Source organism: Homo sapiens, chromosome 14 (genome assembly GCF_000001405.40).
Source record: "Homo sapiens chromosome 14, GRCh38.p14 Primary Assembly".
NCBI lineage: Eukaryota > Metazoa > Chordata > Mammalia > Primates > Hominidae > Homo > Homo sapiens.
Window position 1 is genome coordinate 99,113,471 of NC_000014.9, and position 282,979 is coordinate 99,396,449.

Sequence of the window (282,979 nt, forward strand, 5' to 3'; positions counted from 1 at the left end):
CTAACTTCCTTTGGATCAGCAAATGCCTAGTATATCTACTGTCTATGCCTTAATTTTTAAATGTCTCCTGAATGTTTTAGGTGTGTATATTATAATCATCATATACTTACAAATTTTTAATGTAATCTGAAGCCTGTATTTTAATTGTGAGTTTAACCTATTTACATTTGTTATGGTTAGTAACATATGTGGATTTATTTTTACCTTCATGCTTTTTTTTTTACCTCTTTCGTTTTTCTCCTTTTACTTATTTTGTTGGATTGATCAATTTTTCTACATTTCTTTTATTTTCTACTACTGGTTCAGACATTATGCATTCTATGATTCTAGTGTTTAGCCTTAAATTTTATTGTTGTTTATTTTGCATTGCATCCCACTCTGGATTTTTTTTGGTTTAGATTCTTCATTTAATAATTATATTTGGAAGCATTCATACATGATACATTTAGCATCTATTCTATGTTCTGCTTTATCCAAAAATGTCTTATGTTATCCTTGCTCTTAAATTATAGTTTGATTAGGTATAGAATTGTAGATTCACAATTATTTTCTCTCAGCTTCAAAGATACTATATCATTTTTTCTTGCATATGGTGTTGTTCTTGAGAAGTTGGCTAACAATCTGATTGCTGTTGTGCTGAAGATAACCCATGTCTTATTCGCTGGCCTTTAGGATTTTCTCTCTATCCTTGATAGTCTACAGTTCCACTGAAAAACATCTAAACATGAAATTTAATGAGTATTTTTGCACTTAGAAAAATTATCAGCTGGGGCTGGAGTGCAGTGGCCCAACCATGGCTCACTGCAGTGTCTACCTCCCAGGCTTAAGCAATCCTCCCACCTCAGCTTCCCAAGTAATGAGACTACAAGGGCACACCATCACGCCCAGCTATTTTTTTTTTTAATTTTTTGTAGAGATAGGGTTTTACCATGTTGCCCAGGCTTCTTATTTCTTTAAATACTGGCTCACTGTCTTTTACTCTGGACTCTCCTTCTTGACATATGTTGGAACTTCATTTTCTGTCTTCTATATCTCTTAAGTTCTCTTTCATATTTTCTATTTCAATAATTTGCATCCTGTTAGATTTAGGTTGAAGCTTCTCATTCTCTATTTTATGTCTCTTTCTCTTATAATTGCTATTTCTTTCATATTTGATATCTATTCCATATTTTCCATCCTATTAGTCATATGCTAAAATAGCTCATTCTGTCTTCAAATTTTCTTAGATTCTCTTTTATATTTTCCATACTTTTAATAGTTGATATCTCTAAGTCTATGTACTAGAGTCTTAATCAGTTCTGTCTCCTACTTCATTTGTTCTTTTCTCAGCTGTATCTGGCTGATAACTTATGCATCTACTGAGAGATTTTGTTTTTAATTCCAATAAGTATTTTGAATTTATTTTTTACCTATACCTAGATGCAAAGAGCTGTGTCAACAATAATATTCATTTGAAAGCATTTGCAATCATATGTTTATATAAGGCACTCATTTTATTCTTTTTCCTTCATTCCTGATCTCAACTGTCAATCTTGTCTCATCCCTTGACAATGATTTCACAATATATATAATATACAACACGTAGTATGTAATTTGGGGTGGCTTATGGTTATGGGTAAATAGGCTGTGGCAGGGACTGATTAGATGCTCTTCCATCTCATTTCCTCATCCTAAGCACTTCATTTTCCAGCCTCCTTTGCAGTCATGTCAAAGTCCTGTGACTACTGGTCAATGAAATTTGGGTGGAAGTGATACAAGGTAACACTGTGTGTATGGGGGAAAGGATGTGTGGGGATACTGGGCTGACCAGGTGTGAACTGTAGTGAATATCTGTGGTCTGCATGCCTGACTAGCATCCACACCCTCCTGCTGCAAACCCCTACTTCATGTGCTAACATTCCCAGTATTGATTTAGGAAAATACCTCATCATCGTTGTATGCAATCTTGATAGGACTGTCAATCAATGTGCCTTGTGTTCACCTAACCAAAGCAAGACTAGCTACATAACTTGCAGGGCCCAGAGCAAAATGAGAACGCGGGGTCCCTTGTACAAAATTATTAGGAATTTCAATATGGCAACAGCAGAGCATTAAACCCAGAGTAAGAACCTTCTAAGGGTAAGGGTTGTATGAGACTGCCCAGGTGATATGCCTGGAAAAGTCACTGTCTCTCCCAAAGGCATAGGTTTAGGAAAATCCTAGAACTAATTTTCCCTAGAAGTCACCATTGGTTTTTGCTACTTGGATCCCCAGGGAAGTACAGGTTCCTGTCTTTTCCAAATATGATTCATTTGCTTCTCTTCAATTCTATCAGCCCCATTTCCTTCCAATTTAACCTTTGACTTAATTTAACTAGAGCCCATTTCTGATAGTTACACCCAAGAATCCTAAATGAAACTGTAAGTAATTTCACTTGAGTCCTCCGAACCTGTTTTCCACCTGCAAAATAGGAATAATAATATATATGTCCAAGGGCTTTGGTTGTAATTTAAAAGAGATAAATGAATGTGAAGTGCACAGTACAAACTCTGCATGCACTAGAAGTTTTCTTTCCTCATCCTCACCCAGCTCTCAGACCATAAGCAGCAAAATCCCAGGCTCTCTGTTATTCAGACAGAAACATTACCCATCTCAGAAACAGGTCTAGAAGTCAAGTCTTTCAAATCTGTCAGGTATTGTGAGAACCTCCCTTGGAGGGACTAAGGGACCTGGAGAGAAGAAAGAGCTAAGGGTGTGTTTTGTGCACTTTCCATCCATTCCCCTGCCTGAGCGCATCTCAGGTTTCTTTGGGGGAATTAGCTCTCCCTCAGAGTGGGGTCTCTGATAGTTACCCAGAACAAGCTTCCCACTTTGAAGCCTAGAGGACCACATTCTAGATCTCCCCACCCCTAGTAAAGCAGGGGGTGGACAATATGACCTAAACTTAGCCAATCCATGCCTGCCTTCCAGGCTTTGAATCTTGAATTATCACATGTGAGGACAGAAGGAGGGGTTTCATGGCAGCTGCAGCAGCTAAAATGTGGGGCTGGTGACCAGCCAGGCCACTCCATGTGCAAGACTATATCTGTACTTCCTGCTGCCTCATCCTCCTCTTCTTAGGTTCTCTTGGTTTCTGCCCACTCCCAAGTCTGGTCTCAGGGCTCCTCCTCATTTCAGGAGCTCCCCCATTCCCCAACACACAGACACCCCATGATATCCTTCCACTAAATCTCCATTTGCTTATGTTAACAACATCAGTTTTTATTTCTTGCAAGCATGACTTCAATTTACTATGGGGAAGCAGACTCCTTGCCCTCTGGCAGAGCCAATCTTATGAAGCCAAGTTTAGGGTCCAGAAGGAGAGGCAAGAATGGGGAATGGAGCCCTGGGTCAGATACGGGGTGGAACTGGATCAGACTCCGAGAACAGGATCTGATAGCCCAACCAGGCACTTGATGGAGGTGGCCTCATTGGATTTCACTGGAATAAATATTCTGATCTCCATTTTCCAGAAAAGCGAACTACACTGCATGGAGTTACGTGAGCTGCTCTTTGAACCACAACTCCGTAAGATGGTATTAGACCCATTTTTACAACTGAGGGGCCCGTGTTTCCACCTTAAAGGCAGTTCACATTAACTAAGCAACAGCCAGGTGCCAGGGGTTGCCCTTGGACAAGTACGTCCATGCACTATCTCATTTAATCCAAGTCACTCCATCTCTGTCTTTCATCAATCACTATGCTGTTATTGCTATATTTCAAATTAACTGTTTCAATGCAGAAATATATAGTGCCACCGGGTGCCCAAAGTACGTGGGAAAGGTTCCAAGCTGTTAGGAACTTACTCTCCAAATGAACCCATGTAGTTGAGTCTGGGCATGTTAGGGGCCGACTGTATAACTTTCATCTAGAATATGATACATATTCTAGATGTCATCAAACCCTGTGAACTTGAAGCTGAAGGAGGTAATATTTAGACTCACTATTAAAATGCAGTGATTGTTTACAAACTTGGACCAACAAAAGAATATTTCAGGGAAGAACATTCTATCACCGACGATGTTTAGAATTGCCAGTGCATAGTGATCATAAAAAGCCAGTTTAGTCTGAGTCAGTTTTAAGGTTTTCAATTCCCTGCAGACAGTGTGCCCCTTCTTGCCTGTGCCTGGGACAGAGTGCCCCCATCCCTGCCGCCAGCCCTGCCCCTTGTACATTAGTTTGATCTAACAGATAAAGAAGCTGAGCTTTGGATTCAGTGATCTGAAATCACTAGTACAGAGTGAAGACAGAATTCAACCTGCAGGGTGTAAGGATGCCAGGTTGGCCTTCCTCCGCCTCTGCCAGGCTGCCTGCCGCAGGCCGGCACAAAAGCAGAGACTTCTTTCGTGTGGGATGAACGTCCCTGCCTCCCCCGTCCCCTTGCTGCCTTTGAGGGGGGCTGAGCAGTAGACTCCTGAAAATGCACACTTGTCCCAGAAGAGAGAGAATTCAAGAACGTGGCCCCAAAGGAGCTGGGTTCGAGTCTCAGCCCTACTGCGGTGTCATCGGAGGTTCCCTCCCCTGTCCCACCAGCTGCTCAATTCTGCATCCCCTCCGAGGCCACAAGTGGGAGAAAGAGTCGTCCGGGTTGGCCCCGCAGGGACGAGGGACGGCCCTGCTTCTAACCCGAGTGTCAGCAGCCACACCCCGCGTCTTGAGAGATTCTGATGCCCGCCATCTGGAGGGAGAACGCCGGACCCGGGGCGGCAGGCCAAGAAAAGCGTGGTCGCCGGAGCCTCCCGGGAGCCAAGCGGCACCATGTGTGCGACGCTATCATTTACACTGAGGAGCCGGGTATTTAGAAAACAGGGCTGGTACCAAGCGCGCCATCTGTGGCCAAGCGTTCCCGGCCCACCGCACCATATTGTGCAAGGCGCGGGCTGAAGGAAACAGCGTCCCGTGTCGCGCAGTGTTTGTTTGGTTTGGGGCTTTTGTTGTTTTTTGTTTTTTGTTTTTAACAAATTCAAATGTGGCTTCCTCACTTCGCGAAGCAGGCTCAATGGCCCCACAGAGTCGCTGGAGGGAAAGAAGGATTGCCGCGTTGTGGGATTTGCACGCTGGCCCTGGGAGAGGGAAAGATTGTCCCCCGCTGCGCGCACTGAGGGCGCATTCTCGGTCAGGCACTTGGCTAAGCGCGGTAGCTATAGATACAGATAGAGACATAGATCGCGCTCGCGCGCGCGCGTGCATGCATGTGTGTGTGTGTATGTGTCTGTGTGTGTGTATGTGTCTGTGTGTATTTCTTTAGTTTTCTTTAATCTGCAAAACAATCTTATGTGGTAGGTACTATTACTATTCCATTATATAGACATGGAAGCAGAAGCACAGAAAGGCCGAGTCACTTGCCCATGGCCACACAGCAAGCAATGGTGGAGCCTAAGCAGAAGCTGAGGGTTTAGTCCACATCCACCCTGGCTAACCTCCGGGTCTTTTTTCTGTCCCTTGGATACACACAGCTCATATCCAGGCCTATCTGGCCTCTTCTACACATGGTCCGGTCACTCGGCTTCACGTGGCCCTGCTGTTTTTCTCTGTGTGCACTGTTGGCATCTGAAATCGTCTTCCTTACTAGGTTGTCTGTTGTCTCTGTTCCCATCACCCCAACGCCAGTGCTGGGCAGGCAGGGCTCCCGTCTGCTTTGTTCACTGCTGTCTCTCCAGCGTCCAGAGGCCCAGTGTCGGTGGGTGGGCACTGGCTGTGCTTCTGTGGAGTGGGGGCGCCCCAGCTTTCTTAGGCATACAGTGAGCATAAGGCCCGCCTCCACACCAGGGCAGCACCGTGAGACAGAACAGGGCCTCGGTTTCCCCATCTGTAAATGGCAATCAAAATACCGCCTAGGGTTTTGTGAGGACAGAGGCAAACAGCCAGCAGGGGGAGGGTGGGGCCTCACCTTTGGGCTCACACATCCCCCATACCCACTCTCCTAGCACCTGTCCCCCTGCACCCAAGTGTTCTGGGTGCTTGGCTGCCCCCTACCCAACATTAGGGCAGAGCCATGCCTAACTCCTCCCCCCGCTATTTGGCATGGAATAGGTGCTCAAGAAACCACTGCTGAATAATAAAGAGTGAGCCCCTATTCCCTCTTGCTTCTCAGCCTCTGTTTCCTTAACTGAAACATGCCCACTGTTCTTTAAAGTCCTGTCTGGCTCTGACACCCAACCCTGAGAGAGCCCTGGCCCAGCCTCGGCACCCAGCACCAGGCAAAGGTGGTGGGAAGGCACACTGTGCTCTTAAATAACGGAGGCCCTAGGTGCTGCCTCCCCAGTGCTCGACAGGCAGGGTCCAGCCATGGCAGCCACCCTCAGAAGCAGCAGCATTAAGGAATGATTATCTCACCCCTGTTAGGTGGCTGCAGGAGAAGCTGGGTTTGGAGAGCAGCAGGCAGGCTTTGCTTCAGGAGCACATGGTAAAATTTGGTGCAATTAGCAGCGAGGGAACACACATTACTACTAGTATTATGTTCTCTTGGCGTTTCTGCCCTATTGCGGGCTGCCTTCTTTCTTTAAATTTTTTTTTAAAGAGGAAAAAAAGCTCTTTGGGAACTAAAGCAACATAAAAATGCCAAGAATTAAAAATGCAAATTCATCCAAGATGTTTTCTGCCCAAGACGGCAATGGCCACATGGCTCGATAACATTTTAAATGTTAAAAAATGGGTAATTTTCAGTAAAAATCAAATTTGCCAGAGCCCGAGTTTAAACGAATCCCATATAGCATTCGGGCACCTGGCCAGTATTAATGAACACCAAGTCCCTTCAGAAGGTTATGTACTATTAAAATGAGAGGAAAACACAAACTTTGCATAGGCAACGCTGGTCCTTGGGAATCCAGAAAACGCGGTCGGCTGCCGGTGGATCCAGCTCAGCCACTGGCTTGAGTAGGTCGGTTGCCCTCCCTGCAGTGGGCTACCCTGTCTGTGAAATGGCCATAAATAAAATCCACCTTTTGGCTTTTACTAAGATTAGCAATAATGTTGTAAAACAGCAATAAAGTTCTCCTGATAAACGTTGAACAAATGTCTTGCCCACCAAAAATATCTTGCTAAACGAAAGCTTTTAAGGACAGGAATTAAATCTTAAACATGCTCCCACCCCACCCCCAAGTACCCGCAGTGCCTGGCAAAGCATCTGGCTCTTAACAGATGTTCAGTAAGTGTTTTGGTAACAATCGGCCTCAAGAGAGCTGGCAAATACACTCTGGGTGCCCGTCATGCCCAGCGCCCAGCCTCATGGTTCAAAGATGAACAGAGCCTCCATCTACCCAAAGGAGTCTAGGCTCCAAGGACAAAAAGCAAACCTCAGGCTGGGCGTAGTGGCTCACGCCTGTAACCCTAACACTTTGGGAGACCGAGGCGGGCAGATCACCTGAGGTTGGGAGTTCGAAAGCAGCCTGACCAACATAGAGAAACCCTGTCAGGCACATGCCTGTAATCCCAGCTACTCAGGAGGCTGAGACAGGAGAATCACTTGAAACCGGGAGGCAGAGGTTGCGGTGAGCTGAGATCACGCCATTGCACTCCAGCCTGGGCAACAAAAGCGAAACCCTACCTCAAAAAAAAAAAAAAAAAAAAAGCAAAACCTCTCCTCCCCGCTGTTCACGTTCATCCTTTGGTTAATTCAGCCAGGTAAGAAATGGTTAGGACAGGTCTTACCATGAGGCACTTGGGCTCAAATCCTGCTGTGCCTCTTATTGGCCATGGGACCTTAGGTGAGGCACTAAACCATTCCAGACCTCAGTTTGTCCATCTGTAAAATGGGGATCACAATGGAACCCACCTGCCAGCGCTGCCATAAGTTGTACACCTGCCTGACCCACAGTAAGTGCTCAAGAAACAGAGGCTGTTTCGGTCATTGTCTTAATGTCCTCAGTGAAGCTGCTGCCCTAGGTGTCCCTTGGTCTGAAACGAATCCTGCACCTGACCAGGATGCTCTCCCTCAGACAGTGAGGCAGAGGCACGTGCCAGGGCCCCGCGAGGTTCAGCCCTTGTGTGCTCCGTCCTAGTCAGGACCCAGCTGGAGACACACTCACCTCAAACTCAGATCTGCCCTCTCCTGTGCCTGGAACGCACCACCTATTCCATCAACTCCGCCAGAGCAAAAACCTGTGCCTTCCAGGCCCCTGGTGCTTTCTGCCCTCAGACCCCCAGCCTGCCCTCACTGGCCCTTGCTCTTTCATAGCACACTCCACACCCACTCACCTCCAGGCCTTTGCCCGGAGCCTTTGCTGGGGCCTCCCCCCAGGTATCCGCAGGGCTCACCTAGCCCCTTCCTCCAGGTCACCCTGCGGCAGCTTTCCCTGCCTGCCTGGGCGAGACAACAGCTCCACCTTGTCCACAGTGGGCCAGCCAGCCTACGGCACTTGTTTTTGTGTCTAGTTCCTTTTTTTCCTCACTAGAATCCAAGCTCCGTGAGGGCAGGGTCTTGGTAACTTAAGTTTCTAAGTTTCTTTTTTTTTTTTTTTTTTTTGGAGACAGTCTCGCTCTTTCACCCAAGCTGAAGTGCAATAGCGCTATCTCCGCTCACTGCAACCTCCGTCTCCCAGGTTCAAGTGATTCTCCTGCCTCAGCCTCCTGAGCAGCTGGGATTATAGGTGGGCACCACCATGCCCGGCTAATTTTTGTGTTTTTAGTAGAGACAGGGTTTCACCATGTTGGCCAGGCTGGTCTCAAACTCAGAGAAGTTGAGAGTAGAATAGAGACTACCAGAAAATGGGGACAACAGAGTGCACGCTGCTTCCTCAGACCCCGCCCACGGCAGATTGCGGGGAAGGCGCTGCCATGCCCACCCAGTCAGGACCCACGCCTCAAGTGATCCACCCACCTCGGCCTCCCAAAGTGCTGGGATTACAGGCGTGAGCCACTGCACCCAGCCGTGACCTAAGTTTCTTTGAAGCCAGAGGAGCTTAGGAGGTAAGGGAAATGGGGTGGGACAGATACCTGGCACTGAGATGGGGCAATGCAGACCCCTAGGTGAGGGGTCTCATCTCACAGTCAGGGAAGACCAGGTTCCAAAAAGGAAGGGAGCTGTCTCAGGCCAAGGCATCAGCCTCCTTCCCTTCCCTGGTTTCGTCTGTGAGCTGATGTCTCGACCAAGCTGGATTCACAAAGTTCAACCACAAGGCGGCTCTATTTTGTCTCCTACTGTTTCTGTAAAATGTGTCCCATGAAGAGCTTCCCCCCGCCCTAGACTCTCCCACAGTCCCAGAGGGCTCAGGACTCTTTAGATCACTCAGGCAATAAAAGTTCTGTCATCGAACTCCTGACCTCAAGTGATCTACCGGCCTCGGCCTCCCAAAGTGTTGGGATTACAGGCTTGAGCCACCGCACCGAGCCAGAAAAAATACAGAACACTTCATGAATTTGTGTGTCGTCCTTGCACAGGGACCAGCCCAGGCAACATGGTGAAACCCGATCTCTACTAAAAATACAAAAAAAGTTAGGCGGGCATGGTGGTGGGTGCCTGTAATCCCAGCTACTCGGAAGGCTGAGACAGGAGAATCACTTGAACCCAGGAGGCGGAGCTTGCGGTGAGCCGAGACCGTGCCATTGCAGTCCAGCCTGGGCAACAGAGCGAGACTCTGCCAAAAAAAAAAAAAAAAAAAAAAAAAGCTCTGTCATCCCCTTAGGCTGCCAGACACTGTGACACTGTCACCTCAGCAACTAAAAGCATCTTATACCTTGACATCATCAAAACTTCCAATGTGATTTAAAGTGAAATCTTTTCCCATCCTGTGCAGGGCCTACTGGCCCTGAGATGAGATCAGCCAGGGCAGGGGGTCTGCTTCACCTTCCCTTCCCTTCCCCTTCCCTCTTCCCCTGCCCTTGACCAACTGCCCCCCAGGCAGGTCCTGTTCCCTGCAGGACAGGGGAGCCTTGGAGCAGGGCTGGCCCCCTCACTGTGCTGAGCTCACACAGGGTCCATGGGACATACACCTCGGCAAGTAGAGGCCACGTCAATGCGGCCAGCTCAGCTGTCAGGCAACTTTTATTCCTCTCAGACAGGAGCTGGCCAGTAGGTCCCCTGTGTCCACCCTGAAAGGAACAGGCAGGAAGCACCTCCCACTAAATTTGAGGTGGGGGCAATTGCAAAGACGTGGAACCAATCTAAGTGCCCATCAACCGACGAGTGGATAAAGAAAATGTGGTATACAGATACCATGGAATACTACTCAGCCATAAAAAAGAATGAAATCATGTCTTTTACAGCAACTTGGATGAGGTGGAGGAGGGATCTCTTCATGCCCCCCCAACATGCTAGCAAAAGGGCTGGGTACACTTCTTCCCAAGGAATCATCCCCCAAAATCTCTCCCTTTGTTCTCCCGGACCCATCTTTTTATATTCTCATCGTGAGTAGAGAGTTTTAAAAGCCCAGATCCGTTTCCCTTGAAACGGCATCTTGTTCCGGGGACTTCACTTAACAGGGCAGGATCTATTAGAACTTGATGCTTCTGTTTCAACTTCCAACCTCACAACCTGTCACAGCATTTTTCTTGGTGGGTGTGTTTCTTTGGAAAAAAAAAAAAAAAAGAGAAGTAGCAAATGAGAAGCTTATGACACCAACGGGACAGATGACGGCTGCAAATTTTCTGAAGTTAAATAAAACATGGTACTTTGGAGATATGGCGTTTGGAGATGTGGAACAACCAAAAAGCCCCTCCAATCCCCACCTTAGAGCTGTATCTTCCAATGAGCAGGTAGCAGAGCTGCAAGGAAGCCCAACTTCCAGCCCCTCCTCCCATTCAACAGGAGAGCCTCTAGGGCACCACAATGATTTACCTGAACATGGTCACTTTATGGGTGGGAGGCCGTAACTATTCTCATTTTACACATGAGAAAACTAAAATAGTAGGAATAGCTTTCCAGAGGTCACGCAACTATTAAGTGGAGGAACTGGGATTTGAACCTGTAGCTGTAGGGTCCCGAGCCCATGCACCTTCCCCTTCTCCACTTCTGCCTCTAAGAATAGGGCCAACAGGCCAAGAGCACCCTGAAATGAAACTCCTATTTCCTTGTAGATGCATCCAGGCCCCCACCAAGCCCATGGGGGACGCCTCCTGGGGAGCTGCCCACTGAGGAGAAGGAGCAGCAGAGGGCAGGCAGGACACAACTGAGCCTCATGCTGCTGCCTTTGTTCTCTTCCCTGCCCCAGACCCCACTGTGGGCATCTCTCATTTCATGGACCTACCCTCCCAGGGCCCTCGCTGGGCCAGCCCCTGGGCCAGGCCTTGGAGGTGCCGAGGAAGACAAACTGTGGTCTTGGCCTTAAGGAGCCACACTGGAGAGGCCATCCCGACAGGCGAGTGGGCCAGCGCTGCCCACAGGTGGGAAATGCTGCCCTGGGCACTGCCAGGCTGTAGGTTGTCAAAGAGATGGTCTGAGCCGCTGCAGCAGAAGATGGGAAGGGACCTTCCTTCCAGCAGGAGGAGCAGCACTTCCCATGCTCCCCACCAGAGTCCCTTCAATGGCAGAGGAAGGCAAGCCTCCAGAGTCTGGACATGCAGCCCAGAGTAGCCATGCCCCTGCAAGTGTGTCCAGCCCCGTTCTCTACCTGCACTTGTTTTATTATAGAAATAACGCTTTCAATCACCTCCCAGCGAGTAAGGTGGGTGCTTCTGGAAATGTGGCAGGGTCTGCTTCTCCAGGCTGAGAACACAGGAGCAGCCCGTAAGGGGTTTTAAACAGAGAAATGACATAGTCACATCACTCTTCCGAAAAGAGACATTTTGGCCACAGTGTGTCCAAGGAGAGACTGCGATGAGGAGCTGCTGCGAGGTTCCAGGTGGAGGCCCTGGGAATGCATCCAAGAGCCAGAGCCTGGGTGCAGCTGGGAGCCGTGGGGAAAGAGAGGAGTGGTAGCGCCTGAAAAATCCCTGAACTGGGACCCTGTCCCACGGCTCCCACTGCTGCCCCTCCACCGGAGGCTGTCATGATGGTGTGTCCTCTCCATCTGAGCAAGGGTCGTCGGTATTTCTCTGTGGGATTTTTCAATGTAGGTCTTTTCCCAACAAGATGCTAAGCTCCACTGTTTGGTCGGTTGGGAGATAAATTCATTTATTGGTTGGTTGGTTGGTTGGTTGGTTGGTTGGTTGGTTGGTTGGTTGCTCAGTTTGTTAGTAAGTTGGTCGGTAAGTTGATTAGTTGGTAGGTCATTGGTTGATTAATTCGTTGGTTTTCTTTGAATTGTGATCATGTACAACATGGTCAGTGAGTACCATGTATATAGTAGGTCTGTGATTGATATCTGCTGAGTATTCTCACCTCTATGTTATCTCGTTTTATTCTTACAACATCTAGGTGCTCCAGGAAGGGAAGGAAGTGATCATTTCTAAGTTACAGGTGAGAAAACCCTGACTCAGAGAGGGATGGCAACTTGCCCACAGTGCTGCAGCCAGGAAGGGGCACAGAGATCCCAGCCTTGGCCCCCTGATGCCCAGCCTAGTCTTCCTACTTCTGGGCATTAAATCCTGCTGTCCCACAGGACCTGGATAGGCTGTCCTCACGAGAAGTGGGTAAAGATTCACTACAAAAACAACATGACTCATGAATGGCTCTGGATCCCAGGATCCAAGGTTCAAGTAGGCTGGGCTGCCTTCAGAGCTATGGCACTCATGTTCTGCAGGCCAGGCTCTCCAAGACCCCTTGGGGAGAACTGCCTGGCAGGTGTGCAAACCATCAGCCCCCCAGAGCAAAAGAAAAGCAAATGGGCCATGGAAAATCCATGGAGGATGGCCAAACCTGCAGCCAAGCAGGATGACAGCACTGTCCACACTACACACAGAGCCTGCCAAAGAGTCACACAGGTGGCCTTGACAGGCTGGAGCAGAGGGTGGGCTGGGACAAAAACAGAAGGGAAAAGCAGGCCTCTCTATGGCCCCTCACACAGTAAGCCGAGCCCACCCCCAGGGCCCCATACACACCCACCATTCTTGAATAGCTCTGACTCTCCCAGAACTCTCTGGGTCATAGCTGGAGGTGCAGAGTGCTGTGGAGTTAACCGCACAGGCTGTGAATTCAGCCAGCCCAGCTGGGTTCAAATCCAGCAAGGCAGAGGCAGTCGTAGAACTCAGGAGTCTCTGGGCCCCAGCTCCCCTCCAGCCCACTCCATGGCTGCCAGTGTAGGCCCTGAGGAAGTCTAACTGTCATAGGGCTTTTATTTCTGATGAATGAGAGGAAACCCTTCATGGCAACATCAAGAAAAAAAAATGAGGGAAAATAGCATGTTTGTTCCCTATTACTAATCGTGCGGCCTTGGGGTTTTCTTAGTCTGTATTTTTGGTACACTGGTTTTACATAAGCTCATTACCCTCACACCACTCGACAAATTCAGTTAGCAGGTCATCACTCCGGCATCCTCAGAACATCCTGCTGTGCTGCGTGGCATGAATAGCACTGAAAGATCATCCATTTCAAATGAGTGTGAATCTGTTCATTGATTACCTTCCACCACGAGGAGCTCCCTACCACCACCTGGAAGAATGCCTCCCAGGTCTCACCTCCCACTTATGTGGAGCTGAGTGAGCTTCGAAGTCCACTGACTACTGTCCTCCCTCTGGCCCACAACGTAAAGGTGGTGAGCATCCCCAGCTAAGACCCTGCAGGAAAGGGGAGACCACCCCCACCCCACAGGAGAGCTCACTGGCTTCAGTGAGTTCCAGTCCCTGCTCTGCCACCAACCAATTGAATGGCCTTGAGCAAGTCACTCAACCCACACAATCTTCATGGGAATAACTGCAGAGTGCCTTTCGAAGCATCCTACAGGGAGAATGTCTGGAAATGGTTTAGCATAAAACCAGGCATAGGGGAATAATAATAGCCAACACTTACTGGCGCTCATCACAGGCTGGACACTTCTCTCTGTATTTTCCATTCGTTACCTTGGATAGTCCTCGCAAATGCTTCTGTGGTTGGCTCTAATGCTCCCATCCCTGCTTTGCAGATGAGGAAACTGAGACGCAAAGAACTAAGTACCTTGCCCAGGATTTTGCATCTAGTGAGTGACAGATCAGGGGTATTAACCCAGGTCATTTAGTGGTGAGTTCTGTGCTCTTGACATCGGTGCTACAGACCCAGAGAGAAAGAGAGACCCTATGCATAGCCAGTGTCATTACTGCTCCTAAGCTGGGTACTCACTGACAAGGCAGCTTTGCTGGACGGTCATGCTTTGGTATTCTAGGCCTGCTTCTGAGGAAGCAGTTCAGGCTCTCTCTCCTTGGGTAGACGAGGGATTCTCTCTCTGGCACACTGCCTTGGCAGTACAATCAACAAGTGAAAGGAGGAGAAACCTGAGCTTACAAAATCAACCTTAAGAACCCTGTTTCCTAATGTGGAAAGGATCAACAAAGACCTCCAGCGATGCGTCACTCTTGCTGCCGGTCGCTGCCAAGCCCAGCCACCCAGCTAGCGGGACGCACACACACTTGTGCTCACACTTGCTGTTGCAACTTGCCTTCCAGTCCCCCCACCCACCCCCATTACAGGATAGGAAATTCATCCTTCACTCCCTTCCTCCCAGTAAGCAAGATAGGAATGCCAGGGCTGCTCCAAGGGGGAGAGAATTTGCTCACTGGAGCCAGTTCCAAGATAAACAGAAACTTTGTCTCTGATAGCCTGTGAAACCAGACACGCTTTCTCTTCCACACGGTGTGTGTGTATGTGTGCATGCACACACATGTATGAATACACTGGTGAGTGTATTTAAGTGTACATCAGTGTGTGCGAGTGTGTCTGGCGTGTGTGTGCGCAGGTGCACGAACATAAGAATGTATTCGTGAAAGTATGTGTTTGGTGTACGTCAGTGTGTGCAAGTATGTCTGGTGTGTGGTACATCAGTGTGTGCGAGTGTGTCTGGTGTGTGTGCGCGCGGGTGCACGAACATAAGAATGTATTCGTGAAAATATGTGTTTGGTGTACATCAGTGTGTGCAAGTATGTCTGGTGTGTGGTACATCAGTGTGTGCGAGTGTGTCTGGTGCGCGAGTGTGTTGTGAGGGTGATTGGAGAGGGAGTCTGTGTTGAGCCAGGAAGCGCCACCAGGAACATCATTACTAAGAATCAAGAGAGCAGGTCTAAACCGAGAGTCCCTCAACAGTGAACCCTGGAGGAGACTCCCCCTCTCCTCCTCTTGCTCCTTTCCATCCATTCCCAAACCCCTTGGGCGGAAAGTCCCGAGCCCCTCCAAGCTGTTTTATGCTTAATGAAGCTGAATTTTAACGAGGAGAAATATCAGAGATTAAGTTATCTGCCTGCCAATGAAGACAGTGCCCTGGGTCCACTGGTCAAATTGGTCTAGCAAAGCCACTAGTGTCAATCAAATCACCAGAGGTCAGAGCTAGCAGCAGCTGAAAACCCATGCGGTCAAGCCAATCCATTTCACAGATGAGGACTTCTGGGGGAAGAGGAAAAGGCAAATCCAGCACAGGCTGGGGACCTACAGCCATGTGCCTTTACATCTGTCCTCCTGAGCCCTGTGCCAGCCTTTAAGACAAGTGTCCACAGTTCCTCCTTGCCCTGGAGGCTCAGGTGGGTGAAGGAGAGCCAGGGATCCAGGCTGCTGACTCCTCACCTAGTGCTCTTTGATCTCAGCTCCTACTGTCTCAGGTTTGGCTTTACTGACTATTTGCCGCACAGTGGGGTGTTCAGATTTGGAGCTTGAGTGGGAAGGGAGATGAGCGGATGTATTAGAGTTGGTGGATTTTGCTGTTGACTGGCTGTTCGCATTCAACCCAGACACCGAAGCCTGCTCGAGAGGTGCAGTCATTGTCCCTTCCTTCCTGTTCCTTCAGTCAAGCCCCTCCCATCTCTGGGCCTTGCTTCCCTGCCTGTGTGACCTCCTCTGAGGCCTCCTGAGACCATGAGGCCTGTCTAGGGAGTCGGGTCCCCTTGTGCAGCACTGGACCTGGCTCCCTGGAGCTCCATCCAGCCTCCTTCCCTGCTCCTCCAGCGTCTATTCCAAGCAGCATCCTCTCTAGGAGGCTGTCACTCACGGAGCTTGGGATGCTGCACAGAGATCAGAGATGGCTGCAGAGGAAGGAGCCAGCCAGAGCTGGAGCGAGAAACATAGGGCCTGCCCTGGGACAACCCCTGCTCGGCGCCTCCCTTCCTGGCCCTGCCTCTAGTCTGGCCTCCATGCTCTCTTGCCTCACTCGACTTCGTCCCCACTTTTCCGCTGACTTGCACATCTATCTGTGTCACTCTCCCTCCCTCTCTCTCGGAGACAGTCTCTATTCTTCCTGCTCCATCTTCCCTCTCTCCTCTTGCTGGCATCTCTCTGCTTCTGTCTCTGGCTTTTCTCCATTTGACTTTGTCTTTATTTCTCCAGGTCTCTCTTCCCTGTCAGGATCTCTCCCATCTGCTCCTTTCTTTGTCTCTACCATGATAGGACGAGAATCCAACAGCCTCGGGTTCAAATCCAGGTTCAACCCCTTGCAAGCTAGTTGATCCTTTTACCTCTCAGAGCCTCGGTCTCCTAATCTGTAAAATGGAGATAATAAAATCTATCTCACCGGAATCTTAGAAGGGTTCAATGAGGGAATAGCAGGAAAATAGTAAAGAAGCAGGACGCAGTGGTGGTTGAGAGCGGGAGACAACCATGGCAGAAGCGTGGGCCTGGGAACTGGAGGGGAAAGACGGCGCCTTCTCCTCCCCACGCCCTCTCCTTCCCCTGCTCCTCCTCCAGTCTCCTCCCCATCCTCTCGCCGTCTCTCTGTTCCTTATAACGGGGCTCAGTAGATGCTCAGCTGTCGCCCCCTTGCTCCTGTGCTCATTGTCCCTCTCCCCAAGAAAGAGCAGTGCCCAGCCGGGTGCAGTGGCTCACGTCTGTAATCCCAGCACTTTGGGAGGCCGAGGTGGGCGGATCACAAGGTCAGTAGTTCGAGACCAGCCTGGCCAACATAGTGAAACCCTATCTCTACTAAAAATACAAAAAAAAAAAGATTAGCTGGGCGTGGTGACAGGTGCCTATAGTGAAAGAAGAAAGAAAGAAAGAAAGAAAGAAAGAAAGAAAGAAAGAAAGAAAGAAAGAAAGAAAGAAAGAAAGAAAGAGAAAGAAAGAGCGAGAGAGAGAGAGGGAGGGAGGGAGGGAGGAAGGAAGGAAGGAAGGAAGGAAGGAAGGAAGGAAGGAAGGAAGGACGAAAGAAGTGCCTGAAGCCCATTCCACATAACAATAAGCAAAAGAAACCTCTAGAAATAACTCCTTGGCCACATGGAAGGAGATGCCCCTTTTTTTGTCTATAAAATTGGCAAAATTAAAGAAGTCATTGTTAACACCCAGCCTAGGAAAGAGAGCAGGGGATGTGAAGGTGCCCATGTGGCTGACGGGATGAAGGAGCAGAGATTGTGTTTGTATACATCTCTGTGTGCCTCCTGCAGGCACTTTTTTTTTTTTTTTTGACAGAGTCTCATTCTGTCACTCAGGTTAGAGTGCAGTGGTGTGATCTCAGCTCACTACAACCTCCATCTCCTGGTTTCAAGCGATTCTCCTGCCTCAGCCTCCTGAGTAGCTGGGATTACAGGCACCCGCCACCATGCCTGGCTAATTTCTGTATTTTTAGTAGAGATGGGGTTTCACCATGTTGGCTAGGCTGGTCTCAAACTCCTGACCTCAGGAGATCTGCCCGCCTCAGCCTCCCAAAGTGCTGGGATTACAGGTGTGAGCCACCATGCCCAGCCTCCTGCAGGCACATTTGAATACATGAGTGGGATATGGACAACAAATGAATAATAATATTTTATATAATGTACCATATAATTTATATATGATGCACATATACATTTAGACATATGATTTTTATATGTGTAACACGTAACGTGTATATATTTATATATACAATACTTAAGGTATGTAAAAAATTGTGACTTATCAGGTGGCTCACGCCTGTAATCCCAGCACTTTGAGAGGCTGAGGCAGGCAGATCACTGGAGGCCAAGAGTTTGAGACCAGCCTGACCAACATGGTAAAACCCTGTCTCTACTAAAAATACCAAAATTAGCTGGGCATGGTGGCATGCACCTATAGTCCCAGCTACTCTGGAGGCTGAGGCAAGAGAATTGCGTGAGCCCAGGAGATGGAGGTTGCAGTGAGATGAGATCATGTCACCACACTCCAGACTGGGTGACAGACAGATTCCATCTCAAAAAAAAAAAAAATTGCAAATGAGAACATTGTAGCAATCTAAAGTGCCTAGAAATGTCACTGACTACCTTGGGAAGTAGTGAGTTCCCCGTCATGGAAAGTGTGCAGGCAGAGGCTGGAGGGCTGCCCATGGGAGCTGCTGGGAAGGTGAGCCGTGTCCAGGAGAGGAGGTACGGAGAACTGGGCACTCCACGGCCCTTGGTTCTCAGTCTTGATGGCTGCTCAGCAGGAATGGGCTGGGGAGGGGGCATTGTCCCCTTGCAAGGTTGGGGGTCTGAGCCCAGGGAGGACAGAGAGGACCAGAGGAAGTGTCAGGAGCAGCCAGCCTTGACTTCTCGTTCTAAGTCTGGGGTTTCAGGCGGCCTGGGAATGCCTGGCCATGCAGGGATGCTCAGCCCTGCTGCAGCCTCCACACTGCGTGGGAGGAAACAGCTGACAGCAAGGCTTCAGATGGGAACCTGTGACTGTCCCCCTCTCTCACCACCACCGGCATCCCCGCACCAAACTCCTCAACAGGGCCAGCAGCGGGAGTGAGTTCGTTCCAAGGAATCGGCAGGCTGGGGGAGGGATTGGGTCCTCCAGAAATGAAACTGGCACCAGCATATGGCCACTCTGCTTGGTACCAGGGCATATGGGGAAAGATGCTAAGAAATGCTGGTTCCTCATGCTCTACGGTCTAACCCCGGGGGAGCTGGAGTCAGGAAGACCTGGCTCTGAATCCCAGCCCTATACTTACAGGCCTAAGTCACTTGTTCTGTTTGAGCCTTACTTTTCTCTATAAAATGGGATAATCCTAGGCCCTGTCTTCTAGGGTTGTGCCAGCTCAGACCTAACACCCTGCAAGTGCGCAGCAGATGTGAATTCCTTCCCCTTTTCCTGAGCAAGCTCGTGAGGGTGTGTGAAATCTGTGAAAACTTAGGGCCCTAAAAACGGACAAGAATAAGAAGGTTCAAATCCTAGACCCATCTCTGCCTTACAGAGTCCCTTCAATCAAGTCCCATTCCCTCTCTGGACCTTGTTTTCTGTTCGAGAAATGAAGGCCTTAGCCCTCCAAATTTGCCCCAGACCTGTGGCATCAGAATGAGCCTAGGTAAGAGCAAAACCTCTGGGCTTTGGAATCCGTATCTTCAAAGCTGCACAGGGAACTCAGAGGCAGATCAATATTTAAGAAGCATGACACAAGATGCTGCCTCATGTCATGACCTGTTTCTATCCTGATGGCCATCCTGAGAGGCAAAGGGGCACTGGGGTTGGTCCCGTTAAAGACGGGGAAACAGAGGCCCAGGGAGCTGTGTCACTCCGGGCGGTAGAGAATCTGCTGTGCTCTGCTCTCACCCACTTTTTCTTTTCTTCAGAAAAATAAAATCAAAGCATCATCATAAGGCCATGACTCAGGTACCCCTCTTTCCCCAGCCACAGGGCACGCTCCCAGCACCTCTCAGATTTGGGAGCTCTTGAGCCCCATCGCAGAAGTCTCCTGGTCACAGCTCTCGCTCCACTCTGGGTGTTTCTGAGAGAGACAGAGGGAGACAGGGTTCCCGCAACGTCTGAGTCTTCTCTCCCCTGCCTGCAGTCAGAAGTAAAAGTCCTTACTCATTTTTGTAGGAAAGAGCCAAGGCAGGGAGTCACAGTCGGGTGGGGGCAGGGGGTGGAATGAGGCCTGTTTCTTGGGGGCAGGGCAGCAGAGTTGTGAGTGCTGTGAAACCCCCTCTGTATTTTGCTTTCTCCCTCTGTTTCGTCGCAAAGCGGTTCCTTATTTGGGGAGCATCTGACTATGATCACGGCTCCATTTGCATGAGAAGTCTTGGGAGGGAAAAAGAACTTGTCACATTTCTCCCACAAGAGTATGTTCACACCAAGAACAAGGGAGATGCCAACAGTGGCCTTTGCCGTCACCAGAAGTGGCAGCTGAGTTGAAGAATTTCCTCCTCGAGGCACGTTCTCCCCCATGTCTCTACGAAGTGACTTCTCTCTAGGGAAAGTGGATCTCCCCGTCACCAGTGAGGCCTCCCCACCCACCCTCTGCACTCAGCGCTCCAGTGAAAAATATGTCCTGTCTCAGCTACAGGTTTATGAGGCCCCGTTTCAAAGATGACAGTCTCCTCTCCAGGCGAGAACGGGAGAGCCAGGGCCAACTGTTACAAAACAGGCTTCTTGGAAGGAAGCCGGTGGGGGTGGGGAGGGAGACCCACAGTCAGATAGGACGGCATTTCCCAGGAGCCCCACAAGACTGCACACGATTTCAATCAGGGGAGGACACTGGCTGTTAGCCACTCCGCCTCCCAGCCAGACCCATCCAGATGTCTGCAGAACATCCTGTCACCCGCAGGTGCCACGCCGCCTCCCTCCGGTAGTCTTCCCTTGCCCCGGGGCAGGAGGGCACACCTGAAACACACCCCAGCCCTCAGGCTCTCCAAGGCCAGGCATCACTGCTCAAACCACTCACACATGGGTGCAGGTTACAGCCCACAGTACAGCCAGCACAATGTTGGACATGAAGTGAGGCACAGGCCCTGAGCTACTCCAGGGCTGCTGTTCTCGGGGGGTGACATTTCCAGGTGTTACATAGGAAGTGGCATGGTGGCCCTGTTTGTACTCAGTGGAGGATGTATTTCCAGAGGGAACTCCCAAGCAGGAAATCAAATAAATGCTCCTTGTAGTCAAAGGGAGGACACAGACGCCATGGCCCTGAGCACAGTAGAAAGAGCCAAGAGGCAGGGAGCTGCAGCAGAGTTCAGGCCCTGCCTCCTGGGTTCTGAAATACTGCTGTGTGCAAAGGCAGAAGCAGAGAGGACTCAGTATGGAGGGCCTGGGGTTGCAAGGCTGGGGACCTGGGGGAGATCAAGGCCAAAGCCACGGCAGCTGATCAGCATAGGCCCAGAGGAGTTTCTGCAGGCCTCACCGGCTCCTCAGTGGGACAGACAAGTACCCTTGTTCAAGCCCCCTCAACCTCCTTTCGAGCCTGTCATGCCTGAAAGACATTCTTGTTCTAGGGTGCGGGTTCCATCATGTTCCACCCCAGGACTGCTAAATCTCCAGGTTGAGAGCTGGTCCCCAGGATAATATTACCATCCACAGATATCCGGACCCAGTGGATCCCACTGGACTCCAGTCATGCCTCACAGCACATTGGGCAAAGTGGAGGGGCAGGCCCCTTTAGAGAGTTCCAGCTGAGCAGCCTCCACAGGGCACCTCAGCTTCTGCCATTCTCCTTGGACGCTGCTGCTGGCAGAACGTCCTCCCTCTGCACCTGGAGTGGGGAATATGGGCCACATCTTTTCTCTGCCTCACCATCTGACCTTGGCGGTCCCCTTCCCATTTTGGGGTCACACTGTCTTCAGCTGATCAAGAGCAGCCTGGCCGAATGATGTCTGAGGCTCTTTTCTGCCTGTTTCCTCCTGAAGTGGTTCCTTTGAATCTGAAGTTAAAAATGGCAAGATTCTGCCCTCTGAATTTTGTTCTCAGAAGGGTCAGGTTTAAAACCTGGGCTCAGAGCAAAGCCTAGGAATTCAGCAAGTTCAGGTCAGCATGGATTCAGTCCTTTATCATCAAGCAAAGGCACGGCCCCGACCTCCCGCAAAGCGTCTCTGTCACTTTCACCGCCGTACTGGAATGGCCCCACTTTTGTGCTCTCTTGTGATCTTCTCTTTCCTCCCTGCCTGCCCCTCACTCTGCTCTGCCTCCTTTCCTCCAACAGCATCATTCTGCAGGGCCAAGGCAGCGCTCCCTCCCATTTGGACATGAGCTGGGCCTTAAAGGTTGGAGAGAATGTCAGCGGGGCTGAGTGCAGCCTGGAGCTCTTAGATCGGGGCTGCAGGCAGCCTCAGAAGAAACTAGCGTCTCTGTGTGAGATTGTGCCCATACCCACTTTCCTGGAGTGGCTTTAGTCAATGTCTTAAAGTGTTCTGTGACCCAGAAAAGGCTCCAAACCCAAGCAATACCAGGAGAACGCTGGAGGTGTGTGATCCACACCTCACACTCTTTACGGAGGACCTGCTGTGGGCCAGGAACCGTGCCGGGTGCTGCACAGACCGTGGTGATTAAAGACTGTCTTCAGCCGGGCACAGTGGCTAACACCTATAATCCCAGCACTTTGGGAGGCCAAGGTGGGCGGATCAGGAGGTCAGAGTTTGAGACCAACCTGGCCAACATAGTGAAACCCCATCTCTATAAAAATACAAAACTTAGCCAGGCATGGTGGCATGTGCCTGTAGTCCCAGCTACTCAGGAGGCTGAAGCAGGAGAATCACTTGAATCCAGGAGGCAGAGGTTGCAGTGAGCCAAGATCGCACCACTGCACTCCAGCCAGGGCAACAGAGCAAGACTCCTTCTCAAAACAAAACAAAACAAACAAACAAAGATGTCCTCATGGTGCTTGCAGTCTCTTGGGAAGTGGGGAGTATAGGTCTCAGGCACAGAAATGCAGGCAATGTACATGGCAGCTCTGCAGGCGAGTGGTCCCTGGATGGGCCCAGGAGGTGGCTGGCAGCCCACTGTGGTGCAGGTAGGGGATTGGGGTCCTGAAGATGGAGAAGCAACAGGCTGCAGCCAAATCCAAGTCCAGAGGGGCCGGCTGGGAGCCTGGCCTGCAGAGGGTTTGGGGTCAGGAAAGAGTGAGCAGGAGGCCAATGGGAAGGCCACGCAAGTAACCCCTGTCAGGGGAGGGTTGAGCGGGATGAGCGACTCCATTTGACAGATGAGAACACTGAGACATGGAGGGATTAGGCAGCTGGAGAATGTCCAGTAGGATCCTGCTGTTGCTTCACAAGAGCCCCCATCTTCCAGGCAACATAATGGGGGCCAGTGGGAAACCCCAGGCATTGAATGAAAGAAACTCATCACCTACCATCAAAACCTGCTCCCTCCTCCAGAGGAATGTTGGTCTGTGAGCTCCTCAGAGGTAAAGCTTGGTTAGCATGTGCCAGGCATGCAATAGAAGGTGGGTAGTTACCTAGATGAAGAAATACACTGTCGGAAGGTGGGGAGGTGACTGTGGCCCCATCAATGACATGGCAGGACCCCTCCTCACTTAGGGGCCGAAGGGTGACCGAATCGCCCAGGGAACAGGTTCTGTATCTCACACCAAACCCTGCCCCCAACCACAGGATGGAAAATCAATACGGAGTCAGAAAAATTAATAGTCAATGGGTGGAGAGTTAAAAACCGCAGCTGAGCTCGTGTTGCTGTTTCCAATGGACAGAGCCCGGAAGCACCGCTTTTTTAGTTCAGAAAATATGGCCCCCATCAGTCGCTGGACAGTAATTACCCATTAGAGCAACAAAATGCCAATGTGCTGCTCTCCCCACGTGAAACGAGCAAACTTTTATGATTTGGAGGGAGGAATAAATTGCTTTAAGTATGACATGTACTAACAGCTGTGCTCTGCCAGAGTGCCCTTAAGAACCCATTTTCAATAAACACCTATAGGGTATTAGAATGGGCTCTGTGCAGAAAGGCCTTCTCCCAGGGATTAAACCCAGCGGTCTGTGTGCAGCAAAGCCCCCTCTCTATCCTGACTCCTTCCCGCCCTTTCCGGCCCTCCCCCAGCCAACAAAGCCAGGTCTCAGGAGCAAATTTCCCCTCCTTCATTTCTCCACCTCCACCCCTTCTTCCCAGCCCACAGCCACATCACCGTCTTTCCTCCTGGGCTACAGCAGCAGGGTCCTCAGGCCTCTCTGCCTCTATGCTCACCCCGTCTGCTACAGCCTCCTCCTCCTGGCTACCAGAATGAACTTCCCCAAATGCAAATCCAGTCGCAGCACTCCTGGCTCAAAACCCACCAATGCCTCCTTAACGCCTTCAAGATCAAGTCCGAGGCATTTTGCCCAAGGCTGAACTTGCTACTTCAGCAGCCACCCACCAGCTCTCAAATCTGTGGTTCCAGCCCCAGTTCCTGCTGCCTCTCGTTGGAGCTTCAGACAATCTACTGCTTCTCAGGCTTCTCCACTAGGTGGTCCACAGATGCTCCAACTCATCATGGCCAGGATCAAACTTGTCACCGCAGCCCCACCCATCCCAAACTATCCCCTTCTGCTGTCTCAGGAAATTGCTCCACCTTCCAGTCAGCCAGAAGCCACCTCCGTGTGGGCCATCTGGGCCCCCCTTTCTGAGCACTTCCTACATCATACCTATCTCTTTGGGCTCTCTCATTTCTCCCACCCCAACAACTCCTCAAATGATTTTCCTGCCCCTAATTTACCCACTTCTCCCCCACCCGACCTGCCACCCCAGGGCAGTGCCAGCTGCTGTTACAAATAAAAACCACAATTTCAGAGGTTTAACACAATAGAACTTCGTTTCTCACTTATGCAACCATTCAGTGCAAGGGCTCCTTGTTGCGACAGGTGCTTTTCCTGCAGGTAGTGAAGGAGAGCCTCAAGTTCCTTTCATCCTGTGGCTTTGCCAGTCCCTGGGACCTCAGACTTCTCTGCTTGCAGATAGTGGAAGAGAAAAGAGTAATGAAGATTTGGTTCTTAAGAGTCCCTGCCTTCTCCTTAACATCCCATTGGTAAGAGCTAGTCATGTGGCTACACCGAACATAGAGGGTTCTGGGAAATGTAGTTCTTCCGTGAATAGCCTCATTTCAGCCCCGTCCAGGCACAGAGGGAGGAGGAGCCTCTTGTGCATAATGAAGTTAGCCCAGCACCCTTGGAGCATGCATAAGGTGCTCTCTGAGCAGGTGTGGTCACCTCCTGGCCTCAGCCCTGCCCGCACATTTGTTCTGTGCTCTCACAGGCTGAACACCTTGAAGGTCTCATGCACTGGGCCCTCTCCCCACCTTTGCACCAGCCACTCCCTCTTCCCCACGAGCTGTAACCACGCTGCCTTATTCACTTCACAGACCCTTTGTGGTCCTTCAAGGCTCAGGGCAGTGCCCTCTTCCAGGAACCTTTTCCCGACCTCCCTCTCACCCAGGCAGCCAAGAGCATCCACAGCCTGCTACTCTACCCCTCCTGTTAATCTGCAAGCATCCAGCTCCCCAAGACTGAGAGCTTCTGGGATGGCAGGGCCTGAACACAGATTCAGTCGGGGAGCTAGTTGAGTCTGGAGTGAGGTGCCCAAGACCTCAAGTGCTGAATGAGCGGCTTAGGACAGACAGAGCCTCAGGGAGCCCCTGGAGGGAACATGAAGATGCCCAGAAGGAACAAGCTTTGGTTGAGGAGACAGATGATGAAACAGCCCAAAGGTTATACAAAATAATACTGGCCCAAAAAAGAAGAGGGGGTCCATGTGCAGGGGACAGGGCCATGGGTGACTGGGGCTGGGGAGGCACCAATGGTCCCTGCTAAGCTGTTCCAAGGGTCGGACTGGATGTGAAATGCACCAGGAAAACCACACAAGGTTGAGAATGTCCTCCACCCAAATACCAGCTGTGTGGGGCCTGGACGGAAGTGTTAACTGACAGTGGTGAGTGCACCAGTGAACCTTCAGATAGCACACGCGGCCCCTCTGAGCACGTCTTAGACCTGGAGGAGGCTGGTGTCCAGGGCACGGCGCTACACTTTGTGGCACTCCTGTCATGGCCAGGCTGTGGACTGGACATTTTCATGCCTTGCTTCGCTGGACTCTGCCCAAAAGCCTGGAGGAGGGGACCCTCACCACCTCCCCATTGCAGGTGAGAAAGCACAAGCACAGGGGGACAGTGGGGTCAGTCCAGTCCCACAAACCCTGTGCAGCTCTAATGTTCCGGGCGGAGAGCACAGGAGGACCCGGGACAGGCAGCCCTTGCCCTGAGCCATGACCACAGGGATGAGCACAGCTGGGCCCCTAGGCCCCTCACCCACACCAGCCCTTCCGCACTCCCCAGCAGGGCCTCCAGCTGGTGCAGGCCCATCCTCACCCTGGAGCTGTGTCTCCCCCTGACCTCCACAGATGTGGGTTGCATCCTGGGCTGTGGAGTGGAGACACCACACGCAGGTGGCCTAGGGAGCATCCTGAAGGCCTAGGGGTACAGGAGATGAACATTACCTAAGAGTTTGAAAGATAAGCAGGATGAACTGAGTAGAGATAGACAGGAAAGGTGATTCAGACGGAAGGATCCAAATGAACAGAATGCGGCCAAGGGCAGGACATGGACATGGTGAGGGTGCAAAGAGCCAGCCCAGAGCACCATGGGGAGGCTGGGTCCGGGGACAATGGAGGCACCCTCAGGCTTCCCCAGAGATGAGCTTTGACTAGAGCAGCAACGTGGTCACAGTCAAGTTTGTAAAAAGAAGACAAAGAAGTTGGGGTGCAGCTGGCCTTCAGAGAGCCCAGCCTGCCTGGCGCCCATCAATTCCCAACCCCATCCCACCAGGAAGTGAGCTTGGGCTTGCTTGGAACAATCCCAAATCAATAATACATCTTAATCAAATAGTAGCAAATCTTTAATTGAAACCTATCACAGAATTGCATTTACCTCCCTTCAGAGTTTTGCTTTTGATTAGGCAGGCAGAAAATGGCATAATTTCCCACCCAGGGACTTGGGGTCCTACCCAGGCCCCACCTCTCTGCTCCATGGCTGCAGAAGATAAGCCCTGTTGGGAGGACTGTGGGCTCTCAGACTGGGCTGGGGTCCAGGGCTGGGCTGTGGTGTGGGTTTCCCTGTGTGGTCCTCAGAGAGTGGAATGCACTTGGGGGTCACCTCCTAAGGTGGGGGAGAGGTTCCATGAGGCGGCCTGGCTAGGATGGCCACCTGGAGGTAGGGACTGTTCTCACCTGAGCTTCTCCAGGGCTGAAGCTGGGTGTGACCATCTCTGCAGCCCCAGCACCCGCTCAAGGGCAGTGTGAAGGCTGGGTGGATGCATGGACATCTGCAGGGGTGGGACGTGCCAGGAGGAGCCTGTGAGTGTCTGGAAGGTGGGGACTGGGAACCCTGACAGAGGGCCAGCAATTGGACCCAGCCTCTGGCTCTTGAGGCCACCATTCAGTTACAACCCTGCCAAATCTTCCTCCTGCTCTGCCACCCATGTTCCAGCCTCAAGCTGTGGGGCACGGCTCCTTAACCATCTGTCCACGTAGGCTGGACCTGCATCAGACCAGTCAGATCCACTAAGCGAGATCTACTCTTACATCCAAGATCATTGGGGGCTGGGCACGGTGGCTCACGCCTGTAATCCCAGCACTTTGGGAGGCTGAGACAGGCAGATCACCTGAGGTCAGGAGTTCGAGACCAGCCTGGCCAACATGGCGAAACCCCGTCTCTACTAAAAATACAAAAATTAGCCAGGCGTGGTGGCGCGTGCCTGTAATCCCAGCTACTCGGGAGGCTGAGGCAGGAGAATCACTTGAATCCGAGAGGCAGAGGTTGCAGTGAGCCGAGATGGCGCCACTGCACTCCAGCCTGGGCAGACTCTGTCTCAAAAAAAAAAAAAAAAAAAAAATCTTTGGGACCAAGCATTTCTGTGGCCCTGGCTCTGGCACAGTGACCCACTCCAAGAGAACTGAGCCCCTGGCCCTTCCTAGCCTCAGTCCTGGGCTCCTGCACATCACCACGCCTCACCCCACCAGGTAGCCTCCTAGTGTGTATAACCACATCATGCCACTTCACGGAAAGAGGTCTCACCAACCGACCAGTCATTCTACCTCCATCTTGCTCACCTGGGTGGCCCCTCCAGACCTCTGAATCTTGCCTCTGACCATCAGTGAGTCCGTGTGGAGCTTTGGAGTAAACGGTATGACTTAACACCCCGTCTACGTAGCACTCTTTCCCCACCCCCTCTCAGGGTTCCTTGGAGGAGTCTTCCATTCCACTTGCTACTGGTAGGACAGTCATTGACCCGTCTTCCCCATTCATCCCAGGGCTAGGCTGCCAATCAGAACATCCCAACACCTGGCCACAGCAGTTTGTTCGGGGATAGGTAAATGAGCCAGGTAAGGCCAAGCAGAGGCTTCTGCCAAGGTTGCTAAGCTTAGAGACTATTGCTGAGAGATGCCAGCTCCATCCTACATGGGATGAAGCCAAAAAGAGGCCAGTAGAACTGCAAGATGTGGGTGGGGGTGGAGCTTGACAGCATTGCTTAAAGCCCTGGATCCAGCCGTACCTGAAGGCTCACCAGAAACAATAAATTCTCTTTTTGTTCAAACCCGTTGGAGTTGGGTTCTGTGACTGTCATCAAAGAACTCCTAGCTAATATGACATGGAGGGGTTTTTAACCCGGTCTTAATGAAAATGTCACAAAGATATGTGAGCATCATAGTGCCCAAATGCTGGGCTAGGAATCAATGCATATACAGTGAACTCCACAGTCACTGCGTCCCAGCCCTACTGGGGATGAGGACCCCTATATAGTGTCAAAACATCTGTAAACCAAAAGATACCTGAGACAGGTCTTAATCAATTTAGAAAGTTTATTTTGCCAAGGTTCAGGATGTACCCTTGACACAGCCTCAGGAGGTCCTGACATGTGGCCAAGGTGGTCAGGGCACAGCTTGGTTTTGTATATTTTAGGGAGACACAAGACATCAATATATGTAAAATGTACATTGTTTCAGTCTGGAAAGGCGGGACAACTCGAAGTGGAAAGGAGGCTTCCAGGTTATATGTAAATAAGAGACAAATGGTTGCATTCTGTTGAGTTTCTGATTAGGCTTTCGCTGAATGCACAGTTTACAGGAATAGTCACCTATACCTTAGTCTGGCTTAGTAAAACAATAGGGCAAAGGAAGCAATCAGATATGCGTTTGTCTCCTGGGAGCAGAGGGAGGGTGACTTTGAGTTCTGCCTTTCCTTCATCCACAAAGAATTTCCTTGTGGGCAAATTGCAAGGGAGGTATCTTATTTTGGAATAGAATGGGAGGCAGGTTTACCCTATGCAGTTTCAAGCTTCACTTTTCCCTTTGGCTTAGTAATTTCGGGGAGATTTATTTTCCTTTCACACATCTCACAAAGCCCCCACAAAAAAAAATACCTGTATCTTTGGTATCCCTTGAATGAGAAAACACACAAAGAAATAAAATCAAATTTTGTTTGTTTGGGGTTTTTTTGAGACAAGGTCTCACTTCAGTGGCACAATCCAGGCTCACTGCAACCTCCGCCTCCTGGGTTCAGGCGATACTCTTGCCCCAGCCTCCCGAGTAGCTGGGATTACAGGCGCATGCCACCATGCCCGGCTAATTTTTGTATGTTTAGTAGAGACAGGGTTTCGCCATGTTGGCCAGGCTGATCTCAAACTCCTGGCTTCAAGTGATCTGTCCGCCTTGGCCTGCCAAAGTGCTGGGATTACAGACGTGAGCTCCCGCGCCGGGCCCAGAAAGCAGTAAACTTTTAAAATGAATTTGTGTTTTCTTCTAAATCAACAGTACAAACATCAGGAAAAAAAATAGTCATTCAAGCACACGTGAGAATGTTAATTATCCATCCTGAGAAAGGCTTGGTGGCACATAGATGGATATAAGGGGTTGCTCACCAGCTCGCTGCTATCTCTCAAGAAGCTGGACGGAGCCTGCATTTCCCAGCTCCTCAGGGGAGAGGTTGCCAATCTCAAGCCCAGGTCCCTGCACTGGGAAACTGGGGGGCACCTTCCACCAGTGTGGCCAGGTGACTCCCTCTGCTCTGATCCTGCCTAATTCTCTTTTCTCAGCCCCTCTTCCCCTCCTCCCAGAGGCCCATGCTGCCCTTGGGCCCTTGGGTCTGGCTGGCCCAGCTAATACCATTTTCAGGGATGTTATCTCTGACACTGTTTAAGGAGTCTGACACTGACGTTTGCTCAAGGCACATGTTCAGGAGTCCCGTCTGCCACTGGCTTCTGGAGTGGCTTCCTTTCTTTTCCCCCAGCATGCCCTGTGCCTGTGCTTCTCAACATCTGCATGTGTCAGACCACCTGCAGGGATTGCTGAAATACAGATTCCTGGGCTTTGTCCCAGCCTTTCTGTAGGTCTGGGTAGAGCCCAACAGTTTGCATTACCTTTTTTTTTTTTTTTTTGAGATGGAGTCTCCTCTGTCGCCCAGGCTGGAGTGCAGTGGTGGGATCCCAGCTCACTGCCACCTCTGCCTCCCGGGTTCAAGCGATCCTCCTGCCTTACCCTCCTGAGTAGCTGGGATTACAGGCACCTGCCATGCCACAGGCACCTGCCACCATGCCCTGCTAGTTTTTGTATTTTTAGTAGAGACAGGGCTTCACCATGTTGGCCATGGTTGGCCAGGCTAGTCTCGAACTCCTGACCTCGGGTGATCTGCCTACCTTGGCCTCCCAAAGTGCTGGGATTATAGGCATGAGCCACCGTGCCTAGCCAAAAATTTGCATCTCTAACAAGCTTCAAGCTGTGGCCTTGGCCAGGGGATCAGGCATTCAGACTCACTAACCTGAATGTTCCTGCCATCCCAAGTCTTGTGCCCTTGGGGCCCTACTGACTGTGGGGATAGATATAGAGGCACTTGAGATAAGGAAGTCACTTCCTGGTTGGAATCCAAATAGGACCTGGGTCCCCTGTGGCACAGCAGCTTCCTGCGACACTTCCTGTGTCACGTGATTAACCTTCCCCAGGGAAGAGCTTGATTACTTCCCACCTGATACTGCCACCAGAGCCAGCCAGGCTCTCCAGGGTCTCCTCTCCCCACCCCCAGGCCTCATCGCCACACCTCCATTCCTACCAACTTGTTTAGCCAGGACAAACCACTTTCAATGTTTCTATAATGCTGGGCTACTGAAGACTAAACCCTGACCTTTTATCTCTCTTGCCTAAATTCCTATTTAAGGGGCCTGAGGCATTGCACTCTACCAACCATAAAATCTCATCAGATGGGTTTTATTTAACCCTGTACAATGTGGCTTACTTTCCAACCTGACTCTGGCATCATATCACATGACGGATAAAGAAGGAAATCCAAACACTTTGCCCCAAAATATGACTCTTTGCCATGTTTCGAAATGCTCCTGCAAAGCCATTTTTTGTGGGGGAAGATTTGCATCTGTAAAGAATTTCTATTAACATAACTAGATCTTTCCCCTTCCAGACCCTCCCAATACTGAAGAGACTGACTGAGAATCTAGCACCTTTTAAAGATCTAAATAGGGAACATTTGCCATCTAAGGGCACCCACCTATTAGACTTCCTCTACATAACAAGAACCTTGGTTTCCATAGCCCCTTATCTTAATCTAGACACTCCTTTCTACTGATTCCAGCTCTTTAGATAATAACTTAACACTTTTTTTTTTTTTTGAGACAGAGTCTCACTCTGTCACCCAGGCTGGCGTGCAATAGCGAAATCCCCGCTCACTGCAACCTCCGCCTCCCGGGTTCAAGAGATTCTCCTGCCTCAGCCTCCCAAGCAGCGGGGATTACAGGCACCCCCCCCACCACGCTCAGCTAAGTTTTTTTGTATTTTTAAAAGAGACGGGGTTTCACCAGGTTACCCAGCCTGGTCTCAAACCCCTGACCTCAGGTGATCCACCTGCCTTGGCCTCCCAAAGTGCCAGGATTACAGGCGTGAGCCAATTGCCAATCAGACAGAACCAATGTATACCTCACAGGTATTGGATGATGTCTTATGCCTTCCTAAAATGTGTAAAACCAACCAACTTGGGCACATGTTCTCAGGACCTCTTGAGACTGTGCCTTGGGCCGTGGTCACTCATATTTGGCTCAGAATAAACCTCTTTAAATATTTTACAGTTTGATCTTTTCATTGACACTACCAATCTCTCTCTCTCTCTCTTTCAATCTCTTTCTCAATTTCTCCTTCTCTGTCTCTCTCTCAATCTCTCTCTCTTGATCTATCTCTCAATCTCTTTCTCTTGATCTCTCTCAATCTATCTCTTGATCTAACTCTCTCAATGTCTCTGTCTGTCTCTCTTAATCTCTATCTCTCTCTTAATCTCTCTGTATCTCTTGATCTGTCTCTCTCAGTCTCTCTCTCGATATCTCTCTCTCAGTCTCTCTCGATCTCTCTCAATCTCTCTGTCTCTCTCAATCTCTCTCTTGATCTATCTCTCTCTCAGTCTCTCTCTCCTGATCTCTCAATCTCTCTCTCGATTGCTCTCTCAATCTATTTTTCTCTTAATTTTCTACCTCTCAATCTCTCTCTCTCTCTCGATCTTTCTATATCTCAGTCTCTCTCCCTCTCTTTCTTTGTTTAGAGGACTCTGTGTCTGACTAGAGAACTGCTGTTCCCCCTTCTGTAACCAGGTTAGGCCACATCTCCTCAGAGAAGCTTCCTTGCTCCACACACCATCAGCATTAGCCAGGCTTCATTAACCCTCTAAGTACTGGGAGCTCACACTAAAGTGTGAGGCCATGGAAGGCAGAGACGGCTCGCATGTCCCCCCTCTGCCTAGCACAATGCCTGCACAAAGACAGGGCATTACAGCTAGAAAAGGGCAAAGTCCAATACCACAGAGATGAGGGCACAGAGGCTCAGGGAAGTGAGGGGACTTGCTTAAGACCACCCAGAGACAAAATGTCACAGCTGGTATCCAAACTCAGGTTGGAATCCAGAGGGCCCAGGCTTTTCCCACCACTCCAGGCTGTTCCTGTCCCTGTGGTGTTTATAGAAATGGCAATTTAGTGTTGAGCCTCTGAACAACTCTTCGGACTTCTGATTTTAATCTTGAGGTCACTGTAAACAGGGTGTGGCTTGTTTTTCCCTCTTTGCTTTGGCAGCGAGGAAGCTCAGAGCCAAGTTTCTAGCAAGCATAAAGGATATACGGCAGCATCTCATGGACTAACCTCACCTCCGATTTCATTTTCTTTCTCTTTTTCCTTATCTTCCTACCCTGATCACCTCACTTAATAATTATTTCCTTTTGTATTGTTTATTGCATTCCTTTAGGTGCAAGGTATAGTATAAATAAATAACTAAATACTGACGGAGCAGACAGAGCAGGACTGGGATCAGAGCTGCCCCTCCTGACCCCCACTCCCTTGCTTTTCATAACGTTCCTCAGCACCTCACACGTCCCTCACCCCCAAGGAGCTTAAGATCTGGGGTCTTCCGGGCCCAACCATGGAGATCTTTCAACAGTCTTCTCACTGTCCTCGTTTAAATTTTTCCCAAACTTTGAGAATTTCTCTGAAAACACAATTAAGCATTTTCCCAGCATACAGCATACAAAAAGCCAAAACTTCCGCATCCATCCATTTTGCCAGTTATTCTTGGGCGAACAAGAAGAGTTCAACAAGAACAGAACAGAAGTGCACTTCATTACCATAAGAAGACACCGGGAACGCAGCGTGATTCACGGAGGTCACTGAGTTCTGACATGCACATTTTGCTCAACAATTACCTGTTTTGTGCCTCGTCGTAAACTACCGCATCTTCCGTAAAATGTCCAAATGTTACCGAGGGTAGAATTAGACCTCGGGGCCCAATTTCCTGCCACATTACAAGGCGGTAATTAACTCAGCTCAGAGGTCCCGTTCCTCCCTCGGTAACTCCAAGCGTTGCCTTTTACAATCCTCCTTCCAACAACAGCGCAGTAGGTTGCAGATGCAGAGCCTCAGGACCTTGTCTAGAAAACGCCCCCCACCTTGCCGAGCATCACAGCACCGTGCAGAAAAAGGGTGGTGCATCTTCATTAACCTCCATCCAGCGGGTCAGCTGCATGGAAAAGGGGTCCTCGAAGATGCCATCAAACAAACACACACCGAAACTCCAGAGGAAATCCTGATCACAGGGCAATACCAGCCACCAGCCCCTCTCCCGTGTGCCTCCGAGACCCTGTTGGCGGCTCTCTCTCTAAAGCATTACCCCTGTCTCCAGGAGGAGCATTCAGGGTCCTCCACGATCTGACAGCCTCTTCATTTTCCATCTTCCTCCACATTCATATTGTTTCAGCCTCACCCAAGCTCCAGGCCATTCTCCAAAGGTGCCTTTATCTATGCCATTCCCTCCGCTTCATCTCCCCCCAATCCCATCTTCTCTTGACAAACTCCCACTCATCCTGCAAGAGCCCATCTCATCATGAGCTTCTCCTAGAGCCTCCCTTGAACCACCCTCAGCAAACGTGAGCCAGATCCCCCTCCTGCCTCCCCCGGTCCTAAGATCAGCTCTGTCCAGCTGAAGACACTGACGGTGAGTTCCAACCTCCAGTACTGCCACAGCTCCTGCCAACCTCTGGCCACAGTTGAACCACCACCAGCGCTGGGATTGGTAAACACCATCAGTGCAAACTTACAAAACCAATGTTCACTAATAAATCACACTTATGATACTTCTTATATTAGGTGCTTGGATTCCATATCAGATTTCTTTCTTTTTTTTTTTTTTTTTTTTTTTTTTTTTGACAGAGTCTCACTGTTGCCCAGGCTGGAATACAGTGGTGTCTCAGCTCACTGCAACCTCCGCTTCCCAGGTTCAAGGGATTCTCATGCTTCAGCCTCCCAAGTAGCTAGGACTACAGGAGCATGACACGATGCCTGGCTAATTTTTTGTATTTTTGGTAGAGACGGGGTTTCACCATATTGGCCAGGCTGGTCTTGAACACCTGACCTCAGGTGATCCACCTACCTTGGATCCCAAAGCGCTGGGATTACAGGTGTAAGCCACCACACCTGGCCAAATTTCATTTAAAAAAAAAAAACAATAAACTTTTGTTTTGTGATCTAAAAGTATATATATATATATATATATATGACTTTGACATTGGCTCCCCAGAGCAGGTGGGAGTGGAGGTGTGTTCCATGCCCTGGGAGGCCTTGTCGGACTACACCTGAGGGACACAGAGGCCCCTGGGGCAGAGAGAGCTGAGTAGGGCTGGCCGGGCGACAGGGAAAGAATGTGTGCAAGGGCCTCACTTTGGACCCCCTGCCAAAGGCCACACAGCTCCCATGATGCAGCCCCTGTCAGCCTCTCCAGCCGCTCTCTCCAGGTCCCAGTGGCCACATCGCCCCTTGTTCATCACCGTTGCTGGCCCTGGGGCATTTCACCAGCCCTTGTTGGTTTCATTCAGCTTCGCCCATAACTTCGCAAACCTCCCCTTCCTAAACCCTCTGCAGTCACACCTCCTGAGTGTCATCTGCTCCCCGCCAGGACCCAGATCGATACTCTGACAACCTCACTTCATCTACTCAGGCATGGGGAAGGAAAGAATCATACTGTGTAGCCAGCACTCACTATGTCCTCTCGCTTCATTCCCGTAACCATGCTGTGTTACAGGTGTGACACAGAGGAAGAAACTGAGGCACAGAGAGGTGAAGTGGCTGGCCTGAAATAATACAGCTGATCGACGGCAGGGTCAGGATTTGAGCCCAGGTCTGGCTACTCCCAAATTCCATGCTTCCTTCACTACGCTCTCCTCCTATACCCATGGAGGACACACTGCTGAGAATTTCCTGGGCACAAGAACCCCGTGACTGGCTCTGGGGAGGAGAGAACACAGGGAAGCAGAAGCCCAGGGACCTGCCCGTCCCTGAGAGAGAGAGAAGCAGATGCAAACCCTGCAGTGTGCAGCAGCGTGTGGCACGGGATGCAGCAGTGACGTTTTCCAAACAGGCTAGAGGTGGCCACACCAGGAGAGCTCCTATGGCTGGGCGCGGGGGCCATGTTTCTTTATTCCGATGAGTCCCCGGGTTCAGAACCACTGAGTGAAAGGAGTTATCCCTGACAAGAGAGGGAGAAAGAGTGGGAGGAAGCCAGTGAGTGTAGGGTCCCGGAAGCCAAGTGAGGATAGCACTCCAAGAAGGAAGGTGGCCCATTCGGTCAAACGCTGCCGAGAGCACGTCAAACACATGTGGAAAATGCCACTGGACTTAGTGAGGGGGTCACTGGAGATGCCGAGAGACCGTTCAGAGAGGAGCAGACAGGAACTAGATGCTCTTCACTGACTTACTGCTTCAGACAGGAAGCCAGCGCAGAGTGGGTTAGCAAGTGGATGGGGCCGGGAGCCGAGGCTCACGCCTGTAATCTCAGCACTTCAGGAGGCTGAGGTGGGAGGATTGTTTGAGCCCAGAAGTTCAAGACCAGCCTGGGTAACATAGCCAGACCCTGTCTCTACAAAAAATAAGATTAGCTGGGTGTGGTGGCACACGCCTGTAGTCCCAGCTACTCGGGAGGCTGACATGGGAAGATGGTTTGAGCCCAGGAGTTCAAGGCTGCAGTAAACTGTTACTGCACCACTGCACCCAGCCTGGGTGACAGAGTGAGATCCTGTCTCAAACATAATAAAATAAAATAAAAAGAATATTGCTAAAAAATATAATGGCTCCAAATTCTTGATTGTTTAAAAATGATCTTTTTTTTTTCTTGGAAGGATCTTTTCTAGACTTGCCATGAAACATGTCTAGCGACCCTCATTCATCTGATTTACTCTAAAGGGATGCTTGAATGATGGTCACTTTTGTTAATGATACTTTTTTGGGGGTGGGGAAATGACAGGATTTGTGGTGGTTGCAATTTTTTTTTCCTTTGCTTTTTATCTTTGTACTTTCATGTGTTGCTTAAAATTTTTAAATAATGAACATTGTTATTTTATAAAAACAATAATAATTATTCTAAAAAGTAAAAAAGTAAGACTTTTTTGAGTGTCTAGGAAGCAGTAAGTCAGTGAAGAGCATCTTGTACCTCTTGTGGCTGCGGACTTGGAAACAGTGCTGCTCCCAACATCACCTTAGCCTGCCAAGTCTGCCTTTCCCATTGAAATGGGTAAGTAGGCTGAAAGCGTTCGTCCTTATCCTCAAATACAGCTTTATAAAAATATTTGTGAATTAATAATGTTGTGATATAGAAACTTGTTTGTATCCTATAGTGGAGTCACATGCCTTGCTAGGGAAAGTGTTTCTGATCCATATGATGGGAATGAAGAGAATCTGTAGCTCCCAGTGAGTCACAGGGAGCCCCATGGCATCCAGTTGAGGGTCCTCCTCCCAAAATAGACTTGCAACCCCCTGGAGGGGGAGAAGACCGAGGCCCAATTTGTCCAGATGTGTCAGGATTCTGTGTGTAAGGCAATGGATCTAGAGATGATCTCTTTTTCAAGGCTATATCCAATAAAATTGTTGTGGCTGCAGGAATCAACGGAGAAGGATTTTGAGGTAACAACCAAGTTCCTGAGGAAAGGGCATGGCTGCTTAGTGAGTCTGCCATGGCTCTGGTTCAAAGTCCTCACATTCAGCAACTTAATCAAAACATTTGTTATATTAATTCTTTGTGATAATTAAAATTGCCTGGAAGCTTGTCAAGTGGCAGACTTCTCCCCAGTTCTGCACCTTTCCTGCTCTCCTGGGAACATCTGAAATTCAGGGTAGGCATTCTTTCTCTTTTTTCAACCAGCCTCAGTGAATATAATTTATAGACAATAAAGTTCACCAATTTTAAGTGTACAATTTGGTCAGTTTTGACAAATGTATATGGTCCTGTAACCACCACTATATTCATCACATAGAACATTTCCATCACCCCGCAAGAGCTCCCTTGTGTCCTTTTAAGGCAGTACCTTCCTTCCAGCCACCTTTCCATCCACTAGTCTGCTCTCCATCACTCCAGCTTTGCCTTTCCTAGCATTTTACATAAACGAAATAACACATATAGAGTCTTGAGCTTCTTTCATTTAACAAAATGCATTTGGGATGCACCCATGTTCTTGAATGTTTGAATAGTTCCTTACTTTTTATTGCTGGCTGGTCTTCTATTTTGTTCATCTATTCAACCACTGATTAACTTTTGTGGTGTTCCCAGATTTTTGGCTATCATGAGTAAAGTCAGGGAAAAGCCCTTGTGTGGGCCTATGTTTAAATTTTTCTTAGGCAGATGTCTAGGAATGCAATTGCTAGGTTTAACTTTATGAGAAACTGCCAAAGTGTTTTCCAAATCTGTGCACTATTTTGCCTTCTCACGGTGATATATGAGCGCCCCTGTTGCTCCTCATCCTTTACAGCACTTTTTATTGTCAGTCTTTTTTTCTGGAGTTGGTCTCACTCTGTCCCCCAGGCTGGAGTGCAGTGGCATGATCACAGCTCACTGAAGCCTCGACTTCCCTGGGCTCAGGTAATTCTCCCACCTCAGCCTCCTGAATAGCTGAGATTACAGGCACACACCACCTTGCCCAGATAATTTTTGTATTTTCTGTAGAAACAGAGTTTCACCATGTTGCCCAGGCTGGTCTGGAACTCCTGGGCTCAAGTTATCGGCCCACCTCAGGCTCCCAAAATGCTGGGATTACGGGCGTGAGTCACTGCACTCTACCATCAGTCTTTATTTTAATGTTAGCAATTATACTTAGTGTATAGTGGCTTCTCTTTCTGTTTTTAATTCACATTTTTCTAATGACTAATGATATGAAGCGTCGTTTCATGTGTTTGACATTTATATATTTTCTTTGGCATCGTTGTTTTTCAAATCTTATGCTTTTTAGATTTTAGTGTTTGTCTTTTATTATTAAGTTGTAAGACTTTATTTTTTAATATTCTGGATGCCAGTTCTTAATTAGATATGTGCTTTGCAAATATTTTCTCCTAACCTGTGCCTGCCTCATCATTTTCTCAGTGGGGTCGTTTGAAAAGCAAATATTTTACATTTGAAATCTGCTGATCTATTTTATTTTCTAGTTCATGTATTTTGTGTTTTATTTTATAAATCTTTGCTAAATACAAGGTCATGAATTTTTCTTACACTTTCTTTAGAACTTTTATCATCTTAGCTCTTACATTTAAGCCTGCAATTCATTTTGAGTTAATTTTTTTGACTAGTTAATTTTCCAGCTGGGGAGGTAATGGCTGAGGTTCTTTTTTTTTCTTCTTGCATACGAATATTCATTTGTTCATTAAATTGACTTGGGACCTTAGTCAAAAATCAAGTAAACGTATATGTGTGGCTCTATTTCTGACTCTAGATCATAGTCCATTATCTATAAATCTACCTTTATGCCAATACCAACAGTCTTGATTATTATAACTTTACAGTAAGTCTTGAAATCAAGTCATGTGAGTATTCCAATCTTTAAAAATTATTTAGGCAATTCTAGGTCCTTAGTATTTCTATATAAATTTTAGAATCAACTTTTCAATTTCCATTTTTTAAAATTATGCTGGAACTTCAATGATAATTGCTTTGAATATATACTCAGTTAAGTGTAAGGAGACTAAATATTGAGTCTTGTAATCCATGAACATAGCATATATTTTTATTTATTTGTATCTTCTTTGATTTGTCTCACTAATATTTTGTAGTGTTCAGTGTACAAACAGGCATTTTTTGATAAATTTCTTTCTTTTTTTCTTTTTTTGAGACAGAGTTTCACTCTGTCACCCAGGCTGGAGTGCAGTGGCACGACCCTGGCTCACTGCAACCTCCGCCTCCTGGGTTTAAGCAATTCTCCTGCCTCAGCCTCCCGAGTAGCTGGGATTACAGGCATGTGCCACCACTCCCAGCTAATTTTTGTGTTTTTAGTAGAGACAGGGTTTCATCATCTTGGCCAGGCTGATCTCGAACTCCTGACCTTGTGATCCACCCCCCTCAGCCTCCCAAAGTGCTGGGATTACAGGAGTGAGCCACTGTGCCCGGCCATAAATTTATTTCTTTAAATGTATCTTTTATATAATTATAAATGATATTGTCTTTAAATTTTTCAAATGACAACTGTTCATTGATATTTTGTAGAAATTCAGTTGACTTTTGTATATTGACCTTGTATCCTCTACCCTTACTAAACTCACTTATCAGTTCTAGTAGCTTGTTTGTATATTCTTTGGTATTTGGTAGAACATAATGCTATCTGTGAAGCAAGACCATTTTATTTCTTTCTTTCCAATTAGTGTGCCTTTTATTACTTTTTTTTTTCCTTATGGCATTATCTAGGACCTCACATATAATGATGAATAAAACGTAAATGCAGATATCATTGTCTTGTTCCTAATCTCAGGAAAAGGATTCAGTCTTTCATCATTAAGTATGATGCTCGCTGTAAGCTTATGTAGATTTAGGAAGTTTTTTTATATAACTAGTTTGCTAAGAGTTTTTAATCATTGCTCAGTATTGATTTTGTCAAATATATTTTCTGCACACACTGATATGACCATATGGCTATCCTTTTTCAGTCTGCTAACATGATGAATTACGTTAATTGGTTTTTCTAAATTCCTGGGATAAAACCCACTTGGTCATGATGCATTCTCATTTTATATATTACTAGATTTAATTCACTAAAATTTTGTTAAGGACTTATGCCCAAGAGGGATATTAGTCTGCAGTATTCTTTTCTGGTAACATCTCGAATGGTTTGAGTTAAATTATTCCCTTCTCTTCTATTTTCAGGAAGAGTTGGTATACAATTAATATTATTTCTTTCTTAAATGGCTGATAGAATTCACCAGTGAAGACAGCTGAGCCTTGAGGGTTTTTAGTTTGTTTGATATTTTGTGAGTAAGTTTTTAACTACAAATTCAATTGTTTTAATACATATAGCACTATTCTGGCTGTCTACTTCTTCTTGGGTGAGCTTTCATAATTTGTGTATTTCAAGAAATTTGTCCATTCATCTATATTGTGGAATTTATTGGCAGAAAGGTGTTCATAGTATTCTTTTCTTATTTCAGTGTATACAGGATATGTAGTGATGTCCTTTCTTTCATTCTTGATATTGACCATGTGTCTCTTCTTTTTTTCCTGGTTGGTCCAGCTATAGACGTATCAAGTTTCTATTAAAATTTTAATAAACTAGATTTGGGGTTTAATTTTCTCCATTAATTTTCTGTTTTCTATTTCAATGCTTTTTTCTCTTATAATTATTATTTCTTCTTTCTGGTTATTTTTTATTTAGTTTGCTCTACTTTTTTCTGGCTTTTTAAAGTGGAAGGTTTGATCACTGATTTGAGACCTTCTTTTCTAATAGAAGCATTTAATGCTATAAATTTCTTCTTAAGTATTAATTTAGTTGTATCTCATAAATGTTGATGTTTTATTTACATTTTCATTCAGTTCAAAATATTTTTTAATTTTCCTTGTGACTTATTCTGTGGCCTATGAATTATTGAGATGTATGATATTTCCAAATATTTTGAGATTTTTCAGATACCGTTTTGTTACTGACTTCTAGTTTAATTCTATTAAAGTCAGAAAACCTATTTGTATGATTTTTAGACACTTAATTTTATTAAGACTTGTTTCGTAGCCCAAAATATAATCTGCCTTGGTGAATGTTTCTTGCATTCTTCAAAAGAATGTGCATTTGGCTTTTGTTGATTGAAGTGTTATCTAGATGTCAAGTAGGTCAGTGAGTTAATAGTGTTAGTTGAAAATGATATCTTCTACATTTTTATTCATTTTCTATTTGTTTCATCAAGTATCAAGAGAGAAATATCGAAATCTCTGATTGCAATTGTAGATTTAGTTTTCTTCTTAATTTTCTCAGTTTTGCTGCATGTAGTTTAAAATAAAGTTCTGTTTCTAGGTACACACACATGTAGGATTACTACATTCTCTTCCTGAACTACATGGCTATAGGTATGCTGTTGAGGCCTACCGTGGTCCCTTTTATAAATGATTCTCAACTCCTCTGTCTGAGATCTGCTTAGGTGGAGCAAATTATCTTGCAATTCATTACCCTACCCATGTCCATTTTCCAAAGCAATTACCAAGAAAAAAAAGATGAACAAAATTAAAACCTAAAAGCTCTTCTACCAATATATTTATGAATATAATACTAGAAACTATTAAAAACCACATGAATTCAAGACCACATTGATAATTCAGTAAGAACAAAGTCCTCAAAATTAAAGAAATTTGAGCTCTTTGGCTACGTTCTTGGCTAGGAGGTTTTTTGCCAAGAATATTGCCAGGGATTTTGCAATATTACCAGGAAGTCAGACTTCCTGATAGAATGCTAAAAATAGAGTTCTTGGTAAACTCTAGTAATGCACTAACTGATTTATGAGAACTATATTTGGGTAACCTGTAGTAACTCAGTGAATTACTACGAGGTAGACATCGGTCATGCATAATAACAAAAATAAATAGGATTGTGCATCACTCACTACTAAGAACTGGATTCTGAATGTGCATTTTCATCAGTTTATGACTGTCCAGAAGTCTGTCACCTCCCACCAGTGGGCTGTGGGCCACCCATTGAGAAACACAACTCCATATGAGGACCCATAAGAGAAACCGCTTTCAGATTAAAGTGCCAGGAAACACTTTGCTCCTCCTGAAGAACTACTGTGGTTCTTTCCACACTGATGACGATACTCATTATATCTCTTTTCCCATTGACAGCTGGGAAGCTCTGAGCCAAACTTGAAAATCAAGCTCTAGAACCCTGTGCCTTGAGAGTTTTCATTTTACTTCTTCTCTTCAAATTGGCATTTGCCCTAATCTTATTGCTCATATTGTTCTAATTTATTGAACATATTTCTCAGTAACCATCTCTCTTTTTTCCTTATGTGCATGTGTGTGTGTGGGTGTGGGTGTAACAAGAAGCCAGCATGAACAAATAAATAAATGGAGATCTCTGTCTAAGCATCACTTTAGATATTTCTACAATTCATGCATGCTAAATTCCTGACCACTGTTTTGCGTGATGTTAGTCCACTCCAACCTTTTCCAAGTGGCTAAAAATACCATTGCATATTGACAAGCCTAACCCTTTTAAGTTAGAGGAGAAACAATGTCAGCTTCCTGCCAGCCTTACCAGCAGAAGAACACCAGGGGATTACAGAGCAGCTAGGGCCTGGTGGGCACGGGGTGATTGAGGAATGAGAAGCCATCCTGACTGCACCACATCTCCAGGAACCCAGCTGCCAGGGGATGTTTTGTGCATCCTACTAGGGCAGTTACCGGGGTCTGAAGTCCCGGTGAACGTGACATTGTAATCTCGGTTATGTTTTATTTATGGAGAGTGGTGCCGCAGCTAGTGTGTGTTAACAAACAAAGATGATTGCTTCTGAGCCACTCTCTCGTCCTAAGGTAATTAACACAAAGTAATGTGCCAGTTGGGGGATTCAAAGAGTCGACAACCTTTTCCATAGGAAAGTGATCTGCAACACCCAGGCCAAAAGGGTAGAATGGAGAGAAGCAAGGACATGTTTTATCTTTGGTTAAAGGTGCATCATTAAAAGGCACTGGCATAATTATTCTTCCTTTAAAAAAAAAATCCATATAACATTAAGAAAACTGCAAAGTATAAAATGTCAGGGGCAGAGATGTGTGGATTTGCAGCTGTTAGCAAAGCGGGCCAGGGGCTCCCTGTGTATCTCGAACGGCATAAATTAGAAATATTGACTGCAACCAAAATAGCATTCGCAATCAGCTCAATGTTGCGATGTGTTATACACACCATTTGCTTTTAAAAAAATTAAAATATGAATCAAACTTGGATGACAAAGAAGTTCAACTTCTCAGGAAAAATCAAATACATCATCAAAAGGTCACAATTCGTAGACAAATTGCTGTTAAAATTTATTACTTGTTTGCAAAATGTACTGTTGATCATTGGTAACTGCTAAATGCTTGGGCGCCTCTGACAAAATAAATAAATAAATAAATAAATAAATAAATAAATAAATAAATAAAGCACTCTGCATTCGTTAAGTGGGGAGAAATGTGAAAAAGCCTCTGGAATGCTAAAACCCAGCACAGGGGAGGACAGGAGAAGCAAGGGAGGCCAGGCTGGGTGAAGAAAAAACGAAGCACCGAGGGAGCTAAGAATGAAAAAGGAGAGAGAAACAAGCAGCGGCCCAGCAGAGTCATTCTTACTCCTTTGGAATATCGGAGATGACCACTCATCTCAAAAGCACAAACGTCAGAGCATCTAAACATGAACCATCAAGGTTCATGAGGCCCCAAGGGACGGTGCCTGGAGATCCCATACCATTCAGTTCACAGTCCCCAGTGCCCTGCCTCCAACGCTCACATGTACCCAGTGCTGGCACCTTCTCATTTACAGGTAGGATTTGCTACAGGGCTCTGAACTCCCTGGCATCAGAGACCATCCCAAGGTCAGACTTGTACCTCCAGGGCCCAGCAGAGCAGCAGGCATAGGTGGGGCACTGCCGGGGCCCGGTGGCTTGCTCCCCGGAGTCTCCCACAGCCTTCTCCCACGTGCAACAGCAGAGCCAACTGGCCCGGGGCATTCTTCTGGCCATGGAATTGTTCAGGAATGGCCATGGGGCCCACTTCAGGCCAATGAGATGTGAGGGGAAGTTGGCTGAACATTCTAGAAACGCAGTACCGGAGTCTTCTGAGAGGTCTCACAGTATGCCAATGGCCAGCGCTCTCTCTTTCCTTCACCCGCTTGTGGGGATGAGGCTGTAAGGATGGAATGGCGATGGGAAATGGACAGATGCGTTGGATCCAGTTGTGAAGGGTTTGAGCGCCATGCTGAAGCCCTCTGATTCTGTTGGGGTCAGGTTAATTCAGGGCTTTCTGGCCAAGGAGGCAGGGCAGAAGTGATACTCACCACTTCCAGGCCTGGCCCATGGGGAGCCCTGCATGAGACTCACATGTCTTCCATTGTGAATGGCTCAATGCCGATGACCCAGCAGAGACCCCCAAGGAGACTCTAGATAGCACTCACCAATGGAACTTCCTGCAAGAATGGAAGATTCTGTCTGCACTGTCCAATCTGATAGCCACAAGACACATGTGGCTACTGCACACCTGAAATGTGGAGAGTGCAGCTGAGGAATTGAATTTTTAATGAGGATTTTTAATTACTTTAAATTTAAATAGTTTACTGGATGGCACAACTAGAAGATGGCAGGGAAACAAGACAGAAGGAGCTAGAATCCCTGAAACGCCACGTGGAAAGCTGTCCACCACTTTACGGGACTGTGACACTAGCAAGAAACAAATCCTTATGATGTCAGGTCATTGGAATTTGGAGATTGTGACAGCAGCTGGCATGAAATAGCAGGTGCCTCCTGGGTCCACTGTTCTCAGCCCTTGGCATGCCATATCTTATTTAGTCATCTCCCTACAGGAGGGAGGTTCTGTTATTATCCACATTTTACAGATGAGAAAACTGAGGCACAGAATGGAAACTGAGACACAGATAGGAAGAGGCTGAAAGGGGTTCCGAACCAGGTCAGTCTGGCTCCAGAGCTTCCCTGAGGCTAAAAACCAAGGGATTTGTGAGGGAAGCTCTTGTAGTAGCCCAGAATGGAGACAGTGGCCAGACTGGGGAGGAACCCAAAGGGGCCGGGAAAGGAAGGTCCCATGACAAAAGCAAAGCCCTGCCTGCTTTGCAGCCCACAGAGAAAATCCCTGGTTTGCTCTTGTTTCCTGGTATGAAACCCCTTTTTGCCATGCTGCTCTAATAGTAAGGGAGAGAATGGCTGATTCTCTAGGGTTCTGGACACCCCGCAGGTGGGTGTGCCCCCACCTAGCACAGCAGGACACCACCTCCTTCTCCCACTTCTAAGCTCTCCAGACCTGTCATGCTAAAAGCCACACGGCACGGGCCCAGGGCAGATATGCCTAGAGGTAAGAAAGCACCACACAGTCTGCGATGTGAGGAGTCCAGGAGAAGGGCAGAGGGGACCTGGAACCACTAGTCCTGCTGGGCCTTGTACGGGAAGGGACAAGATTTCCTGAAGGAGAGGAGAGCACAAAGAAAGGCAAATATCTGGAAAGAAGCTGCCAGTGCTCCGGGGGACAGCAGGGCTCATCTGAGGGATGCTTTGTGGCAGATGAAGTGGCTGGGAGTTGCCATCACTGGTTTTTTTTTTTTTTTGGTTGTTTATTTAACACATTCTTCATTTTTGGATACATGTCTAGAAACATAAACTCTTCAGAGCCCATCCTTGCTCGTTACCTCATCGATCCTCCCAAAGATGCTGTGGAGATGTCTTGTCCACCATAATTTGCAGAGAAAGAGACAGGAAGTTATGGGACCTGTCACCTGGGGGACAGCGGCCAGAGCTGGGATTTGACACAGGGCCGAAGACTCCCAGCCCGAGGCTCATGCACTGCACCACCACCACCTCTGGCCGGAGCCCTGAGTCTGCGGGCTCTTCCTGCCTCTCAGTCTGTCGCCTGTCAGCCTCCCTGGGAGTGAAGCCTCAAGAAGAGTGGTAGACAGGGAGCCAGGAGGCCCCAGCTGCCTGGGCGCAGGCAGAGAAGCAGCCCTGGGACCCCCGCAGAGCTTCCTGCATGTGGCCCAGAAAACCCCTGAATCAGACCTCTCAGGAGTTGTGTTGAAAATCCACATTCCAAGGCCCCGCCCTCGACCTATGGACCAGAGTCTCTGAGCAGTGCAAACTGGGAATCTGCATTTTAACTAGCACTGCTAATAAGGATTCTTCTAGTGAAAGTGTGAGCAGGACCAGACTAATAAGGTTTTCTGGCTCCACGTCTTCCAGGAACCTGTGGGGCTTTCTCCAAGAGGCAGCCAGGCCTCTGGACAGGGTCTCCTCCTTTCCTAGAGCTTTGGGAATGAGCCAGGGTGGGGTGCTGGGCAGGGAGGACCAGGGTCTCATAGGGTGAGCGCCCCGAGTGCACCACACAGGAGAGAGCAGACAGAGGCAGGAAAGGCGATGACAGGCAAGAGTGTAAGGAGAGACCGGGAAAGTGACCAGAGACCAAGCTGGAGACAGAGGCAGGGAGACTCCGGGAGAGGCAGCCAGGCAGGCTGAGAAAGCAGGGCAGAGAGGGGCAAGCGAGCATGAGAGGGAGGCGGGAAAACAGACGGGGACGAGGCCCCACCAGTTGCTCCTATCTGCCAGGTCTTCCAGCAGCCCCGGAGAGTGAGGGGCAGGCTGGGCCACGTAGCAGCCCACCTCCTCACATGCCAGCCACCCCTGCCCAGCTGCCAGGCTCTCAGGGCTGTGCCAAGTGCATGTCTCCATGACAATGCCAGGCAAGGCTCCCCTGAGGCACACGCATGGTGGCATAGAGGGCATGGAGTGAGCCTTTACCAACAGCGGGCAAGGCCAAAGGTTCTCAGTTCACTACAAAGTGTGGGGGCTGGGGAGGGGGTGGGAAGCAGGGGCAAAGAGGCTGGAGGGGCCTGGGGTGGGGTCAGGGACTTTCTAGGAACATGGCAATCACAAGTAGAAAGGGAAAGGGAAGGCAAATGGAATTTTGTAGGTACAGCTTTCATGTATCAGGTACCTTGTTTGCATTTTCTTGCTTGATCCTCTCAAGACCTCTGTGGCATAAAGATCCTTGTCCCCTTTTTACAGATAAGGAAACTGAGGCTGAGAGATTACAGACTCCACACATTTAGCTGGTAAGAGGCAGAGCTGAGGTTTCTACTCAGCCTCAGGTGTGTCCAAATAGAAATGCCAGTTTCCTTTCACTGCACTAAACTTTCTAAGCTCATGAGAAAACAGGACACAAGATGTTTTGAAGCAGTGCAATCTCGCAGACCAGAGCTGTCATGAGACAGTTGTGACTGATCACAGTCAGGGAAGTTCAGACATAGCACAAGCAGTATACTGGAATGGCTTTGTAGTGTAGAGGGAGTTATCTCTTTATTTATTAATCATTCTTTACCTTAGCATCTTCTAAGACATACTATGGAAGCTACAATAAGATTACATATACAATAAAGCTATCATAGTGGTAAACAAGAATAATATAGATGGGAGAAAGGATTTCTTAAAAAAAAAATCTCAAACTAATACTGTGGCTATGATTAACCATTAAATCGAACACTGAGCTCCCTAGCAGTCTCAGCAAAAAAGGAAAATGCAACAAGTTATGTGGCTCCAATCCAAAATGAAATGTACTGACTTACCAAGGCAGATATTTCTTTTCCATTGCTAAGTCCTAGAAATCAGTGACAAGACTTCTGGAAGGATAAAATATCACAAACACTTATCCCATTTTATTTGTAGCTACATACATGCACACACACATAAAACAATATGTATATGTGTGTGTACATTAATAAATATGTGTATAGATATCCAACCACAAAAGAAAGAGAATCCCTGAAAGCTGGAGAAATCAAACCCAGAGTGAGGAGAACTGGCTTCATAGTTCATGGGTTTCAGACCCAGAAATGGAACTGGAGATGAGAGCTCCAATGTCCATATGGGCACAAGTCCATGTGTGGCTGGGAACCTGGAATGGAACCCCCTGCATAAAGCCTGGATTTTGAAGAGCTTCTCCATCAGTAAAAACAGGACAAGAAAAGCTACACTCACTAGGAAGTGGTAAAGCAAGAGGGCTGCCCACCTGAGCCGTAGGATGGGGAAAAGGCACTGGGGCCAGAATGTGTGGGATCCAGATTTACACTCCCTTTCCAGAACAACCAGAGGCCTTCAGCAACTATAGAAGCAGCAATGAAACTGCACCGAAGGATATTTTTTAAACCAGGACACATCAGACACACCCCAGAGAAACCCACAAAGATGAGCTCACAATCTGAAATCACAAACCACTAAAAAATCAGATCCATGAGAGTCCTCAGAGGAGAAAACACAGGAGAACTTGGACGAATGGAATGGGCTAAGCAAGACAACAAAACAACCATGTTCAATGTACATCACCAACACAATGGAGGCCAGGCATGGTGGCTCACACCTGTAATCCTGGCACTTTGGGAGGTCAAGGTGGGCAGATCACTTGAGGTCAGGAGTTTGAGACCAGCCTGGCCAACATGGTGAAACCCCATCTCTACCAAAAATACAAAAATTAGCTGGGCATGGTGGCATGCACCTTTACAGGTGCTCCCAGCTACTCGAGGGGCTGAGGCAAGAGAATTGCTTGAACCAGAAAGGTGGAGGTTGCAGTGTGCTGAGATCCCACCGCTGCTCTCCAGCCTGGGTGACAGGGTGAAACCCTGCCACACACACACACACACACACACACACACACAAAACACAATGGAAAGCATCTTTAACAACTTTTCTGTTTATTTTCATCAGCCACAGTAGAGAGAATTGTTAGGTAATAATAATTCTTCTTGTAGCTAGTTTCTGAGACAACCATCAATGGCAGATTAAAATAGACACTACAGTCAACCTTGCTCTGGATGTTGATGTGTGAGTAGCAAAGCTAATGTGCCGCTCCAGTGCAGCCTTGTGATGTCCTACTTGGAAATAAGGGTTAGAACTTGAAATTCAGACAGAGCAGCAGAGTCCTATGGGCTGTCTTTACTGATAAACATGGTCAAACCCTGGTGAGAACCTGAGTCCTACTTCTCCTTAAGAAAGGGAACAGGTATAGGTGCTCAGAATTTTCCAGGTGTTTGGTTCACTGCATACTCAGCCACATTTACAAATAGTAATTAACTGAATCCTCATCGTATCCCTACAAGGAAGGTGCTATTACTTCCCCATTTTTACTGATAAGGAAACTGAGGCACGACCAGGTTACATGACTGGGCCAAGATATCACAGCTTGTAAGTGACAGAGCCAAGCAAAAACCCCAAGCAGTCTACACCCAGCGTGCCTATTAGTGACTACACTGTACTGTTGTTTTGTAGGTCTTTTTTTTTTTTTTTTTTTTGAGACAAAGCCTTGCCCTGTATCTCAGGCTGGAGGGCAATGGCGTGATCTTGGCCCACTGCAACCTCTGCCTCCCAGGTTCAAGTGATTCTCCTGCCTCAGCCTCACAAGTAGCTGGGATTACAGACACGCACCAACACACCCAGCTAATTTTTTTTTTTTTTAGTATTTTTAGTAGAGATGGGGTTTCACCATGTTGGCCAGTCTGGTCTCAAACTCCTGACCTCAAGAAATCCACTCGCTTTGGCCTCCCAAAGTGCTGGGATTACAGGTGTAAGCCACCACGCCTGGCCTGGTCTTAATTTTTGAATTCTCTCAACGACCTGGTGAGATAGGCATTGTACCCACTTAACTAGTTGTCTCTAGCTTCCTGTGCCAGAGAGAAATCTTGCTTCCATTTCCCCTTATCCCACCTCCTCACACATCTCTAGTCTTCCACCAGGTCGATAAATGGCCATTCATCCTGTTGCTCAGCCGAAAAACTCATGATCACCCCTGATGCCTCTCTGTCCTTCACACCCCTACTTAATCCATCAGCAAATCCTATCAGCTCTTATTTGCACCCCAAACAGACACTGGATCAGAGATCTTCTTACCACCTCCTTCTTACCTTTTTCAATTTAAGTACAAGCCACCAACTTCTTACCGTGGACAACCCCTACTTTACATCCCACCATGACAGTCAGTCCCTCCTCATGCAGCCTGAAGGGGCCTGCTACAATGCAACCCACAAACAGCCACCATTATCCCTCCCCTGCATTTCCTTCCCACACTTTCGTGTGATTCATTGCATCTTCATGAGACCACAAGTAGGTAACTAACCCCGTAATGTGTCCATCATGAACACCTCTCCAATACCATGTATGTTATTCTGACAACAGTATTTTTGATAAATGCCTGATGTTCCATTGCATTGACATCCTATCCCTTGCTTATCTAATCCCCTGTTACTGGGCATTTTCTTTATTTCCAGTTTTTGCTATTGTAAATATAGATACAGTGAACATCTTTGGGGCTAAATCTTTGGCTGTATTAGAGCTTCCTTAATTATTTTAGAGATTAATAAAAAAAAAAAAAGATGGCTCGTGATGTGCTTAGTGTTGGTTATGCAGAGAGCAAAGCTTTTCCACATCATCCAGGGGTGATTGCATACAGACCTCCATGGGCGTCAGAAAATCACCATTAGCCAAGCAAATGGCTCCAGGGGATGGAAGATCCTGGCGAGACATCTGTGAGAGTCCATCCAGCACACATTCATTTGAATATTTTCAGTTGCGAAGACAACAAGACTAACTTCCTGAAAATTTGGAAAAGGTAGGAGAAATACCTTCCTGAAGAGCCTTTCCTCCCAAGCATCTGCATCTGATACACATCCATGTCCACACAACCTTCAGCTAGATCATTTAGACTCACAGCCTACGAACATTTTCTCTTCTTTTAAAAGTTAACATTATCTCATACACAGTTTTCCTGTTGCTACCAAAGTCTTCATCCCCCTCATTTTCGATGTGTGTAAATACTCCATAATGAACAGGCTCTTCTTCACTCATTCACTCCTTTACTGTTGAACACGGAGGCAGCTTCCAAAATTTCGCTATCATGCACGTCATTCCCTGGCATATTTTGTCTGCATGAAAAATAAGCAGTGTATCTACGTTTCTTTTTTCCCTTTGGCTAAAAAGAATCTTAGACTCAAATTTATGATTTAAGTATAGCAACGTATGGCCGTCTTCTCTAGGCAATATTTTTGCATAGGTGTAGACATCTTACTAGAGCTTTTAATCTCTCTGATCCTGATATTTCGCTGCTTGTTTATGCTTTATTACATTTCCTATTGGTCTGCTCACAATCTTGAGGAATGAAGAAGGATGCAAATTATTAACAGAGTATTTAATGAAATGCTGAGATGGCCATCCTCCTCTCTCTAGGAATCGCAAATAAGTATTCTTAGTATGGTTTCCAAAAATGACGTCACCAGATCAAATAGTCAGAAGAACATCTGGGCCCTTGATACACACCACCCCAGAGCTTTGCAAAGGGAAGAGGGAAAAGTGGTTGAAACATGATACAGGTAACAAAGCTGAACCCTCAATTAAACCTCCAAACGCAGGCAAGAGGGCTGGGTTGTGCCAAGTGCCAAAGGTAGTCAGAGGTCTGAGGTGATACCTGCGGTCTGCCCCCTCATTTTTTTCTTTCGCTTACCAACCCCTCAGCTCTACACGATTGCTTCCCCGCTGCACCATAGGACAAGGAGCAGATGCTTAGTAAGATCTTGCTGATGGAAAGAAGTCGGACTAGGAAAAGAGAAGGCAGGAAGGAGGCACTCTCCCTATCCTCAGTAGCTCCTAGTTTTGCTGGGAGGCCAGCCTAGCCTTTGCAAACGGCAGCCTGCAGTGCATTTTCAGTCAAAAAAACAAAAAGCCCTTATGGGGCCTGGCCAATGAGCAAATGCATCAGCATCACTTTCTTGTTTTGAGATTTGGATAGGTAGGGAACCACCCACATCCTCTAGACAGCACCTCTGGGCTTACATCTTGGGATGCATCCTAAACTGGGCATTACTTATTTTAAATATTTTTAATTATAAAAGATCACAGAAACACAATTTCATTTTCGTTATGGTCTATGAGAAATAAGCCACAGTAAAGGGTGACAGTTTGGGCTGTGGCCTGGCACAGTGGAGCAAGTGCTGGTTTTCCTTGTCTGTAATGAAGGGCATGAACATTTCCTCCAGCCTCCTGGTAGACCCTATGCTCCTGTCCAGCAGACTGAGCCCTGATTGTCTGTTCACTGCCTCCCCAGCTAATCAGGAGTTCTTCCAGGGCAGGTACTGCACCCCCTGGCCTAGGAGGGTGAGGCATGCAGTAGGAACTCCAGGAGAGTTAAGGGAATAAACAACTAAGCAGATAGATAGATGGATGTCCCATCCTGCCCACTGAAGGGCAAACTCTGGGAAGGCAGGGGGGAGTCGTACTGACCCCTATCTTCCCAGCAGGGTCTGTGATACTGCAGAAATGTTTATTACACAAACAAGCTTGTGGCTGGCTGGATGAATAAGTGGCTGTATGGACAAATGGATGGATGTACTACACGCTAGTGTTTGGGAGACTGTTTCTGATATGGTTTGGCTGTGTCCCTACCCAAATCTCATCTTGAATTGTAGCTCCCATAATTCCTATGTGTCATGGGACGGACCAAGTAGGAGGTAATTGAATCATGGGGGCGGGTCTTCCCCATGCTGTTCTTATGATAGTGAATAAGTCTCATGAGATCTGATGGTTTTATAAAGGGGAGTTCCCCTACACAAGTTCTCTCTTGCCGGCCACCATATAAGACGTGCCTTTTGCCTTCCACCATGATTGTGAGGCCTCCCAAGCCACATGGAACTGTGAGTTCATTAAACCTCTTTTTCTTTATAAAGTACCCAGTCTCGGGTATGTTTTACCGGCAGTGTGAAAACGAACTAATACAGTTTAGATAGGTTTATAATAAATGACTTTTAAGGGTCCCAGCCAGCTCTAGGATCCTGCATCTCTATGGGCTTAACTGGGCTGTTCCAACCTCCATGTGCATTCTCTGCAAGAGAGACCACTGCTCTCTCCCTGGTCCTCATTTTCCTGGTGAATCTTTACTCATCTTTCACACAGAAGCAGAATTTCCCTAATCCTCTCTCTCCTGGGTTGATTGGTCATGCCGTCTTCCCAGTCCCTCTCACTGCCCACACTCCCCTGTCCTGTTTCATAACATGTCTCTCTCCTTGAGGACAAAGACCAGGCCAGAGACCTTCCTGTGCCCAGTCCTGACACCCGGCTCAGTCTTTGCTTTAGGGATTAAAGCGACTTCCAAGCTCAACCTCTTTTGACTTCTTTGGGGCATCCTATATGGTCTGTAACCAGGATCCCATAAAACCATTTTGAAGATTATGCAGGGCAGGCAATTAGTGACTAAGGCTTCATTTGCGCACAAGAAAGTCAGAATTTTTATCTTCCCTAGCTCAAAAGTTACGTGAGACTCATTCTATATTTCCATCACATTAACATTAAAAAAGAAACCCAGCAACTTCTATTCATCTAGTTTTATCGACGAAGCAGACAGGGAGGTTTTCTAGTTTTAATTGCCCCAAACCACAATTGGGAGTGCTTGGAAAACATGGGGACCTTGTGGCTTGCACGGTGGCTGCAGACTCCAAGTCAGAGCCAACAGTAACGTGGGATTTTCTGTTCTTGAGAATCCATCCTCCTCGCCCTGATTTTTGTAACCTGAACAGCAAACATTTCTGACATGACCTTTCCCATCAAATCTTGTGACTCTGTGCACATGTGGCACTCTCATCAGGGTCCAGCTGTTCAAAGGCAGAATGGTTCCTTCCCAACTACCTTAACTCTCCATTTTACAGATGGGGAAACCGAGGTCCAGAAAAGGGAAGGGACTGACCTAAGGTCACAGAGCTGGTTACAGACCAGACAATGGTGAGAACTGAAGTGAGCTTTTCCTTTGTCCCATGGGTAATCACCAAGTTTGGCCAGAAGTATGAATGACAGGTATTCATGAGTGTTAACTCCCTCCTCCCAAGCAATTCTTGGTACTCAACCTAGGAGTTTGTTCCCCATCTCCCCGAGATGAGCATATCCTGCTGTATTCCAGCCAGAAAGTAACTGAGCATTTCAGTTCTGCTATTTGCCTAGTTTTCTGGGTGGGAAAGACAGACACATTAAGGTTTGGCCAGGCACGGTGGGAGGATTGCTTGAGGCCAGGAGGTTGAGTTTGAGATTAGCCTGGGCAACATAGAGAGACCTCATCTCTACAAACAACAAAAAAATAGAAAAAAATTAGTGGGCATACTGGCACACACCTGTAGTCCCATCTACTTTGGGAATTTGAAGCAGGAAGATTACTTGAGCCCAGGAGGTTGAGGCTGCAGTGAGCTGTAATTGCACCATTGTACTCCAGCCTGGGCAACAGAGAAAGACCCTGTCTCAAAAAAAAAATAAAAATAAAAAATAAAAAATAAAAAGGCCCAAATATCTGTGTTTTAAAGCCCACTGGGGAAAAGACTTGGAGCCCAGGACCTATGGAAAAGAGAATTTTCTCTCTGGGAATTCTTATTCCTTAAGACCCTAAAAAGTAAGGCAAGTGTCCCAAATAACCATCAGCTCCATTTCTTGTGCTGGAGTTCAAACCCCACTTCTTGTCCAGCGGCCTTGGGAGAACAATGGCTTGTGTGGGGTGAAGACAGGACATAGAAGAACGTGCTGCCCTTCTTTTTCTTCTCATCTCTGTGAGCAGAGAGCCCACAAATCACCTTAGCAAGCATGGCTTGGTATTTTCATTCTTGTAAAGTCTCTTTATGAAGATTCTTGGGCTGCCTGAATTCTTGGTACCTGGTTCACATCAGTGCCCAATGATAGTTTGCAGAAGTGGTATAAGCAGATTGTTCTTTGTCCCTTTAAGAACAGAAAACATAGAAAAAGAATGGTCAAAAACCCAGTGGGCGCTTTGTTCCTTCATGCTCAGGGGTGGACTCCGCCTCTCTCTTGCTTAAATGGAGAAGACCAAAGGTGCCTTCATGCCTCAGTGTGACTGGAACCCAACAGCCCTGCCTCCTTCCACCCCATCTTGTTGGCTGCTCCAGGCCCAACACTGGGAAACACCGAATTAAAGCTACTTCATTCTGCAAGGCCTGATTTTGATCATCTCCAGTGAAAGTCTCCTCAAATCTGTTAACATCCAGCACATGGGACGGGAAGGATATCCTCCCGTGTGATTTTGTTAAAACTCATTCATGAGTTTTAACAAAATTCATCAACCTCATTTTATAAATGGGAAAACCAAGGGGACCTGCCCAAGGGCACAGAATCATTTAGACTCTTGGGGCAGGGTCTCCTTCTCCCTGAATTTTGATCCCCCCATGGCTCACAACAGCTCTCCCTGGGTATTGAGAAAATGGGAGCTGTATTAGGCTCAACTTGAGTCTAATCATTCCTAGCCAAGTGTATTTTCTTTTCAACTACTTGTTCACAAGCTCAGTTGGATAGGAGAATCACCTGGATCATTTTCAAAAATGCTGATACTGGGACCTGCCTCCAGAGATTCTGACAGAATTGGTCTGGGATGTCTCCCGGGCCCTGAGATTTTTGAAAGCTCCCAGAAGATTCCCATGTGCAACTGGGCTGAGAACCACTGTTCTAGATCACACTGCTGCACAGGAGCTAAGAGAACTATAGGGCTCTCGTGCCATGATTTCCTGTCATCCTCTCGATGGGCTTAAAGATTTGGGTCAGGAAGAAAATGGAGAAAGACTTTCAATTTGCCCTTGGAAATAAGCTGTCCATCCCCCACCTTTAAAAGACACAGAAAAGGACAAGGTTTGGAGATCAAGTTAAATGTCCAATTTATTTTTATAACTTGAAACCAGAACAAACTTGGTTTTGAACAAGCGTACAAATGAAATGGCAGACACATGCTGAACTCAACATTGTGACATTAAGGAAAAAAAGAGGCCCAAAATCTTGTACAGAGAATAAAGGAACAATAAATATTTTACTAAGCCATATTGAAATGACCTCCTGTCATCTCAACATTTTATCCATAATAAAAAAAAGTGCCTGTTTCTTAAACAGAGCACAAATACCAAGCAATAATAAATAGTTCCAAACTTGTAGTAAAAGACAAAACCTCCAAGTAAACAACAAAAGCTCATACAATAAGTAATAGAAAAGGTAATAAAAATATTTTGCCTTGCCAGTACAAATGCAAACAACTTAAATCAATGGGACTTTGCTTTGCAGGGCTGAGTTACAAGGAGCACCAAAATCACGGGTTTGCCTGTGTTCCACGAGACCTTCGGCTGACGGTTACTTAGGACCGGGATGAAAGGCTGATTTCCTTACTTTTCACATTTTGCTTAGAGTAATTCAGTCTCCTTCTCTCCCCATGAAAGACCCTCTAATGCCAAGTGGCAGGTTCCAATTGGGGGCAACTTTGAACAAAGTTGTGGCAGTGCGGAAACCGGCCTGAGGTCGGCTGGGTCACCCATGCTAGAGGCCTCTCTCTCGGGATCATCTGCTTCCGTGTTGGTTTTTTAAACACAAAACAGAAGCAAAATTCTCTCTTCTCTGCAGTCACAGAGACACACAATGCTTGTGCTTTGGGATGGCTTAGTCCTGGCAATCTGGTAAGCTGGTGAGCACTGGCTAGCTGTTATGACTACAGGAAGACCACCCTGGAGGCACTCTAGGACCTCAGTGGGGCATCCAAAGGCAACAGCAGCCCCTGGATCTGCAGGTAGGAAACTGCAGTAGGAAACTGAAATCTCAGCTTTCTCTCCCATTCCCTCCCCCCTTTTTTTTAACTTTGCAAAGGTAAGTGGCAAGGAGGAAAGAGTGCATCGAACAGAAAAGCTTCTGCATTTGGTAAGGAATTGCCCAAAAGGATGCTTGGTTATACTTTCATAACCTGAAATAATGGTTTCTTACATTTCCTGAAATAAAAAATGGCTTCCTGATATTGGTATTTTATTTAAAAATGCATTATTCCCTCATCCAAAAGACCACCACTTTATCTTAAAGCTACTTGGCTTTACAAAAAATAAAAATAAAATAGAGGATTAGGGGAGGAACAGACAGGAAGAAAAGAAATTAAATAAAAAATGAAAGAAAAAAAAAGGACCAATGGAGGATGAAGGATGGAGAGGAAACGCAGGGGAAGGAGAGAGAACGAGATATGGAAAGGCACCAAATTCATCCCAGGCCCTCGCATTCGGAAACTGACGGAATGTAGGTTTCAGAGAGCAAAGCAGCAAAGCAGGGAAGAAAGACAAGAGGCCAACACTCTCCATGGCACGAAAGGTCCTGGCTGTGATGGAGTCTCCTTCCTGAAATCCAATTTGTACCGGTCTCAACAGCAGGTCACTTCACCTGGACCCAGCTGAATCACCAGCTCCTTTTATGATATTTGTGTTTGTTTCACAATTTCTCAAGGACTAAAGCAGCTCAGTTTGCATTGCTTTCTGCTGGTAAGGGCGGGAGAGGTGGTGGTGGTGACCGCCACAGGAGTGATGGTAGAGAAGGAAGATGTTCTCTCGCTCTCTCTCCTCTACATCTGACATCTTAGAGATGGCCTCTTAGAGAAAGGGAGGACGATGTGGAATGTTACTGACATCTTTACAAAAACTGATTTTTTTCCACTCAACACAAATAATTTCCCATCTGGTCTGCTGTGGCCACACCAAGGAGCCTTGATGCAAGGTTCGGGGCGTTCAGAGAGAAGCCCAACACGAACGGTTCTCTGTGTAGGCCAATTCCGACAAAAAATATATACAACTAAATGATTTGTGAACCAAAGCATTTAACTACTTCCTTTTGTTTCTTTTTCTCAAAGGTTGTCAAACAACCCTTTTTCTCCTGTACAATAGGACTTAACATACAAATGTGTTTTTTTTGCAATATTTTATCCTGCCAAATTAAAAAAATATATTATGGCAGCCTGTTTGTTTTTGTTTTTTTTTTCTTTTTATTTCCAAATTCACTAACAAAAAGGTACATTAAATCCCTTTAAAAGGACAAGCTTACAGTTAAAAAATTACGAGCTCCAGTAAAAATACAGCAAGTGCCTACATCATATGAACCAACCAATATATCCATTCCAGAGGGAGGCGGGAAGAGAAAAATAAGTACAGGTCAGAAATGTGATTTTTTTTTTTTCTGCAAAGCAATAACAATATTAAGCACTTTTTTTCTACATACTTTTTCTACATGGTGTAGCAATCCCCTTTGAATCCCCAAATACAAGTTTCTATACATTTTTTTTGAAATAAAAATTCAACACCCAAGGCAGAAAAAAATTTACTAAAACTCCGACTTTACAGTTACTGTAACAAGAACAAATTTATAGACCCACCATTTAAATTTTACTGCAACATTTTCAAGGAAAAGAAAAGGGTATTTTTTTTCTTGTTTTGTAAAATGCCCAGGCATTCTCGATTATTACAAATACTGGTCCACTTTTACAGTAATCAAGAAATTTTAATATATATAATATATACTAAAACCCCGTCACCAAAAGAAAACAATATACACGCGGCCACTGTGGCATTTTTGTATAACCTATTAAGCAAACTTTGAAAAAAAAAGATCGCTCCAACACACATACACACAATTTTTTTTTTACCCTTGTATGTACCCAATACTGTAAACGTATTTTTAAGACAGAGTGCACTAAATTTAACTTTAGAAAAAATTAGCCGTTGTTCCTGAATTGTTTTTGTTTTGCTTTTCATTCAACGATATCAACTTGTAACTTGTGTCACTTGAGTTTTAATTCAGCAGTAAATCACCTCCACTCCATATCTAAGCAGCGTTGTCCCAAAAACAAAAGGGGCTGAGGATAATTCAGCTAATGGATGTCCAAGGTTGTGCTGGGTTTATTTCTTCATTTGATTGGGTCTTATGGCATTTCATATCCTCTATCTTCAACCAGAATTTTTTTTTTTTTTACTTAAAGTAAATGTGGCTTTGTTAGTTTCTAAAGAATGTACTTTTCTTGTTTTACTTTTTTAAAAAGTCTTTTCATTTCAAAAAAAAAGTTTTGCATTTGTCTCAAGAGACTCAAATAGGAAGATCAGTTTTCAAGGCACTCACATCAAATTGAATGGCAGTAGAAAAACTGTCCTATAAATTATTATTTTATTTTGTTCTTTATAGTGCCAGTATTGTGAATGCCACGCTTAGCAATACTGACACTCAATCTCAGCTGTCCCTTACAGTTTAACCCACCTCTGGGCCAAAGAGAAGAATATGCTGCAATTTCTTGTTTAGAAGCCATTTAATTTAAATGCAAACAAAAGCTTTAAAGTGCGGGTCAACAGAATTCAAATGTCTAATCTTAACAGTTCAATATTTAGTACCTTCCAACCTAATGAGATAGGAAAAAAAAAATAAAAACCTGGGAAGTAGCGCTGGGCACCTTCTGATGGAACTCATCCCCTGCTTTTTCAGTAAAAGAGAATAGAAATTTGCAAGATCCCCACCCCACCCATCCCTACAATATCATCAGTGTGCATTAAATGAGAGAACACTAACTTCAATTAATTAGGGCATTCGTCTGCTTGGGAAATGATGGATGACCCCTTGTAGCAACATAGGATTTGAGATTTATGTGGTGGGGGTGATTTAAAAAAAGAGAGAAGCCGTCAAGCCAGAAAACGCCTAAAAGAACACCGCTAGTTTCTTCCTTTCTGTGTCACTGCAGGCCACCCCATCTCCCCAAAAAGGTACCCTCAGCCCATTTTATGTAGCCTAATCTACAGCGAATAGCAGCCATGGCACCCCAGGGCACACCAACAGGATAGTATCTGCTGGTCATGCACAACCTCAGAATGCTGTCGGGCCATTTCCCAGAGGAGCCCTCCAAAAACCCTATCTCTGGCGGCGCTGAGTCTGTGGGGTGCCTCCCCCAGCACCACCACTCAAGGTTTCCCTTATGTAATATGAAAGCCGAAATCAACACAGAAAAGGCCGCTTGACTCGGGACGACATGAGTGCTACATCTCCATTCCAGTTCTGAAACAAAGTGCTACGACTTGAAAGATTGTTATCCGCTGTACATCCACACCCCCCACCCCAAAAACAAAAACCAAAAAAAAAATTAAAAAATAATTAAAAAAAAAACTGCATGCCACTTTTTATTTCAGGACAAAAAAAAGGAAGGAATGAAAAAGTAAACAACTTTAAAAGTCATTTGAGTGTTGGCTTCTTCACAAGAAATTACACATGCTTAGCTTAAATTTCAAAAAAGCAGCACCACCCCTCCCCCCAAATTATAATTTAAAAGATATGCTTCCCCTCTAACATTGCTTGCGAGTCATTGCTCAGGCTACTACCGGGTTAAAAAAAAAACAAAGAAGGGATGGATACCCAACAAAATCTCTTAAAGGAATTCAAACAGAAAAAATAATAATAAAAAGTACCTGCACATGCCAAAAAAATTACAAAACCCAATAAATACAGAAATTATTGCACAGTTAAAAGGCTCCACAATTTGTACTGCCTTAATCAACCCTCGGGTTTCCATAGGACTTCGCAGACACAGGTTAGGTTGGAGTGCCGCCTCCCCTGGGCCCCGGGGACACGCGGGGTGCGGGGTGGCGGTGACACGGAGGCAAGTCAGGTCAGCATTCTCTCGGTTGGCAACGGTTCCACTGTACAGGTGCGGGGCGCCGGGGCCCGCGCGCTTAGCTCCTCTCGGCCTGCTCGATTTTGACGTCGTTAGTCAGCAAGTGCTCGCCGTGCCACTTTTTCATGTGTTTCTCCAGGGTGCTGTAGACGCTGAAGGGCATCTGGCAGATGTCGCAGCGGTACACCTCCTTGCCGATCTGCCCGTGCGTCTTCATGTGGCGCGTGAGCTTGCTGCTCTGCGCGCACGCGTAGTTGCACAGCTCGCACTTGTAAGGCCGCTCGCCGGTGTGGCTCCGCCGGTGCACCGTCAAGTTGCTGCAGTTCTTGAACACCTTGCCGCAGTACTCGCACGTGTCGCTGCGGCGGCCCTCCTTGGAGCTGGGCCGCCCGGGGCCCGGGCCGCCCAGGTGCGGGGTGCTGCCTCCGCTGGCCGTGCCGCTGCGGCCCGAGAGGCCGCCGTCCAGCAGGTCCCCGGGCGGCGTGGAGAAGCGCAGGCTGCCGTTCTCGGACGAGTGCTCGGACGACGTGGCGAAGGGCGACTGTCGTGCGTCCGTGAAGCCCAGGAAGGGGTCCTTCATGAAGTGCCGCGACGCCGCGTAGCCCACCAGCCACTGCGAGTACACGTTCTCGGACGGGATGAGCGCGGCGGGCGGCAGCTCCAGGTCCTTCTCCACCTTGATGCGCTTGGCGGCGCTGTTGAGCCCGGGGCTGGGCAGCGGCGCGGGCTTGCGCGGGAAGAGCCCGGGGAAGGGCTCGGTGCCTGGCGCGAAGCCGCCCCCGCGCCCGTTGACCGCGCCGCCCGCGCCCGCGTCCCCGCAGCCGCCCGCGTCGTCGTCGTCGCCCGCGTCCCCGCCGCCCGCCGCACGCTTCAGGAAGGCGCCGCGCTTCTGCTTGTCGGCCAGGAGCTCGCCGTACTGCGGCAGTGCGCCTAGGCCCACGTTCTCCATGACCTTGCCCAGCACCAGCGCCTTCTCGTCAGCCAGCGCCTTGGCCGCGCCGCCCCCCGCGCCCGGGACCCCGGGCACCCCACCACCGCCGTTCTCGCGGTTGCGGCTCAGCTCCGAGTCCATGCTGAAGCTCGACTCGGGCCGGCTCTCGTTCTCCAGTAGCAGCTCCTCCTCCTCCTCCTCCTCCTCCTCGTCCTCCTCCTCCGGCTCGTGGCCCAGCGACGGGTCGCTCTCGTGGTGGCGGAAGTCACCGTCGGCCGCCTTGAGGCCCTCGCCCGCCAGCTCGCTGGTGCCGGGCTCGGGGGAGCTGGCGGCCGAGAGCCCGTCGTCGGAGCGGCCGGCCAGCGAGCCGGCCTTGTGCATGTGCGTCTTCATGTGGCGCTTGAGCTTGCTGGCCTGCGAGCACGCGTGGTCGCACAGCTGGCACTTGTAGGGCTTCTCGCCCGTGTGACTGCGCCGGTGCACGATGAGATTGCTCTGGAACTTGAAGGTCTTGCCGCAGAACTCGCACGACTTGCTCTTGGCTGGCGGCTGCGGGGGCGGCGTGCCGCCAGGGGGCATGGGCGGCAGCGGCGGCGTGCTCAGGAACGGGGACTTGGGGCTGGGCTGGAAGGGGTTCAGGAGCCGGTGCATAGGGTTGCCGCGGCCCGGGGACACGGGCGGCGGCGTGGAGCTGTTGCCCGCCAGCTCGCGGAGCCGCCGCGAGAAGTCCATGGCGGGCGAGTCGATGGCCATGGGGTTCAGGCGCATGACTCGGTCGAAGGCACTGGGGTGCTGGGCGACGAGCCCCATCTCCTCGGCACTGAGGCGGTGCGGGTCCAGGTGGTGGCGCGGCGGGGGACTGAAGAGAGGCGGCGTGCCCGGCAGGCGGCCCTCGCCGAAGCCCGGGTGGTCCCGCAGGATGGGGCCCGTCATGCGCAGCAGGTTGAAGGGGTTGCTGTCGCCCAGGAAATTCATGAGCGGGGACTGCGCCACGGCCTCCGGCCCGAGCGGCGGCGGGATGGTGAGCCGCGGCGTGAGCGAGCTGCTGGCCGGCCCGGGCTCCAGGTAGATGCGGAAGCCGTGCGTGTTCTGCGCGTGCTGCAGCAGGAACCACGCGCTGTTGAAGGGCTGCTTGCATGTTGTGCAAATGTAGCTGGAAGGCTCATCTTTACCTGGGGAAACACACGGACAGAAAGGCAGAGACAGCGTGAGAAGCGGCAGCGGGGCGCGGGCACCGCAGGGCCACTGGCCTGGGGGACGCGGCCCGGGCTGATCCGGGATCCCAGTGCCCTGCCTGACAGGGGCTGCAGGGCCGCTTGCAAGCAGGCCCGGCCTTGTCTCCTCCTGGCTGGGGGGCCGAAGACGCAGGTCTGTGGGCGGGCCGCCCTGGCCACCCGGGCGCCAGCGACTTACTTCAATTGTGTAAGACCCGCCTTGCTCCCCCAAAGAAAAGGGATTCTGATCTCCATTACCTCCGAGGCCACGGGAGATCGTGTTTGTGAGAATACGGTCCAGTAGTAGGAATTCTGTCAAGGCTGGACTGTGTAACAGCCCTGGCAAATCCCAGCCCTCGAGGATGCTCCACACCCGAAACCATCTAGGCCAGGGCTTCTCAGTCAAGGCACTACTGACATTTACATCCTAATTCTTTGGGCGGTGGGGGCTGTCCTGCGCATTGCAGGATGTTTAGCAACATCCTCTGCCTGCACCCACTAGATAGATGCCAGGAGCATCCACCTCCCCCGGTTGCGAGGACCAAAAATGTCTCCAGGCCTTGCCGAATCTTCCCAGGGAGGGGGGCAAGATCACCGACCCCTTTGAGAACAACCAATTCTGATAATATTTGATTCCAGGGAGTTGTACAGAAACACAAATCAAACTGTACTATCCTGCAAACTTTTTTTTTTTTAAGAGAAATAGCTGCAATACCTCTGCAACATTTGGGATTTTTAGCTATAGGAAATTCTCGTGTTTCCTACACCACCGTCTGTGCAGAAAGCACTGTACACCTGAATATGGATTCCTAGGAACAGAAAAAATTTAACATGCTGTGAAGACCGGCTACTACTGTGACAGCTGCCCCCACCCCGTGTCCTCACACACACGCCCAAACACCGCTTGGAATTCCACCTCCAGACCCCAGGGAAGGCGGGGGCACACTGGCCTACATGAGTCTTTCAAAGTCCTCTGCCAGAATACTAAGCAATGAAAGAACATCCTCACATCTGACAGGGCAGTCAGGATGAACAGTGGCAAATGCTGATGTGTTAGCAACTGGCTCTGGTGACACGGGCAGCAAATTGTAGCGAACACTCGTGGTATGGAGCCAAAACGTCATCGTCTGTGTCCATCACTGAGACAATCACAAAATGGAGGCTGAACATTTCCTCCGGAACCCATCCTGCAAGTGCCCTCCTGCACCTGGGGGTGAAGCTCGCCGCTTTTCCAGTATGTACCTCTCCTAATGCTCTGCATAAAAGAGACGGTGCAGACAGGACCCGTCTTGCAGCATTGCACTCACTAGCTGGGGATGCAAGAGGAACAAGAATCCCAGCTCAGATCCAGCAGAAGACATGGCATGCGAGATCTTGAAAGATCCCTTTTGTTTTCTCAAACTTTCATCTACCTGGAAGATTTTAACACAGATGCTAAAGTACAGGGGCCACAAGCTCTGGTGAAGTCAAACGTGCAAATGAATGACCCTTCCCAATATCGGTAAGTTGCCATGGGAAGTGGAGAAAACAGTCCCCTGTCTCACTCTCTCCACCAATCGATTACAGGCCTTCTGAAATCCTAGGCAGACAGCATTTTTGTTTTCCACCCACTAATTATGTTTCTGGAAGGCTGCACTCTTAGCAGTGTTTATAGGCACATAAACTTTCATTTGGAAACCATCTTTTAAAAATCAAGTGACTCGGGGACCAAATACCCTGAATTCCATCCAAGGTCTTGAGTGTGGCCTGTGCCTCTGCCTGAAACTGGACTTGCCAGTTTCTGAGGGGCCGGGACCTCCCCAAGACATCGCATGCCTGCAGCGTCACAGAAGGCTTCGTGCTGTCCGAGGGGCAGGGTGGAGACTCCCCCCGCGACCTCAGAACCAGTTGGCCCAGGACACCAACACTAGAAACCGAGCCAGGCTGTTACAAGTTTGGCATTACATAGGGATTCTTTCCCTCTCCTCTCCTATTCTGTGTGTTTGGTGATGAGAAGACGGTGGTAGGGAGGACAGAAATGAAAAAGGAATTCTGAAGTTCGGCCTCATCCCTCTTAAAAACAGCTCAAGGAGCACCTCTGAGGCTATCTTCTTTCTCCAGGGTGTCTGGGTCATTTCCCTCTCTTAGTCATCCAGGTAACTCAGTTCTCCCATGAAAGAGCCCCTGAGGGGAAACCTCCCCACCTAAGATAGGGCAGGGACGCCTTCCCAAGGCCCTGGGTGGCCGCGATTCTCCCTGTAAGGCCACCCCAACACCACAGCCCTCCTGCTCTGTGCACTCTCAGCGAACAGAGGAAGTGCCCAGCTTCCCTGGTTCTGTCCTACACTTATTAGTGATTGTACTTGGGGAACAGCACGCCTTAGCTCAGACAGCCTCATAGGAGAGCTGGCCAGAAGCCATATTTAGACGACTCCTCACACCCTTTTTGGGAACAAGGCAGAATAAATAAGTAATAAAAAAAGAAGCTAGATAAACATCCTTTTCTGACACAGGAGCTAATAACACAAATGAAGTGCCCCTTCCTGCAGGGTTATAGATCTTCAAATTAAAGATCGTTCCTGTACCCTGCACCACCCTTCAGCCACTCTAATTAATCAATTCACAGCTTTCCGTCGCTTTAGTTTCTCATGTTTTCAAGTCAGGCCACCTCCCTTCCCCCAATCTCTTTTTCATCATCTCTGTTTCCCTGGGAAGTGCTCCAAAGCACTTCCTGTTTCTTGATCTGGGTGGCCACAGATTTTCTAGAAAGTTCTGTGGCTGGTGAGGAAAGAACATGGCTATCAGAGGAAAATGCAGAGCGCTTACGCAGGCCAGCAGTGAAGGCGGCTCTACAGCTGAAATGGCCAAGTCACAGGTTTTTCAACTCAAAAGGGCAGTTACTGGAAGTCAGGTAGCTACAAGTGCTAAAGAGCTCAAGTGTTTCCACTTCTTGTTTGTTTGTTTTAAATGCTTCTGGCTGGGCACGGTGGCTCACGCCTGTAATCCCAGCACTTTGGGAGGCCGAAGCGGGCGGATCACTTGAGGTCAGGAGTTCAAGACCAGCCTGGCCAACATGATGAAACCCCATCTCTGCTAAAAATACAAAAATTAGCCGGGTGTGGTGGCATATGCCTATAATCCCAGCTACTCAGGAGGCTGAGGCAGGAGAATCGCTTGAACCCGGGAGACGGAAGTGGCAGTGAGCTGAGATCGAACCACTGCACTCCAGCCTGGGCGACAGAATGAGAATCCATCTTAAAAAAAAAAAAAAAAAAAAAAAAAAGCTTCTAAAACTAACTTGGAGCAACATAGGGAGGGCATTACCTGTCCATAATTCACCATCAGGTGAGAAGAGCGATGTTTATTCATCAGGCTGGATTTCAGGGCCACCCGTCCTGCCTGGAAAGCTCTTACTGGACCCGTGTCCGGGAACCGCTTTGGTTCCAATACTTCCCTCTGCACAATGGCAAGATTTCACTTCAGGCGATGGCCTCCAGTGCAGGATCTGAAGCCTTCCGATATCCTAAAAATCACCCAGCCCTCAGAGGCCCGCCCTAGACAACTTTCTTTCCAGTCCCCACTCCCTTCTTTTTTTAATAAAACATTCATTTCCTTATTATCACTCCATGGTTATCTCTTGCCCGGAAGTAGCCCTGAGCATGAGGCTTGCTCACTTTCAGAAATGGAACAATGTCAGAAAGTCTTTGAAGAGCCACTCAGAACATTTTTCTATTTGAAAACTCGCTAAATATTTTAAACACATGGCACGCAGTCTCAGACGGCTCATTTTTAAGTGCAGCAAAAGACCCCTGGTGAGCAGGCTGCTTCTGACTGGGGGCTGGCCCACTCCCCTTCCCGGGACCAGATGTTTCCTGGCTGTCACCCCCCTCCAGGAACTGAGGGCCACCTGCCCACAGGTGAGCTGGAGGCTGCACTGTGGAGAGGGGTGACAACTTTATGCTAGCGGCCCAGACAGGCTGCTGAGATTCCCACTGATAGGTCAAGGCCTAGACTATTTAGAAGCGATTTACCCAGCAACATCAAACCTGGCCTACAGACCTAGAAACGTCAGCTACACTTTGCTCACTAAGTCACGCTTGGCAACTCAGACCCAGGGCCTCGTCTTCCCTTGCTTCTTTCCATCCTTCTTCCTTTCTCAGACATTTTTTGTATCCACTGACAGAAACCCACACTGGATCTTCTTTGCTCCACTGGCTCTAGACAGAGCCCCAGGACATCTTTCTCAAATGCAATACCCTGGGTCATGAGAACCCTGGACAACAGCAGTGCGTCCATACCCCTCTGCCTTGGTGTTCCCAGAAGGAGGAATTCAGTCAATTCATTTAACCTCTCTGAGGCTTGACTTCCTCATCAGTAGAATGGGAATAATATACCTGGCTCCAGAGAGGCCTGGGGAGACCAAATGAGCTCCTGTATGTGGGCACAGCCTATAAATCGCACATGGCTATGCAGGCGTTACGATGGGGTTTGCACGTTTTGTTTTTTTATTATCCATCCTTGTACCTGGTCATGGATGTTTCAGTGATGACTTTCAGTATAACTCCAGCAATAATGAAACCCTGGAGGACATTTAATGCAGCCTGCCTCATGCATTAGAGGTTCTAGGGAAGCAGAAACTTGCAAACATTGAGGAAACATCGTTTTTTATTATGATGCTTGGGAACCGACGTGCAGCTGGACTCCTGCAATGAAATGTGACTCTCCCTCTGCCATTAGGCTTTTTTATGAGCATTTAAATAATTGTTCCTCCTTATTAAGCTGGCTACTCTAATAATACCAATAAAGGTATCAGAGATGTTCAATAAAAAACACACCTTTAATTGAAATTATTATCCAATGAAAAGGCCATAATTGATAGGGGTCCTCCTAAGGCCAAGTGATACCAAAGGGAAGGGCATTCCTGCCTGGGTGAGATTTAGTGGCCCACTGCTGTTCGAGAAGGAGCAGCAAGGAGACACCCTCTCGACTCAAGCAGGGCCCGGGGTGATATCCTGAGGTTGGGGGGCTAAAGTAAGAACTGGATTCTGGCTTTACAGGCCCCTCTACAGGTTGCAAAACATTTTACACTAGGCGTGGCATTTCCCATGCATTCACTCACACCATCTTTGCTCACTGTGGCCTCAAGGGGGGCCAGGGGAAAACTGCATCCCAGCTGGCACGTGAGCAAACTGACGCTCAGAGAAGCAAAGCGGCACGGCCAGAAAGGGGCAGGCCACGCTCCTCCTCAGGCTTCCCAACCCCTGAGCAGGGCTCCAGCCCCGCCTCGGCACACAGCACCACCTGAGGCATTTATCGTCAGGGCCTGTTTCACAATGCAAATGGCCACGAAGGAGGTTCTCCCACCACACTGTGAGTGTCCTCCCAGTGGAAGGCACTGATGATGTTTGGTTGGAACCCGGTCAGGTCCACCACAGGCCTTGACCCTGGAGAGGAGAAGGGGAGACGTTTCACAGAGCGAGCAAGCGAGCCTGCGGGGTATGACACGTCACTGGGGACCTCGTGAGGTAGACACCGAAGTGGCCAAATCCAGGGATGGGAAACCAGATCCCAGGGCCCCCTGTGGCAGCTCCCTTCCCCACTCTGGACTTCAGGGTACCCAGTACCCAAGGAGATGGCTGGTTTCACCGGCCAACCACTCAGTCCGCCTCCAGAATCCGTCTGCTAAAGATGCCGTCTCCACAGTTCCAAAATGATCGTAATTATCAGTGTTATCCCTCAGATGTGTAGATTCCTTATTCATTTAAAAACTATCCTCTTTCATGACGTCAGAAAGGAGATGTCCATTGGGCACCGCAGGGATCTATTTAAGTTTCGTGTCTATATCATTCTGGGCACAGCCATCTGCAGAATTGATAACCATCCCTGCCTGTTCCAAATGTATTCCGTGAAACCTCAGCTCTCTCCAAGACAAAGGCGGAACTGGGGAAATAACACTCACAGTGGTAACAAGAAAGCTTTATGAAATCCTTACCACCTGCCAGGCATGAGCTAAGCACACCAAGGACCTCACATGCTGCTCCAACAACCCCTGCAGTACCCACCGTCATGATGACCATTTTACAGATGAAGAAACTGAGGACGGGAAGAGATAGGGGATCCGCCTGGGGCTGCACAGCTGCCCACGGTAAAGCCTGTGCTCTTGTTATGCTGTTCTGATAAACGCTGGGTCAGAAGAGCAGCAGACACACTCCGGGCAGGGATGGGGCTAGCTACCTGGGCCTCAGTATTTTACCTTTCATTTCAGCCCACGTACTAACAAAAATGTCAAGATGTGTTGCTTTTGGCTAGAATTGCAGTAACTCCATGAAATCATGCTGATTATCTCATGGCAAAAATAATAGATGCCATTTAGAAGAGAAAAACCTTTCAAAGCAAGTGGCCCACTGAGGGGTGTAAGTGCTGATGGTAATAGCAGTGGTACTATGACCAATAAGACATGGTCTCCTCTGGTGGTAATGTGCTGAGCCAGCCTCTGGCTAAGAAAGCCACTGCCCCCACACCAAGGCCTGCGGTAGACATTGCCAGTTCATCCCCGCACTCTCCCTCCAGGCCTTGGACTCCTCTTTAACCCCAGGCTCCAGGCAGTCATTGCCAAATAAAGCATGCCTGCACCTCTTTGCCATTCCTGGATCTCAGTAGATGTAAATCCAGTAAATGTGGGATCAAAATAGATTGGGCTGAATGAGCGTGGTAGCACTGTGTGTTCTGCTGAGAACTTTGTCTACATCTGACTTTCATTAATTCACTGAACAAACAGGATCTGGGCCCCCTTCATCTGCTAGGTACTATGCTGGTAGCTAAGGGTGCAGCTCACACTCCAGGGGGGAGACAGGGAACCCCCAGTAACCACTCCATTATTTAATGCAAATTATGAGTGACGCTAGGAGGAGTTCAGGGTGCTGGGAGAGAGAAGAATTCAAGGGTTTGACTCACCTTGGGGGTTCAGAACCCACATGATGCCAGACCCACCCACATCACCTCGTTTAGACCCCACCTAACTCTACACGCAGTGACCATTGACCGAAGAAATAAGGGAAGCCCAGAGAACTTGGATAAGTTGCTCAAGAAGAAATTAGTGACCTTAGCTTATTTATTTAAAATTCATCTTCCAGACTCCAAGCTCCTTGAGGACAGGGACTGCGCTGGTCTTGTGGACTGCTTGGACACCAGCCTGCAACATGGTGACTCACGCAAAGTTGCACTTCAGGACTGCCAGCGGCCGAGACATCCGACAGACCAGGAGTCTTCTCAGCCTCCTGCCAGCACGAGCCATGTTCCTTCCAGACCCACTTCAAAGCCCAGACACTTCGGCCAAGTTGCTGGACACCACAGGGCTTCAGGGTCCTCATCCACACAGGGAAAACAATACCTGCCTTCCTGGGTCGTTCGCTGTAGGATGAGGGCTCGTCGTGGTAAAATACCCCAAATAGGGACCCACATACAGTAGGCACTGGGTACACGGGAGGTGACAGAGACTGGAACTTGGGACTTTCTCTGCGTTTTCTCATGGTCAGCGTTCCTGAAGTCCCACCAAGACAAGGACTAGACCTGGGAGGACACCGCAACTCCACAGTCCACATGCCGCCCTCCACACCGGGCCCCCTCCAGAGAGCAGGGCTCCACTCAGCACTCTCAACAAAAGGCCTCTCTTCCTCAGCAGAGAACACACCCAGCACTGCCCCCACCCCGAAGCCGGCTGCATCCCAACCACCAAAGCATGCCAGAATCCCAGGGGACTACACACAGAACCAAGACAGTATGCCACCACCTCTGCTACCACCCACCCCAGAACCAGGGACAGATCTTCCCAAATCACAGAGCTGGTGGGGCCTCCCTGATACCCAGGACGATGTATCAGGCACCCCAGCCTTTGGGATCCGGTCCCACTTGCTGCCTGCCTTTTGCACACACCCATGAGCTGCCCACTCGCCCTCTCGGTGCCTCCCTTTGGGCAGCGCATTTTCACACCTCCATGCCCTTGCTGGTGCCATTCCTGCTTCTTGGAATACCTGCCGTTTATTCTCTCCCCATAAAATATCTTTTCAGATCCAGCCCAAGTCTAATCCCCTCAGCATTCCACAGCATTGTATTTAGATCTGCTTCATACTGATCACCATACTGAACTGTCATCTTTTGTCTTTGACCTTGGTGTGTTCAGCATGGCTACAGCCTGCACGTGCCAATGTTGGCCTTTTGCTGTCAGGTGGATGCTCACAGCCACTTTGGAAAGTGGGTTTTAACCCAGGTTCTCTAGAGAAAAGAAACTAAGTCTCATCACAGCTGAGTGAGGGGCCCCAGGTCACAGGGCTGGTAAGTGGCAGAGTCAAGATGCACACCCGGGTCCGTCTGACCCCAGAGCGTGTGCTGGGGTCCAGACTCACAACTGGCTGCCCCTCACACAGGGATGGCAGACCCTGTGGTGACCATCCCTGGGAAGGAGCCTGAGCCAGCCCTGTCTAATCATTCCGCCTGCACCTGGGATTGCCAGCAAGCCAGCCCGGGAGGCCAAGCTGAAGGCCTTCGAGGGCAGGAAATGGCCCAGAAGAAAGAGGCTGCACACAGCGAGAAAACCTCGCTCACCCCATAGTGTTGGGTGACCGTCCACTTACCCTCATGGGACCCCTGCAGCAGAGGTGAGCTGTGCGGCTTCATCTGCCTGGACTTAATTCAGGCTTTGAGAAAAACCTTAGGAAGCTGGGCCTACACCCCTCAAACAAAGAGCCCCAGCATTCCCCTTGACAGCCAGATTTTCACAAAAACGCCAGTGAGTCTTGGTTTCCTCCCTCAGGGTCATAGGTGGGGGTCAGGGAGTGGGAGTGGGTTAAACTGTAGACACAGAGAATTGTCAGACAAAGCAGAAACCTCAAGTGACTTTTGAGTACCTGGGGAGGAGGCAGGCAGCAAAACTACATGATGAGGACGGGCGCGGTGGCTCACGCCTGGAATCCCAGCACTTTAGTAGGCCAAGGTGGGCGGATCACCTGAGGTCAGGAGTTGGAGACCAGCCTGGCCAACATGGTGAAACCCCATCTCTACTAAAAATACAAAAATTAGCTGGGCATGGTGGCACGCACCTATAATCCCAGCTACTCAGGAGGCTGAGGCAGGAGAATTGCTTGAACCCAGGAGGCGGAGGTTGCGGTGAGCTGAGATCACACCACTGCACTCCAGCCTGGGTGACAAAGTGAGACTCTGCCTTAAAAAAAAAGAAAAAAAAAAAAAAAACTATATGACCAGTAATGTTCAAGCCAGACACAGAGAACCGGAGGTGCCCAGGCCAAGGAGGGAAAGGTCCGCAAGGTAGGGAGCTGTGTGAGCACACTCAAGGTGCAGGGCGCTGGGCCACGCGACGCAGAAAGCAGCTCTGTTTGCTATAGAATGAGGCAGGTCGGGGGAAATGGGAAATGCAACCGGAGAGGCAAATATATACCCAAGAGCATTCCACAAAAGGGGTCTCCATCCAGTGCAGGCCTGGCTCATTCCACAGGGCTGTCCTTACTCCCGCACACTCGCCCTCCTGACCCAGGGTAAGTGTTAGGTGTGCAGAAGACACCCTGCTCCCGAGGTGCTTTCCTGGGGAAGCCCTGGAAGAGTATCAGGATGACCCAAGACCTCACCGCATCTGGCAACCCAGAAATGGTATCGTTACAGCAAGAAATGAGAGCACGGCTTCACCGTCAACTTCTCAACAACATTTATTCACTTGTTCCTTCCTCCCTTCCTTCACAGATGCACGATGTGTCTACTCTGTGCCAGGCCCTATGCCAAGAGGAGGGACACACAAAGAAATGAAGGTCTGTCCTCATGGAGCATAAAGTCTAGAGCAAGAGGCCAATGACTCCAGGAACATCTAGGCAGGGTTCAGGCCACTCAGTCACTAGTGAAGGGTGTGCCAAGCAGTGTGGAACCCAGAGGAGGGAGAGGCTGACATCCTCGGGGGACCAGGAAAGATTCTCCAAGGAAGAGACCCTGGTGTTCATTCAGAATGGAAAATAAGAGTGCATCATGCACAGTGGCTCACGCCTGTAATCCCAGCACTTTGGGAGGCCAAGGCATGCACATCACCTGAGGTCAGGAGTTCAAGACCAGCCTGGCCAACATGGTGAAACCTCGTCTCTACTAAAAATACAAAAATTAGCCAGCATGGTGGCAGGTGCCTGTAGTCCCAGCTACTTGGGAGGCTGAGGGAGGAGAATTGCTTGAACCTTGGAGGCGGAGGTTGCAGTGAGCCGAGGTCGCACCACTGCACTCCAGCCTGGGTGATGGAACAAGACTCCGTCTCAAAAAAAAGTGCATCATGCAGAGAAGGGAGGGAAAGCGCATGCCTGGCAGAGGTACTGCATGCCTAAAGGCGGAGGTGGGACTCCAGACTCAAAGAAAGGAAGAACTGAAGGCAAAATTGAAAAGGGAGAGGTTCAGAAAACACGCAAGAAACTTAGCTGGATATAGAGCAAATTCCATTGCTGTAAATCCCATCATAGTGAAAACTTTCCTATTTCGTCCATGAAAAATTTCAAGCCCACACTCAAGGCCTACTCAAGTCAAGAACTGTTCAGTATTAAGGAAAATCTCAATATAACAAAAGGATGCATGTGAACCCTTCAGAGGACCACCTTCCCAAGCTGCTTTCCATAAGGTATAAAGGAATGAAACTTAAAATCCAGTCTATGAAGATCACTAGCAAGGAAGGTGGCTTCTAGGTTACCCTCTCCGGCAGGAGTTAAACGATTCCAGCAAGCCTCACATCTGAATACCCTAGGCCTGTGAATCCACCTTCAGAAACAAGACAGTCCAGGCTGTCGGTGGAACAGGGAAGTATTAAAACTGAACTATGGCTGCATGCACCCGAGATTTCCCAAAACAGTCTGTGTTTCAACCGTTCAATTCTTTGGTTAGCCCAGGTGTGCAGTTTCAGGCTCAGGAAACAGCCACCCAACCCCAAAATAAAGCAACATTGCCAGCCGCAGGGGTATCATGGCACAGGGTGAAAACAGTGGTGTTTGTCAGTAAGATGGAAGAGCCGGGGCAGGACGCACAGAGCAATTTTCCATGTGGCAAGTCATCTGCAGCATTTGTGAAAAGCTACAGCACATTCCTAGAGGTTGTCTTTAGAGGTCCCGCCTTCGGATAAGGCACAGAAATCCACTGGAAATAATAAAGAATGCGTTGTCAGAGTCCCTTGAAATCTGCTTTCTGTGAACTTCCCTGAAAAGGGCCTACGCTGTTCCAGTGGGTTTTGGTGGGCCGATAGCTGAGCTCACTTTGATGGTGACGTTCCCCCACGCCGCCCAACATGAGAGTTTTCTGAAAGGATTCTAGAACTCTGGGGACAGGAATTTTGCAGAGAATGTGAAAGAGAAGCACAGAGCAAACCATCCTTATCATTTAATGGACAAATAAAGAGGGAGTTAGGAGATAAACAGGCAAAAAAAAAAAAAAGGCCAGGAGTCGGCTGCAGGTGTGTGAGCGGGGATCAGTGTGTAGCTGTTTCTCACTCACACGTGGGATCTCAGTCTCCCCAGAAGCACCCCATGCAGGCCTTCCTCCTCCTCCTCCTGGAGACAGGAAGTCTCCCCTCTCCATAATTCAAGACTTCCTTCACCAGGCAAGCCTCCATCTTTCCTTTCTTTAAATCCACAAAAAATCTCGACATTCCACCCCAAGAAGTATGGCAGAGCAGTAAATCTCATTTTAATGGAGTGTACGTTTAGCTCCAAGGAGATAATTGACGTTATGGAGAGCCTCGATACCGAGTTATATAGGTTAGCTAATGCAGAGGGGACTCATTACTGACACACTACAAACAAGTAGTAATATATGTATATTGTTCTGAGTGGCGTTAGAGCAAAAGTGTTCCGGTCTGCGGGGATTGATAAAGCACAAGAAAACAGCAGATATGCACTTGTAAATTTGTCTCATTTGTCTCTGAAGTTAAAGGTTATTCCCTTGTTCTGAATTTGTAATAAAAACATGCTAGCCCAGGGTTTGTGGAGAATGTTTGAATATTTAAATTGTGTATAATGATAGGCAATTATAGGGTAAAAAACTGGACCTTATGAATGGGGGGAACACTGTTTGGATCACCAAGTGTTTTCTTTTATCTTTAATGCATTTTGCAAGTAATTTCCCCCCAGTGGGGTTCAGAGACCATTACCCAGTCCCACAACCACTAACCAGTAACTAACCAAGCTTGGGTTTGCCCGGGTGGATAGGCTCTTTTCCTTCTTTTTTCTTTTCCTTTCTTTTGTTAGTTTTGTTTCCTTCGATATGCAGAATACATCTCTCCAACCAATGGCTGGCCTGGGGCTGGGGCTGGGGCTGGGGCTGGGGCTGGGGCTGGGGCTGGGGCTAGGGCTGAGGCTGAAACCGTGGCCTCTGTCCCCAGCAGGTCAGTTCGTCTTTCTGGGGAAGGACAAGGCTGGCCATAGGGAGAGGTCTGAGGGGCAGGGTGTGAATTTCCTCTGCCCCCCACAGTGGGCTCCCTTCTCCCCAACCCTCTCCCGGGAGGAGGGCCAGGGGCTGGTGGGGAGCCCCAGCTGTACCACCGGCTTGGGGCGGGGGGTGGCGCTGCGGCTCCCGCGGCTGGAGCCCAGGTGCCCGCCTGGCCGAGTCTGCTGTCGGCCCAGGTTAACCAACTGCAGTGCTAGAGTAACTCCAGCCAGCTTGTCACCGAGCACAAAAGTCATCAGCCAGTGAATGTTCTTTTCTGCACCACAATTAAGACGAATCAATACGACGTGCCACAAATGGTATTTTACTCTCAATAAGAACTCGAGCTGAGTTTATTCAGAATATTTTAGCGCTTCCCCGGGGGATTTTGGGCCGACGCAGATGGCAAATAAAGTACTCAGCCTAAGGCTACAGCACATTATGGTAATTCTAATGTCAGATGTACTTTAATATACAGCTCTATTTAATCACCCCATTATTTCACATTTCCATATGAAAAACCTGCGGCACTTCTGCGGCGCTTTGCCTCTGCCACCGTGCCAAGCTTCCTCCAGCCGCTGCTGGCTGCCGGGACGTGGTCATCTCGCCAGGCACAGCCTGACACCACCGAAGTTTCCGGGTGCCCGGATGCACAGCCGAGCTGCCTGGTGCCGCTAGAACATCAGAGGACTCTAAGATGCACCGAACGCCACCATGGGCGGTTATGGAAGAGAAAAGCTGCACGCACACTACATGCACACACACATGCAAGTTCACAATAAAATGCAGGGGGATGTGTGTCCACGTGGGCACACACGCACACCCACACACACAGTGTGCAGGAGAGAAACTAATGTCGACAAGGAGTTACACCCACGCTCCTAACACGGCCCTCTCCAGACACCAACACCCCAGCATGGCGGCTACTGGGTCAGCAGCTGGATCCAATCACAACGCTGGCTCCAGCCTGCGGCCCCAGCAGCTGTGCCCATTGGTTCTCCCAGGACTGCCCCCCACCCCATGAGGGCAGGATAAAGGCATCATCCACACCAAGGGGCAGAAGGAGGCCAGGCTGATGACAAAGCCAGAGGGGAGTGCACGAGGTAGAGCGGGGGATGAGAAGGGCTGGGAAACTGCTGCCCACACTGTGTGGGAGCACCTGGAGCAAGAAGGCCCCCAAGATGACCCTTATCGGGGACTATGGGCACTAGGGAATTGAAGCCTAGAGGTCCAGGCCCAGGGGAGGTGGAGTTCTGTGAATTCCAAGTGGCAGGAGCACCTCAAGGCTGGCTGGGCTGGCCCGCAGAAGCAGGGGTGTGGGCCGAGCCCAGGAAATCACTCTCAAGGCACTCCAAGAAGCCCAGCACAGCACCTGCTGACAATCCAATTCTAGATTTCCCAAAGACAGGTTTTGCTGATGGATGCAATGACACCTGGCACCCGACCCTACTGGGTGTCCCAATAATGAGCCAACACTTAAAGCCACATAACATGATTCACAGAAACAGTTACAGCATATGTCTTTAAAACAAGGCACTTGGGCCAGGCGCGGTGGCTCACGCCTGTAATCCCAGCACTTTGGGAGGCCAAAGCGGGCAGATCACGAGGTCAGGAGATCAAGACCATCTTGGCTAATACAGTGAAACCCCGTCTCTACTAAAAATACAAAAAAACTAGCCAGGCGTGGTGGCATGCGCCTGTAGTCCCAGCTACCTGGGGGTTGAGGCAGGAGAATCGCTTGAACCCGGGAAGTGGAGGTTGCAGTGAGCCGAGATGGCACCATTGCACTCCAGCCTGGGCGACAGAGCGAGACTTCGTCTCAAATAGAAATAAATAAATACTAATTTTTTTAAAAAGGCACTTGTCTGTGCCTTTGTTTTGTTTTGTTTTTTTAGTGAAGTCCCATTCCTAACAATGGGGAAAAAAATCTCTAAGGGAAGGAGGGAAGAGGAAGGAAGGAAAGGAGGGAGGAAGGGCAGTAAAACTGAGAAAGTTCCAACACACACTGCCAAAACCACTGGCAAATTTCTCAAAAGCATCCATTCACCAATAAGGCTATCAGTAAGCTAATTCTAGAAAGAAGAATTGTTCTAAAGCTCGGCATGGCAAATATTTCAGAGAAAAACTGCTCGACTGTTTGAAGGTACAGATGTCTGACCTACCTGGCCATTCCAACTCCTACAGGTGCGACTGTGACAGACAGCTCACCACCTCCACTCCCACCGCCCGCTTCGGCCACACGGGGGGGGTCACCCTCAAATTAGGGTCATCCTGTTACTTCTTTTTAAAATATGCTTTGGGGGTAAAATCTAACAATGGGAATTCAGTCCCAATTTTCAAGGAAGGCCTTTGATTCCACTCTTTTATTATTGGTTATTCTTGAACCTCAAAATAGATACTAATATTCCCCCAGGCCTTTTCCAGGTTGTTGTCAGTTAGAAAAAAACAGCCTAGGACAGTGGTTCTCAACTGAGGGTTGTTTTGCCCCTCCAGGAAACCTGCGGCAATATTTGGAGATATTTGTGATTGTCAAGACTGAAGGGGCTTGGGCTTTGGGGTGCTACTGGCATCTAGTGGGGAGAGGCCAGGGATGCCACTGCACATCTACGATGCACAGGACATCTCCCCAACAAAGGATGAGCCAGTCCACATAGCAACTGTCCCAAAAGTGGGCAGCCCTGGGCCACACCCGTCAACTTAAACACTGGCTTCCTTGTGGGGACCGCACCTAAATCTAAAAAAAAAAAAATAGACTGAAAGAGAAAGTGGGGAGTCAGGAAGAGAGTGGGAAAGGGAGAAAGAGGTGGAGAGAATTGAAAAGACAGAGAGAAGAGGAGGGGCCCACACCATCTACTTCTCTGGCAATAAAGAAACTGTGGAATCCCAGTCAATTTCATCATTGTAGAAATCATTTGAATTCCAGAGTTGCCTGGAGCTGAGAATCTGGGGCTCCTAGGGAGCTCCGAGCCTCGTGAAGGGGGAAGGCAGCCTGAAATGGCAGAGGGGGCAGGGGGACTGCATTTGTCAGCACCCCCCTGCCCGCAGCCCTCCACCAAAAAAAAAAAAATGCTCCGAGTGACTTCCCTCCAGAGCTGGGCTTGGCCACTAAGGCAGGGATGTCAGGGGCTGCCCTAGATTTGGTGGCTCAGCTGTGAGCCCTGCAACAGCGGCTGCAGGAGATGAAAAACAAATATATACTTCCTGAAGTCAAAGAGATAAAAATACAATTTCTGCTGCGTATGCCACTCTTTCACGCAGCATCAACACTTATGTGGGGTGACGGGGGGAGGAGGATGACCACGCAAGCTTAAGTGATTTTTTTAAAAAACACGATCCAGAGAGATTACATAAAAAGTACAATTAAGGGACGCTCAGAATCCCGAGGCCTTCAAGAACGTGCTAGCTCCGGAATATTTTTAGAACAATCACTGGAGTGATTCTTCTTAGTTGTAGAAACACTCCAAATCAGAAAGTCAATTTTTCCTCTATTTGCAGCAGTGCTGGCTCCACTGGACGGAATGCGTGTGTTTTGCTTGGCGGCTGTTCATAATACTGTCTTGGCAGCGTTTCCTTGGAGCGCACACGGTGAACCTGGCTCTCGCATACAGTAGCACTTTCATTTTAAGCGCCCCAGCCACGCTTCCCTAATAACAGCCTGGGAACTGCAAAACCCCTGTAAGCCCAGCCCTTTAAATGGGGAACAGAGCAGGGCTTTCGGGGCCCCGCTCGCCACAATAGGGACTGTAAACTGGGGCTGGTGCTTTCAATCAAGAAACGTGGCTCTCGTTAGAAGGCAGAAAATAAAACAATGCCGGCACGTTCTGGAGACCACAGCGCGCTACCTTTCACCTCGTCCTCGCCACACACACCCAGGCCCAGCCCCGCTGCCTCCTCTACCCTCCTGCTGTCCTGCCAGGTACCAGGTGTACCAGACCGGCTGAAGTTTGGATGGGAAGGGACATGGCAACTTGGGAACCACACTGGGGCTGGGGCTGTGGGCCAGAAAGATCTGATTCTCCTGCTTCCTAGCCTTGGCTGAACATGAATGAGTGAGCTCAACTCTGAGCTCCAAGTTCCTTATCCATAAATGCGAGTGACACCTGTATTGAGGATGTGGAAAGATTCCAGAGCGTGCATGGAAGAGTCCTGCCTCTGGTCAGTGCTCAATAGAGAATGCTATTTAATGATCAAAATGTAAATGAGTGAATGAATGAATGAATGAATGAATGAGTGAATGAATGGATAAAAGAGTGAATGAATGAATGAGTAAATTAGTGAATAAGTGAATAAGTGAATGAATGAATGAGTGAATAAGTGAGTGCAAGACAGCAGGATGGGGCTAAGAGGGGCTAAGATGAGATGGGACCGCTCATGAACAAATCCCCAAACCCCTCTCTGTCACTGATCAGCCACCGTGGTCAGCCACTGCCACCAAGTAGTCGTCATTCAAAAGGGGCCTTCCAGGTACAATTTCAGCCCCTCCCTGGCATCAAGAAACGTAGTGATTTCGGCCTCTTACAACTGGCTCATCACCACTGTCTGTTCGCACACTCCTCTTTCTTTCTCCCTATGTTGTTTACAAAGGTTTCATTATGTTTTCAACTAATCAGAAAGGCCCCGCTAATACACAATTAACATGTGATTATAAAAAAAATTAAAATAGCTTCCAGAAGAAGGAAATGTAATTAAGTAGAGAATGCTTTTCAATAAGTGCTTGCTTTAACCCATTGTCAGAACACAGTCTACGTTCGTCCACAATGCCTAGAACAGATGCCAAGGGCAGAATGTTAAAAGGAAGTTTAAAAAAAAAAGGGGACATTATTTTCTGGGGGAATAATAGCCATCAACTTGGTACAACATGCCGGAGAACTCGGATTCCGGCTGCAGAGGAGAGACCCTCCTCCCAATCCTCTTACCTCTTTTTTCTGGAGAAAGAAAAAAAAGTTTCCCTTCTAAAAAAATGAAATAAATGATTAAAGCCAAATCTAAGATAATAAGAATACATGCAACTAAATAGAGAAACCAACAGCCAAACACACACACTAACGAACCCCACTGCCAACAGAAGTTCTGGTCCAGACCATGAAGAGGGTTTGATAGCACCTCTTTTTCATCAAGTCTGTGATCATTTTGTTTCAAATCATTTCTGGCCAAATTTCAGAAGGGATCTGTCTTTTTAAAACCCCAAATCTAAAATGCGTTTGTAGACTCCTGTTTGAAAAGCAGGCTGACCAATCTGAAGGATTTTATTTCTCCCCCTTCTCTGCAGCCATCCCAAAGCAGTGCTCCAGCCAATGAGATCCGGCCATTTTATTGGCCCCAATGCTTGTCAATATGAATGGGGGTACTGGGGGTTTCAATGGTTTCTGCCAGACAATATGGGCCCAAAGCAAATGGCAAATTCAGTGATTTTGCAAGGAATGGGAATGTCGTGAGAAACGTGCATGACCCCACACATGAATTCTCCCAAACATGATGGAGAAGACGAAATATCAGGAAGCTCAGGGCAGGTGACAGGGCGACCACCTGGACACCTGTCCTCCCTCCTCACAGCCCCAGCACAGAGCAAGTGCTGCTGGCCCCGGACTGTCCCCCAGCAGCAGAAGTCACAGTCAGCAAACCGCCAAGGCCTTCCCCGGACTGCACTGGCTTACAGAACACACCCAGTTCTGGTAAGATGGGCCCGCCAAGGAGCCAGTGCTCCTGGACAACATCCCTAGGGGGTGGCAGGGCCAGGAAGATGCCTGTAGGCATGGCCAGAGCTCTGTCCTTCTCGGCTTCTGCCCTGTGGGGCACCCAGAACCCCATCCAGTGTTGCCCATGCACCTTGAACAAAGGACTGAACACTATGGGGTTCTATTCCCAACCAGCTATGACTCGGCAGTTATTAGCTGGGCAACCCTGGGGAAGGTGCTTAACTTCTCTGAATCTGTCCTTCGGTGTGAAAGGCCTTGTCTGCAAAATGGCCCCCAGAGGAAGCTAATATTTTCCCTGTCACTCAGGGGAGAAAGGTGAGATTCAACCAGGTTGCGTGGCTGGTCCTACAGGAAGTGAAGGAGCTGGGACCCAGGCTTGGATGACTTGGCTCAAAAGCAGTCTCAACCGTGGAGCAGACGGCCTTCGATAATAGCAACCCCCGAGGATGCAGACAGGCCTGAACCACGGGCACCCGACCAGTAGGACCTTGGTCAGTCCTTACCACGATCCCATCTTACCTCAGCTCCCAAGTGCAGAAGCCAAGGCTCAGGAACAAAGCGCGTCTACCCAAGGCCATCCAGGCAACAAGGCAGGTCCAGCCAGCCTGCCCTTGCTCCTTCCACCAATAAGTCACCTTAGCACAGAGCCATCTCCCCCAGGTGCACAGATGGGAAAACGAAGGCTGCCCAGCATGCAGAAAGGGCTTCCTGAGGTCGCACAGCCCAAGGATGAGGCTGGCGCAGGAACTCGAGCCTTCAGACTCCTCTTCTGCCCAGATGATCAGGGGACTGAAAAGTACCTAAAGCAAGCCAAGATGCGTTCTCAGGAAAATATGTGGAGCGAACTACCTGGCTTCCTGACCTGTACTTTCAAGCCCCACTGTCAAATCCACCACAGACACCAACACAGTGGTCCACTCTGACCCAGGGCTCCTCTGGAAGAAAAGGAAGAGAAGCTTCCCAGGGCTCTCCAGTATTCCCCACACCTCCTCTGTGGGGCTCCCCCAGCACCTCCATTTTGCAGATGAGACCAGAATGCTGCAGGCGAATGGTGCACCCAGCATTCTATCCTTGCCCACCCCACCACACACCACAGTCCCCCAAGCCAGGATACTGCACTGGGCTTTGCACCCCCAAAACAATGGCTGGCCCTTGCTGAGCACTTGCTGAGTGCCTCAGTGTATCTTCGTGAACCCCCACAAGGCTCGTATGCCTTGGATTCCACATGGAGGATCCAAGCTCAGAGAGGTAAAGCAACCCACCCGAGGATACACAGCTTACATCCATCCCAGGGCCTGCAGCATGGGAAGTGCTCAAAATAAAGCATAAGTAAGTTTCCTCGAGCTAGCACCCCACCCCCAAGGATAACAGGCCCCTACAGAGTGGGAGCCTCGTCCCAGTCATTCCTGTCACCCTTCACCACCCAACACCATCTGACACATAGTAGGTGCTCAGCCAACACCTGCTAGACTGAGCTGACACAGCCCTCCTGCCTGCTGCCCAGAAGAGCCCTTAAAATTCTGCAGTCTGCACCCGCCCCTTGTGTCTGCGCGGCACAGTGAGAACTGACATTTCTTCCTAGATAAATATCTGGAAAGAAGTCGGGAAACAATTAAAACTAGAAGCTAATAAATGATGAAGAAGCCCATGAGCCAAGTCCTGGCCCGCTTCCCAGTCTTCATTCATGCATCAAAAAAACCCCAGCGGTCCGAGGCTTCGAGAGGGCAGCTGGGTGGTGGGGCTGTCCGGCATAATATAAATGGGAATTAGATAGAATCGAAGGTGCTTGTTGCATTCCCAAAGGCAAACACCATCTCCCAATGCTGCCCCCCAGCCCACGTCTCCCCAGCCAAGCCCTCTTCTCAGGGAACACATGACAGATGATCTTGTAACCAGGCAACCAGGGGAGGAAAGGTTCCAAAGTTCCTCCACACGAGTGAGGACAGCAGTGTTCTGATCATAGTGGTGACTGGGGCGCAGCACCGTGATACCTTCTGTGGACCTGAAAAAAACAGGGGCTGGGGGTGCACCGGCCACTCCTCCAACATGAGGACCTCAATGTCCTGGCATCCTCCCCTTCCCCTCCTGAGCCAGGCCAGCCAGCCCATCTTTCAGGGAGATAGCTCCGTGTCCCCAACTATCCTGGTCAAAGCTGTTCCCAGTGGGTTGAAAACCTAAGGTCCTAGGCCACAGCAGCTTTCACTTTGCAGCGGCTCATGTGCCCTGACCATTCCCTGTCTGCAGCTGTCTTGACAGATGCCCCCCAAGATTCCCAGGAGCTGAAGCCTCAGCAGTTCCACCGGTCAGCTGCACACTGGATAGATGTTTGTCCACCATCAGAGAGGATACCTGTGTCCACAAGAGAGGGGACCTTGCAAACGGAACAGGAGCTCTGTGTGCAGGGAGTGTGCAAACCCACCCGCTCAAAAAATCCAAATGCTTGCCAAGGCTGTGTGATACAACTCGAACACCGAGCACCTTCACATGAGCACCTCATAAACCAGGTGCTTTCTCAACCAAGGCTGCACAGGATCCTCACCAGTTGAGATTATCACATGGTGATGTTGAGGCTCAGGGCTGGAAGGAGGAAAGGGAACATTTACCAAGAACCTTCCATGTTCTGGTTCCTTCCATGTTCAGAACCTGGCCCGAAGGTTTCACATGCATAATTCCAGGGAGTTTATTCTCAGACCTGGAAGCATACTCATTTTGTTACAGGTGAAGGAACTGAGGCCCAACACCAGACCAGAAGCTAAATGCATGCCTTTCCACCTCCCCAGCCTGCACCCTTATCAGGCTACACAACATCCCTTTGCTAACATGGTCTGAATTTGGGCACTGTCTAGGGATACAGTTGGTGGCAGTGGGTCAGAAGCAATGAGCAGATGAGTAAGAAAAGGACCCCAGGACAGAAGGGGACACCTACAGGGACCCAGTGTGTGCCAGACACTGCTCTAGGGCCTAAAGACACCCCTGGCCCCTCTCTTGCCAGTCAGCTGAAGTCAGTATGCAAAGCAGGGTCTCCCACTCTGGATTCAGGGCAGAGCTGTCATTTTATTTCTTTCTTTCCAATATCCATAGTACCCTTAATAAAGAAAATGAGTGAAGTTGGAAAATTGAAGATTGGAAAGAGAATTTTTTTTTCACAAGGCAAGCCTCTCATTCATTCCTTTGGGTGTCAGAGGGTGGTGAGGGGTGCTCCAGGGAGGAAATGAAGCCCTTGCTGTGGGGAGGAGGATTCGCCTCCTATCTAATAAGGTTCTTCTGACAACGCCAAGATACACACCCCGCACGCACTCTTCCTCGCTGCGTGAATAGAATATGATTATTTCTAACGTCTCTATCTGAAAGGAAATGACCACAGCCAGAAACGAAGCAGACAGACGGCTGGAGCGGAGACTCAGAGACGGAGGCCATCAACTGGACAGCTGCGTGCGAGGGAGACATCCTCACCAAGTGTCCCCCTTTCTGGGTCATGCACCCCCAGCCCCAGAAGAGGACAGCAGACTCTGCTGTGCAGGCCCCTGACTTCCAATTTGAAGCCGCAAGCCAGGTATGGAAATCAGAGCAATAAAGAGACGATGCCTCCCAAATGCACAGGACGCGGGCTGTGTCGGGAAGCTATCCATCACAGCTGGCTGACACGCGTGGGCTTAGTGTGTATCCCCCTGATCCATCGAAGGGCTGGATGGTTTTCTGGGAAGTGGGAGGAGGAGCTAATGAAACCACAAGGTTGGCAGAGGCTGCCGATGCAGGGTGCCCAGCTAGAAACTTTTCTTTCCACTGAGAAAAAGTGGCTACAACTTTTGAGATCAGTGTCATTGCACTGTCTGATTTTCAAGGAAACTTTTCTTCTTGTGGAAACCTTTACAGGTACAAACAAGGATATGGAAGGAAATATAATCCATCAAAATAACTTCTCTTAAAATGTCAATGTTTCCTTTCGGTCCCTTTCCTGTGGATGCAGATAGACAAGAACACACAGACATCGAACGGCTGAGCTCTTGCTGTATACAGTTCAAACAGCTGAGCTCCTGCTGTATACAGTTTTGATTTGTGCTTGACATTTTCCCACATCGCTAGAAGTGCCCTGACATCATTATTTTCAATTGCTGGGTGATGTTCCACCCTATGGCTGGGGCATGTTTATTTCACCACTCTCTTTTCCATGATTATAGGGACGCTGCAGGTGTATACGTATGAGCCTATGCGTGTCCCTGGTTAGTCTTCAGGCCGTGGTCCTGGAAGTAGAATTCCTGGATTGAATGGTATGAAAGGTCTCGCGACACATTCTCAGCCATACCCCCAGCCTTCCAAACAGAGTGCACCTTCCGCACCTTCCGCACCTTCCGAAATGCACTGCTTTGCACTCACCAGAACAGCCCCATCTGGGCTAATCCTAAGACACAAGAATACCTGTTCCACCCCACCCCCGGTCAGCACAGCAAAAAACTTTCCACTTAATCAATGGTTTTAGAAAACTCTTCGGCGAATGGGGCTAGCAGGCTTCCGACTCTCTGCATTCCTCCCAGGCAGACTAGGTCAGCCATCCCCAGGTGCACCCCAGCCCCGTGACACACCAGAGCGCCTAGCTCAGACTCCCCGGACACCACTTGCTCACGGCGAGGGACGCTTTGCGCGGGGCCGTTGTCCAAAACAATCATTTTTTAAAAAAACAAACAGAAAGGAAGCATCACTGATACTTTTGCGATACTTGTCCGCTTCCTGAAAATGTGAGATAATGAATAAAAATGTTCATTACCGAATTATTCGCTTTTCCTCCCTGATCCACGTCCTGGTAATTACCGTGACCAGCCTAATAAAAACTGCTACAAACCGAAGGTCAACTGGCAGTTAGAAGTGTTCATTTTCATTTCAATGTATTCATCTCTGGCTCCTAATGGCCTCATTTTCTCCCATGCTCCTTAATAAATACCACTGAATTACAGGTTAAATAGCTAAATTAAATTATTGCAATTACAGCGTGCAGAGCCCTGAATCTGGGTTTACCTTTCCCAGTTCAATTAGAGGCGAAGTTTCAACAGCCGAGGAATTCTGATTGCTGTCAATATTCTCAATGGCTGAGAATCTGCACAGACGCCCAGATATTTGGTGAGAGGGTTCTTTCCCCCTTCTTGTTTCTGAGGGACTGATTGGAGCGCTCTCGACTGAAACAAAATCACACAATCAAAAGTGGTTTTTGGAAAGCGACCACAAGGCATAATTGATTCTTTTTGACTGAAAAGGGAGAAGACTTAGCAGGGTTCTGGCTAAATGCTGTGTGTGTGTGTGTGTGTGTGTGTGTGTGTGTGTGTGTGTGTGCGCGCGCGCGCGCACGTGCACGTGTGTGCGTGTGTGCATGCATATGTGTGTGTGTACACAAAAGAAAAATCCCTGTCTTCTAAAGGGGAAAAGTACATTTCAATAAATACAGATCTTCTTGTTTTTCATGCCACTGGCCCACAATTATTTTATGGGTCCACATTAAAGAACTTCCTCATTATTTAAATATATTCGAACGCTTGTTGGTATTGCCTCGCCACAGGATTAATTATCCAACATCCCTTATAAGACAGAGTGTCTTAATAATACAGCGTGCCTGGGAAGGAAAAAAAAAACCTCACCAGTTCTGTTTCCCCAAATCCCAAGATATGAGAGTCTATTTCTTGTGAAAGAGCTCCCCCTGACTTCTCCATCCCTCGGCTTCAAAAGGCACCAAATTCCACCACAGACAGGGACTCTCGTCTTTTTTTTTTTTAAACAGTCTTATTGACACACATCACGGGTGCGCAGTGAAACCCCATGAGGCCCACTGTGAGTATTTGGGAATCCAGGATGCTGCAGGGGTCCGCAGCCGAGAGAAGAGCCTGCTGTCCTGGTGCAGGAGCACAGGCGCTGGTCAGTCTTGGGGAGCTCAGATTCCACCCAGAATGGGCAGGGGAAGGGGACTGGGCTGAAGCCCCATTCGGAGCTGTGTCATTCCCACTCACAAAGCCCAGGGCCGTGCCAGGCCAAGTGCCAAGAAGCCAATATCTATGGCTGGAGCCAGGGGACATGAGCAGTGCCCCAGATCACAGGCACAGGCACAGTTGGCCCTGTAGGGCAAGGCATCTGCTGACATCTGGAAGCCCTCCAACCACGACAGGCCTCCTCTGGGGGCCTGGGCATCTGTCCCTCAGAGAGGTGAGAAAATCTCTGCCTGGGCCCAGGGATGCCACTTTGCCCATGAGGCAGCGAGGCGGGGCATCTCTCTTCATACCACATGGCCCACCCATCTGGACACCCTGCAAATGCCAGCTCCAGGGCTGGGTCACAGACCCCCATGGCCACATGTCCCTGGCATGGCGCAGGAGGCTGGCACAGCCACTACTGGAGCTAACCCAGGATGGAATGAGAGCCGGCAAGTCCTGGACAAGAAGCTTCCAGAGGGCAGAGACTGCCCTGCGTGTGGCTCACCTCGGGGCCTGGAGCCCTCCCCCGAGGCCTGGCACAGAGCAGCCCCTGGTCAATATTTGCTGACTCAAACTGCATGGGAAGCAGCCCCCCAGTGGTCCACAGGCTGGCCAGGGGAAGTCCAGCCTCCGTATCCTTTATGCTCTCAGACCAGACTTTGCTGGCTTGGGGAAGTGGCACAGCCAGACGCAGCATGGGAGGAGAAGCCAGGGCACCAAGGCAGGTCGGACAGTGGACACACAGCACCCCCCACCAGGCCTCCAGCATTTTCCTAAGAGCAGGATCAAAGCTGCAGAGGATCCCAGTTCTCCGAGGGAAGTGGGCAGTAGCCCGTGCAAATCATTTCTACAGAGGAAAACGCAACCCTCGCCAGGGATTTCTCACCCTGGAAGCAAAACCAAGGCTCATTGTAAAGAATGCCTGAAAAGCAAATTGACCCTCACCAGCTGAAGAGTGGTCGGTAGTTAAAAAGTTGTCACACACAATTAACAGTCCAAATACTGTTTTAAGGGAGGGCAGGACACAAATGGTGACGGGACAATGCTCCCCTCTCATCTAGAGCCTGATGAAGGCCTGCGGCAACATGAATCGCTGTCATGATCATCACCATCCCACAGGGGGCTTCCTTCCTGCTTAGAGATGAGAAACTCAAGGCTCAGAGAGGTGGAGTAACTTGTCCAAGGTCACACAGCCAGAAGCCCCCACCTCCCATGACAAGGCTGCTCCCTAGGGAAACAGACCTGCCCCCAGTCCCTGTCCTGGCCCTGTGTTCACCCTGTTCTGCCCCCAGCAGCCACCCAGGCCGTCTCTCTGCACCCTGTCCCAGGTCCCTGGTGCTGCACCGCCCCTGGCACATCCCAGAAGTGTCTCCTTGCTCACACCCAGCACTGGCATCCCCTCTGCCTTGTGTGGCTGCCCCTCCACTGTGCCCACCTGGGAATGTCTTTGCCTCCTTCACTTCTGGGCTCACACTCCCTTGCAGAGCTCCTGGCCTCCCTTTGACCATCCCTCGGTGCCTCACACTGCTCCCGGGCTCTATGCCAGGGTGCCCCCAAGGAGCTGCACTCTTCCTCTCTATTTCTGGTGACCAGAACAATGCCAGGCTCCAAAGGGGGTCCTTGAGCCCACAACAGGCAGGAAGGAGTCGGGGCATCAGCCAGAAACACTCGCCTCTTTTTTTTCGGTAGAGACAGTTCACTCTGTTGCCCAGGCTGGAGTACAGTGGCTCGATTACCACTCACTGCAGCCTCAACCTCTTGGGCTCAAGCAATTCTCCCCACCTCAGCCTCCCGATTAGCTGGGATTATAGGCATACACCACCACACTCGGCTGATTTTTTTATTTTTTATTTCTGTGTAGAAACAGGATCTCACTATATCGCCCAGGCTGGTCTCAAACTCCTGGACTCAAGCCATCCTACCACCTCAGCCTCCCAAAGTGCTGAGATTACAGGTGTGAGCATGGCCAGCCACTGGCCTCTTTATAAGCGCCAGGATCACTTGTTTCTGGTGAAAGCTCTGCATGCTGTAGGAGCCTCTAAGAGTTCTTTTCTCCTGCTTTTTCTTTTAATAGGCCTATCCCAGGAGGAGGACACTTGAGCCTCCCAGCTTGTCAGCTCACTGCCCTTCCATCAGAGAAGGTGCTGGGTAGCAATTTCATGATCAGCCAAAATGTGCCTTGAAGTAGAAGAGGACAGCCCAGCCCTGGGCCAGAAATGACAAACAAGACAGCTTCCTCCTGAAGCCATGCGCAAGGCAACGCAAGGAGTGCCCTGAGGACTCATGGGGATGGGAGGGAGAGAGAGGGAGGCAGGGCCCACAGAGCCCTGGGGAGAGAGCAGAGGCCACCTGTCGTCGGCCACTAGAGCTCAAGTCTAACAGTCCTCCTGGCTACAGGGCAGTCCAACCTCCCCAGCCTCAGCCTCATTCAGCCTAGCTCAGGCAGGGAATAGCGAGGCCGAGGCCACCTGGAGCCGGTAGAACAAGCCTGGGGTCTCATGCAGCGCTGCCCCTGCTGAGTGACCCAGAAGTGTCCCTTCTCCTCTCTGGGTTCTGGTCTCTGGTCAGGAAGGGAGTCAAACCAGGCAAATCTAATTCAAACCCCCGCCAAGAATCCAGGGCCTCACAGCCCAAGTGCTCTGGGGTCGGACAGCCGGTGAAAAGCTGTTTCCACTAAGAAATACACAGGGTCCCCTCATCCCGGCTCTCAGCTGTTCAATGTCCGCACCCCACTGTGGCACGAAGCTGGGCCCTTCCACACCCTATCTCAACTCCCACTTCCTAGAAGACAAACTGAGGCTGTGGCTTTCCCCAACCACAGATCTGGAAGGCAAGGGCTGCTCCACTGCCCCATGTGTTCCCGTTCTCGTTCCCCATGGCCGCAGGGAGCAGAACAGGCCTAGTCAGCCACATGGCCTGGCACCAAACAGAAGGTCTCCACAGGGCTCAGCTCTGCTCCTGTAAATCCCATCATCAAAGAGGGAAATAACCCGTGAAGCCCCAGGACAGAGAGAGACTTCTGAGATGAAAAGATCTCACTTGACCCCTGAGACCTTCTAGTGGCAGGATGCTGACATGCATGCCTGGGGCCAACAGAACACTGACACTGAATCCAGAACTTTAATTTCTTAAAGGCGAGTTCAAAGAGGTTAACGAAAGGAAAGGTGCACCACGTTCCATCAGTGTCAGTGAGGATGAAGAAAGGAGAAGTGGGTTCGGAATGGGTCCACTGGCTGAGCAGCATTTCCTAAGCATCTACTATGTGCTAGGCACCATGGGGGTCCTGGGAAGGTCCCTACTCACAAGGAGTTCATTCATTCACTCATTCATTCAGTGAGTCATTCTTTACTCTGTAATTGCACAAATGGGTCTGAAAACTGCATCTCCTGGGCCAAGCTCTGTGCTGGACAAGAGAGGACGTGGTTATGAAGGGAGCCCCCCTACCCCCAACACTGAAGGCATCATTACAGGCCAGCACAGTGGGACCTTCAGCTCAGATAGGGATAGAGGGCTGGGGGCCGGGGGAGCGCACAGAAGGAAGCAGCCACCTCCCTCTCGTGGCCTAGTCAATCTTATCGCAACGCCCCAAGCGCCCCTGAACCCCCCGCTCTGAGCCAAGGAGTGCCACAAGAAGGTCAGCAGTGCCCAGGATGCCATCAGCCCCCAGGTCCCCCAGGCCCTTGCAGATGGAAGGACTTCCTCCTCATGGTCTTCCAGCCACTGCCCCCACCCTAGCCTTCCAGGCTCTACCCAGTGCCTGAAGCATGGGCATTCTCCCTGCTCAGTCAGAGCTCGGCCTCAGAGGGGAAAAGGCTGCCTTGTGGGTGATGACTGGAGGTGGGCCCACAAAAGGGGTTCACTAATGAGCCACCTGTGAACCCATCTCTGGGCAGGTTGCTGCAGACAGGATCCATGCACAAGCTGCCTGGTGGGCCTCTGGGGAAGTCTGTGGACTCGTCTTTCCAGGGGGTCTGGAATGAAGGCCTCTCTCTCCCTGGGGTTAGTGCAGAGAGGCTAAGGCACCTGTAACAACCTAGCAACTGCCCCCGATCCCGCACCCCACTGGCCTGTCCTGAGCACCCGAGCTCTTCCATCTGCAGTGGCCAAAGGCATTTTCACCACCCAACAGCCTTGGGGTAGGGGGGAGGGAGGCAGGCAGGAGAACTCAGAACTTTGCTCCCCCAGCCCTATCATTCACTCCACAGTGCTCAGGGAGGTGGGTGGGGGACTCGCCAACACCCACTCCACCCCACATTGCTCCACCAGCTTCCTGCCAATGCCCGGCAGCTATTCATCCCAGGGGCAGTCCCTGGACACCTCCCAGGGGCCAGGCCAGTGCTGGGCATCTGGGAGCCTAACAAGAGTGTCTAGAACCTTCTCCCTTACCAATAATGTCCCTTTTCCCCCACATCCAGACAGAGCGAGAGCTCGAGCCCAAGTGGTAAAAAGAATGTTCTAGACAAAATCGAACAGCAGCATCTTCCTTCCGTCCTTGGGTCTCTGAAGGCTGTCACGAAGGGCTGCCTGCATTTCTCATTCAAAAATGTTCAAAACCTAAAGAAACTCATAAATGTACACACAATAAGGCCACATGGGCAAAGCAAAACACAGACATGTAACTTGGGGCCTAAATTCAGCCCACTTCATGTGACAACACCATTACAGTCTGTGCCCCCTGTCCTTGGATGGAGGGGTACCTGGGACAGGACAGGCGGACCAGGTCCCAGATCACCTGTGGGCAGGTGTTCAGGGGATGCCCCTCCAGTTACATTACTTTGAAAGGGAGCATAATATGATCCTTCCTTAATGGAAGCAGCTCTTTCACAACAGTAGGAAGAGGGAATTAAAAAAAAAACAGGCCCTTGAACGAACCGAGGGCCCTCCTGGGCTGTCAAGAGAGAATTCTACAGCTGGTAGTGATGACGGCTCCATCCTACCCGGCCATTTCTTCATGGAGGTGTGGCCACAGGGTCTCAGACCCTGAAAATGAGCATCCGGGGACAGTCCCTAACTGAGACGGCCCAGGCCAGCAGGGCCAGTGGAGGATTCGCATTCACTCTGGTGCTCCACAAGTTTGACGGTTTGGGAAAATTCGCGGACTCTCCCAAAGCCTGCATCTCCCACTTCTACAATGACTGGTTAAATGCGCCCAAGGACCAGGCGCTCGCTACACCAGCATGCCAGGAAAGGGGAGGAGCGACGTGAGGACCTCCTGTGTCACCCTGTCCTGGGCGCTCTGTGAACTTTGTGATGCCTGAGATGAGCTCCCTTTTCCAGAGGAGGAAAAAGGAGCCCAAAATTTGACAGGACATTTGAAGCATCCGCCCCCCTACCCCCCAGCTTTGTGGAATGAGGTCAGGAATATGTAAATAAACAAACAGAGTACGTGGTAAGGAGCAGAATTCCCAGAAAGTTCTGTTCCCACATTTTACCTCCAAAATTAAAAGAAAATAACAGCACACATACCAGTTCCCGGGAGCAGTATGGTTCTTGACCACGGTGGACCAAGTCCAGACAGCCATAAAGCCACTCCCACCAAGGTCTTCCAGCAAAGATCTCTCATTGCAGAATCAAGTTGTTGAAGGAAGGTTAGCTCCAAAGAGGCAGCCCTTCGTAGCCAGGGGTTGGGAGGGGAGTCTTGTGGGAAGGGAGCCTGAAGTACCCCCGATACCCTCAACAGAGGACCGAGGCTTTGGGGAAGGAACACCTGAGCCAGCAAGGTTCATCCAATGGAGGCCAGGGCCAGAGGCCTCCTGGACCAGATTCTCTCTCCAGGAGCAGAGGCAGAGGGTGATCCAAGGACACAGAACAAGAAGATCTCAGCCTCCAACAGGGTCAAGATGGGAAGATGTCACAGTCATCCATCAGGGTAATACTATCTCTTATCCCTGGGGGCCACAAACTACGGGCCATGGATGTCTGCCTGTTTCTGTAAATAAAGTTTTATTGAAACAACAGCCACACCTGTTCATTAATAGTCCACGGGTACTCTTGCACTACAGTGGCACAGTTGAATACAGTAGTTCCCTGTTACCCGTGGTTTCACTTTCTGGGGTTTCAGCTACCCGAGGTTAACCATGGTCCAAAAATATTAAATGGAAAATTCCAGAAATAAACAATTCATCAGTTTTAAATTTTGAGCCACTCCAAGTAGTGTGATGAGATCTTGCACCACCCTGCTCTGTCCTGCCCAAGACCTGAATCTTCCCTCTGTCCAGCATATCCATGCTGTAAGACACCACCTGCCCCTTAGTCACTAGTAGCCTCCTTGGGCATCGGAGCAACTGTGGTAGTATCGCAGTGCTTGTGTCGAAGCCACTCTTATTTTACCTAATAATGGCCCCAAAGTGCAAGGGCAATGATGCTGGCATATTGTTCCAACTGTTCTATTTCATTATTAATTATTGTTGTTAATCTCTTACTGTGCTGAATTTATAAATTAAACTTTATCATAGGTATGTGTGTATAGGAAAAAGAACACAGTACAACAGGGTTCACTACTACCCGAGGTTTCTGGCATCCACTGGGTGTCTTGGAACATATCCCCCCAAGGATTAGGAGGAGACTACTATAGTTGCAAGAGAGACCACTTGGCCCACGAACCCTAAAGTACTTCACTATCTGGTATTTATCATAGATAAAGGCCCGGTCTTATCTAAAAAACCATGGGATGAAGCCCTCCAAGCTTGCAGTTGATCCAAAACTCTCTATGCTGAACTATTACTTTCTTTCATAAGTGAATCAGAAATCACAATGTTTCCATTTTTGCCAAGGCTGCCAGGAAGCTCAGAGGTAAATTCTAGGTTTTTATGCAATGCAGATTACTAGGACTACCTTTTCTGTCCCTTGATTGTATGATTCTCATTCTTTCACCATCATTTTAATGCTTCTATTACTGGTTTACTTAAAGCAAGAGACTTCAAATTCCTCTTATTATGACATAAATGACAAAGCGAAAAAATACATGAGGACCCAATAGCTGCTCCAGCTCAGGGGGCCCCCTGCACCTTGATGAGCCTTTGCAGACCTAACTCTCAGAAATCACCTGGCCAAGGGCACCTCATCCCTTCCTTTCCAATCTAAAGTCCCTCTAGCTGAGACCTTGGGACCAGAAAATCCCCCATGAAGCTGAGGGAGCTTTGGGCACTCACCTCAGTCACTTCCAGTGCCCTTCCTGTTTCTGGTGGGCAAGAGGGCTCCAAAAGCATCCCCTATTCACTCAGCCCCTCATTGACCTCCTGTGCACCCTGGGTGCTGGGAGCCGGAGCTAGAGGCATCAGGCACAATCTGTGCCCTGGAGGCCTTCACATTCCACACAAAGAGGATGTGACATGACTTATCAGCCGGCCCAGAGGCAGGTGCAAGTGCTGCCTGGGGGAGCTTTTCCCGGAGAGTAAACAGGAGCTCCCTCGGCTGCCTGGGGATGCCCAGGGCTTGCTGGGCAGAGTCTGGCCAGGCCAAAGGGCAGAGGCACCCAGGAGCCCAGTGGAGCAAGGAGCCCAGTGGAGCAGAGCTCAGCTGCCAACAACAGCAGCCCTGAGGGACAGGGCTCTGGCAGATCCTGTCCCCAGATCCACCTGGAACTGAGCTCCCACCAGCTGGGTGGCCCTGGGCAAGTAACAGGCCCCTGAGTCTCCATCTCCCCACACCAGCGGAGCAGCATTATTGGGAGGAATGGAGAGAGCAGATGCACCACGCCCAGCACAGAGCGGGTGCTTTGTAAATGAAGTCTACCCCAGGAGGCCTGGCTGGGTGGTAGCGGACACAGGGCAGCATAGGGAGATGAGTCCAGTAAGTCCCAGGGGCCATGCATGTTGCAATGAGGAGTCTACTTTCCCACAGGGGTGTCTGAAAGCCCGGATGTTTTAAAGCAAGAGGCGAAGGATCCTGTCCCTTGTCCTTTGGAGTGGCACAATTTGAACAAAGATGGGCCTGCTCAGGCCTGGCATCCCTTCCCCCACTGGAAAAGCCTGGTGTGGTCACCTGGGCCACAGCCACAGGGCCTCGGACTTCCCTGAGCCCCAGATCCCAGGAATGGACAAGGACCGTTCCTCCACAGAGGCCAGCATCTTGGAGCTGCAATCCCTGCTAATCACCACATTATTTATTTGGAGTTTATTAAGCAGTTGCTGCCACTGGCTGTTGGCAGCCTCTAATATTTACACCTAGCTTTCCCGAGGTCTCCTGAAGCGCTAAAGTAATAAAAGGGCCATTCCTTCTAGCTGCAGACAGGGAAGCTAACCCAAGCAAGACCGAGCACGGGGCTGCACTTAACAAGAGGAAAGGGGGCCTTCAGGTTCCCTTTGGCTTCAGACTCAATTCTAGCTAATAACACTGCCTCCCTCCTGTCCGGGCAGGCTCGGGGCAGGGCCCCTTCCCAGAATCCACTGGGCCCGTTGTTTGAGGCATTTCTGGCCCAAGACAGCAGCCGAGTCTGCGCAAAGGAGTGCTCGCTGGAAGAACCGCTCTAGTTCCATTCACCCACCCAGCAGACGTGAGGCCCCTCAGGGCTGGACACGACACTGATACCAGGATACAGAGGTCATGAAGCTCGTCCCTGCCCTCAGCTCCAACAGCCACATACACTGCAGCCAGGCCAAGGCCAACGTGGACATGGAAACCTCGAGCCCCCAAGAAGTGGGAGAGAGAGGCTCCATGCGAGAGCCAGGACACCTCCCGGGAAGCAGAGCACAGTGACAGCAGAAGAGGCTGAGATGGGCTCACAGTGGGGAAGAGCTTTACTAAAATGTGTCTAGGATAGAGAAGGGCTACAGTCTGAGACCTGGTTACAACCCCCTCTCTGCCACTCTAGAGCCATGAGGTCTTACAAGAGGCCCTGGACTCCTATGAGCCCCAGTTTCCTCATTTGCAAGACGGGAGCTGCCATCCTGCCACAGAGTCACAATGAGGACTCTGAAGGGAAAGGGCGATAGGCCATGGGCTGGGGAGGGGGTTCCATCTCTCACTCGGCTCATAATCCTACTGGACCCCAAAACTCCGCTTCTTGTTTATGAAAACACTCGGCCTCCACTGACATCCGCAGGGGACTCCTGCGCGACCAGAGAGCAGGGCAGAGCCCTGGGGTGTAATCCATGGAGACCACCGAGGCCATGTGAAGGAACAAGCCTGGTCGTGGGCTGGAATGAGGTCAGTGCCAGGGCCAGCCCAGCCCAGAGCTGTGAGTAACAACAGCTGCCAGGGACACTGGGACAACCAGGGGAGAGAAGCATGCGCCCAGCACGACCTCAGCAAGGTGCCACAGGGATGCAGGATCCAGCCCCTGGGGAGCCTGGCCCCCGGCAGGGGAGAACCTCAGCCTCAGGCTGAGCCAGGGCCATGGCTGCAGGAAGACAGGAGAGCTAGGAGGCTGAGGGTGGGGGAAGAAGCCCGAGGGTGGGTGAGAGGTGAGTGCCCTGGAGTGGACCGGCCAGGCCAGTTGTCCTCTCTGCCTCTAAATCTATGACCTCAGTCTCAAAGCCTTGCCTTCTGTGCACCTTGACTGCAAAACCACTGCAAAAATGCAGTGCTCAGGATGGCCTGGCACCCACTAGCCCTCAACAGGGCAGCCACTATCTCCACAGCTGCAACACTTAGGCCAATGCCTCCAGCTAAGTCCCCTGAATGGTCCCATAACCAGGAAGACCTCTGAGCCCCCCGAGACTCTCATCAAGGGCTGAGGAAATGGTGTGAGGTGGTGCACCCTCTTACCATTTCCTCTGAGGAAAGTCATGCCAGGACAGAAATTAAGTTTCAATTCCTGGGCAGCACGATTGATTAGCAGAGGCTGCCCTACCTCTCAGCTTGAAGCATCCAGGCCAGAGCCCAGGGGAAGGAGGTGCTGTGATTGACAAGTGATGTCTGCTATGGTATAGGAGGGAGCAATGGAGGCACACATGCTACGGACATGCCCAACTCTAATGCGTCTCTGGACAACTGCATCCTATTCCTTGCAGAAGAAACAAACAAAAGAGATAGAATAAGCACTGCAGAAAATAGAAAGGTTGGGAGAGCAGGTCCAAAACAATGGCCAAAACCGGAGAAGGGGAGGAAGAAGAGTTGCCTGCAGCTGCCCTACATCCCTGGGCTTTCTCAGCCCACAGTAAACAGGAGGCACAGATTTTCCAGCCCGTCTTGACTGCGGAAGTGTGTTTACTGAAAAGGTTTTCTCCAGGGAGAAATCACCGAGAAGAGCTCTCTCTCCTCAGCCGGCCACCTCCCTGCTCCAGCCCTTTCGTTCTGGATCTGCAACAGGCTCCCACAGGAGCCCAAGCAGCTCATGCCCGAGGACCAAGAAACTGACTTCCCCAGCTTTGGGTCCACGCCAAGGCTTTTCCTGCTCAGGTGTGGATAGTCACTCTAGGGAAGAGAGAGATTGAAGGTAGGGCTTCCCACTGGGGAATAAGGATGTCCCCAAAGCCAGATCCAGGAAAGCACTGCAGCCCCAGAGTTGGTCTAGCAGGGGTGACTTTGACACTGACGTGCGGAGGAGCCTGAGGTGGGAACCCAGTCTTCACCATCACCTCCTCCTGACTTAGCTGCACTTGGGGCCGCAGAGCCCTGCATCACCATGGAGAAGACACCTTCCCCTCTACCAACGATGACAATGATCCTAATAAGATCAATAGACACCTTCCCCTCTACCAACGATGACAATGATCCTAATAAGATCAATAGACACCTTCCCCTCTACCAATGACGACAATGATCATAATAATAAGATCAATAACAGCTCCCCTAGCTGAGGCCTGCAGATGCGGGCCCCGTCCTGAGCCATCCACACATGCGTACCCAGGTAATACCATGATCTCCTTTTAGCAAGTGAGGAAACTGAGGCTGGAAGATGGAAGTGGGGGCCAAAGTCATCCAGTTAAGAAGGCAAAGCCAGGTCTGCCCCAGGCCTGTCTGGCACCCCGTAGGACTCTCTGCCTCAGAAAGCACCATGGGAGCAGCAGAGGCTCCAGTCCCCAGCCCAAGCCCATGGGCAACCAGGGGAGTAAAGGGGTCCCCATGAGAGCCTGCAGCTGGACAGCCTCTGGGCCCAGGGCAGAGTCATGTACTTGGGTGTTGTCTGGGCCCCTCACTCCATCCTGGCCTGTGCCTTTTGCTGTTCTGTCCTCCTCCTCATGGCAGCCGGCCACAGAGCCTGGTCTCAGGGTATAGCGTAGAATTGCCAATGCCACTCATGCATCCATGGGCACACACATGCACACTCACACATGCACTCGTGTGCACACAGACATATGTGCACACATGCATGTACACATGCACATGCATTCACATGTACACAATGCACTCATGCACAAACACACGTGCACACACACCCCCCTCCACCTGGTTCCTCGAGTCCATCGTCCTTACTTCTCAGGGCTGCACCTGACCTCTTTCACGTGAATGTGTGACTCTGACCTGCTGGTGCATTTCCCACCCAGAGGTTCACACCAAACTCCGCCCTGCCCTCTGGAGTACCCCCCACCACTGGTTCCTCGGTTCTAAACTTGTGTTTATTTTACAGAAAATTTAATGAGTAAGCAAAGTCTGCTTTTCCAGCCTGTCTTTCTCATCATCTATGTGGGCTTTTGCTTCTTACTTATAAGAAGAAGAAACTTCAACTTGATACAAGTAAATGAACTTGAACCCCTGCCCATCCCCACTCCCCCCTCCACACATCCCAGCAGAAGAGTTGGTTCCAAACTCAGAAACCACACTTTGGATCAGATTCCAAGCCCAAAGCTTCTCCCATCCTGCCCACCGACTTCCACTCATTCTCATCATCCCTACACTTTGTCTTCTTTTCCAGGAGGTGCCATCAACCCAAGCAACTGCTCCTCCTACCCAGGGATTCACCTGAGCACTGGGGGGGCTAGAGCAACTTGCTGAATAAAGAAGCAAAAGCAAAATGGATCTCCCCAAAATTTCCAAAAATCAAACGGTGCACCCAAAGCCAGAGAGGTGGCCTTCCAGGTTGGTCAGACAGCTGCAGCATGTGCAGCTCAAGCCCCATGTTGTCCAAATGTGCAAACCTGCAGCCTCCCCTGGGCCTGGGCGGGCAGCCAACACTGCAGGAAACTGAGGCTCCGAATGCACCTGCCCTGGATCTCTGGCCACATTGGGTGTCTGCTTAGTCAGCTTCATTTCACTTGATTTCACTTCATTCACAAGCGCTCACGGACAGCCTCATGGGGGCCAGACCTCCGCCTGGGCCTATGGGGACAAACAGGGTCCAGGCTAGCTCACAGCCTGGTCTCCCAGGACAGCCAGGGAGACAGGAAAGGAGACCCACCCCGTGATAGGTGTCTCCATGGGTAAGTACAGGGGCCCATCGGGGAGGGCACAGGTGACACGGACCTCAGCCCCGACCTCAGCAGAGACTTCCCAGAGAACAACCCCTCCACGCCCCACCCCCAGGAGCTGAAGCTGGAGGCAAGTGTCCACTTGCCTGTGACCCAGGCCCTGACAGGGCCCATGTGAGAGGCAGAAAGACTGCACTGCAGAGGGCTGATCCCAGGGCCATGATGCTCTCCAACCTCCCCCACCTGCTTGGCTCCCTTGCCCAAAGCAGGATGTGCTGTCTTTAGACAAGAAGTCTCTGGGTCTGTCCCCAAACCCAGTGATACTTTGCTTTGATTTCCTGCTTTGGTTCCAGTCTTGGTCATTGGTGGCTTCTGGGAGGATAAAATAACATCACTGAGGGAACAAAACCAAGCCTGTCTCCACCTTCACCTGAGCAGGATGCCCACCAGGGGAGAGGGGACCCTAGACCCTGTGCCAGTGCAGAGTGGGGGACCTACTGCCATCTGCTTAAAACTCACATGAGCAGACAGACAGGGAGGCTTTTCAGCTGGGCAGGAATCATTTGCAAGAATCAGATGCTGAGACCATGCCCAGGCTCTCGATGAGCCCCTGGAATGAAGAAGGGAGCCCCGGAGGCTCGGCCGACCTGGGTGTGCCAGCACAAAAGAGGATGAAGGCCCCGAGCTGCTCCCTCTCAAGTGCAGCAGACACAGCCCCGACTAATCAGACAGCAGAGGCTGCCACCCAGAATGCCCGGCACGTTATTCAGCAATGAGGTATAATTGAATGGATTAACATGAATGCGACGTTTCCCCTCCAAAAATTCGAGGAACACCAAAATGACTCTCATCTGGACTGGTATGACTCATGTTTTTAATAGAAGAACTTAATTTTCACTTCTGAGGAATCTGGGCTCAGGGAAATATTGTCTAAGAAACACTCATTTTACTCCACGGGCAATGGTAAGTCCTACTACCCCAAAAGTACAAATGCAGAACCCCAGCCGGTGCCTGTCTCCCACACTCCCGGACGCCACAGGCTGCAGAGTCCATGAGCTTGGGCAGAGCACAAAGGTCTAAGGGGAAGGCATAGAGTCCAGCGTCAGCCACACGTGTCCTAGCTCAGCGCAGGGACTTGGGGCACATCCTGTCCCCTCTCTGGGGCACTGCTTGGAGAGCATCTGGCAACAAGGCACAGGGGCCCCTGGCAAGGGCCCCCCGAGGGGCTGCCCCGTGCGCCCAGGCACAAGGGTACTGCTGGGGCCAGCATCTTGCTTCTGATGCTGGAACACTCAAGGTGACACATCCCAGCCCTCCGGTGCTCCTCCGAGAGGCTTGGCCCCAGGACACTGACTCCTCCCTCTCCCTAGACCCAGTCCTCAGACCCCACAGAGGGCAGGCAGAACCTGGGCTCAAGTGTCAGAACAACAGGTCACCATTTGTCAGCTGCCTAATTAGTGGAGAGGATATTACTGACCCCCTTGGTGAAACAGCACAGAAGTTCCCCTTCCCTTCTGGCACAGTGAGTGTCCCCCCATCCACGGCCCTGCCTGTTCCTAGCTTCAATTCCCACAAAGACCCTGCCTCCCAGGGACACTCCAGCCTACTGCCCTCCACTCCAGATTCCAATGAGTGGCAACTTCTACATAAAATCTGAATCCAGGTGTGGCCAGGTGTGGTGGCTCATGTCTGTAATCCCAGTGTTTTGGGAGGCCGAAGAGAGAGGATCATTTGAGGCCAGGAGTTTGAGAACAACAGCCTGGGAAACATAGCAAGACCCTGTCTCTACAAAAAATTTTAAAAAATTAGCTGGGCATGGTGGTGCATGCCCATAATCCCAGCTACTTAGGAGGCTGAGACAGGAGGATCACTTGAGCCCAGAAGGTTGAGGCTGCTGTGAGCTATGATCACGCCACTGCACTCCAGCCTGGGTGACAGAGCAAGACCCTATCTCAAAGAAAAAAAAAAAAACATGCAGCAAACCACCATGGCACACGTTTACCTATGTAACAAACCTGCACATTCTACACATGTATCCCGGAACCTAAAATACATTTAAATATTAAAAAAATAAATAAATAAATAAATAAACAGGATGAGCATCTGGATGCAGCCTTCTTGGGAGCATGGGGACCCGGCAGGACGGTGCTGTTCTGCCTCTTTACCTTCCCAGCAGCATCTTATTCCCATGGCCCCAGCAGGTGGATGTGCTTCTAGCTGATGGGTGGCTCCTGAAGCAGGGGAGGGGTCACAGGGGCCAGGAAGTCAGTGCTGGCTTGAGGCTACAGCACCCAGGTACAGCCATCTCCCGGCTGAAGAACTCCACAGGTGAGTTCATCAAGCATGCAGGGGTGGGGGATGCGCCCACACCACCATTCCTCCTGACGGCACTGTCACCTGGACAGCTACAGCGGAATGTCCCTTCTGAGTGCTGCTGACCTCTCACCAAGGGCTCCACGGGCTGCCTCCATGCCCAGAAGGAACCCCATCTCCCCCAGCCCCCCACCCTGCAATGAAGAACAGATATCCACGTTCTCCCTCCCCAGCTCTTCCCCACCCCTGCTCCGGCCAAGGGAGATGCACTAATTTATAAGTTGCAGATAATGTCACCCACCATTCATCCAAATGTGTCACTAACATCCCATTAGACTGTAATTATTTTTTAATTAAAACTAAGAAAACTGGCATGCCTGAGCCGACTTTATGCATCTGTTATGGGTTAAAATAGCTTTTAAAAAATGTTTCGGAGACCGCAGTCTATTGTGGCCGCGGCCCCTGCCAAAGAAAACGCAAGCTTGCTTATTTTCTCCATGGGGCGCAACAGTGCCTATGTGTGCCGGCAGAGAATCGGCTGGCCGTGAAAAGAATTCTAAATAAAACACAAACATGGAATTTGGCAACGCCACAGAAGCAAGCTTAAGACTAATTCCAGCATGCGGACGGCTCTCACATAGTAAGGCTGGCTCCAGCATAAATGAAACCAGGCACTGTAAAATACCAAGGCACGTTGGAGTTTCCACTTAAAGGGACAGAACACTGATTCCAGGTATAAAAGCTTATTAAGCCGGCTCGCACTGCCTCCATAAATCCATAGGTTATTAGCTGTTTGCTTTCAGCCAATCCCTTCTTAAAGACATGTATATTAAGAGAGAGAGAAAGAGGGAGAAAAACAAATGAAAACCATCACTTTGCACTTGACTTTTAGTGCAGTGATTCTGGAAACACTGTGTTCATTATCTCAATTAGAGGAGAAAGAGACCTCAAATACACACAAACCCAAAACGAAGGAGAAAAGCAGGGAAGTAGGGGCGAGACGCGAGGATGAATGCGGCCCCCAGGAACAGAGGGCAGTGCCGGGAACAGAGGAAAAAGCCCCGTGGATCCCGGAAAGCCTCCGCCCAGGGAAGCGGCAATGACAGTGATTGCAATAATAATAATCATAGTTATAACAACGATAAAAAGATAGCAGTAATGCCTGCCGCTATTCAGCACCTTTCACAGGCCAGCTGCTGCTTAAGGCCGCACAATGTAACAGAGAAAGACTCTAAGGTAGAATAAAGCAGTAAAGTGTCTGAAATCGGACTGCCTCCATTTCCTCATCCGTAAAATGGGGATGTGAAAAGTGCCTTCCTCGCAGAATTGGGGTGAGGGATGTTGAAGATGAAGCCCACAATGAACGCTTCTTAGCACAGCGCCCCATTATCACTGCTAGCCGCCCACTCTCAGTCGTGAGATGGTGCTATTCTCATGCCACAGGTGGGGAACCAGATGCACACACAGGCTGGGCTACCTGCCCAAGGCCAAAGCTCAGAGACATCCGAGTCGGGATTTGAACCCAGCCGTCCACTTCCACAGCCCTTATTCTCTCTGCAGCCACTCCTGGTGGGTCACACACCAGACTGGCCACATTTCCCAGCACTGTGGACTGTGGGCTCCCTCTGAGATTGGGGGCGGGGGCTCAGTCTCCCCCAGGAGGTACTAAGAAGGTGAATTCAGCTCTAGAGAGAGACTCGCCCTCAAAGGCCTCAGCAGGCCTCAGGATGGACACACACCACAAATCCAGGAAGAATCAGAAAGTTCAGGGAAGAAAAATAATCACAAGTGCCCTCACCATAAACACAGAGCTTGGGAGGCTGGGAGGGGCCTGTTCTGTGCTGATAGTTCTCCCTGGACTGCACACAGACACATACACATATACACTCAACATGCACATATGCACATACATGCTCACACACAAAAACACTCATACACACACACACGCATACATACACATATGTGCACAGATACCATATACACTCAGACATATACATATGTACTCACATGCACAAATATCCACATGTGTACACACATCTGCACACACGTGTGTGCATACACACAAATACGCGTGTATGTACAAATACATATGCACATATGCTCTCACATCTACACATATACACATGCATGCACATATATACACTTAGTCATGTACACACATGCACACCCCCACATTCACACACTGACATGCAAATACACATACACATATGTGCACACACAAATACGTATGTATATGCACACATATATACAAATATGTATATATACCCTCACATGTATACACATGCATGCTCACATATACACTCAGACATGTACACATATGCACATCCACACATACACATATGCTGACATATGCAAATACTCACATACAAACACACTCACAAATACATACACTTACATATACACGTGTACACGCATGCACATATATGCACATATACACTCTCACGAGTACAAATATACACACACATACAGACACACACACACACACACACACACACACACACGGCCTTTTATTACGGGTCTGTGCCAGGCCCAAGGACCCTGGCAGAGGCAATGGGAAAAACCAGGGAGAAAATTACATGAGGCAATGTTTGGCTCCAAATGAAAAAGCCGTGGAATGTTTTCCCTCAAGTCTTGGTTATTTCTTGCAGGTCCGCTCAGACCCTGTCAGGTCCACCTTATCCAGGGGGAACCCCCACCCCCTGGCCTCTGAGCTGAGCCAGCTGCTGTTCTCTCAATGCTACTGGCTTCCAGACTGGGGGTAGCCAGGACACCCCAGGCTCCAGCACCTACAGAAGCCACGGTAGGCTGGTGGAACACCTCTCCTCAAATGCATGCTCAGACAAATGGTGCTCAGAACTGGGCTCCTTAACCTCTGACCCCGCCGCCTGCCACCACCCCGTCCCCACAGGCTTCAGGTGTGCTCTGACTTGGTGACATCATCACATGCCAGTGGGCTCCGAACTCCACTCCCTGAAAACATGCACCATGTCTTAAAAGATGCAAACTAAAAATATTTCTGGCTTCTCAGAGCCAGTTTACAAAAATAATTATATTTTCTTTTAAAATCTGGATTATAGGCAAGTGTGTGTCCAGTTATTTTTAGCTCCTATTCAACTCTGTTAATTCTCATAATAATCATTGCAGGTTTTTTTTTTTTTTTTTTTTTTGAGACAGAGTCTCACTCTGTTGCCCAGGCTAGAGTGCAGTGGCGCGATCTCAGCTCACTTCAAGCTCCGCCTCCCAGGTTCACGCCATTCTCCTGCCTCAGCCTCCCAAGTAGCTGGGACTACAGGCACCCGCCACCATGCCTGGCTAATTTTTTTTTTTTTTTTTTTTTGTATTTTTACTAGAGACAGGGTTTCACCATGTTAGCCAGGATGGTCTCGATCCCCTGACCTCGTGATCCGCCCGCCTCGGCCTCCCAAAGTGCTGGGATTACAGGCATGAGCCACTGCGCCCGGCCACAGATTTTTTTAAGCCATCTCCCCGCCCTATCGTTAATAGTTGTGTTCTGACTCAGCATGGGGGCAGAGCTGGGGGCCACATGTGACCACACTGCCTTCCATAAACACAGAAGTCTGAGTGCTAGCCGAAGGGCCAGGCATTTCAGAATCACCACATTCCTGAGAAAAAAAGGAACATGTGTCCATCTTGTCAAAAGCCAGCTCCAGCTTCAATGCAGGAGACATTTGGGGAATCCCCTGTAAGTGCCTGAACCTGTCCCAGACCTCAGTTCACCGAGACCAGCTGGGTTTCCTGCCCTGGAAGGGCCTAGAATCCAGCAAGAGGCATGCAGAGAAGATTGGATGGAGCCACCTGAAATAAGCTGTCCACAGCTAGATCCCAGGACCTGTAAATGTGAGCTTATTTAGGGGCAAGGTCACTGCAGGTGTGACTAAGTGAAGGCTGTTGATGAGATCATTCTGGATGGTCTAGGTGGGTCCTGAATCCAAAGACAATTGTCTTTTTTATTTTAATTGTTCAGAAGAGAAGTCAAACCCAGAGGAGAAAGCTGTGTGCCCACAGAGGCAGGGAATCAGGGAGCACGGCCCTGCCGACCCCTCCATCTTGGACCTGTGGCCTCCCAAACTGTGAGAAAATACATTTCTTTTCTTTTTTTTATTTCTTCTTTTTTTTTTTTTGAGACAGGGTCTCACTGTGTTGCCCAAGGCTGGAGTGCAGTGGCACGATCTCGGCTCATGGCAGCCTCAACCTCCCTGGGCTCAAGGGCTCCTCCTGCCTCCACCTCCCCAGTAGCTGGGATTACAGGTGTATGCCACCATTCTTGGCTAATTTTTTTAGAGAATGGGTTTCGCCATGTTGCCCAGGCTGGTCTTGAACTGCTGGGCTCAAGAGATCCACCCACCTCAGCCTCCCAAAGTGCTGGGATTACAGGCGTGAGCCACCGCACCCGACCACAGAATCAATTTCTTATTGTCTTAGGCTACCCAGTCTGTGCCCATTTGCTACGGCAGCCCTGGGACACCAATACAGGACAATAGAGAGAAAGCACAACCACTAATAAGAATCATCGCAATTACCATCCCGATATACAAAGGACCCAAGGCCACTCCCTTGAGATTCCCTGTCCCCAGTCCCTCCCCGCCCAGCCAAGGAAGCAAAACCAGTGTGATGATTCCCATCAGGCAGGGAGACCCCACAAGGCTCAGAGAGGGCCAAAGCGTGCACAGGACACCGAGTGAGCTCTATCTCGCTCCTAGGGATTCTGATTCCAAATACGGGGCTCCTTCTGCTAAGTCACACTCAAATCAACACCCTGAAGACACAACAGAAAGAACAATGAAAATTGTCCATTTGTAGAATTTTCTTCCCCAAGCTATCAAGGTAGCTAAATGTTTAGCTTTGTTATAAAAAATAAAGATAAAAAATAAAAATTAAAAAAAAAAAAGCTGTCCTGGGAGACAGAACTGAGAACTGCCATGGGCAACCATTTCCAAGACAAAGGGGATTCAAGACCCTCAACTAAAATATACTGAAGGTGGTAGCCCCCAGCAGTCCAGTGGTGACTATAGGGCCACACCTAGGCTGGCTGAGGCTGGATTCAAACCGCCCTCAGGTTTATTACCCACCTAACTTGGACCAGTTGTTGCCACATCCCTGAGAGGCAGGTTCCTTGGCTATCAACTCCAACAGTCCAAAAAACACTAAAATTACCCAACAGTCAGATAAGGATGCGGAGAAATGAGAACCTCTGTGCACTGTTGGTGAGAATGTAAAACAGCGTAGCCACTATAGAAAACGGTTTGGCAATTCCTCAAAAAATTAAATATAGGATTACCCTTTGACGCAGAAACTCCACTTCCGCAGAAACTCCAAAAGAACTGAAAGCAAGGATTCAAACAGATTATTGTCCACCCACGTTCTTAGCTGTGCCATTCACAATAGCCAAAAGCAGCCCAACTGTCCATCAATGGATGGGTGGATAAGCAAAATGTGGTCTATCCATATGATAGAATATTATTCAGCCTCAAGAAGGAAGGAGATTGTAACACGTGCTACAACATGGATGGACCTCGAAGACACTATACTAAGTGAAATGAGCTAGGTACAAAAGGACAAGCACTGTATGATTCCACTTACCTAAGGAACCTAGAGTAGTCACATTCAGAGAGACAGAACGGAGAATGGGGGGCTGGGGAGAGGGGAAATGGGAAGTTAGTGTTTAATGGTGCCAGAGCTCTGTTTGGGATGATGGAAAAGCTCTGGAGATGGACGGTGGTGATGGCTGCATAACAATTGCAATGTACTTATTGCCACCGAACTGTGCACTTAAAAATTGTTAAAATGGTAAATCTAATGTTTATCTTACCACAATTAAAAAAACTCACAATCGAAGCATTGTGAGAATCACTGGAGATACACAGAAAGCCCACAGCACACAGTGGACCCTTGATCAATGGTATTTTTTATTTTATTTATTTTTTTTATTTTTAGACAGCATCTCGCTCTGTTGCCCAGGCTGGAGTGCAATGCTGTGATCTCGGCTCACTGCAACCTCCACCTCCCGGGTTCAAGCGATTCTCCTGCCTCAGCCTCCCAAGTAGCTGGGACTATAGGCGCCCGCCACCACGCCCAGCTACATTTTTTTATATTTTTAATAGAGATGGGGTTTCAACATGTTGGCCAGGATGGTCTTGATCTCTTGACCTTGTGATCCGCCTGCCTGCCTCAGCCTCCCAAAGTGCTGGGATTACAGGCGTGAGCCACCGCGACTGGCCTGATCAAAGGTATTTTTTAAGATTAAAATGTTAATAACTGAGTTGGCTAATAAAACCCAAGGAAATTCATGCAAAAGAACTTGAGTCAGAACTGGTTAAATACAACACCAAGAGCAGACTCACGCACCCAGTGGGCCTTGCCCCACTAGCTATTCCTCACTTCTTAACAAAGGCAATCATTTAAAATGTCCAGTTTTATGAAAAGATTCCAGCGGCCCCCGTTTCTGCAGGTACTGACTCCATTTTTGCATTCACCTCCCTGGAGAAGTCCTGAGCGCCACGATCCCTTCCTTGAGAATCATACAATACTGGCGTTCTAATTACCCGGGGCTCAGGCTGGCCCAGTGGCAGCTCTGTGATTCACAAGCTCACTCCTCTCCCTTGGCTGTTCCTACTCACACCTGCCAGGTACAAGGCCAGGCGGGAGGGGCAGGCCAGGACCAGACGCAAGGACAGGAGCAGGATGCCCACGTGGGCCCCAGGCTCGAGGAGGCTTGGATTCAAATCCCACCTGTGCCGTCCACCAGACGCGCAAGGAAAGCAATTTCGCATCTGCGAAAACCAGGAGCGGTCCTGTCACCTCTCACCTGTGAACTACAAGAGAAGCTGCCTGGAAAGCCCAAATTCAGAGCTGGGAGAGAAGGCCCCACCTGGGCACCCCATCGCAGTGAGTTCCTCTAGGGCAAGGACCCTGTCACGCCCATTTCTGGACCCTAGGGTCTAGCCCAGGGTCTGGCACATGTATGACCAGCGTATGAAGGAAGACCTGGGGGATCCTCCCGGGAACCATATCTGAGTTTGATCTGGTTTCCCTGGCATAATGCTGGGCCCCACAGAGGGACCCCTGCCCACCGAGGGTTCCGTCCCACTGCTTTTTGGGTAAAAGTGGCCAGCCTTGATTATGTTTGAATAAACTGTATCTCATGGTTTAGACTATTTGGGTTTAATTGTAAAATATACACAGAACACAGCCCCTCCACCCCGACCCTGCCCTCAGGTTCGAAAAGTCAAGTACATTTTGTTCCCCTCTCCCCGCACCATAAAAACAACAAAGAACACCTCAAGCTTTTTTAAGGGCTATTATTTCTTTCGCTCCCCAGTGGGGGAAAAAAAATGGATTCCACTGTCCTGTGTACAAAAACAAGGAGGATGCTCATACAAGAATGTGGCTAGCAGCGTTTTCTGTGTTTCCTCTTTCTCTCACAGGTGTAGACACTGCCTTTTCTGAGTCTTCATCATCCCCCAGCATCTCCTGGGCACCTGCTGGGACTCATCCCCGCCCCAGCCACTGGAGAGACAGAGATGAGCCTGGTCGAGGAAATCGACTTGGTTAAGGCTGGCGTGGGACCACATGCCAAGTCCCTGACTCCCAGTCAGAACCCCAAAACCCAATTTGAGGTGATCCGATGAGAAAATCTCGCTCATGCTCTAGCCCTCTTCTTCAAGGTCAAAACTGCCTTCTGGTGGACTGAGGATCGGTGACTTTGTTTCCCTCTATGTCCAGCCAGGGCTGGAGGAAGCTTGTTGTCAGCAGGCCCCTTCCCAGAAGACACCACATCCACACCTGTCACTGCCCACAGTGACTGGACCCTCAGCCTCAAGTTCCCCGGTGGTAAAACCCCTGTAGATCTCCCAACCCTCCAGGCTCCTGTAAGCCCAGCCCTTTAATTTCTTTATTTCCCTTTCTTTCTTTCTTTCTTTCTTTCCTTCTTTCCTTCCTTTCTTTCCTTTCTTTCTTTCTCTTTCTCTCTTTCTGTCTGCTACAAGTAAACTTTATTTGATGTAATGTAATACAACATTTTCAAGTTTCACAATGAGCGTTTGACATAAATAATCATTTAAATTAGGAATATAAGTATGCACGGTCACTTGAGCAAATTTGCAGTTCAGGGGTTGGTACGAGCTTTGTCTGAAAGCTTTTTTCTCCTTTAGGAAAAAGTAGCCCTTCCCTTCACCTGGTAAGAAGCACTATCAATGGGAGTTAGAAGAAGTCCATAATCCACCTTGGAATTCCAGCTGATCTGTGAGAGGACAGCTTTCTGTATTCTAGAAAAATAATATTCTCTTTCAGTTCATTCATTTTTCCCCATGGAAGATATTGGCACTCTCTTCATCTACTGTCTTTCTGTCTCCTTAGCTGCTGCTTATTACATAGAACCATTTTTTAAAAATATAATATCTGCAAAGAGACCTCTTCTGTTCCCTTACCTCCCCTAATGTCTATTATTTTGTGGAGAGGGTAGGGTGGTGGGAGCCAGGGGCCAGAATTGCTTAGACACACATTTGATCTCAGGTACAGAGAACACAAATTCTCTGGAAGGAACCCCATGGGGGTCGGGAGCATTTTCCAAGAGTGGTCCAGGTGACCTTCAATTCACACAATTCTGTTTAATACGGCGCTGCTCCATGAGGATGAGCATATGTATGCCCCATTTCCAGAAACAGCACCACCTTTCATGGAAAACCCATTACTCTCTCGCTTCTTCCACATAACATGCGGTTATGGACCAGCCATGGGCCCAATGCACCACTGGATAAAATGAGAGTCAAAAACACGCCAATAATCACGTGGATTCCAATGCAGTCAGGCACCACTTGTGCTTCATTCAGGTAAAAATCCTCACAGAAGGTACCCCCCACCTCTCAGCAATGCGACCACAAGGACAAGCTGTCCTCAGGTGGGACACCTCTCCATCCTGAGATCTGCTCTTGAGCTGCACCATGGCAATAAGTGAGGGAGCACCCGAGCAGCAGCCAATTGATTCATTTTTTTCAAACAGAGAAAGGCGCCATGGGGACATGCATTTCACATCCACTGAGTGAGAAGGCCCTCCATGGGCACCCCCACCACGGTGAGTTCCTCTAGGGCAAGGACCCCGTCATGCCCATTTCCGGATCCCTCAGTCCAGCCCAGGGTCTGGCACAAGGATGACCAGTGCATGAAGGAAGACCTTCAGGACCCTCCCAGGTACCATATCAGAGTTTGATTTGGTTTTCTACCAGCAGCTCCTTCTCTGTTGTCCACTACAGCCCAGTGGGAAGCCAGACGGGAGAGCTCCAAGTACAGCTGGGAGGCTGGCCAGACCTGAGTCTGAATCTCTGTTTTGAGACTCTCTGTCCAAGTTCTGCTATTTGTGTGCTGTGTGACCCCTGGTGGGTTGTGTGGCCTCTCTGAGCCCCAATATCCTCATAAGCAAAAGGGTGGGGGAGTGCCTCTTCTTGGGAGCGTTACAACGATGAGATGTCATGCCTAGGACTGAGCCGGCCCTTTAGCAAACAGTGGCAAGCCCCAGGAACACTGATGATGTTGGCCCTTCCTCTGCCTTCATTCACACTAAGAAACTCTCCCAGGCAAGTGGCTTTCCAAGAGCTAAGTCGTCACTGGGGTGCCGATTACCCAAGGCCAGAGTCTCACAAGGCTTTCCGGCATCTCAGCTTTCTCCCTCCTTCCCTTCCCACCGGCCTTTTCCCTCTGATTCCCCCAGGTGCTGGTCATGGGCTGTGGCCACGCCCAGATGGTAGCTGTTCATGGGACCTGCCAGTAGAGGGATGGTAAGCAAGTACTTCAGTGTCCCCATTTTACAGGTGGGGACACTGAAGATTGGAGAGAGGAAGTAAGTGGCTAGCCTGGGATCACATACTCACTCCCATTCACTGCAAGGGAAGGACCGAGGATGGCCCCATCTCGAGAGCTTCCCACAATGCCTGCAGTCTAACACGGGTCCACAATGACATTTAACTTCAAACACACATCCATGCCACAGAGCCCCACAGGGACAGGGCAGCCAGCTGTCAAAGCACAACCCCAGAGTCTCAAACCCAGGATGTGTCTGGTGGGCTCCCACTGCAGATAGCAGAGCTGAAGTCCAAGGCACCCAACGTGGGGCTCCTCAACATCAGAGCTCTACCTGCTACCAATCTCATTGCAGGGTTCACACCAAGCCTCATGGTCAGGCAGAAATCAATCTTTAAGTGGCTTCCACTGGGCGACGAACTTCCTTTTCTGGTTTTCAATAAAAACTCAAGAGAGGTAGTATGGCCTAGTGGGCAGACCCAGGTATGAGTCAGCTCTGCCACCCATGTGTCATGGCTTCATCCCCACTCTCTGCCTTGGTTTCCCCATTTATATAATGAAGAGGTTGGAGGAGATGATCTCTTGGGATCCCTGGTCTTAGATTGTTATAGACTGACTTGACCTCAGGTCACCCGAGAAGAACCCATTTCTGGGCCAGTCCGCTCCACACAGAGGGCAATGCAAGCCTCCTCTGCCACTTTCCGAGTCCCTTTAAAGGAGAACGGGGCTGCCTTGCTCTGAGGTCTCTGATGTCCTTGGCCAGTGCTGCTTCTTCACATCCACTAACTGCTTGAAAGCGCTGCATCCAGCACTGCATTAAAAATTAATTACACATGCTATCTTATTGCCAGTGCATAATGTAATGAGCACCAGCTGTGCTAAACAGCCAAACTCCTTTTTAAGACAGCTATTAAAAAAAAAGGGAAAAAAAGAAAGAAAGAAAGAAACTGCACTTCCAAATGCCTCTCCTGTCAGAGCAGAAAAACAGCAACATCTTGTATGGATTTGAACAGAATTCTTTGATTTAGCTCTGCCTTCAGAACGTCTGAAGGGCCAACTCAGAGAGTGAAATGGAATCTGGCGAGGCTGCAGCGATCTCCACTCAGGGATTTGCTGGGGCCTCTTTTATCTAAGGACAGTCATGCTGGTAGGTGCCCCAACTGGGGGGCTTCCCCCAACTGGGGGGCTTGCAGCTCTCCATGGCTTCTCCTGGCACTTCCTCCGGTCACAGAAAGAGGCGTCTGGGTTCTCAAGGCAGTCGGGCATGGACAGCCTCTGCAGCAGCGTGACCTCAAGAAGCAGGCAGGTGCTAGGGTGGAATCAACAGCGCTTGCACGCCAGGAAGAGCAACAGCACTGTGAAGGCTGGGTTGCAGATGCTGGGACCACCGGCCCTTGGGCGATGTAGACATTGCAAGGCATACAGATGACTCTCTAAATTTTTAATAACTCCCCTGAAAGCCCTTTTCCTACATGGAGCCAGCCCCCATCAACACTAGGACCTGTCTGGTTAGCCCAGAAGGATCCTAACAACAAACGTTACTTTGCAAAGGGAATCCCATGAGCATGTTTTCCAACCTTCCCACGACGGAGCTCTGCTGTCCACACACGCTCACTCACACGGTTCTTTTTTTGTCTTCACCCCCATACTCACCCCTCCCTCCAGTCTCAGTGGCCGATCTAACACCCTCCTGGAGTGTCTCTGGCACCCCCTGCACCAGAATCAAGGCGACGCATCAGCAGGGGCCTGGTGAGGCTACCATCTCTGTCCGTATCACCGTTTGGCTTCCCATGGATCCTCCGGTGTTAATCGAACCCAGTCCAGAATGAAACTACAGCTTGCTTCTTGTTTGGTATGAAATGTGCAAAGCACAGACCATATCATTAACACAAAACTTCCAGAAATAAGGCCACTTTCCAGGCAGACTGCATTAATTGCATCAGGCTTCCACAGCTAGCGTGGTCTAATCCACGGCGCCCCATTGGACGGCTCTGGTTATAAAACCAACACAAAATGAACACTGGGATATAATTGAAGGAGGAGAAAAGGATAGATTCTATGGTTAAACCCTACTATTTACTTACAGGTATTCTTTTATCTTTATTGTCCCTTTAACCCATGCCAAGAAACCCCAGACTAGTTAAATAACACAGCAAGCACAATTTCAGTAGAAAAGTAAATTGAATTTAACTTTACAAGATTGCCCTGTGATTTCAGCATATACTAATGACTGCAACTGACTCCCTCTATTAAAGCCAAACACTTCCACTTCCCTGAGCTGGGATCCTGTGTGTTCTTGTGTGAGACCTTGAACTTCACCAAGTACACATATTAATCACTGTGGCTGATGACCATTTGCAGCTTTTAAATATGCAATGAAGTGTCTCAGTTCCTATTCCACCTCCCAAAGCTGGTACATGATCTGAGCCAGCCAAAAGGCTAAATACTTTTAAGAATGGAAAGCGAAGATCCAGCTTGAAGTGAGACCTGACAGAGTCTCAATGTCGTGAATCCCATTCCGCTCGTGCATGGACTCTAACTTCGACAGGGCTCACTCAGCACATGGTGTTGTTCTCAGCACCTGGCCCGTATGATCTCACACGATCCCCAGAACGACCCTTCAGAGCCTGTCCTATCCTTAGCTCCATTTTATAGATGGGGAAACTGAGGGATGGAGAGGGGAAATGACTACATGGGGCAGAACAGCCTTCACCCCCAAGCAGTCTCATACACTTGACCACCGCTTTCCAATCATGGAAGCCTCAGAACAGGGAAGGATTCTGGCATGCGGGGCACAAAGCCCAGGAGTGTCCAAACCATTCTCTGAATGTCCCACGCCCTGCCCTGGAAACCTAGCTAGCCCCATGCTCACTCCACCCACAGCAGCTCCACACTGACCTGTCTCAGAAAATAACACGAGCCTCGTTTTCAAATGTTGCATACATACACATATACATACATACGTGTATTTTTACAGAAGGGGAAACTGAGGCAATGACTTCTTTAGGGCCCCTGGCCAGCTGAAGCACAGACCAGGAACACAGTCTGAGGCTCTTGACCCCACAGCCACTGTGCCAAATCCTCTATGTGAAATTTCTCAGGGAAGAAATTTCAGTTCCCAGGAACGCCTAGACTCAAAGCCCCACCTTCCTTCAGCAGAGTCAAAAAGAGTCAGGACCCCCGAGTCCCTTCTCCCCACTGCGACCATTGGAAAGAGGTCTAGGGTTGGGGTCCCGGGAGGCAGGGCCCCCTGGGATGCTGCCAGCCCAGGGTGTGCACAAACACACATACCTGTGTGGTTTTCTCCCCCCGTAAAATCACATCCTTCTATAAATAACTGCAGATGCGGTAACAGGCACGCAATTAACCTGTGTGAAACACGTTTACACTGGGGTTCTCCATGTTAACTTGAAGAGATGGGTTCAATGCATCCTGATCCGAAAAGGGACAAAACCAGGTAAGGACAGCAGGCCCATTCCATCTTTACAAAGGCCTGCTTCTTCCTAACGGGTTACTGGGAACTTAATGACTCCATTCCAACTACTAATTAAACAGGCACTAAAAACACTTAAGCAAACAGCCCAGTGCCAGGGACACAAATCACAAAGGGACAAAAAACACCAGAATAGGATAGTTTCAGGTATTCAAATTGATCGGGAAACATGGTGGTGCAAGCTGGTGAGGGCCAATGAACTGGGACCGAATGAAAAAAGAGAACTGTACCAGACATGGTGGCAGAGGGCAGGAGGTAAGAGCAGGCCCCTTAGAAGGGTCTCCTGGAGCAGTCCTAGGGGCTCAGCCTCCTGCAGTCCCAGCCCCAGGAACAGGACACTGCCCTTCCTCACGTCCCTCCCAGAGCACTGCAATCAAGCACTGGTTGCTCACAGGCTCTGAGTCCTGGCAGCTCTCAAGGCCTAAAATCTAAAAAGGCCTTTAATGCCAGAAGAAGAGCCAAAGCCAAAGATGTGGCAGGTGCTGGATGGAGAGCCTGGGATCAAATCCCACCTCCACCACTCCCTCCCTCCCTGCTCCTCCTTCCCCTTCTGCAGGTCCCCACTCCCTGTCCTCCCCACCACCAGACTGCAAGCTGCACGAGGGCAGGGACCTGCCTGCCGACTCTTCCTGTGTGTGCACAGTGCTACAAGCTAGGTGCCTTCCAAATGGCTTCAAGCTAAAGAATGAATAAATGGATGGATGGATGGATGGATGAACGGATGGGTGGATGGATGGATGCATGGATGGATGCATGGATGGATGGATGGCTACATGGATGAATGGATGGATGGATGGATGGATGGATGGATGGATGGATGCATGGATGGATGGATGGATGGATGGATGGATGGATGGATGGATGGATAGATGGATGGATGGATGGATACAGGGATGAATGGATGGATGGATGGATGGATGGATGGATGGATGGACGGACGGATAGACGTGAGCTGTGAGAACTCAACATCTCTGAACATCATTTTCTCATCTGCAAAGTGAGGAGAATAAAGTATTAGGGTTGCTGTGAGGGTTAAATTCAAGAAGGCACACATGCCCAGCACAATGCAGCACATAGCAGGCCCTCCATACACAGTCCTCATAAGGATCCTAGTGGCATGTATGAGGACTTGCTGATGGCAGAGCCCCCCAGAGCCAAGGCAGTGGAAAGCTCATTCGACCTCCCGTGGATGTCGGCAGAGGCAGCGTGGCTCCACAGGAAGAGGGGTGGCCTTTCAGGAGGCAACCAAGGACAAATCCCAGTTCTGCCACCCTGGCTAGCCACTCTCCCTCCCCAAGCCCTTGCTTCTCCATCTGCAAAATGGGGATGGTAACAGCTCCTGGTCAGCACCATACAAAGATGCTAAGCAGGCCTGGCCACATGAGGGAGCGGCTCAGTCCTCTAGCTGAGTCTCATCTACTTCAGCAACTTCTAAGTAGGGCCAACAGAGGGTTAAGCAAAGCCCTGGGTGAGCCTCTGGTGAGATCAGATTTCTGTGCCACGGAACTTGACCGCGTCCAGTAATAAACACTCAGGCTGATCTTCGATAGCATGGCCCCCCCAGTGGTTGCCGAGGCTGCAGCGCTAATGACAGGAAGCCACGAGAGCAAGGCAACCACCCAGACAGAGCAGGCACCCCCTGCTCAGCAAGCAGGGCCTTCCACAGACTCACAGAACAGATCTACTGAACCAGGACAGGAGGCCTGAGCACCTGGGGACCAGCACAGCCCAGAAAAGGGAGCCGGCGTCTTTGCAAGTGGTTCCGACTCCTTCCCAGGAGATTTTGGGTTTTGCTTTGTGCCTTTAAGGCACAAGTCCAGTAAGAAACCAGAACTCCCTTTTGGAAGCCAGATCCTATGATGTCACCACCTGTCACAGCAGGGAGGGTACACTAAAGCTCCAGGCCACCCTACTAGGGAGCTCTGGAGCCCAGGAAGCTCTGGACCCTGGAGCAGGGGCTGCCTGTGGCCTTTTACAGAGCTGTGGCCATGGCTTTTGCAGAGCTGTGGCTCCATCAGGGACCGCCTGTGGGGACAGCTTCAATTAAAAACACAACCTGCCCAATAAAAATAGTTTTCCTTTCACAATTCAAGTCGAGAGAAAGCCTGCAACATGCCTGGTGACAAAGCAGGGACCAATCAAATCTGCCCCAGCTCTGCACCCCCCTTCTCCTTTCCTGCCCCTGCCACAGAAACCAGGCCACGGCTGCTCACCACATGTGTCTGTGTCAGCATCCTGGTTTGCGTGGCCACAGTGCTTTCACGCCAGGCCCTGCCGAGATGCCGGGGGGACAGACTTGTGAGAGGGCCCTTTGCCCTTGAATTCCCAAGGACCCCAAGGATTCCCAGAGACCCTAGGCAGAATAAGATCTTGGGTTCCACTTGGGGAGAAGCAGGGCAGGTAGAGGCCAGTTTGTGTCACCACACCGGCCCATCTGCCCATCTGTAGAATGGGCAGCCACACCGCCCGCCCGGGAGAGCAGGATGAGTCGGCACAAACAGCTGTGTCTGGGTCTGGCCCAGAGCCGGACGCACAGCAGGTACTCAGCCCCCGCCCCCACCCCTCACACACCTCACAGTGTTTCACTCCCTCTCGTGGCCACAGCTTTTTAAGAGGCTCCTTTTGAGCCACTTTTTTTCTTTTTCAAAGCTAATGGGCAACACATTCTCCCAAAGAGAAACTCAGCATTTTGGACGGCTCCAGCAATGTACACAGTCAACCAAGGAATCTTCCCCTAGCCTGGTCTTGGCGGGGCAGGGGATTGTCTGGGGTGGGGGAGGGGGTGGCAGTGGCAAGGGCCGAAGAAAACCTCAGATGTTAAGTGTTATCCAATTAAGCTGTCGCTAAACAACCCAAAGAAGCGGGATTGGGAGGCTGGGGAATGCATTCTGGGAGCAAGACTCTCAGAACGGGTGGGGGCACCGTGGGGGACTCCTGACCGAGGGGCACCGGGCCCTGGCTCATAGTTCAGCGAACATTCTTTACCACTTCCCCTGGCACCCCAAAAAGCCTTCTGGGTGGGAGCTGCCCTTCCTCCCTGGGTCCCCACCTTGCTCCAGCGCTGCCCATGGCACACCCCGCCATCCCGGGGGCCCGCCCCCCACCGCGGCGTCGTCTGTTACCTGACAACTGACACTGGCATCCAAAGGGAGCCTCCGTCTGACCCTCACCCTGAGTCCCGTCACCCGAGACCGGGCGCGCGCTGCAGCACGGCAGGGGGAGGCAGGGCGGGAGAGCGCCCAGGGCACGCAGAGGTGAAGTGATCACGGATGAGTGAGGGTGGGAGGAGGCAGCTATGGGGGCCACCGCTGGCAGCTGGGCAGGCCTGCACGGCCCTGGAGAAAAAACAATAGAAAAGACTGGTCAGTCGGGCCCTGGACTGTGTGAGGGGCACGGGGTGGGACGGGGCTCGGGGCGTGGGGCTCTGCTCAGGCCACCCTTCGGGGGTGGGAGGCCCCCGGGGTGCCAGGCCCTGCAGGGAAGGCAATCGGGACACAGGCGAGGGAATGGGCTCGGGGAGGTGGGCAGGGGGCACTGGGGAGGGCCCGGTTTCCACAGCTGCCAGGCTGGGCTGTCGGGGAGGCAGGACCCCGCCTCTGGGGGCCTGGTGCAGGGGGCTGGGTGAACGGGGGCTGTGAGGACCCACTCTCAGGAAGGACCCCCCACGTGGGGGCCTCTGGAGCAATCAAATAGGTTCCATTTGGGGATTTGTTTCCAAAACTTCGGGCTACCCCTCCCTGGAAGAGCTGGGAAGCTCACAGCCTCCCCTGTTTGCTGTATCAGGATGGGCTGTTCCTACAGGCCCGGGACACCTTGGGTCCGCCTCCAGCCTTGGGTCCGCCTCCAGGTGTCTGGGCTCTGTTAGCCTCCTGTCTGGCAGACCACCAGCTGGGGGCTCTCTCCAGCCCCAAGCACTGAGCGTGCTGCACCCAAAACGCAATGCCCTTCAGAAGGCTTTCACACCCCCCTACCACACCCCAAGAAAACCCTGGCGCTGCTCACCCCCTCCTAACGTCTCGGCCTGGCTTGGGAGGCCTCCCGCCATGTGACAGCAAGGACACAGGGCCAGGGCCGGCCCCGCCTCTGCCCAGCCCCACAGCTCGCTCAGCTCCACAGCAAGGCCTGCATTTGATTTAGCCGTTTATCTTAAATGGCTAAGAGACCACCAGGGCAAAACATTTGTGTGAAGCCCTTGCCAAAACCACAAGTGAAGAAGCCCAAATTCCCTGGGTAAATAATTGAGCAGGGAAGCATCAGAGAGACAAAAAGGAAACGTCAACAAGAGGATGGGCAGCTGGGCCCAGCCGGCTTTGCCAGGGAGGCCCAGCACAGGTCTGCACGGGTGGGAGTCTGCCCACTCCAGGGCCCCCACGTGGATTCCCCCATCGCAAGGAGAGCCACAGGACCCTGCAAGCCACCAGGAGCCAGGAGCCTGTCAGTCTTCATTGGACTGAACTTCCTAACACACTGACGGGAACTGGGGCTTAGAATACCCATTGCACAGACCAGGAAACTGATGGCGTGACTGCAGAAAACTGCAGACATCAGCAGCCCCATCCAAACCCCAGCTGTCTGGCCCCAGAACCAGGGCTCTTTCTCTGTAGCCCTGGTTTCTCTAAAACATGGGTTATCCAGGATCAAGGCATCAGGGCATTTAAGAAGACCCCCTGCTTAGGGATTGCAAGCTGTCAGTGTCCTGTCAAGAGGTCAAAGCTAACACCAACACTGCTCGGAACCCCCTGAACCAACAAAGACCTCATACTAGGTGAGGCCTCGGGCCCAGGGTATTTCTGAGCTGGGGATAGCCCTGGAAGGATGTGGCTGAGGAACCAGTAAACAGTTTCAGCCTCAGATGCTGAGGGGAAGGCCATGCTAGATTTAGTGCCATCCCTCAAGGAAGGTCAGGACCTGCCTCCTCCTGGAAGCCTGCCCTAGCCTGAACCTTCCAGCACTGGACACTGCATTTGATCCTGTCCACTGGTGGTCTCAAATCCCTATGTAGGCCTTCCCTGCAGACCACCGAGGGCTCTGGGTCATCCATCATCATGACAGCCACCTCGCTCAGAAAAGATCCACATTCCACTGGGGGAAAACTGAGGCTTAGGGAGATCTGAGACTGGAACCCAGTTGTGTCCCCGAAGCCCGCAATGCTCTGCTTCCCTCTAGGGCTGCAGCTGGGTAAGTGACCAGGGGTCCTGGGATCTCTAGAGCAACGGCCACATAGTGGGCGGAAGTCTGAGATCCCTGGGCTCAATCCAGCCATTGGAAGCTGCAAAGGCCAAACCCAGGCTCTGGTTCCTGGGTTCTGGGTGAGGCCACGACACAGCCAGCACCATTTATCACTACTGAGAAACCAGCAGAAGCAGCTCGAGGCCTGGTAAGGGTTGTCCCAGGTGCTAAGAAGCTGACTCTGTCTCCGTGGTGGGAGGAACCGTTGCAGAGCAGGTAGAAAACAGGCATCTGGCCACACCCTTCTCCTGGAAACGTCCAAGGTGGGGCTCAGACCAGGGTCTGTAAAGGCGATGTCACACACCACACGTTGTTCCCTGCATAGGGGTCAGGGGGTAGGCCGCCCTGGACAGGTTTCCCCAGAGTCTCATTAGCAATTGTGACCTTGCTGAAGTCCACCTGCTCCAGGGACCGGCTCAACTGAGGCAGGGGAGGGGGGCAGCCGGGAGAGGGGCTTCAAATCCCAAGCTCTACAGGGCCTCTCTGGGGCTCCCAGAGCACCTTCTACACTGGGAGAGGTTTCCACACGGGGCAGCTCAAACCCAGAGCCCTTCCCAAGGGTGGAACTCAAGAAATCTGAAGCTACTGCAAAAGCCCAAAGTGATGAAAGGAGCCACCTACGGCATGACTCCATGGATACGAAATGTTCATAAGAGGCAAATCCACGGACACAGAAAGTAGCAGTTGCCAGGGGCTGGGGGGAGCCAGTAGGGGTGTGAGGGGTGGCTAATGGGCACAGAGTTTCTTCGGGGGGTGATGAAAATGCTCGGGACTTAGACAGGAGTGACGGCTGCACGACATTGTGAATAGATCCAAAACCACTGATTGTACACTTTAAAATGGTCAATTGTACATCATGTGACTCTTACCTCAACTTGAAAAAACAGCCTCAGTACCTGTCCCAGGCTACCTCCCAGCCCCCATCCTTCCTCAGAGGAGGGGTATTTGCCTTTAAAAGTGAAGCTGGGAAATCCAGAAAGCACTTAAGGAGCGCTTGAGATGTGGGACAGGGTATGCACCCACACACGCACAGAGGAAGCCACCAGAGCTCCCAGGCCGCACAGCCTTGAGGACCGAGAGGACTGGATTCAAATTCCTCCTCGGCTGTCTCCTGGCCTCGTGACTGAAGGTGAGTCACTTTCTCAGAGCCTCAGCTCCCTCAACTTTAAAGGAAGGGTCAGGTCAGCCCTGAGCCAGAGCCGGAGATCCAGGAAACTCACCAAACGGTCACTATCATTCTCTTGCTTTCCATTCTGAAACTTTCCCCACTCCCTATGGTCCTTTCCAAGGCATCATCGCTGCCCAGCGAAGAAAGCAAGAGGATGTTCTCTGAGCATAGCAAAGCGCCCTGCAAAGACCTGCAAGACACTCCCAAAAAAACGCTGGCTTTGGAGGTCTATGCACAAAAAAAAAAAAAAAAAAAAAAAAAGTCTAAAAATAAGGCCCCTAAAATGCCTCTTCTTAGGCTCCAAAACAGGGCAATGCTAGATAAGCTCATTCTTGATGCCTTCATGGGTTTAAGCATTCCACAGGGGTCTGTCACCCGTCTCTCTTCTAGAGGGACTTTGCAGAGGCTCCTGCTCCGTTCCTCACACATGCGCACTCACCCAGCGAACACGCCCACCGCCGAGGAGCGTGGAGACACAAAAACGCCTGGAAAAGCCCCATCCGGGTTTCAGGGGGAATTCGAGCCTTCCCCACCCCTGAAGCCTCTGGGGCGTCCCCTCCCAAATGGGAGGATTACAGATTCCATGTTCAGAGCTGGAGAGAGGTGGTCTGGAATACACTGTGCAGGAGACGAGTATTTTTCTCCCTACTGGTGCCTTTCAATTGATACATTTTTTTAAGCTGAGAACTCCTACTGATAGTGCAGAAATGAGTCATAGATCAAGGAAGGAGACAGCCAGGGAGGCAGCGCGTGTGAGTGAGGGACACTGGCAAGGGAACCTGACAGTCCCCGCGCCCCCTCCCCCCATGCCAAGACATTAATTCTCACAAGTCGGAGAAAATTACTATGCATGAATGCAAAAAGCATGATCAGGAGTAATTAACATGGCTTCATATGCAAATTTTATTAATGCAGAAGTACAAAGTCATTATGCAAATGAAACTTACGTCAACTCTCTTGACAAATATTCATCTCTGAGGCTCAAGTTTCTCCCTTTTTATTTATTTATTTATTTATTTTTCTCTCCCCCCTCTCTTTTATCTTGGGCTTCTTTTTTTTTTCTTTTTTCTTTTTTTGGTGGGGGAAGGACAGCGGGGGGAAGGAGGTGGCGCTGGTGGACGCTACAGCGGTGGCAGCAGCAAGCCACAAGGACTGTTTGACAAGTTTGCAAAGTTGTTTTCCAACCAGAGAAATTTATTCTTGCATTGTTGATTTTTTTTTCTTTTTTTTGGTTGTTGGCAGGTACAAGACAGCTCATAGGAGAAGGGGGAAAAAATTAAAAAAATTAAAAAAAAGCTCTGGGCAGCAGGCAGCCAATCAAAACGCCAGAGCCTGTAATGAGGGCGATTGATGGCTGTTTGGCTTTTACTGCAGGGTAATGAACTAGAATCCAGTCTGAGGAGGGGGAAAAATATGAATATTCATGAGACTGTGCTCCTGCCTTTGATGATTAAAGAAATTTTTAATATTCAAATAAGCGCTTGCCAAGTGATTAACAAAGAACAAGCACGCAGAAATATGGAAATGGGAGCCGGGAAAGATTTGAGAGGCGAACGTACTGTGCAGGAAAGGCAGCGCCAAATTTCATAAACAAGATAGGCAGATAACCCAATTCGCACGCGGGCAAATAAAAATATTTTTTTCTGATCACTTAAATATTTTGCCAGCTACTTTGTCTTAAGGATGATAGAAAAAAAATGCTAAGTATTAAGAGCGTGAGGGGGAAAAGAAATAACGTGAAGTCAAATGCCTGGCTCACATTTAAAAATCATTATCCTGATCCTAGCTCATCTCCTCCCACCCCAACGGGAAATTAGGATTCTTTTTCCGGTTTGCTACAGAGGGAAGATGGAGGAGAAGCCAGCACAGACTTGAAACTCCAGTGTGTGAGATTCAGGCCTGCCTGTTCTGGGTAGGCACAGGCATGAACTGTGGTCATCTGGCACTTCTAGGCTGGTCCAGAGGGAACCCTGATGTCTAGAGGGCAGGGGATGTGACGCTGGAGAGCTCAGGCCTCCTGGAGGCTCAGGCCCTGGTCTAAACACAAGGAGAAGATGGTCTTTAGGAGAGCAGGGGGCACCTCTTGAGAAGCTGAAAGGGCTCTGATCTTCAGCACAGGGCCTGGCCCGGGGATCTTCAGGGCCGTGAGGAAAAGCGCCCTCCACCCATCCCAACGGCTCCAAGAGCTGTCTGCTAAGACTGCACGCTCATATTTTAACAGCTCCACCATGGGTTCACATTGAAGCACATAATAACAGTATTAGCTGGTAAAATGATCCTGCAGTTAAAATACATCTAATTAGCAGCCCATGACATCCATTTTGGCAATTTCCTATTTGAAAGAAGTGGAGTGCAACCTTAAATGAGACAGGAACTGGGTGTTCACCTGACAAGACTGGCCTTCTCTCATCATTTGTCTTTCTCTCAATCCCTTTTTTTGGGGGGCTGTGGGGGGTGTAGAGGGGGAGTGGCTGAGACAGCAGGAATAGAGAAGAACAATTCTAGGGAGACTTCTTCGTTTGCTCAATTTCAGAGCTACACAGGTCTTTGGGGTTGAGGGTGACTCAAAAAATAAATTCCTTCACTCCACAGGTATTATTTCATTTCTTTTTTTTTCTTTTTTTTTTTTTTTAGCTTTTAATTACCAAGGTCTAGGAACCAGCAATGACTGGAACTTGTTTTCCATTTCATTGTAAAATATATACCAACAATCATCATCATAAAGCAGAAAGGGAAAGCAAAGCATTTAAGTGAACACGCAGGTTACCATGAAAAGCTGCAAGTCTAGGGTGGGTCCCCAAGGCAGGACCAGAGAGGGAGTGGGTGTGCCACGTGGCTCAGCTCACTGCCCCAGAGCATCTGGGGGACCTAGAAATGCCAGGCAGGGCGATGGAGCTCCCCAGGCCCCACCTCCCACTCCTGGATTCTCATTCTCCATCAGACACCACTGTTTTGTCTGGGCACCCGATGGCCATTACGGGTCTCTAGTCCCTTGTTGCCACGGGTTTTGGCTTGGGGGTGAACATGTAGGTGTCCTTGGAAAGAAGAGCAACGAAAAGGGAAAGTCAGGTCTCACAAGGGTTTGCACAGCTGTGTTTAAAGAGTTCCTTCGGGGTCATTACACGGGAGACATAAAAACAGTTCGAATCTACGTTTGGCCTCTATGTGGGCGGCTAGCTGAAAGACAGCAGTCCTTGCAGGTGGCTGAGGAGGGTAAGAATTCACATGCAGGTGAAAGAGCCTGTCCAGCATCCTTCATCAACCATCTAGGCCCTAATGGATCCAGAGAGGGTCACTGAGGAGTGCCAGGCTGCAGGAAGTGAGGTGGGTTCACCAGGGGCCTCCAGGAACATGGGCAACTGCTCATCTTTGGGTTGAGACCACTTCTACCATCACTTCCACAAACGGCCATCCAGAGATTCCCCACAGGCCACCCACGACCCTGTGTGGCCACCAGGGTATCCACCTGCACCCACCGTGAGAAGGCTTGGCCGTGAGGGAGACTAGAAGCACACCTCAGGGAGCACCCTGAGCCAGGCTGCCCTACTCTAAGCTCCTCCTCTTGGAGCACTTCCGAAATCTCATCCCAGAAAATGGAGAGGCAGAGCCAAGGAATGATCGCGTCCCCCACCGACACTACCAAAACCTTTCTCCTCCTTCCACCAGAGATTGGAAAGGGAACATCCTCCCCAGCAGCTGCCTCTTGCAATTTAGAGGCAGGCACGCTTGGGCACACCCCTTCCCCAGGTCCAAAAGCACCTGTTTCATTGACTGCCAACTCCAATTTCCTCAAGATGCAGGCAGCTGAAATACTCCAGGGCTGCTGATCCCCTTTCTGCACCCTGACCCAAGGACTGGTGAAGTTACATCACAAATTCCAACACCAAGGCCCCTGTGAGGGAGCAGAGGACACTTCAATGTTGATGGGGAGGAAGGGCATCCCTCAGCCATCTTCTGTGAACCACGGAGGTGGAGGGGGCTGGCCGTTCCAGCCCCTAAGTGGGCATTTGCAGGGGGTAGGGGGGCGCAGTGAGGGACACGCAGCTTGGACTCTTCTTTTGCTTGTCTCTCGGGGAAAATCCTGCAGTGTTCCGAACTACTGAAATGCAAATAAACCACAAACACTTGTCCTCCAGCCGGGACGCTGATCATTCCTTTGCTCCTAGGCATCACGGCTTCAGGACACAGATACAAAAATGAATATAACTCCTCTGGGTGACCTCAGGCAGGCAGGGTCCACCAAATTGGGGCCCACCATCCTGGAATGGGCAGGCCTGAGGACAACAGAAGGTGAAGCCATGTGTCGCACTGGTTAGAAAAATGTGTGCATGCACTTCTATTATCTATAAGAGAGGTTCTATATACATATACATATGCATGTGCACATACACACACAAACACTCATCTATCAGCAACGTGGACATGTTAAGATGTCTTGCGCGCATCCAACCAGAGTCCACAGAGGGCAAGGACAAATTGCAACTGAGAGATTCTCCAAATCTCACCAGCAAAATCAGCCAGTCAATACCTAATGGAGGAATTGCCCCTTTTCCTCTCAATTTAGGTTTTCTGATCAGAGGTGTGGTAGCTGCTTCAACCTTCAGCAGTCTCTGTTTTCTAAGACAATTTAATTCAAGATCCTTCAGTAATTTTCTCTCCAGTTGCGTCCAGAGCCACAAACAGTATACTACATGTCATCTGCATGAAGAATAACTCAACGAAGAGTGAAGGCAGGCTGCAAACCGAAGTAAAGTGTTAGATAAATCATCTGGATACCAAGCATAAAGAATGTGGGACTTCGGGTTGGGACCCTGTAGCCCTTTCCCAGATGGAACTTAGGGGCCAGACTCCAATGACAAGCTTGGCCAGGCATCCCTCAGATATGTTCCTATTTCTTCATTAATTTAGAGCTGGGGGTGGGAGTGGAAATACACAGTTAAGATAGAACTCACATGTCACACAAGGCAAAAACCAGGAAACTCATCTTCAGATTGGGTGCCTACAGTGAGTTTTAAACTAAGGACACCTTTTTCTATCCCCTCAGCATCCACTGTGCCTGACCTTTGAGGAATGACCCGGAAAACACTGAATCCTGACACGTGTTAAGAATCTGGCCCTCCCTAAAACATGTTTACAAACTGGGGAGTTCAGGAAGTTGTGGTTCCAAGGTCCCATGAACTCCAATGCTGGCTTTTGCTCAACGGCCATGTACAGACAGTGCAATGGAATAAACAGAAGGAGGAAGGCTGAGCTGCGAGAATCCCGGAGAATTAAGAATGAAAATAAACAGCACAGCCAATAAAAAGAACATAAAGAAAACGGAGTGCCCAGCAAGGAGGTTATTGGGATGACTCAAGCCCGAAGCAGCCAGAAAAGGGAACAGAAATTTCAGGTGCAGATGGAGTCATGGATATGAGGAATGTAAGCATCATCAACCTTTTTAAGATCAGACCATAAAACTCTACCTGAGCCATAAGGGAACAGACAACCACAGGGCCAGCAGGGTTTCTTGTTTCAGATGGAACAGAAATAAATTTGGTTAGTAGAAGGTTAAAAAGAAAGAAAAAAGGAAAGAAAGAAAGGAAGAGAGAGAAAAGAAATCAAATTGTAAAAAGGAGGACCCTGCTATAGTTTAAATGCACATTTTGTTTTGGGTTGCATTTGATAGAATTATAGGCAATTGATTTCTACTATTGTAATAAAAAAAATACAGCTCTCCCCTGGATTTTGTTTATGACTAAATCTCTTTTCTCCCTTTCATTTTTTTTCCTTTTCCTAATGGACTTATAGAAGACCGAGGTTCAGTGCTTTGCATTACATAAGAACAAAATCTTTTCTATGGCCTCTTTATGTTCCTAAGCCAAGTCTGAAATGTCACTGACTAAAAAATTGAACAGGCCTGTAATTACTTTCAACAAAGTAGTTCCTTTAACTGAGTTTTCTGTATGTAGATGGCATTTAATATACATATCGTAAGCCTTCTTTTCAGCACAGGTAACATTTGATGGCAAAAATCACAAATTTTCTTCTAAGGGAGCTGTCTGACAGCCACCTTCTTACTTATTTTTTGACGTGAAATCCGTTTTCATCTCCTAACACACTAGCGGTGACGTGCAGTGCGTGCACAACAAAATGTGTAAAAATTAACACTTCGCGGGACTAATTTAATAAAGATTGTTAGCACATTAACGCTAGGAATATTGCTCCTTACGATTCATCTAGCCACGCGCGAGACGCCGCTGTAACAGAGGTTTACATTCGGCTGAGGTTTATACCGCTATTTAATGTAATTAAAGAAACCGGCAGCGCAGTCCTCAATGGAAATATCATTTCTATTGCAGACTATTCCCATTAGAAATTGGGGGAAATCATAGCACGCTGACTTTGATTTTGTTGTAATTTTTTTTTTTCCTCAGCTGTCTTTGAAACAGAGCTGATGTGCTGGACCTCAGACAGAATTGACTGCAGAAACCCTGCAAAGATCCCGCGATAAGACAAGCCTCTTCTCCCTACAGGAGTGCCCAGTATTTATATGCCACTTACTTGGTTTTGAAACTGTTTTTTTATTATTTTTTTTAAATCTACAGCCTCTGTTTGGCTGTAATTACCCAGGAAGTTCTCTGCCCAGCACCCCATCATGAAATATACCCCAAAACAACATTGTAGATAAGAGCCCAGAGGCGGGGAGGCCTCCGGGGCCACTCTTACACATAAACAATCATAGTGTAGCCAGGATCCCAACGAGCTCCAATTCCAGATCGGGGCGAGAATCTAGCTGTAATCTCAGAGGAAGAAAGCAGCAAGCATCGCTCAGGAGGCCTCAGAGACTAAACAGACACAAAACCCAAAAGAAAAAGAAAAAAAAAAATCTTCGCACCACATCACCAAAATGGCAGAAAAATTAAGTCTTGGGGCTGAGACGAAGGGAACCTGACTCAGCTCCTCCGCCTCTGACAGCTGCCTCCTGCCCTTGGAGCGGCCAAGTGCAAACAAAAATGAGACCTTTCTTCTCTAAACCTGCTTGCTACGTGTCCCTGTGCTGTAGGGGGGACGATGTCGCTTTTTTCCCCCTTCCCTAAGTGCATTTTAATACCCTTATTCTACATCCTAATTTCTTTGAAAAAAACATCAGTGTCACTAAAAAAAACGTCACTCTGTTTTGCAAAATCCAGCAGCTTCCTTGGCAGCGAGAAAGGCTGGCTGGCATTATCCCCTCATTTGACAAAACTACTATTTCTGGGCATGTGGTCAAAAGCAGGTAGGAAGCAAATGCTGAGAAATAAGGAAGTAAAAACAGCCAACAGATTTTTCACTACCGAAGACGCCAAGCGTAAACATGATTTATTTAGCTGTGTTTAACGTGTCTGTCCTCCACTCGACTACAAGCCCACTTGGGTTTAAGGAAAGGGTGGGTAGAAGGGGACAGGAAAAGGGGAGTGGGGAGGACATCAGGGAGAGGGAGCAGGGGCAGGCGGCGCTGAAGGAAGACTTTCTGAGCGGTTCGGTTCAGAGTTTTAGGAGAACAAGAATCCTCTACCCCAAAATACATGCATGTGTCAAAAGAAGGCAGCACTAATCTGCTGGTTAATTAACGAGCTGCCACTAACAAAAGATGGAAGACCCAGTTCATACAGACAATATTTACATGGGCGTTGCATGATCTTGTCCCCCTGCTTCCCTACCTTTTCTCGCAAACCATGTGGGCTGGGTACAGCGACAGGCGGAGAGGCCCGTCAGGTTGGGAGGGTTACGAGTCCAGCCGTGGAGAGGGGAATATCACGGCCTTCCTTGCCCAGCCTTGCATGCCCACGTGGAATTTACTTAGATCTGTATTCAATTAAGAAGCACCAGACAGCTCCTGGCTCCAAGCCTGCACCATCGCAGACTCCAGGTATCTGCCGTTCCCCACTCCAGCCCCAGTGCCAGTGAACAGGGGCTGGGTCAAGGCCCCCATGGGGAAAGGAGAGGACCACACTCTCCCACCCCTACCCCACAACTCCAGCCCAAAGTCTTGGCCCAGCCAGGGTGAACAAACCAAATACATAAAGAAAGCTTCTGTATTTCCTAACTAACAAGACTAATCCAGAGGTTTTGGACCCTGCCAGAGGTTATTTTATGAAAAATCTAATTCAAGTAATCCAGCTTTTGCTGGAAAAAAGAAATCAAGACACTTCCAAAGAAAAGCAACAACCAAAAAGTAAAATGGAGCCCCAATAGGACACTTAGGCCCTCTGGCTTCCCTAGTGAAGGTACCATTTCATAGCAGACAGCTGTGTGCTCCATGGGGATAAGTGCCAATTTTTGTTAGCTCTGAGAGGCGGTGAGAATTTCCTCACTGGTCCGCTTTGAGTTCCTTCCTCACCGGCACCTAGCAAGCCTGTGCATTTAAAGACTGCTTGCTGTATGCATTCCTCCCTAATCCAAGTCTACATGTCCCCTGTCCAGCTCCTCTCCTTCTGGGGCCTGAGACCAAATATCAGGAAAAAATACCTTTTCTAGGGTATTCAGGTCAAGAGCAGCAGTGACACTATTCAGTATCAAGATTCTGAATCATGTGACAGTCCCAACAATAACAAGGAGCTGGGGTGGGGGAACACTCCTCTAAAATGAATGGGGAAGTGGGGGAGTTTCCTATTGGTATCAGGTTACTAAATTGAAAAACCAAGTGCCCCCCTCCCCACATAAACCTCCTCCCAAAGCCCCTAATTCTTCTTCCTTGCAGTAAAAAATTACACCCTCTAGAAGAGGCTATTTGATTCCTTTCCCTTTTGCAAATTAGTCACCCTGCCCCCACGGACTGAACAATAACAGTTCTCCATTTTTATGATGTCTTTGAAATCAGCAATTGCTTCACTCCTACCTATGGGTTTGTTTTCATATCTGGACAGGGACAGGGAAGTAAACAATTGGCTAGCCCCATTTTATAGATGAAGCAACTAACAGATGAACTGGTTTGCCCTGGGCTGTTTAGGAAGTCAATGCATTCGAGACTATCCGACACCACATGCCAACCTCTAGATTCTGCGGCTTTAACAACGACACGGCCCCTGACGCTCCAGCAACAACAAATATTATTGAACCTCTAAGCAGGACTCAGGTGCCACTCTGGAAGCACCCTTGTAGGAAATCCTATACAAAAATCTAGGCTTCTCAAAGCAATAAAATTGAAGATGCTTAACACAGCACCTCCGAAGGAGGCTTCTCCAGGATCCCTTTGGCTACCAATTGCACTGGTATTTCAACATGATCCAGCTGACAGAACCCCCCATTTCCAGGCAAATCTCCCACACATTGCTCCTAAAAAAAAAAAAAAAAAAAAAAAAAAAAAAAAAAGCAAGGAAAGTGCCCTACAGACACATGGCAGGGCTCGGAAGCACACACTGCAGGGCAGCCTACCCTGCCACTCAGGCGCAGAAAGTGTGCCCTGCAAAGACGCCAGAGCACCCTGGGGGCTACCAGTTCTCCTCGAGGAAGATCCTGAACAAGAGCCTTCCACCACACTGTCCAAGCCTTAGCCCAAACATACAGGGAGAAATCACGCGTAATTCTGATCACTGTTGAGCCGTCAAAATAAAGAAAAGGAAAATGAAAAGTCAGCCTCTCCCTCAGTGTACCAGCCAATACTTCAGCCAACCACAGGTTACCTGTCTTTCAAGCAAAACATGAACAATTACCCCCCCCTCACACACACACACACCCCTAGTCTCCAAAAATCCTAAAATGTACATCCCTTTAAATGAACTGCAGAGACCTAGGATGGGGCCCGTCAAACACACACACACATAATTAGCGTTTCATCTTTCTTTCTGTAAAGGAATCCGGTAACATAAATATTAATCAAACACGAGAATCTGCCAGTTCGTTTTGGACCATTATGAGTGCTGGACTGTGATCTTTACCCGTATTTACAGATATTCAAAGGCGGATTCTATCTTGTTAGACCCACTGTTATAAATGGACGTCTGAGAAATCAGCGAGCAAGTTCAGACAGATATGAAAACCTTCCTGTCCAGGACTGGCAGTAGCTTTGAGCTCCCAAGTGTTGAATTTGTTACCTTTTCCGGAGGGCTTGCAAAAAATAAATTGACAAATGCCTTCAGATTCCTCTACCAGAAAAGCTGGCTGCTCAAAGTTCGGGTTAGCTAAATCTGAGATTTTAAAATCAACTCTTACTCAAAACGCCATGACGGTGCCGTTTACACAATACTCGCCTTGAGAGCCCAGCAAGTGTAACATACTATTTCATATTATAAGTATATAGGTATACGCATATTTTTAATACTACCTTGACTCTTGTTATAGCAAATCAATTCTGCCTGGTTTAGATTTATTTCTGAAAAATGGAAAATAGAGATGTGGGTCCAATCCTAGCCTGGAAAAGCTGTCACAGTGAAGGTAAACTTTTAATCGGCTACAGGCGAACAGTATACAGTTTTATTTCCAGAGTAACAGCTTTGGGAAAATGTTTGAACATTTTCTTAAGAGCTTTGTGGTGGACAGGCTGGGCGTCCAACCACTGCTTTTCTGGGCCTTTAAGGGCCTGTTGAAGTGCTTTAAACAATTGGAGGCCAATTTTTAACACACAAAACTAGAGACTCCTAGCAAGGTGACGATTTGCATACAAATTCTTGTTGGAAGAGGTTATCCTAAGAGAAGTCAGGCTGAAAGGAGGACTGACATTAAATCCCTGTAATTCCAGGAGCTTCGGTGTCCCACTCCAGTGGAGGGTTCCATTCCCACACAATTGGGAAAACACTTTTGTCCTTGAGAAAAGCGGGCTTACTCTTCTCCCACTCGGAAAGAAACTAAGGTCCCCACGAAATCCCCACTTTGAGATGGGGCTGTTGCCCCTGGATGATCACATTTTTGTACAAGGGAACTCCCGGAGGCTCCTTCCGTCCCGGCCTCACCTGGATCCCGGGAACCGCCCGCTCTGTCCCGCCAAGGTGGGCTGAGGAAGACGGCGCCACTCATCAGGGCAATGGCGGCGGGCGGAAGAGGGATCCCCGTGCGCCCCCAGCACCCGGGACGAATGCCACCCCGGCGAAGCGACCCGACCGGCGCGCACGGTTTCGGGGAGGGGACCACTTCCACATTCCCCATGCCCGAGAAGGTCACCCACCCGGGAGAGCGCCCAAGGGCCAGAGAGGAGGCGACTGGTGGAGGAGGGGCGGCCCCGTGCGCACAAAGGGGCCCGGGGCCGGCAGGCTCCCCGCCCTTGACCTTGGGTCTCCGCCTCCATCCATCTCCGCCGGCTGCCAGGGAAGGGGGCTGGCCCGGGGCCAGAGGCGTGCTCGCTGGGCTGCTGCTGGGCTGGGGACCGACGGGGGCGGGGGGGAAAGGAGCCGGGAAAAAAGACTCCAGGGCTGCAGAGTGCTCCGAGGAAGCCTGCATTCCACCACCTTCAGGAGCCGGTCCCGAGGCGGCTCCGATTCACTGCATGCCCCCCGCCCCCCAAAGCAAAAGTTGCACGGATGCACGAGGGAAACCCCTTCCCAAAGCTAGCCCTTCGACTCGCCCACCCCCCGCCTTCCTCGGACCCAGGCCGAGTGGGGGAGGGGAGTGTCAGGGGAGGAAGAAAGGAGCGCGCCTTCCCAGCGAGGCCAGACGCGGGCTGGGTCAGCTGCGCCTCCGCCCGCCCCTCGCCGCCCGGCTCAGGCAGCTGCTCCATTAAGCCCCCGAATTATGCATGGACCTTGAGCCCTCTCGGCCCTCCCGCCCCACCAAGGCACAATCAACGTGCGCAGCGGGCGCGGGTCAAAGAGAGAGGGAAGGAGGTGGACGATGGGCGCAAGGCCGTGGGCGAATCAGAGGCCGGCGGCCAGGCGGGGGCCAGGCGCGCCCGCAGGCCTGGGAACAGTGCCGAGGAGCCTCCCGACCCGGCCAGGGCCAGCCGGGAAAGGGGCACCGCTCGCAGGGGAGGCCCCCGCGCAGTTTTGAAGTTGCCAAAGTGTCCGCGCCGTGCCGGGTGCGGGGTCCGGGAGATGCAGCCGCCCCCGCGGAGCTCTGCGCCCCTGGCCTCGGGGAAGGCCATTGTGTTCTCCTGTGTGGCAATGAAGGGGGCTATGGACCCCAACCATTGAGCCCTTGGAGGGAGGGGCCTGAAGACCCCTCGGGCAGGGCGGGGGAGGCTGTCTTGCGGGCGGCGGAGAGGATGGGTATGATTTGCTCGGGATAGGCACCGTCGCGGGGAGGGGAGGAGGCCAAGCTTGAGGAGGGGCTGCTGGAGATGGAAGGAAGTGAGAGGAGACTTGCAAGTTGCAAACGTCGGGGAAACCGGAAAATTGCAGTAGCGGGGAGGCAGGTGGCGCCCAGAGGTTCGAAAGCAGAATTGGGAGGACTTCGATGTCCACCTCGCAGACAGTGACCCAGGCCCCAGAGGGCTCCGCAGCCTGGAGCCTCGCGTCCCGCCTCCCCGCAACACGCTGTTTTCAGCGTTCCAGACCACAGCGCTGCAGTCTACGCTGCCCTGACGCTGGAGTGTGGACCTTGTTTTGCTCCTCGGGGCCCGTCTGTTTCTGGAAATGACTTCTTTCTCTCTTTCCCCTTCTCCCCAAAGCAAAGGCCAGGTCAGGAAAATTATATACTTCGTTTTCCCAACAAATAAAGTCGCCTAGTTTGCAGGGAAAGTTTTACAAGCCAATGATGCAGAGAGAAGACCACACTGTTTAGCTTTCTTAATTGGCTGGCTTTGAACTTGAGGTGGGAGGAGAAAAGAACCCGCTCCAGCCCCAGGAAAACTTAGTTTTGCTGGGTTTACCAACTCCAACAGTTTTTAGCCAGCTGCTGAAGGTGGCAGGGAGTCACTGAAGGTTTGTCCCATTTTCTCCCGAACAGAGAAGAATTCAGACAGTTGTTGTCTCTCTGAGCCCAGGACAGCCAGTCTCTGCCCTCAAACCCCAAGGGAGGAGCCTGGAATCCCTGGTTGGCTGGCTACACTCTCCAGGAGGTGTGCTCTACCCTGAAAAAGGCTTTGAAATAAAGCCACCTTCTCCACTCCTTTCCAGGATGCCTTTGGCACCTGCAGTCATCAGGAGGTAGACGCGTGTTTTCTGGACACTCTTGTGGATTGGACGGATGGCTTCATCTGTGCCATATCACTAGAGGCACAGCCTAGGCACTGGGGCTACCAGCTCCTAGGGCTCTGTGCCTCTGGATTCATCTTCAGCAGACGCTGACCCACGCACCTGTTTGCCTGCACCTTTGAGGTTGTGTCCACACCCGCAACCTGAAGGCCATGGAAGCTGCCCAGGCACTCAGCCCCCAGGGCAGGGGATGGGGGGAAAACAGCCCTGATCAAACATTGCCTTGGCTTAGAGACAGAGCAGGCGGTCCTGGGCTGGGGGGCTCACCCTGCCCTTGGCTGCTGCCTTTTCTCCACACCAGGAGTGGGGGAGTCTGACTTTTCACCTCCAACAAAAAGGCTATTTTGTTACTATTTTTCCGCCCAGAGGAGGCTGTGGTCCCAGTTTCCCAGCTGTCTGAGCAGCGAGGGGCAGATGCTTTCCCAGACCTGTGGCTGATCAAGGGCTCCCTCCTCCCTCCCTCCCTGCTCTCCTCTCCCAACCCTCAGCACAGACTCCTCCTTTCTGAGACACCCCAGGGCCCTCCAGACCAAAACCAGCGGACCAGCAAGAAGGCGTCAAGAAAACTCAAAAACAAAATAAAATGAAGCCTCGGGTGCCTTGCCTTCTCCAGCAAGGCCTCTTCTTCCCTGGGTCCAACTCGAGGCTTGCAAGTCCTGATCACACCCTCCCCTGAGGAGGCTCCCACTCCCTGTGTGCCCAGAGGTCACTGGCCGCCCCCAGCAGGCTCTGGGCCAGGGTGGGTCCAGATCTTGCAGGGCCCGAGGTTTATACAATTCAGGGTACACTCATCACAAAGAAAAGAATGCCAAACCACACAGGGACATTAGGGACAGGGCCTGGTCACACAAGGGGCTCTGAGCTTCAACTGTTTACCTCACGGTGAGTGGACCAAATTCTCCCATAAGGATCTTCACAGCCTGGGGCAGAAAGACCTAAGCTTTCAATCTAACAGTTTTCATTTTCACCACCAGTTTCTTCAGAGAAAACTGACTCCTAAGCCTCATTAATGTGAAAAATGAGGAAAGTTGGGGGAACTACTGGGTGGGAAAGGAATTGAGGTGGGAAATGCACGACCTTCTGCCTGGCTCTTGCAGCTGTTAGAAACCACTGGTGGCTCCATCTCACATTTCAGCCCAGCAGGCTCAGCCCCAGAGACGGGGAAGATCTGTCTGCTCAAGGTCACACAGCATGCCAGCCACAGTAGGATGCCATCCTAGGTCTCGAGCCAGAGTCCACTGTGCCTGCCTCTCCCCACTCTGGACTCAACAGGGCCACTTGCCTGTAACTCATGACGAGGTGGGGGCCAGCTCCTCCCAAAATGCAGTCAACATGAAACCACAGATGTGTGCAGGACAGGTGGGTGCCTACTGTCTTGGTTCTTTCACCCCACTCTGGAACCCAAGTCCCATCACCAAGATTCGACCTCAGAGTGGAAATCACTCATTGCCCAGCCAGGAGCAGAAAGGGCCTGCACCAGCCACAGTTCAAGAACACAGGATCCCACGAGGCCTGGGCTCCTGGGACATGACACAGTGAAGACCCAGGGCCTCCCTGGGAAGTCAGGAGCCTGTCCTCTTTTTTTATTTTAATTTTAATTTTAAGTTCTGGGGTACATGTGCAGGGTGTGCAGGTTTGTTACATGGGTAAACGTGTGCCATGGTGGTTTGCTGCACCTACCAACCCATCGCCTAGGTATTAAGCCCAGCATGCATTAGCTATTTTTCCTAATGCTCTCCCTCCCAGGAGCCTGGTCTCTAGGCGCAACTGAGCTGGTGACTCACCGGACAACTGTGCAAGGTACCTCTCTATGACTCAGTTGCCTCATCTGCAAAATGAAAGGAATACCTGATTTACCACCCTCGTGGGGCAGAGAGGTGGATGGAATGTAGGCACAGTTATGACCACAGTGAAGAACATAACTGCCGGAGTTGACACCCTGGGACCCTACTCACCGCTGTGTGACCTTGGGTAAATAACTTAACATCTCTGGGCTTCAGTTTCCTCTTCTATAAAGTGGGGCTGATATTAGCATATCATAAGGTCATAGGGAGGATTACACCAGTTAGTATCTGCAGAGTCTTTAGAATAGTGTCTGGCACACAGTAAGATCTAGTAAGTATGAGTTAAATTTAACATCAGGCTGGGTGCGGTGGCTCGTGCCTGTAATCCCAACAGTTTGGGAGGCCGAGGCGGGTGGATCACCTGAATACAGGAGTTTGAGACCAGCCTGGCCAACATGGCAAAACCCCATCTCACTAAAACTACAAAAATTAGCCAGGCAGGCGCCTGTAATCCCAACTACTCAGGAGGCTGAGACAGGAGAATCTTTTTTTTTTTTTTTTTTTTGAGATGGAATCTCCTTCTGTCGCCCAGGCTGGAGTACAGTGGCATGATCTCGGCTCACTGCAAGCTCCACCTCCTGGGTTCACACCATTCTCCTGCCTCAGCCTCCTGAGTAGCTGGGACTACAGGCACCCGCCACCATGCCCAGCTAATTTTTTGTATTTTTAGTCGAGACGGAGTTTCACCGTGTTAGCCAGGATGGTCTCGATCACCTGACCTCATGATCCCCCCGCCTCGGCCTCCCAAAGTCCTGAGATTACAGGCGTGAGCCCCCGTGCCCAGCAGGAGAATCTCTTGAACCTAGGAGGCAGAGGTTTTGGTGAGCTGAGATCGCGCCCTTGCACTCCAGCCTGGGCGACAGCGAGACTCTGTCTCAAAAATAAATAAATAAATTTTACATGAAATTAGGAAAAACTCCATCTCTTTGTTTCCTCAGTGAAAAGATGACCCCAAAGGCACAGGGTGACAGCCAGTCAGCCTTATTTCTATAGATTATCAGCAGAGCCCACTCCTAACAGATTCTAGACCTGGTGGTTAATTCATTAGCCAAGCATGCAAATGAGCAACAACCACTCAAAAAAGCTGTCAAATGCCTGATTAAAAAAACTTTAGTCAATACTAACTATTTACTGTCAAATAGACAAACTAAGAATAATAATATTAACTCAGGCTGAATGTTGGTTAAGTTCACCCCTTGGGAGCCCAGCTGCCTTTCTCTCTTTTTCTTACCTTATCTCTCTCTCCTGTTTCCTGAATTACTGCTGGAAGTATGGAACTACGTACATAAAACAATAAATAAGGCCTCAAACCTTAAGAGAAAAAAAAAACACCCATTTATGTGACCAGTATTGTCTGTCTTTTTTTTAATCCAATAAAACTTTCAACTACAATCGGTGCTGATGTCACCATGTTAGCGGCACACACTCTTGACTCTGGTTTGCACAGTTCACATGGCAGGTGGGTCCACCGCCTCCCTGGAAGGCCAGTGGGACAGGAAGGGCTCACCCCCTTTCTCAGCTGAGGAAACTGGGACTCCACCAGGGGAGATGGCCTCAAGCTACAGGGGTGGGCACCCTGGGATGGCAAAAAGTCACCTGTCCTGACTCGAGATAATTGGGGTCTGGACTCAGCTCTGCCAGTAACTAGTTATGTAAGTTCAGACAAGTCACTGAGCAGGTGAGAAGGGAAGAGTTGGCAGCAAGGTCCTTCCAGGAGGCTAGGAAGCCAGACCCTTCCTCTGGATCCCACCGGCAGGATCTCCATTATCAACAACAGCTAAAACCCACAGGAACCTGTTCTATGTATACCTTGTCTGAATCAAACCTTATAACAAGCCCAAAACACAAGGAACATTATCTCCAGTTATAGGTACCGAGACCTGGGGAGGCAAACAGTTGGCTGACAGTCACATAGCAAGACCCTGGCAAAACCACAATTCCACAAAATAAAACAAATAATTTGTATTTATGGGGGAAAAGTCTATGCAACAGTGAATATAAAATAAAAGAAATAATCATATGTATGGGAAAAAATCTAAAATTCTGGCCCAGGTGCACCTGAATTTACAGTGTACTTCATTCTTTGTCACCACCCATCTCTCCAATGCCCTCATTAGGAAGTACAGGACAGTATATACAAAAGCCACAGACTGAAGGCCATGGTCCCTGGGGGTCTGAGGACTTCTGGCTGTATCCACAGGGTCATATCTGGGATGGGCTTCAAAGACCATTTTGGATGGGGTCAGAGGTGGTGCCCGCCATCAAGGCCCCACCAGCCAGACAGACAGAGTTAGAATACCCATCCCCAAAATCCTCCACACCCCTTGCTATCCAAGGAAACTAGGCCTGACTGAGTCTGACTCTGCTTTGCTGTGTGACCTTCAGCAACTCCCTTAACCTCTCTGAGCCCCAGTTCAAAGTAGGGTTAGAAATATATATTTCAAGGTTGAAGAATTAAGTGAGATAACCCAAGAAAAGCATCTAGCACAATGAGGAATACCAGGTAGCGCCCCTCTTCCCCACCACCCACCAGCCCAGCCCAAACTCTGCCCTGTTCAGCCATCCCAACACCCAAACCCCAGCCTGAGCCCAGGGCCATGTCCCTCAGACAGAACACTGCACTATTCCTCGGTGCAGACAGAACTAATAATTAGCTGTCATGATTTAATAATAAAAAAAGATAATCCATGCCACAACACACATGGATTTAACGCATCTTAATTTGAAGGGAAAATAACAACTCTAAATAGATCAAGTGCAAGTTTTTTAAGGCAACCTGCGAGTGGGGTTTATCTCCAGTTTCCAGCACAAGCAAGTTATTTAGTTTCTCTCACTAGCCAAGCTAATATTTTTTTTCACGTTTATTTTATTTATTTTTAAAAGTCTGGAGAGAACATTCCCAAAGCAGCACGTAAATCCCTGGGCTCGTCAGAAGTCCTTTTCTCTCACACATTTTGCTTAGCAATGGGTCACTGGGGCCCCAAACCAAACCCTTATCTGTGCCCCACCTGCTAAGAGAATCTCCCAGGTAGATCCCGCGTCCTCCCTAGGTTGTGGATGAAGACATATCAAGTGGGCAGGGACATCGCAGCCAGGGCTGCCTGCCACCTCCAAGCCCAGAGGGATCTGCCACCTCCTGTCACCTGCTGCCTGTCTCCGCACTTCTCCAGAAAACTGACATTCAGGACTTGGAGGGTTACGGAGGCAGGCCTATGAGTGACAGCTGATAGTTAATTCCTCCCTCTGTAGCTTCATTTGGTTATGGAAGGGCTGAAAACAGGCAAAACCAAATTCCTGGTGATCAAGCGCCTCCCCTTCAGTGACTATCAAGTGAGAATTATATGGAGGAACCTGTAGGAAATCACCGTGAGAGAGATCCCAGGTAAGTGATCATGGTTTTGACCAAGAAAAACACGTACTCGGCATGCTGCCAAGCAGGGTCCACACTTTCCTGTGTTTGGCTTTCTAGAAGCATCCACTTCTTGATCATCTGCCTCAGGCCCAACCGGTGCCAGGTGGGTGCTTCCTCATTTCATCCTCAGCATAACCCAAAAAGGAGGTGCAGACGAGGAAACGGAGGCCAAGAAAAGTGAAGTGACTCACACAGGTGGCCAGCAGTGAGTGATGGGGCTGGGATTCCACCCGGGAGATGCCAAAGCCTGTGCTCCCTCACCTGAAACCCCCCGCCGGCTCCTCAGAGTGCACCGCCAGCAAAGAGATCCTCAAGGGACAGTCACCTAACAAAAGGCAGAATGGACGGGAGAGAGTCTACTCCATGCTGACACTGCCTGTGATGGTGGATTTAGTCCCACAACCCAGTGGCGGTTTGTCCCAACCCTGACAGGAGCCCATTGCCAAGAAGACCGGTGCAAGCTGCTCTAACGCCTGAAAATGCGGCGGAGGAGGGAAAGCCGAGCGCCAGGAAAAGCTCCTATTTGCAGCACACCTACCCCCACCGTGTGCCAGGCACTCATCATAAATGTCACAATGACAGATGAGGAAACCGCGGCTCAGAAGGTCAAGTGGCTGCCGGAGGCTGGCAGGGAGCAGGGTGGGGCTCTGACTCGGGCTGTGTTCTTTCCCACACAGCAACAGACAGCCTTCAAACCCCAAACACCCTGAAAGCCCCTTTCTCCTCACCCCTCCTCAAAACACCCCTCCCAGATAACGGCTTGGCAGCGCCACGTGCTCTTTGCAAAACCTGGAACACCTCTCAGCTCCCCCAAAGGATGGGTCCTGTGCTCCCCTGAACTCCCACAGAGGCAGGGAGAATGCCACAGGCAGGAACCTTAAGAAACATAAAGAATGTAAACCTATAGGCAGCGATGTATCAGAGGCACCATAGCTGCCCTGAGTCAGACCACCAGCTAAAGACCCTGCCTCTGACCAGCTTCGCCCCATCCCCAGAGAGGCCTGAAACAAATTTCCAAGGACCTCCTCCGTCCACAGCGAATGCTCAGCAGGGAGTGGAGCCCTGGATCCAGAATGCACACGTCAAGAGCAGGGCTGCTGCCAGCTCACACTCTGCCCATTATCCCCATGTTGGACGCCCGCTCCCTCCTCTGGGGGCTGTTTACCTGGGGATCCAGGTGGGGACACCCAGGGCGGAGGATGGGCCCCAGGTGCTCAGTTGCTGAATGAATGAATGAATGCCCTCCAGAAAACAAAGCTTCAGAAACTTCCTCCCTCTACCTTCCTACTTCTCTATCATTTACCAAAAATAAAAAATAACAGTAATTACTCTCCAGAATGACTATCCCGAGGAAACAGCTGATATGGGGTCCCCGACCTAGTGTGATGACTGACAGAATCCCCCTGCAGTTCTCACCCTGGGATCTCCCTTAAGGGTGGGAGGAACCCCCTTCGGGTCTGCCTCTGGAGTCCCCACTTCTAGAAGCACCTGGTAGCAAGGAAGAGCGGGGACCTGCCTGGGTATCAGGAAGGTTGCTGGCCCTGGAAAAGGCAGGACCCTCACAGCCACCAGGACCCTCGAGGTCACCTCACCCTGGACTCCTCTGAGCCTGGACAGCCAAAGCCAGAGGCAGAGTCCAAGAATTAACAGCCACCCGCTCACCAGCTACTGGCCGGGGCCAGCGAGGCCCTGGGGACAATAGCAGGTCATGGAGGGATTGGAGGACTCCTTGGAGCCCCGGCCAGGAGGCAGAAGCCTGGAGGGACAGCCGGCCCGGGGGCCAGGAGCGTGGGCAGCAGCTGGACGGGTTTCCGGAAGCCTGGGCGGAGAAGTGCCCGTGATTCCTAGTCCCCCTCTTAAAATATAAAGACTCAATTATCTCTGAGCAGCTTGCTTTACACATGAATTGACACATTTATTTTACAATAAATAACTGAAAGTTATCTGTGTTTCCTTTACTGTTAATCTACACAGAGAAATAATAAACAGGGCTTGTCTACAAAAATGCAACTACTGCAGTCCTCGGAATTCAATTAAGCTAAAATAATTAATGCTCCCACCATATTAAATTACTTTATACATTTGAGCCACTGAAGTTTTCTTCTTTAATCTTTCCTTTTTATTAAATAAAAAAAGAAAAGTTGCTGCCCAAGTAGGCAGGGAAATAGGAGGAATGGGAACTAGAAGGCAGGCGCATGTGTGCTGTTAAAATGGGATGGTCGTCTTCAGCTGACACAGCATGTAGACTGTTTTGTGCCTTTGATTAAAATAACATTTTAAATGCTTTGAACAAACATATCTCTTTAGACTTCTAAGGGATTATTTTACATATTTCTTCTAGAATGAAGAAATCCATTCGTCCTGTTGCTGAACAGAAAGGCCAAGAATATCTTTCGTCACACATAAAATAAAGATACTGTAGGCTGCTGCAGTATCACAACCTGGAAAAAAAAAAAAAAAAAAAAAAAAAAAAAACAGGGGGGCCAGGGGGTGGAAGGATGAGGACAAAGCTGCCTTGGAGATTAGCTTTGCCTTTTATGAAATCACATTTAGTCACTTTCTTAAACAAACCTGCCACAGTGATCTGCAGCCTCTCATTGGGAAATGCCTTCAATGTGAAATGAGGATTTGGATGTTTTTGGCAAAAGCAGCAAATCTTTCCATGGAAACATAAATAGGCGGCCCGAGTCTCCCTAGCAAGGCCACCCCTGAAAGATCGATGTGCACTGAGGCCAGGCGTCGATACTACAGGTAAAACTGTCCCTGGAATGTGGACCAACAAAGACAAAAGGGACCCAGCACCTCTCTCGCCTGATGGCTCAGCCCGGTGAAGAGACGCTGCTCAGGTGCACATAGCACTCTGAGAAGCCAGTGTTTACATGCCGGTGGCCTGGACATGTCTCAAAGCCCCTTGCATCTTGGAAAGTGTATGAGACACTTCATGCTAGGGCACCCATCAGAAGGCAAGGCCCAGAGGCCAATCTGGTTCACTGATGTCTCCCCAGTGCCTGGCATGAGGCTGCAGGACTCTGCATACCACCACAGTCTCCCCACAAAAGAGAGGGCTCACTAAGCCCCTTGTGCAGGTGAGCAAAGTGAGGCTCAGCATCACAAAGCTTTGGAGACGTGGGGGAGACAGGCTTGCAGCATTACCCTGACTGCGTCCTGGGTGATGGGTCTTGATCAGTGCCCATGCCCATCCATCTCACCCTCCTAGAAGCATCGAAAGCCTGAGTCCCTCCAGAGCCCATGCTACCTTCCATGATGGAAGCATGGTAACGATCAATGCACTCGTTTCCCCAGCCAGCCACCTACTTGCACACCGCAGAGCCAGACGAAACCTCTGAGAGAGAAGTGCCACGGGCAAAAGACTGATTAAGAGCCCCTGCTCATCTAATCCTCACACCAGGCCTGCTGCTATTATCACTTTCTGTTGACAGATGGGGAAACTGAGGCTCGGACCCATGAAGTGGCTAATCCAAAGTCAACCATCAGGATTTGAACACTCGTCTGCATAAACTCTGATGCCCATCTTGCTCCAGCACAGGCTGCTGCTTTTTAGGGAACCCAGGCTGGCCAGGCCCTCCTTTCTCCCCCAGGCCTCCTGGGCTCAGAAGTATAAACCAGAAACAAACACTCTGGTTTGCACAGAGAGCAGCGGCTCCCTGGAAGAGGCTCCAGCATGCCATGGTGCTGGCCAAGAGGGAGGGACTTCATGCTAACTCACTGTGGTGAGCAGACCCACGCCTGGGGACAGAGGGGCCCTAGACCTGTTCTCAAGGTGGTAAAACCAGCTGTCCCAGTGGTCAAATGAGTGAGCATGTCAAAGGGCATATCCAACCTCCCCCAACGGGCACAGTGCTCCAACAAGTTCCCACACCCCTGCCTGGGACCGGCCCCTGGGGTCGGGCAATGTCAGAAGCAACCTCTGAGATCAGGGGGCCTAACTCCTCATTTCACACATGGGAAACTGAGTCCAGAGAGAAAGGAGAGGGGAGAGAATGAGCACTCCCATTCCTAAGTGCCTACCAGGTCATGCCGCATGCAACAGCTCATTCGTCCTCACAGCAACCCTAATGAGGTGGGTTTCCTTAGCTCCATTTCACAGATGGGCAAACTAACATGTCCAAGTTGTGAAGACAAACTCTAACCCAAAACTGTCTGGCTTCAAAATCAGGGACTAAGCCAAGATCAGTAGCAAAGAGAGGGCCAACCAGACTTCCAAATTTTCATTCTGTGCTTCTGACCACCTCTGGATTAGCCCCCGAGACAGAGTCCCCTCACCAAAAGCAAGCAGCCATCAGCCATTTGGGCCTCCCCGAGCCCCAGGCCTGTCTCCTCCTGAAGGTCACCTGGATGGTGGACCCTCAGAAAGGGGGAGCCCCGGCTGGTGGCCCAGAGGCCATCCTGGAAGCCCCTGGGCCTTCCCCTGCACCAGCACACTCAGGCAGAGGGCATGGGACCCAGGAGGTGGCTTCCACAGCAACCAGGCAAGCGCAGCATCCCATACCTGCAATGTTCTCCTGCTTGGGACAGATGCCTTTCGTGGGTGAGAGCAGGTGGTCATCTTCGTCGGGGGTGACTTGGATCCCGATCTCCACCGGCTCGGACACTTTCCTGAGCTCGGAGCGTGAGGAGGGTGGCGGGCTGTCCTTGTCCAGGGCCTTGTCATAGCAGGCACCCAAGCTGCCGCCACACTGCTTCCTTTTGTGCTCTATAAAAACCAGGATGTCCCCCAAGGGGAAGTTCATTTGACACTGGCCACAGGTGAGCAGGTCAGGGTCGGGGCCACCCACCATCAGCCCCAGGCCACTTGGCTCCTCTATCTCCAGACCCTCGTCTTCTTCGAGGATGGCGGCCTCCACATGGTCAGCCTCTGCTGGAGACAGAAAGAAGAAAGGGAAGGGGCAGAGAAGATAGAGATGGGCTTAGGCGGTCACAGCACCCAACTTCCGGTCCACCCCTTCCCCGCCAAGAAGCAGCCCCCTCTGCTGCTGGCTGCCAGAGCTCACCAGGTCCTCCCCGGGGTTGGGGGCTGGTGAGCATCCCCCACAGGACAGATGGGCACACTGAGGCTCTAGGAGCAACGTCGTGCCCCCTGGGCATTGCCACGTAAGTAGTGCCGATCTTACTGCATTCTAGTTTATTTTCTGCCAGTTTCTCCCCAACGTAGTATAAGAACACACACGGACACACGTGCATACACACACACCCTGGCTGCTGACAGCATGAGGTCGTGATGTGTCTCTCAAAGTTTCCAGTATCTGAGAATCACCTGGAGGGTTTGAAAAATCCCAAGGCGCAGGCAGCACCCCTGACCAGTTACACTGGGAACAAACATCGGAATAGTCTTTCAGACTCCCCAGGTGATTCCAATGGGCAGCCAGGGCCGAGAACCAGTGAGCTGGAGCCCTTTCCCCCTGCTGGGCTGGAGCCCCACCCCTCCCATCCCTTACACCTTCATTCATGCCCTCCCCATTCATGCGAATCCCACTCACATTCCTCTACCTGGGACCTGGCCACACACCAAACTAGAAAACAGAAACCCAGATGGGCGTCTAAGGGCCCGTCCTTAGGAGAGAAGGAAGCCCACATGCTCAGAAAGCAACAAGTGAGTGTCAGGTTCCAAAAAAATATCTTAGGAGAAAGCACTGCAGCAGAAGGGAGGCTGGAACCGGCTTGCAGAGTCGGGAAGCAGGCTCTCCTGCCAAGCACCCGAGGCCCGGTCAGACTTCCATTTCTCTGTAGATTTCCCCCACACTCATCAACTCCCCACTGTCCTTTTCTGTTTGTTGATTTTATTTTCACTCCCAGAAAAATGAAAGAAAGAAAATTCTCCAGACTCCAAAAGCATTTCTTGGAAGATATCAAACCACACTTTCAATGGACTGTATGTTTTTATATTTCTTTAGCAGCCGATAGATTTCTCTTGGGTTTTTTTTGTGGGGGAGAGAGTAGGGAGCCTAGGACCCAAATATTTGGAAGCTAATAAATGCCTCAAAAAGCAGCAACCTCCTCAAGGGAAAATTGGAAGACTCGGCAGCCAAAAGTGTCATAAATAAAGAGAAGTGGACAGTGTGGAGGTTTCATATTCCCCTCGGGGTCTGAGCAAATTCGGGCTGGAATTTTTCGAGAGCAAATGTCAGTAGTCGTAGAGAAGACACGAGTGGCGGGGTCTTCAGGGAAGCCAGAGGGCAGCCAAAGGTCTGAAACCCGAGGAGGCAGGTAAATTTTAAGTTGTATGGTATTTAGGGAAGGATAATGAAAACCACAGAGGAACGGCGAGAAGGAATGGGAGGGAGGAAAATACATTCCGTGGCAGTGAAGTTATTGAAGTGCCAGAGCCAAAGAACAGATAATTTAAGGAAAAAATTCTGTGGCATCTCCCATCCTACACATAAATCACTGTTCTCTATTTTCTGAACACGAGCCTATGCAGGGCCTAGGAGAGTCCATGTGTGAAACTGAATACAGAATATACGACGATGTAAGACGTACAACGCGCACGTATGAACTATGTGTGAATAGGTAGCGACGTAGGTATCGCTGAGAAGAGAAACTACAATTTGAGATCCCACCTGTGGTTACAGAAAAGCAGACAGAGCCCTCGATGAATTAAATGCAGAATGCATCAGAAATGTGGCAGTACAGAAACGCCCCGCAGACGAGGAAATCCTAAATCTGTTGTCTGCATCTCTCTAAGAAAAAGAACCTACAAGGTAAAGAAACAGTCCTCACAAAGCCGGTCCCAGAAACCATTAATTACACTTTAGAAAGAAATAGGAGTTTACTTAAAAATGGGTTTGAAGACAATGCCACGTAATTAATTTACCAATTTATTTTATGAAAAGATGCTTTGCTATGGTTAAAATGTAATCACAACCTTCCCACCGAACAGAGGTTCTAGGGAAGACTGGATTCCTGTGAACGGTTTGTCAGAATGTAAAAGGTAATTATTTGGTGCCTCTTTTTCCCTTTAATGATCTAACATTGAGCAATACTGTTTATATTGAAAAGCTCGCACCTTTAATTACCAATTACATATACATAATTTCAGAGCCAAAGGAGAGCACTGTAAAAACAGTTCTTTAGAAATATAAGGATGTATTGTGCGCCATTTTTACAGAAGGTGCTCTAATAAATGGGAGGAGGATGTCAAAATATTGTTTTGTTAAAAAATAGAGAGAGAGGCACAAAAGAAATGAGCTGAAAAGCAAAAAAGGACATAATGAAATTGAGAATTCAAAGGAAACAGGGGCGAGGTGCGGTACCTGGTACTATTTTAAATACCACCCTGTCCAGGCCTGGCAAACTCCTGCATCAGTGGAAGATTTGATAAAAACGTACAACGACAAATCCACATGGCCAGCTGGACCGTCCTTTCTGAGGGCGAAGAGGTCTTCTTGGTTTTTTTAATTTAATCTTCGGTTTACTTTTTTGTTTGCTTTTTTATTAACTTTTTCAGCCTCGTCCGCCCTCCTGAGTAGGAGTTCTAGCAAGCCTAAATATCTCCTCTCTGCTAGGAGGTTTTCAACTACATAATTTCAAACTCATTTTCTAATTCAAAAGAAACACAGATGAATTTAAAAATTAGCAGAGGTCACACGTGCCTGTTCGCAAGCACCCCTCCTCCTCAGCTTCGTCTTTTGCCAAGACTATGTACCAGCACTTTTTCCTTTCTCTCCTCTTTTTTTTATTTTTTTATTTTTGGTAACATCTGGTATTCTTTCCTTTTTTTGGCAGTCTCTGCCTTTTCACTTTCCTCATGCAGCAGCCCTGCGAGCCCCCGTAATTGAGTTTGAAGGTGTCCAAAGCCGTTTGCTGTGCTGCAGCTCTGATTTCTGCGTCAAGTCCTAACAGCCAACCAACCTGGGAGCCAGGCCCTGTTGGCGTCCCCGAGACAGCCCCGGGATTATCCAGGCCTCCAGGGCTCAGTTCTGAGCTGGGATCTCCACGTCCCAGACCAGAGATCCAACTCACTGCCTCTAAGGGAGTCTGGGAGGAAAAGAAACAAACAAAAAATATCTCCTTCCCCTCCCACTTTCAGCGTTGAAAGTTAAACCCCTGAGATGACAGGGTGTTCACCCGATTCCAAAGAACGGGGTTTCCTCTCCCCACCACCCAGGCTGTGGCGCTGTGCCTTGGCCTGCTGTGTGCGACACTTCCCAGGAAGGTAGCAAGGTCACCCTCAACATCAGGCAGCAGAGTCACCCCCAGCCCCAAATTTCTGGGTCAGAGTAAGTGGACCAAGTGGGCCTGAAAGCTCACGTTCAAGGCCTTTGTAGACACCCCCAAAGACTGTGGTTTCACTTCCGCTGGCAGGCAGATACCAAGCTAGGCGTGTAGGGTGCCTGCATATGTGTGCATGTGTCCCTCCTTAGAACTGTATCGATAATGGAAGAAATAAAAGGAGAAAGCCAAGCCCTGGGAAGGGCAAAGTGACACCCCTCTTTCTCTGCCCTATGGACACCTGAGTCTCCCGGCTCTGCACAGCCTCAGAGAGCCAGGCCTCTGTTCTAACAGGCAGAGTGGTCCAACCTGCCACCCAGAGACGAAAAAGCACCAGGAAAAAGACCAATGAAAACAGTCTTTCAAATTCCCAGACCCTACAGGCCAGCCCCTCATGCAGCCTTGTCCAGCAAACTCGGGCCTTAAAAAAATAAAGCCAAGATGAGGTTTTCCTCTGAGATGATCTCTGCTTTCATGAAAAGCTCCCCAAGTGTCGGGCAGCCCTGCAGAATATTGCTGCTCTCAATATATTATGAGCCGAATAAAGTAGAGCAATTGCTGAAATGTTTGACTCATTAAGAGGAAAAATGAATGGATGCAGCAGACAACTTGTTCGAAAGGCAGATATCAGAGGGCTGAGGCGGATTCTGAAATGCTAAATCCTAAAGTGCAGGGACAAATCTGTATTTACACACACACACACACAAACACACGAGTTAGATTTTCTTTTACAACAAAACCACATTTTATTTACAAGGCCAGGCCTCCTCCCAGCTGGTAAATGCATTTAGAAGCAATCACAAATAATAATGGACATCGTTGTTAAGTGAAAGGGGAAGCACTTGATCCCAAGACAAACTTCCCCATGCCTCGGCTTTGCTGGGAAGGAATTTGAGTCAGAAGAAAGAAATGGAAAGACATCGTTAACACAGGCCCAGCCAAGCAGCCAACAAGCCCCCAGCAGCTGCAAGCTTTCAGCAGGGCCTTACCTGGCCAGTGACTCCCCCACACACAGGGTGCCAAGGACCCCGCCCTCCCTGGCCCATCTCTAACAACTGCCCATGCACCTGCCCTTAGGGGAACTCCAGCCGAGAGGTCTGCTGCCTGCTGTCCCCAGAGCACAGGCATGTGCGTGGCTGCCTGCACACACACATGTGCATTGCTACATACACAGTACGTGGGCTGCTGCTCCTCCTTACCCTGCATTAATTCAAATCCAACTCTCTTATCTTTAATGGCTAAGCTACAGTCCAGGAGAAACATACACAGAATTATTGTTTCAGTGATGACGGGGGTGGGAAAGGGAAGGATGTGGGGGGATGGGTCCCAGGCTCTTAAAATCGTGTGCCACCAACGTCACAACCGCCATCATGATGTGTACGCATGTTTACAAGAAATGTTCAGCATCCATCCGCCCGAGCTCTGCATCCGACTGGAGACTTTACACCTGCTTCCTACGAAGAGGGAGCTCTTGCCAGCGAGCCCATGCTTACCCATAATCTACGAAGAGATCTTTTCATCTCCTCTCCGTGAACACTTGGGGAGGGGCTGGGACTCCAGGCGACACGGAAACGCCACCACACGCACACTCGACGGAGCACAACACTTTCTGAGCTGCCATCCATTTTTAATTTATTGGATCCAAGAGAAAATAACAACCGTAGGGAGGGGGGAGGAGAAGGGTGGAGGGGGAGAGAGCAGGAATCAATTCTTGGTGGAGAAAATAATCTATGACTAGATGACGCTTAAAGGCACGACAAGAGATTTTATGAAGTTCCCCTAACGGAGGGAATAATGAAGTGCCTGGCAGAGAAGGAAATGGAGATAAGAGGGAGGCTGGTGTCAGGAGGATGTCCACAGGGGGTCTCGAAGGGTTATTAGGACACAAGTTGGGGGTGGGGACCCTGGGAAGGCACAGCCAGGCGGAGTCTGAAGCAGGAAGCAAGACCCAGATCACACCTCTCTGTCCTGACCCTCGACCCTCTCAGCAGACAGTCAGAGGAGTCCAGCCTGCTCCAGGTCAGCTCTGCACCCTCCTGACACCCTCCAAAGGCTGCCTCCCTGGAGGGACAGATACATACCACAGCCACCACCCCATGAGGTCCTGTCTGCCCCTCCTCAGCTGAGGCACACACCTCGATCGCCGTTTCTGACATGTGAGAGGGAGAGCAAGGGAAGGCGGCCGGTGCAAAACATGCTTCCCAGTGTGGGCTTCCCAGGAAAATGACCAGGGTCCCGCTGACTCCGCCAGCAGCGGAAACTTTGGGCCTGGCCTGCAGGCCAGGAGGTGGAAACTCCAGATCCGTGAAGAGGTTTTAGATGCAGGAAGAGGCTCACTCCCATACCTTCTGGTCTACAGACTCCAGGCGGGAAAGTCGAATGTTTGGGGAGGGTCTCCCTGTGTACAGATTGTTTGCAGGACTCCAGCCTAATTTTAGGATGCTTAAGCAGCTCCCTGAAAAATATCCTCAGTTGCTCTATGGAGTCCAACCGCCTTCTCTCCCCCACTGCACACACCTCTCCAGAACCCCAAAAACTGAGCCCAGGAGTCTGGGTCTCCCCAGCACAAGAGCAGAAAAAAGAATAATGCACACACCTCTCCAGAACCCCAAAAACTGAGCCCAGGAGCCTGGGTCTCCCCAGCACAAGAGCAGAAAAAAGAACAAGTGAATAAGGAAAACATACTCAGGTATATTCACAGGTCTCAGCCATTACTAAAAGGTTACAAATAAAAGTCTTGACAAATAAAATAGGCGCTTTAAAGAAAAAGAAAAGGAAAAGATTTACCACAATAGCAATCCTTCTCAACACATTTAGCAGGTTCTATAAAACTGCAAATGCCTTCAATCTTCAGAGCCACAACGGGCTCCTAACGATGTGATAAAAAAGCACTCTTTGTGGGCAAATGAAGAGATTTGTTTTTATTTAACATTATGCTTTTTTCAAAGGTGCGGAAGAAAAGAAGGGCTTCCACACAGGACACTGGACCTCAAGGCTTTAGCTGGAGGAGTTTGGATTATCTGAGGCCAACAGCAAATAGCAAGGGCAGGAGTGCTTTCGACATCTCTTTTCCAAGGTAGGAATTTAAACATGACACCGCCCCCCCCCTTTTTTTTAATTCTTAGCAGTGCATCCATTTCTGAGGCACATGTTAATCACAATAATATTGGCACTCAACTTTTCTTGAGTCATTTCTGCGTGTTGTTTTAGTAGAAAACTCATTAGAACATTTCACAAATGTATTTATTTGTATTTCAATAAAATAAGTGGAAGGGGGCCATAAAAAAGAAGTTATGTAAAAGAGAGGATTTTTTTTTTCTTTTTTTACTTTGAAGTGACTTAATTTTGTGTGGTCTGGGATTTCATTACAGTAAAATAGCTCAGGCTGGCTATTCAACACCCAAGCAAATTATCAGCTGCCACAAGAAAAAGAAAAAAGAATGAATTTCTTGATTTTCAGCAACTGCACAAAAGACTAGCATATGTCAAAATGCTGGACCAACATCCCGTGAATGTGGCACCATTCATCAAGCCTCCATCTAGTGTCACTTTTGCCAGCAAAAAACAAGGCTGCTCTGCTCACCCTCCTCACTGGCTTGTGCAGAAGACGCAAGAAATGTGTCCTTCTCTTTCCACGCGTCTCCAAATAGCCTGCTCTCGGCACTTTTTACCCACGCCCTGGGAAACATACTTGCTCAAGGGAGGCAGTCAGCACACGGCGTTTCTTGGGGAGGGATGGAGCAAGAGGGGGACCGAGCCTGAGCACATCTCCCTGACATTTGGCTCCCTGGGACCGGAAGGAAGCTGAGTGGGATCAGGGAGTAGGGACAGGACAGAGCACACAGGACCTCAGGCCAAATGGCCTGAGTCAAAAGAGTGCCGCACAGGACCTCAGGCCAAATGGCCTGAGTCAAAAGAGTGCCGCAAAGTGACAAAGCATACTCACGGCAGCTGGATGACACAGACATTCATTCCTAGTGTCTTCTGTACCCTTCCCCATTAATAAATACAAAAGTGTATCTACAGCTAACACCGTCTTCAGAGAAAGATGCTCAGCCGGTATCAATAACTCAACCATGTGGTGCAGGGTACAGTCCCCAAAGACCATTTACTTTCTCCTTGTCCTCCCCAGATGTGAAGCCAACATTAACCTCGAGGCCAAAGTCTTTGGAGAGTTTCAGCTAAAGGTGAGGCCTAACCAGGCAGCCAGAAGGTCCATCCTTAAGCCATGGGAGATGAAGGAGAGTCTCCAACGGACAAGAACCTGACCCCCTCCCATTCCCTCCCCCATATATTTTTTCCTGCATTGTCTTATCTATGATCTGTGTTTAGTTACAGCTTGTGAAACTCCCCTGAGTTCTAAGGCAAAGGATTGGAGATTGCTAAACTGATTTTTAACGGTTTTCTGCAGCTCAGAGACCACCGTCCGGCCCAAGACTTCGAGGTCACCGTGCCTCTTCATCTCTGAGTGGTCCAGTGAGCTCGCTGCCACTACATGCTTACAACTGGCTCGATTCAAACATTAAATGAAGTAGAGAAATCATCAGATAAATTGCTGGCCCTGTGTACTGGAGAGTGAAGGCTCTTTCTCCAGCTGACGACAGCGCTAGGCTTTTGTCTGACCTAATTTATTTCTCTTTCAGGTTAGAATAAAGCACTCTTTCCTGTCGCAGGGTAACCTCTTCTGCTCATATATTGAACTCTAGCATAAGACTCAGGGTGCAGTCTGCAGATTTCTTCAACTTGGGAAAGAAGACATTATAAATCTAGAAATCCTATGATCAAAAGCACATATATTCCCCATCACTAGATTACATGTTTAGGGGAGAAATCCTCTCATTAAAAGCCATCCATAAAGGACAACTGTTTGGGGTGAAAGATGTGATCAAGACTGGCTCTAGCAATCACATACTCTTTCCAAACAAAGTTTTACATGTTATTTGAGTCGGCATTTTAAATCTTTGGGGAACGGTGCTATTTCCCTTAGTTCAGTGGGAACATTACCTAATAAATGGAATTGAGAATCCAAGTGTCATAAAATTTGAGCTAAAAGGATTTCCATTCATCAAGCTGTTTTAGGTACACGACTCCCAAAAGCAGCAACTCTCGACTGTTCCCTGGGTCTGTGACATGCAAGACAGAAATGAGCAGTACGCCTTCCCCAGACCTCCCCAGCCCGATCACCAGCGCCTTAATAACGCAGCAGAATTTTCAGAACGTCAAGACCACGGACGAATCAGGGAAAACACACCCATTCAAAACTCACAATTTTAATTGTTAAAAAAGAAAGAAAGAAAATCAAAGAAAAAGAAAATGCCCCCATCTGCCAAGTGAGGGCTTGTAAATCAATGGCGATAGCTTGAAAATAGATTTCTCAAACTTATATTCTCATTTTGTCCTGCACGAATCTCTGCTGGAAAATCAATATTACAACTTCACACTTAAGGTATTTTGCAGCAACGTAAACTGCCGCCGCTGCTGATGGAAGCCCGTTCCTAGCCCATTGTAGCGGAGGCGCCAAGCCATGACACGGGCACCGAGCTCCCCCTAGCTGCCAAGTGGCGCTAGGCGCGGCTCGGCGTTTCAGCTTGCCATCAACCAAAAGCCAATTCAACTGAAAGTTTATTTTGGAAAGTATTTTATCACAACAAGCAACAGAGAATGCAAAGCAATCGAGATAGGAGATGAAAAGGGGATAAGTGAAGGCTGGTGCAAGCCGTGTTCTAAGCTATAAGACAGTGCCAAGAACTCCATTCTGAGAAGGCGCTAGAAACTGGTATCTGTAAACGACTGTTTTCTGTGCTTCCGTCTCACCTGAGACACAATTCTAATTATTCTCAAATGCACCCAAAGTTGGGCTTCCCTTGGGTTGAGTAGGACCCACTTAGCCCTCCACACTGGTCACTGACACAACACACCCAACCAGCTAACCCAGCCTCGATGTCTCTAAGGCCGGCTTCACAAAAGCAACTGCATTCACCCCAGCACTTCAGAAATGCCTAGTTTTCTGTTATGAAATATTTCAAAGGCCAGACAAAAAATCGCCAAGGCCAAGCACAGGCAGATAGCAACCTCCCCATCAAAAAAAAAGAAAAGAAAAGAAAAGAAAAGAAATATGCATATGTACATCATATCATTCAGGTAGGGAAAAAAGACCCTTTAAAAATATTAGGGGCTGTTAAAATATGCTCACGGCTGTTTTCTCTCAGGTGTGAATTACAAATGAATAAAATCAGCCTGGCATAACACCTTTGGTGAACACGTTTTTATTCTCCCATTGAATCAGAGCAGCTGACTTATATCACACTTCTAATGATATGGGGTTCCCTTCTGTGCAGAAGGGAGAGGAACTTCACCCCCCCCCCACCAACTAACCAAAAAAAAAAAAAGAGGGCTATGTCTTATGAAATTTATCGGAGGCCCAATTCTGAAAGACATGTGGACCACTGGAGATATACTCTACCCTGGGGAGTTAAGATAATTGTGAGCACCGCTGCCTTCAAAACACACAGCTACAGCAAAACCTAATTCAAAAGGTAACCATGGAATTAACACAGTTAGCCTAACTTTTGCATTGAATCTTGCTTGGGTCTCTAGTTGTTTTACAAAATCGTGAATTCATACGGAAAATTACTAATCTTCCTAGGAAACCTGTTGGTGGGTTGTTGAGAAAATCACCTTGACTGGGGTTACGCAGTTTACCGTGGACATCTTATTTTCCTTGGTCTCTTCAGAAAGCATCAAGCTCCTTCTTGGATTTAAGTACTCTTCCCTTCACCCTGGCCCTGTCTGGCACAGCGGGCTCTGGCCCTTTCCTCTGCGTGGTCAGCCGATCCCCCTTAACCTCCCCTCGGCACGATTGCCACTGTGTTGTTTTGTGTTTGTTTTTTTATTAATAGCTGTGTCTGTCCTCTGCTTTTAAAAGCCATATCCATCTGGGTCAAACATTTTGAAGCAAACCAGAAGCCCAGGTTTCCATCACCAGCTGTCTCTCACTCTTTTTTACCTCACTCCTCTTGTCCCTGGCCCTGTCTGTAAATTTAACTAGCTCATTATGGAGCCCTTCTCAGACGCTCCCTCCCCCCTCTCCCCTCCCCACCGCCACCCACCCACAAAGACCATGCGTGCTATTTGTGTGCCCTCTTGTTTCCCAGGCCATCAGTTATTTGCAGTTGCATCATCCCTGAAGGACCTGAGGTTGCTGCCCCACAGGCCCAGGAGCTGCCACCCAACTGATAAAGATGTACCATGTTTTAAGGGGTATCTTTGGAATTTAAAATCTAAAATGTGAACTCCAAGTAGAGGATGCGACAGCACCCGCTTTGCCAGCCAGGGCTCCAAAGCACCCTGAGTCCACGGCTCCTGCATCATTTGTGGAGAGGCACTTCCAGAGGCCAGAGAGGCTAAAGTGCACCCCATTCCTGCCTTTCCCCTGCTTGCTCTCCCACCTCCCTCCCAGGTGACACAGGACAGACGAAAAGCCAGCTGCTTTTGGATAATAAATAGCCTTGTCTGAAAACTGGTTGGACCACTCTCCTAGCTTAAACCTGTACACATAGCCTGGGCTCCGTGTGCCCCTCAAAGGCAGGCCGGCTTTCCTTTGCCCTCTGGTCTCCTTCCCCTTTTTCTCTCCACCTCTCTTCTCCTTTGCCTCTCTCTTTTTCCCTCCCTGCCACTGCTCCAGTGTCAGCTGGCTTTCCCCAGCGTGGCTCTGAGCAGGGCTGAGCGAGACAGGGAACAAATGAAGGATGGGAAAGTGCTGCACCAGGCACCCCTCACCCCCATGCCCAGCTGCCACCAGTCCTCTGGCCAGGGCTCTCGCCTGATGTCCCAGGAATGCCAGGAGAAGGAGAGCCAAAGCAAAGCGAACCTACCTGCTTCTTCCCCTTACACACAACTGCAACCACTCCTGGCTCGCCGCTGCTGCCAGCTTGGCAGTGCACCCCCATCCACTCCCCCTTCCCCGACCCCCCCAATTCCCCCTCCTCAAAAACAACCCTTGCAATTATACAGAGGCTACGTGGGGCAAATTGCCTCCTGGAGAAATTAAGCCTCTGCAAGTATAGACGTTTTAACAACCACCCCATCTAAAGGGGGAAGGGTGTAGAATAAGCGATTGCTGTGGCTTGGTAAAGGATCGAAATGTCAACTGGCAAAAAAGACCTTGATCAAACCAAGCTCAAATCTAGCTGCAAAACATTTTGTTTTAAACGCAGCCGGCGAGTCTTCTTTGGTGTTACAACGGCGAAAAATAAAAGAGAAGTCCTCTTCCCTTCCTCCAAAGAGGCATCCCTCTCCCAAGGCGAATCCCACTTTAATTTCTATTCCCCCCCCCCCAAAAAAAATCATAATAAATCCACAAATTCTTACTAATGTATCTGCTGTAACAAAGGAGAGATGGCAACAGCAATTGCTCCGAGCAGATGGCTCCTATGCTGGGTTTTCAGGGGAGGGGAGAACCACTTTATATATTTATTTATTTATTTAAATTTTTTAAAATATAACATAAATATTCGGCTCTCGGCCGCCCGGCAGCCAGTCCTCTGCGGTGACTGGGCGCGCAGCCCTCTCGAGCTCCGCGCGGGCAGCCCGGCCCCAGCCCGGCGAGGTGCGCGGCGGATTGCAAGCATATAACCTGCCCGCGGTCTCGATGGCACCCAGAGGATGTTTTATTTCTATTGCAGTTAAAAAAAAAAAAAAAAAAAAAAAAAAAAAAAAAAAGGAACGGCGACCCAGGCACCGCGAGAGAAAGAACGGCGGGGAAATGTTCGCGCGCAGCGAAGAAGCCGCCCCGCGGGCTGCGGCGGGCGGGGAGCGCCGCAAAGCCACCTTCCCGGTGCAAGTGTGCGGGGACTCGGGGCGGGTTCCCCTGCAAACACCGTACCTGGCCCGCTCGCGCTCGCTTTTCCCCTCTGCTAAATAAACCCAACAGGGACGGTGGAAGCTGCTGCTTGTCTTGCCCCGCTGCCTGACTTTGCCCGCCCAGCCACATGCTTGAAATCGACACGATTTCAGCCGGTGGATTTCCACTGCGACCTGCCTTGTTTATTTAGATAGGAAAGATGAAAGATACTGAGATAGAAAGATGGATACGAGATTGATGGGTCTCCTTTTTTTCTTTTTTTTCTTTTACTATTTTACAAGCGCATCACTCTCTTCCCACTCCTAACTGACAACCTTTTTTTTTTTCCTCGTGGCGGGGATTTTTCACCAACCCCAATCCCCCCACCTTTTTTGAAGTGGGGGAAAGAAGACAAGATCATCCCAGGAGACAGACGGAGGTGGGGAAGTGGGGGGTGGGGAGGGGGGCTTGAGCCCGGCAAACAGCCGCGCAGCTGGATTATTTTGCAAATAGCAGGAGGAGGGGAGAGAAAGGCGGCTGCGGAATCCTAGGACTGGCGCGGCCGGCACCCTGCTGGGCCGGGCGCAGGGACCGGGGACCCGGAGCCGGCGGCCGCCCCTGGCCCTACGGCTCCCCCAGCCGGAACGCACCCCGCTCTCCTCCGCCCGCGCCGTCAGCGCGGACCCACGCGCTCGCCAACTTTTCCCCACTTCCCGGCTCCCCCTCCCCCTCCGCTCCCCCAGCCCCCTCCCCCTCCTCTCCAAACCCCGCCACCAGCGCCGCCGCCGCCACACACGCCGCTCGGAGGGGCGAGCGTCCAGCCGGGCTCGGCGCGCACACACACACACTCCTCCAGCCTGCATGCCCCCTCCCCGGCCCGGAGCCGGCTCCGCAGGCCCCCGAGCCCGAGGCGCGTCCGGCTGCTCGGCGCCCCAACTCCCCGGGCTGCAAAGAAACTTTCCTATGGCCCCCGCCCCCCGCCATGCTCCAGGCCGACGCCGTAGACTCTGCCAGCCAGCGGGCGGCCCCGGCGCCTGGCCAGGCTCGGCTGTTCCGGGCTCGGTGTCCCCAGCCCCAGACGCCCGGAGCCCCATCTCCGGCCCCTCGCGCGCACTCCGCAGACACTTACGGGTGATGAGCTCCCTCTGGGACAAGTGCTGCGGGTTGCCCTGTTTGCGGCGGGACATTGCCCCGGCATCTATTCTGGCATCGCCCGGAGAGCTGCACTGATGGGGGGAGCCGGGGGAGGGGGTCCGAGCCGCCGCCGCGCCGCTGCCGCCGCTGCCGCCGCCGCCGCCGCCGCCGCACCTCCTCCTCTGCCCGGGTTGGTGTTTTTTTTCCCTTCCTCTCTTTCCCTCTCTTCCTCCTCTTCTTCTTCTTTATTTTGCTCTTTCTTCTATGCTGTTTTTTGTTTTGTTTGCAAAAAGAAAAAAAAGGGAAGAAAAGCAAGAAAAACCTCTCGATCTAAAATAAGAAAAAGAGGCAAAAAAAAAAAAAACTGCTGTTGCTTTCCGCGGACTGGCTGGTTTCTTTAAAAATATATTCTTTCGAAGGAAAAAAAATCTCTTACACTTCTTCAAACTGCTTGGCCTCTTGCACTTGCAAATGTCTTCTTGAACTTAAACTGGGTTTTGCACCGGCTCCTGACACTTTCTTTCAGGGTCTGGTAGGTGGAAAGCGCACTTCTACCAGGAGGGGAAAAAAAATGCAAACAAATAAAAAAATAAAAGAAGAAAAAGCAAAGGAAAAAAAAAAGCAAAGAAAACTTGGGGACTTGTCTCGTACCCCCTCACCCCGCCCCCTCAAAAAACCCAAAGCAATGTAAAACTGCCCCGGTTCGGTTGTTTCTGGGTTTTCTGCGGGCTGCCTGTTTTTGTTTTTGTTTTTGTTTTTTCTCGGAGACTGACCCTTCCGAGGCTCTGGGGGGACACCAGGAGAGGCTCCTTCCCAGTTCACCTGGCAGGCTGGCGCCGGCCGGAGGGGCTGCCGAGTCCCCGCGAGCGCTCCCCAGCGCTCCCCTGGCGCCGCGGGCCCGGGGGGAGCGGGGCGGAGGGGCGGCTCGCCCAGTGCGCCTGGGTCGGTGCGGGCGCAGACTGGGAGCTATAGATTGCAACGTGAAGATGGCGGAGTCCGGGTTCTCTGGGAGCTCTCGGTCTCTCTATGGCTGGGGCTGCCTCTGTACAATGGGATAAAATTCAAGTTCAAGTGCGGACGTGACGTTTAATCTGCACTAGAGACAAAAAGACCCAGAGAGTCGGAGCACTGGGGGCGACTAGCGGTGGCTTTTTAACATTGTACCCTGTAAGAGAACAAGAAAGCACACACAGAGACACACTCGCGCGCGCGCGCACACTCACACACACACACACACAGTCGCCAGTTGCGCACACCCGCAGCCCAAGCCGGACACACGTGCAAACCGCGTTTTTGTGCGCTCATCTCCCCCGAGCCCCGGCTGCGCAACAGCGGGAGGGGGTTGGGGGGGGCCACTGGGCAGCTTATTTTAAAATAAAAGAAAAATCGTCCTTATATCTCCTCCATCCTGGGAGCAGGACCCCCTGAGAAGGGGGGCGGGGTGCTGTGTGAGTGAACTAAATTGAATCAATGCAAGTCTCCACCCACCCAAAAGCTCTTTCGGACTTGGACTTTGGGGGTGGGGGCGTGGACTGTGGAAAAGGGTTGGGGTCGACATGGGAGTTGGGGGGACAGTAAGAATCGCTTCGTTTCCCTGGAAAAGTCGCTTGGTAGTTTTTACTTTTGTTTTATGGTCGCGGGCGGCGAGGGGAGGGGAGTAGATGTTGGAGTTCAACTTCCAAAAAGTGTCTCCATATAAATCCTGGTATTACAGACTCTGGGAGGGTGAGGATGACAAAATAAACGACACTAAGACAACAGAATCAAGAGCACGTGAGGGGGTGAGAAGTGTTTGAGACCTTGTTTGAGTCCCACTTGGAAAAGGATTTTCACTCAAATCTTTGTCCCCTCCCCTCACCTTACCCCGATTAACTCCTGGGGTCAAACACGACCCCACCTCCTAAACTGGGTCTATGGCAAGCGAGAGGGTAAAGGGACCGGGGCGCTCCACGTGGGAGAGGGACTTGGACTTGCCAGCCCAGGAGTAGGTGTGGCCAAATCTCCGCAGATACTCGGGTGGGTGACTCCAGGAGGCGCCCCTGACAATCACAGCAACCTGGAAGTCACACCCCGCCCCCCGCGCTCCTCGGCCCAGGGTAGGACTTGGAAATGCCTGTCAGACTGGGAAGGACGCAGCTGCCTTGTCAGCCGTTTGATCTCCAACCGGCGAGGACAAGAGGAGTTGTGGGGCCTCTCCGTGGCCCGGGGACAAGGCCAGACCACGGCCCCCGTGGACACCCCCCATTCCCCAGGCTGTGGCCAACTTTGTCAATTTGATGACCTGGCCTCCAGGGCTGGGCGCGCCACGCGGCTGGCCTCCTCTCCCTTCTCAGGGTTTCTCTGGAGGCGGCCAGGGCGGGTCGGGGCCTGGCTCCGGCTAGGCTTCGCGGGCGAGTCCAGCTGCACCCACCCCACTCCGCCCCCAGGCCTGGCTCCGGCGGCTTCACCCGGGCGCATGGCGAGGCCGTGACGCCTCAGCGCCGCCTCCCTCGGGGCCTTTTCCTCGGGGGGCACACGGGGGTTTTTGTTTTCGTCCCGAAGGTCTTGGGTGGGGCGATGGCACCAACAATTTAACAGCGCCCAGAGTCCGTGAGCGAGAACAGAAAGAGATCCCTTCCAGTCCCATACCCTAAAAAATAATAACAATAAAATGTGCCCTGGCTTGCAGTTCTGTAAACTGTGGGCTCCACGGTGGGCGGACGCGAGGCCGAGCGGATGGAGACCGGGGGCGGGGCGCGGACTTGCACCTCCTCGCCCTGGCCGGGCAGGCTGCACCCGGCTGCCCACCCCCAACACCCCACCTCCACGTGGTCCAAAGTCTAGTAGGGCCTCCCTCTTCTGCCATCCCTCTCACCGGGAAAATCTTTCCAGGAAAGTGGCTTAAAAAAAATATGCCCACACGCACCTTTAATAAACTTCTTTAAGACATTCATAAACTGGCCATCCCTACTCGCCCGGACTCTAAATTTGAAAGATCAACTCGCGCTCTCTTTCTGAGAACTAGCGATGTGAAGCCCAGAGAGGGTGAGCACTTTGCCCTAGGACACACAGCGCGTCAGGGACAGGTCTGGACCCAAAACACCGCGGCGTGCCTGCAGCCCAGCGCCGCCGGCGGTCCGGGACTCGAAATCCCGACCCACGACCCTCACCTTCCTGGGGTTGATTACAAGGAAGGCAGACCCCGCCAGTGGCAAGGCGGGACGGGGAGGACCCCTCAGGAAAAGGGAGCCCCTCCGCGAGCGGCGCAAGGGCTCTCGGAGTCCCAGCTGCAGCCGCCACCCCGCGTGCGGTAAGGGGCCGTGCCTGGGGAGGGGGCACCCCCTCCCCACTCCCAGCAGGAAGTAGCTGGCGTGGGCCGGCGCGTGCCCCACGGACCCGAGGAGCACTTCCTCATTGGCCCCGCGCTGCCCCGACGGCGGGAAGAGGGACGCGCGGGCGGGCGGACGCAGGGCCGGACACGCCGCCGCCCGCCGGCGCGCTCCACCTCGCGGCAGCCGGGGAGAGGCTGCTCTGCCCCTGCCCAGCCTTGAGCCGGCCCCTTCGCCCTCCTCCTCCCCCTTTTCCTCCGCATCTTCCTCCCCCTCCTCCTCCTTCTCCCCCTCCTTCCCCTCCTCCTCCTCCTCCTCTTCTCCCGAGAGGCGGCCGGGCGCAGGCAGGGAGCGATCCCAGCTGCCACTCCAGTCTCCTCTTTTTCCCTCTGCCCGTCTGGCACGGGCCTCATCAGCGCGCAAAGCTGTTAATGTCTGGTCTCACAGCTCCCCCTTTAGTCTTGCTGCGCTCCATGTCTCACGTTCCAAGCCGGATCAATAGCCGCCTCTCGGCCGACCTTGACCTCTCCCTCGACCCTGCCAGGCTTCCGCAGCTGGCCCCGTACTAATGTTTCCCCACTCTCTAGATGCCCAGACAGCAGGCGGGGCGGGAGGGGGGTGGTCGACCTCGGCCCACAGCCATGTACCCACCCCTGCCTCAGCACCCCAGGCAGGCGAGAGGGGGCTTCAGGACTCTCCTGAGAAGGTCACTGCACCGCCCCACCGCACCCCACCCCACCTCTTCTTCACCAAACCTTTGTTTAAAATACAAGTCACTCCTGCCCCCTCCCCACCCCCAAAAAAGAGGGTGCAGGTGGCTCACATATGAAAATGTAAAAGGAAAAAGTGTGGGTCCAAATGTGGTCCTGAACTAATATCTTAAAACCAGGTTCATTTCTCTAGCACCTGCTGCAGACCTACTGTGTGCTGGGCCCAAAGCTGGGGCTTTGTGCATGCTGGAATCACATGGAAATAAATGCCACCTTTTCTGCACTATCTTTACACACACACACACACACACACACACACACACACAGAGCAGATGTCAAAAAGCTTTTTGAACTCACAAATATTTCCCTGCTATTCTTTTTCTAGCTTCACAGTGCATTCCAGCAGATAATCCTCCATATTCTCAGTCACTTTAAATTTCTTTATAGAGGAATAGTTCAGAAATCAGAAATCATTTCATCAAATCAGAGTGCATTTTTATTAACCTTATGTGGGGCTTTAATTCCCTGTGTGTGCTGCGTGTAACACACCATGCAGTGGGGGCAGATTAAACAGACACGTGACCCCCAAGCCAGGCTTTTTGTTTAAAATTCTTTGAACGATTCTCAATACTTAACTCAGCTGAGGTTGGACTCTATTCGAGATCCTACAATGTTATCTTTGCCTTCTGAGCTGTTATATTTTATCTCTTATGTCTTTACAAAAATTTGGAAAGAATCAAGATAAGACGTGTCAGTAGAAATGGGAAGTCCTAATGTTTCTGCAGAAAGAAAACTGACATTTCATTTGTTTTTGTTGTTTTCTTTTTAACACAGATCCACCCTCTGAAACGCAGTCAACTTTGTAGCAATTCAACAGCACATCTTACCAAATTACTTTGGGCTTCATTTTTGGTGCTTTAAAACAAAGAAGAAGAAGAAGAAGAAGAAGAAAACCATGCAAAGAGAGGGCAAATCGTTTCATATTCACAGGTATAGGGCAGACTCAGAAGCAACCCCTGTCTGTTCATTTCTATTCCTCCGGATCTATAAGTGTTATTGACTGAGAAGATGAACATGAATACGATGTTCCGATCTGATCAGTGGATGGACTTATTCTAACTTGTGAGGAAACCACAGTGGAGGCACCAAGCAAATCATATTTATGTACATATTAATAAGGCTCCCAAGGTGGTCCTTATCTCTTTCCTTACAGTTCTAGAATCTTTAGCAGCTATCAAATCCAGAGGCATAAAAAGACAAAAGAGGCCTTTTGGGCTTCCTGCTGTATCTTCTAGAATTATTTTATGTCATTTCTGAAAATTACAGCAAATTTCTGGGAGCCATAAGCACTCAATTAAAGCTTTGCTGGATTTAGAGGAGTTTTTCACGTTGTCACCTGATAGCAGAGTCAGGACCACAAAACTTGCCTTTCAACAGTTGTTTGGTTGATTCTTTTGGTGTACTGAATTTAACAACATTGCTTTTGTTAAAACATGACATCATTGGCACCTTATTTTTTTCTGCAAGTAATACCTGGCCTTGATACAGTAGTACATTTCTGACCATTGCTTAACTGTATAAGGCATAGGTAAGCTGTAGGAAAACTGAGGCATCATTGCCGGCTGCCTTTGTATCTGCAGCCTGCAAGGGGTTAAATAAAATTCACTGTTCCTGATTCATGTATTATTTTCCTTAAAAAATACTTACCCAGCTCCCCGTATATGAAAAGGACTCACACCCACATTGAATGTTCCTAGCTCTGTCCCTGTCATCAGAAATGATATTGAATGGCTCAGTACTAGGGGATCTGGAACTATTTCTACAGCTTTCTCACCTCATTTGGAATTTTCTTGTCTTGCTAATTTTAATTCTTTAGTTGAGTCATCAATTCAAATTTGGTAGGGACTGGCATCACCCAGTTGGTCGACTTGGGAGAAATATCGTTCATGAAGATGATCAGACTGCACCAAATTCCACCCCCACCCCTCACATATACAGAGATCCGAGCGGCTGTGGTGTGAGTGCACGTGTGTGTTTGTGTGTGTGTGTGTGTGTGTGTGTGTGTGTTATGCAAAAGGGTCTCTCTGCTGCTTTCTCTTTTGTCACTGAGTCTCCAAATTGTGTAACTGAAACTGCAAGGAAGACCGTTTTCCTGAAGATGCTGAGAGCTCTGTTTTGAAGACACACACATATCCGTGAGTTTGAATTCAGTGGTCTATTGACCATCCATCTGCCCTTTGTAGAGAACAGACAAGGAAAATAAAGAGAGTTAAAGTGGTTCAAATGAGGGACTCAGAAAGGAATTTTCAGTTCCGACTCTGGCTGTCAGCTGCTGTCATTGAGACCGAGCAACAATGAGGTGTCTGGTGATAGGAAATGGGGAGGACTAGGGATGGAGGCAGTAATGATCACCTTCCTAACAAGGGTTTTATGAGGCTGTGAGGATTAATTAGTTTGTATCCTTAAGCAGTTTGAGAAAGATGAAGTTTCAGTAAATGCTAAGCTGGAGTTGTAGACATCTGACTCAGTAGAGAGGTCTCCCCCACCCCCAATCCCAGGCTTTGAAAACTCCTATCTGTGCTGTGATGCACTACAAAGGAAGTGAGGGGGAAGCAAGCACTCACTTATGGAAGAACAGAGAAGGAGAGAGAGACATGAGTCAGGCTAGCATCCCTCCAACAGGCTCGGCTAATGAGGATGCTGCAATGGGGGCGCTTACCAAAAAATAAAAATAAAAACCAGCCAACACCTTGTTTCAGATATGCCTTCCAGAGCTAGGAAAGAGAGCTCTGGGGGAGCTCATCTGTTGTTTTGTAGTTTTAGAAACAGCCACGGATGCTTTCGAGTGAATTCAACAAAGGTAGTTTGTATCCTGGAAAACACGTAAGTGGTTTCTCTCTATTTAATAGAGAAGGGTTAAGGTTGCAAGCTGACAAACGAGGCTCTACACCACAAAGTTTTAACTGCAGGCACATTATTGAAAATGAAATCATATTTCTATAGTATGTGGAAGTTATGAAAGTTGTTCCATTATGTACATATTAAAACATTGCCTCTGCTTGAAGATGCACTTTCAGCTTAATTTACAAGGCAGACAATTTGCTACAACAAAAGATAATTAATGCTGCCCAGGGAAAACCGAGACACTGGATTGCTGTGCATTCTGGTATTAGTTTAATCTGGATCCTTTTATAAAAATGATTTCACTGTGATTTCAAGCCTTTGGAATCACTGAAACAAGAATAGCTTCTATAATATGGATGTGGCAATAACATTTCCCATTTGAACTTGTGACAAAGCCCCTCTGCCTGCCTCTCTCTCTCTCTCTCTTTCTCCCCCGCTTCTACCCACCCCGCCGGCCCCATCACACACACACACACACACACGTATCATGAAATTAACACTAGACAGGAGCAAAAAAGATCATCTCTGACCACTCTGATGATCTGGATTCTAAATAAGGCAGATTTATGGTCAATTATTTTAAATCTGTATTTGGACCTCTGGATTCAAATGGGTAGATTCATCAGCTGTTGGGATTCAGCACAGGCATCTGCAGTTTCATTATTTGTATCTGCTTAACAGGAACAATTAGAGACTGAAGAGTGAGGACGCCTGTTTGGGGACCGGTTTGGTATTGTACCCAGACCACACATTCCGGCTGGGAAGGAACACAGTAATGTATAAAGCATTAGTGGATTTAACGCTCTGCATTGTGCTTGGGGAATCGAATTGTTGATGTTTCTGGCAAGAACTCATACTCCAATTGAAATCTATCAAACACCTTAATTAGCTCCGGGTACCTAAATGCACCCAACCAAGAGGCAAGTTGGAAAGCAGCAGAAGGAAAGGGCAGGAGCTGGCACAGAGGTGTCATGGGCCTCCCTGGGTACCTTCAGCACCCTGTGGCCTCACTTTCCAGACCGGAATACATGGGCCATGGTGGAAAGTCAGACAACTTGCAGCTCTCACTGCAGCAGCCACAGGGATGTGATTGAAGGTGTTTGGATGGTTTGACCAGTGTTGGCTAAGGGGATGAGAAGAGGCCGCAGTGACACAAAGCTGTTGCCGATAATAACTGGAGCCTTTTTCTGAGCCAACCGTTCCACCTGGACCTCAGTACAAATTATTGTTTTCAATTACCACCTGTGTATTCCTTCCCATGCAACTTATTGATGTAAAATTACAGCTACACCGGTATAAATAAGTTATGCTGCAGTTGTAAAATGGAAGAAATTTTGTTGTAGCAATTATGTTCAGCAAGATGACAAAATAAATTTCCAGAGCTGTGCCTGCAGTAACCTGGGGAATTTAAACCTCATAATTTCCATTCATTTCAGATAATTTGGAGTAATTTCTATATGTAATAACTTTGTAATGAAAAACACAGCGGTACTGAAGTGATTTCGCTCCGTTTTTTTCTCCTATGGTATACATGGCACAAAATAAATGATAAAAATAATATTTCCTTTTTATATGTGTGTGTGTTGAGTAATTCCTTCAGTAAAAATCATAAACTAATACCCAGACTAAATCTCTGTCCACAAAATGAAAAATAAATTGAGTTAAAGAAAGTGAAAAAGTATGAAGGGCTTTGGATGCTTTATTGTGACTTTATTGAATTGTTTTGTTCCCATGCTCCCTCTGATCCCTAAGGGTTACAGTTCCCAAGTAAGGGGCAAATGCAGGGGAGCCCCAGATGGCTCAGAGGAGGTAGCAGGGGGACCCCCAAAGGCCAGGAAACCCTCGCCAGATGGTGATTTCTCCCCAGAAGCATAAGAGACTCGTTCTCCTCTTGAGATGAGCATCTTTAACGGTTGATTTCACTGCGACTGGAAAGGACCTGGTAGGCTGGTCAGTGGTCCTGTCAGTTCTGACATATTTCCTCCTTTAATTAAAGACAAGGCAAGGTGGAGCACCAGTGCCCTGCCCGACCTATGACGGTGACACCTGCCACTGATGTATGCAGCCCCTGAATGCCACGATTTATTCATCGGAAGCTCCCACTGAGCTGTGAGAAGGTGACAGGAATTACAGCAGCTGCATTAGCTCCCAGATCCACGCGATTAGCCTCTGCCACTGCCACGGTGCACATCAAGGGTTTCCTCAAAGTGAAAAATCGAGGCGTCATTCCCTAAAACCTGCCTGCTAGTAGTCACAGCTAGTGACTGTCAGTAGCCTCCCCACCAGCCATGAGGGCTGCCTGCTGCCTTGAAGTAGAATGGCTCCCCTGCCCTGCAAACCCTGGCCTGCTACATGCTGCCAGGGTGCCCATCTGGAAGCTCAGGCTTTGGCTGAGTCGGCTGGGGAAAGGGCATTCATTTCTCAGGCTCTGTGGTCTCCCTGTCAGATGGGCTTCACCGCTCTGTATAAGCGGTGATGAGTGGGTCTTAGCAAAGCGCCTGGCCCGGTCTCTCGCCATGCAGCAGTCGCATCATAAGCATGGCTGTGATTTGTTCCTTCAACAACACACGCGGATGGGACGCCTGCTGTATGCCAAGCACACCATGGGGGACAGGGCCCAAAGATGGCAATATTGTGAGGTGGTGGTACTGAGGTTCCAAGTTCAGGCAAGCCTGAATCTGACACACCACCCCAGCTCCAAAGAACAGAGCAAGGGAAAACAAAAGTTGATGACATAGTTCAGCAATTATAGTAGTGAGAGTACAGCCCATCACATGGACTCATGGCCATGTGTCCCAAGTGCCATGGGAGCAAAGCAGCAGGGCTCAGGGGTCCTGAGCACAGATTGCAGAATTCTTCCAAGACCCTCAAGACCTACTCATTCAAAGAGACACTCTGTCTAATTACATTGTGAGGCATTTATCTTATCTAATCCTCAGAAGAGAAAGACTTTCATCCCCCTTAGACAGGAAACCCGAAGTCAGCCACCACGAGGTAGAGCCCAAATCACCCCAGGTCTGTCTCTGTGTATAACCACTATGCCGTCCTATACCCAGGTTGGATTTCCAGCCATCCTGCAAGCCAATAACAGGCAGCTGAAAACATCACCAGATGTGGAACCAGAACAGCAAAGACAAAGTCAGTGCTGGATCGAGACATGGAGGAAGGAAGAGAATTACAGAGAAACAAAGTTTGCATTAAGGACACAGTATACTCAGTTAGTAGAAGAGATTTTGTTTGTTTGTTTGTTTGTTTGAGACAGCAAAATCCAACAAGACACACCACGGTTATGAAACCAGATAATTGAGGCAGAGAGAAATGGGGTGGAGAGAGTGGGGTAAGACAGACGTTTCTGCTGGTAAAATTTGAAACAGACAAACAACTCATGTTGGGACAGAGTTTTAGTGTACAAAGCCCTTTTGCTTCCCTGACTTGAGTTTGTCCTCCCAGCAGCCTGTGAGAAAAGCAGGACAGGGCACACACAGCTTGATATACGCCTCCGAGATCGCCAGGGTCAAGTCTCCGCTGCGCCCGCTGCTAGCTGCAAAAGCCTTCATGCGGTTTCTCTTCTCGACATCCCAGGTCCTCCTCTATCAACGCCTCTGTGAGCATCTCATCAGATGACCTCTCAGAAAGCCCCCAGCACAGGCCTGGCACAGAGGAGGCATTGAATAAATGATAGATATTATTATGGAGGCGTTTTACTCATGAAACAAGAGATTCACATTCAACTCAGTCTAAGGTACACACGTCAATATTTCAGGAATGAAATGGGAAATTTCCCCCAGATTTCACTGGTACATAATCGACTAATATTGATGAAGCATCTTGTCTCAGCGCTGCTGTAACAAAATACCTGAGACCGCGTAATGTATACAGAATAGATATTGCCGGGCGCAGTGGCTCATGCCTGTAATCCCAGCACTTTGGGAGGCCAAGGCGGGCAGATCACCTGAGGTCAGGAGTTCAAGACCAGCCTGGCCAACATGGTGAAACCCCATCTCTACAAAAATACAAAAATTAGCCAGGCATGATGGTAGGTGCCTGTAATCCCAGCTACTCAGGATGCTGAAACAGGAGAATCGCTTGAGCTTGGGAGGCGGAGGTTACAGTGAGCCGAGATCACGCCATTTTACTCCAGCCTGGGTGACAGAGTGAGACTCCATCTCAAAAAAAAAAAAAAAAAAAAAAAAAGAATAGACGTTGATTTCTCACATTTCTGGAGGTTGGCAAGTCCAAGATGAAGGCGTCAGAAGGTTCAGTGTCTGGTGAGGGCCCCAGCCTTTGCTGCCAAGATGGTGCCTTGTTGCCACATCCTCCAGGGTGGACAAACACGACAGCTTCACATGGCAGAGGAGCAAACAGGCCTAAGCTAGTTCCCTCCAGCCCTTTCTCTCCTAATCCACTCATGGGGCAGAGCCTCCATGACTCAGTCATCTCCCCAGAGGCCCTACCTCTGAATACCACCACAATGGGGACTGAGTTTCAGCGTGAATTTTGGAGGGGACACATTCAAATCATAGCACACCTACTTTGTGCCAAGGACCAGGCTAACCTTTGCCAATACCCAGAGGAAAACATTATAGTTGTTATCTGCTAGTAGCAGGTCACTGGGCTCTGAGCTTCTCAAAGCAGACAGTCCAGATCCTACCTTGTCTCCTGTGCCTGTGACGGGCACATAGGAGGGTATCAGTGACTGAGCCAGCTGGACCTCACTACAAGACCTAATACACAGGCAAACTAGAAAATCCAAGGCCAGCCGGGCGCGGTGGCTCTCACCTGTAATCCCAGCACTTTGGGAGGCCAAAACGGGTGGGTCACCTGAGGTCAGAGGCCAGAAGTTCGCGACCAGCCTGGCCAACATGGTGAAACGCTGTCTCTACTAAAAATACAAAAATTAGCTGGGCGTGGCAGCAGGCACCTGTAATCCCAGCTACTCAGGAGGCTGAGGCGGAGAATCGCTTGAACCCAGGAAGCGGAGTTTGCAGCGAGCCGAGATCTGGCCACTGAACTCCAGCCTGGGGGACAAGAGCAAAACTCCATCTCGGAAAAAAAAAAAAAAAGAAAGAAAGAAAAAGAAAAACCATGGCCATGGGACAAAAACTGCAAAGAAAGCTCTCAGGGTTCAGAGATGAGCATATGGGAGTTTGAGGGTGGGGAATCATTGTTCATTTTCTTCTCTCGGTCTCCACATTTTCTATAATCTGCATTTATGGTTTTTATTATCAGCCGCCAAAAATTAAAAATTAAAGGTTGTAGCGGCTGAACCTTTTGACTAATTATTCAGGAGGAAAATAATAGACTACATATGAGAAAAAGACCGGAAGGAGATTCAGAAATAACAGCAGCTATTGTGTGAGAATTATGAGATTAGGGGGGATTTTAAAAGAACTTTGTCTCCCACCGGGCGCGGTGGCTCATACCTGTAATCTCAGCACTTTGGGAGCCCGAGACAGGCGAATCACAAGGTCATGAGTTCAAGATCAGCCTGGCCAACATAGTGAAACCCCATCTCTACTAAAAATAAAAAAAATTAGCTTGCTGTAGTGGCGGGCTAATCCCAGCTACTCTGGAGGCTGAGGCAGGAGAATCGCTTGAACCCGAGAGGCGGAGGTTGCAGTGAGCCAAGATCACGCCACTGTACTCCAGCCCAGGTGACAGAGTGAGGCTCTGTCTCAAAAAGAAAAAAAGGAACTTTGTTTCCCAAACCCCCTAGAATGTCACTAAAGACTTGCTGTACATTTTTTTTTCTTTTTTGAAATGGCGTCTGGCTTTATCACCCAGGCTGGAGTACAGTGGCACAATATCTCGGCTCACTGCAACCTCTGCCTCCCAGGTTCAAGCAATTCTGCCTCAGCGTCCCAAGTAGCTGGAGCTACAGGTGCCCGCCACCATGACTGGCTAATTTTTGTATTTTTGTATTTTTAGTAGAGACAGGGTTTCCCCATATAGGCAAAGCTGCTCTCGAACTCCTGGCCTCAAGTGATCCGCCTGCCTCTGCCTCCCAAAGTGCTGAGATTACAGGCGTGAGCCACCGCGCCCAGCCTCGTACATTGTAATAAATAGTTTTGTAAAACTATTCTTTGTGAAAGAATCAAGGAGATGGTTGCCATGCTATGGTGTGAGACCATCCTGGGTGCAGGGAGGTCTGTGGGACGTGGTTGGATGAGACCTTCTTTAAGAAGCTGCCATGCTTTTTCCTTCCTTTCCTTCTGTCTGCAGCCCTCCATTACCTGGGACTGCACGCTAAGGCAAAGCTCTCTCACAGCTGCCAAACAGGCTGATTTTAAAGCCACCTCTGCTCGCCCTGCTGGGGCTGGCTAACCGGCTAACCAGCTACACAGAACCTGCTGGAACCTGGCCTTCCGTGGGGTGGGCGCAGGAAGCAGCTTGGTTAGGCTCTCTGCTGGGTGCTTGCGAAGCATGGAGCACTTTCCGACACTCACAGTGAGGAATGTCCTCTGGAAGCCTCCCCGCTCCCCACCTTCTGTCATGGGGAGATAATTCATTTATGCAGCGTTCACAGAAGACTGACATTTTCGACTTTTTTAGCAGAATAAATTTATAAGGTAAATTAGGGGGTGGGAGCCTTAGTGTCCTAGGCAGATTCAAACTGGTAATTACAGAGGACCTAATTATGTATTCACCACGGAGCCTTCTGGAACAGCGAAGGCTACAGGATGGCTCTTATTCTTCCTGCAGAGGACCATCTCCCCTGGAAGCTTCACAACCAACCTTTGAGAGCTGCGCTTCCAGCCCCGGGCCATGGCGGCAAAGCGCCCTTGTCATCGGCACCCACGTCCTGATATCTGCAGAGAACATCCTGTCCCTGGGCAGGGAGCCCCAGTGTCCCCCAATAGTTATGAGGTCAAATATTCTTCAGACCAGGAGTCCTGACTTGGATAAAGTAAAAGTCAAAATTACAAGGCAGGGTTTGGTTTTTGTTTTTCTTTTTCATTTTTGTTTTTCATTTTTTGTTTTGAGACAGAGTCTCGCTCTGTCACCCAGGCTGGAGTGCAGTGGCACAGTCTTGGCTCACTGCAGTCTCCACCTCCTGGGTTCAAGCGATTCTCCTGCCTCAGCCGCCCAAGTAGCTGGGATAACAGGTGCCCACCACCACACCTAGCTAAGGACAGGGTTTTTTTTTTAATCTGGTTCTGTTCGTTTTCCCCCAATCCCCCAGAGTTCTAGATGACATCGGCAGGCTGTGGTATCAGAAGGATCATTTCCACGGCCTTCTCTCCTGCTTGTCTGGGAGCTGCCTTCTCTCCTGCTTGTCTGGGAGCCACCTTCTCTCCTGCTTGTCTGGGAGCTCCTTGGGGGCAGGAACCGTGTCCTTTGCTTCTCCATCTCGTCAGAGCTCAGTTTGGGATCTGGCCTCAGTACAGTTGTTGAATGAAGGGGAGAATCAATAGTCAACAAAAATGCACAATGACCCTAGGAAGAGAAAAACCCTGGGTTTCGGCAAAGTGGTAAACTAAGAGACTCCCTTTCTCACCCAACACAGCGCCACGCAGTGTTTGAATACTTAGACACATTTTACATGCAAAGCCCTCCTTTCTGTGGCCTGTTCGCCCTCGTTTTCCAATGCCCTCCCTGCTCCCAAAGCACCTCATGGTTCACTTGGTAACTACATTGTTACCAAGCATTGTGCTCTGTTGTGGGTCAAATCATGCCCCCTACCCCCCCATAATATGTTGGAGTCCTAAGCCCTGTACCTGTGAATGTGCCTTAGGGTCTTTGCAAATGTAATTAGTTAAGATGAGGTCATCCTGGGTTAGGGTGGACCTTCCATGCAATGACTGGTGTCCTCCTAAAAACACAGCCATGTGAACACAGAGACACACAGGGAGGACGTCTGGTGACAACGGAGGCAGACACTGGACCCAGACAGCTGCCAGAAACACCAAAGAATGCTGGCAACCACCAGAAGCTAGGAAGAGGCAAGGAAGGATCTTCCCCTGGAGGGGGAACGTGGCCCAGAGACACCGTGATTTCAGACTTCTAGCCTCCCTAGTTGTCAATCAGCACCTCTTGTTTTAAGCCACCCAGCTAGCAATACTTTGTTATGCCAACCCCCAGAAATGAATGTGTGTGCCTGCCCTGTGCTGGATAATGAGCCGGGGCCAGGCCAGCAGAGCCAAGGTACCTGGACACAGACCCTGCCCTCGGGGGCTCAGGGGTCACAGGTCTTTTCTACGAAGTCGTAAAACACTGTGGAAAGTATCCCCAAGGCCGGGGCGCAGTGCCTCACACCCGTAATCCCAGCACTGTAGGTGACTGAGGCAGGAGGACCTTATGAGGCCAGGAGTTCAAGGCCAGCCTAAGCAACATTGTGAGACCTCATCTCTACAAAAATTTGAAAAGAAAATTGGCCAAGCATAGTGGCACAGGCCTGTAGTCTCAGCGATTTGGGAGGCTGAGGCAGGAGGATTACTTGAGTCCAGGAGTTCTAGGCTGCAGTGAGCTATAATTGTACTATTGCACTCCAGCCTGGGTGACAGACTCTGCCTTTAAAATTACATAAATAAAGATTTCCCTGCATTTCATATTTGCAAAGAGAATGTTGACAAGAACTGGTGGCCCTCCTTGTCAACCTCAGAAAAGAGCAATAATGCCTGGACTGTGAGTATCTTGAGGCCAAAACCATGGCAGGTTTGCCCTGAACTCCCACTCAGATGTCCCCTGCCACCCTCTTGTCCTAGCTTGGGACTTTGCACATAGTTTAAGCTCCAGTTATAAAGTCAGGGTTTAGGGGAAAATAATGCTTCAGTGGAGGAAATATTTAAGGGCTGAATATTTGTAGTGGCCTCAAATCACACCCTCCAAGTAACCACACACAAAGTTGACCCTAAAATAAGACTGCACCCCGGTGAAACTCTTCAGCCACTGAAGTGTTAGCTCGGTGTGTAGCTGGGTTTCATTTTCATTTTTGTGTTTAACAAATAAAGAATTAAAAACAAGAGAAACTATTAACTAACTACTAGTAGTAAATTACTGCACAGGAAAATGGAATTACATAAAAGACACATTTTTCTGGTGCTTACTGAAAACCCTCCTGGACATAATAGAGTGAAGAAGCCCCATTTTCCCTCCTCCCCCCAGCGCCCCACAAAATGAAATTATCTAGGCACATAGCTCTACCCCTGCTCCTGCACATGGAAGATGAGGAAGAAACCACTTTACCTTTCTGCCCCATGAGCCTCTTAAGAAAGCTCAGGCCTGGGGCAGGACGGGTTCCTGCTTGGCTCTGCTGCCTTCACTCCTGTGTGTGTGGCTGTGGGGGAGGTAAATTAAGAATTCACACTTCTGCAAAGTGCTGGGTTCACGCCCAACCACAGGCTTCTGCAACTTTGACCAAAGGCATGTATGGTGGGGTAGATGCGCCCTCACTCTTCATGGAACGGTCTCCCCCAGTTGACTGAGCCTTCAGCGGGAGTGAAGTCACAGGGCAGGGCTCACAGAGAGCTGACTCAGACCCAGGCTGTGCCTCTCTTATGCACCAGGCAGCAGCTGGACATTTGACATCCACTCTTCCTACACACCACACCGCCCCCCGGGTTACACATCCATCTCATTTTATAGGAGGGAAGCCAAGCTATGCGATTAGCTCAAGACTGCACAGGCAGTAGCAGCAGACGCAGGGTTCAAAGTCGGTTTTTCCAATGACACGCGTCCTGTTGTGTCTACCTCCTCATGTTAGGGTAACCCAGGCTGTGCTGCTACACAACTTAATCTCTTTATCTAAGAGGACTTCATGTCTAAAACACCAAAAGCAAGGGCAACAAAAGCCAAAATTGACAAATGGGATCTATTTAAACTAAAGAGCGTCTGCACAGCAAAAGAAACTACCATCTGAGTGAACAGGCAACCTACAGAATGGGAGAAAATTTTTGCAATCTACTCATCTGACAAAGGGCTAATATCCAGAATCTACAAATAACTCAAACAAATTTACGAGAAAAAAACAACTCCATCAAAAAGTGGACGAAGGATATGAACAGACGCTTCTCAAAAGAAGACATTTATGCAGCCAACAGACACATGAAGAAATGCTCATCATCATTGGCCATCAGAGAAATGCAAATCAAAACCACAATGAGATACCACCTCACACCAGTTAGAATGGCAATCATTAAAAAGTCGGGAAACAACAGGTGCTGGAGAGGATGTGAAGAAATAGGAACAGTTTTACACTGTTGGTGGGACTGTAAACTAGTTCAACCATTGTGGAAGACAGTGTGGCGATTCCTCAGGGATCTAGAACTAGAAATACCATTTGACCCAGCCATCCCATTACTGAGTATATACCCAAAGGATTATAAATCATGCTGCTATAAAGACACATGCACACGTATGTTTATTGTGGAACTATTCACAATAGCAAAGACTTGGAACCAACCCAAATGTCCATCAATGATAGACTGGATTAAGAAAATGTGGCACATATACACCATGGAATATTATGCAGCCATGAGAAAGGATGAGTTCAGGTCCTTGGTAGGGACATGGATGAAGCTGGAAACGATCATTCTCAGCAAACTATCGCAAGGACAAAAAACCAAACACCACATGTTCTCACTCATAGGTGGGAATTGAACAATGAGAACACTTGGGCACAGGAAGGGGAACATCACACACCGGGACCTGTCATGGGGTGGGGGGAGGGGGGAGGGATAGCATTAGGAGATATACCTAATGTAAATGACAAGTTAGTGGGTGCAGCACACCAACATGGCACATGTATACATATGTAACAAACCTGCACATTGTGCACATGTACCCAAGAACTTAAAGTATAATAATAATAAAAATAAATTCGAAAAAACAAGAAGTTTACACAAGAAAGGTTCACATGTCCTCTTTTGCCATAGGCTGTTGGTGGTCCTTCTATCCCTCTAGCCACCCCTCATGGCCTCCAGGACCTCCATGGCAGGGGAAGAGGGAGACGGAGGAGTCCCACTGGCTCTTAACTGCCTCAACCCAGAAGTGACACTCATCACCTCTATTCACAGCCCATTGGCCAGAGCCAGTCACATGACCCAACCCGACCTCCAGAGAAGCTGGGAAATGCAGAACAGCCCCCGAGTGTGGTTGGCAGTGCCCATTGGCACCATGTCCAGGAAGAGGGTGTGCACAGTTACTCCTTGTTGACTGAAGGGGCCTTCACTAGAAATTTCTTCACCAGTCAATTTGGGAATCAGGACCATGGGTCAACGGAAGTGCCCACACACCTGGATTTGTTACATAACATACGCAGGATCTTATTCTGAGCTGACTGAGGTTTTTCCCTCCGTCCTCTGAAGTTCACTGCTGGCACCATTCCTTTATCCATCACTCACTGTGCTTGCTCCCATCACACTGAAGAAGCATGGGGCTTTCAAGGTAATACAGAGGCAAGAATCTAGGAGACTTTATTCCTGGTTGTGCAATGTGCCCTCAGGAGCAAACCAACCCGCAGCATTTGGAAGTGAGCAGCTAGCTCCTTGGAAACAGAGGCTCACAGTGGGGGCCCCTCCAGTCCAGAAATGTGTCCACTTGACATGCCAATCAAAGGAGATGTTGGAACTTTGGAAGGTGTGAGGTAGGTGTGTGGGATAAGGTAAAAACACCCAGGCTTCACTTCAAAGCCCTCAAAATAGGGTTTGATGGATGGATTTAGAACATAGACTTTTTAAGCTGGAAGGAACCAAGAGATAATGCAGTCCACCTACCTTAGGAGGGAGTCTGAGGCCAGGGAGAGGCGGGGGAGGCACAGGACCGGGGTAGTGCCTGAGCCATGGGGTGGGCCCCGATGCCCTGACTCCCAGGCCCAGGAGGCAGAAGGGCTTCAATGGGGCCTTCCCGTCTACGTCCAGCCTCCTTTATTCTGAAGCAAAGCCAGGGTTCCCGAGCTCACTCCGAAGCCCAGGGACCAGGTGTAAGCCACATAGCTCCCTTGAAGCAGGTCCCGAGGATGGGCGAAGGGGGTTCCCCTCTGAGCTGTGTCTGTGGAGTCAGCCAGGAGATCTTCTCCTCCTCTGGCCTCTGCAAGATCAAACCTCCCTGGTAGTGTCGAGTCAAAAAACATTTCCTGAGCCCCTGCTATGTGCTAAGGCCGCTGGATAGGGATCAGAAAGAATTCAAATCGAGCTCAGCTGCTTCCTGGCAGTGTGAACTCAGGCAAGGCCCTTCAACCCCCCAGGGCCTCAGTTTCCTCCTCTGTGAGATGGAATCCTAGCGGGACCTCCCTCACAACGCAGTTCCAAGGAGGAACTGAGAAAGCTCAGGTGAAAGTACTAAGCTCAGCATCTGGGCGTGGAAGGCGCTTCACCTGTGTGAATGCAATCCCCATAGATAGCCAGTACCAAGTAGAACGCAGCGAGTTCTATGGAGACAAAGATGAGGGGTGTTGTGCAAATACACCAAGGAAGGCTTCCTGGGGGAGGAGGCCTCTTCACCTCCCTTTCAAGGCTCGGCCAGACATCACTTCCTCCAGGAAGGCTTCCCTCTGCAGGCTCCAACCAGGCACTGGGCCTCATCCATCACAGCACATCAGTCCCTGGGCTGTAACCCTGCAGGCCCCAAGCTGCTACTGAACTCAGTGGGTGCAGGAATGGTGTCTTCTTTACCTCTGGGACCCCACAGTGCCCCAGGACTTGGCATGTAAACAGCTCTCATTTTACCAGCTGTAATCAAGACACGCTGTAATTCCTCCATAGCTCCCCCAGGTACCAGCCTATTTCTCCAAGAAGAGCACATTTGTGACAGGGCTGTCTATGCTAACTCTGTTGGGTCTCTGTCTTCCCAGTCCCTGTGGAAGCCACCCCATCCGCCTTGGCTCTCAGGAGCCACCCAAGGGCCCTTGCCAAAGTCACCACTGGCCTCTCTGTTGCTAAGTGCAATGTCACCACGCAGTCCTCATCACCCCAGGCCCGTCGGTTGCCTGTGCCATGGCAGGGCGTTCCTCCTCTTTGCTGGGCTTTGAGGTGGCCACGTGCCCCTGGTTTTTTCCCCCATCTCACCGGCCAGAAATCTCTTTTCTGGTTCTCCCTCATCTCTCAACCTCTGGGCATAGTTCTGCCCCAGAGCTCATCCCTCAGACCTCTTCTCAACTTACACTCACTCCCTTGGCAATACCAACGTCTCATGTGGCTTCAAATGCCATCTACATGCCAATGTGTCCCCAGCCCCGAACAATGCTTCCATGTATCCAGCTACCTGATGGACTTCCTCACTAACAGTGGACTAACTCACTAACAGTGAGTGCCTAACAGGCCTCTCACTGTTAACCTCTCCAAGACTGACTTCAGAGCTCCACTCCCCAAATCTGCTCTGCCCACAGTATTCTCTAATTCAGAATATGGTCACTGCTCAGGCTAAAACCCTGAGAGTCAGCCCTGACCTTTCTCTTTCTCCCACACCCAACATCCAACCCCTCATCACACTGTATGGCTTCTGCCTTTAAAGTCTTTCCAGAACATGGCCAGGTCTCACTAACCCTACTGCCACCTCCCCAGGCCAAGAGCCTCCTGTCTGGTCTTTTTGCTTCTTCCTTGAGGCTACTCTCAACAGTCAGTCTGATATTTTGAAGCATAGCCAGATCACAACACTGCTCTGACGAAAACTTTCTGTTACTCAGAGTAAAAACCAAAGACCCTATGATGGCCCAGAGGGTCCTAGGTCCCAGCCTCCTTTGCCTCTCTGACCTTAACCCCACCACTCTCTCCCTCCGGAACACCACTCCGCTGGCCTGTGGATTATTCTGCAACTCACAGGCAGGTACATGCGTCAGGATCTTTGCATCTTCTATTTCCTCTCCCTGCAATATGCTCCCCAGGTCATGGCCTGCTTCCTCTCCTCCTTCAGGTCTCTGTTCACATATTGCCTTCTCAAGGAGGCCTTCCTGGACCAGTTGATTTATCACTGAAACACTGACAACTTGGATAAAATGAACCAATTCCTTGAAAAATACCAATTATCAAAACTGACATAAGGCACAGTAGCTCACAGCTATAATCCCAGCACTTTAAGAGGCTGAGTTGGGAGGATCCCTTGAAGCCAGGAGTTCAAGACCAGCCTGGGCAACATATCAAGACCCCATCTCTACAAAATTAGCCAAGCGTGGTGGTGTGGACCTGTAGTCTCAGCTACTTGGGAGGCTGAGGCTGGAGGATCACTTGAGCCCAGGAGGCTCGACCGCACCACTGCACTCCAACCCAGGTGACAGAGTGAGACGCTCAAAATACACAAACAAACAAAAAACTACCATCAGAAGAAACAGAAAATTTTCAGAGTCACGTCTGTTTAAGATTGAATCTGTAATTTAAAACCTTCTTCCCCTCCTTCCTCTTTCTCTGCTCTCCCCAGCCCCCACCAAAAAAAAAAAAAATAGGTCCAGATGACTTCATTGGTAAATTTTCCAAATATTTAAGGAAGAAATACCAGTTTTACACCAACTCTTCCAGAAAACAGAGGAAGAAAAAACACCTCCCAACTCATTTTATGAGGATACAGAACCCCAAAACTGAAACCTGACATGGACGTTACAAGAGGCAGGTGGATCACTTGAGGCCAGGAGTTCGAGAACAGCCTGGCCAATATGGTGAAACCCCATCTCTATGAAAATTAGCCAGGCATGGTGGTGGGTGCCTGTAATCCCAGCTACTTGGGAGGCTGAGGTGGGAGAATTGCTTGAACCCAGGAGGTGGAAGCTGCAGTGAGCCGAAATCGTCCCACTGCCCTCCAGCCTGGGTGACAGAGCAAGATTCCGTCTCAAAAAAAAAAAAAGAAAAAGAAAAGAAAATTGCAGACCTTAATCTCTCGTAAGCATAGATGCAGCAATCTTAAACAAAATATTAGGAAGTTGAATACTGCAATGCACTGAAAGGATAATACATCATGACCAGGTATTGGGGGTTAAGGATTCAACATATGAATTTGAGTGGGACATAATTCAGGCCATAGCAGTCACATAAAAGGCTTGGGTGAGAAGGGGGTGAAATGTTCAAAATGATGGGGTCATAACACAGAACACTCTCTGATTATATTTTATATAATCCTGACCATGTTAATGTGTCACGTGCTCAAAGAAAAGAAAATGAAATCAACCAGGAGAGAGGAGAGGACCTGAATTAGAATACCAACAGACTACAGAGCTAAATTTCAAATAAATAGCATAACTGCTGCGGGGGAGAACTGAGTCACTTTTGAACATGGTACTTGGATTATATGCCCTCAGACACTAGACAAAAAGACCCCAAACAAATCTTGAACTGTCTTTAGTAGGCTTCCTTTTTGCAAAGGAATGGGTTAGCAATTCGGATACTCTGTACATTCTATCACTGAACAAATATGTGACTATGTTGTTGATCATGGAAGCCAGTCTTTTCACTATTGAGAAGGGAGTTACAAATATGCAAAAGGAGAAAGATAAGAGGTACCATGAGGTGTTGTTTGGAATTGGAGATATTGGTGTGAACTTATAGGTTTCGATATATAGATAGATAGATAGATAACAGATATATAGCTGATAGATAAATAGGTGATAAATATATGCTGATAGACCGATGATAGATACATAGATATATAGATAGATGATAGATTGATAGATACATACATACATACATAGGTAAATGATTGATAGATACACACATACAGATATGTGTGGATATGTGATGTATGTGTGTGTGTAAAATTTCCCAGTTCTGTCTGCTAAGAGGGCCTCGTAGCAATGAGCATATGTATAGACAAGATCTTGGTTTATAAATGTCATTTTCCACACAAAGGAACTGATGACTGATTCCAGGGCTGGAGCAAGGAATGTACAAGATGAGCTTAGAACATCTTGTAGCAAAATGTAAGGAAGTGCTCCAAAAAAAAAAAAAAGATAGAGGTATGTCAAAAAGGCACAAGAGCCAAACTAAAGAGGCTTCCACTGGCCAAATCTGGGACACTTTGAGTGTCAAAATAAACAATGGCAGTAAATGATTATAACCTATAGTATAAAGTAAGAATCTATGAATCATACTGATATAAATAGATGAATAAATAGGAAGAAAAATTATTTATTATAGTAGAAAGCCAACTAATAAAAATAGAACAAATGATAAAATTAGAAAATCACCATTTGGCAACCATAATAATAATTATAATAATTGATTCAAGCAAGAGTCATTAATAGATGCTAAAACTAGGAGATAAGACTTTGAGTAACAACAAGATATTTACATAGTCTCAAAGTATAGCCTCACATCATACTTTTCAATTACAAAGGATAAAATAGTGTCTACACTAGAGAGGCCTGACAGATGCCGTCTTAACCAAGTGATTGAAGTTATGTCACCAGCCATGGGACTAATGGGCCACACGTGCTTCCTGATAGGATGCACTGAGAACACAGCATCACCGCATGGTGCTCCGGCCAAAGGGCCTTAACTGAATCTACCTATGAGAAACCATCAGGAAACCCATCCTTGGATTCCAGGCCAGGCACGGTGCTCACACCTGTAATCCCAGCACTTAGGGAGGCCAAGGCTGGTGGATCACTTGAGGTCAGGAGGTCAAGATCAGCCTGGCCAACATAGTGAAACCCTGTCTCTACTGAAAATATGAAAATTACCCGACTCTGGTAGCACACACCTGTAATCCCAACTACGCATGAGGCTGAGGCACGAGAATCACTTGAACCCAGGAGGTAGAGGTTGCAGTGAGCTGAGACTGTGCCACTCCAGCCTGGGCAACAGAGTAAGACTCCATCTCAAAAAAAAAAAAAAAGAAAAGACACCCATTCTACAAAATAACTGGACCATGCTCTTCAAAAGTGTCTGTGTCGTAAAATATGAAACTAAAGAGGCATGACAAATGAGAGCAACAGATGACCTTGGGCTTTCTTGCAGTATAAAGGATATTATTGGGACAGCTGGTGAAACCTAAATAAGGAATAGTTTAGGCTACAGTTTTGTACCAATGTTAATTTCCTGATTTTGATCATTGCACTGTGGTTATGCAAGATAAATCCTTGCTTTTAGGAAATACACACGCTGAAATAGAGGCATCTTACTCTTAGATAGTTCAGGAGAGGGGGGGGGGAGAGAGAGAGAGAGAGAGAGAGAGAGAGAGAGAGAGAGAGAGAGAGAGAAAGCGTATGCAGTAAAGTATTCGCATTTGGGGAGTGATATGGTTTGGTTCTATGTCCCCACCCAAATCTTACCTTGAATTGTAGTAATCGCCACATGTTATGGGAGGGACCCGGTGGGAGGTAATTGAATCATGGGGTCAGGTTCTTCCTGTGCTGTTCCCGTGATAGTGAATAAGTCTCACAAGATCTGATGTTTTTCAGGGTTTTTTTGGTTTTTGTTTTTGTTTTGAGACAGAGTCTCGCTCTGTCGCCCAGGCTGGAGTGCGGTGGCGCCATCTCAGCTCACTGCAAGCTCCGTCTCCCAGGTTCACGCCGTTCTCCTACCTCAGCCTCCCAAGTAGCTGGGACTACAGGCTCCCGCCACCACGCCCAGCTAATTTTTTGTATTTTTAGTAGAGACAGGGTTTCATCATGTTAGCCAAGATGGTCTCGATCTCCTAACCTCGTGATCCGCCTGTCTCAGCCTCCCAAAGCGCTGGGATTACAGGCGTGAGCCACTGCGCCAGGTCGATCTGATGGTTTTTATAAAAAGGAGTTCCACTACACATGCCCTCTTGCCTGCCGCCGTGTAAGCCTTTTGCCTTCCACCACGATTGTGAGGCCTCCCCAGCCATGTGGAACTATGAATCAATTAAACCTCTTTCCTTTATATATTACCCAGTTTCAGGTATGAGACTGGGAGTGTGGATAAAGGACAATCAAGAATTATTTGGGCTATTCTTGCAACTTTTCAGTAAGTCTGAAATTATACCTAAAAAGGAATCAAGCAATAGAGTAAAATTGAAATCCCACTCCTGCCACTTCCTACCTCCTGCTTGTGTTTTGATTTTCTCTGTAGCAGTTATTGCCATATCAACATCATGCATTTTATTTTAAGGTTTTTTGGTTTGTTTTTTGTTTGTTTGTTTGTTTGTTTTTTGAGATGGAATCTCACTCTTTCGCCAAGGCTGGAGTGCAGTGGCAAGATCTCAGCTCACTGCAACCTCCGCCTCCCGGGTTCATGCAATTCTCCTGCCTTAGCCTCTCCAGTAGCTGGGATTACAGGCGCCCGCCACAATGCCCAGCTAACTTTTGTAGCCTGTCGTCACCCACCAGAATATAAACTCCAAAAAGGCAGAAAGTTGTATCTACATTGTTCATTGCTGTACCCAGCCACTAGAACAATAATTGCCACAGAATTTTAACAATATTTGTTAAATAAATGATTTGCACAGAGTTGTGCCTGAAGTATATCTGTTGAATGAATGAGTGAATTCATGGGGAAACAATCTCAAGTTGAACCTGAAAGATGGGGTCCTCTCTTGCCAAAGACATCTCTTAGATGAGGCGCAGTTCTGATGGCCTCAAGATGAATATTTGAAGGTCAGCCTTAACGGAAGTACCACAAGAGAGCATCCTCACAGCCTAACCCCGGAACTTATTTTGTTGTGCTGTGAACCCAACCTGGTTTTCATGAGTCTATTCCCACCCCCAACAGGAGTGGCGCTGTTGTTGGCATGGCCCCAAGAGAAATATGCCTGAGATGCAGTTCTCCTTAGCCCTCAGGGCCGAGAGGAGACGATTCTTCAGCAGCCAGTAGGACCCACTCGAAGCGCGTCACAATGCCAGGGTTATGAGTCAAAGCTCCCCAAGTATTATCGCTGCATATACTCAGTACTTCTTTTGCTAGGCAAGACTGGAGGGCAAAGGAAGATCCAAAAATGCCTGGTTTTTAACACAAGTTTAGGAATAACTTGGGAAGAGGCAAAGTGACTCCAGGGAACGAAGGCAGCAGAGAGAAATGCCTGATCCCTCCTCTTCCTCTCTCCACTCCCTCCCGGAAAACGTGGAACCATCTGTAATTCTTTGGCATCTAGGGTCAGTGTATCGTTATCATTCCTATCTCTTATTCTACAGCATGATTCTCTGACTCGTAGAATCAGGAAGCTCACCTGGGAAACAGATTCAGTTGATCTGGAGTGAAGCCCAGGAATCTGTATTTTTCACAAGATGAAAGATCAGATTTGAACCCAGGGATCTTGCTCAGAGTTCATGCCCTCAACCACTCAGCTCTGCTCTTCTAATTCTCTGGCAGGGCTACAAGCATACACAGGAAGAAGCTGCAAAGATGTCCACTGTAGCACTTTTCAATATCACAAAACCAAAAATGAACTTCATGCTTCCCAATGGAGGAGTGATTAATTAAATTCTAATGCAGTGGAACTTGTACTGTCAGCTATGACAGAGTAGCTTATAGAAGACCAAAATAGCTGTTAAGAACAACTGAAAAATCCAGAAAAAGTAAATTTTAAAAATCTTTTTTTGAAAGAATTGGGATCATAGGCTGGACCATATAGTGATTCTCAACAAATTTCAAAAGATTGAAATCATTCAGAGTTTGTTGTGAGATCATAGTGGTATTAAAGCCAGAAATCAATAACAAAAAGAAAATCAAAAACTAGTTTCCAAATGTTTGGAAATGAACTAAAACACTTCTAAATAACCAATTGGTCAAAGAATAAATCAAAATAGAAATTACAAAATACTTTGAATGAAAGGAAACCAAAATACAACATATTAAAATATAATCTAGAGCTAAAGCTGTGATTAGTGGAAAACACATAACCTTAAAAGCAGATGTTGGCTGGGCACGGTGGCTCACACCCATAATCCCAGCACTTTGGGAGGCCAAGATGGGCAGATCACTTGAGGTCAGGAGTTCAAGACCAGCCTGGCCAACATGTTGAAATCCCATCTCTACAAAAAATACAAAAATTAGCCGGGCGTGGTGGCACACGCTTGTAATCCCAGCTACTAGGGAGGCTGAGGCACTAGAATCGCTTGAACCCGGGAGGTGGGGGTTGCAGTGAGCCAAGATCACACCACTACACTCCAGCCTGGGTGACAGAGCAAGACTCTGTCTCAAAAAAAAAAAGGCAGATATTACAAAAGAAGAAAGACTGAAATGTAATGAAGACAGCAGAAATAAATGAAGAGAACAGAAAACAAACACAGAATAGAGAAAATTAGAAAAGGCAGAAATCACTCCTTGAGAAAAGATGATTAAATTGATAAATATCCAGAAAAACCAACCAAGATAAAAAGAGAGAAAAAAAATGCCAATATTAGAAATGAAATGTGGACATCACTACAGTCCCTACAGGCACATTATGAACAACTACTTTCCAAAACATTCAAACATTTTGACAATATATACAAAGTCCTAGAAAACACAACTTTTCAAAACCAATGCACGAAGACATACAAAATCTAACATACGAATATTTTTAAATTATTTTGTAATTTAAAATCTTCCCAAAAAGAAATGTCCAAAGCACAGTCAGTTTCCCTGGTGAATACACTCAAACATCTATGGAAGAAGTAATGCCAATGTTATACAACCTTCTAGAGAATAAAAAAAGAAATGCTTTCTTACTAATTTTATGATACCAGTACAACCTTGATGTCAAAATCCTGATAAACACGTTGCAAGAATGACAAATTACAGATCACTCTCTCTCAAACATAGGTGCTAAAATTCTAAGCAAAATATAAGCAAATTGAATCCAGTGATCTTTTTAAAAAGGATAATATATACATTTTGGCCACATTTGATTAATTTCAGGAATGAAAGCCTGATTTTTTTCATGTTTCAAAAAATCAATTTAACTCCCTACGTTCTCAGAAGATGCAGAAAAATCATATTATCGCCTCAACAGATACAGAAGAAACATTTGATATAATTCAACATCCTAGCTGGGCATAGTGGCTCACGCCTGTAATCCCAGCACTTTGGGAGGCATCAGGGAAGATCACCTGAGGTCAGGAGTTTGAGACCAGCCTGGCCAACATGGTGAAACCCCATCTCTACTAAAAATACAAAAAGTAGCCAGGTGTGGTGGCAGGTGCCTGTAATCCCAGCTACTCGGGAGGCTGAGGCAGGATAATCATTTAAACCTGGGAGGTGGTGATTGCAGTGAGCTGTGATCATGCCACTGCACTCCAGCCTGGGTGACAGAGCAAGACTCCGTCTCCAGAAAAAAAAAAAAAAAAAAAAAATCTCTAAGCAAATACTGAATAGAAATGAACTTCCACACTCCCATAAATAATATTTATTTTAGGCCAGGCACAGTGGCTCACACCTGTAATCCCAGCACTTTGGGAGGCTGAGGTAGGAAGATTGCTTGAGTCCAGGAGCTCAAGACTAGCCTGGCCAATATAGTGATATCCTGACTGTACAAAAAATTTTAAAAATTAGCTGAGTGAGGTGGTGCACAGTCCCTGCTACTTGGGAGGCTAAGGTGGGAGGATTGCTTGAGGCTGGGAGGTGGAGGTTGCAGCGAGCCATTAATACACCACTGCACTCCAGCCTGGGCAAAAAGAGTGAGACCCTGTCTGGAAAAAAAAAAAAAATTATGTTTTAAAAAACCTACAGTCATTACCACCTTATGCTTTCTCCTTGATTAAGAAAAGAAGACAAGGATTCCCAATACCATCATTTATATAAATATTGTTCTGAAGGTCCTAGACAGTGCAATAAAAATAAATAAAATGTATAAGAATGGGGAAAGAGTAAATGAAACTGCCATTTTCTCAAACAACATAATAGTATATGTAAAATTATCCAAAACAATCCACAAACTGTTAGAATTAATAAGTGAAGTTAGCAACACTAACTAGATTGCTAGACATTAGATCAGTATTAAAATTTCATTCTCATTTGTATATAACAGCGGCAAATATTTAGAAAAATTTTGAAAATGATACCATTTAGACTTCGGGCTTATGATAATGGAATAATTGGTCAGACAAATACTCTCAAACATAAAAACTGTAAAATCTGGACAAAATTTATGAAAATAAAAAGTATTTGAAGACACAATCAAAAGAAGGCAGAAACCAAAAAGAATTTATCACAAGGTGGCCATTGGAAAAGAATTTTGAATTTGTGTTTTTTTTTCCTTGAGGTGACTGAGAGTGATCTCCATCTTCACAAATCTTGTGGCTGAAAACCTCATTTTTACAGGCTTGAAGATGTAGAGGAGATAGTTCAGGGCTAGCAGAGTAGCTGGAAGTTTAGGGGGGCATTCCTGGAAGAACAAGAGCAATAAAAGGAACAAGACTCAAAAATCTGCATATAAACTCTGCTCATTTGCACATGCATAAAGGAGAACACAGGGAGTCCAGGGAAAAAGAAGCAGAAATCACTGAGAGAGATTTGTTAAGTTTGCTGCATTTTTTTTTTTTACTAAGGGCATTCCCCAGCATGAAGAGCTCAAGTAGCAGAAGATTGAATCCTTACTGACTTGAGGTATTAGAGGTCAGAGCTCAAGACTGGTGGACCAGCAGGAATTTCAGAGAGGAACCACAGGAGCAAGGAAGTCACAACAAGGGTAGATGTCAAGATGTGGATATAAACTCTATCCAAACTCTTGGCTGACCACCAAACTATGCTGTTGCAAGGAGACCCCAGCAAGTCAAGCCAAAAATACAGCAGCTGGAACCTGAAAAACCAGGACAGAAAAGATGATGTTTAAAGATTGAGTCTCAGCGAACTAACAACCTTCTGGAAGAAAAAATCAACAATCCTTAGAAGAACATAACAGAATCTAGAGTCACTACAATATACTGTACTCAGTATCTAGTTTGCAACAGCATCAAAATACCAGAAATGCAAATAAATAAGAAAATGTGACACACACTCAAGGGAAACAGCAGTCAACAGAAACTGACTCCAAATGGCACAGATGTTGGATTAGTAAACAAAGACTTCAAAGCAGCTATTAAAAATATTTCAGAAAAATAGGGCCAGGCATGATGGCTCACACCTGTAATCTCAGCACTTTGGGAGGCCAAGGTAGGAGGATCACTTGAGGCCAGAAGTTCAAGATCAGCCTGGGCAACATAGTGAGACCCTGTCTGTACAAAAAATTTGAAAATTAGCCGGGCATGGTGGCATATACCTGTAGTCTTCGCTACTCAGAAGGCTGAGGCAAAATGATCACTTGAGTCCAGGAGTTCAAGGTTATAGTAAGTTATGATCACACCACTGCACTCCAGCCTGGGCAACAGAGTGAAACTCTGTCTCTTAAAAAAACAAGAAGAAGAAAAAGAAAAGAAAAAGAGGAGGTGGAAGAGGAAAAAGAAGAAGAAAAAATAAAGATAAATTTGGTGCTTTAATAGATTAAATGAAAACATTGTCTTAATGAGTGAACAAATAGAAAATTTTAACAGAGAAAATGAAACTTTAGAAAATCTAGTACATAATTTTTCATTTTCCATTTGAAATGGAAAATGAAGCACTTACTAGATATGCTTAAAAACAGATTGGAGATGGAAGAAGGAAAATATCAGTGAACTTGAAGATAAATTAATAAAAATCATTCAATCTAAGGCAGAGAGAAAACTGATTGAAGGAAAATGAACATCAGAGGACTTTGAGAAAATATCAAGAAGTCCAACATAGATGTAATTGGAGTTCAGGAATAAAGCAGAGAGAGAATGGGACTAAAAAATGCTTGAATAGGCCGGGTGCGGTGGCTCACGCCTGTAATCCCAGCACTTTGGGAGGCCGAGGCGGGCGGATCACGAGGTCAGGAGATCAAGACCATCCCGGCTAAAACGGTGAAACCCCGTCTCTACTAAAAATACAAAAAATTAGCCGGGAGTAGTGGCGGGCGCCTGTAGTCCCAGCTACTTGGGAGGCTGAGGCAGGAGAATGGCGTGAACCCGGGAGGCGGAGCTTGCAGTGAGCCGAGATCCCGCCACTGCACTCCAGCCTGGGCGACAGAGCGAGACTCCGTCTCAAAAAAAAAAAAAAAAAAAAAAAAAAAAAATGCTTGAATAAATAATGACAAAAAGTTCCCACATTTGATGAAAAATATTAAGTTATAGACCAAAAAGCTAAACAAATCCTAAGCAGGATTAATACAAAGGAAATGCTACTTTGACACCCCATAGTCAAAAGACTGAAAACAAGATAGAGATAAATTCTTGAAAGTAGCCAAGAAAAATGAGAGAAAACAGAATAAAATTAACCACTGACTTCTCATCAGAAACAGTGAAGAACAGGATGTATTTAAATTACATATTTAAAGTACTCAAAGAAAAATAAAACTGCCAACAAAAAATTCCATATCCAGCAAAATAATCCTTTTAAAATGCAAGCCCCACAAGAGAAAAAACGTGAGATAATTAGTCCTACATACAAGAAATGCTAAAAGGCTGGCTGAAGGGAAACAATACCAGATGGTAATTTGAATTTATAGGAAAGAATAAAGTATACCAAAACACAAAATATGTGGATAAATACTATGGATATATATTTTTTCTTCTCTTAATGTCTTTGAAAGGCATATGATTGTTTGAAGCAACATTAAAAATATTGTATTGTGGGTTTATAATGAGTATAGATATTGTATTGTGGGTTTATAATAAAAAATATTGTATTGTGGGTTTATAATGAATATAGATGTAATATATGCTATGATAGCTTTAAATAAAACCATTGTTGGAAAGTTCCTACATTTTATCTGAAGTATTTCAATACAAACTTGAAGACTGTGATAAGTTAAACATACTTATTGTAATCTTTGGAACAATCATTAAAAATGTTACTACATAGCTATAAAGCCAATAAAGAATAAATAAAACACCAAAAATATAATTAACACAGAAGAAGACAAACAGAAGAATAATTTAAAAAGAGAAAATGTATAGAAAACAGATACCAAAATGATAGACATAAATCTTAACAAACTGATAATTAGGCTAACTATAAATATATCACACATTAAAATCAAAAGGCAAAGACTGTAAAACTAGATAAAAATACAAAACCCAGCTAAATATTGTTTACAAGAGTTACACTTTAAATACAATGACATGAATAGTTTGAAAGTACAATGGTGTCAAAAGATGTATTATGTAAACAGTGAGCATAAGAAAGGCAGGGCAGCTGTATTAATGTTGGACAAAATAAACTTCAAATAAGAAGTACTACTAAGCAGAAAAAGGACATCCTATTATGATAAAATAATAGGGCAGGAAGATGTAAAAATAATAAATATATGTGTACTTAAGAAAAGAGCTTCAAAACTACCTATCAGTACTATGCTCACTACCTGGGTAATGGGATCATTCATACCCCAAACCTCAGCATCAAAATATCTACATAACAAACCTGCACATGTACTCCTAAGCCTAAAATAAAAGTTGAAATATAGAAGTTAAAAATTTTTTAAAAAACTTCAAAATACAGGAAGAAAAAACTGATAGAACTAAAGGGAAGAAGAGTCAGATCAAAAATCACAGTTAGAAATTTTAAGACATGTTTCTAAAATCATTGATAGAATGGACCAGGAAAAAAATTGATAAGGAGTAAGAAGCTGTAATAATACTCACAAGTGCATTAACTAATTGATATTTATAACATAGTATACCCAATATCTACAGAGTACATGTTCTGTTTAAGTGTATATGAAATGCTCTCCAAGATAGATCCTACACTGGACCTTAAAATAAATCTCGATAATTTTCAAAAGACTGATATCTCACAGAGCATATTTTCTGACTAAGTTGAAATTATGAAATTAAATTAGTTTTCAGTAACACAACGAGATGCCTAGAAAAGCCCCAAGAATTTGGAAATCAAACAACCTATGGGTAAAAAAAGAAATTACAATCAAAATAGAAAATATTTTTAACTGATTAATAGCCCAAACACAGCATAAGAAAAGGTGTGAGATACAGGTGTGAGACACAGATACAATGGTGCTGAGAGAAAAACTTATAGTTTTAAAAGCATATAGTATAAAAGAAGAAAGGCCTACAATCTATGCTGTAAGCTTCTACGTTAAGAAACTTTTTTTAAAAGAAGAAATTAAAAGTCAGCAGAAGAAAATTTAAGTAATAAAGAACAGAAATCAATGGAATTTAAAAATCAGATGAACAATAGAGAAAAGAAGTAAAACTAAAAGCTTTTTCTTTGAAAAGAATCGATAAAATTACTAAACCTCTAGCTAAAGTAGTAAAGAAAAAATGACCTATTTCAAGAAGGAAAGTGGGGACACAAATACAGATCCTACAGATGTTAAAAAACAAAACAAAAAAACAAGCAGTGTTGTGCTGGTAAGCCAGCTCTTTGTGGCAGGAGAAAAAGATTTGATTTGTAGTGTTTGCCAATTTCCCTGTTGTAAATGCTCCCATCATGGCTGCTTTCAAACTATCAATGTGACGTCACTGAGTGCAGAGTTAGAAAGGGATATTCACATCAACTCCCATGAGCCTTTATAATCTGACTCCATGCATCAATATCCCTCACAAAAATAGACATAAAATGCCTACCAAAATACTATAAATAACTTTATGCCAATAAATTCAACAAGTTAGGTGAAATACACAAACTTTTTGAAAGACATGTTAGCTCAGGCTCCTATATCCAAATACCATAGACAGGGTGGCTTAAACAACAGACATTATTTCTCACAGCTCTGGAAGATGGGAATTCCAAGATCAAGATGCCAGTAGATGCAATTCCTGGTAAGAGATCTCTTCCTTGCTTGCAGACAGCTAACTTCTCCATGTGTCCTGATATGTTGGAGAGAGAGAGAGAGAGCATGCACACTCTGGTCTCTCTTCCTCTTCATATCAGGACACTAATCCCATCCTGAGGACCCCACCTTCATACCTTATTTAAACCTAATTGCCTCCCAAAGCTCCACTGGGGTTAAGGCTTCAACATATGAATTTAGGGGGTGATATGGTTTGGCTCTGTGTCCCCACCCAAATCTCATCTTGATTTGTAATACCCACATGTCAAGGGAGGGACCTGCTGGGAGTTGATTGGATCATGGGGGCAGTTTCCCCCATGCTGTTCTCGTGACAATGAGTTTTCACCAGATCTTATGGTTTAAAAATGCTTGGCAGTTCCCCCCACCCCTTTTTTTTTCTCTCTCTCTCTCCTGCAGCCATATAAGAATGTGCTTGCTTCTCCCCCACTTTCTGCCATGAAAGTAAGTTTCCTGAAGCCTCCCCATGCAGAACTGTGAGCCAATTAAACCTCCTTTCTTTATAAATTACCCAGTCTCAGGTATTCTTTATAGCCGTGTGGAAACAGACTAATACAGGGAGACATAAACATTCATTCCATAATAACATAATTACCAAACTAACTCAAAGTGACATGATCACAGCTCACCTCAGCCTTGACCTTCTGGACTCAATCAATCCTCCCATCTCAGCCTCCCAAGTAGCTGGGACTACAGGAGCATGCCGCCACACCTGGCTAATTTTTGTTTGTTTGTTTGTTTGTTCTTTGTAGAGACGGGGTCTAACCATGTTGCCCAGCCTGGTCTCAAACTCCTGAGCTCAGGCGATCCTCCTGCCTCAGCTGCTCAAAGTGCTGGGATTGTAGGCATCAGCCACCATGCCTGGCCCTAATAACTATTAAAGGAATTGAATTTGTGATTTAAAAACTCTTCCCCAAAAAAACGATGCCCAGGTAAATACAACTTCACTGGTGATTTCTATTAAACATTTAAGAAGTAGATAGTACCAGTCCTACACAAATTTTTTCAGGAAGTACAGAAGGAAGAAATACTTTCTAACTCATTTTGTGAGGCCTTAATACCAAAATCAAAGACATTACAGGAAAAAGAAACTATAAACCAAATGCCTTAGAAAACTACACAAAATCCTAGATAAATATTAGCCACTTTGGGAGGCCAAAGTGGGCCGATCACTTGAGCCTAGGAGTTTGAGGTCAGCCTGAGCAAAATGGTGAAATCCCATCTCTACCAAAAAAAAAAAAAAATATATATATATATATACACACAAACACACACACACACACACACACACACAAATTAGCTGAGCGTGGTGACACACGCCTGTTGTCCCAGCTACTCAAGAGGCTGAGGTGGGAGGATCACTTGAGCCCAGGAGGCAGAGGTTGCGGTCAGCTGAGATAGCACCACTGCACTTCAGGTTAGGCAACTGAGCAAGATCCCATCTCAGAAATAAATAAGTAAATACACATTAGCAAACTGAATCTAGCAATACATACAAATGATAATACATCATAACCAAATAGGGTTTGTCCCAGAAATGAAAAGTTGGTTTCAGATTTAAAAATCAATCAATATAGTTCACTATCTTCACAGAATAAAGGAGTCAAACTATATGATCATCTCAGTAAATGCAGAAAAAGTATTGAAATATTCAACACTTATTCATGATTAAAAACTCAGCAAACTATGAATAGAAGGGAACTTCCCCATCCTGATAGAGGGTATCTAGAGAAAACCATAGCTAGCGTCATACTTAATGTCAAAAGACTGTGTGCTTTTCTTCTAAGGTTCGGATCAAGGCAAGAATGTTGACTACAACTGAATATATGCATCCCCTATAATTTGCTCCTCAGCAGAAATGTGAACATACTGGTACCAGAAGATATGTTGAAGATTGTTCATAACTGTGTTATTTATTATAGCCCCAAACTAGAAACAACTCAAATGTCTATGAATAATAGAATGGGTACATAAATCATGGCATGGTCATACAATGGAATGCTATAGATCAGTGAGAAAACGTGACCACTGCTACATGCAACAACACGGATAAAGTTCATGAAGCCAGATACAAATACCTACATACTATCTGCTCATTTACACAAAGCTCAAAAACAAGAAAACTAGGCTGGGTGCAGGGGCTCACACCTGTAATCCCAGCACTTTGGGAGGCCAAAGCAAGAGGATCACTTGAGCCCAGGAGTTTGAGACCAGCCTGAGCAACATGGCAAGACGAAATATAAAAAAATTAGCCGGCATGGTGGTGCATGCCTGTAGTCCCAACTGAGGTGGGAGGATCACTTGAGCCTGGGAAATCAAGGCTGCAGTGAGCCATGATTGTACTGCATTTCATCCTGGGTGACAGAGCAAGACTCTGTCTCAAAAAAAAAAAAAAAAAAACAAGCAAAATAGGTCATGGTGATAGAAATCAGGAAAGAGGTAACATCTGAGGGACAGCAATGACTAGATGGGGCTATGAGGGAGCTTCTGGGATGCCAATAATTTTCTATTTATTAATATATGTGGTGGTTACACAAGTGGACTGGCTTTCAAGAAACTCATTAAGTTGTATGGTATGGATTGTGTATGTTCTTCTATGTTCGTTACACTTCAATTTTTTAAATTACTTTAAAAATTATGGTGCATCCACAATATAAAATGCCACATAGCATTCTTTAATAAGATAACTCTCTGTGTATATACTAATTATTAAAATCTCTTCAAATCACTTTAAGGGAAATTTTTTATATATAAGATATAAATTATAAAAATATATAATTTTTTATAACATGATATTAAATAGTCTATTTATTATACATTTAAGAGAGTGTGTCTTAGTCCATTTTCTGTTGCTTATAACAGAACATCTAAAACTGGATAATTTATAAAGAAAATGAATTTATTTCTTAATAATTATGGAGGCTGGGAAGTCCAAGAACAACGGGCTGTATCTGGTGAGGGCCTTCTTGCTGGTGCAGACTTTCTGCAGAGTTCCAAGGTGGCACAAACATCGCATGGAGAGGGGCTGAGCATGCGAGCTCAGGTCTCTCTTCCCCTCCTTTTTTTTTTTTTTTCTTTCTTTTTTTTTTTGAGACAGGGTCTTGCTCTGTAACCCAGGCTGGAGTGCAGCAGTGCCATTTCAGCTTACCACAACCTCCACCTCTTGGGTTCAAGCGATTCTCATGCTTCAGCCTCCCACATAGCTGGGACTACAGGTGCATACCACCACGCCCAGCTAGTTTTTGTATTTTTAGTAGAGATGTGGTTTCACTATGTTGGCCAGGCTGGTTTTGAACTCCTGGCCCCAAGTGATATGCCCGCCTCAGCCTCCAAAAGTGCTGAGATTATAGATATGAGCCACCGTACCCAGCCTCTCCTCCTCTTTTATGAAGCCACCAGTCCCATTCCCATGCTAACCCATTCATTAATTCATGGATGGACAAATCAGTTCATGAGAGCAGAGCCCCTCATGACCCAATCATCTTTTAAAGGCCCCACCTCTCAATATTGTCACATTGGGGATTAAGTTTCAATATTAGTTTCGGAGGGGACAAATATTCAAACCACAGCAGAGAGAGAGAGCAAAAGTGTATACATACATTTTAGATGGATAGATAGATACTAAGTTGATAGTTTTGAATGAATTGCCAACACATAATAAACGAAATTCTAAAGTGAGAGTGCTGACCAAGATGAAAATTTTCAAAGGAAGTATTTTAATCAGTGGCATATTGAGAGTGGGCTTGTGAGAGTAGTGTACCCTGTGTGCAGGAAGTTGTCTATAGATAATTTTAAAACAATAATAAAACTAACTAAAAGTGGATCTGCTTTTTATTAATATCATGCATTGGCAATTCTAAATAATGCCAGTGATAAGATATTTCTCTAGGAAAAAAAATTTTTGTTTATTTAAGTACTACATAATTACTGTTATTACAGTTGAATTTTACTAATATGTATGCAAGTTTCAAATTAGCACATTTTTATTACTTATCCTTTATTAAATATTGTATCTTACATGGAAGTTAATATAAAGAACTTCTAGTTAAGTGATTTGCATCCAAAATACATTAGCTCAATTACAGTGTTTATTTAGATGGCAATTTTATAGTGGCTGGAAATCATTCAAGTTTGCAAGCTGAGAGGTGTAGTATTTTGTTTGATAAGTGCAAATTTTCATTCATAAATTTAAAAATTTACTAAATTTAAATATATTTAACATTAAATTTATTTTTTAAATTGTTTTAGAGCTAAAAAATGAAGAAAATAATAATTACTGATACTGAAAATAATTTTGTCATATTGAGGAGGGGAAGTGTTTAAAATGATCTGCTTCAGGTCTCTACTGCCTACTTCACAAAGATGCTGTAAAGATTAAATGAGATAATGCATATAAATTTCATTGCATAGCATCTAGTGTATAGTCGATGCTCAATGCATGGTAGCCTTTGTTATTAACATTCATAAGCAGTTGGTCCCCTACCCACCTTCCTCAACCACTTGTCCCTCTATTTCCAGATTTTGTTGGGCAAGTTGAGAGTCAAAGTCTGATATAGTTTGGATATTTGTCCCAGCCCAAATCTCCTGCTGAATTGTAATTCCCACTGCTGGAGGTGGGGCCTGGTGGGAGATGTTTAGATCATGGGGGTGGATCCCTCATGGCTTGAGATGCTGTCTTCATGATAGTGAGTTCTCACAAGATCTGGTCATTTAAAAGTGTGTGGCACCCTGCCCCTCCAACTCTCTCTGTCTCTCGCTCGCTCCTGCTCTGCCATGTGAAATGCCTGCTCCCCCTTTGCCTCTTGTCATGAGTGGAAGCTTTCTGAGGCCTCCCCAGAAGCAGATGCCACCATGCTTCCTGTAAAGCAGTGGTCCCCAACCTTTTTAGCACCAGGGACCAGTTTTGTAGAAGACAATATTTCCATGGATAAGGTGTGGGGCAGATGGTTTCAAGCGCATGACGTTAATTGTGCATTTTATTTCTATTATCATTACATAATCACCATAATGTAGAATCAGAGGGAGTCCTGAGCTTGTTTTCCTGCAACTAGATGGTCCCATCTGGGAGTGATGGGAGATAGCAACAGATCATCAGGCATTAGATTCTCATAAGGAGTGCACAACCTAGATCTCTTGCAAGCACAGTTCACAATAGGGTTCTCATTCCTGTGAGAGTCTAATGCTGCTGCTGATCTGACAGGACTGGGAGTTCAGCTCACCTCCTGCTGTGTGGCCCAGTTCCTAACAGGCCATGGACCAGCACAGGGGTTTGGGGACCCCTGCTGTAAAGCATTGCAGAACCATGAGCCAATTAAAACTCTTTTCTTTATAAATTACTCAGTCTCAGGCATTTCTTTATAGCAATGCAAGAACAACCTAATACAAAGTATCAACTACATGCTAAGCCCTATAGTTTGTGTTTGATATGCATTATCTAATTTATTTCTCACAAAAACCTGATAAGCACTATTTTTATCCCTACCTGACATATTATAAAACTACCCTCAGAGAGTCGAAGTAACTTTCTCAAACTCATTCAGCTGATAAATGGAAGTTTTATAATCTAAACCTAAGTTTTTCTGATATGAATCCTCAGTCTTTCTATATCATCATTCTGCAAGTTGTATGCACCATCATCATCATCATCATCATCCTCATCCATCACTATCACTTACGAGCACCCATTCTATATACATGCACCAGGTATTATGCATATGACTATATATGACTTTGTTCTACAGAGTTGATATAAAGCAATTTTTGCACATATAGTTACCACTTTTCTTAGTCCTTCATTCCTTCCTGCACTTCATGCCTTCCATCTGGGATGATTTTCCATCTATTTAAAGCATATTCTTTAAAATTCCTTTACTGAGAGTCCATTGGTGGTAAATTTTCTGTTTTTGTCTATGTGAAAATGACTGAATTTAATCTTCATTTTGCAATATATTTTTGCTGAGTACAGAATTGCAGGTTGCCAGTGATTTTTTTCTCAGCGCATTGAAAATATCATTCCATGGTCTTCTGGCTGACTCCTTTTGGTTTTGCACAAAAGTCAACTGTCAGCCTGTCCCTCTTCAATGTATAATCTATCTTTTCTCTCGTACTTAGGACATCTTTCCTTTATTTTTGGTTCCCTGCAGTTTCACTTATGTTTTTTCTTTTTTTGAGATGGAGTCTCGCTCTGTTGCCCAGGCTGGAGTGCAGTGGTGCAATCTCGGCTCATTGCAACCTCTGCCTCCCGGGTTCAAGCAATTCTCCTGCCTCACCCTCCTGAGTAGCTGGGATTACAGGCTTACAGGCATGCACCACCATGCCTGGCTAATTTTTTTTGTATTTTTAGTAGCGACCGAGTTTCACCATATTGGCCAGGCTGCTCTGGAAGTCCTGACCTTGTGACCTGCCCGCCTTGGCCTCCCTAAGTGCTGGGATTACAGGTGTGAGCCACTGCGCCTAGACTATGTTTTTTCTTTTAACTTAACTTGGAACGTATCGGGCCTCTGAGGATTGTTCTTTCTTCAATTCTGAAAAGTTCTCAGCTGTTATCTGCTCACGTTATTGGCTTTGCCCTACCACATACCTCCATCTCCCTTCTTTCCTCCCACTCTTTTCTTTTCTTCTAACCTCTCCTTTTGCAGCTGTGATTAGACTACAGTTAAACTTCTCACTCAGTCTTTTAGATATCTTAACCTCTTGTCCATATTTGCCATATCTTTGTCTCTTTGGGCTGATTTTAAATAATTTTCTTATTTCTGTCTTCAAATTCACTAATTCTCTCTTAAGCTTTGTCCAAACTACTATTAAATCTGTCCATTGAATTTTTAGCTCCAGTTATTCTTTTCATTTCTAGTTCATTTGCTAATCTACTTACTTCTTACTCATCTTAAGCCTCCTGTTTTAATTATATTAAACATATTATAATTTTTTCATTCTTTGTATAATAATCCTAATATCTGAAGTTCTTGTAAGTCTGACTACATAGTGTCTCATTCTACTTTCTCTCTTTCTCTCTCTTTCTCCCCCATTTCCTTCTTTGACTAGTGGTTTTACATAGGAATTGCTTATTTTCTATGGAACTTTAACTGTAGAAAGTTTTTAAAGCCTGGGATAAAGGTGGCTTCCTCCAGAGAGAATTTGTGTTCTTTTCTGTTGAGCACCTGGGATGTTTACCCACATGTGGTAACTTTAAGCTAAAGTCTTGGCTTGAAGTTCTTAGGGCTCCCAGGTTGTGTGAATTCAGGCTACAAATTGGCCTTAGGCACAAATTCTTGGAGGTGGTTTTATTTTCCCTTTCCCCCAGCATCAAGCTTCAAGACAGGCAGTTTTCTTTGCAGTCCCAAGAAGAGGGCATCAGCTTCTAGTTCACTCTTGTATGGAGGTCTACCCCTGGCTCACGGAGGTCTACCCCTGGCTCCATGTTGGATTTTCCACTTGGGCAGGTCCTGTTGTGCCGTCTTACTCCCTATCCTCAGGACATGTGAAATCAATGCTCAGGTTGCCCTAGTTCACCAAGTACCTCCAAATCAAAAGCTGGCTTCAGTCCGCTGCCGACCTTTCTGAGTGTCTGTCTTCGCCTGCTCCCTGTACTGAGTATGCCTTACTGTCTTGTCAGCTATGGATACTTTTAAGAGTTTTTCAGTCTAAGATTTTTAGTTGTTTCCAGTAGGATGGTTATCTACCTGGTCCACAGTGTTGCCAGCAACGGAAGTGCCGGGGCCTCAATTTTCCCAACCTCAAAATGGGCTTCTGCCCCCCCAGGGGTATTAAGGGGACCAAATGAGCTAACAGTTTTGAAAATCACACTTGGACTTGGTGCTGTAAGAGGGAAAGTGCATAGCCAGACACCCTCTAGCCCTTGCCTCCCCAGGAGACAAAGAGGAGAGTTTTGTGATGGTTTTGTTGTGAGAAACGGGTCAAATGCCTTCAGGAAGCAGTGGAAATACACACAGAGGTCCACAATCCAGGGCTTCCATGGCTCCAACTCCAAGAAAAGGCAGTCACTTGTTGGCACCACACGGAGCCTTTTCATTGTCCACTCACCTCTGGCATCTTAGTGCAGGACACCCCATCCCCTGCAAGCAATGAGCTTTGGAGCACAGGCTTCAGAGCAAGGCAGATGTGAGCCGCGCCTTGAAGGGGGATTCAGATGGGGTTAGGGAGAGAGTAGGGGACAGTGTCCCAGGCAGAGGGGAAGGCAGGAATGAAAGAGGCCTGCAAGATGTGCCGCCCTGGTGTGGTGTGCTCCCTGGTGTGGTGCGGCAGTGACAGGCACACCTAGAAAGTTAGGTTGGGCCAGGCGCGGTGGCTCACACCTGTAATCCCAGCACTTTGGGAGGCCGAGACAGGCGGACCACTTGAGGTCAGGAGTTCAAGACCAACCTGGCCAACATGGTGAAACCCCATCTCTACTAAAAATACAAAATTAGCCAGGCATGCATGGTGGCATGTGCCAGTAATCCCAGCTACTCAGGAGGCTGAGGCAGGAGAATTGCTTGAACCTGGGAGGTGGAGGTTGCAGTGAGCTAAGATGGCACCACTGCACTCCAGCCTGGGTGACAGAGCAAGACTCTATCTCAAAAAAAAGAGAGTTAGGTTGTCGTTGGATGACTGATGACTTGTTAGCCAGACTCTGCAGTTCCCACTGTGTCCTCTGGCACTGGGGAGCCCCTGCAGGTTTGTGAGCAGAGGAGTAACACAATCAGGCAAACTGAGGCAGACACTGTCTGCTTCACTCATTCATTTATGTCCAATGCCCAGCACATTGCAGGCACTCAATGAACACCTGGTGAATAAATAAATGAAGGAAGCCTATGGGCCTGGCCTCTTTAAATTGAGGAATCCAGATAATACATCTCTGTTAGTTTAGTCTGGACATATTTGGACAGGACATTAAATAATTTTAATAAAAATTACCAAGCACACATCCAGTGGTTCCCTGCACCACTCATGCTGTTGTTGACTAGTCCCTGGCAATCCCGCAGTTTCCTTCTTGTCCTTGAAGAGCTTCTCCAGACATTCTGTGCGATTCCCTAGATATCTTGTTACTTTCCTAACAAGTCTCACTTTCATGCTGCCTTTTTCAGCCCAACACAGCTTCCCCAAGTCAATTGTCTTTGAGGAGCACAGCCCACCCTTAACCATAGAGATGAGCTCAAGACCCAGACTGAGGCTTCTGATCGTGGTGATTGGTCCAGATGTGGCCACAGGATGCAAGGAGCCAGTTGGATCCTTCTCCAGAATGTTTTCTAGGTGGAGCTGGTGGAGAAGAGTCAACTTTCTACTCAAGTCATGAAGCTGGAAGGGGATGATTCTGGAGCTGCCTGGGGCTGTAAACTCCAACCCTCCCCCGCCACCAACCCCCCAACCCATTCCGCACAAAAAGGCAGCATGCAGAGAGGAACAGAGATTAAGAACATGGGGAGAGAGAGAGAGAGAAAGAGAGAAGATTCAATGTTGCCCAGTGTCCCATGCCCAGGTGTACCCGAAGTCAACTTTACCCCTGACTCAGAGGGTGTTTTATCACTTGAACCAATAAATGATACTCTTTTTCTCCTTAAGCCAATTTAAGTTGAGAGTCTGTCATTTGTGATCAAAAGGATTTTAGCTAATTCAGGAAATTCTGCATGATGTGTTACTTTGAGGATATTTATTCACTTATTCATGTATTTATTCAACCAGTTGCAGACTAAATGTGGACAGTTTTGCACAAATTTCCCCAGGCAACTAGTAGCACAGAATTTTTCCAGACATCATCTCTACCACCCTCCTTCCACCTGCCTTCCTTCCAACTATTGGGACCTCTGGCCAGGCACTCTGGCCTCCAAGTGACTGTGAGATGATGAGATAGGATAATTGTGCCACCAAGCAGTGCTGAGCTTTTCCAGGCTCTGAATGCACCCCGCCACACACACACAAACACACACTCTCTCTGTGTCTCCCTCTCTCTCTCTCTCCACTAGGCGGTGGCATCTTGCCCCCTGGAGATGCCTGGAGCTCCACTAAAGGTGTGAGGCCAACCTCTCCAAGCCCACCTAGCATGCATCTTCATGACGGTGGGCTTATCACTCCCCCTCACTGAAACCTGAAGACGCCAAGGCTCAGAGAGGCTTAGGATGTGCCCGTATTCACACAGCTCCCAGGCGGTGGAGCTAGAAACCGCCCAGGTTTCCCAAGCACATTTGGGGTCATCTATCGACTGTAAGGTTCGTGAGTGAGGATGAACAGAGATGACCTGGTTGCAGGCAGTGTGAGCTCTGCTGTTTCCTGCTGGGTGGTCTCAGGGAATTATTCAACCTGTCTGAGCCTCTGTTTTTACCTCTTTAGACCACAGCGTTGGTCAGTGCCTGGTGACATTAACTATTATTATTTGTACAGAATGGAGAACAGATTAGTGGGCTGGGGGAGGTGGAGGAAAGCAGAAGGGCATGGTATGAAGGGGCAGCCCCTGTGCCATAGGAAAGAGTTCGGCATCTTGATTGTGGTGGGGCGTTACATAAATCTATATGTGTGATAAAATGTCATCAAATTATACACAAAGTCATACCAGAAAAGAAGTGCACGCAAAAAGTGTGAAATCCGAGTTAAGGTCTGACTAGACTACAAGTCTAGTTCATTGTATTGTACCAGTCAGTATCCTGGTTTTGGTAATGTACACAATTATGCAAGATGTCACCGCGGGGGGAAGCTGGGGATGAGTAAATGGGACCTCTCTCCTATTTTTGCAACTTCCTGTGAATCAATAATCATCTTAAATTTTTTTTTATTATTATTTTAAGACAGAGCCTCGCTCTGTTGCCTAGGCTGGAGTGCAATGGCGTGATCTCAGCTCACTGCAACCTCTGCCTCCTGGGTTCAAGTGATTCTCCTGCCTCAGCTTCCCGAGTAGCTGGGACTACAGGCACGTGTCACCACACCTAGTTACTTTTTTATATTTTTGGTAGAGACGGGGTTTCACTATGTTGGCCAGGCTGGTCTTGAACTCCTGACCTCAAGTGATCCACCCGCCTAGGCCTCCCAAAGTGCTGGGATTACAGGCGTGAGCCACCATGCCTGGCCTATCTTAAATACATTTTTTTTAAATAAAATACAGGCCATAAAAAAAACCCAGAAATACAAGGAGTGTCTGTGGCTTTGTTGCTGTAGATAACTTGCAATTTTCACATATCACTCCTTTGAAATTGCAGTAGTCGGTAGACTTGTGGCTAGAACTTGTTATTTAATTCACTCGCAAAGGAACACATGTATTATCTCAAATTTGTTTTTAAATATTTTGATCGCTGTATTTCAATATAATTAGTTTCCTTTGTGATCTTCTGGTTTTATTTAATGCATTAAAAAAACATTCTGAAAAGAGGGTCCTTCAACGTCCTCAGGTCCACAGGACAGGAAGGATTCATAACCCTGTCCTGGAGTGCAGATGTAAGCGAAGCACCCTGATCCAGATGAGGAAACTGAGGTTCAGGAAGGAGGTTAATGGCCCCTGGAGGACTCTGATTCCCAGACTCCCTCGGAAGAAATATATGTCTTCCAGAAGAAAGAGAAAGCTCCTCCCCATTGCTGCCAGCCACCTCTGGGTGGCTGTTTACTCTGCCAGGTGGGGTCCCTCCCAGGGTCCACTCTGAGGCCGCATGATGGCCTTTGAGACGGAGAACAATGCCACATTGTGGCCCTGGCTTCAGATAAAAGAGAAACTTGGCCCAACTGCCCAGGCAAGAGCGACTGTCCCCTTAATATTAATGCAGGGAGGGCGTGCCCTCGTCCACACCCTCACCACTCTCGCCGTTGTGGCGGTTGTGGGGAGTGTGATCCCACTGCCTTCTAATGGGTGGTCAAAGGCCAGCGCGCCGGGCACTTTTATTGTCAGCCGCCTCAGTAATCTTTAACCTCTGCTGGCCAAAGGGCTGAAACCCAGAAAGACAAAACAAACATGGGTTGGGCACCAGAGAAGAGTGACTCAAGTGAACCAAGGCTGGAGGGAGCTAGTTCACCCCTTCATCCCTGCCAAGCCTTCCGACACCTCTAAGCCCACAATGCTGGTCAGAAGGTAGGCAACACATGCCCAAGGCCCACCCACCACGATGCCATTAGCACAACTCCCTTGGTGGTGGAGGGGGTAGGACCCCTGGGTTCGGGGAAAGAGGGCGGATACACTCCAGCCATACTCACCCCTGGTCTGTGGCCAAGGCCAGGCCTGCTCCAGGAGAAACCACTTCTGCGTGGGTCAGCCAAGAAGGAAAAGGGGCCCAGAGGGGTAGTGGAGTGCATGGTCTGGGGCATCAGACAGGCCCAGGGCCAAGACTGATCCCACTGCACCATTCATCTGATTGCCCTCCTGGGGCCTCAGTTTCCTCACCTGTGAAATGGGGATGCTGATGACTCCTTTCAGTGTCATTGCCAGCCGCTGCCACTTGCTGATCACTTGCCACTAGCAAGAACGTACCTTTCTTCAATTCCCCCAACACCTGAGAAGTGGGTGTCACTGTCCTCATTTAAACAGCAAACCAGAGAGGAGTGGACTGGCCCAATGGAGACACAGAGATCTGAACCCAAATCTCCATGATTCCAAAGCTTTCCTCTCTCCACCTGGCTGCATGTGGAGAGCCCTTTCAGCAAACAGGTGCTGATCCCACTCATGGTGGCCGTGAGGATCGTGGCTCCATTTGGCAGTTGAGGACACTGAGGCTCCACCCCCATGCGAGGGAAGAGTGGGTTCTGGTTGAAACCTGATTCATTTGATCACAAGACCTGTGAAGTTTCCAGTGCATCCTGCTTGCTCTTAAACTGAGGAGGGCTGTCCACATTCATAGGCAACTATTCTTGTCACCAGCATGGGAAGGTTTAAACAGAACCAGGACCTGAACCCATTTTAAGGTGCAAAGACAGAGACCCAGGAGTCCCTAAATGGTCCCAGGTGACTCAGAGGTGCCTGTGCCCATCAACTGCCTCACTCTCTGATCACAGCAGTTGTCACCGTACAGAAGAAGAACAGATCAGGAGGAATGGAGCCAATCCAACCCCATGCCCACCTCCCGAGGCACTGGCTTGTGGACAGGGGGAAATGCGTTTGAGGTCGACAAGGATGGGATGAGTCTGGATCCGATTAGCCTTCCAATCCCTTTCCTCCACATCACTGGGCAGCCATGGGTCTCTGCTGGCAGAATTTCCCCCTCTCTGGCCATACAGGGTTGGGGCCCCAGCCAAGCCCTCACTAGCCCTGCTGATAAAGTTACCTTCCGGGCCTGGGGCAGAGGGTCAGGAAAAGCCAGCAGCAGTTTGAAGAAGGTTATGGTCTTAGGGACCTGCACAAGGGTGGGGCATGGGGAGGGGGAAAGATAAGAGTGGACAATAAAAGATAGGCAGAAAGAGACAGTGAGGGGGAGCTGGCATGGAAACCTGGCCCCTGTGGTGCCATTTCTTAATAACCCATACAGGGCATGAGAGCCTTATCACGCCCTCCCAATCTGTAAATGATCATCCAGAGTCCACCAGTGGCCCCTGAAACGACAGCTGTGCTGGCCACACAATGGGAACTGAGCCAGGGATGGAGAGGCAGGGAAGCTGGGTTCCTGGCCAGGAGGTCCTGAGCTGGCAGCTGCTGAGTGACAGGACCCTGGATGTTTCCTGCAAAGTGTGTTCTCTTCTAGGCCAAGGCAGCCTCTGTCCAGGTGCGGGAGAGAAGCTGTCACCTCCCGGGCAGGTGACAGTCCAAGGCAATGCAGGCTGTCAGGGGTTATTCCTTGTAGCTTAAAATGTCACTGCACCACAAGGTTTCACATGCCATGGGACAGTGCTCTGTGCACCTCTGTGAATAACTCAACTGCAGCCCAAACAGCCATGGCACACAGTAGGTGTGCGCTAAATGGTGGCTACTGTGATCATTCATTGCGCTCCTTGCAGTGGGCCTGTAGGATGTGTCTCTTGGGGGCACGGTGAGAATGCATCTGGTGGGCCCCTGACCTCCAGGGGCTCATTCGACCTATGGCTTCCTGCCCCTGCTGTGCTCTGAAATCCATCACCGCATTCTTGACAAGGCCAAGACCTGGCTTCCCACAGGCCACTCCCAGCCAAGGGCCAAGCACACCCCGTCTTTGTGCTCACCCTGGAGCCCCGCAGGCCTGGCTGCCTCTCCCCAGGGTCTTCCTGAAATATGTGAGAATGTCGCAGATACGGAGTGAGGCTTCTCTTGGCACCCTGGAACTGGCAGCCAGGGCCCAAAGCCACCTGAGGGGATTCTCTGTGTGCCACGACCTCCTCGTCCCATGGTTCATTCTCTGCCCTTCTCTGTCCTGCCTAAGGCCCAGGGGCAGACCTCACTCACGGCCTATACCACCTGGGGGACTCAGCCCTCTGGCTCCTGTCAGGCCCAGAGATGGGAAGCCCAGACTGGAGATGGGCAGAGAGAGAGGTCTGGGTATTTCTCCCCTGCTCCCTCCTTGGCTCAGCACCAAGATCCTCACAATGGCCTTGTCCTGTGACTCCAGCCTGTGTCGGGCCCCCTCCGGGTCTCCCTGGACTCTCCGTGCCTTCAGGCTGAGGGTCTCACAGCTTCCCACTGCAGCTGGCCCCTGGGTGAGGCCAGCTTTAAACCCGCTCCCACCTCTGCAAAAAGTCCCTGTGTTATACTCCCTTCTTGTGTGGGATTTTGTTCAAGGCAGGATCCGAACTGGTAGAACCACCATGATGAGGTGGCTCTGCATGTCTCCAAACCTCAGTTTCCTCATCTATAAAATCATAGACCGGGCATGGTGGGTCACGCTTGTAATCCCATCACTTTGGGAGGCCGAAGTGGGCGGATCACTAGTTCAGGAGTTTGAGACCAGCCTGACCAACATGGTGAAACCCCGTCTCTACTAAAAATACAAAAATTAGCCAGGCGTGGTGGCGGGTGCCTGTAATCCCAGCTACTCAGGAGGCTGAGGCAGGAGAATCGCTTGAACCCAGGAGGCAGAGGTTGCAGTGAGCTGAGATCTCACCACTGCACTCCAGCCTGGGTGACAGAGTGAGACCCCACCTAAAAAAATAAGGTCCTATGGGAATCATAATACCCCTTACCCCTGTCTTACACTGAGGATCGAATGGCTGGGAATATCCGTCTCCCCACGCGGGCTGTGGGCCTCCGAGGGCACAGACGCTGCCGTATTTTCCCTGCTAGCGTCTAGACAAAGCCTGGCATAGGAGGGAAGTCCTGGGAAGTGTTTTCTTAGCAAATGAATACAGTTATTCTACTTTACTTAATAATGTTTGACTTGTGATTTTTAAATAAAAGGTCAAAACATACAGATGAATTGCATCTTGTGGAAACCCAAATTTTAAGGGTTCCCTGCAGCATGGCGTGACAACGTGGAGTCTCAGTGAACCCACAGCACTGGTATTCAGGGAAATTCCCCTCCCTGCCCATTTTAAAACCCATGCAGAAAGCACCTAGCTCAATGTGGGTGTGGCCGAGGGCACTGCAAACTCTTCCTGCTCTCGCCACCAGGGGGCGCCACGCTAGCTGCTGAACCCTGGTCCTCCTGCCCCGCTCCACGTTGCACCAGGGTCGCTGTGCGCCGAGTGGCGGGCAGCGCCCGGGCACCAGGGTGGGAGTGGAGACTTCTGGGAGGGGCACAGGGTGGACTCGCCCCATCGGCTGAGTTGAATGGACTGAGGTGGCAGATGGGTTAGGAAGTATCACTCCCAAGGAAGTCAGGAGGCTTCTTGGGACACAGGGATGCCAGTGTCGGAGAGCCAGGGGCAGCTGCGCGGCGTTGCCTGCGGAGCCCTGCACACAGGGAGTGATTGGGGGCGGGGCGGGGCGGGGGTGGGGAGAAGGCGCACCCCCTCCGCAGGCCTTGGGGCTGGGAGGCCGAGGAGAGGTGGCCCGTGGGAGTCAGCGCTTGGGCAGCTGCCTGACTGACCGACCACAGGTGAGAAAACGCCCCGGCGCTAAGCGTAGGCCGAGTTCGCACCTCCACCCACCCGTGTGGCCTCTGCATCTACTTCCTCCCCTGACAGCCTTCAACAGTCAGGGCCCTGACCCCTCACGCTATCAGAGCCCCAGGAGGGGGTTCAGTGGGGAGGGTGAGCTTGCGCTGACCAGACACGCCAGATGGCCAATGGGCAGCTCCTTCCAAGGACCCGGGCACCCCACCCAGGCACACCTTCCCCACAGGGCTGCTGCACCTGCTCCGCCCAGCTGGGGTTCAACAGGAGGTCATGGTCCCGCTCATGTTCAAAGTGCAGGGCTCCGAGCCCCCAGCCAGCCCAGAGGAGGCCTCCCCTGTTTCCCAGGACGCTCTGCGGTGATGCCAAGGTCCCGGGCCACCTCCTCAGGCGCTCCATTGCTCTTCTCAGCCAGCGTGGGTGTGGATGTCACAACCACGTGGCACTGCCACCAAATCACACATGTGCCCATGCCGTCCTCACCCACCCTCAGTGATCAGCAGGTTCCTGGGCACACGGCTGGCTCCTGTGCAGCACCCGCAGGCTCGGGTCCTCGCCCAAACACAACCCAGGCACTACCGACCGTGCTCGGCAGGACCGGCCTTCACGCATTGTTCGCTCACCCAAGGTTTATTAAGGGTGGACACACATGCACACGTGCATGCACACTCACAGCCATGCACCCACGCACATGCATTCACACTCACGCACATGCATTCACACCCACGCACATGCACTCACACTCGCACCCACACACATGCACTCACACCCAGACACCCACGCACCCATGCACACACACACCCACACACACCTATACACATGCGCTCACACACACCCATACTCACAATTCAAGCATACTTATACATGTACTAACACTCCCACACACCCATGCACATGTACTCACACTAACACACGCACGCTCACACATGTACTGTCATACACACACGTACTCACACTCATGCACACACACACCCCTCACCCACAGGCACACCAAGAGCCCTGGGGGAGAAGAGTCTGAGAGGTTTCAGGCCCTGTTGCAGGATGTGTCTGCAGCCCCATTCTCTGTCTTCCCCACTCTCTGGTCCAGCCCTTGAGAGCAAGGACATTCCCTTCCTCTCTGTGCCAAGACACCCTCCCCAGTTCAGGCCCCAGGATGAGCAAATCACACTCCTTCCCCAGCAAACACTTTGGTCACCCTGGCCTGGTTACTGAAGCCTCTTCAGGAATCAAAGTGGCTCTGTGCTCCTGGACAGAGAACCTGACTGCAGGCTGATGGCCTGGGCTCACATCCTGTCCTCACCTGTCTGTTACTAACTGTAAGATCTTGGGCAAAACCCATCTAACATTTCTGAGCTTCAATTTCATTCCAAATACATAGAGGAAAACACACCTCTGTCGCCTCTTCTACTCTGACCTAATTGCACTTTATTTCAACTGCCACCTCCTCCTGGAAGCTCTCCTTGATCTCCCAGGCAGAGTCAATGCCTCCCTCTCTGGCCACATCATCCCCTATCACCTCCTGTTTCTGTCTCTGCCTGCTTGCCACGACCCCCTGAAGGCAGAGGCTGACGAGACCCCAATGCCCCTCACCAAAGCCACCCAGAGCCAGGCTGCAAAGCCCCCATCACTGACCATAGAAGGCACCGGAGGAAACCAGAAGGAGAGGGGGGACGGCCAGGCTGCGTGGGGGAGCCTCTGTCTCCCAAGCTGCATCTCCCGGCAACATGGAGGACGCTGATCTTCCACGTGTTTCGCTCTCTCCTCCCGCCCTGGCATTTGCCTGAAGATCAAACTTTGGGCTCGGCAGTGACCCCAGGACTCCATGGTTCTCTCTTCCTTCCAAGGCTCCAGGAAGCATCTTCTTACTCCAAGAAGTTTGGATCCTGCAGGGGAGATTCCTGGGGACTCTGTGAAGGGGACTCCCCCTCCCCACCGCAGTTCTCCCTCCCAGTCAGCCCTGTTCCCTGCCTCCAGTTCCCTGGGGGAGAAGAGAGGGTTTGGAAGAAGGTCTGGGAAGAGGCTGGGTGGCCTGAGACAAGGCCAGCCCCTGGCTCTGTCCAGCCGGTGTCCCCAGCCCTCCCCGCCCCCTGACGTGCACCTGGCCCTTGGCTCCTGACCTCTTCTTCCGGGGTCTTATGCAGTGCTGGTGCCCCTCCAAGCTCCTGCCTGCTGCATCTCCGACCCAGGCCCTGTCCCTGTGGACGGTGCTGGATGCCGGCCTCTGTGAGTCGTGTCCTAGCCTGATCCAGCCCCTCCTGACCCCAGGCCGGACATACCCAGTGCTCTGCCTGGCTGCCCTAGCCCAAAAAAGAACGTCTGGACACGTTCCTCCCTACCAAGCTGACGATGCGTCATCTGGAAAATCGTCTTGGCAAAGGCTGGTCTCCAGCCCTGTAGGAGTGAAGAGCAGAGACCACAGATCGGGACAGTGAGGTTTGAGCTTGGCCTCCCTGTGACGTCACCGCGGAACATGGGATTCTGTGTCCTCATCTGCGGAATGGGGACATTACCCAACCCAGGGCAGGTGCAGAAGCCCAAAGGACATATGTGCCCAGCCCCTCCCTCCCAATGACCCAGCGGCCCTGCCTGGGGAGACACTGGCTATGAATGGGGGTCCCAATTTGTTCACCTCCACTGTACCCCACACCCATCCCAGGACTAACACATTTCCAGATATTGTGACTAAGGACACAGGCTTGGCCAGACCTTAATTTGAGTACAGCTCCCTATGAATTTGCTGTGTGACCCAAGACAAGTTACTTAACCTCTCTGGGCCTCAGTGCTATCATCTGTAAAATGGGGATAATAATGGGGATTAAATGAAATAATGTGCATAAAATGCTTGGCACAGAGACTAAATGTTAGCTGATTACTATTGTTGGTATTATGATTATAAGTTATCTGTCTGGAAGACTGGGGGGCCAGGCTGCCCAGGCTCTATTTGTCTGAGGGACAGGGAAGCCTCCTGGGAAGGAACTTACTCTAAGGAAACACCAAGGCACAGAGTCCTTTGCCCAGGGAGGCAGGCCCTGGACACGTGAGTCTGGGCACAGGACAGTGGGTGCCTCTCACCCTTACTCCAGGGACTCATGGCTGCACCCAAGAGGGACCAAGCCGGGCCAAGGGATCAAGCGCGGCCAAGCCTTCCCCACACCTCTGTGGGAGACTGGGGGCAACAGTGGACCTCTGGGGTCCAGAGACGTTGGGAACCCCGGCTCTGGCAACCATGGGAGGCAGGCAGGGTCCAAGGGGCCTCTGGTGGGGGCCAGGGCCAAAGCGGAGACTGGCGGCATCCGAAATCTCTTGGACCCCGCTTGGGGGAGTCTTCGCTTTCTGCCACAGGAGGCGACACTGAAACACAGAAATACTGCCTTGTGGCCAGAGTCATCATGCTGTTTGTACCCCCTGATTTTGTGAAATGAGAAACATGTTTGGGTTTCCCTTATCGAAAAAAAGGTTAATTGGGAAATTCGATGATGTCTTTTGTGAAGACACTCTAGCCACCTTTCAGCTGTCTGTGGCACTATAATGCCTTTTTTTCCAGTATAGGCTTGCAAGGGAGGATGCCTGTTTACTCAACAAATATATTTTTTATTTTGATTTTTAATCGACAATAATCCCATCTATTTATGGAGTACAAATGTGATATTCTGATATGTGTAGACATCGTGAAACTATTTCACTCAACAAATAGGCACCTTCCATGCACCAGCCCCTGGTGATTCTGTGTTGGACGAGGCAGACCCAGCCTGCCCACTGGAGCTGGTCGGGGAGCAGCCACCCAGGGCTAAGGGAGCGCAGCCTCAGAGCTGTGCAGGCTCCGGTTCAGACCCCAGCTCGCCACTCACTGTGCAGGGCCTCTGCTCACCCATCTTGCTGGAGTCACAGCAAGCCTGACTCAGCATGGTTCCAGGAACGATGGAAAGAGAAACCTTTTGAAAAATGAAATTTAAAAAACAGTAAAACTAAACATCATACCTTTTCAAATACGTACATATGAAAAACTATATAGTTGTCTTTTTAGTTTAAATGCAGGATTCAGGAGTGTGGTCACCTGGGGGAGGGAGAGCACAGGCCCTCAGTAGAAGCAAGTTATGGACGATGCTCTGATTCTCGTGTTGGTGGCGGGCTCACATGATTTATTATACACACACGCACATAAAATTAACACACTGGACCAGTTGTGAGCGAGCGGCATAAACCAGGAGCTGGAGTGATCAGATCCTGGGTTCCTGAGGTCCTCCTAAGAATTAAAAACCAAAATGGAATGGTGTGGACAGGGAGCGTGGCTCATAGGAGGCATGTCATGCCTCCTCCCTGTCTCCCGTCCTGGAATATGGCATTTCCTCACTTTGGAAAAGCAGATTTGGGCTATCCCAACAAATTTTAAAAGAAACAAAAGGCGTGTTTCCCTCCTGAGAAATCAGGGTTCCAGGAGCCCATCCGTCACCACGCAGGCATGCGACAAACTTCGTGGATGGGCCCATGTCAGGTCCACCCTGTGACACCACTGCCTGGAGTGAGGCCACCTGTGCCCAACACACTGGGCTTGTGGTGCCGGCCACAGGGAACTGCTGCAGCTGCAGGAGGTGTCGGAGCACCTCTCACCATAGCTACCGTGTTAGGGTTCTTCAGAGAAACAGGACCAGTAGGATATGGAGATATATAGCACATATATTAATATATAAAGGAAATAGCTGTCACAGTTTTGGAGATGGATGAGTCCGCAGGCTGGAAACCCAGGAAGAGCTGATGCTTCCATTCAAATCTGAAGGCAGCAGAAAGCCAATGTCCCAGCTCAATGGCCACCAGGCAGGGAGAATTCTCTCTTACCTGGGGGAGGGTCTCCAATAGCATTTTGTTCTATTTAGACCCTCAACGGATTGGAGGAGGCCCACCTGCATTGGGCAGGACCAACTGTTTTACTCAATCCACCAACTCAAGCATTAATCTCGTCCGGAAATACCCTTGCCCACACAGCCAGGGTAATGTCTGACCACATATCTGGGTGCCCCATGGCCCAGTCAAGTTAACACAGTAAAATCAACCAGCACAGCCACCAGGGGCCCAAGTGAGAGCCCAGCATCCACGCGCCTGCTTACCTGGCACAGGAGACTGGCTTTTGCTGGCCTGCACTTTGGCGTCATGGCCCAGCCCACGTCAAGGGCAGCATAAGACGCTGCTGGGAAGGTTCCTGGTGTCGTTGCTAGACTGAGGATGCTGGCAATGCCATCACCCCACCTCCTCTGTGAGTTGCCAGATTTAGCAAATAAAAATAAAAGAACTCCCAGTTACATTTGAATTCAGGTAAATGATGAGCAAGGCTCGAGTGGATATCCCATGCCATCGTTGCATGCATTCCGTGCGTCTACCCCACTCACCACTTCATCCTGTTTTCCTACCATTCTGTTTCCTTCCGATTCCCTTGCTTCCTTCAGATTCAGAGGGATGGACAGAGACTAGGAATGGGGCCAGCCTGTCTGCCCTGCCTTACTGTCTGCATGAGTCTCCCTCCAGTGGTCCTACTGTGTGTGCCGGGCCCCTGGGCAGCCTCCCACCTTTGGCAGAGCCCTCTTTCTCCTCTCTGTCCCCTCTCCTCTCTCCTCTGCCTGGACCAAAGTGCCTTGTTCCCTTGGTGCTCAGCTTTTGAATGAGCCCATGTTGCTGGAGCATGATCTATCCATGCCCATCGCATGATGCTTGTGGCCCTGGTTTTCCATCAGGTGACCTGAGCCACTATGGGTTACCCCTTCCATGGCATCTGTGTGGCCTCCAAGGTTCCTGAAGAGCAGACATCTTGGGCCATGGGCCTGAAGAGCCTTCAGGGGATGCGCTGGTTTTGTGGCCACCAAGTGGGCAAGAGGCTTCTGTTTAGGGGGACTACAAACCTTGAACCCCAGCAGACCTGCTTGATGGCCTGTGATAGACGGTCATAAGGGGCAGGTGTCCTGGACTGAGAGGCAGGACCTCGTCTGCTACATCAGGTTATTGTGTGACCTGAGCGATCTGCTTCACTATCCCATAGTATATCCCATAAATAATCAGGCTGCAAATAATCATTTTCAGGCTGGTTTCCTCATCGCCAGGGCCCTGCTTGTCGATCTAAAGTTTGGTCCTCCACCCAAAACCCAGTGATTCTGCTTATGGATAAAGTAGATGATCTGGCCGGTGTCAAGATTAGCAGAATGGAGAGGCTCAGCTAATAGCCAGTCTTCCCCGGAATAAATATTCATCCATTTGCTCAACAAAAAGCAAAGATTTGCTCATTGATGGAGCCTAGAACAAAATCATCCACACACTTGAGATGCTCACAAAGGCTGACTTTCAGGGATGCCACTTGAGCGGGGATAATGTTGGAAGAGTGATTTGGTCTTCCAAGATTAGACATTGAGCAGCCCTCTCTGGCTAATGCCAAAAGGAGCCAGTGGAACTTGACTTTGGCTGGAGTTCGAGTGTTGCCATTTTATTTGTGCTGTGCTTCGAGGGGCCATCAGAGAATGAGGGCCAGAGCAAGAGAGAAGTGGGGATGGGACTGCCTAACCAGTCGCTGTTCCCTGACTGTACGGTACAGGACAGGGTGAACCTTGCTGGATGTGAGAGAATGGGCACATGCTCCACTGCTCCCCCTGCTGTGAGGTTCAACGTCATCTCAGTGCCAAGCTTTCCCCCAAATGACAGGTTGTGACCAAGTGATCCATAAGAGCAGTTTATAAGGTCTTCACACCCTTCACAATAGCAATAAAATTCATTCAAGCCCCAGGCTTCAAATCTAATACATCACCTAAGCCTGAAACTCAGTACATGGGGAAACTGAGGCTCAGAGAGGAAGGGAACATGACTTGCCAGGATTGATGGGGAGACAGAGCCCTGCTCTAGCCACTGAACCCACTGAAGAACTCCATGTGGCCCCATCACGGGACCCCGGCCCCATAAAACCACCAAGACGCCAGCTTCAGCTTCAACAGAGTGCGAAATGGAGCGGCCAGTGCAGGGAGGAGGGAAAAAGCAGCAGCAGAGTCTGCACAGCCGGCAAGGCTGCATGTTCCCCGCTTTGGGCCACAGGGAAGGCTTTACCTCTGCAGGATGGTGACTCTGCACACCAGTAACTATTAATTGTATGGCTGTGGAAAACCAGACATCAGTTTCAAAGGGACTCCCCCTCCAGTTTCGAGACAAGGACAGTTGGATGATGGAAAGATTCTATGCTGAGACCAAACATATATCAAGCCGGTTTTGGCAGCGTCTGGAATCCAGGCTGCACTTGGGGCCAGCTCACCCCCTCCGCCAAGCTCTAACATGTTGCCAGCCTCTCCCCGGGTCCTTGTGCTTGATGAAGGGACAGCCTGAGTAGACAGAGGAGATGAATTCCAGGAATTTGATCTTTCAACACCCAAGGCACTGGAGCCTGGGGGCGAGAAATTCTTTCCTGTGTCTTTAAGCAGCTTCCATGCTTCTCAGCACCAAGCAGGACAGCCCTAGATCTTCCGATCTCTTCTCACTCACTCATCTACCAACTAAAAGGCAGGGAGCACCTACTGTGTGCCAGGCCACTGCAGCCCAGAACCCTCCTGTGCTGGGGCCCCAGCACCCCCCTTCTCAGGGCACACGCTGCCCCATCTTGCACCTGCCTCTGTCATGTCTCATTCTCCCCCCAGACCATGAATGTTCATGGGCAGAGACATAATAGGGTCCTTGGAGATGATCAGGTTAAGATGAGGTCACCGGGCACGGTGGTTCACACCTGTAATCCCAGCACTTTGGGAGGCCGAGGCGGGTGGATCAAGAGGTCAGGAGTTCAAGACCAGCCTGGCCAACATGGTGGAACCCTGTCTCTACTAAAAATACAAAAATTAGCCGGGTGTGGTGGAGGGTGCCTGTAATCCCAGCTACTCGGGAGGCTGAGGCAGGAGAATTGCTTGAACCCAGGAGGCGGAGGTTGCAGTGAGCCAAGATCACACCATTAACTCCAAAGGTTAGTGGTTAGTGCCCACTCCAGCCTGGGCAACAGAGCAAGACTCTGTCTTGGAAAAAAAAAATGAGGTTATGAGGTGGGTCCTGATCGGACACTGCTGTGTCCTTATGAAAGGGGGAGTCTGGACACAGACAGCCTCCTAGGAGAGCACCACACGATGATAAAGGCAGAAACCAGAGTGATGCCTCTACAAGCCGAGCAATGTCACAGATCACCAGAAGCCAGGAGACTGGCCTAGGACAGAGCAGGAGACAGCCAGCCCTGCCGAACCCTCAATCTCAGAGCCCCAGCCTCCAGAACTACAGGACAATAACCATCTATTGTTACACTGCCCAGTGTGCATTGCTTTGTGACGGCAGCTGATATGGTTTGGCTGTGTCCCCACCCAAATCTCACCTTGAATTGTAGTTCCCATAATCCCCACGTGTCATAGGAGGGACCCAGTGGGAGGTAACTGAATCAAGTAGGGGTTTTCCCATGCTATTCTCGAGATAGTGAGTGAATTCTCACAAGATCTGATGGTTTTACAAGGGGCTTTTCTCCCTTTCTTTGGCACTTTTCCCACTGCCATGTGAAGAAGGTGCCTTGCTTTCCCTTCCCCTTCCGCCATGATTGTAAGTTTCCTGGGGCTTCCCAGCCAGACAGAACTGTGAGTCAATTAAACCTCTTTCCTTGGCCGGGCGCGGTGGCTCATGCCTCTAATCCTAGCATTTTGCGAGGCCAAGGTGGGCAGATCACCTGAGGTCAGGAGTTCAAGACCAGCCTGGCCAACATGGTGAAACCCCATCTCCACTAAAAATACAAAAATTAGCTGGGCATGGTGGCGCACGCCTGTAATCCCAGCTACTCGGGAAGCTGAGGCAAGAGAATCACTTGAACCCAGGAGGTAGAGGTTGCAGTGAGCTGAGATCAATCGAGCCACTGCACTCCAGCCTGGGCAACAGAGCAACAGAGCAAGACTCCATCTCAAAAAAAAAAAAAAAGGAAAGAAAGAAAAAAAAACTCTTTCCTTTATAAATTACACAGTCTCAGGTATTTCTTCATAGCAGCGTGACAATGGACTAATACAGCAGCCTTAGCAAGTGAATAGAGATCTGGGTGGAAATTTGGTGAGAACCAGTGCTAGTTGAATGTGTACAATGAGATAAGCCAACATCTTGCCTTTGAGGTAGGAGGCTTCAGAGTCAGGTGCGGCTGATGACCATGCATGCTGAGCATTTTTTACGTAGCAGACAGACAACCTCTCACGCTTCCGTGTCTGCTCACCTGGCCCTGCTAGGCAGTCACTAGCACCACCCTCTACTTAGACACAAGAAGAAGGGATGTGGGTGGGTGGCTTGCTGGGGTTGGCTGTGGGACGTGAGCCCAGGTGGCCTGACTCCAGAGCCCAAATTCCTAAATGACAAGTTCTCCTATTCCGCCAGCAGGTGTGTGTTGGCCCCAGCTCTGACTTTCACTGGCTGTGCTGTTTAAACACACCTCTGTGATACTCGGTTTTCCCATCTACAAAATGGAGTCTTCCTCGAAGAAGAGGTGAGGAAAGGAGCCAGGTTGGGGGCATGCCCAGGACTGAGCCTGCAGAGGTGACTTCCTTGGGGGACAAATAGGACAAGAACATGTGTACTGATGGTTCTCAGACAAGGTCGACCGTGCTGAGGGCCATCTGAGTCAGACAGAGAGGGGGTAGAGGGGTATGCATGCCACCTGCACAGGTACCATCACACTGTCACCCCTGGCAGGGGAGAGAGCTGGGATGAGGACACTGTCACCACATCCTGAGTCTGAAATCCAGCGGGTGTCCAAGCGAGCCCAAGGGAAAGGGTCTTTCACCCATTGCCATGCTCAGGAGAAGCCAGTGCTTGGGCTTGTGCCCTGGACCTTGGCATGCTGGGTGCTGCAGGTCCCCACCCCGCCATGGACTTTGCAAGGAAGAGTGAGAGCCTCTCCAGCTGGTCATCCCTGGTCCCACTCACGTGGCCAAAGACAGTGCGGGAGGGTGGGAGCAGTGATGGAGAACAAGCTTGCATAAAGGCCCACCCTTAGGCTGCCTATCTGCACAGTTACCCAGCTCCCCACACACACTGGGCGTTTCACCAGCTCCTCTCCCACCATGTCGTCATGGCCTTGGTCCCCACTGAACAGGGGCCACCTGGAGAGAGCGGGCTCCCCTGTTCCCCACTATTGCCCCGGCTGTGCTTCTCCCTGCCCTGGGCAATCCACCCCCTCCACTGCCGTGGGGTATCCTTCCCGTGCACATCAGTTATGGCACATACCCCGGCCTGGAAAGGTCAGAGGCCCTCAGGACCGAGACCAGGAGCCCCACAGCATTCGAGGCTCTCCACTCTGGGCCTGCCTGGCCTCCCAGCTTCCACCTCCTCCATTGCTGACGGGGACCTTCCCATCAGGCCATGCACAACCCCCATGTGCGGCTAGTCTCCCCCCAGGCCTTTGTGCACAGTTTTTTCTGCCAGAAATGCTCTTCCCACCCTTCCCCACCCACAGAAGCCCAGCTCTTGGTTCAAGCATTCTTCAACACACCCCGCTGTTGTGGCTCCCCCAGGGCCCCAGGGCCTGGCCTCTGTCTTGCCTTCCTGCTCCAGAGCTCTCTACTCTGGACGTGGAAGTCAGATGAATTCCCTAAAATACGCCAAAGAGCTTGCATCTGTCCTGCGTGAAAACCAGCCGTGGCTCCTATGTGTGCAGGAAACCCCATCTCCTCACCTGGCCTCCCCCTCCTGTACCTCTGTGCCTGCCAGCCGTCCCCTCTCACACCCTCCACTTGTTCTCCTCCCTCTTTGGGGCTAGACACACCTGGGTTTACATTTCTGTTCCCATGTGACCTTGGACATGTCACCCACTCTCACTGAACTGAGTGAGGTTTTTGTTTTTTGTTTTTTTGTTTTGAGAAAGGGTCTCACTCTGTCATCCAGGCTGGAGTGCAGTGGCACAATCACAGCTCACTGCAGCCTTGACTTCCCAGGTTCAAGCAATCCTCCCACCTCGGCCTCCTGAGTGCTGGGGCTATAGGCACACACCACCATGCCCAGCTAAGTTTTTGGATTTTTTGTAGAGACGGGGTTTCACCATGTTGTGAATTGGAACTTTTTAAGTTTCCTTGCAGCTCTGAGGTTCTCACGAGGGAGGAGACGCCAAGTTGGGAACATCTGTTCAAGGGGTCGCTAGGCCAGTTGGAAAAGGAGTCTCCCAGAGTCAGCCCCCCAAGAACATCTGCAAAGGGCTCATGTGCGACCCTGCAGTTTGATCTACATAAACCACTAACCTTTGGAGTCTTAGAGAGGATTAAAATAGGAAACCATCTCCGCCTCCCACACGGGGTAGACAGTTTTCACAGTTCACACAGCTCTTTGGCTCAGAGATCCGGGGCTGCCGTTCCAGCATTTTCAGACATGACGATCAATACTTTAAAAATGGATTAAAAGGAAAGGTGAATAGCGATGACAGCAGGATGTCTGGTTACCAAGGCCTTCACCTGCCTGCCGGGATATCTCCTCTTGCTTCTGAACGAGCCCAGAGTGGGACCTGCACATGCACACACAAGCACACACATGCCCGCACATGCCAGCACACACACACACAAGCACACACACATGCCCACACGTGCCAGCACACACACACACACAAGCACACACACATGCCTGCACGTGCCAGCACACACACACACACAAGCACACACACATGCCCGCACATCCCAGCACACACACACAAGCACACACACATGCCCACACGTGCCAGCACACACACACACACACAAGCACACACACATGCCCGCACGTGCCAGCACACACACACAAAGCACACACACGCCCGCACGTGCCAGCACACACACACACAAGCACACACATGCCTGCACATGCCAGCACACACACACACAAGCACACACACATGCCCGCACATGCCAGCACACACACACACACAAGCACACACACATGCCCGCACATGCCAGCACACAGACACACACAAGCACACACACATGCCCACACGTGCCAGCACACAGACACACACAAGCACACACACATGCCCGCACATGCCAGCACACAGACACACACATGCCTGCACATGCCAGCACACACACACACAAGCACACACACATGCCCGCACATGCCAGCACACAGACACACACAAGCACACACACATGCCCGCACATGCCAGCACACAGACACACACAAGCACACACACATGCCCGCACATGCCAGCACACACACACACAAGCACACACACATGCCCGCACATGCCAGCACACACACACAAGCACACACACATGCCCGCACATGCCAGCACACACACACACAAGCACACACACATGCCCGCACATGCCAGCACACACACACACACAAGCACACACACATGCCCGCACATGCCAGCACACACACACACAAGCACACACACATGCCCGCACATGCCAGCACACAGACACACACAAGCACACACACATGCCCGCACATGCCAGCACACACACACAAAGCACACACACATGCCCGCACATGCCAGCACACACACACACACAAGCACACACACATGCCCGCACATGCCAGCACACAGACACACACAAGCACACACACATGCCTGCACATGCCAGCACACACACACAAGCACACATACATGCCCACACGTGCCAGCACACAGACACACACACATGCCCACACATGCCAGCACACACACACAAGCGCACACACATGCCTGCACATGCCAGCACACAGACACACACAAGCATACACACATGCCTGCACATGCCAGCACACAGAGACACATGCATGGACGCTGCTCACCAGTGAGTTTTCTGCGAGGCCAGAAGAACTTGAGCTCGGGGGCTCCTCACTTGCAAGGCCCCTTCTGACATCTGGAAGGAGCAGAGGGTCATGGACATAGAGGAACAGCCAAAGTCAAGGCTGGAAAATTAGGAAAAGTCAAATCTAAGAGGAGACCAGAGGGCCAGGGTGAGGCTTTCCATGACAACACCTGCGAGGAGAAAGGACAGTTCAGGTGGCTTCACATTTGGGCACACAGAGTTGGTCCTGAGAGATACCCTTGGGGTCACCCATCCCCACCATTCTGCAGATGAGGAAATCCAGGCCCAGTGAAGCAGTAGCCTGCTGTCCTTACCCCTGCGACCTGGACACAGGTGGCCTTTTCTTCGGGCTACCAGCTGGCGATGGGAAGGACATGAAGGCTTGGCCTCTGGTTCACCCAGAACAACGAGCTCCAGGGAGTGGCATTTGTTCATTGGACAAATATTGATTGAGCTCCTCTGTGCCAGAGCCCCATCTAGGTCCTTCGGGTTGCAAGGTGCAGTCTCTGTCCCTGGGGAGCCCCAGGTCTGGGGGAGACTGCCCTGGCAGTGCTGAGCGGACAGCAGGACAGGAGGCCATTCAGGAAGGGGGATGCTGGAGGTGAGGGGTGAGAGCTTCCAGGAGCCACAAGTGGCTTGGCAAGGCCAGAGCACGGGGGGCGGGGGAGCCAGCCACTCGGCACTCACTGACGCTTGCCTGAGAGTCGGGGTGGGCTCCTGGCATCAAAGCCGCCTCTCCTGGAGCTCCTGGCGCTCCTGGCTCTGAGAACCCAGACGAGGAACCTCCCTCAGTTCCTATCTAACAGTTTGCTTTCTGGGCAACCTTTCCCATCTCCGAGTTACATGCTCGGAGGAGACTTCAGAGTGTCGCGCTGACATTTCAACTTCTCCAAGCTGCTTGTCACCTCCGTGTTTTATTTCTATGCAGCATGTAAGAGGGCGGTATCTGGCCAGCGTGGAGCCCAGTGAACGGGTCTGGCCTTTTCCCATGGAACATTTGAAAGGTTCTTGGCAAGATCCTGAATACCTATCAGAGGGGGCTGCCGAGCCCACTGGAAAAGCTCCAGGGAGAGGGAAGAGAGTTCCAGAAACCAAAGAGACTTTCTGAACCTCCAATCTAAGGAAAGCACCTGCTGGCGGGTTCCACCAACCAGGGGTTACAGGAAGGCAGGCTTGTAAACCTATGAAAGGCGACCTGCCGTCAGAAGCTGTGTGATTTAGGGGAAAGCGGCAGGACCCGGAGCCAGAGGACCTGTGTTCCAGTCTCAGCTCCCAGCTCTCCCTCTTTCTGGCTGTGTGAGGCTGGTCTGCTTGCTGACCATGTCTGGGCTCCAATCTTGTTCTCTACATAAGTGGGATAATAATAAATAGCTCATGGGGGTCCCTGGCCTTTGTAAAATGTCCAAGCTTTTCAAAATAAAAAAACACCATCTGTACAAGAGGGATTATTGCTGTCATTAGTAACAGACATGATGAAAGGAAGATCCTGAATCCCTGAGTCACCAGCAGGAGCAAAACTGCCCACTAAGCTTGACGGCTCACTCAGGACCAACGCAGAAAATGCCACTCTGCGTCTTCATTAAGCCACTACATTTAGGGAGCATCTTTGTAAACAAAACTCAGCCTCCCCAGTACTCACACATGTTCCTTTGTTATTCACCTTCCCAGGGCAGGGCTGCAGCCCCTGAGAGTGCCATTATGTGCATGATGCCAACGATAATGGCAAGTCGCCAGTGACTTCTAGAAGAAGATTTGGGAGGAGTGTAAAGACTTTCAAGTTGAGCTGCATGGGAAGGAAAAGCAGGGGGGTTCATGGGAAGATCATATGGGTTCAAGGGAGACTTTTCAGAAAGTTCTTATGTTTATTACAATATTAATGAGAAGCTGGGCACGGTAGCTCACACCTGTAATCCCAGCACTTTGAGAGGCAGAGACGGGAGGATTGCTTGAGGCCTGGAGTTTGAGACCAGCCTGGGCAACATAGTGAAACCCTGTCTCTACAAAGAATTAAAATTTAAAAATTAGCCGGGCCTGGTGGTGCATCCCTGTGTTCCACGGGAGGCTGAGGTGGGAGGATCTCCTGAACCCAGGAGGTCGAGGCTGCAGTGAGCTGTGATTGTGCCACTGCACTCCAGCCTGGGCAACAGAGTGAGACCTTGTCTAAGTAAATAAATAAATAAAAATATGAGTGGGAAGGAGCCAGATGTTGGGGGGAGAAGAAGACAAACATGTAGGAGGGGAGGCCTTGATTGAATATAAGGTCCCTAGGAAGAGCGGGAGACAGGACTTAGTACGCAGATAGAGGAATTGATCCCTTGTAGGAGAGTGGACCCCACTCAAGTAATTGCTGTGAATATTTAATAATATAAACCGCGTCAAGTACTTAGCACAGCAGCCAGCACTTAGGAAAAAGTATCTGATGTTAAATGATATCATTTGAGATTGGGAATATATGTTCATTTTGATTAAATGCCTTTAGGTATCTTTCAGATAATCATGTATGTTTTTTCTTATGTAATTTGTGGATGTGATTTCTTATACTAATAGGTTTTCTTTAACATTAAACCATTCTTACATTCCTGAGACAAAGTCTACTGGACTTTGATGAATAATTAACATGCTATTGAATTTGACTGGTAAGTATTTTATTTAGAAATTTTACATCTATGTTCACAGGTGAGATGGGTCCATCATTATATTCAAGGGTCAACTTTGGTAGATTTTTGGTGATGAGCTTATTTTAACTTTGCAAGATTATTTGGGTCATTGATCTTTCCTTCTTTTTCTTTTTTTTTTTTTTTTGAGACAGAGTCTTTTCTCTGTTGCCCAGGCTAGAGTGCAGTGGCGCGATCTCAGCTCACTGCAAGCTCCACCTCCCAGGTTCAAGCAATTATCCTGCCTCAGCCTCCCAAGTAGCTGGGACTACAGGCACCCGCCACCACACCTAGCTAGTTTTTTCATATTTTCAGTAGAGACGGGGTTTCACTGTGTTAGCCAGGATGATCTCGATCTCCTGACCTCATGATCTGCCCCCCTTGACTTCCCAAAGTGCTAGGATTACAGGCATGAGCCACCGCACCCAGCCCTGGGTCGTTGATCTTTTCTACACTGTGGAAGAGTTATTTATATTTATATTTATATATACATATATACACACACATACATATATATATATATATATATATATATATATATATACACACTCTGTTCCTTGAATATTCTAAATAACCTATATTTAAAACTACCTGAGTCAGAGGAGACGAAAAAAAAACAAACTATCTGGCCTGAAACCTTCTTTTGAAAATATTTTCATGAAAATTTTAGTGAGTTATATAATTATTAAAGTTTTGTGTATCTTCTCAAGTTTTTGTTGTTGTTGTTGTTGTTGTTGAGACAGCATCTCGCTCTGTCGCCCAGGCTGGAGTGCAGTGGCACGATCTTGGCTCACTGCAACCTTCGCCTCTTGGGTTCAAGCAATTCTCCTGCCTCAACCTCCTGAGTAGCTAGGACTACAGGCACCCACCACCACACCCGGCTAATTTTTGTATTTTTAGTAGAGACGGAGTTTTGCCGTGTTGGCAGGCTGGTCTTGAACTCCTGACTTCTGGTGATCCACCCGCCTCAGCCTCCCAAAGTGCTGGGATGACAGGCATGAGCCACCACGCCCTGCCATTCTCAAGATTTTTGATAATTTATAGTGTTCCAGATAATTGCCTATTTTCATTGATATTTTCAAAGCATTAGCATAATTATTACATATATGTTATTCTTTTTGTAAATCAACTCTGCAAGTATATTCCCTTTGTTGTGTTATGTATATTTTGCAACTTTTTATTTAACTAGAGTTACCAGTTTATTGAAATTCCTTCATTTTTCAAATTAGCTCACATTTATCTATCAACTCTGTTTTCTTCTATATTGAGTTTGGCTTCATCTTCTTTAATTTTATTAGGATTGCTTTTCCCTCCTTTTCTAATTTATTGAGTTGAATGTTTAAATCATACACGTTTTAGCTTTCTTTTTGGTAAACAATGCATTTAATACTATGACTGTCTTGAGGAATGGCTTTATTCTTATAAGAAATAGTGTTTTTATTTTCATTACTTTCCAAATATTCTGTAGATTGTATTTTGTTCCTCTGTGTTTCAGCAGTTAAGAAGATTTTTTTAAAAAAATTACAGTTACTTATCGTTTAATTTTGTTTTGATCAGAAAATGTGATCTGTGCAACGTATGTTTTTTGGGACACAATAGGATGTTCATGACCAGTGTATCCTCGGTTCTGGTCAGTGTCCCATGGATGCTTGAAAATAAGGTGAAAATGAGGTGCATTCTTTACTTGTGTGCGCAAAAGAAGACACGTTATTGATTATACCGTTAAAATCTCCATTACCTTATTTTTTTATCTGTTGATTTCTCATTCCTTAAAAATGATGTGTTGGCTGAGCTCGGTGGCTCATGCTTGTAATCCCAGCACTTTGGGAGGCTGAGGCAGGTGGATCACCTGAAGTCAGGAGTTTAAGACCAGCCTGACCAACATGGAGAAACCCTGTCTCTACTAAAAAAATTACAAAATTAGCTGAGCATGGTGGTGCATGCCTGTAGTCCCCACTACTCAGGAGGCTGAGGCAGGAAAATCTCTTGAACCCGGGAGGCGGAGGTTGCAGTGAGCCGAGATCGCGCCATTGCACTCCAGTCTGGGCAACAAGAGTGAAACTCCATCTCAAAAAAAAAAAAAATTATGTGTCCAAGCTCTCCCTACAATGAATTTCTATCACTTACTCCAAATATTTCAAATAGTTTTGCCTTACAAAGTTTAAGTATTATACCCACATGGTAGATTAGACTTTTATTTCACTCACCAGACCTTTTTAGCCTCGTGGTTGGGATCTACTTAATCTGTTAGTAACACTGAAAATCTTGGGGTTTTTCATTTAAATTGGAATTAGTCTGACATATATTTGCCTTGTGTGAGGGCAGGGTGCGTGCATGCATGCATGCATGTGTGTGTGTGCATGTGTGTGCATGCATGCATGCATGTGTGTGTGCAAGTGTGTGCGTGCATGCGTGTGCATGCATATGTGTGCATGTGGTTTTTAGATATATATACCTGAGCCCCTTGTCTTTGTACTTCATATGCTGTTTCCTCTTCCCAAAATGTTCCTACCTTCCATGATGATCTCAGCATCACCTCCTCTCATCACCTACTCTCTATCTCCAGAGAGCATTACTCCATCTCAGTTCAGTGTTATTTCGATACTTGATCAAAGATCACCTCCTCCAAGAAGCCCTCTGACTTGCTCCTTCCTCTGAACCCAGAACTTTCTCCATCCTTCTCTGAAACACCAGCTACTTTGTAGGATAATGAGTTTTAAAGGTATTTTTTTTCTATGACCAATATATTTTCCAAATTAAAACTTAGTGCGTGGGGTGTGTCCATAGCAAGTGTGGTTTGGGAGGGGAAAAACCAACTTGATGAGCTTGGAATTTTTCTGAAAAGTCTTAGATATTTGGTTGCTAGACGATTCTTCCTCCACTAAGATAAAGCAAAATAAAATACAGCCGGCAGACCTGCCAAACCATTTACTATCTGGGCAAGCCGTACCACCTCCGAACCTCAAATTTACCATCTGTAAAATTAGAATAACAATGCTGTCATCGGAAGTACTTGGTAAGAGAAAGAGAGGCAGGAGTTAATGTGGTTATAATGAATGAGGATGGACTTTGAAAATTATAAACTCTATCAGCACCAGATAATAAATCCCTTTTAAGTAGGTTCCACGAGTGTCTCCTCTTTGTGTACCCTCCGTCCCCAGTGTCCCTGTCATGGGGGACTTGGAAAACCCCTCTATCTAGCCTAGCATTTCTGTCACCACCATATAACTGTTTTTCCTTCTTATGGAAAACAGATGGGATTAACAGATTGTAACTATTGTCTCTTGTTCTTAAGCAAGGTACACAAGGATCTGTGTGTCCCCTTACAGAAGACAGGCTTCATGGCTGCCACAGGGACGGGAACATATGAGGTCTGCAAATACCCTCAGACTTCATCTCTGTTTAGAAATCAAGCTTGCCTGGTGTATCAGTTGGGATCATGTTCAACCACATGTGACTGAAAACCCAAAATAACAGTGACTCAAATACAAGAGAAACTTATTTCTTTTTCACTTTGAAGAGATCCAGAAGTACGAAATGCAGGACTGATGCAAGAGACACATGGCCTTCAGGAACGTGGGCTCTTTCTAGCTTGCTGCTGAACCATCAGCAAGGAGTGACCCTCATGATCTAAGATGGCTGCTAGAGTTCCAGCCATCACATCCACATTCCAGGTAGCAGGAGAGAGGAAGGATTGAAGAAGGGCAAGCTCCTCCTTTTCAGAGATGACTTCCTGGAAGTCACACAGGACACTTCTGCTTATACTTCCTTGGACAGAAGTTATTTACTTAGCTGCAAGGAAAACTAGGAGATATATTTCTTCTTTTGATAGTTAAAATGAGAGCTAAAAATCAAGGTGCTGAGATGGCCATCTAAGATCAGCTGGCAGGAGAAGATTCCAGGGACTTCCTAGAGGGAAAAGTATCGTAGAGCAAGAGATCTTGCCAGTTTAATCTTGATAGGTTTCTTGAGGCTGGGCTTGTTTCTGGAATAGTCTGATTCAGCCACCCTGGCACAAAAAAAAAGGATAATCTAAAAAGCTGTGACGAGGGTTTCCAGTCCATCCTGCTGTGGGACCGTCCTTCTCTAGTAGCAGTTTTGAAGACCTTCAGCTTCAAGGAGGAGTGTCTGAGTGACATTTAGTGGGAACATGGGGGCCAGTGCCTAGGCTCCATCCGCACCCAGAGTTCTTGGATTGTGCCCAGAGATGAGGGGCCCTGAATCTGATTAGTTTAACTACTAAAAGAAATGTGTGTTCATTTTGTATCCTGAGCTGCTGGAAGAGAAAGCATCAGCTGTCTAAGGAAGTACTGAACTTGGTATAAATGTTCCTAGGATCTGAGTTCCTTATTTTCTGGGGAATCCTCACCAAAGGGTGTGATGGGGCAAACTGGGATCCATTTGCATATGTGAATCCTTCACTCTAGCACGACACTCATCCTAGATGTGAAAACGTCCCATACCCTAAACTACAAAACCTGGATGGGCACTTAAAGGTCACACGTGTGCACATGCACACACACACACATAGATGAAGAATGAGGCCAGAGAGGGAAGGACTTGGCCAAGGTGGCACAGCAATGGAACTCATCATTAGGATTCCGAGAGGGAGATAATAATGAGAGCGTCTCAGAGCTACAAAAGTGGGAAATGAACTCCTGCAGCCATTCGACCAGGAAGATGGTGGGAAATCATTCTTCCCAAAGACAGATAAGCCAGTCCCCAAGGAAGCAGGGCCCATCAAGGATATCCTGATGACTGTCACTCCAAGAGGCTTGCTCCAACCCCTGGAGCCCACCTCCTAATTCAACAAATGAGGAAAATGGCAGAAAAGCAAATGCAGCCACCAGAGCAGAAGGCATGAGGAGGTGGGACCAGGTGGTCCCAGGATTGATGGGGAAATCAATTTGTCCTGGGAAAAAAGTGCCAAACCAAGTGTCCCAAAGTCCTCCATGTCTGTTCTGAGGGAACAGAGATGGAGCTGGACATGTGGACTGATGGAAGGAACAGTGACTGGCACCCAAGGACTGGACCCTAGAAACCTGAGGAATCTTGGCCAGGTCAATGACTGTCCCTTCAAGTCTGTGCCCCCATCTGTGACATGAAGCCTCTGGACTATCTGATCTCAAAGTGCCATCCAGCTCTGAGTGTCATCTTCTCTGCAGAGAGGTCAGCAGGGATGGGCATGAGCCAAATGGGGAAAGAAGCACCGGCTGGGGAAGGACGAGGAAGAAGGCATCCGGGGACAGCTGTGCCTCTGCACCTCAGGCTCCATCTCCAAGGAGCCGGGTCTTCTCTCCATGCCTCTGCTTCCTCATCAGCAAAATGAAAAGGAAAGTCTCCACCCTGATTACCTCGCAGAATTTCATTAGGATCCAAGCATAATGCTTTACCAACTGTCAGACGCTAGGCACATGCACAGGTGGGCTTTTCTTAAAATTGCGCTTTTAGTTAATTGGATAGAGAATCAAGAGATACAGACTCCAGTCTTGTGATCATGGAGGAGCCACTTTTCTCTGGCCTCAGTGTCTCCTTGTTCCACGGGAGGCTGGACCACCGATGATCCTGAAAACTCCTTGAAGCTCGTGTGTTGTCATTTCCATCAACCAGATAGTCTCTCACCTGAGCCTAAAATGCTCTGGAAGGCTGGTAGGGCTGGTGCTGGAGTCCTGAGTGCTCTGATCGCAGAGCCTGGACTGGCCATGTTGAGGCACTGATGCTTCTAGCTCCCTTTCTCAGACTCCACAGTGGTAGTGGGGGAAGATAGGAGAGTGTTTGCTGTGTCGTAGTATTTAGGATTGCCCACTAAGCTATTGCATTTGTGTTTTATTTGACTCTAAGTGCCATGTGATGAATAAATATTCCCAGAGGAGGCATCTGTCTTACTCATTCTGGCTGTAGCTCACGTATGTGTCCATCTTGGCCCACTTGAATTGTAAATCATTTTAGGTAGGTGGAAAGAAGTGGATCCTAAGCCATCTGTCCATTTTAACTCCAGCACTCTCTTTAATCATTGTATTTTTAATTTTTATGTTTAAATTAAATTTAATTTATTTAATTGACAAATAACAATTGTACACACTCATGGGGTACATAGGGATGTTTCAATACATATGATGTGGAGTGATCAGATCAGGATACTTAACACAGCCATCACCTCAAACGTTTATCATTTCCTTGTGTTGGTAACATTCAGTATCCTCCTTCTAGCTACTTGAAACTACGCAATGTATTACTGGGTTTTTGTGGTTTTGTTTTGTTTTGTTTGAGACAAGGTCTCACTCTATCACACAGGCTGGAGCACAGTGGCGTGATCATGGCTCACAGCAGCCTCAACCTCCTGGGCTCGAGAGATCCTCCCACCTCAGGGCTACAGGCACGTGCCACCATGCCTGTCTAATTTTTGTATTTTTGTAGAGATGGGGTTTCAACATGTTGCCCGGGCTGGTCTCAAACTCCTGAGCTGAAGAGATCTGCCCACCTCAGCCTCCCAAAGTGCTGGGATTGCAGGCATGAGCTACCACACCTGGCCAAAGTATTATGGTTAACTATAGTCATCCCACAGTGCTCTAGGATGCTAGAACTTATTCCTCCTAACTAGCTGTGATTTTGTATCCTTTAACAAATCTCCCCCATCCCTCCCTTTCCCCTAACCATTGTATTCTTTTAACCCATGAAGACTATCCTCTAGGGGGATGATACAAAACAAGACTTCATAGAATACTGTGGAATTTTGTCAGGGTTTCTTAACCTTGGCTATTGTCCTACGGAATGTGATGGGGCTCTACGCAATGTCCTGGGTGACACTGATGGGGTTCCAGGAAGGCTGGTGAGGGATCACCGAGCATTTCACAAGTTGGGGGAGCACTCCCACGAGATCTGGGATGGGGAAGCCAAGAAGAGCCAGGCTTGTGAATAAGGTGGATGCAGGGGGCAGCCAGGGTGGGGCTCAGAGTTGGCCAGGCCCAGACCCGACACACAGGAGAAGCTCAGTTGAGCTGTAGGTACAGACAGTAGAGTCGGGTCAAAGTGGAGACGGAGGGACCAGAGCATTCTAGAAGACAGTGAAGGAAGGGGCTCTGCCAGGCCGGGGCAGAGGCAAAGGCAGAAGAGCCAGGAAGCACTTGTCCCCAAAGACAATCGAAGACCTCCCTGGAGACTAACAGAATGAGCACTTGGATCTGGACAGCTCACTACATAAAGGAAAAAGATGATGATTACATTCCTGCCACATCCATGTCCTCATGCCGCTCCTCATTCTTATTGTTTCAACCTGCAACCCCCACCACAAGTCACAAGCCAGTCAGTCACCCCTCCTCCCACCTCTTCCCACCCTACAAGGCCGGTTCTGCACAGAGGCCTCACGGTCAGGTGGCAGCACCAAGACCCTCAAGAAGGTGAGAGTGGGGCCAGGACGTCACTCCATATTCCAAAGGACTGAATGGATTCCATTTCAACCATGTTCCAGCCTTGCAAATACATGCTTCCAACTTTCATCGGCCTGGCCACATCATCTACAGCAGCACCCACTAATTATATGTATCTTTGCTTAAAAATCCCAGACAGCAAATCAAATATTCTCCTTACATTTTATTGTGTTCAGTAGACTTTCTTTCCCCCCCACCAAAAACATGAGTTTCCTGGTGATGGTGGTGGCGGTGGTGGTGGTGGTGGTGGTGGTGGTGGTGGTGGTGGTGGTGGTGGTGGTGGAGATGGATTAAGCCAAAAGGGAACCAATGGCCCTTATCCTAAACCCCTACCAGACTCTGAGACCTGGAGAACAGGGGCAGCCCCTGCTTCCTCACTGGGCGCCAAGATGACCCACACAAGACCTCGAAGGCTGTTGCAAGCACCACAGATACATTCATTTAATGAGCGAATGTGGGCCCCAGGTTGCAGTTTCTTGCTCCTAACTCCTAACGTGGACACACAGCCCCCAATAAAGTCACCTTGCTGCACACAGGCATACACACACCACACACGCCCTCCAGCCCACAGACCTTTTGGACTTCCCTAGAAGGGTCTTACATAGACTTATGCACAGAAACAACAGCTTTGGGCAGCCATGGGTGTCCCCCCTTTCCCCTTCCCGCTTTGGGCCCTTCCACCATACACAGCCCATGTGCCTGGCATCACCTCCCTCTCCCCGAGAGGCACCTCAGTGTGCCCGGCTGCTGCCACCACTTCCGCAGGTCACGGCTGCATTCCCTGGGCAGCATGTCTGCTGGCTCTGAGGGCCGGGAGCTGCAACGTCCTCAGGGCTTCTCAGAAAGCTCTGGATGATGGCGAGGAGAAGGGAGAAGGGACTGATCCACTTTACCGTTACCTCTTCCACCAAGCAACAGGGTGCTTGAAGAGTCAGCCCTCATCCAGATGGTCGGACTTTCTGCGCTAGCTAAGTCTGAATGAATGAGGTTTACATTTCTACTCAGTCACTCATCAACAACGTGCCGGTCAAACACAATCCCCTGAGCAGTGCCCGCGAACCATTCTTTTGTGACCGACACCATGCTCGGTGCTTTGTGCAGATGAGTTAGTGAATGAGAACCATAATTACTAGGGTTCAGTCAGCAGAGGAATAAAATGCAGCCATCAGTAATTCAGAAAAGGGCGTTCATGTAAAGCAGCAGTTGGTAAGCTTTTCCCGCAAACAGACAGTTAATACTTTTGGCTTTGCGGGCCACACAGTCTATCACAGCTACTCAGCTCTGCCATGGGAATGTGACAGTGGCTATTGACAACAGGCAAATCAATAGATGTGTGTTCCAATAAAACTTGATTTGGTATTTAATTTTTTTATTTTTATTTATGTATTTTATTTTTTTGAGACGAAGTCTCTGTCACCCAAGCTAGAATGTGATGGTGTGATCTCAACTCACTGTAACCTCCACCTCCCAGGATCAAGCGATTCTCCTGCCTCAGCCTCCCGAGTTGCTGGGATTACAGGCACGTGCCACCACACCTGGCTAATTTTTTGTATCTTTAGTAGAGACGAGGTTTCACCATGCTGGTCAGGCTGGTCTGACTTCAAATGATCCGCCCGCCTCAGCCTCCCAAAGTGCTGGGATTACAGGCATGAGTCACCACGCCGAGCCTTATTTTTTTAGATATAGGATCTCTCTCTGTCACCCAGGCTGGAGTGCAGTGGCATAATCATGGCTTACTGCAGCCTCCAACTCCCGGGCTCAAGCAATCCTCTCACCTTGGCCTCCCAAAGCGCTGGGATTGCAGGCATGAGCCACTGCACTCAGCCTCAATAAAACTTGATTTGCGAAAATAGGTTGGAGGCCAGATTTGGCTTATGGGTTGTGGTTCACTGACCCTTCCTTGGTTTAGGGTAACGTTAGCTGCTGCCAAAAATGCAGCTGAAAATGTACAGCTGGAAGTTTACCTCTCGCTTGTGAAAAGCCCCAGATGGGCATTTCTGGGCAGCAGGCAGCACTCCTCAAAGTTTTGATTGAGACCCCAGAGTCCTGCTGGCCCTTGGCTCCAGCATCTTCTCCAGGAAGGTTGCTGCGGCCACTATGTGTGGCAGTGTCAAGCCCGTGAAAGGGCAAGGGACAGGCTGGAAAGCCCGGCCCATCAGCCCTTGCCCAGAAGCGATGCCACTGCTCCCTGCAGAACCAAGGTGGACAGGTGGTCACCAGGCTCCTCTGGGACGCAGAGAGAGCTGGGAAAATCTCTTCTCAGCCACAACCCCATGCAGAAGGAGGAGGGCATGAGCTCTGGTGCACACTCAGCTCTCTCTGACGCAGACAATGGGTAGGTCATTTACTGGAAGCATCTACAAGGCACAGGAGAAATCCTGATGAAGTTGGGAAAGGGCTGTGGTTTGGAAAGCGGGAGGCACTGAAGTCTCAGGCAGCAGAGAGCAGAGATGGCATGCCCAACCTAGAGCCAGGAGGAGGGAGAGCTGCCGTGCTGAGGGGCAAGGAAATAGGCAGAAGCCCAGGCTCCATCTTTAAGACAAAGGAAAGCCACAGGGAGAAAAATTACAAGATCCATATCATAGAAAAATGCTTCCTGTGGCCATCTCGGGGAGAGCTTAGGGAGGAACAAGATTGGCGGCAGGGGAATGAGAGTTCTTCCAACAGTCTTCCCAAGCGCTAACGGGGGGTGGGGGGTGGAAACCAGAGAGAGCATTCTAAATGGTTTCAGGAAGCAAGTCCATAAAGCTAACAGGGGTTGCAGGCACATAGTTTTCTTGGTTGGGTGGTGGGGACTTTCACAGAGATCAGAAAGCTGAGAGGAGCAGATGTGGGGAGTGGGAATGTTTTTTGGACATGCTGAATTGTAGGTGTCTGAGGAGGATGAGTTTTTTGGACGTGCCAAATGGAAGGTGTCAATCGGACATCCAGGTGATGGGAGAAAGCTGAGAAACCACATGCCCACTGGCACAGTACTGCCCCAGCTGAGACCCCAGGAGCCATTCTGCAGACCAGGCCAGCAGGTCGTGCACCCACTGGCCAACCTTTGCTCTGTGGAGCTGTCTGGAGGAAAACCGGGCCGCAGCATGGTGCAGAGGGCATGTCACAATTTACATGGGAGAATATTGATTTCAAACAGGTGGAAAATACGAGCCAGCGAGGTAGACAGGAAAGAGACCTTGACACCCATTCATCAGGGGCTGCAGATCAAGGAGACCAGATGTTGCTGCACCAAAATATGCAAGGAATTTCATAATTTATCCTGCAGACAAGAAGAGCCTGTGAAGGCCGGGGCAGGCAGCCTGGAGTCTCAGGTCAGACAGGAACTCTCAGGCAGTTGTGGGGAGTCAAATGGGGCCGCCCGTTACCAATTGATGACAGGCAGTGTCAGACACACACCTCCACAACGCCTGCTCTGAGGGCAGAAAACTGCCATGGAAAAGCGGCAACATCTGGATGCGAATGTCCCAAAGATGAGCTTCTGGAGGGATCCTGGTGACCCAGACATTCTGAATAACCCCTCTCTGCTGTGCTTAGGACCTGAAACCCACAGTTCAAGACAGGCAAGTACAAGTGCTGCTGTCCCACCCCTGCCAGGGCCAGGTCTCCTGGGGGCCCCTTCCCATCTCCCGCCTTCCTCCCCACACCCAGGCGTAGGGCCTGCTCCCATCATGGGCCTGGGGAGGAGGCCAAGGTTCGAGGTGCAGAGAAGTAGGAATGTGCCCAGCTCCCATGCTGGGATACAGTAGAACTCATCTCAGCATAAGCTTTACAGTTACAACCGGGAACTAAACAAGTGATCATTTTAACTTGCTTAAGGAATGAAGGTCTGATCAGTGAAAATCTAGGTGGGATCCCAAAGCCCAAGTTTTCCCTATGAAGCTGGACTGGTCCCCACGATGGGAATGTAAGAGGGGCCTGGCTGTTCACACAAGAGCATGGCACGTTATTTCCTTCCAAATTCAATAACACCAGAGTTATGACATTTGCCATCAGAGTCACACAGTCTCCTGTCCTGTGGAGACTTTGTCCAGCTTGTTGGGCCTGGGTTTAAATTTTCCTGTGACACCCATAAGGAGAGACCAAGGGCTGTGCACTGGGAATCCCAGCTGGTCAAACTGCTCCTCAAAAGGGACTTCATTAAAAGTCATCTGCATAACACGGCCCCTCCCCATCCCCAGGCAGCCACGGCCACTACTCTGGAGAGGGTGTCGGCTGCCCAGGTGTTCCATGGAGATGGGGTCTGAGACACACTCCCTATAGGAGACAGCGACAGAGGTGGGGTCAGCACACAAGTCCCCGAAAGCAATAACACAAAGCCAGCAGGTCAGGGAGAGGGCAAGTGAGTGACCGTCTACATGGTCAGGGGGAGGGCGAGTGAGTGACCATCTGCAGGATCAGGGAGAGGGCGAGTGAGTGACCGTCTACATGGTCAGGGAGAGGGCGAGTTAGTGACCATCTACATGGTCAGGGAGAGGGCAAGTGAGTGACCGTCTACATGGTTAGGGGGAGGGCGAATGAGTGACCGTCTACAGGGTCAGGGAGAGGGAGAGTGAGTGACCGTCTACATGATCAGGGAGAGGGCGTGTGAGTGACCGTCGACAGGATCAGGGAGAGGGCGTGTGAGTGACCGTCCACACGGTCAGGGAGAGGGCGAGTGAGTGACCGTCCACACGGTCAGGGAGAGGGCGAGTGAGTGACCGTCTACACGGTCAGGGAGAGGGCGAGTGACCGTCTACTCGGTCAGGGAGAGGGCGAGTGAGTGACCGTCTACACGGTCAGGGAGAGGGCGAGTGAGTGACCGTCTACTCGGTCAGGGAGAGGGCGAGTGAGTGACCGTCTACACGGTCAGGGAGAAGGAGTGTGAGTGACTGTCCACAGGGTCAGGGAGAGGGCGAGTGAGTGACCGTCTACACGGTCAGGGAGAGGGCGAGTGAGTGACCGTCTACTCGGTCAGGGAGAGGGCGAGTGAGTGACCGTCTACACGGTCAGGGAGAGGGAGCGTGAGTGACCGTCTACACGGTCAGGGAGAGGGCGAGTGAGTGACCGTCTACAGGGTCAGGGAGAGGGCGAGTGAGTGACCGTCCACACGGTCAGGGAGAGGGCGAGTGAGTGACCGTCCACACGGTCAGGGAGAGGGCGAGTGAGTGACCGTCCACACGGTCAGGGAGAGGGCGAGTGAGTGACCGTCTACAGGGTCAGGGAGAGGGCGAGTGAGTGACCGTCTACAAGGCAGACATGGCCTTTCTGCTGCTAAATGGAACCCCCTAGAGGGAAGAGCCTCTGCCCACCCCGTGCCTGGCAGGCAGCAGGTGCCCACAAGCCTCCGTGGAGGGGATGCAGGCGGGTGGGTTGAAGACTGTGACCAGGACAGGGGGAAGCAAGAAGGGCCCCCAGTGGCAAGGCTTTGGTAGGAAGGAGCAGATTCCAAGGAGGGATACCCAGCCCTCTGGAGCAGTAGAGGTCCCCGGTGTGATCTGCCTTGGTGGATCTTTGAGAGGACAGCCCGAAGCCCAAGTTCTGGGTGGGCCCTGATCCTGCTCATCTCACGCTAACATGGGTGCCTCTCCTGGTCCCCACAGCCCCTGGGCACCCTCTCCCACAACCTGACTCCATACCACGTTCTGGCCCATTTTCTGACTCCCTCACAAGGCTGGGGCTTCCATGGACACAAGGGCTGTGTCCCCCAGCCCCACATAGGGCTGGTCACATGGGGGGTTCATGTTGAGTGAACAAGAGAAGGAATGGAGCGGCTGTGCAGAACTTTGGAAGACGTGTGGGTGGAATGGGACTCAATGAAAGAGGAAGAGGCGGAAGGAGGCGAGGCCCCCTCCTCCTCTGCCCCCCACGGACCCCTCATCCTGAGTGGCTGGGCCCCAGCAAGTGAGCGGCAGACCAGCAGCGTCCTGACTGCTGGGAGCGATGACTCAGCTGCCATCTGTTACTTAATGAGAAGATGGCAAGCCAATTGGCGTGCTCCCCCGCTCTCTTTAATATGGCACATCGAAAAATGTGACTTTAGTGATCTATCTTTTAATGATTCTGACTTGCTCACTCTTACTTCTTTTAATTCAGCAGCAAATAAGCCTGTGATTTGCCCAGGAATCCCAACAGGGGATTCTTTTGATTTTATGTTGGGGGTTTGGGTCTTTTTTTAGGGGACAGGAAGGCTTTGCCAGGGTTACACCTTCCTCACTCTGCCATCAGAAGGAGCCCGTTCCATCCCAGGGTTTGTTCTTTGAATCACAACGAAATGGGACCCAGGAAAGTCCCACAACCCAGCTCACTTCAGAGAGGACAATCTACAGGCGACAAGCTGGCCTTGCAGTGTGAAGCCGAGGCCACACCGTCAGGGAAGGTGGGGAGACCAGGGTCCCAGGCTGCACCTGAGCCTGCACGACCTGGGGAAGGCCTCTCCCCTTCTCCAGCCTCCAGTTCTCTGGCTGGAGAAGGGAACGGGCCTGGCTGATCCCAGGGTCCTGAGGTTTGATGCTGAGTGTAGGAGAGTTCTTCTGGGCAGGTTTTCTAGTGTTTGGATGGGCACCTGCCTCCTTTGGGAACTAGGCAATGTTTAAGAGTGGACCCTGCCTCCACCTCATGTGTCTTATATGGCCTTGGGCAAGTCCCTGGGTTCAAGTCTGTAAATTGGGAAGGGCGATGGTGCCCACCTACCTGGCAAAGCCCTGGGGAATGAACACATCCATCCGCACAGGTGCTTGGCCCACTGACAGGGAAAAGGAGGCACCCTGAGACATCGGCTGCAGGCTATGACCACCCGCTCTTCTCGGTGAGCAGAGCCCAGCAGAAGGACATCTGGCCAAGAAGTGGTGGCCGTGTGCACAACTCAGCCAGAGGAGGGGGCACAGCCCTGTCACCAGGAACATCCCCTCACCTCCCTAGGCACTGGCCTGACTTTGGCCTGGCCTCTCCTGTGACCCCAGGATTTGGAGAAAAGTCTCAGGGAAGGGCTGACTGACTACCTGGGCTAGATCCTCACCCCTGGACCAGTCAGCTGTGGTCAGAAGGCAGATTGTCCAAGAACAGTCTGTTCCCAGGGATCGTCTAGCCCCAGGGTTTTCTGGCCATAGCTTCAAGCTCAGGAGGCCACAGCCTGTAGCAAAAACAAGGGTTTGGGAGCACAACAAACCAGGGTTTGAGTCTGTTTCTCGGCTTGGGATGGAGACATCTTTGAGACTCAGTTTCCCCATCTGTTCAGCTGGCAAGCCCACTCACCGCTGGCATGAGGAATTAATGAAATAATGAGGGGCTAGGCCATGGCGAAAAATCAGGGGCTCACCGTGTCTCCAAAAGGGCTGACCGGCTTTTCCTTGCTCTTGACAAATGTGGCCCCTGAGCGTCCAGGTGCGGTGCCCCTCCACTCCCAGCACGGAGTCCCCCTCTACCTTCAAGCTGGCCACCAGCGCCTCCCTCCCCTGTCTGGACAGAGGGCCCGTGGGGGTGCTGAGATCTGGCCACGTGCTCTGCCTCAGTCCAAAAGCCACACTCACGTGACCATCGACAGTGGATTGATGAAATTAAGCACAGATGGCTACTTTGTTGTTGTTCTTTGAACTGACAGCTGCTGGTATAAAAATAAATTAAATTAAATTTCACAGAAGTCAGACTTTTTTTTGTATTTTTTTTTAAAAATGATCTAAGTTTTTCTGTGTTGTTGTCGTTAAATTGTTTTCTTTCTTTTTAACATACGGAGGCAGAGAAAACTCCAGGGCAGCAGAAACAAGAATTGCAAGGAGAAGCTCCAGTGCGACCCCAGGATTTGGAGACAACCCCATCCAACCCTCCCATAGCCCACAGCCCTCAGAGCTCCGGAAGGCCACGGAGCTGCCAGGTTCCAATCTTGACTTCTTTGTCTTTCAAGCTAAGGGCCAGGATGTCAAAACAGTCCTGGGTTTGCAGCCAGGTTTGGACACCCACTCACCCTGCGACCTTGGGCAAGTCATTTTCTTCCTCTGCACCTCATTTTCCTCGCCCGTAAAAAGGGGATAATAACAGCGCCTCCCTGAGGACAGTCATCGTGCCTGGCACCTAAGCACTCAGCTGCAGTTCTTGGCTTATTATTATTGGCTGCATGACCTTGAGTAAATAGAGAATCTTTACTCAGTGAAAGGATTCTGAGAGAAGTCTCCAGCCCGCCTGTCTCACAGCAGGCTCTGGAATCTCAGTGCCCCCATAGCTGGTCTCACCCACCCTCTCCACCCACCTCCCTTCCCTCTTCACACCCTGGGCCCCTGGCCGGCGCTAGGCACAGCCATTTGCACACAGAGAAGAAATAGGAGGCTTGGTGGTCTGGGAGCCCGGAGCAGACATCTATTCTCTGCCCAGCCCTCCCTCCCATGTGCCCAGAAACTCCCTTCCCCTTCCCCATGGTTAAGCCAGGTGCAGCCTGTTCTTGGACAACCTGCCTTCTGGCCACAGCTTACTGGTCCATAGGTGAGCATCTAACCTAGGTAGCCAATCACCCTGTCCCTGAGATGTTGCTAATGAGAACTGAGAAAGAGAGAGAGCCACCTTGCATGGAGTGGCAAGCTACAAACCTTCGGAGCTGCCCGTGGCATATTTCCTGCCATGTGGAAGAAGGTGGTCTGGAGAGAGAGTGAGGCTGGCCAAGAGAAGGACAGAGATGAGAGAGGAGGGACGGGCCCCGGTTTCACTCCTTCCTGCATCCTTCCTGAGTCCTCGCCCTTCCCGCAACTCAGGGGCTCTGCTCAGCCATGGGCCTCTCTTTCTGCCTCCGTGGCTCCAGTCAGGCTGTCGTCACTGTGACCAAATTGCTCTACTTGTCCCTCGCTAGCCAGTGGAGGGGGACAGCAGGGCAGGGCTGCAGATTAAGAATGGAGGACTCTCCAAAAAGGGAGAGGCCAGTTCTTTTTTTTTTTTTTTTTTTTTTTTTTTTTTTTTTTGAGACAGAGTTTCGCTCTTGTTGCCCAGGCTGGAGTGCAATGGCGCGATCTCGGCTCACCACAACCGCTGCCTCCCGTGTTCAAGTGATTCTCCTGCCTCAGCCTCCAAAGTAGCTGGGATTACAGGCATGCGCCACCAAGCCCAGCTAATTTTGTGTTTTTAGTAGAGACGGGGTTTCTCCATGTTGGTCAGGCTGATCTTGAACTCCCGACCTCAGGTGATCCCCCCACCTCCGCCTCCCAAAGTGCTGGAATTACAGGCGTGAGCCACCGCGCCCGGCCGGGAGAGGCCAGTCCTAACGGGGAGAGTCCACACTGCCTGGAGAAGGTGGTACCAGCACTGAGACAGAGGAGAGGAGGAGGGGGCGTCCATGCAGAAGGAGCAGCGTGAGCAGCGCAGGAAGGTGGGGAGCTCAGGAAGCCGTGCACATGCTCGGGGTGCTCGCGGGTGCGCGGGAACAGTGGGGAGGAGGCCTGGGAGGTGGACAGGCCAGACCAGGAGAGGCCCAACACCACAGAAGGAACAAATGTTTAGCTTCTGCCCAGGATGGCAAGAGCACCCGCACACACTGCTCCTCCCACCCGGCCCAGGCAGGCGCTTCCAACTGGCCCAAGTATTATTTCCCACTCAGGTGGGGCGCGGCTTCAGAGCCCCACTTCAGGATTACAGCTCCAGGTGCCACGCTGCAAGTAGCTACCGCCAACTGGTTAGAGTCGGCACAGGGGGCACAATCTATTTGCCAGCCCTGTCACCCGGGATAGGAAAGCTCACTACACACACTCACTCCCCCTCCCCAGCCCAGGGCACGACATGGTCTTGTGTGGGTGATAGCAGGGGCACTGCTGACTTCTGGGAGGCAGCCAGGGAGGTGTCAAGGAGGAGGCAACTGCACTAAACCAGAAAGCCATGGCCCAAGTGGAGAGGCAAAGATGGGGAGAGGGGAGACAGGAGGAGGCTTCAGGGCTTGGCTCCTGGCTGAGGAGGAGGAAGAACTGGGGCCTGGAGGCAGGATTTAGTTTGGGCCAATAACAGCTTTGCAGTTAACCTGTGACCCCTCGAGGTGCCGCATTTCCAAGCTAAACCCCAGGGCTGGGTCTCAAGGCCCCACATTTCCCAGGGAAGATTTCTAGAGCTCCTTCGAAGCCAAAGGACCCCAGGGTAGCCCAATGGATGGGTGGATTTATACACAGAGGGCTTAAGGTTAGGAAAGAAGGTGAATTTCCCAAAAAGAAGAGTTCACCTGCCCCCAGAAAACACCTTTCTAAGACTCTAAAGATATGACAGGGACACTCGCCTGAATTTGGACAAGCCCCTGCCCTCATTAAGCCTCCAACTGGTGTCTGTCTTTGTCTATTCTGGTGCTATAATAAAATACCTTAGACTAGGTGACTTATAAACAGAAATTTGTTTCTCACAGTTCTGGAGGCTGGCAAGTCCAAGGTCAGAGCCCTGGTGGATGCAGCATCTGCTGAAGGCAGCTTCCTGGTTCACAGACATCCATCTTGCTGAGCCCTCAAACAGCAAAAGGGTGAGGGGCTTGCTGGGGTCCCTTTTACAAGAGCAGTAACCCCCTCCATGAGGTAACCCCACCCTCATGACTCAGTCCCCTCCCAAAGGCCCCACCTCCTGATGCCATCTCCTTGGGGGTTAGGATTTCAACATCTGAATTTGGGGGGCACACACATGCAGTCTGGAGCAACCTCCATAAAACAAGGTGGACGGGCAAGGCTAGTGGCTTTCAAGGGTATTTGTTAAGCAGCTAAACCCTCAGTCAAATTCCACAACATCCCCTAAGTATATGCAAAGGGTCCCCCTAAAAGGTGCACGCCATCTCTGCCCCAGGGGGAGGAAATGAGAGTCACTTCTGTCTTCACTGGGAGCTCCCTGTCCTGAGGGCACAGGTGTGCCTGACCCCTCCTACTCCACCTAGGGCACCCCTAGGGTGGGCAAAGAGGGGTCATCAGGATTCCAGAGTTTCAAGGGTAGAAAAGTGGGGGAAAGCCACTTGAGAGAGGGGTCCTGAGAGAGGGAAGTGGCTCACAAAGAGCACAGCCCAGTGAGATTCAAGCACCAGGGCCCCGGGTCACTGGGATGATGCCAGCCACGGGATTGAAGTGCTGACACCCAAATCCTGTGGCCCAGGGGCCAGAGGAGGTTCACTCTCAGTCAAGTTTGACCAGGGGAAGTGGCACAGGCCTCCTCCCTTGATGCTCCTGGGCCCATCCCGGGCATGAGCACCAGTGACCCCAGCTCCTCCATCAGACAGACAGGACGGTAGGGAGGGCTGGGACCACCCCAGGAGGGAGCACACTGCTCAGAGACAGATCCTGTCCAGCTCGGCAGGGGAAGAGATGACAAGGACCCAGCACCTCTTTCAGAGTGCATGGGCTCCAGGCCTGGTCAGTTCTGGGGAGAAAGGATCCGGCCCAAGAAGGGGGCCCTGGACATCTGTTGATTGAGGTGCTTGTGATGTTTCATCAGGACAGCGACGGGACTCGAATGTTTGCATTAGAGTTTTCAGAGAGGTTCTTACGGGTTTGATACAAAACAGGACATGGTAAACCACTCTTGTTGAAGAAAGATGGAAGGCTATTCCTGCACCCACCCCTGCCCACGTGCCTCCAGCAAGGTGGGCCCCCATATCCAAAGTGCCCAGTGGGAACCCCGAGGCTAGAGGGCTTCTGAGAGTCCCCCCATGTCCTCCACTCCCACACTTCAAGCTCCATTTTCAGGGGAACCAGCAAGCACCCTGGACTAGAAACAAAACCACAGCTCCTGTCCCCACTCTGCCACCGTATGACTAGGCAGCCTTCAGCAGTTACTTCACCCAGTGTGATCTGATGGAACTTTCTGCAACACTGAAAACATTTTCTTTTTCTTTTTTTTTTATTTTAGAGACGGAGTCTCACTCTGTCACCAAGGCTGGAGTTCAGTGGCACGATCTCAGCTCACTGCAACCTCCGCCTCCTGGGTTCAAGCGATTCTCCTGCCTTAGCCTCCCAAGTAGCTGAGACTACAGGTGCCCATGACCAACCACGCCTGGCTAATTTTTGTATTTTTAGTAGAGATGGGGTTTCATCATGTTGGCTAGGCTTGTCTCGAACTCCTGACCTCAAGTGATCCACCCACCTTGGTCTCCCAAAGTGCTGGGATTACAGGCGTGAGCCACCAAGCCCAGCCTGAAAATATTTTCTATGCTGTGCTGTCCAGTACAGTAGCCATCAGCCCCATGTGCCTATGAAGCACTAATGTAGCTAATACAGGTAAGGAACTGAAAATTTTTTAATTTAATTTAATATTAATTAGTTTTAATTTAAATAGCAACATGTGACTCATAGCTATGATACTGGCAACACAGCCTCAAATTCTGAGCCGCTATTTTCTAATCTATAAAATGGGACTATGAATCTCTCCCTCTCAGGGGCTTCACGGAATGAAATAACAATCATAATAATGGGACATAAAGGAACTAAAGCTAAAAACTGGTGGAAAAATGCTAAGGACCCCATTCAGCAAACTTTTGTTCATTTCTTTCATCCTACCAAGTCCCTGGACACTGGATAGACTCAAGGTACAGCAGCAGGGAATTCAAGCCCCTCCCTCGTGGAGCTTGCGGTGTGGCCGGTGACACAGATTCTGAAGACACAATCACCCCAATAACTGTCAGGACTGTGGTAAGTGCAATGAAACAAAAATAAATGACAATGGTGTGGGTTTATGTTCATCGAAGAACAGCTGCTTCTGAGCAGGGCGGGTGGTCCCAGGAAGGCCTCTTGGACAGGGCCCCTTCTCGCCCCATGATATTAGGCCCATCCCAGAACACACAGCAGTAGAGCCACTGGGACCTACCTCTGGGGGCCTCTGCTGCTGCCTCAACCTTTAGTGACCTTGATAGAGAATGCGGCTCCTCCGGTTATGAGGACAACCTAGTATTCAGCAGGAATTGCGCCGGATGAAGCCTTTCCCATAGAGAGCTGACGTCAGTCCAGCTGTTTTTGGAAGCAAGTGATTGTCTTTTTCCATAAAGAGCATCAGGGAGAGGAGGAGGCGAGATAAAGCAGGGAAAAGCTGGGATCCCGGTGCCAGTCTCAGCTCTGCCGACGCTCTGTAGGACCCAAGTGCAGTATTTCCCCTCTCTTGACCTTGGCTTCCCAATCTTCAAGAAATCAGAGGTGAGACCGCGTGACCTTTTGGCCTATAACAACTGTGGCTTTCTCCAACTCCGGAAAAAATCTACATAAGAACTACAACAACGAGGATGATGGGGATGCGGATGATGATGATAAACAGAAGTAGCAACTACCATTTCAGGAATGTTTACTCATTGCCAGACACCAAGCTGACAGCTTTGCACGTAGGTTTTAGTCTTCACCAATGCGGGAAAGATGACTGCCTTCCCTCTATAGGTGATGAATTTGATCCGGTCCCCTGGTGGCAGAGCTAGCAGGACAACTGTAAACCACTCTTCTATCCAAACTCACAAGTCTGGGGTTGTCCGTCTGATTCTACCTGTAACATGGTATCAGAAGTCCCTGTCTTCCCGCCTCGTGCGTGTTTGGAGGCCCCTGAGAGTGCACTAAAGGCTCCTAAGAGAATGTCGTGCCTGGAATCCCAAAAATAGGACCTGCAGCTATCATCTGATTCTATCCCCACAGTCAAAAGTGGGACCAAACCCCTCAAGGAGGGAAAGAATCTTCTTAGGTTCTGCGGCCAGTGAGTAGTGGTGGATCGGACTGAAACCCACTCAGCGAAGAGCAGGGGAAGGTTTCTGTCCCTCGTGGCAGTCCCCTCCCTGATCTGGGCAGGCCCATGGTGTGGAAGAAGCTTCTGGGGAAGATAGACTGTTGGAGGGGAAAGTCCCACTCTGCCACTGCCATCCAGGGAAGCAGCTGGGCCACGGCACCTCGGTTCTCTGGGTCTGATTCTCCACCTGAAAATGACGGCAACAACTGCTCCTTCCCACTTAGGAGACAGTGGAGGCACAGCTGGCGCAGCAGAGAGCTCCCAGGCACAGCCCTGGGTGCACAGCATTGCTCAGGGAGCACGTCAGCTATCTGAGGACTCAGGACCCCAGGTCCTCATACTTGCTGTGCCCAAGTGCTCATGAGGCTGAGAAGTCCTGGCCAGGAGAAGGCCACACCCTACTGCCAAAGAGGCCTCGGGAAGGGCATGGAACCATGGACCACACCCCTCCCTCTATAGGGCCAGTCCTTAGGGCTGAGTCCCTGGCCACGTGGCCAGAAGAACCTGGCAGCTGCCCATCCCAGTAGCAGCAAAAGAAGAGGATTGCACGTAAATTAAAAACAAGCATGTGTGTTTCTCTTTGGCCCATCTGTGGCAGTTTCTCGAAGCACCAGCTCTTGGAGTGGAGTCGGGGGTGGGGGGGGTGGGGGACAAGGCGGAAGTAAAATGGCTCTTGGAGAAGCTGGAAAAATTAGCAATTAGGAGGGAAAATTGTAATGAGAAAATGAGCCTTAATAAGGCAAACACAATACTGCTGCGGCTTGTTTCTTGTTCTCTCGCTGCAAACAAGCGGTGACTTCATGTCTGGGTTTCTTTGCTTTCCTGCACCAGAGCCAACTGGGAAAAAGCTGGAGAAAAATGTCTCCATTGTCCCTAGACGGCGCTCCTGGCGTCCAGGAAAAAGAAGGCCCACTTACTGCCATTTGTGAAACACTTCCTCTGCTCTTGGCCCCCAAGAGCACGGTGCCCACATACTTCCTTAGTCAGGATGGGCTGGGTCATGCTGCAGTAAGACCTCCACTCTCCCAGTGGCTTAACACAACGACACTGATTCTCATTCACACGATGCATTCCACATAGCTTGGCAGGGAAGCTCAGCTCATCATGGTCCTTCAGGGACCTAGAATAACTGGAGGGTCCACGTGGATCCCTCCTTCCGTGATTGTCATCACGGGAGAAGAGGACCATGGTGAATCTCTCTTACTAGCTGTTAAAGCTTTCACCGGCCAGGTGTGGTGGCTCACACCTGTAATCCCAGCACTTTGGGAGGCCAAGGCGGGCAGATCACAAGGTCAAGAGTTTGAGACCAGCCTGGCCAACATGGTGAAACCCTGTCTCTACTAAAAATCCAAAAATTAGCCAGGCATGGTGGCGAGCGCCAGTAATCACAGCTACTCCAGAGGCTGAGGCAGGAGAATTGCTTAAACCCGGATGGTGGAGGTTGCAGTGAGCCGAGGTCAAGCCACTGCACTCCAGTATAGGTGACAGAGTGAGACTCTGTCTCAGGGAAAAAAAAAAAAAAAAAGCTTTCACCCAGAAGGGCCATTCATCACGTACACTCACATTTCATTAGCGAAAGAAGTCACTTGGCCATACTTAACTTCAAAGGGACAGGGAACAGTATTCCTAATGTGCACTGAGAAGGGGTGTGGAAAATTTGTGACCAGCTCTAATGAGGTCCACACACATTAGCTAATCTTCCCCAGAGGAGGAAGATAGTAGCTCTTAATACTACCTTCCTCACTTTACAGAGAAGAAGGCTGAGTCTCAGACAAGTTCATCCACTCACTCGTGTATTCATTCAGCCTTGGCCACTTACACATTATTCAACAACTAAAAATGAGTTGAATTCCTGATTCTCCATCATTCAGCCACCATTTCTGTTTTAAGTTCTAGGATACTTGTGCAGAACATGCAGGTTTGTTACATAGGTAAACATGTCCCATGGAGGTTTGCTGCACCCATCAACCCATCACCTAGGAATTAAGCGCCGCATGCATTAGCTATTTATCCTGATGCTCTCCTCCTCCCCACCCCCTACAGGCCCCACTGCATGTTGTTCCCCTCCCCGTATCCATGCGTTCTCATTGTTCAGCTCCCACTAATAAGTGAGAACATGCAGTGTTTGGTGTTCTGTTGCTATGTTGGTTTACTGATCATACACCGTTTCTTGAGGGCTAACACTCTGCTGGGCACTGGGGATACCGCAGGGAATAAAACACACACAGTCCCCACCTTCATGGAGTTCACATTCCAGGCGAAGACACAGACAAATAAGAAAGCAAGTAGAGGCCGGGCGCAGTGGCTTACACCTGTAATCCCAGCACTTTGGGAGGCCGAGGCGGGCAGATCATGAGGTCAGGAGATTGAGACCATCCTGGCTAACACAGTGAAACCCTGTCTCTACTAAAAAAAAATACAAAAAAATTAGCTGGGCGTAGTGGTGGGCACCTGTGGTCCCAGCTACTCGGGAGGCTGAGGCAGGAGAATGGCGTGAACCTGGGAGGCGGAGCTTGCAGTGAGCCGAGATTGTGCCACTGCACTCCAGCCTGGGTGACAGAGCAAGACTCCATCTTGGGGGAAAAAAAAAAAGAAAGCAAGTAGATAAACAAGAAACTCATGAAGACTAAGAAGGAAAGGATTAAAATTGTGAGAGAAGTTTGTTGAATGGGCAGATGAATGTTTTCTAGCCTCATCCCTCAACACCCAACTCAAAGGCCAGGCAGGCAGCCCAGAGTTGGGATGAGGGCTTTGGAATCAGCAGCTAAATTGCAGGTTCCATTTCCACTATTTTCTAGAGATATGGTCTTAGGTAAATTACCTAATCACTCTGGGCCTCAGTTCCCTTACCTTCATAAAGAAGACAAGGAAGCATGCCACTGAGGGCGTTCCATTCTTTAGAAATTGTTCATATAAAGCGCCCAGCATAAGCCAGGCACGCAGGACACACTCAGCAAACGGGTGGCCAGCCCTCTAATTATTCCACCCACAGAAATGTGGTTAGGTGAAAGGACACAGGTTCTAGAGTTCATTCCAGTGAAATGAAAAGCGTGAGCACAAGACTAGGTGGTACTGGGCTCTGCTCCTGCCTGGGCTCACTTTCTGGCATGTGAAGTTTGGGTTTCCAGGGCTTTCAGCTCTGATATCCCTGGGCCTATCTATGAATTAATACCCATAGGAGCTGGAAGACAGGCACTCTCAATACAGAAACAGCTGCCTTTTTTTTTTTTTTTTTTGAGACGGAGTCTCGCTCTGTCACCCAGGCTGGAGTGCAGTGGCACGATCTCATCTCACTGCAACCTCTGCCTCCCGGGTTTAAGCGATTCTCCTGCCTCAGCCTCCTGAGTAGCTGGGATTACAGGCACGTGCCCGGCTAATTTTTGTATTTTCAGTACAGACGGGGTTTCACCATGTTGGTCAGGCTGGTATCGAATTCCCGACCTCATGATCCGCCCACCTTGGCCTCCCAAAGTACTGGGATTACAGGCATGAGCCACCTCGCCCAGCCTCAGCTGCCTCTTTTATAAATATTGATGCTGATCAATATCACTAGGCCTTGCAATATATAAATTCAACAGTCTGTAGATGCGAGAAATTCACCAGGGGTGGTACTGAGAGACTGTACCCGGCCAGCTATCACCCAGCTGCCTCTAGTCACCTCCAGAGGCCTGATCTTGGCCCTGGTCAGGGACCTTCCGAGTTCTCACCTTGGGCCAGTGGCACGATCTGTGAATTCAGTCCCAGAACTCTAGCCAGGCACCAGAAGCTGCTGTGGAAGGCAGGGAGCTGCACCTACATGGTGGGGACCCGAGACAGCCACTGTTCCAGAGGAGACGCCCTGGAAGCTCTAGCGCAGACTTCCCTGGGTATTTATAGCCCTGCCCCACCATGAGAGGCTCTGATTGGCTCAGATTGTTTGGCTCCAGTAACGAGCATTCCTATTGGACAGAGCCAAGCCCACCTATGGTGCTCTTTGGCTCCACCCTAAGCCCTGGGCCAATCAGCAAGTGGGCCACAGGGGTGTGGCTGTGGGCGAGGAGCTTGGTGCCACTTTGTCCTCGGCCAGGGCACGTGGTGCCTGCTCCGAGGCCTGGCTCCACCCAGCGTTATTAGCAAGAGCCCATAGCAGGAGAACTCAGTCCCTTGGCTGCTTCCCCTGCTAACTTCTCAGTGATCTTGGGCGAGTCACTTCCTCTCTCATCGGCAAAACTGGGTTAGTGGACGGGACAGTTGCTGCTAGCCCCACTTCGGGTCGCCTTACACATGTGCTCAGGCACTTGTTCTTGGCACATGAGGGAAAGGGCAACTCAGCCACCGCATACATGGGACTGAAAGGACACGAGTGCTGGCGAGAGCAGAGTGGAGAAGAAGGGGACGGCCGGGGAGGCAACCCGAAGCCCCCAGGCCCATGTCCACAAAGCGGGGAAACAAACAGCAGCACCGCTGACCTGTCCCTTGGCCTCTCCATGCCTGTTTGCCTCTAGCTTTTCAGGCATCGGACCAGCTAGTAGGCACCCGCACCATACCTGCTGTGGACAGACGGCTTCTCTCTGCCAAGCAGTTACACGCGCTGTGCATTAAGGCCCAGAGAAGCGGAGTTTCACGGCCCTCCCACGGCCAAACCCTTCCCTTCCAGCCAGGGAGAGGCCAGAACTGAAGAAACAGCTGGGCCGCCTGTGCCGCCTGAGTTAATGGGAGTTGTAATTTCTCCAGTGCCTCCATCTAGAAATGGGAGCGATGTGCATAATTTATGGGGGTCTGGGTCTGCGCAGCCAGGCTAGACGCCTGCTCGCTCACACTTGGACGGATGTGAGAGAGCGGAAAGGCATCCCAAGGGCGGTTTGCCCGAAGCTGCTGCCCTGGCCTGACTCCTCTGCCCTGTTCTTTGGGAAGTTGAGCATCCACGGGTGAAGGATGGGCCTAGAGCTAACACCTCCCTGGGCTCCAGTTACCTGGGACATCAGGGTGAATGGAGATCACCTGATTTGATTGCTGGTGGGAGGTTTTACAGCCTTGAGTCAGCAGCCATGCTCAGGAGGGGCATTTGAGCAGCCATGGGATCCTCTGTCTTTCTCTCTCTCTCTCTGTCTCTGTGTGTGTGTGTGTGTGTGTGTGTGTGTGTGTGTGTGTGTGTCTCCCCCCTTCTCTCTCTCTCTCTCTCACACACACACACACACACCCTTCCCCAGGTGAACACCTGCTCCATGAGGGCAAGGATCCTTTTCTGTTTTGTTGACTGCGATTTCCTCACTACCTAGAATAGGGCCTGGTCCATGGTATGTGCCCAAAAAATATGTATGGAATGACAGAGGGCTCAAGATCTCAGCGGGAATGAGGGAGAGCATGTGGGAAAGTTGAAAGAGCTGTGAGGTTGAATCCCAATTCTTCCACGGACCTGCTGGGACCTTGAACAATGGAAACCCCTTTTGAAACTCTGAACCTTTCCTTCCTCTCTATAACATAGGGGTAACTGGGTTACTCTAGGAACCCTAGGGAGGGACTTTCAGGTTGGAAATAAGGGCCAGCCAAGCAGCTGGCAGGGTGCGCAGGGGGCCCTGGGGAGTCAACACCGAGGCTCAGGAATTCATTCCAGAGACCAGCGGGTCACAACTGGAGGAGATTCTGCCCCATGCCCCCAGGATCTTTAGCAGTGTCTGGAGACATTTTTGGTTGTCACACAGGAGGAATGCTACTGGCGGCCACTGGGCACAGGACGGGGAAGCAGATAAATATCTGCAGAGCACAGGACAGCCACCACCAAGGATTACCCAGCCCCAAGTGTGCATAAGGCTGAGGCTGAGAAGCCCTGGTCTAGACCAAAGAGGGCATTCCAAGGCGCAGATTCCCAGTCTGTAAAATGGGAGGAAGACCAAGGATCCCACATGGGTGGGCTTCCATCCCAAACACAGCCTTCCAAGTCCCCAAACCCCCAGAGCCCAGAGAGCAGCTGGAGAAGACGGCACAGCGGCTGCCTCCCCAGGAAGGTGCGCTCACCTGAGGTCCCGAGGCGGCAGGTAGGTAAAAGGCAGAGTGCCTCTGTCCCATGCAATCAGCTCAGGAAGGCAGCAGCAGTGGCAACCCTAATTGCTCTCTGACCAGCTGAGTCACAGTTGAAAGAACTTCCCGCTATTTCTTCTTTAATTGTAGTATTAACGGCAAAGCAGAGGCACCTGCCTTCAATGCTGCCGGGCGCCCGCTCCATGACCGTGTGTTCCTAGAGAAGCTCTGCCCCAGGAGGGACAAATGAGCGCCACCCAAATGTGAGGCCTTCAGGTTTCCAGACTGAACCGCCCACGGTTCTAGAACCGCTGACTCTGAGGTTCCAGAGCTACCCATGAGGATTCTGGAGCCAATGACTCTGGGATTCCACAAGTCTACTCCCTGGCATGCTGACACTCTACAACTCAAGGGTTCAAGAGGACAAAAGTTCAAGGACAACCAGTTCCCTGATTCTGAAAGCATGGGCTCTGGAAGTCCACATCTTGCTAGGGACCCGGTTCACACTGACCTCATGGGAGCTGAGCCTTCACAGGGGACCAGCGTTTGCAAGCGGATGGGTCTTGTGTGTTTGCAGTCACATGACTGACAATAGTGCCAGGACCAACATGTCCCAAATTCCAGTTTTTCTTCCGGAGGTCCGCTCCCCACAGGAATTCAGGGAAGAGCATTCACCATCCCAAATGGTCCTCCCGGGCCTGGTGCGCTGGGTCCGCTCCACCTAGGAGTGGGTTCTTCCGTGCTTGGGGCTCAGACTCCCACCAGTGGGGACACAGCTGAGCGGTTTTGTCCAGGAGTCTGACTGGAAAGAGCCCTTGTGCTCAATAATGCATTCCCCCCAAATGAGGACATCCATCAGGTGGCGGAGGCAGCCCTCGCCCCCTCCTGGGTCAGGCCAGGACGACACATCTGTCCTAACACGAGGCACAGGCTGCCTCCCAGAGCCCTGCAGCTTCCCCAGCCCGCAGGGGCCTTTTGTGAGGAAGCAGCTCAGCCAGCCCTGACAGGCTCAGTTCCTCTGCCCGCAGCCTGAATATTCCATGGGCTTGAATAATGCAGGCCCCCACATCACATCACAGCAAACCAATTGGGGCTGCTGGAAAACTGCAGAGAGAAAAAGTAGTGGGCTGCTGATTTTTTCCCCATCTCAAGACTGCTTTGAATGAGAGAAGGTTCCTGCTAAGCCAGGAAGTGGGGCTGATACCTGGGGCAAAGGAAGTAGGGCCCAGTACCTCTCCCAACCTCTGCAAGTTGAAGGAAAAGGGGGTTGGAGCTAAGTTAATTCAGGTTTATACCTGCCCCCACAATTTGCTAGCTGTGGGCCCCTGCATAAGTCACTTAACCTTGCTGAGCGTCAGTTTCCAAATCTGTAAATTGAAGATATTGCCTGGGAGCACTAAATAAGGCTGGATAAGGAAGGGGAACTTGGAAACTGGAAATTTCAACATGCTTTAATCCTCTTCTTCCTGCTCCTCCACCTCGTTCTCCATCGTTGCCATTATGGCCACCACCACCATCATCATCCTCACCCTCCGTCTTCACTTCCTAGGCCAGAAGAGCCAAGAGCCATATTCCTGCCTTGCTTGCGGCATACCCAGTGTTCTAAGAAATTTTCCAGACTGCTTCAGAGAGTATATTTGGCCAAGAAATTTGGAGTCTGGGAAGCAAGACTTTTCCAGAAGGCAGTTGAAATATCTAACTGTAAAAGATAAAATAAAAAATGAAGAGAGCCCCTAAACCCTGTGTCCCAGCTCTATTTTAAAAATCCTTTGTTTTGAGGTTTGTTTTGTTTTTTTTGTTTTTGTTTTTGTTTTTGTTTTTTTGAGACAAGGTTTCACTCTGTCACCCAGGCTGGAGTGCAATCACACTCACTGCAGCCTTAACCTCCTGAGCAGCTGGGACTATAGGGACATGCCACCGTGCCTGGCTAATTTTTGTACTTTTTGTAGAAATGGGGTCTTGCCATGTTGCCCAGGCAGGTCTCCAACTCCTGGGCTCAAGTGATCCTCCTGCCTCACCTCCCAAAGTGCTGAAATTACAGGCGTGAACCGCCACACTTTGCCAATCCTTTGTTTTTTAAATGCAAAAGTAAGTGTATGTTCATTATAACAATTCAAACAATAAAAACAAATTTACAAACCTAACAGCCTCTCCCAACCGAGTCCTGTCCCATAAGATAACCAATGTTAATGTGAAAGGGAGTCTTTGGTCTTTGTTCTGTATAGAAATACATAAATATATAAGTTGGCCAGATGCAGTGGCTCACGGTGGCTCACACCTGTAATCCCAGCACTTTAGGAGGCCGAGGCGGGTGGATCACATGACATGAGGTCAGGAGTTCAAGACCAGCCTGACCAACATGGTGAAACCATGTTTCTACTAAAAATACAAAATTAGCTGGGCGTGGTGGAGTGCACCTGTAATCCCAGCTATGTGGGAGCCTGAGGCAGGAGAATTGCTTGAACCTGGGAGACGGAGGTTGCAGTGAACCAAGATCATGCCATTGCACTCCAGCCTGGGCAACAAGAGCAAGACTCCATCTCAATAAATAAATAAATACATAAGTCAAAAATAAAATAAAATTTAGAAATATAAGTTAAGTTCTGCTTCCATTGTTACTCTGTGTATTAGTTTACTAGGGCTGCAAAGTACCACACACTGAGTGGCACTGGAAGTCCAAGATCAAGGGGTCAGCAGGGCCATGGTCCCTCTGAGGGCGCTGGGGAGGAACTGTCCCAGGCCTTCCTCCAAGCTTCTGGTATTAGGTTGATGCAAAAGTAGTTGCGGTTTTTGTCATTCTTTAACCTTAATAGTTCCTTGGCTGTGGCAGCAGAACTCCGATCTTCACCTGGTATTTTCCTGTGTGTGTGACTGTGTCCAAATGTCCCCCCTCCGCCTTTTTTTTTTTTTTTTTTTTTTGAGACAGGGTCTTGCTCTGTCATTCAGGCTGGAGTACAGTGGCGTGATCTCGGCTCACTGCAACCTCTGCCTCCTGGGTTCAAGCCATTCTCCTGCCTCAGCCTCCTGAGTAGCTGGGACTACAGGTGTGTGCCCCCACCCCAGGCTAATCTTTTTGTATTTTTAGTTGAGACAGAATTTCATCATGTTGGCCAGGTTGGTCTCAAACCCCCGACCACAAATGATCCTCCCGCCTCGGCCTCCCAACGTGCTGGTATTAAAGGTGGCCACCATACCTGGCCCAAATGTCCCTTTTTTTTGAGACAGAGTTTCACTCTGTCGCCCAGGCTGGAGTGCAGTGGCGCCATTTCGGCTCACTGCAACTTCCACCCCCCAGCTTCAGGCAATTCTCCTGCCTCAGACTGCCGAGTACCTGGGATTACAGGCGCCCGCCACCTCGCCCAACTGATTTTTGTGTTTTTAGTGGAGACGGGGTTTCACCATGTTGGCCAGGCTGGGCTCAAACTCCTGACCTCAAGTAATTTGCCCGCCTCAGCCTCCCAAAGTGCTGGGATTACAGGTGTGAGCCATCGCATCCAGCCATGTCCCCTTTTTATAAGGACACCAGTCATCTTGGATTGGGGCACACCCTACTCCAGTATGACCTTAACTAATTACATCTGCAACGACCGTGTTACCAAATACCATCACACTCTGAGGTGCTAGGGTTTAGGACTTCAACATAGGAATTTGGGGCAAATCAGGGGAAGGGGAGATGCAGTTCAGTCCTAACACACTGTAACTTTCTTTTTTCAGGAAGCATTTATCATTCAAATCGCTCCAGGTCAACATATTGTTCTAACTCTTCTTTTAAAAAAGAACAAACCAGCTTTACTGAGATACAATTCACATAGCATACACTGACCAATTTAAAGCATACAAATCAATGATTTTTTAATATATTCACAATCTGTGCAATCATCATCACAGTCGATTTTAGAACACTTTTATCATCTCTAAAACAAGCCCCATACCATTTACCATACCAGAGGGTGTGGTTCACCCTCTGACCATTAACCTCTCTACTACCCCATTCTCCACAGCCCTAAACAAAGTTTTTTTCTGTGGTCTGGATAGATTGGCCTATTCTGGGTATTTTACATCAATGGAATCATATGCTGTGTGGTCTTTTCTGACTGGCTTCTTTCACTTGGCATCATGTTTTCAAGATTCATCCATATTGTAGCATGTACCAGTACTTCATTTCTTTTTATGGCATAATATAATACAGTGATCCCTATTGTATGAATATACCACATTAGGCTTATCCATTCACCGGTTGATGGACATTCGAGTTGTTCCCACCCTTCAGCTATTATGAATAGTGCTGCTATAAACATCTGTGCATAAGGTTTTTTTGTATCCATATGTTTTTGTTTCTCCTGGATAGATACCTAGGAGTGAAGTTGCTGGGACATACAGTAGGTAACTGTATGTTTAATCATTTGAGAAACTACCTGGCTGGTTTTTTGGTTTGTTTTGTTTTTTTTTTTTCTTTCTGTTTTTGAGATGGAGTCTCACTCTGTCGCCAGGCTGTAGTGCAATAGCGATATATCAGCTCACTGCAACCTCTGCCTCCCGGGTTCAAGCGATTCCCATGACTCAGCCTCCCGAGTAGCTGGGACTACAGGCGTATACCACCACACCCGGCTAATTTTGTTGTTGTTGCTGTTGTTGTTGTTGTTGTTGTAGTATTTTAGTAGAGATGGGGTTTCACCATTTTGGCCAGGATGGTCTCGATCTCCTGACCTCGTGATTCACCCGCCTCAGTCTCCCAAAGTGCTGGAATTACAGGCGTGAACCACGGCATCCGGCCCTACCAGGCTGTTTTTATAAGTGGCTGTGCCAGTTTACATTCCCACCAGCAATGTGTAAGCGTTCCAACTTCTCTATATCCTCCTCATCACTTGTTACTATCTGACTTTTTAATCTAGTCATCCTAGTAGGTGTGAAGTGGTACCTCCTTGCGGTTTTGAGTTGCCTTTCCCTCATGACTAATGATGTGGACCATCTTTTCATGTGCTTATCGGCAATTTGTATATCTTCTTTGGAGAAGTGTCTCTTCAAGTCCTCTGCCCATTTTAAATTATTTGTCGGATGGAACTATATGAGTTATTTCTATATATTCTAGATACAAGTCCCTTATCAGATATATGATTTGCAAATATATCCCCTCTGTTCTATGGCTTGTCTTTTGCTTTATTGATAGTGTCTTTGAAGAACAAAAGTTTTTATTTTTATTTTTATTTTTTGAGATGGAGTCTTGCTCTGTTGCCCAGGCTGGAGTGCAGTGGTACAATCTTAGCTCACTGTAACCTCCGCCTCCCAGGTTCAAGCGACTCTCGTGCCTCAGCCTCCCAAGTAGCTGGGATTACAGGCATGCACCACCACACCTGGGTAATTTTTGTAATTTTAATAGAGACAGAGTTTCACCATGTTGACCAGGCTGGTCTTGAACTCCTGACCTCAAGCAATTCTCCTGCCTCGGCCTCCCAAAGTGCTGGGATTACAGGTGTAAGCCACCACACCCAGCCAAAAGTTTTTAATTTTGAAGTCTAATATTTATCTATTCCTGCTCTTTTTGCTCATGCTTTTTATGCCATATCCAAGAGCACATTGTCAAAACTGACGTCACGAAGATTCACCCATTTTCTTATAAGAGTTTTAGAGTTTCAGTGTAGTTTAATTTTAGCCTTTGATTCATTTTGAGTTACTTTTTGTATATGGTATGAGGTAAGGGTACAGCTTCATTCTTTTGCATGTGACTATCCAGTTGTCCCAGCACCATTTGTTGAAAAGACTGTTCTTTCCCCATTGACTGGTGTTGGCACCTTTGTTGAACATCAGTTCACCACAGAAACATGGGTTTATTTTTTGACTCAATTCTATTCCATTGATTTATAGGTCGATTGTTTTGCCAGTACCACACAGTCTTCATTACTGCTGATTTGTAGTAAGTTTTGAAATCCCGAAAGTGTGAGTCCTCCAATTTTATTTGTTTTCTTCAAGATTGTTTTGGCAATTCTAGATCCCTTGCAATTCCAGGACCTCCCACAGATACCAAAATCCACAGATGCTCCAGTCCCTGATATAACATGGCATAGTATTTTCATATAACCTATGCATATCCTCCTGTATACTTTAAATCATCTCTAGAATAATTATAAAGGCTGGCACAGTGGCTCACGCTTGTAATCCCAGAACATTTGGCGGCTGAGGCAAGCAAACTGCTTGAGCCTAGGAGTTCAAGACCAGCCTGAGCAACATGGTGAAACCCCATCTCTACAAAAAATACAAAAATTAGCCTGTAGTCCCAGGTATTCGGAAGGCTGAGGTGGGAGGGTCAACTGAGCCTGAAAAGTCAAGGCTGCCATGAGCCATGATCGCACCACCTAACTGCTGCCTAGGCGACAGAGCGAGACCTGGTCTCTAATAATAATAATAATAACTATTATTATTATATAATTATAACATATAATCGTATTATATTTTATTATAACTAATATTATTATTATACCTAAGACAATGTAAATGCTATATAAATAGTTGCTATACTGTACTGTTTAGGGAATAATGACAAGAAAAAAATCTGTACATTGTTAGTGCAGACGCAATTCTTTTTTCAAATATTTTTTATCTGCAGTTGGTTGAATCCATGGATGTGGAACCCATGAATACGGAGGGCTGACTGTATAAGGAGCTGATCCCAGGATATAGTAGGAAGAAAAAGGATAAGTGATTCAAGGAGGGGAAAAAGCCAACAAAGGGTGAGTAATCAAGCAGATCACACTGTGAGCAACTAAGGTTCAGTCTTCTTGGAAAGTCTGGAAGACAGTATAGAACACACCTCAGAAATGGCTGGGTGCAGTGGCTCATGCCTGTAATCCCAGCACTTTGGGAGGCCGAGTCAGGTGGATCACCTGAGGTCAGGGGTTCAAGACCAGCCTGGCCAACATGGTGAAACCCCTTCTCTACTAAAAATATAAAAATTAGCTGGGCACCATGGCAGGCACCTGTAATCCCAGCTACTCAGGAGGCTGAAGCAGGAGAATAGCTTGAACCCAAGAGGTGGAGGTTGCAGTGAGCCGAGATTGTGCCCTTGCACTCCAGCCTGTGGGACAAGAGCAAGACTACATCTCAAAAAAAAATAAAAACAAAAAAAAGAACACACTGGAGAATTATTCCACTCAAGGGGCGAAGAAGTTGGGTTATTTATCCTCAAACTCTTAACTGTCTTTCCCCAAAGACTGTTCCCAGGGCACTAACTCTCCAGCAATTCTTCCCTGTCCAACCGTGGACTTCTTAAGAGAAAGCTATCAGGCAGAAGGTTATAGGCATGTGCAGGATGACATTATGGGCATATACTGGATTGGCAAATGCCTGGGGATATTGTTGGGGTGCTGACAGCACCAAGGACATTAGCTTTGTATACACAATATCCTTGCATACTGGTGCTTTGATTTCCACAGGATAGAGGTCCAGAAGTAGAATTTCTGTGTATGTATGTTTTAACTTTTAATAGGTAGTACCCTAATAATTTCCCAAAAGTGCACAGAAATTACTCCTGGCACCCACAGCGTATTGACAGTGACCATTATCTGTACATGATGTCACCACTGAATTTTTTTTTTTTTTTTGAGACAGAGTCTCACTCTGTCACCCAGGCTGGAATGCAGTAATGTGATGTCAGCTCACTGCAACCTCTGCCTCACTCATTCTGCCAGTGAGCAGCCATTCTCCTGCTTCAGCCTCCCAAGTAGCTGGGATTACAAGTGTGCACCACCACACCCAGCTAATTTTTGTATTTTAGTAGAGATGGGGTTTTATCATGTTGGCCAGGCTGGTCTTGAACTCCTGACCTCAAGTTATCCTCCAGTCTCAGCCTCCCAAAGTGCTGGGATTATAGGCGTTAGCCACCGCAACCAGCACCACTGAATATTACTGATTTTAATATTTGATAATCTGATTACTAGTGTGGCTGAGCACCTTATATATTTAATGGTTATATGTCTTTTCCGTAAATTATCCACTCATATACTTTGCCTTCTTTCCTATTTTTTGTCTTTTTCTTATCAATACTTGGAGATTTTTCTATTTTAGGGCTCTTAACCCTTTGGCAAATGTTTTAGAAATATTTTTTCTCAGTCTGTCATTTGTCATGTGACCATGGGGTCTTTTGCTATTGAGCTATTTTTCACTTTTATGTAGAGAGATCTCTCAGTTATCTTCTTTGGAGTTCTGTTTTCTGATTGGCTTAATAAAGCCAATCCCTTTTAGACTTTACAAATAGTCTCCTCTATTCTAATATCTAATTGCTTTAGCTTTAACATTTGTGATTACTTCATATGAAATTGATTTTTTGTAAAATCCTTTTAAATTAAAGGATTTTTTTGTAAAATCCTTTTAAATTATCTCTTCTTTTCCCCCTGATTGAAACAACACTTTCGTCAATACTAGGCACCGAGGTATATTTGCATCTGTTTCTGAAACCTCTTTTCCCCCCTCAGATCAATATTCACTGATTGTTGTGCCAGTTCCCTATTTATTTGATTAGAAAAGATTTACAAGAAGTTTTAATATCTGGTAGGGCATCTCTCTTTCCACTATCCTTCACATTTTTTCTTGCCAAATCTTTACACTTACTTGTCCATATAAACTTTGAAATTATTTTATCTAATTTGCTCTCCAAAAAAATCTGTAGGAATTCCCATTGGAAATGCATTAAATGTATATATTAATTTCAGAACTATTAAACTTTTTTTTTTGAGACAGAGTCTCACTCTGTCACTCAGGCTGGAGTACAGTGATGCAATCTCAGCTCACTGCAACCTCCACCTCCCAGGTTCAAGTGATTCTCATGCTTCAGACTCCTGAGTAGCTGGGATTACAGGTGCATGCCACCACGCCCAGCTAATTTTCTTGTACTTTTAGTAGAGACAACATTTTGCCATGTTGGCCAGGCTGTTCTTGAACTCCTGGCCTCAAGTGATCCACCCACCTTGGCCTCCAAAGTGGTGGGATTGCAGGTGTAAGCCACCACATCTGACTGATACTTTTCTTTCCATCCAGGAATACTGTGTCTCTTTCCATCTATTCAGGTTTTGTATTGTGTCTTTCAAAAATAATAATTTTGTTCCCATTGCAAATGTGATGACTTCCATTTCCATTCCTAGTTATTTCTAATATAAAGAAAAGCTACTGTGTTGTTGCTTATTTATCTAGTATCCAGCCACCTTAGCTTTTTGTTGTTTAATTGCTTAAATTTTCTAGATATATAATTATATCATCTGCAAATAAAGACAACTTTATCACTTTTTTCACATATTTGGATTGTTTTTATTTTCTTTTCCAATTACTTTAGCTAGAACTAAATAATAGTGTTGATAATAGGCATCCCTTTTTTCATCCTAATTTTAATGACAGTGGCTTTAGAATTACTGTTTGCTGTTCAATTTGGATAAAAGGCCTTTACGTGTTTAAGTAATTTTCTGATATTCCAATCTTACTTAGGAGAATTTGGTAGATAAAAGTGTGTATTCTGGAGTCAGATAGTACAAGTCTAAATCACAAATTACTTATTAGATTTGTAATCTTAAGGAACTTATTCTAACCTTTCTGTTTTCTCATCTGTAAAGTGGGGATAATAATAGTACAAACCTTATAGCATTGTTTCTCTGTCTTCTGACTTTTAGACTGGCAAATGAGAAGTCTGATTTTAGTCAATAGTCTCTTAGTAAGTGAACTTTTTACCTCTATCTGGTTTTTGAAGTCTTTTTAAAAGTTTTCCCTGGAATTTAGAAACTTCTTCAAGCTAATCCTGCCTAGAACTTGGTGTGCTTTCTTTCTTTCTTTTTTTTTTTTTTTTAACAAAGGTATTGGGAGTAGATATACCACTGAGGTAGGACTGGTTGTGTTCTTTTCATCTGAAAGTGTTTGAGATTCTACTGAGGGGAAAAAGGCAGTGACCTCAGAATCCTGTACCCAGTCATATCCTTCATCTAAGAGTGCCAATGATTAAAAATTTAAAAATTTCTAGGCAGCAACAATATCAAGTCTTGAAGACAATGCAGAACAATGGCAACTTCATACTGGTGGAGTCTAAATTATCAAAGTCACATTTTCTATTATGTAGTAAAGTTAAAGAAATGACCCACCCCAGGACCTTGCCGTTCCAACCCAGGGTGTCTACCATAGAGGATTCAGGCTCATGAGCACCAGAAGACTGGCCTTGTATAAGCAACACTGTTATGATAGCAAACAAACAAACAAACAAAGAACTCAAAGAACTAGAAATCATTCAAAGTTCATCAGCAGAAGAATGAATCCATATATTGTGGTCCATTCATAGAACAGAATCCTATACAGTGGCGAAAAAGAATGAGCTGCTTGCTATTCATTCACACAATATGGATAATCTCAGGAATATCATGTTGAGCAAAAAAAAGCAAGGGGCAGAAGAATATACACAAAATTAATCATATGAGATTTAAAAACATGCAAACCTAAATGATGTAATAATGTTCAGGAAAGGCCACAAGCCTGTGATCAAGCAATAAAGAACAGCAAGAGAATGATCAATCAACAAAAATGATTGCCTCCAAAGGAGGGCGAGAAGGGGAGGGGACTTGGGGCAGGGGTTCACAGAGGGCTTCAAAGTTGATGTATTGTCCTGTGTCACAAACGGAATGGTGGGCAGATAAGGATTTGTGCATTGTTACTCTGTATATCTTCTGCGTTTTCATGAATACTATTTTGCAGAGTCTCACTATTTAACTAAGCAAACATTTTATAAAGAATGGGCAGTGAGGAAGTGAAGACAAGGATTTTCTATGAAAATGGGTCAAAAAAAGGCAATGGTTGGAAAATACATGGGGTGAGGGTGGCGGTGCACCAAGCGTGGGTGGTAGTAGCCATCCACCCAGGTGCATTGCTTGTAGAAAATTTCAAACAGTGAGGGGAGGGAGAGCATTGGGAAAAATAGCTAATGCATGCTGGGCTTAATACCTAGGTGATGGGTTGGTAGGTGCAGCAAACCACCATGACACACGTTTACCCATGTAACAAACCTGCACATCCTGCACATGTACCCCGGAACTTAAAATTAAAATTAATTTTTAAAAAAAGAAAAGAAAATTTCAAACATAATAAAACCAGCTACAAATCAGTCTGCTTTTTATTATTACCATGTGCGAACAAGTCTACACAATGCCAGTGATACATAACCCACTCTGACATAAAACCTGTTGGTCTGAGTTCTAAACAATTTCTGCAGTAAATGTTGGGTTTTAATAATAATAATAATCAATGTAAACTTCAAGTCAGTATATTTTATTACTTATCCTTTAATAAACACTGAAGCCCACGTGGAAACACACAGGTGCAGCTACATGGGGCTGATTCACTGGTCTCCTCCCTGTCTCCACCGTGAGGACACACGACTTGCCTGGGGTTTTCTGCATCCAGTCCTGGGCCTCTACCTGACACCTACCCTTGGCACCCTATCCCCCACCCCCAGATGGCACACAGACCCCACCTAGACAAGCCTCAAGCAAGATTCAAGCAGGCTTCATCTCCAACTGCCCTTCCCCGACTCGGGCCACCCCCTCCCAGCCCCCACCCCACACCACTGTGTCTCCAGACATGCCACGTCCTCTCCCTACAAAGCCCCATTCTTGGTGGTGCCTGGAAAACTGACCTATCCTGTGAAGCCCACCCCAGAGACTGTCCCCTCCAGGCTGCAGTGAGGGGCTCTTCCTCAGGGTCACCCCACCCTGCTCCACACCCGCCTTTGGGAATCTGGAGGAAGGTCTTTCAGAGACACGGGAGTTTCTTGCCTGCCCCTGGAGCACCCAGCACCCAGCACCTGCATGGGGCAGGCGCTCAGTGAGCATTTGATGAGTGTGAGCGAGTGAATGGTGTTGGAACCAACCCTTCCCGTCCAGCACTTTGTATCTCATGGAGGCCCCGACAGAGCCTCTGGAGGAATCCCTGGTGTCTGCATGCCTCGGGAGAAAATGACAGCACCTTCCACTGCCCCACACTGAGCATCCTGACCCAGGGCCAGAGAGGGCCTCTGCTGTCCAGAGAGCGCGGGACGCCCACCTTCCCACCTTCCACAGACAGTGGGTCATGACTCCGCAAAAAGTTATGCACGCTTGCCCTGTGCCAGATCCCAATCCTAAGAGCTAATATTTTGCTCCATTTTAATCCCCCAATAAATCTATAAATTCTATACAACCCCAATCAAAACATGATCAAGATTTTAATGGGACTTGACAAGCTGATTGTAATATTCAGATTGGAGAGTAAATGCTCAAGAATAGCCAAGACAGCTTGAAAAAAGAAAAAACAAAGGGGAATTTTGCCTGACAAGATGTCAAAGAATATTATAAAGTAATTTTAATAAATATAATGTGATATTAGCACATGAATGGATAAATACATCCTTGGAAAAAAAACAGAAGTTCAGAAAAGCAGATCCATGTAAATACTGGACTTCAGTATATGAATAAAGATGGCATTTCAAATCAGTCAGGGGGACGAAGATTATTTGGTAAGTGTTGGAACAATTTACTACCTGGAAAAAATAAAATTAAAATTTGCCTTCACACCACTAACAAAAATGAATGAAATAAAGGTAAACATGTTTTTTCTTTTTTTGAAGTGGCAAGAGTGATAGAAGAAAATCTAGGAAAATATGTTTATGACAGGGAAGAGTTTTAAATAAGATTTACTAAAAAGCAAAATTCATAAATTTAACTACAGAATGTAAAAGCCTTTATGAAGAAAGCTAAAAGTTAAAAGAGCACTGGCAGAAAAGAAAATATTTACATCATATTTAACAAACTAAGGATTATTATCCAAAACATATAAAGAATTCCTTCAATAAAAAGTAGGAAAGATAGGCCAGGCACGGTGGCTCACACCTGTAATCCCAGCACTTTGGGACGCCAAGGTGGGCGGATCACCTGAGGTCAGGAGTTCGAGACCAGCCTGGCCAACATGGTGAAACCCCATCTCTACTAAAATACAAAAATTAGCCGGGTGTGGTGGCACATGCCTGTAATCCCAGCTTCTTGGGAGGCTGAGGAGAATTGCTTGAACCTGGGAGGCAGAGGTTGCAGTAGTCCCAGCTACTGGGGGCGGGGGGCTGAAGCAGGAGGAGCCTTGAAGGTCAAGGATGTAGTGAGTCCTGATCAAGCCACTGCACTCCAGCCTGGGTGACAGAACAAGACCCTGAAAGAAACAAGAAAGGAAGGCAGAAAAGAAGGAAGGAAGGAAGGAAGGAAGGAAGGAAGGAAGGGAGGGAGGGAGGGAGGGAGGGAGGGAGGGAGGGAAGGGGAAGGGAGGGGAGCGGGGAGGGAAGGGAGAGAGGCAGATAAGGAGGGAGGGAGGGAAGGAAGGGGAGGGGAGGGAAAGGGAGGGGAGGGGAGGGGAAGGGAGGGGAGGGGAGGGAGGGAAGGGAGGGAAGGAGGGAAGGGAGGGGAGGAGAGGGGAGGGGAGGGGAGGGAAAGGGAGGGAAGGGAGGGAGGGAGGGAGGGAAGGGAGGGGAGGAGGGAGGGAGGGAGGAATGGAAGGGAGGAAAGGAGGGAGGGAGGGAGGGAAGCTTTAGAGGTGTGCAGTGTGTGTGAATGAGGGGGCCTGGAAGACCGGGGCGCAGGAGGAATGAGCACACCCAGCCTCCAGCTCTTGGTTCCTAATACTGTGCTCCACTAAAGGAGATGGCACTCCCCAGGGAGCTGGTGGACTGAGGCCGGGGTGTAGAGAGTACAAAATAAAGCAGGGCATCTTGTTGTAAGAGGAGGTATGAAAGTGCTCAGAGAATGAGGGACAGCCAAGGGCCAGCCTGGAAGGCAGCCCACGCCAAGTCAGAAGCAAGGGGGGCACTGAAACCCTAACCTAATCCTAACCCTAACCTGGTATTAATAGACCAGGCAGGGGATATCTACGTATTACACATGATCTATGCTCAAACACACACACACACAAAATGTAACCACCACCACCTACACACACACACACACACACACACACACACAGAGACACTTATTAATTACAAAGGAGAAAAGAGTAACTCCACAGCTGGCAAGTCTGGCAGAAGCCAATCAAATGATCACATCACACTCTGGGACCACTGATAGGATGCAGGGAGCAGAACACGATGTCACTTCTGTCGTATCCCTGAAAAGATGCAGAGCCTGAATCTAATCATGAGGACGCAAGAGACAAGCCCCCATGGAGTGGGGGGCATCCTGTAAATAGCAGGCCAGGTAGTACATGGAAGTGTCAAAGTCATCAAGGAATGACCGCACAGCCGTTCCAGGTTGAAGAAGACTAAAGAGGCCTGATGGCTAAATGCTAGGCTTGATTCTTCCTGGGGCCGTTAGTGAAGCTCAGATGGGATCTGAGGACTGGATGGGACTCGTGAATCAGTGTTAGCTTTCTCACTTAGATGGCCATAGTGCGATTAAGCAAGAGAGTGTCCTTGTTTGTAGAAAAGGCAGAGGAGGCCGGGCGCGGTGGCTCACACCTGTAATCCCAGCACTTTGGGAGGCAAAGGCAGGCAGATCACCTGAGGTCAGGAGTTCAAGACCAGCCTGACCAACATGGTGAAACCCTGTCTCTACTAAAAATACAAAATGAGCCAGGTATGGTGGCGCATGCCTGTAATCCCAGCTACTTGGGAGGCTGAGGCAGGAGAATCGCTTGAACCCAGGAGGCAAAGGTTGCAGTGAGCCGAGAACGTGCCACTGCACTCCAGCCTGGGAAACAAGAGCAAAACTCCATCAAAAGAAAGAAAGAAAGAGAGAGAGAGAGAGAGAGAGGAGAAAAGGCAGAGGTAAGGCTTTTTTTTTTTTTAAAGAGGAGAGAGGACGATGGACCATCGTGTCAGCCCCTTCAAATACGGAGTTCAAGTTCTCCGGGCTAGTCTTACCTGGCTCATGGCTCTAGCTGAGGAGACAGCAGCCACCCAGAAGGAACCGCTGGGTCTGTCTCCCCATCGAGGTGCTGGCACAGGGTGGGCACTTAAGGAATCGTCTTCCAAAAGGGAGTTTGGAGCTCACCACGCTAACCTGCGTATTCAGGAAGAGCTGTGCCCAAGAACATGTTCATCTCTTGATTCCTTGAGAGACAGGTCAGCATGGTGACTTTAAACAAAACCCTGGGCCAGGCATGGTGGCTCACATCTGTAATCCCAGCACTTTGGGAGGCTGAGGCAGGTGTATCACTTGAGGTCAGGAGTTCAAGACCAGCCTGGCCAACATGGTGAAACCCCGTCTCTACTAAAAATACAAAAATTAGCCAGGCCTGGCGGCGGATGCCTGTAATCCCAGCTACTCGGGAGGCTGAGGCAGGAGAATTGCTTGAACCCAGGAGGCGGAGGTTGCAGTGAGCCGATATTGCCCCACTACACTCCAGCCTGGGCAACAGAGCAAGACTCTGTCTTGGGAAAAAAACAAAACAAAACAAAACAAAAAAAACCCTGCACCAACCCTCACATCAACTTTCTTGTTTGAAAAACTTAAACAATAGGAATTGTTGGATTGGACTGGACAGTCTGTTGCAGCTACATGGGGAGGAAGTGAAGTCCCAGTCTCTGTCCCAGGGCCTTGCACCCCAACCTTGGAACCCTAGACCATCCCCTTTCCACTCTGTGATCTCTGAAGCTCCTACTTCCCAGGCCCTGGGGTAGGCCAGCCCTCAAGCCAGCCGCTGCTGGTGAGTCAGACATGGCCCCGCCTTCAGTCTGGCTTGGGGGAGCAGACCCGTAAACAACCAGGCCACATGGGACACACGCCTGGGGGACCTCGGGAGAGGAAAGAAAGACCGGCAGCTGCCCTGGGTTCAAACAGCAAAGCCAGTAGACTCGGCTTTGAGGCAAGGTTCATCTGGCTAGTTTGTTCATGCATCCCTGGTACTGGCACAGTGCTGGGCAGACACAAAAAAGCAACAAGTACTCCAGCTGGGCAGGTGCGTCTCTTCTCTGTGCTGAGCACTCCACAAAAGTATTTGATGTGAGTCATAAAACAGCCGTGTGAAATAGGTACTATTGCTCTCCCATTTTTTTTTCTTTTTTCTTTTCTTTTTTTTTTTTTTTTTTTTTTGGACAGTCTTACTCTGTCACCCAGGCTGGAGTGCAATGACGTGATCTCGACTCACTGGGTTCAAATGATTCTCCTGCCTCAGCCTCCTGAGTAGCTGGGATTACAGGTGCTGGCCACCATGCCCAGCTAATTTTGTATTTTTAGTAGAGACGGGGTTTCACCATGTTGTCCAGGCTGGTCTTGAACTCCTGATCTCAGGTGATCTGCCTGCCTCGGCCTCCCAAAATGCTGGGATTACAGGCAAAAGCCACAGCACCTGGCCCTTTGTTTTTCTTTTTCTTTCTTTCTTTCTTTTTTTTTTTTGAAACGAAGTTTCACTCTGTCACCCAGGCTGGAGTACAGTGGTACAATCTTGATCACTGCAACCTCTGCCTCCTGGGTTCAGGCAATTCTCCTGCCTCAGCCTCCCAAGTAGCTGAGATTACAGATGCATGCCACCATGCCAGGCTAATTTTTGTATTTTTAGTAGAGACGGGGTTTCACCATGTTGGCCAGGCTGGTCTCAAACTCCTGACCTCAGGTGATCTGCCCTCCTCAGTCTCCCAAAGTGCTGGGATTACAGGCATAAGCCACTGTGCCCGGCCTCCTCTGCCTTTTCTACAAACAAAGACACTGAGCCTGGCCTGCTGTCCCATTTTATAGATGACAAAGTTGAGGCACAGGAAGGTTAAGCTCCCTTGCCCAGGCAGCTGGGATTTGAACGCAGGCAATCCTGTTCTTCATGTTGCAAATGAATGAATGAATGAATGACCACATAAGCCAAGAGGCCCTTGCTGCAGTGTGTCCCAGACCCCGTCCTCCTTGGCCGCAGTGAGGGCCAGCATCAGTCGGCCACCAAGGCGCCCCTGCAACAGGGAAGGCTCTGATGATCACCCAGGTCCTGGCGTCAGCCCAGAAGGATTTACTCTTTTTTATTAAAAATGTCACGGGAAGTCCACTTGAACATTTGAAGTCAACGCCAAGAGTGCACACGTTTGATATTAATTAAAGCAAAAGATGACAGCCCCCAGGAAAAGAAGTAATTTTCTTCTCTTGGATAAATGACCTTTCAGGAGAGCTTGTTCTTCAATTCTTCTTGGTCATTACCAGAAATTACTGAGTATGTTCAATGGAGCTGCAATCACCAGCTCTGTTTGCAGCTTTCGGCCTCCCAGTAAGAGGAGGGTCTTCATTCCACGGGGACTCCTCACCAGGGACTGTTCCCTACTGGTTTCACCCGGCCAGGCCAACAGTGATGTCCTTGGTAAATCTGAGCCCTAAGGCCCCATTTGAAAGAATACTTTGCTTGGATCGCAGCACTCCTGCCACTCAGCAGCTCCCTGCAGCCACCTCTGGGTAAGTCCACCCAGCACAGCAGCTTCTCGGCAATGGCAACACCACCCCCTCACTTCCTGTGCTCTGGTCCCCTGGGCATGGCTACACCCTGATCTTGTCACCACCCCACCAAACAGCAACTCCAGCCTGCCCCTCCCTGACCACTCCCCCAGACAGAGACCCTGTTTCTGGGTCAGTTCTCATCACACCTCTGGGGCCCTCACCTGCCACTCGCCCAGCCAGGAGCCCTCAGATTCCCCATGCCCCTTCCCCCTTTTTCTTCAATCACCAACCAGTAGCTGGGGTTTGGCCAAGCGAGCTGAACTGCACTCTCCATGCCAGCACCTGAGCCGCAGACAGCAGCCCAGACAAGCTGTTCTTGCACGAAGGGATTTTCCTTTAACTTCGAGGCCACCCTTGCACACCCAGAGCCCCTCCCCGGGATGCTGGCTCTCTCCACAGCAGAGCCACCATTCCTCACCTCTCAATTATCCCCTCGTCCCCCCAAGCTGTGCCCACACCCCGCCCTCCCAGGCAACTGCAGCAGGCCAGCTTGGTGGTCACTTCTGCAGGGGAACAGTCATCAGTGTCCCCTGCGGCTGCCTGCTTTTCTAGACGCCCTCTCTCCTCTCGCCCCCGGGCCCCACCCTCCTGGTTCCTCCCACCTGTCTGCCAGATGCCTCTCTCATGATTGGCACTAAGTGTCAGACCCCAGAATCCTGAACCCTCTTCTCCATTCACCCCTGCACCAGGGGCATCCCAAACACACCTTCTGCGCCTCTGTGCACTGCTGCGGTCCTGACACGTGTCGGTCATGGGCTTGGCGGAGGGACAGACCAGACCCAGCCTTGACCCCTTCCAGTGCTGCTGCGTGCACGCGGGATACAGAAACAACCCAGTGTGGGGGCCCACCTGGAGGCTGCACCACTGCAGATGAGACTCTCTGGGTGACTGAGGGTCCCCAGTGCACCTTCCGGAAGCTCCCAAGCCCCTTCCCTGCAAGCCAGCCTAGGCTGGAGGCCTCTGCAGGAAGGCTGACCTGGGTGCCCACCAGAGCCAGGACGAGCGTGCCTGCCTGGGCATCCCAGGAGCCACCAGCCCTAGGACCCTTCGGCTCTCACATCTGTGTCTCCGGCTCCACCTGCAGACACTCCTTTCCATCCACAAAGGACCCTCTGCTCAGCACCCAGAGCTATCAGAGTGGAGCTCTGGACTCCCTCCTTGCGCTCTGAGTGCTCCTGCTCTGGGTGACCAGCTGCACTGCCACCCGCGCAGCGGCTCCCCAGGGACCCAGGCGCCAACCCTGACTCTCCCTCTCCTTAAAGCTAACTCGTCATCCCAGCCCACCTGCCTGCTCCCCCAGCTCCAGCCAAGGGAGCCTTTCTGTGCCTTGACGTCCCCCCACCCCTTGCCATTCACAGCTCAGCTTCCTGGACCAACCATGCAAAGGGCTGTCCCTCTCTGGCCACTGCTCCCTACCAACTTGCTTTCTTTTTGGCACTTACAGTCGTCTGGAATCATCCTAGGCGTTTACCAGTTTGTTGTCAGATTGTCCTTCTGGAATGGAAGCTCCACGTGGACCTGGGACTGCAGCCCCCTCCTCCCTGACACGGGGCCTGCCTCGGTCCAAAAGCTCCAGAACCGGGAAATCAAGGAAGCAGGAGACCCAATTCCAGCCCTGCTTCTTCTGCCTGAGCCTCAGTTTTTTGATCTGCAATCTGCATGCCCTGCATATCTCAGGGCCAGGCTGAAGATCGACCGGACTGCTCTGAGGCCTGGGAGCCGCCCCAGCTGTGAGAGTGTGAAGTGGACTCACGCTGGCACCCACGTGCCGAGCTGCGGATGGAAAGCTGAGAAAGGTGCGGATGGAAAGCTGAGAAAGGTCCCGCTTGCGCGCAGTGTGAATGCGCGGTACGGATCTGTTTCTTTTCTGAATCGCTCCTTCCTCCTGTTCTTTGAGGTTCCTGCACCGGCCCCCGAGCTTTCTGGGCACACCATAAATTTCAGTCCAGCGGACTCACTCTGACTAATAAACATTGTGCCTCTTTTCTGTAATAGAGCGTAAGCTGTCTTTAGAATTACGATGTCTTTTTGCAAGATAAATAGATGGTGGAAAAGTAATACAACATAATAGGATATAGACAAGGAAGGGAGTATTTTCATATAGCTAGATGCAGCGTGTGGGTGGTGAAAAATAGTTTGTTTTTAGTAACAGGAAAGAGAGGTGAGCAGTTTCATCTTCAGTAGACACAGCAAGCACACCGCCCTGGAAGGAATTCTGAAAGCGGAATTCTTCACGCTGGGGAGAGTGTGGTGGAAAGAGAATGGGACTAGAGTCCCGAAGCAAGTGACCAAGTGACCACTCATCCTTATAATGGGCCAACCTTCCAGGTCCGGTCCACGCCTCAGGGCTCTCCTGGGATGCGCTGGAGTCATCGATGCATCACAAGGCCTTCTGAACCTTGCAAAGGCCTGCGCGAATGTGAGGGAATGAGTTGGACCTCTCTGGGCTTCAGTTTTCCTCCTGTGGAAAATGGGGGTAATAAAATCTACATTCTTCCTGGGCATAGGAATTCAGCCTTATCCTTAAAGGGCATGGGGTGGAAGGATCCTTGCAATTTGATGGAGAAGTAAGAAGTGTCCAAGCCATGAGGATTCAGCGAGGCAGTGCAAGGCCCTGGTCACCCTGGGTGGAGAAATGAACACCCTCCGGGCAGAGCGCTGGGTATGACTCAGGGTTTAGAAATAGGAACGTCTCTAAGCTGAGTGGGGCAAGTATCTGACCTACAGGCAGCCGCAGTTTAGTGCTGGAAGCAGACATAAAAACAAACATTCAAGAGCTGCTAAGGCCACGAAGGCAGGGGAAGGGACGACGCATTTGGAGGAAGCACCATCCGAGCCACACCCCGCACAGAAAAAGGACCCAGGCCCACGGCAAGGCGCTTCTTGGTCCTTTCGGAAGGGCCGCTCCTAAACCACCAGGGCTGATCCGCTGCTTGGGTGGAGCACAGGCGGGAAGCCCTGCCCCGTCTCTTTGTGAGCTGTGGGTGCGCTTGGCGAGTCACAAGCCTCTCTGGGCCCAGTTCTTTCTATGGAAGTCATGGGTTGCAGTGTTGTTGAGGGAGCCGGTGGTGCACGTGGTGAAGACCTGGCTCTGTAGCCGGCCAGCTGGGTCCCCGTCACACACTCACACGTGCACACATGCATGCATGCACACATCCTCACACACATTCATACGTGTGCTCTCACGCTCACATGCACACATTCACACACACGTTCACACACCCATGCGCTCACATGCCCATGCACGCACACGTTTGCACATGTACGCGCACACACACTAAACCCGTTGGGCCTCAGCTTACTCATCTGTCAAGCGGAGACCATGGCAGTGGCTCCGACAGGTGCTTGGCACATGGTAAATGCCCAATACATACGACAGCACTTGGAAATTTGTCCCATTATTTCTTCCTCCCATCTCTGCCAGTTGCCAAGGGCGGCCTCGGAAGGAAACTATTAACCAGCACCTATGCAGGGTCAAGGTTATGGAGCTAGTGGGGCCTGCACAGGGAAGGGCTCAGGCAGCAAAAGAGAGGATCACCAGAGTTGGAAAGAAAGGAGGCCAGGCAGACGTAGCGGGAGGGCATTCCAGGACATTCAGGCCCAGAGGGAGGCGGGGATGGGGCGCTGGAGCCCCCGCCTGCCCCTGAGCCTGGTTGGGTGCAGGGGCCAGCACCTGCAAACCCCCACACAGAGAAGGCTCAGCACATGTTCCTCCCCTTCCCCCGGAGATGGAGCACCAGCCTGTGTTGCTATTGGCTGCGTTTTTTAAATTGCCTGCAAAACCCTGTCCTCTTTCCTTTGTGTGGTCTACCAGTCTCTCAGTATTTCATTTGAAAAACAAAGCAACACTTGGACCCTTATGCACAGCTACAGATTTGTCTGCAGTTCTTGCTGTACTTCAAAAAGAGAAATGTTAAAACTCTCTGTGCAGCCTCGCAGTTGATTTCCCAGTGCCCCCAGAATGCAGCCACCAGCCCTGGGCGCTGTTCTGGGAGCTTCCCCACCCGTGCAAAGGGGAGGACTAGGACCTGGACGCACGGTGGGCGGGAGCAGGGTGGGGACTGAAACCCAGGCAGGCTTGGCCAAGACACGGGGTTTGTGTTGTTTTGTTTTTGAACTAATTTCAGGCTTTCAGAAAAGCCGTAGAAATAGTACAGATTCTCCCTATATCCCTCCCCCAGCCCCCGCTCCAGTGCACAGCTTACATAACCCAAGTATAATCAGCAAACCGGGGATGTCACCAATGTGCAATACTGTTAACTCGACTGCACACCTGATTCCGACTGCACCGTTTTCCCACGAACGTCCCTCTTCCCTTCCAGGGTCCTGTCTGGGGTCCCACATTGCTCAGTCCGCATGTCTCCTTTGTGCTCTCCAATCTGTGGCAGCTCCTCAGTCTTAGTCTTGCGTGATCCTGACACTTTGGAAGAGCATTTTTCAGTTATTTTATCAAATGTCCCTCAGTTTGTTTGTCTGATATTCCGTTTTGGATGGAAGTTGTGCATTTTTGGCAAGAATCCCACAGAAGTGACGTTGGGTCCTCCTCAGTGCCCCATATGCGGGTTCATGCTGCCAATGCCTTATCACTGGTGATGTTGACCTTGATTCTGTTGGTTCAAGAGGTGTCTGCCAATTACAATGTTGTAATAAATAACCTGTGTGCATCTATTTTTGTTGGAGTTGTACATTCAGGATAGATTCCTAGAAGTGAGATTGGTGCATTGAAAGGTACATGTTTATGGGGCTGTTTGGTATTGCCAAATTCCCTTCAAAGGGTTATATTAATTTGCATCTCCACCAGCTGCACAAGAAAATATCTGTTCTCTGCAGCCTCGCCAACAGAATGCAAGGTGGTGGTTTGACTTCCGTTAATCTGATAGGTGGGAAATGGTATCTCCGTGTGGCTTTAAATTGCAGTTTTCAGTGAATGAATTTGGACATGTTTTCTTGTTTGATGACTTTTTTATGCGTGTGAATTGTCTGTTCATGCCTTTTTCCCAGGTTTCTTTCAAGTTTTTGGTCCTTTGTCCCTCAGTTGAGTTCTTTATATAGTAGAAATACTAATCCTTTCTCTGTCATAGACATATTTTCTCCCAGTTTATTGGGGAAAATGTCACTTTTCTTATGATGGAGTTTTTTTGTCATGCAATTTTTGCAAATATACTCATTTTTATTGTGTTTGGGTTTTGAGGAATGGTTAGAAAGCTGTTTCCCATGCTTGGATGCAGTTCTTAGTTCACACAGACTCTGTGGGAGCAAAAGAGCAGGCAGGGGACAGAGCGGGTTCTGCTGGAAATGCAAGACAGGGCTAGCTCACTGCAGTGTCTGAAAGGATTATAAAGGGAGTCACTTACACAGGTGGCTCATTTAAATTTGGACAGATTTGCCTAAATTCAGCTAAACACCCTGCTTCATGAAGACGGGGATTTATGTCTTGGTGAGTTCCTGAGGCCATGCTCCTCCCATGTGTACACAGAGGGACGGTCGGAGAAGGGGGAAGGGTCATGTTCCAGTGTGTAGATTCAGCCCTGGTACTTTGTGTTCCTTCACTGCACTCCCATTTTACAGATGGAGAAGCTGAAGTGCAATTAAATAACCCTGCAAAGATCGAAAAGGCAGTGGAGGAAGAGTTGGCATGAGCCCACCTTCCTCCAGGGCTCATACCTCTTGTCACCTCAACCTGGTGGCTTTACAGGGGTGGGGAGAGGGTGCTTATTTCTTCCCCAGGAAACCTGCTCCTGGCCCTCAAGCCATTTAGGATCATGGCATCCCTGCCCCACGCTACGGCCCACATGGTCCTGGGCCCTGCCAGCCCACTGTCATCAGGCTTGCCCCCGTCTCAGACATGCCCTTACTTTTTGTGCTGTTGGAAGGCTGGGCCTCCCGCCTCCCCTGGGGTCCACTGCTGGGACACCTGAGCATCTCTCCAGGACAACTAGTCCCCTAATGCCCCACAAAGATCACGCTGGAATTCAGCGAGCCCCTACCCCCGGCCCCTGAAGGGAGGAGCCGAGCTGCTTCTGTCTGGTATGGGAGACTCTGGAATGAGCCTCCTTTCTCTTTCAGGAGGTTCCTTCTCCACTTCGGCTCAGCCCCAGCACTGCCACGCACTGCCCTGCTTCTTTGTCCACTGGGAAAACTGCCGTCTGCTGGGGCCAAGCTCCCACATCTCCTCCTCTAGGCGCCCCCAAGGGGGGCACTTGCCCCACCGATGTGCCCAGATCAGCCCATCCATTTGGGGGAGTCTGGCCCCTGTAGGTATGGAGCAAATTGTAGATACAATAAAATACCATTTCCCACCTATCAGAAAAGGGAGATGAGCAATGCAGTAACTAATAATGGCATTGATGGACAAGGGGAGACTGGAAGGGCGGTGAATTAGTCTGTTCCCATGCTGCTATAAGGACATAACCGAGACTGGGTAATTATTTATAAAGGAAAGAGGTTTAATTGACTCAGTTCTGTAGGGCTAGGGAGGCCTCAGGAAACTTACAATCATGGTGGAAGGGGAAGCAAACACGTCCTTCTTCACATGGCAGCAGCAAGGAGAAGTGCCAAGCAAAAGGGGGAGAAGCCCCTTATTAAACCATCAGATCTCATGAGAACTCACTATCATGTGAACAGCACGGGGGTAACCATCCCCATGATTAAGTTACCTCCCACCAGGTCCCTCCCACGACACGTGGGGATTATGGGAACTACAATTCAAGATGAGATTTGGGTGGGAACACAGCCACACCATATCAGGCAGGCTGGAGCCAGAGGGAAGAGGAGGGGAAGATGGTATGAGGAGAGACCACCAGGAGGAAGGAGCTAGGAAAGTCGCTTCTTGCAGACTTCGGAGCAGCCCCTGTATGAATGGTGAAGGTTAAAAGGAAGGAAAATGCAAGGTCAAAGTCACCTTTTTGAACAGCTTCCTAGCTAAGGCATGACAGCCTGTTTTAACCCACGAAGGGTTCAAAGCATCAAGGGTGCTCAGGTTTAACATGGTGTGCAGCGTCTGGGGTATTTCAGGAGCCACCAATGCTGCTCTCCGTCTCTTCCTTTTCATGGTATCCCTGTGCAGGTGACATCTGTGGCACACAGCACGAGTTTCCAGGACTGGTTGCTAACACTTGTGTAAACCAAACCCCATTTCTGTCACCTGACTACAAATCTTTGGTAAAGTGATATATCCTTCTTAAAAATAAGTGACCACCCTGTGTTCCCATCCTTCCAAGCATCTGTCCACATGCATAATGTTGATGGAATTGTTAGAGTAAAGTATTATAGTCAAAGTCACCATTCTTAACAGTTTCCCAAAAATTTTAAAGACTTTTTTTTTCTTTTTAGTTCACAGCCTCAAGGCTTCTTGCTGAGCTAAGTGGCTTGAACTTTCTTTTTTTTTTTTTTGTTTTTTTTTGAGACTTAGTTTCACTTTTGTTGTCCACGCTGGAGTGCAGTGGCGCGATCTTGGCTCACCACAACCTCCACCACGGAGGTTCAAGTGATTTTTCTGCCTCAGCCTCCTGAGTAGCTGGGATTACAGGTATGTGCCACCGCACCTGGCTAATTTTGTATGTTTAGTAGAGATGGGATTTCTCCATGTTGGTCAGGCTGGTCTCAAACTCCAGACCTCAGGTCATCCACCCACCTCATCCTCCCAAAGTGTTGGGATTATAGACATGAGCCACTGCGCCCGGCTGGACTTTCTTTTTTCTTCAGCATTTTCTGGGCACCTACTATGTGCAAGGAATAGCCACAACACAGAGCCAGGCTGGACACAGCCCTGGCGATACACAGGGCCTCGAATGACACCTGCAAAAGAAAATCGGTGCAGCAAGGGCACTACACCGTGCAGCGACATGGGGCATCACCGCTGAGTTTAAACACAGAGAACTGGGCTGGACGAGAGGCCAGGGGCAGAGGAGGCAGGTGCTGGCTCCTTGTGCTTGTTGAATACATAGATGCAGCGCAAGCTTGTTTTATATATTGGTTATTTAACGTGGAGCACATCTATACGGAGAAGCCTTTATTTATGCAATAAACAGGAGCAAGAAATCCCAAATGTACCCAATGCAAACAAAGAACAACGAACCAGCTCTTGGCCGGGCATGGTAGCTCACGCCTGTAATCCCAGCACTTTGAGAGGTGGAGGCCGGCAACGTAACAAGACCCCGTCTCTACAAAAAAAAAAAAAAAAAGAAAAGAAAAAAAAGAAAGGCCGGGCGCGGTGGCTCAAGCCTGTAATCCCAGCACTTTGGAAGGCTGAGGTGGGCGGATCACGAGGTCAGGAGTTCAAGACCAGACTGGCCAACATAGTGAAACCCCTACTAAAAATACAAAAATTAGCCGGGAATGGTGGCAGGCGCCTGTAATCCCAGCTACTCAGGAGCCTGAGGCAGAGAATCACTTGAACCCAGGAGGCGGAGGTCGCAGTGAGCCAAAATTGCACCACTGCATTCCAGCCTGGGTGACAGAGCGAGACTCTCTCTCAAAAAAACAAAACAAAACCAAAAAATTAGCTGGGCATGGCGGTGCACGCCTGTAGTCCCAGCTACTCGGGAGGCTAAGGTGGGAGGTTCACTTGAGCCTGGAAGGTTGAGGCTGCAGTGAGCCAAGATCACACCACTGCACTCAGCCTGGTCAACAGAGTGAGACCCTGTCTCAAAAAACAAAAAGCCACCTCTTGTCTCAAGTGTCTGGCCGGGTCCAGGAAGGTACCTGCTCAGTGGAACGGAACCCAAGGCCTCTACTTAGAGCTCCCTGGGCGGCACCCGGCGGGCGGCACCGCCACCAGGGGGCGCGAGCGGAGCAGGGATACGGGAATTCCCAGGGGCGCTCCCCGGGGATAAAGGGAGGGCGTGTGGGTCATTTGGTTTTGACCAGGGTGGACAGGGAGGCTTGGTTTGTACTGCTGGAGTGGCAGAGGAGGGCTGTGTGGACTTTCTCTGCCATTTCCCACACATGACAGGTTCTAAAACCCCCTTCCTCACCCACACAGCTGCCCCGGCCGTCTGGGGGCTGTGCTGGCTGTGGGGTGGAGGAAGGGCGGTCCAGTGCGTCCCGACCTCCCTACCAGCGGGCTTTGGCTGCGCTGACTGTTGTTTGCCCCTCTTTAGATTCATCTGAGGGATGCTGCCTGGTGGGCGACAAACGGTTTTTAACCCAAGTTGTACTTTGTTGCAAGTTTGCAGAAATTACTTATTTTAAAATGTGCAGATTCAATAGTTGAAGCCTGAAGTCTACATAATTGAATGACTAGAATCCTGAGATGATTTAACAAGCGCATATACCCACATTATCCTACTAACTGCACACATTATTTGGGCTTAATTTTTCTATTTCCTCTGCTTGTAATCTACTTTCCTTCCAATCAGATACACAGCAATTCTATTCTTCCAGTATCAGCTGTTTTATAATCACCACCCTGACAGCAGAACTACATCCTTGTACTCATTTAATAACTATTTATCATCCTCTATCTTCCCATTTTCAAAAAGGAATAATTTAAATGCTCCAGAAATTGGAAAAAATTGAAATTTGACCTTTATTAACTGGGTTAATTGTCAAAATCTCTGCTTGTAAAAAAAAAATTAATGACCAAAAAGTGTAACTTTTAGAGTTTCGAAGGTTAGGTTAATGTCCAAGGAAGTATAAACTTTGACCTTTTTGACACATGTCATAAGTAACATCTATCCTAATAAATTGCTACCTGTGAGCAATTATAACATTTTCCCTGTATCCAATCATGCAATTTAATTGCTGCTGGAAATCCTGGCTTCCTTAGAGATAGCCTGGAGGATTATTTGAAGCCTATGGGAGTCATTTTGTTTGTTTTAGGGAGGTTTATTTTTCATTTGGATTTCTAAACATTAAAATGTTCATGAACAAAGATCCTAGCTGCTTTGGCCACAGGCAGCTGGGGCAGTCAACAAAACTTGTCACAGGAATGAAACAGAAACATAAGATTCTACACTCAGATGTGGCCCATCAATGAACACAGATCCTCCAACTGCCTTGTGAACTGCCCATTTAAGATACTGAAGTACGTGTGGCTGGCGTGATTTTTCTCGGTTACTGCTGACAGTCAACTGAACCCCAAATGGGAATAAGAGGTGGTTTTTAAAATGTCATCACTTTAAAAATAGATGTTTGCAAACCAGTACTGGGAAGCGGGACTAGTTCCGTACACCAATATCATAACAGGCTTCAGTTGCAGCAAAGGAAACAGGGACTTCACTGTCACTTATGGGTCACCCCAAAGCTATGATGCCTAGGTCCCCTCTTGTAACTGCATCACTCATTTGGGAGATCTCAGGATGTTAGAAAACTGGAAATGTAGTATCTACAAACATGAAGGTGATCCTAGCTTCCTGAGGCGAGCTTTCAAGTACTTGCATTGTTGGGGGAAAATCAGACACTCAACTTCTCTGTTGTTTGGTAACAGAAATGAACCCCTACGAGGGGAAAAAAATAAGTCAGACTAAGAACATACAGGTAATCCACAATTTTGTATAAAGTGGAGATTAAAAGTCCATCCAGCCTATTTTCCATTAAGATTAGGAAAGTGGAGCATATATTAAGAGCTAGCTTGGACACAGCTCGGCCCAGGAGGCCATCCTGTTCCTCCACAAGCTCCTCGCCGACAAGCACCCTGTGTCATTTGGCCCCAGAGCCTAGTGTGGTGCCCAGCGCATGAGATGCTCAAGTAAGTGCTGGGTGAATCAGTGGACGTCATCACTAACTCAAAGCGTTTTTGGGGAGAAAACACGGACAAGACCATTGGCTAAACATGATGGCTGGGACCCACACTTGTCGCCTGTGGAACAGGGCTTCTGCCCCCCACCAGCTGTGGGGAGAAGCCAGCGGCAGCCCACCACCTGCTTAGATCCTTGAGGGGAGGGCTTGCACCTCAGGGGTCTCAGATCTCCAGTATTCTGTGCCTCAGAGAATACTGAGTTAAGCTGGAGAGGCCGCTGTGTCCCATCCTGCCTTAGGATGCCCTTTTCACCCCTCACCCTCCTCCCGGGCATCTTCAGATCCAGCAGCGCTGAGTAAGCCCCTGAAGAAAGAGACCTCCTCTTTCGTCACCACAAAGTAAAGTTGAAAGGCAAACGTGGCTTGGCTTTTAAGACGCTCAGTACCCAGCCTGGTTAACATACGCCAAGCAGCCAGACCCTTCCCTTCAATGCTCTGCTCCGAGCCGGGAGCTTTTGTGAACGTCGGTGGCGCGTGAGTCACCAGCTCCCATGGCATCTCAACATGTGGCAAAAATGTACAAAACCAGGCTGCTCCACACTCAGTATCCACTCAGGGCTCAAGTCTTGCAAAATAACACTGTAAAGCGCTTTTATGTAAAGCACCACCTTGGTGACAGCCTGCAGTGTGTCGGGGTTTCTGTCGTAGCACCTGCTTTTTAAGAGCAGGGCTGTAAGAAGGGAAGGAGGTTATTAACCACCCTGAGTCTGATCTAGGCTGATACTCATCACGCAAGCGCAAAGCAGGAAATACAATTCCTTTTTCCTTTTTCCCCCGATACAACTTTTCAAAAACACCCATTCTGGTCCTTTGAAAATCCAAGGAGTGTTATGACTACATTTCCTGACTAATTATACTGCAGCCTTAATGGTGTCAACACTTATATTAGATAACATTAGCCCAATGCTAGTTGTTTTGACAATTGTCGATGACCAAAATAAAACAAACATTTTAATTTTTGTATGAGAAAGCAAGAACTGTTTTTCTAGACGCATTTCAGGATTCACCTGACAACATCTTCCGGTGCTAGCGTATTATTTCCTGGTGCCAGCTAGGGTTATTATTTCCAAAACTAGGCTGGTTGGGGTGGCACACAATCGTAACTGCCATCTCTTGCTGCTCAATAAGTTGTCATTTGCAGATGCATTTAGGGGAGGGTTTGTTTAGAGTTGCTTGAAAACTTAAAGCCAAGAAATTCACAGGTGCTTGCTGGATGGTAGCTCATAATGAAATATATATATGTATGTATAAAGTCAGTCACCAAATATTTTCCGTTTGAGATACGTGCCAAGTCTGGGAAAGGCACGGAGAATGTGACAGTTGGGTATGGACAGGAGGTCCACATGTTGAAGCCACGCGGCTGAGGGGAATATTTCACCACCCACAGAAACCCCCGCAACTCAGAATGTGCCTCCAGTCTGCCATTAGTCCAGATCTTGGGCTGACTGACATCGCTCAGCCAGTCACAGTGGGAACCAACCATTGGATAGCTACTGTGTCCCAGGCACTGTGCCAGATTTACATCTATTACCGCAGCAACCTCCTGGGGTTATTCCATTTTGCAGATGAGAAAACCAACACCCTGCGCATCAAGAAACTTGCGCGGGGGTCACAGATGATAGGGGAAGGTAGGGGGTCCGGATTATACTTCAGGTTCTGCAGATTTCAAAGCCCATGTTTGGGATGAGCTGCTTCTCTGGGCTAAAATTTTGTGTATGGGCTAAAGTGCAAACACTCTTCATGGACTAGACACTGAGGGGAGAATCTGCTCATTGGTTCCTTCTTGAAGAGTAAGTTTTGCATGAATGACGGGTGGAGTGTGAGGGTGGGAAGCTCTGCACACCCTGCAGAAAGAGGCACAGCCGGCAGGGGGAGCTCACCCTCACGCATCCTCCAGGTGCCTTCCTAGGACTTTAAACTGACTCTGGGATCCTACAAGGAGCTCCTCCGGAACCTCATTAAAATGGAGAAGAATGGTTGAGGTTCAAGCCACAACTTGATCCTTTTCTACCAGAACACTCTTGAGGAGTCAGGTACAAGCGGCAGAAACAGGAAGCAAAGAGAGGAGAGCGAGGAAATGGAGAGAGAAGAAAGGAGTGTGATTTTAACGCCACCCTGGGACTTCGGAGGCACGCGGGCCTCCCACTTGGTTATGGTTGTTCGGTCAGTCTGGAAGCCTCCCCAGAGCCCGCACTCTGCACCAGGTGCTGTACAAGACTCTAGGAATTCAAACAGCCAGGTGGGGACACACAGGGCCTCACCAGCACCAGCATTTCCACGTTCATTTTCCTGTCAAGTTTGGCCTAACCCATGTTGAGGAGCTTCTCTGTTGCCTAAGGGGGAAGAATATGAGTTTGGGGAAAGTTTTCTATACACACACATATATATGTATTCATATGTGTGTATGTATGTGCTCATATATACCAAGTAGGTTTATACAGAAATAGGTGACACACATGTGCGTGCACACACAGATACGCCTGCATTTGGGCCAAGAAAAGCTGCCCAGAAGTGAGAGGGTATCACGAGGCTGTTAAATAAAGACCAAGAGCTGATGGACAGTGGTGTCATGACCTGAGTTAAGGTTCCCACCTCCATAAACTGCTACTGAGTCCACACACAGGGGCTTCCCAGTCCTTTCACCTTGTTTCTAAGGCATCTACTAAGGGTGGCATCTGTGAAGGGAGCAGCAATCACCGGGAGGCGCCCTCCTGAAGTCCATCCATTACGAGAGTGGCACAACTGCACGCGTGCTCTCCCTGCAGGCACCGGGGCACCAGCACTGCAGTCAGGAACCAGTGACCAGCATCTTCGCTGGATTCCCCCCAAGAAGCCTGAACTTCTCAGCCCCTCCTGTTCATGGCTGGTTCTTCCCTGCCTCCCTCCTTACCCTCAAGGGCTCACCCCACCTCCATATCTCACAAACAGAGCCCTAAGCCCAGCCACGTGGGTCCACCCGTTCACAGCCTGGTATGCTCTGCCACGCCTACCGTTCAGACGTCTGCCTCAGTGCCTCAAGGGCAGGGCTTCTTGAGTCTGAATTACCCACAGAATCTGTGTTCCACTAAGAACACAACTGTTGCTAGGTCCAGGGCCGAGGTTCCCAAATCAATGGACAGATGACACACGCCGCTTGCTGGCAAAGCATGGATGATTTTGCTATCCCCAGTCTCAAGAACATCTCCTGCTTCCTGGTAGTGGCTCCGGCTTAGAAGATGGTCATCACAAGCATTCACTGGCTGTTTAACAGGTACAGGCGCGGCACGCAGCTTTTCAACGCACCCGGCACTGCTGAGGTAGAGAGTGTGAGGCTCCCTGAAGGGGGTGACAGAAGCTCCTAACAACTGGCCCAGGATCCCATGCCTGGAACCAGGTCTGAGTGGTCCATACACCCCGATGGCTGCGCCTGCTCACCTCCAGAGCAGCAGGCATGTGCTCTCTCACAGCAGGCGTTAGGGAGTGCTCCCTCCCTTGGCTGAATTCCGCCACCCAACCCCTGGCCCTAGCTGTGCCTTTTGCAGACCCAGAATGAGTCTCACCCCTCCTTCAGGCAACAGCTCTTCAAATCTGTGAAGACAGGAAGATCATGTCCCTGCTAAGACTTCCTCTCTCCAGCCCAAGCACACCCAGGACCAGCAGGGCAGCTTCATTTAAATAACAAATTTGCCAGTGCATTTAAATACAATTCAAGTTATTCAAATTCAATTTATACACAGAATTTTAGGAATATATTAGATAAGGGGCTGCTGATTAAAATAGTAGGGTGACCCTTAATGACATTACTGGATCCTATCCTACACCCACCTCAAATTGACATTTAAATAAAAATGAGTCAAATTCCTGGGTCAGGTTAGCAGCTCTCCCGCATTACACGCATTTGTTTTGCCAGATCAATAATAACACGAGCACGGTGCAGAAGCAGCTGCTCACTTCAGCTAGGGTTACCGTCAACACTGTCATATCCGGGCTCTCCGCAAAGTACCCTCCAAACCAACCACCACTATCATTCCCTATTTTCTTCACAGTCAGTGCCATTTCGGTTCTGAGCTCAAGTCACATGCACTTTCATTGGACTGGCTTTATTCTTTTGCTCCTACAATGTACGTATTAATCACCAAGGAAATATAACTGGTGGCCGGGTGCAGTGGCTCACACCTATATTCCCAGCACTTTGGGAGGCAGAGGCAGGTGGGTCACCTGAGGTCAGGAGATCGGGACCAGTCTGGCCAACATGGTGAGACTAAAAAATAAAAAAAATTGGCCAGGTGTGGTGGTGGGCACCTTTAATCCCAGCTACTCAGGAGGCTGAGGCAGGAGAATTGCTTGAACCCAGGAGATAGAGGTTGCAGTGAGCTGACACAGTGCCACTGCACTGGGAGACACTGCCTGGGAGACACTGCCTGGGAGACAGAGGGAGATTCTGTCTTAAAGAAAAAGAAAAAAGAAAATATAACTGATGATTTACAGAAAATTGATTCCCTCATTTTTAAGTGGAGGTTTAATTTAGCATAACTCTGTATATTGGGAACCTGGGACTATTTTTAATGTCTTACCCCATCTCTCAAAAAAAAAAAAATTACAGACATCTCTTAGTGAGCCTCTTCTAGAAACTACTGGGGAAAAACCACCTATCAATTGCCAGTTTACATGAAAAACAGGGAGGTTTTTCTAGGCCGGTGAAATCTAATTGCTAACTATTTACACAAATAACACACAGAGCTAATGAAACAGAAGCAGAGCCTGGCATGTTTCCAGTAACTAGCCTGAACAGCCTCTTATCCAAAAGCATTCAGAAGAAAGTAAACTTTAAAATGATTTGAGAGAAAGGTCTATTTTCATGACAGACGGCAATGAGGGTTCTTCAATGCCAATTTAATCACTTTCCCTCAATTTTCAAATGCTTAAGTTGTAGCTCCAAGTGTCTGTGCAGGCAGCACTAGAGCTGCCGAACCGCAGCGGGGCAACGAGGATGACTAATGTGTGCTGTGGTCTCGCCTGCCTTTGCGAGTCATTTTAGGGCAATCCTACCCAACTCAGGAAAGTAATGCTGTTCAATAGATACTGTCTTCTG

At 49.0% G+C, this 282,979-nt stretch overlaps 1 protein-coding gene and 3 long non-coding RNA genes across 10 annotated transcripts, besides 27 other annotated features; all 4 read right to left on the reverse strand.

Annotated features, from left to right (window-relative positions):
• Positions 1–10,216: 10,216 nt before the first annotated feature.
• On the reverse strand, positions 10,217–26,386 carry LOC105370659 (uncharacterized). Of its 2 annotated transcripts, XR_001750879.2 has the most exons (4): positions 25,986–26,386; positions 24,450–24,572; positions 22,992–23,096; positions 10,217–10,521 (listed from the first exon to the last, which is right to left on the reverse strand). It is a non-coding gene; the product is annotated as an uncharacterized LOC105370659 (long non-coding RNA). The 2 variants fall into 2 exon arrangements; XR_944198.3 differs by lacking the exons at positions 24,450–24,572; positions 25,986–26,386 and adding an exon at positions 24,006–24,105.
• Positions 20,698–21,421: an enhancer, noted in NCBI's record as "H3K4me1 hESC enhancer chr14:99600505-99601228 (GRCh37/hg19 assembly coordinates)". NCBI's record gives its function as "activates a minimal SCP1, AML or CMV promoter by ChIP-STARR-seq in primed H9 embryonic stem cells {active_cell/tissue: H9 hESC(primed)}" and the evidence as "EXISTENCE:reporter gene assay evidence [ECO:0000049][PMID:30033119]".
• Positions 28,889–29,797: an enhancer, noted in NCBI's record as "H3K27ac-H3K4me1 hESC enhancer chr14:99608696-99609604 (GRCh37/hg19 assembly coordinates)". NCBI's record gives its function as "activates a minimal SCP1, AML or CMV promoter by ChIP-STARR-seq in naive H9 embryonic stem cells {active_cell/tissue: H9 hESC(naive)}" and the evidence as "EXISTENCE:reporter gene assay evidence [ECO:0000049][PMID:30033119]".
• On the reverse strand, positions 55,817–158,727 carry BCL11B (BCL11 transcription factor B). 6 transcript variants are annotated; one of them, NM_001282237.2, is made up of 4 exons: positions 157,691–158,727; positions 144,001–144,366; positions 117,875–118,087; positions 55,817–62,725 (listed from the first exon to the last, which is right to left on the reverse strand). In NM_001282237.2, the coding sequence occupies exons 1-4, from the start codon at positions 157,746–157,748 to the stop codon at positions 60,681–60,683; spliced, it is 2,682 nt and encodes an 893-aa protein (NP_001269166.1). In that variant the 5' UTR covers positions 157,749–158,727; the 3' UTR covers positions 55,817–60,680. The 6 variants fall into 6 exon arrangements, with proteins under 6 accessions (NP_001269166.1, NP_612808.1, XP_047287663.1 ...); NM_138576.4 differs by having other exon boundaries at positions 144,001–144,369; XM_047431707.1 differs by lacking the exon at positions 157,691–158,727 and adding an exon at positions 155,594–155,630 and having other exon boundaries at positions 144,001–144,369.
• Positions 60,764–61,279: an enhancer, noted in NCBI's record as "H3K27ac-H3K4me1 hESC enhancer chr14:99640571-99641086 (GRCh37/hg19 assembly coordinates)". NCBI's record gives its function as "activates a minimal SCP1, AML or CMV promoter by ChIP-STARR-seq in naive H9 embryonic stem cells {active_cell/tissue: H9 hESC(naive)}" and the evidence as "EXISTENCE:reporter gene assay evidence [ECO:0000049][PMID:30033119]".
• Positions 78,460–79,021: an enhancer, noted in NCBI's record as "H3K27ac-H3K4me1 hESC enhancer chr14:99658267-99658828 (GRCh37/hg19 assembly coordinates)". NCBI's record gives its function as "activates a minimal SCP1, AML or CMV promoter by ChIP-STARR-seq in primed H9 embryonic stem cells {active_cell/tissue: H9 hESC(primed)}" and the evidence as "EXISTENCE:reporter gene assay evidence [ECO:0000049][PMID:30033119]".
• Positions 83,923–100,866, reverse strand: LOC124903412 (uncharacterized). Its single transcript, XR_007064392.1, has 2 exons — positions 97,473–100,866; positions 83,923–97,423 (listed from the first exon to the last, which is right to left on the reverse strand). It is a non-coding gene; the product is annotated as an uncharacterized LOC124903412 (long non-coding RNA).
• Positions 97,870–98,370: an enhancer, noted in NCBI's record as "H3K4me1 hESC enhancer chr14:99677677-99678177 (GRCh37/hg19 assembly coordinates)". NCBI's record gives its function as "activates a minimal SCP1, AML or CMV promoter by ChIP-STARR-seq in naive H9 embryonic stem cells {active_cell/tissue: H9 hESC(naive)}" and the evidence as "EXISTENCE:reporter gene assay evidence [ECO:0000049][PMID:30033119]".
• Positions 115,869–116,767: an enhancer, noted in NCBI's record as "H3K27ac-H3K4me1 hESC enhancer chr14:99695676-99696574 (GRCh37/hg19 assembly coordinates)". NCBI's record gives its function as "activates a minimal SCP1, AML or CMV promoter by ChIP-STARR-seq in primed H9 embryonic stem cells {active_cell/tissue: H9 hESC(primed)}" and the evidence as "EXISTENCE:reporter gene assay evidence [ECO:0000049][PMID:30033119]".
• Positions 123,700–124,224: an enhancer, noted in NCBI's record as "H3K27ac-H3K4me1 hESC enhancer chr14:99703507-99704031 (GRCh37/hg19 assembly coordinates)". NCBI's record gives its function as "activates a minimal SCP1, AML or CMV promoter by ChIP-STARR-seq in primed H9 embryonic stem cells {active_cell/tissue: H9 hESC(primed)}" and the evidence as "EXISTENCE:reporter gene assay evidence [ECO:0000049][PMID:30033119]".
• Positions 133,341–134,237: an enhancer, noted in NCBI's record as "H3K27ac-H3K4me1 hESC enhancer chr14:99713148-99714044 (GRCh37/hg19 assembly coordinates)". NCBI's record gives its function as "activates a minimal SCP1, AML or CMV promoter by ChIP-STARR-seq in naive H9 embryonic stem cells {active_cell/tissue: H9 hESC(naive)}" and the evidence as "EXISTENCE:reporter gene assay evidence [ECO:0000049][PMID:30033119]".
• Positions 144,017–144,291: a silencer, noted in NCBI's record as "fragment chr14:99723824-99724098 (GRCh37/hg19 assembly coordinates)". NCBI's record gives its function as "represses an EF-1alpha promoter that drives an FKBP-Casp9 reporter gene in an ReSE screen in phorbol 12-myristate 13-acetate-treated (for megakaryocytic differentiation) K562 erythroleukemia cells {active_cell/tissue: K562(+PMA)}" and the evidence as "EXISTENCE:reporter gene assay evidence [ECO:0000049][PMID:32094911]".
• Positions 154,824–155,429: an enhancer, noted in NCBI's record as "H3K4me1 hESC enhancer chr14:99734631-99735236 (GRCh37/hg19 assembly coordinates)". NCBI's record gives its function as "activates a minimal SCP1, AML or CMV promoter by ChIP-STARR-seq in naive H9 embryonic stem cells {active_cell/tissue: H9 hESC(naive)}" and the evidence as "EXISTENCE:reporter gene assay evidence [ECO:0000049][PMID:30033119]".
• Positions 155,430–156,034: an enhancer, noted in NCBI's record as "H3K4me1 hESC enhancer chr14:99735237-99735841 (GRCh37/hg19 assembly coordinates)". NCBI's record gives its function as "activates a minimal SCP1, AML or CMV promoter by ChIP-STARR-seq in naive H9 embryonic stem cells {active_cell/tissue: H9 hESC(naive)}" and the evidence as "EXISTENCE:reporter gene assay evidence [ECO:0000049][PMID:30033119]".
• Positions 158,574–158,653: a silencer, noted in NCBI's record as "silent region_6060". NCBI's record gives its function as "represses an Ori minimal core promoter by ATAC-STARR-seq in GM12878 lymphoblastoid cells {active_cell/tissue: GM12878}" and the evidence as "EXISTENCE:reporter gene assay evidence [ECO:0000049][PMID:35858748]".
• Positions 160,938–161,137: a silencer, noted in NCBI's record as "silent region_6061". NCBI's record gives its function as "represses an Ori minimal core promoter by ATAC-STARR-seq in GM12878 lymphoblastoid cells {active_cell/tissue: GM12878}" and the evidence as "EXISTENCE:reporter gene assay evidence [ECO:0000049][PMID:35858748]".
• Positions 161,538–161,587: an enhancer, noted in NCBI's record as "active region_9002". NCBI's record gives its function as "activates an Ori minimal core promoter by ATAC-STARR-seq in GM12878 lymphoblastoid cells {active_cell/tissue: GM12878}" and the evidence as "EXISTENCE:reporter gene assay evidence [ECO:0000049][PMID:35858748]".
• On the reverse strand, positions 166,541–173,892 carry LOC105370660 (uncharacterized). Its single transcript, XR_001750881.2, has 3 exons — positions 173,804–173,892; positions 171,353–172,054; positions 166,541–168,267 (listed from the first exon to the last, which is right to left on the reverse strand). It is a non-coding gene; the product is annotated as an uncharacterized LOC105370660 (long non-coding RNA).
• Positions 170,450–171,172: an enhancer, noted in NCBI's record as "H3K27ac-H3K4me1 hESC enhancer chr14:99750257-99750979 (GRCh37/hg19 assembly coordinates)". NCBI's record gives its function as "activates a minimal SCP1, AML or CMV promoter by ChIP-STARR-seq in primed H9 embryonic stem cells {active_cell/tissue: H9 hESC(primed)}" and the evidence as "EXISTENCE:reporter gene assay evidence [ECO:0000049][PMID:30033119]".
• Positions 204,765–205,491: an enhancer, noted in NCBI's record as "H3K27ac-H3K4me1 hESC enhancer chr14:99784572-99785298 (GRCh37/hg19 assembly coordinates)". NCBI's record gives its function as "activates a minimal SCP1, AML or CMV promoter by ChIP-STARR-seq in primed H9 embryonic stem cells {active_cell/tissue: H9 hESC(primed)}" and the evidence as "EXISTENCE:reporter gene assay evidence [ECO:0000049][PMID:30033119]".
• Positions 206,787–207,415: an enhancer, noted in NCBI's record as "H3K4me1 hESC enhancer chr14:99786594-99787222 (GRCh37/hg19 assembly coordinates)". NCBI's record gives its function as "activates a minimal SCP1, AML or CMV promoter by ChIP-STARR-seq in naive H9 embryonic stem cells {active_cell/tissue: H9 hESC(naive)}" and the evidence as "EXISTENCE:reporter gene assay evidence [ECO:0000049][PMID:30033119]".
• Positions 207,416–208,043: an enhancer, noted in NCBI's record as "H3K4me1 hESC enhancer chr14:99787223-99787850 (GRCh37/hg19 assembly coordinates)". NCBI's record gives its function as "activates a minimal SCP1, AML or CMV promoter by ChIP-STARR-seq in naive and primed H9 embryonic stem cells {active_cell/tissue: H9 hESC(naive and primed)}" and the evidence as "EXISTENCE:reporter gene assay evidence [ECO:0000049][PMID:30033119]".
• Positions 209,106–209,866: an enhancer, noted in NCBI's record as "H3K4me1 hESC enhancer chr14:99788913-99789673 (GRCh37/hg19 assembly coordinates)". NCBI's record gives its function as "activates a minimal SCP1, AML or CMV promoter by ChIP-STARR-seq in naive H9 embryonic stem cells {active_cell/tissue: H9 hESC(naive)}" and the evidence as "EXISTENCE:reporter gene assay evidence [ECO:0000049][PMID:30033119]".
• Positions 218,536–219,243: an enhancer, noted in NCBI's record as "H3K27ac-H3K4me1 hESC enhancer chr14:99798343-99799050 (GRCh37/hg19 assembly coordinates)". NCBI's record gives its function as "activates a minimal SCP1, AML or CMV promoter by ChIP-STARR-seq in primed H9 embryonic stem cells {active_cell/tissue: H9 hESC(primed)}" and the evidence as "EXISTENCE:reporter gene assay evidence [ECO:0000049][PMID:30033119]".
• Positions 219,244–219,950: an enhancer, noted in NCBI's record as "H3K27ac-H3K4me1 hESC enhancer chr14:99799051-99799757 (GRCh37/hg19 assembly coordinates)". NCBI's record gives its function as "activates a minimal SCP1, AML or CMV promoter by ChIP-STARR-seq in primed H9 embryonic stem cells {active_cell/tissue: H9 hESC(primed)}" and the evidence as "EXISTENCE:reporter gene assay evidence [ECO:0000049][PMID:30033119]".
• Positions 234,743–235,417: an enhancer, noted in NCBI's record as "H3K4me1 hESC enhancer chr14:99814550-99815224 (GRCh37/hg19 assembly coordinates)". NCBI's record gives its function as "activates a minimal SCP1, AML or CMV promoter by ChIP-STARR-seq in primed H9 embryonic stem cells {active_cell/tissue: H9 hESC(primed)}" and the evidence as "EXISTENCE:reporter gene assay evidence [ECO:0000049][PMID:30033119]".
• Positions 235,418–236,091: an enhancer, noted in NCBI's record as "H3K4me1 hESC enhancer chr14:99815225-99815898 (GRCh37/hg19 assembly coordinates)". NCBI's record gives its function as "activates a minimal SCP1, AML or CMV promoter by ChIP-STARR-seq in primed H9 embryonic stem cells {active_cell/tissue: H9 hESC(primed)}" and the evidence as "EXISTENCE:reporter gene assay evidence [ECO:0000049][PMID:30033119]".
• Positions 247,453–247,674: a silencer, noted in NCBI's record as "fragment chr14:99827260-99827481 (GRCh37/hg19 assembly coordinates)". NCBI's record gives its function as "represses an EF-1alpha promoter that drives an FKBP-Casp9 reporter gene in an ReSE screen in HepG2 liver carcinoma cells {active_cell/tissue: HepG2}" and the evidence as "EXISTENCE:reporter gene assay evidence [ECO:0000049][PMID:32094911]".
• Positions 265,302–265,596: an enhancer, noted in NCBI's record as "tiled region #7827; HepG2 Activating non-DNase unmatched - State 4:PromP, and K562 Activating DNase unmatched - State 9:DNaseU". NCBI's record gives its function as "activates a minimal TATA promoter and a strong SV40 promoter by Sharpr-MPRA in HepG2 and K562 cells {active_cell/tissue: HepG2 | K562}" and the evidence as "EXISTENCE:reporter gene assay evidence [ECO:0000049][PMID:27701403]".
• Positions 269,598–270,456: an enhancer, noted in NCBI's record as "H3K4me1 hESC enhancer chr14:99849405-99850263 (GRCh37/hg19 assembly coordinates)". NCBI's record gives its function as "activates a minimal SCP1, AML or CMV promoter by ChIP-STARR-seq in naive H9 embryonic stem cells {active_cell/tissue: H9 hESC(naive)}" and the evidence as "EXISTENCE:reporter gene assay evidence [ECO:0000049][PMID:30033119]".
• Positions 280,988–281,768: an enhancer, noted in NCBI's record as "H3K27ac-H3K4me1 hESC enhancer chr14:99860795-99861575 (GRCh37/hg19 assembly coordinates)". NCBI's record gives its function as "activates a minimal SCP1, AML or CMV promoter by ChIP-STARR-seq in naive H9 embryonic stem cells {active_cell/tissue: H9 hESC(naive)}" and the evidence as "EXISTENCE:reporter gene assay evidence [ECO:0000049][PMID:30033119]".

Excerpts from the sequence above, each read along its gene's own strand:
- BCL11B (NM_138576.4), bottom strand. The coding sequence starts at position 157,748 with ATGTCCCGCCGCAAACAGGGCAACCCGCAGCACTTGTCCCAGAGGGAG. Across the intron at positions 144,370-157,690 it reads CCAGAGGGAGCTCATCACCC|CAGAGGCTGACCATGTGGAG; the intron begins GTAAGTGTCTGC and ends TTCTGTCTCCAG. Across the intron at positions 62,726-117,874 it reads ATGCCAGTGTCAGTTGTCAG|GTAAAGATGAGCCTTCCAGC; the intron begins GTAACAGACGAC and ends GTGTTTCCCCAG.